The sequence below is a fragment of the Bufo gargarizans genome, chromosome 3 (assembly GCF_014858855.1).
Source record: "Bufo gargarizans isolate SCDJY-AF-19 chromosome 3, ASM1485885v1, whole genome shotgun sequence".
NCBI lineage: Eukaryota > Metazoa > Chordata > Amphibia > Anura > Bufonidae > Bufo > Bufo gargarizans.
Window position 1 is genome coordinate 234,968,048 of NC_058082.1, and position 267,632 is coordinate 235,235,679.

Sequence of the window (267,632 nt, forward strand, 5' to 3'; positions counted from 1 at the left end):
AAATGCTAGCAGAATGCTTGGGTGTATAGGGAGAGGCATTACCAGTAGAAAGGGGGAGGTGCTTATGCCGCTGTACAGAACACTGGTGAGACCTCATTTGGAGTATTGTGCGCAGTACTGGAGACCATATCTCCAGAAGGATATTGATACTTTGGAGAGAGTTCAGAGAAGAGCTACTAAACTAGTACATGGATTGCAGGATAAAACTTACCAGGAAAGGTTAAAGGACCTTAACATGTATAGCTTGGAAGAAAGACGAGACAGAGGGGATATGATAGAAACTTTTAAATACATAAAGGGAATCAACTCGGTAAAAGAGGAGAGAATATTTAAAAGAAGAAAAACTACCACAAGAGGACACAGTTTTAAATTAGAGGGGCAAAGGTTTAAAAGTAATATCAGGAAGTATTACTTTACTGAGAGAGTAGTGGGTGCATGGAATAGCCTTCCTGCAGAAGTGGTAGCTGCAAATACAGTGAAGGAGTTTAAGCATGCATGGGATAGGCATAAGGCCTTCCTTCATATAAGATAGGGCGAGCGGCTATTCATAGTATTCAGATATATTGGGCAGACTAGATGTGCCGAATGGTTCTTATCTGCCGACACATTCTATGTTTCTATGTAGTTATATCCAGATATGTTACCCCTTCACAGTAGTTATATCCAGGTATGTGCCCCCTTCATAGTAGTTATGCCCTGATATGTGCCCCCTTCACAGTAGTTATATCCAGATATGTGCCCCTTCACAGTAGTTATATCCAGGTATGTGCCCCCTTCATAGTAGTTATGCCCTGATATGTGCCCCCTTCACAGTAGTTATATCCAGATATGTGCCCCCGTCACAGTAGTTATATCCAGGTATGTGCCCCCTTCATAGTAGTTATGCCCTGATATGTGCCCCCTTCACAGTAGTTATATCCAGATATGTGCCCCCGTCACAGTAGTTATATCCAGATATGTGCCCCCGTCACAGTAGTTATATCCAGATATGTGCCCCCTTCACAGTAGTTATATCCAGGTATGTGCCCCCTTCACAGTAGTTATATCCAGATATGTGCCCCCTTCACAGTAGTTATATCCAGATATGTGCCCCCTTCACAGTAGTTATATCCAGATATGTGCCCGTCACAGTAGTTATATCCAGATATGTGCCCCTTCACAGTAGTTATAGCCAGATATGTGCCCCCTTCACAGTAGTTATATCCAGGTATGTGCCCCCTTCACAGCCCAGCTGTGGGACGTCTGATGGCTTTAGATTGTGAGCTCCAGAGGGGACAGACCATGTGAGGGATGACATCCTGTACGATGCTACAGAACAGAAAGCGGATGTAATACACTGACACACGTGCAATGATGCGGAAGACCACTTTGTGACCCATAGTACATGAGACTACTGCACACTTTTGGAGCGGGCCGCCAGCTCAGGTCTACGTCAGGCCCCTGAGGGAATTGCCCAGCACAACCTGCCCACAGCTACGTATGGCACAATGGGCGTACGTCACTGCACCTCCCTGTGGAGACAGAGGTGTCTGCCGTGCAGCGGGAGTGGACAGCCTCGCTGACAGACAGAAGGGCGTACATACAGCGCTAGGGGGCGTTCCACGTTATCCAACGCCATTTTTCAAATGGGAAAGGGTAACCTACTGAGAGCAGACCTACCCTACTCACAGCTGACTGGGGTGTGTATAGCAGAGAACGGCCAGCCATATAAACCACTATGCCTAATTACTAGGTACGGGCGGACTACAGTAACAAGGATAGCTCAACCTGGGACCTAAGTAAAGATGGCCGCACAGGCATCAAACCCCGCCCACATACGCCATCACAACACATAAACGTCACAGGGGGCGTGGCTTGAACTTGACAGCGGCGCGCGCGCTCCCGAGCCACGCCCCTTGGGATAGAATATTGACACAGAGTGAAGCGCGCTCTCGTGAGGTGCAAGCCCAGTGCGTGGTCCGAACGTTCCCCGGGAATTCCGTGTGGGCCGGCGGGGGCGCGCCTTTCATTCTGTGCAACTGCAGCGGGCCGGGATGAGCGGCAGAGCCCTTCAGTTGCTCTCAGATGTGCACTTGGGATAGCCGGGATCGCTCAGGGGAGGCTGCTCTCCCTGTATACTTGGCCCCGGTACATGGTTGCGCTGATACACCCCTCCTGCCATGTCTTTACATCACTCCATTCATCCGGAGACTCGCAAGTTTACCCGGGCGCTCAGCAAGCCAGGTACTGCGGCGGAGCTCCGGCAGAGCGTCTCTGAGGTGGTGAGAGGCTCCGTGCTTCTGGTGAGTGTCAGGTGGGGGGTCTCGTCCGGGAGCGGAGGGGTCGGGTGGGGAGGGGGTCGGCAAGTCACATGGCCGGAGCACTGCTGATGCCTGTCCTTACTGCTTGGACAGAGTAGTACCCGTGCGCTGTCATGCCAGCTTGGCCAGGGTGGTCCTGAATCCTATCATGCCAGCTTGGCCAGGGTAGTCCTGAAACCATGTCATGCGAGCTTGGCCAGGGTGGTCCTGAATCCTATCATCCCAGCTTGGCCAGGGTAGTCCTGAAACCATGTCATGCGAGCTTGGCCAGGGTGGTCCTGAAACCATGTCATGCGAGCTTGGCCAGGGTGGTCCTGAAGCCGTGTTAGCTTGGCCAGGGTGTTCCTGAGGCCATGCCAGCTTTGCCAGGGCGGTCCTGAAGCCATGTCATGCCAGCTTTGCCAGGGCGGTCCTGAAGCCATGTCATGCCAGCTTTGCCAGGGCGGTCCTGAAGCCATGTCATGCCAGCTTTGCCAAGGCGGTCCTGAAGCCATGTCATGCCAGCTTTGCCAGGGCGGTCCTGAAGCCATGTCATGCCAGCTTTGCCAGGGCGGTCCTGAAGCCATGTCATGCCAACTGGGCCAGTCCTGGAGCTTATCATACCAGCTTTGCCCAGGCAGACCTGAAGCCATGTCATGCCAGGTTGGCCAGATGTAGTCTTGAACCTCTGTCATACCAGCTAGACTAGGGTTGTTCTGAAGTCCTGTAATGCCAGCTTGACCACTTGTGGTCTTGAAGCCTGTCATATCAGCTTTGCCATGGCAGTCCTGAAGCCTTGTCATACCAACTTTGCCAGGGTAGTCATGAAGTAGTCCTCATAAGAGTTTGGCTTCTAATGTCCTCTCCTAACAGCTTGTTTGGAGCAGTCTTGATGCCTGGACAAGAGAACTTGACCATGGCTGTCAACACCATCATACCAGCTTAGCCATTGTAGTCCTGTTGTTTGGTCCAAACAGCTTGACCAGTCCTGATTCCCAGCCTGTACACTGCAGTCCTGAAGCTTGGTCAAAGCAGTCCTGACATAAGGTTGGAACATCTTGGCTTAGTGCATGCTGACATATCATCACCTGCATGCTCTGCCTGGCGTTTTGCTACAAATTTGTCTTCTGTAACCTTCTGTCTCTGAGCTGGAGTGTTCACTGTGTGGTAGAAGACCTGTGTCTTTCTGGTTGGAATATGAATACAGTGAGGAACAGAAGTATTTGAACACCCTGCGATTTTGCAAGTTCTCCCACTTCACATTGCCAGAATTTTATTTTTTATTTTTTTAAATTCAGGAAATCATTGTATGATTTTTAAAGAATGTATTTGTCTTGCACTGCTGAACATAAGTATTTGAACACCTGAGAAAATCAGTGTTAATATTTGGTACAGAAGTCTTTGTTTTCAATTACAGAGGTCAAACATTTCCTGTAGTTCTTGACAGGTTTGCACACACTGCAACAGGGATTTTGGCCCACTCCTCCACACAGATCTCCTCTAGATCTGTCAGGCTTCGGGGTTGTCGCTGAGCAATACAGAGTTTCAGCTCCCTCTAAAGATGTTCTATTGGATTTAGGTCTGGAGACTGGCTAGGCCACTCCAAGACCTTGATATGCTTCTTACGGAGCCACTCCTTGGTTATCCTGGCTGTGTGCTTCAGGTCGTTGTCATGTTGGAAGACCCAGCCATGACCCATCTTCAATGCCCTGACTGAGGCAAGGAGGTTGTTGCTCAAAATCTGACAATAAATGGCCCCATTCATCCTCTCCTTAATACAGTGCAGTTGTCCTGTCCCCTTCGCAGAAAAGCACCCCAAAGCATGATGTTACCACCCCCATGCTTTTCAGTAGGGATGGTGTGCTACTCATCCTTCTTTTTCCTCCTAACACGACAAGTCATTTACAAGTTTAAACCAAAAAGTTCTACTTTGGTCTCATCTGACCACATGACTTTCTCCCATGCCTCCTCTGGATCATCCAGATGGTCATTGGCAAACTTCAGATGAGCCTGGACATGCGATGACTTTAGCAGGGGAACCTTCCATGCAATCCATGACGGCGTAGTGTTCTACCGACAGTGACCTCTGAAACTGTGGTCCCAGCTTTCTTCATGTCATTGACCAGCTCCTCCCTTGTAGTTCTGGGCTGATTCCTCACCTTTATTATCAGTGATACCCCACGAAGTGAGATCTTGTATAGAGCCCCAGTCCGAGGGAGACTTCATCTTCTAATAGTTGATCAATTAACAGTTGATCTATTTCCACCAAGCTGCTTGGCAATTGCCCCGTAGCCCTTTCCAGCCTTGTGGAGGGCCACAATTTTGTCTCTGATATCTTTTGACAGCTCTTTGGTCTTGCACATGGTAGTAGTTAGCGTCTGACTGACTGTGGGGTGGACAGGTGTCTTTAAAAAGCTTAGACATGTCCTACTAAATTAGATTAATGAGTGGAGTAGAGGTGGACTTTTTAAAGGCACAGTAACAGGTCTTTGAGAGCCAGAATTCTTGCTGTTTTCAGGTGTTCAAATACTTCAGCAGTGCAAGACAAATAAATTCTTTAACAATCATACAATGTGATTTCCTCAGAGTGGGAATGCACCTACAATGTGATTTTCAGACCCCTCCGTCATTTCTAAGTTGGAGAGCTTGCAAAATCGCAGGGTGTTCAAATACTTCTGTTCCTCACTGTATGTCTGCCCATAAGATTTAAGGCTAGCTTGTATTACCTGTTACAGTAGTTTATGAAGTGCCATGACAACAGCAATTCTTGCATGGCTGCTGGGTTTTCGTTCCGTGCATGATTAGAGAACATTTGTCCCTAATTGGCTATTGGCATGGCTGGGCTCGTCAGTATGGGATGGTGATGATGAGAGGTTCTTCATGTCTAGTGACATAGAATACATTCTCATCTGTAGGAGATTATCTATGCAGTAATGTTATACCGTGTGATGTCCTTCCCAGACTGAGCGCTCTGAGCTCCACTCACTGATGGTATCATGTTGATGTTGTAAACGCCGTCACTTTTTGCTTGCAATGTTTTCATACATAAGTCCATAATTATGCCCAGTTTGTAGGGGGCGCTGCACCTCTCTATTCCATATGCCGCTATAGATGTCTCTAGACTCGTCCCACCATGAGAAAATAGTTGTTCATCACAGACCACATATATACATAGGAAACCGCAAGCACTGTGCATAAGAGCGATGAGCAGACTGCAGTCGTCTTGCAAACCAGAGGTCTCCAGCGGTGACATCAGGCACAGTCCAGACGTGACCCGCTTGTATACTGTGGAGCCAAGGAACCAGTGTACACTACCTCCCAAATGACTGATGTGTGTGCAGGCCATATACTGTGATATATACGTGCATGAAGGTCAACTACCTATATCATTCTGCTTGTTAGCCTCTGGCCTCCACTGATGACGCCTTATGTATGGGGACATCATGAGGCCAGGACAGTAGTACTGGTTATATGGTGCATTTATGTGACTGATGAATGGCGGTGTGAACATGACCTATCTATTCATAAAGTAATACTGCCAGTAGTTATGTCAGAGACGAGAAAAAGTGGTCCTGTTGTCTACAGCAACTAGTCAGTTCCATCTTTAAAGGGGTTGTGCAAGAATGGCCGGACCTGTAACTGGAAGCTTACTTGCCTGCCTCCTGGCGCTGGCTCCTTTCACCTTCCACTCCTGGCCTGCGATGCCACCTGCAGGTGACATCAAACCGGATGTTTATAGTGAGCCCAGAGGAGCATTGCAGGCCTGCTGAAGGAGCCCCGAGCAGTTAGATAAGCTTCTCTTTAGGGCTCATGCACACAAACGTGTTTTCTTTCCGTGTCTGTTGCATTTTTGTTTGAAGACCGTATGCAGAACCGTTCATTTCAATGGGTCCACAAAAAAAAAAACGGAAGTTACTCAGTATGCATTCTGTTTCCATATGTCCATATGTCTGTTCCGCAAAAAAGTAGAACACGTCCTATTATTGTCTGCATTACGGACAAGTATAGTATTGTCCTGTTAGAGGCCAGCTGTTATGTTCTGCAAAATGCAGAATGTACACATACGGTCATGTACATGAGCCCTTAGAGGTCTGGTGAAGTATGGGGTTACTCCATCACTGGTTCTATCAAAGTGAATGGTAGCCGTGGTGTTAGTACCCAGCAGCTGCTTCACTTTCCTAATTGGCCCTTTACATGGGAACATTTATTCCCGATAATTGCCCTATGTCGCCAATGAATGAACAAATGCTCATCAAATTCATTGTTTTATGGCAGCACGTCGTCCTGTGTAAAACGGGATCTGCTGCCGGTAGTCATCAAATCTATTAGGGGATGAATGATCACAGTAGTGATCGCTCGTCCCCAGAGGAGAAGATTGTTGCCTGTAAGCTCTCCCTTCTGATCATTCATTAGCAATTATGGGGAGTGAACGGTTCATTCCTGATAATTACCTGTTTAGTTGACCTGTAATAATGACCTTAGCGTGGGTGTTGATTGGTTGTTGTGGTTATTCTATGAGGTCCTCTCTGCAGTCTCCTCATGTTTTCTCCGTTCTACGTGCTTATAGTAGCGTGCTATGTATTTATTATGCTGCTTTCACTTGTAATGCCTCTTGCACACGAACGTTGTGTGCCCTTGACCGCATTGTGGCCCGCATACGGCGGGTCCGCAATACACGGGGAACGGCCCGTGTGCACTCCGCAGAGATGCGGAACGGTAGCGCGGATCAGAACCCCACAGAAGCACTACGGAGTACTTCCGTGGTGTTTCTGTCCGTGCCTCCGCACCGCAAAAAAGTAGAACTTGTTCTATTTTTTTTGCAGTGCGGACGGATCACGGACCCATTCAAAGTTGAATGGGTCTCGATCCGTCCCAGCTGCCGCACGGACGTTGCCCGTGCATTGGGGACAAATTGCGGTCCCCAATGCTTGGAGCGGATGTACAACGTTCGTGTGCAAGAGGCCTTAGTCTGTAAGGGTAGGATTGTTCTGCTAAACCAGTTTCACAAACAGGTTGTCAGACATTGCTTGGTCTTCGGCACTTGCTGGACTGATGCCTTGTGGAAGAGCTGGCCCGGAAGTGTCAGAAGTGATGAGTAAATACGCTGGATTTCCGTGCTGGCGATTTGTGGCGTGTCAGATGCTTTGTGCTCATTGCGCTGGCTGGCGTTTACAGTGTTAATTCCTGGGAACATAAGCAGTGGCAGTATGAGGGATGTGTGTGCTCCTGTTACTCAGCCTCAGGAACCCTCATTTCCTGTCCTACCTCGTCATAGTGTGAAGTGTTACCTCCTGCGGTAGCCTCCTGGGTGCTGAGTGATGCTTGTCTTACACACAATGGCATGTATATCAAGTGTCAAATCTGGAATGAAAAATAGGGTCCGACACCGCATCAATAGTACTGTACTCTGTGTGAGGACTGTCAATGTACATGTGTCAAGTCTGTAACCAGTGCTCCTGGAAATGTCACTGAAATCAATAGGATATGTCATTAAAGGGGGTTTCCAGGGCCATGGTCTACTCTAGCTCATCTTAATTACACATAACACACATGAAGAAATAATATACCTACCATTCTGAAGTTTCGTGGATCGGCCTCACAGGAACCTGGTCACAAGATGCTCCTCTTCTGTAAATCCTGCTTTCGGCCAACACCACATCCTTTGCCAGGTTTGCAGCCTATGTTATGGATAGGACATCACTTCCGCTGTGGATGGGGACAGAACCTTGCCTCTTGTGCATGTGCGAGCTCCTAAACTTGCCTCATCTGCATATGTGCCAGTGAGAAAAATAGTTTGGGCCCCATGCACAGAAGAAGTGCATAGCCCAGGCTGAAGACCTGGTAAAAGATGTGACCTTGGTGGCTGCAGGATGTGAGAAGGTTCCTAAGATCCCGATCCATGCAACTTTGGAACTGTAAGTGTATTGCAGACTTTCTTCTACAGGTGTGTTGTGTGTAATTAAAGTGGGTTTGGGGGTCTCCTGTGTCCTGGAACACCCCTTTAATGTGTAACTTGTGTGTCCTCTACAAGGAAGGGCTCCAATGCTTTAAATGCCTTGCCCCGTGTGGTTGACCCATTATTGTCTTTGGAAAAGCACAGCAGCCCCATTGTTTATGGAGGTCGCAGTGGGTGGACCTCCCCTCTCATTATATATGCCATCGTTGCTGCCTTTATGTGAGCTTCTGTGGTAGGAATGATTGTATCACATTGTGCACAGGAGTAGATATAGGATGGTTGTCCCTTCGCACCTTGAAGCTGCTACTTGAAGCATCCCACAGAGTTCCTCTGGTAAAATTAGTTTTTTAGTGGTGCAAGATTCTCTCCTGTCTCTTCAGCACCTGTAGGAGGCCCCTGGGATTCTTTTGAGAAGGCCTTTCCCTTTAAGCAAACACAGATTTTCATTACACATTTATGGCTCTGACTTTACATTACATTTTATAGAGGTTATTAGAGTCCAACGGGGTTAACGGTAATACTCACCTTACCTGGTATAACCTCACTGTCGTAGTGTTGTTGGTATGTTCACCTGACTGCCACAATGATGTGACATCTAGAACACGTGACAACTGCAGCCAGTCACTGGCCTCGGCGGTCTTATGCTGTACATACGCCACTGCCTTCTCAAACAGCTGTTGGGCAGGGGTTGCGGGTGTCAGACCCCCACCGATCAGATACTGATGACCTATCCTGAGTAGTAAAAGAAATCTCTGAAAACCACTTTAATTTCATAAACTCTCAGAACACCTCTTTATGATGACTGTACATAAGATTATACCGCTCTGCCAAAAAAGCCACCCATTATTAAGAAACCGGAACGTTAACCCCTTCATGACGCAGTGATTTTCTGTTTAAAAAGAAATTCACTCTTTACCTTCCTGGAGCCATCACTTTTTTATTTTTCCATTCTCATAGATGTATGAGGGCTTATTTTTTGTGGGAAAAGTTGTACTTTCTATTAACACCATTTAATATTGCATATGATGTGATGGGAAGCTGGAAAAAAAATCCAAATGTGGTGAAAAAAAAAACAAAAAAAAATAATTAATTGTGCCATGATTTTAAAAGGTTTCATTTTTATGGCGTTCCCTAACCTATTTTCTTTTCTCTCTGGGTCAGTACGATCCAGTGATACACACTTATGTAGTTTTAGGCTACTTTCACACCAGCGTTTTTACTGGATCCATCGTGGAGCGGCAAAAATGCTTCTATCACGATAATACAACCGCCTGCATCCATTATGAACGGATCCGGTTGTATTATCTTTAACATTGACAAGACAGATCCGTCATGAACACCATTGAATGTGTTTTAAGACTGAAAAAATTAAAACTTGGAGAAAATTTTTTTTTTCTTTGCTTCACCAGATTCTGACCCTCATAACTTTTTCCAATTCCATTTATGAAGCTGTGAAAGATAAAAGGAAGAGGAGGCAGCGCCACATGTGCGGTATGATCCAGGCTGCAGTCGCGGTCTCTCTGTGGTGCCTCGGTGGAAGAGGTATACACAGGGGGATATCCAGAAGTAAACGAAAAATATGATGGTTGACCGCTTGTTACGGCGCTGCTTGGAGGAAGCCACACCAGTGCCACATTAGGGGTGTTTTGAGTCCTGATGAAGAGGGATTTTCTACCCTCGAAACGTGTAGACTATTTCCTGAATAAAGCTACCTTTTTCACCCTAATGGTGGCACTGGTGTGGCTTCCTCCAAGCAGCGCCGTAACAAGCGGTCAACCATCATATTTTTCGTTTACTTCTGGATATCCATTTATGGAGCTGTGCTCTTCCCCCCCCCCCCCCCCCCCCCGCGGCGATTTTTAGTTTTGATACCATTTTGAGTGTGTATGACTTTTTGATCACTCGTTATTTACTTTTTTTTTATTTTTGGGAGGTGAAAAAAAAAAACAAAGAAAAGAAAAGCAAATAGGATTTATTTTTTCTGTTACGGTATTCACAGTACAGGATAAATATGTTTTATATTTAATAGTTTGGTGTTTAGGGACGCGGCAGTTCGTATGATTTTAATTTTTTGTTTATTTTATTTAAGCCCAAGGGGGGGCTTGAATATGTGATCTTCAGATCGCTTCTCCCTTACGTTGCAATGAATTAGCATTGCAGTGTATGGCAGATTTGCTATTTTCTTAAGAATACCTGTCACCTTCAGTCCTCCATAAGAACTGCAGTTGGAATATCCTGGAACTCTTCAGAAAGGTCCAGACTGTTAGAACAAATGGCTTTCTTGATCTCCACCCGTGGGAGGACAGCCTCAGATGCCATGGTTGCAAATGATCACAGCATCTGAGGGGTTAAATATATACAATCTTTGTGTGCTTCCAGTTTAGGAATGATGTCTGAGTGCCACATCAAATTTTAAACATATAGTGTAATTCAAAGTAGGAAGGCAGGGTTTATCCACCAGTGATGTGCTTCCGAATTTACAGATCAAGGGAAGGTTTCTTATTCTAGAAACTAATTAAAATACGAGTAATGCAGGTATCTACTAAACAGCGCGTTTTGTGCCTGAACTACAGTAGGTACTCTCAGGTTCATGTATTACCAAGGTAAAGACACATTTTGTAGGCTTTCCCAAGTACACATCCCTTATATTTCAGGAGGGGTGTGTACTCAAATGTAAGCGGTTTTCTGAACTGTCTGGGTAGTGCACTGATTTCCTGGGTATACTATCATGTGGAATTGTCTTGGGATGAAGACCCCCCAATCTGTGAGGTTGGTTTAGACCTTCATTGGGACACTTTAGCTTTAATTTACCAGTCATGTGCCTTTTTAACTGTAAGTTGATGGGTCATAATTTCATAAAACTATGTATAATATATTTTTGGTTCTTTATAACTTCGTTTTGTTGTTTGCAGTGTCAGGTGTAGAACTTATGACCCTTGGGTTTGATTTCTGACTCTACCTTGGTAGCTGAAGCAAATCTGATCTGCTTGTGTGAAGTGTTGCAGAAGCATAGGGACCCACAAGTATGATTACTTCTGTAGAAGTACCCTGAATATAATACTCGCTGGGCCAAGTACATGCTGTACATTTGCTTTTGGAAGCCCCCGGCCTTTATATATATATATATATATATATATATATATATATATATATATATATATACGGTGGTCACATCAGCTAGCTAGTGGTGAAGTGAAGTTCTAGTCTGGACTTCTGGTTACATGCTTCACATCCGATCTCTATGCTAATGGTAGCTTCTGCCTCCCACTTGAAGAAAAGCTGGCGTGTGAGAAAATACATACCTAATAGGCGTGCCAAACAATTACAGGGGCTTTCAAAAAAAAAAAAAAAAGTTGTGTGTAATTTGTATAAAGCTACCGTGCGGTCACCTGACATGTATATTTGGGCTGAGAACTGCCATGTTGAACTCCTGAGATGGTGACTTGCCCATAGTGCCAGCCGGAAGAACAGTGCTGGTAGATACCTAGCTCTAGCCATTGTTTTCCCAGCAGAAATGTCACCCTCTACTACGGACGGGGGTTTTCAGATGAACTGAAACAAAGACTTTCCTTCTTTCAAGTTCCTGGAAGTTTGTATGCGGTATCTGACACCGCAGATTTCCTACCAATAATAGTAAGCAATGGAACAATGACAATCCCATCCTTATTGTGAGGGGGCATAATGGGGGTAGACTCTAGATTTGCTTTTTACTATATATAGATTAGTAAGTACTAAAATTAAAATTCCCACAATAGAATGCAATTTTGTGGCTTTCAAATGTGGTGGGACTCTTGAAGGTTTTATTGGGCAGCTTGTAGGTGCCAGATGTGACGTAGATTTTCCTCTGCAGATTTTACAGCAAATGTTTGCAAAACCCGCATCAACATTTAATGTATTCTAAATGATCTGCAGTGATGATCATGACTATTCTGCCATGTCTGAATTCGCCTTATAGATGTGTGTCTGTATATACTCATACCTGTTTGTTCTTACTATGTTACATCATGTAGAAGTTTCTTCCTTTTCAGTTTTCTATGGTCTAGTGTTATAGTGTATGTATCTTTACGCTCGGACATCTATGGTCAGTCTTGTTACTAAGACTGACACCATATAACCTAAGGCATGCAGGTGGCCTAAAAGGTAGGGTGCCCAAGAGGACTCAAGGCTCATTAGAGTCTTGCCTAAAGCACCTAATACACTCAGTTACTAGCAGTGCTCTGGGGTTCACTAGGAGAAATATTGTACTTTGTACTATTATAGTGGTTCTGTCAGCAATGAGAAACCTATTGAAATACCGTATTTTCCGCCCTATAAGACGCACCGGCCCATAAGACGCACCTAGGTTTTTAAAGGAGGAAAATAAGAAAAAAAAATATTTTGAACCAAAAGGTGTGCTTTCGGTGGGTTTTGAACTAATAGTGTTCTGTGGAAGACACTGTTATGGGGGCGAAATCTGTGGATGACACATATATAGCATCTTATGCTATATATGTGCCATCCACAGATCCCCCCCCCCCCCCTTCCCTCCCATAACAGTGTCCCTGTGTAAATAGTGAATGACTACAGGGGGGCGTGGGCCGGCAACTGATATTAGAATGGCAGCAGGGCCCGGTGCAGTCACTGTATTCTTTTACACTGGGCCCCGCTCACTGTAGTATTCATATGTAACCTGTAGACATGGGAGCTTTGTTAAACTATAGAAATCCTCTGAAGCAGTATCGCAATCCACGTAGTACTTACTCGAAACTCCAGTAGCAGGCAGGCCGGGTGGCAGCGTAACATCACTCACTACGTCGCGCCTCTACTCCTCCTGCTTTATGAATGAAGCAGGCGTGCGATGTAGTGAGTGACGTTATGCTGCCGCCCGGCCTGCTGCTGGAGTTTCGAGTGAGTACTACGTGGATTGTGATACTGATAGATCCCCAGCTGCGCTGTGCAGAATAGCGGCCGGCGATGTATCGGTGTTAAATGGCAGCATTCGCCCCATAAGACGCACTGCCATACCACTACCCTTTTTATTTTTTTTGGGGGGGGGGGGGTGCATAATCTTATAGGGCAAAAAATAAGGTATTATACATTATGAAGGACATTACTGGAGTGCATCAATTTCTTCTTTTTTTTTAGCAAATAATGTAGCGGCAGAGCTCACTGTATGGTTGACCTTTTAAACTGTGACTGTCCGGCTTCTTGAGAGAAACCCATAGTCAACGGTCTGGTGCCATTTGTTTCCATCATGGAATGGAACCACTGCTGCTGTTTTTGTGTTTTTGTTTTTCTTTTCCTGGAGCAAAAATCCCTGCCGTGCCCCTAAATGCGTTAAAAAAATAAAAATATATACTCCTCACTTAATCCCACACCATTTCCTGTGCTGCCACTTCGGTCCTCACCTCTGGTTTGTGTTTACATGCTGCAGCGATTCATAGCGCATACAGTCCCTGACCTCAGCAGTATATGACACAAAACCACTGAGGCCAGTGATTGACTGCTGAAGTCAATGCTGTATACAGCTATATCACCTCTGCAGCCTGTTAAAAAAAAACAAAAAAAAACAAAAAACCACTGTTTAAAGGTGTAGCCTAGACTCTCTTGCTTACACAGATAATGGAGATGACTCAAACAGGAGTCCTCTCCATGCATTTTACTGCTGGTGGGTAGGAGCAGTGTCAGAATGCAAGTGAGTATGAAGAGAAAAATTACATAACCGGCCTCGGCACCACTTACGCTATAACCGCTTACTCTAGTTTTGGGGGTGTTTTGGAGCTGACGGAATCCCTTTTAAGTAGTGATTGTATGTTGTTTTTTTTTCGTTTTTTTTTTTTTCTTTTTCTTTCATTATTGCAAGGTTTTCATATAAGTTGGACAACCGCTTTAAGTTTCTTAAAAAATAAATAAAATATTTTTGATACTTAAGAGACTCATTGCACTCCTCGGTAGAAATCGTCATTTTCTAAAGAATGTTTATAGACCCAGACTATTACACCTCTAAAAGGCTCTGATAGTCAGCTACCAGTGTGTAGGTGTTTAAAAGTATTCAAGACGTCTGCCAACTTGAGATAATACAGAGCCGAACAAAATAAACTGTGCATACCTGGTATTACAGCCTGGCATTTACAAGTTTGTTGCTAGGGATTATTTAAGTCCTGGTGCTGGGTAGTCTCCCCAGATGACTCCTGTAATAGTGAGTTTATGACGGTACAGGAGACAGTATAGCATAGTGCTAGGCCCAAAAGCGTCTAATGCAATTCCAGAGTTTACTGCCAATTGTTTAAAATGTAACTGAGCTCTCAAAAAACTTGATGTGACATATCAAATCTTTTGATCGGAGTGGATCCGAGTGATCAGACCCCCACTGATCACTAAAGCGAGGAGTTAGAAGCGCTCAGATACAGCGCTGTCTCTCCTGGCTGCTGAAGATAGACTTTCTACTGAGCCTATCAGCCAGTCTGTCCAGTCCGTCTCCAGTAGCGCTGTGGCTGAGCACTTCATTTTAGCAATGGGCGGGGGTCTCAGTACTCGGACCACCACTGATCATAAATTATTTTTAAAGGTACAGGTTCACTAATAATAGTAATAAAGAGTTAGGATACTTTCACACTAGCGTTATTCTTTTCCGGTATTGAAATCCGGTAAAGGGTCTCAATACCGGTAAAAAAAGCGCCAGTTTTGTCCCAATGCATTCTGAATGGAAAGCAATGCGTTCAGTATACATCAGGATGTCTTCCATTCCGTCTCTTGTACCGGACAAAATACCGCAGCATGCTGCGTTTTTTTGGGGGTTTTTTTCCAGCCAAAATCCCGGAACAGTACCGCACTTGCCGGATCCGGCATTCATTTCCATAGAGATGTATTAATGCTGGATCCGGTCTGCGCATGCGCAGTACTTTCTAGCTTTGAAAAAAAAATTAAATACCAGAAAGAAGGATCCGGTATTTCAGTGCATAAGTAACGGATCCGGATCTGGAAAAAAAAAGATATGCGTTTGCATACGGATTTCTGGATCCAGCGGGCAGTTCTAGCAATGGAACTGCCTGCCGGATTCTTCTGATGCCAGTGTGACGGTACCCTTAAAGGGGTTCTGTCATGGGAAAAATCATTATGTACTGCTGACTGACATTAGCAATGTGTTAATGTCAGCAGTACATAACTCCCTGCCTGCCACCGTTCTCTCTATAAAAAACAGACTTGTATTATATGCTAGCCAAAAGGCGAGTAGACGGAGCCTCTAGGTTCTGCAGCAACGCCGTCATAGCACCTACAGGCTTCATTAGCATATTATAAAAGTCAGTTTTTTAAGAGAACGGTGGCAGGCAGGGAGTTATGTACTGCTGGCATTAACACATTGCTAATGTCAGTCAGCTACATAACGATTTTTCCCACAACAGAAACCCGTTAAAGTTTATAATTCAGCATGGAAAACTAGTTACTTTAGTATTTTGCTTTGTTACAAAAATTCTTCAGTTGTGCCATAGTCCCCAAACTTCACTGTAAGGGTGCTCCTACTATGATGCTCCGACTGAGATGGTTGCTCATGCTCTGTTCCATCCTTCAATGGCCACCAGCCATATCTTCTGTTAGAAGCTGTGACAGTTTCAGGGCAAGAGTACATGCCCCCTTAACTGTGATGGGGAGAGAGCTGCAGCAGAAAGGACATGCCTGCTGAGCTGTGATGGGGAGAGAAAAGGACACATCCGCTGAGCTTCCAGCTTGAAATCTAGCAAAGCAACAAGAGCAATGAATGGGGAGCTCTCTGGATCCATGTGAGGTACAGGGCTGGTTCTTTGTTAGAAAGAGATTGTCATGTACTAGATTTTGTCTGATTGTGTTCTGATCTCCCATCATTCATTGCATAAGTCTTTTAAAACTCGTGCCTACAAAGATGTAATCTTAGGTGAAAATGTGCTGGTGCATCCATCTGTTACCCCTCTTCCTTCACAATTCAAATGGCCGTTCTAATTCCCATCCATAAAACACGCTTGTCTCTGGACGTCTGTATGGTGCCAGGTTTATCAGTTGTTTTTTTTTCCTTGCCCATTCATTTAAATGATTAAGGCTTGGTGCCGGCTGCAGGTTTCTCCGCACAGACCAGCAATGCCAAAGTCTGACCTGTGAATTGCTGTGTGGGTGCAATCCTGATGTCACATGGATGAATTGGAATTGCTGTATTCTAAATCAGGCCTTCAGAAGACTGATAATCAATGTCTTTCAAGGACCAGGCTAAGTACTGTATTATTATTTTTTTTAATCCAGTAAAAGCTTGCTAAAAAGTGCCTATGTCTTATAGTCTGCGGGCAGGGTTGTCCAGCTGTTCCAGACCTCCCTGACTGTTTCCTTCCACATATGCCTTATGCATATGAGGTATCATTGTAATCGTACACCGCGTGCTGTCCGCATCTGTATGTTTTATGCAGTACTGCAAAAAAATACACATCCTATTCTTGTCCATTTTGTGCAGGTGTTACTTGCAGTCCTATGTAACACCACAGATAACAGAGTAAGAAATCTGTAATTACAGATAATGTAGTTGACACCTGCAGTCCTATCTAACAGGCCTGTGGGTATCCTGCTGTTGCTGATTTGAGCCAAAGTGCTGGAGAAGCATGCCACCTTCTTCCCCTAGAGTTGATGGGACTCCCAGCCAGCCGCGCGCTCTCACTTTATTTATTTTTTTTAAGTAAAAAGGGGATCATGTGGGGCAACCCTTTTAAATCACTTTTAATATATTGCTGTGTGCATTGCTTCAAGTACAGGCAGCAGTGTAAGTATGCTGGCTGTTTCCATGCCGCTACTAGATATCTGTTCTCTTACCTTGTAAGCGTATGTTCACACAAGACCTGTATACTGCAGATCCACACATTCGTGGCTGTATGTGCGGCAAAACCACAGAGTTTTACGGAACAGCCAAGTGAATGAGATTTTAAGTGCTCATTCACACAGATGGTTTTGTGCACTGATTTTCTTGTCACACTGCTCGGAATCTTCCTCCAGTTGTTGATGGGAATCCTCACTGCCGTGGATGATATCAATCAGTGACTGTTACTCATGTGGAATTTTCTGTGGAGACAAAGCAAAGCCGTAATGGGAAATCCACTCTGTCATACGATCAGGTTTCTGCATGCAGTTTTGGAAGCCAAAACCAGGAGTGAATATAAAAAGAGGAGAAATCATATCTGTATTTTTAAAATTTCTCTCTCTTTTTATGATCCACTCCTGATATTGGCTTCCAAAAATGCATCAGAAAACCTGACCATGTGGCCGGACCCTAATAATAATGATAGCAATCTACAAGCCTACTCTGAGCTCACCATCAGGATACAGATGTCTAGATTATTGCATTTTGGGAACCTTCACTCCAAAAATGAATTCCCTGCCCCATCCTGACAGGTACGCTAATGCCGAGGAGCTCATGCCTGACAGCTAACCTTTCAATAATGGAAAAGGACAGGTTACTCAGACTTGGCAGAGAGAAGACGAGGCTATGGAAGGACAAAGGGTTTCACTTTCTTGCCAAAGTTGCTAGGTTACAGTAAGCGATAGGAAAGAGCCTTAGCAGAACACAGTTTGACACACACAATCCTGTATTTCATTATTCATACATACTTGCATGTTCGGGCTTATTGGCTTGTGAAAACCTCATTAAGCTGCCTTATCCGTTCATGGAAAAAAAAAAAACGTATTATTGACCCGCTGCATGAACAGAAGATAACATATGGGCTATATGTATGGGTGAAACCTTAGATTAACTTGTCTTGTAAGCGGAGGTGAGCAGATTTTTAATATTTAATGCCAGTGCTGGTGACGTGCATGGTAGCATTGGCAGTGTACCACTTATGCTTGTCTAATTGCGTCTTTATGTTGGCTTTTTCACAAAAACACTAGAATACTATCCATATGAAGGCTCCTTAGACATGATTTCAGTTGGTGGACGCTTAAAGACCTTGCCGCTGTTTAGATGAATGCACTCTACTGTTCACGGATATCAACCATTTCAGGTGGGAGAGGCTGAGGGTAGCAGTGCATGGAAAGAACTGTGCAGCAATACATAGTTGCACAGTTCTCTCAGGTCTGTATGATCAGTGTCAGTTGCAGCCTCCATTCTGAACCCAGCGATTCCCAAACTAGGGGTGTACCTACCCTTATCTGGATATGTATCCGTCCCAGATGATTCCAGTATAATTGTAAAAACTGCAAGAGACTATCTTCTATGAAGATTAAGTTACTTTCAAATTGCCCTGCTTCCCTTTCAAGTCAGTACGCAGATACCATTCTGTATATTGGAAGTTTTTCATATTTTTCTGAATTTCAGCTTCCGGTAGCTGCTTAGGCTAGTTTCACACTAGCGTTCGTCGGTCCGCTCGTGAGCTCCGTTTGAAGGGGCTCACGAGCGGACCCGAACGCCTCCGTCCAGCCCTGATGCAGTCTGAATGGAGCGGATCCGCTCAGACTGCATCAGTCTGGCGGCGTTCAGCCTCCACTCCGCTCGCCTCCGCACGGACAGGCGGACAGCTGAACGCTGCTTGCAGCGGATCCGTTCAGACTTACAATGTAAGTCAATGGGAACTGATCCGCTTGAAGAGGTCACCATATGGCTCAATCTTCAAGCGGATCCGTCCCCCATTGACTTTACATTGAAAGTCTGAACGGATCCGCTCAGGCATCTTGCGCACTTAGAAAATTTTCTAAGTTATTAATGCAGACGGATCCGTACTGAACGGAGCCTCCGTCTGCATTAATATGATCGGATCCGTTCAGAACGGATCCGATCAAGCGCAAGTGTGAAAGTAGCCTTACTGATATATACCTTCCATTTGTCAAAAAAGTGTGAAGTTTTACACGACTTTTGTTTTTCCGCTTCTAATCGGTCCATCAATAAGAAATACCTCATTTGTAATTGAATTTCTGCATTTGAAGGAACATTTGGTTGTAACCAGGAACATAATACACATCTGAGCGCCACCAATAAGGCTCCATCTACCAACCTAGGTACTACCACTTTATCTGGGAAGCTGTGAAACAAAACTACCAGGGGTTCCCATGGTAGGTCTATCTGCCATACTTTCTTTATCCAGGCAAGAGTTTCTTTCTAAAATATTCAGACTTGTCGACATTCCCATATACAATGATCCAATCCCACTTTAGACATATGGCATTTAGGGCATTCCGATATCCTATCAGGTAGGTTAGTCTTGGACGGGATGTTAAAGGCATAAATTGCTCTATGTAATAATTTGAAATGAGATTCCCTCCATTTTTCACAAGGGACTGTTTTTCTCACCCTCTCCCATCCTGTCATAATCTTATCATTCCACTCATTGGATCCCAAAATCTTTTAGGGAACAAGTTATTATTGTCCTTTTCTCTCAGACTTAGAGATAGAGAGAGATATATATATATATATATATATATATATATATATATATATATATATATATATATCTCTATCTATCTATCTCTATCTCAATCAGAAAGTGACATGGGATTATAAATCATTAGGGCTGCAGCTAACGATTATTTGAATAATCGATTAGTTGCCGATTAATTACTACGATTAATCGATTAATCGGAAAAAACGACAAAATTACAAAACAGAGGTTTATATGATCTTACTTGAAAAATTATGTTCAAAGGCCATATTAAAACAAATTGTGGACGACACTATTATGGGGGATCTGTGGACGACACTATTATGGGGGATCTGTGGACGACACTATTATGGGGGATCTGTGGACGACACTATTATGGGGGATCTGTGGACGACACTATTATGGGGGATCTGTGGACGACACTATTATGGGGGATCTGTGGACGACACTATTATGGGGGATCTGTGGACGACACTATTATGGGGGATCTGTGGACGACACTATTATGGGGGATCTGTGGACGACACTATTATGGGGGATCTGTGGACGACACTATTATGGGGGATCTGTGGACGACACTATTATGGGGGATCTGTGGACGACACTATTATGGGGGATCTGTGGACGACACTATTATGGGGGATCTGTGGACGACACTATTATGGGGGATCTGTGGACGACACTATTATGGGGGATCTGTGGACGACACTATTATGGGGGATCTGTGGACGACACTATTATGGGGGATCTGTGGACGACACTATTATGGGGGATCTGTGGACGACACTATTATGGGGGATCTGTGGACGACACTATTATGGGGGATCTGTGGACGGCGTAGTTATGGAGAGGGGGGTCTGTGGACGGCGTAGTTATGGAGAGGGGGGTCTGTGGACGGCGTAGTTATGGAGAGGGGGGTCTGTGGACGGCGTAGTTATGGAGAGGGGGGTCTGTGGACGGCGTAGTTATGGAGAGGGGGATATGTGCACTGTTATGGGCATAACAGTGCACAGATCCCTTTCCTCATAACAGTGCACAGACCCCCCTCCCCATAGCAGTGCCATAGACAGATCCTCCCCCCTCCCCATAGCAGTGCCATAGACAGATCCTCCCCCCTCCCCATAGCAGTGCTATCCTCCCCTTCCGCGCGCTATTTTCTAAACCTCCCACCTTAGAAGACATCCACTCTCCGGAAGAAAGGGGATGGCGTCCCCCCTTAGAGTGGAGATATGTAATAGTAAAAAAATAGCGAGATATAACATCGTATTATTCGATAATGATCTACAATCATACGAATATATCGATCAGAAAGTTGCATATAAATCATACCCAAACCCTATAACCAACCACCAATAGCTTAATCAATGCAAAATACACGTGGACACCTTAAATGGGTGGAATAAATAAGACCACGGCCATCTTTATTAAAGTTTAGCTTAAAGTTAATTCACAATAAATCATCATAAAAAAACTTAAAAATGAATTAACTCCTCATCAATATTTTATTAACAAACCAATCATCAGACCAGCCATAAGCTCGGCCTAAACTACTGACTCCACTTGTCCGCTCACCTTATCAGTGAGCGACTTTTACCCTCCTTCTAATAAAGCAGCCGTGACAAAATAAAATAAAAAGAGGGAAGGGCAGGAGGGGGCTGCAAAACTTCCCTCAGGTACTCGTTCTGGCAGCACACAGCTGGCAGACACCTCTCCTTATAACCCTAACCTGGTCCCAGCCCATAACTCCCACCCAATCCCCTACCTGTTGCTGGGCCTCCCTACTCCATTCTGCCCGGCAACGAAATTCCATAGGTCTCTCCCTGGCCCAATCAATGACCTCTCCTACTCTGCCCGGTAACCTACCTATTCTTAGCCCTGAACCTAATTTTCTTGGCAGGAAAATTCCCGCCAAAAAGCTCCTAAATGTAAAACTCTGGGATGATTATAATCCCATGAGGATCCCTCCATATTTCTTTTCGGGATCCTGACATTTTATTTTCTCTCTGCTTCAATAAAGTATCAAAGGGATTGGGAATATATTCTCTCTGTAAGTCTCTCAATCTAGACCCACAAAAATTCTTGACTTGGTAGTATTGTAGATACTGCCCCATGGAAAGTCCAAATTTATCATGGAGTTCCCTTAATGATAAATATCTAGGTTCTGCCTCATGTATTTTTTGTTTTTATAACAATCACTGTACAGTATAAAATCACATCTTCTTCCTTTTAGGGTCCATTCACACGTCCTGTTTTTTTTCATCCTGAAAAACGGTCCGTTTTTTGCGGATCCGTTGTTCCTGAAAATGTTTCCGTATGTCATCCGTTTTTTGCGGATCCGCAAAAAACGGAAACATGTATACATTTCAATAATCAAATAAAGTTGTTTGGATTTCTTTGAAAAAAAAAATAAAAAATTTGTTATGTGTTTCCAGGAACGGAATCCGCAAAAAACGGATGACATACGGAATGACATCCGAATGTCATCCGTTTTTTGCGGATCCATTGACTTTGTATTGTACCAGGATCCGATTTTTCAGGACAAGAATAGGACATGTTTTATATTTAAACGGACATGCGTAACGGAACAACATTTTTTCCAGGACCCATTGAAAATGAATGGGTCCAGATCTGGTCCTGATCTGTTCCTGAAAAAACGGAACAGATCAGGAAAGAAAAAACGGACGTGTGAATGGACCCTTAATCTGAGTAAAATATTTGAAGATTTTCTTTGAGATGCTATCCTGGAGTATCTCAGTGACAATAACCTTGTAACTCAGCATCAGCATGGGTTTATGAGGGATCCTTCCTGTCAGACTAATTTGATCAGTGTCTATGAGGAGGTGCGTTCCAGACTGGCCCGGAGTAATACGTGCAGAGGAGCACCCAGGAATTTTGTCTAGGGGGGGGGATCCGAAAGGCAAAAAAATGTGGCATGTGTAGTGCGCTGTGCTAATTCAATTTTTCAAAGCCCACTTTATATTTAAAACTGCAGGGATGGGGTGTAGTGTGTTGCGCGGATTCTTTTACTTGGCGATTCTAAAAGCTCTGCAGGAAAATAACAATGCGGCGCCCATTATTAAAAGCCCCTCCTACATATAATAGGCCACTCCCAACAAACACTGTACAGCTGACATTCTATAGTTGCGGCCTGTCTCTACACATCATACGGAGAGAGGGGGAGGTCTGTCCTGGCTGCACTGCCTGCTTCACATTATACAATAAACGGCAGGCTACAGCCAGGAAGCTCCTCCGCTCTCCTCCCTCCCCAGATCCTACTCAAGGCCTGTGGTTCCCCCCTACCATCTGCCACCCGCCCGTGGCCTGCTGCCCCCCTTGACCGTCCTCACCCAGCTCTGAATCCTTCTTCTGCAAATGGCAGGAGGAGGAGCCGGAGCATCGCCTCTCCTACATAGCGCCACATACCTCTTGCATCCAGTGATGTCACCTTTTTGTTGTAGACATTCTCTTTCCTCATCTTCTCCATTCAGACCAGACCGCCATGATGATTTTTCAGCCATCTCCCGTCTCTGCAGAGATTAACAAACAGACATTAGTTTCCCACATTCCTATCATCTTCACATCTTCTGAACACCCTTTCCTGCCACCCCCAATACTGTGTCCGCTGTGCCCCCAATACTATACTGCAGAAACAATCCCCCTGGAAATACTACTACCACACAGATAGTGCCCCCAATACTATACTGCAGAAACAGTCCCCCTGGAAATACTACTACCACACAGATAGTGCCCCCAATACTGTGCCCGCTGTGCCCCCAATACTATACTGCAGAAACAGTCCCCCTGGAAATACTGCTACCACACATATAGTGCCCCCTTCAACAATTATTGGCACACAGTGCTCTAAAAAAATAACTGCGCCCAGACACTAATAGTATAAAGATAATGTACCCCCGCTTAGTACCCGCTGTTGAGCTAATGTCCCCATAATGTATGCCAGTATAAAATACCCCTATATAGTGCCCCAGTAAATGCCCTCATAGTGCTCCTCTCCCCTTCCCCATAGTGTCGTCCATAATATGCCAGTAAAAAATGCACCTTCTAAGTGCCACCATATGCCCCAATAGTGCTCCTCTCCCCCATGGTGCCCCCCAAATAATGCCCCCATAGTGCCGTTCTCCCCTTTACTGCCCCCCATAGTGCCGTTCTCCCCTTTACTGCCCCCCATAGGGCCGTTCTCCCCTTTACTGCCCCCATAGGGCCGTTCTCTCCTTTACTGCCCCCCATAGGGCCGTTCTCTCCTTTACTGCCCCCCCATAGGGCCGTTCTCCCCCTTTACTGCCCCCCCATAGGGCCGTTCTCCCCCTTTACTGCCCCCCCATAGGGCCGTTCTCCCCCTTTACTGCCCCCCATAGGGCCGTTCTCCCCCTTTACTGCCCCCCATAGGGCCGTTCTCCCCCTTTACTGCCCCCCATAGGGCCGTTCTCCCCCTTTACTGCCCCCCATAGGGCCGTTCTCCCCCTATAGTGCCAGCTCCCCCCCCCAAAAAAAATTATTAATACACCGATACTTTTTTAAACTCGTTTTATTGAAAAAGAGTAACAAGGCATATCAGTGGTACAGTTGCATAGACAGGATACCAAGACATAGTACAGATCAGATCACATGGAATGACATTGATACATACACAATCGAACTAATGAAGAGAAGGTACAGCATTTCCAGGGCATATACAGCAGAAATACAATAAACTGAGTAGGACAAAACGAAGCATGAGACCCGAAATATGTCGACCCTATCCAGGACCAATAGAGACTGCAGACCCCATTGAGGTTGTCGAGTGTGAGTCACACCATAGGCCCCAAACTTTCTGGAATTTATCCGGGCACTTTCTATTGACATATATCACCTTCTCAAAGGGAATTACCTGATTAACCAACCTTTTCCATATCCCCAAAGTCGGTAAATCATCCGCCATCCATTTGAGGGCAATAACCTTGCGGGCTAAGAATAGAGATTCGCTTAAAAATATCTTATTATAGTGAGTCCAACCATCATTATCTAGGACACCCAACAGACACACCTTAGGACATAGTGGAACAGGACCTAGGCCCAGTGATGAAAGCACTCCCAGTATCGCCTGCCAATATGACTTAATGTGAACACAGTCCCACATCATGTGCCAGAAATCCGCGTTATTATGAGAACACCTCAAGCAGTTGGAATGGGGAAGTCTCCTCATCCTGTGCAGCCTAGTGGGGGTTAAGTAGCTGCGGTGTAACATAAATAACTGGATCAGCCTATTATTGATCGAGGGAGATACCTTAGTTACCGCTTCCAACGCCTCTGACCAATCCTCCGCTAAGAGATGCGGGATATTCCCTTTCCATCTGGCCTCAGCCAACATAGGTTGTGCCAACATGTGATTCTCTAAGAGATGGGTGTAAAGTACAGATACTATACCCCGGGGTCCCTGTGATTTAATAACTCCTATAAGGGGGTAAGAAGAAATGGCCCGATTTCTATCCCTAAATTGTTCCTGCAGAGCATGCCTAATCTGTAGATATTTAAAGAATTGGGTGCGTGCTAAACCATATCGTTCTTGGATTTGAGAGAAGGAGCGTAGGACGCCTTCACTATACAAATCCCGCGAAGCTATAATTCCGGACTCTGCCCAGGCGTGTGTACCCGCTATCCCTTGCAGATGGGGGAACAAAGGGTTATCCCATAAAGGTATGGTGTCGGCCCAGTCTTGATACTGCCTCAGTTTAGCATCCCTCCAAACTTGTTGTGCTAGCCTATGTACCGGTAATAAGTGTCTCGACAAGGAACCAACCCTCTCCAGTACTGGCCACAAGTTAGATATGTCCAGGTGTTGCTGTAAATAGTATTCCATGTTCTGCAAGGGCTCTCCGTTAACCCACCCGGCTAAGAACCTCAGTTGTCCTGCCAGAAAATACAGATGGAAATTCGGCAGCGACGCCCCTCCCTGCGCTTTGGACCTCTGCAATGTATTCATGGCGAGTTTGTGCCTGGCTCTGCCCCAAATGAACTGAATCATTAGGGTATTGGGGTGCACGCATGTTCCAAAACATACAACCCTTTAGGCAGCAGGACCATTTAGACTAGATTAATCCTGCCCATAACAGACAGAGGGAGAGTTTTCCACACCTTGAACTTCTTAGTGAATATGGCTTCCAGGGGGGCGGCATTCCTGGAGTAAGAGTCTCCCGGCACCCTGGTGATGATAATCCCCAAGTATTTAAAGTGGTCTACTACCCTAAGGTTATGATAAACTGCAGGCCAATCGGACCGCCATAAAGGCATCAGGGCAGACTTAGCCCAGTTAATGTTCAACCCAGAGAAATTGCCAAATCGCTCTATAATCGTGATCGCTCGTGGTAAGGCGGTATCCATATCGGTCATATACAGTATGAGGTCATCTGCATACAGGCCTACTCTGTCCTCCCTCCCCCCCATCCCAAGACGGATACGCAAAGCCAGGTGTTAAGTGGCAATTGCAAATAGGGGAGAGAGAGGACAGCCTTGCCTCGTGCCCCTCTGCAGTGAGAAGCAGGAGGAGGCCGTACCATTAACTAAGATACTAGCTTTCGGATTTTTGTATAATATCCGGATCCATTGTAAGAACCTAGGGCCAAAGCCAAATTTCCCCAATACCCTCAGCAGGTATGGCCACTCTAGCGAATCAAAGGTCTTGGCCGTATCTAATGAGGCCATCGCCCACTGTCTCCCCTGGCAGGCTCCAATTAATACACCGATACTTACCAACAGCGATGCGATGCAGGCCTCTTCTGGCCTGTGTCCCTGCTGTGTGCTGCCCGGCTCAGGCGCGCGATGATGACGTCATTGCACCGCCAGAGCCGGCCTCTGATAGGCTGCAGGCATTAGTGCCTGCGGCCTATCAGAAGAACAGGGGAGGGACACACCTCCCCCCCCCCCCCCCCTGCCGCAGCACAGGCATCTGTATCGCTGTCCTAAGGACGGCGATACAGATGGATTAGATATGGAGATGAGCGCTTCCACAATGGAAGCGCTCATCTCCTACTGGCCCCCCCCCCACCGCCGCCGCAGCAATTACATCCAGGGCCGCGCCGCCTGTGGTGATCGGCGGTACGGCCCTGAAGGATTAAAAAAATTATAATTTTGTCTGGTTGTTCTAGGGAGGGTCCAGACCCGCTGGACCCCCCCTGTAGGTGCGCCACTGAATACGTGGATGTTATCTATCTAGACCTGGGGTCAGCACTCCAGCTTCTGTGAAACTACAACACTCAGCATGAACGCTGGTTTTTACTGTTCTTGTAAGGCCTCATGCACACGGCCGTTGTTTTGGTCCGCATTCGAGCCGCAGTTTTGGCGGCTTGGGTGCGGACCCATTCACCTCAATGGGGCCGCAAAAGATGCGGACAGCACTCCATGTGCTGTCAGCATCCGTGGTCCGCCCCAAAAATATAACCTGTCCTATTCTTGTCTGTGTTTTGCGGACAAGAATAGGCAGTTATATTAATGGCTCTCCGTGCCATTCCGCAAATTGCGGAACGCACACGGACGCCATCCATGGTTTGCGGACTGCAAAACACACAACGGCCGTGTGCATGAGGCCTAACTCCCATTTAAGAACATCTGATCTATACTAAAATTGTTTTATTTGATGCTGTGCTACATAAAAGCTTGGTGCAGAAAATGACGATGCTGGGGCTAGGGGAGCATAACCACTGGCTCAGTGATAGGAAACAGAGGTGGTTATTGATGGTAGCGCCTCAGGACCGCAGTAACCAGTGGGTGCCACAGGGATCAGTACTGGATCCTCTTATTTATTAATATGTCCTAATGACCTTGTTTAGGGTGTACAGAGGGGAAATATTTGCATCTGGGGAAGCTGGAGGCAGTTATATACAATAGTAAAACACTGGGAAAATGTGCCTCTGATATAGACTTGGCACGTCCTCTGTCTAGAGGAAAGAGGTTTTTCTCTCATATGTAACTTTTTATTAGATGGACAGCCATTTATCTGTATAGTTGCCATGTGCTACAACATTACCCCTGACGTTGTTTCCCCTGGCAGAATGTTTTCTAGGTGTACTGGGAGCCGGAAGCGGCTCCATTCTTTAAGGAGATGTCCCATCACTTCTTATTTTATTTTTTAAAATCTTGGCCAACTCCTTTAAAGGGGTTTTCCGGCATTTTAATATCAGATCGGCAGAGATCCGACACCCAGCACCCCCACGATCACCTGGTTGAAGAGAAGGCCTATTTCCCTTTATTGTTGGAAGGAGAGAGAGGAAAAAATAAAAATACAAAAATGAAAATTGGCCTGCTCCCGAGGGGGTTAATGTATAGCATTACAGACCATGCATTCAAGCATGCCTCAGTGATCCAGACGTTAGTAAGTGGGCCGATTCTACAGTATGGATTCCTCTGCTGTTCTTCTTTCACACGTACATTTGAAGCCAAGTTCAGGCTGCTGACACATCCTTGGCAAGTCCTAACACCCCGGGTGATATTGCTGCGATTACCTGACATGGGGTGTGTTCATCAGCCTGTGTCAGCAGTTACAAGCAATTTATTCATAAAATGTAATCCATGCTGCTATGCATCAGCTCTTTGGTAGTTTTATATTTTGTGTATACTTTTAACCTGATGACTCCTGGTGACGTGTCCAGGTTTTATGCTTGGTTGATGTGTTTATCACATATTTATGTATTCATTCTTAGTTATTATTTGATTTGTCTATTGGTTGTCTATAGGATGTTTGTTACTTTTTATAGTTATTGTGTTATTTTTCTCCATTGATGTACATGATTTATTCTCTAGTTGTCTGCATGAACAAGTCATTATTTTAGACTTGTCAGATAATCAACAACTGCCCGCATAGTTCTGTACTGACAACCCACCAATGTAAGAAAGTGGGAAGACATTAGAGCTGCAGCAAACTATTATTTTAGCAATCGAGTATTCTACCGATAATTTTTACGATGAATTGAGTACTCTAATAAGAAAAATGAAATAGACGGTTTTCCTTTATAAAAAAAACTCAGACCCCCTGCCATCAGTCTCCAACACCCTTCGTTTCCCCCCCTGTGTGATCAGCCCTAGTGCATCAGTTCCGCCAGTGCTATCAGCTCCACTATCCACCAGTGCCATCAGCTCCGTTCCCCAGTTCCTTCAGCTTTCCCCCACCCTAGTGCCTTCCGCTTCACTCCCCCAGTGCCATCAACCCCTCCATGCCATCCATTGCCATGTCCCCTACTCCCCCAGTGGCTCCATGCCATCCATTGCCATGTCCCCCACTCCCCCAGTGGCTCCATGCCATCCATTGCCATGTGATGTCTCCCACTGCCATCAAATCAGCCCCTCCATGTCATGTCCCCGACTCCCCCAGTGCCATCAGAGCAGCCCCTCCATGCCATCTCCCTCAGTGCCATCTGCCCCTCCATGCCATCCATTGCCATGTCCTCCTCCCCCAGTGCCTCCATGCCATCCATTGCCATGTCTCCCTCCCCGAGTGCCTCCATTGCCATCTGTCCCCCTCCCCCAGTGCCTCCATGCCATCTACCATGTCCACCACTCCCATCAGATCAGCCCCTCAATGCCATGTTCCCCAGCGCCATCAACCCTTCTGTGCCATTTCTATCCATGTCCCCCACCACCACCAGCTCCTCCATGCCATTTCCATCCATGTCTCCCAACGCCATCAGCCCCTTCAAATCACAGGTGCCCCCCAACCCCCTTTCTCCAGGCAGATTCGGGCCCCTGCTAATTTATACTTAATGTCGGCGCACTGCCAGGAAAGGTGAGTCCGCAGGAGACGGATCGTGTCTTCTTCCCAGCATGCACTGGACGGGACTTCGTCAGCCAGCGCACTGACTATGTGTGCACATAAGGCCCTGGCAGTGCTATGCGGACGGGAGGCCACGGAGCGGTGAGGTGAGTGAGAGGCTTCTCTTCACTCGCGCTCCGTGGTCACGTGATTTAAACAAATCCTTGATGCAGGGAAACTGCGTCTGTGACATCAGGAATGGAGTGAGGATAGCAAATTTGGAGAAAAAAAAAAAGTTGGGGTATGACAGGATGATTTAAAAATAAAATTTAATTCGATTATGGGACCGGAAAACCACTCTAACCTTTAGATCATTCACAAGACAGTAAGAACATTCTATTGTGTTATTGAAGCAGGTTTTTTTTCTGTAACTTTTGTTTCAGTGGAAGTCCATTATACTCCAGGAAACAGGAGAGCGGAAGTGGAGAGCTGTGCCCAGCGATCCTCCGGTGTTGGTGCAGGCACTAATCTCTTCCTAGCAGGAAGTGGCTTTTTACTACAGAATAACCTAGGAATAAATGGAACCACTGCCGGGAATTCTGTCACTTTGTTAGTACCCCGTACACTGGCTGTCGCATACTTCCTCTGTTACGTTCAGTGTACTTGGGCTTTACCTGCTGACAATATATAGCTAGAATGGCTCCTCAGTGTATCCGGATTAGGGATTCTTCAGGAGCATAATAAATGAAAGTGTTATCAAACAACAAACCACCAAATATTGCCTCTGTCAGGTTCAGCGCTGGCAGTCTATGGTTACTGACCTTCTGCAGTGATGTGACGTACATGCTGGCATCACCACTAAGGCCAGTGATTGGCTGAAGCAGTTACATGTATGCACAAGATGTAATCACTTCATGTAAAGTAAGCAAAGACCACCAGGACCATCAGAGCATTATCGCTGGATTTCCCAGGTGATTAAGCTGGATATAGATTTTTAAAAAGTTGTCATTTGGAAAAAAAAAAAAACTTGCTTCCTGACCCCCTATACCCCCCCATCCTTAATACACATGCAGTAGTCATTGTTCCACCCAGAAGATGAGATGCTCTGCATTGTTTGGGTGGAGGACATCATCAGAGAGAGATTTGTATATAGATATTTGTGTGTGTGTCTGTGGGACACTGACATATCAGTAGTAGTAAATCAGAGTAACTGGACTTGTATTTATTTCTTGAAGGCACTTCGCTACTCCTCAGGCTGGCTTTCTAATTGAGGAATGTGCTCAAGAACAAAAATGCAACAAGTCCTGTTGATCTGATTTCTGGTATGTTCACAAGCGCCGTTCTGATGGATCAGAAGTATGGCAAGCAAAACGGTGATGTGAACAAACCCTAAGGGTCCATTCACACTTCCGCAAAATGGGTCCGCAAATTGCGGAAAGGGTGCAGACCCATTAATTTTCAATGGGGCCGGAATGTGCTGCCCACATTCGCGGATCCGCACTTCCGCATCTGTGCTTCCATTTCTGCAAAAAAGTAGAACATGTCCTATTCTTGTCCGTCAAGTATAAGTGCCACGCACAGAAATACACACTTGCACGCCTTGGCATGCAATCAGTGAGGTTACTAATGGCTGTCTGAGGAATGTTCTGCCACGCTGAAGGCCCTTGAGCATGCAAATCATCAAGATCTGCTGCTGGCTGCTCCCTTTGCAATTGCCCCATGTCCCATATGTGCTCAATGGGAGACTAGGCCAGAGACATTGCAGGCATGGTAGCACATTTATGTAGGCTGCTCACAGTAACATGAGCAACATGCATCCTGGCAATGTCCTGTTGATAAACGACTCCTAGGACACTTTGGATACCACTATTTCCATAACCAAATCAATGTAATACTAATCTGTTAGTGTATCAGAAATGAAGACTAGAGGGGCCTGGCTAGCATGCATTATTCCGCCCACACACCATGATCTTGGGAGTAGGACTCCTTGAAAATTTGATCATCTGCAAATCTTGGGTACATCTTCTTCTACTTTCTTGATTTGCATAACCTTACGGCTTGTCCTCCTTGGTGTTGCAATTTCAGTGTTGAGGAGTGCATTACTAATGATATACCATGACTTGGATGAATGAGAACCTTCACAGTGAGACACTGATGTTTTAGAAGAGAGAGGTTAGCTCACAGTCTACATTGTAGTTCATACCAACAAGACAATGACTAAGCACTCAACCAGGACAACACAGGAGTGGCCTAGGGACAACTCTGTGAATGTCCTTGAGTGGCCCTGACCTGATTATTTTAGCAATCGAGTATTCTACCGATTTTTATTTTTACGTTGAATCGAGTACTCTAATGAGAAAAAATGAATTAATAGACTGTTTTCCTTTATAAAAACTCATCAGACCCCCTGCCATCAGTTCCCAACACCCTTTGTTCCCCCCTGTGCGATCAGCCCAAGTGAATCAGTTTCCCCCAGTTCCATGAGCTCTGTTCCCCCCAGTTCCATGAGCTCTGTTCCCCCCAGTTCCATGAGCTCTGTTCCCCCCAGTTCCATGAGCTCTGTTCCCCCCAGTTCCATGAGCTCTGTTCCCCCCAGTTCCATGAGCTCTGTTCCCCCCAGTTCCATGAGCTCTGTTCCCCCCAGTTCCATGAGCTCTGTTCCCCCCAGTTCCATGAGCTCTGTTCCCCCCAGTTCCATGAGCTCTGTTCCCCCCCAGTGCCATGAGCTCTGTTCCCCCCCAGTGCCATCAGCTCCGTTCCCCCAGTGCCTTCAGCTCTCCCCCACCACAGTGCCATCAGCCCATCCATTGCAGTGTCCCCCACTCCCCCAGTGCCTCCATGCCATCCATTGCCATGTGATGTCCCTCACTGCTATCAGATCAGCCCCCCCATGCCATGTCCCCACTCCCACAGTGCCATCAGATCAGCCCCCTCCATGCCATGTCCCCCCAGTGCCTCCATGCCATCCATTGCCATGTGAGGTCCCTCACTGCTATCAGATCAGCCCACTCCTTGCCATGTCCCCCAGTGCCATCTGCCCCTCCATGCCATCCATTGCCATGTCCCCCTCCCCCAGTGCCTCCATGCCATCCATTGCCATGTCCCCCTCCCCCAGTGCCTCCATGCCATCCATTGCCATGTCCCCCTTCCCCAGTGCCTCCATGCCATCCACCATGTCCCCCAGTGCCATCAGATCATGCCATGTCCTCCACTTCCCCAGTGCCATCAGATCATGCCATGTCCTCCACTTCCCCAGTGCCATCAGATCATGCCATGTCCTCCACTTCCCCAGTGCCATCAGATCATGCCATGTCCTCCACTTCCCCAGTGCCATCAGATCATGCCATGTCCTCCACTTCCCCAGTGCCATCAGATCATGCCATGTCCTCCACTTCCCCAGTGCCATCAGATCATGCCATGTCCTCCACTTCCCCAGTGCCATCAGATCATGCCATGTCCTCCACTTCCCCAGTGCCATCAGATCATGCCATGTCCCCCAGTGCCATCAGATATAGTCCCTCCATGCCATTGTCATCCATGTCCCCCAGCGCCATCAGCCCCTTCAAATCACAGATGCCCCCTTCAAATCAACATCTGACGATGTGTGCACGCAAGGCCCTGCAGTGCGGTGCCGACGGGAGGCCATGGAGCGGTGAGTGAAAGGCTTCTCTTCACTTGCGCTCTGTGGTCATGTGATTTAAACGAATCCTCAATGCAGGGAAACTGCATCAAGGATTTTTTATTTTTTTTGCATAGATTACATCGATGAATCGTTGCAGCCCTAGCCCTGACTTGAACCCTCCATCCCTGGAGAGACTTGAAAATGGCTGTCTACCAACGATCCCTATCCAACCTGACAGAGCTTGAGAGAATCTGCAGAGAAGAATGGCAGAAAATCCCCAAATCCAGGTGTGCAAACCTTGTGGCATCATGACCAAGAAGACTGGAGGCTGTGATTGCTGCCAAACTAAGTCATGCATGAAGGATCTGAATACTTATGTTAATGCAAGATTTTAGTTTTTCCTTTTCAATAAATTAGAAAAGATTTAGAACATTCTGGGGCTCATTTATCAAACTGGTGTAAAGTAGAACTGGCTTAGTTGCCCATAGCAACCAATCATATTCCACCTTTTGCTTTCCAAAGAAGCTGTCAAAAATGAAAGGAGGAATCTGATTGGTTACTATGGCTAGTTTTCACTTTGTCATTATGGGGTATTGAGTGCAGAATGATGGGGGAAAAACTAGAATTAGTTTTTTATTGTAGTTAAAGACCGCAACATGACAAAATGTGAAAAAAGTGAAAGGCTCTCCGAATAGAATGCATTGTGTGTGTGTGTATGTAGGTATGTATGTGTATGTGTGTATATAATATATATAGGGCTGCAGCTAACGATTATTTGAATAATCGATTAGTTGTCGATAATTTCATCGATTAATCGGGGGAAAAAACGCCAAAATGACAAAAAAAGGGGTTTATATGATTTTACTTAAGTGCCATATTTTAAACCATTTTAGGACTTGCATAATAATAAACATTTTGCATTACAATATAAAAAAGACATGTCCACATGGGCAAGGCTTAGGCTAGCTCTCTTCTTACACGCTATGTTACCTGTTGCAGAGAAGAGACTTTCCGACGGTGTAGATGTACAGCTTATAATTTATTGCACATTCAATCTCCAAGACTCGTACTCCTCCCTACTACTATTATCCTGATTACCTGGCTAAGTTATGGGGGGGGGGGGGAGAGAATCTGTGGATGGTACTGTTATAGGGGCATCTGTGGATGGAAGGCACTTATCAGGGCATCTGTAGATGGAAATGGTATGGGGGTACCTGTAGATGGCACTGTTATGGGGGGGATCTGTGGATGGCAATCATGGCACTGTTATGGGGCATCTGTGGATGGCAGGCACTGCTATGGGGGGGGGGGATCTTTGTATGGCTGGCACTGTTATGGGGGCATAACAGTGTCCCTGTGTCACGAATGATGTTGCAGATAGCTGGAACTTAGGAATAAACGTCCGACTAGCTTGATCCCAAACTAAGGAGCATATAGGTGAGCCCTATAAAACCCTAAGAGCTCTACCTGACTGCTATGCCCATGCAAGGGTCTCAATGGTAGACCATTGCATGCCCACGTACCCAAGACTGTGACACCTGAAAACCCTATAATAGTGAGGGGACACGACCAGCGGCTCCCTGCACTTAATACGGACGGAGTCAGGGTCACCTAGAATCAACCCAGCAAGGAAACACAATACAAGAAAAGACTTATCTGAGCAAGCAGCAGCAGCCTCCAGCAGTGAACACTTCATCCAGGAAGTAGTATAAACCACAAAGTGAGTCAGTATGGGAGGGAATATAAAGGGAGATGATTAGTCTAAATAGGTGACACCTGGGAGAAGGAAAGGAGATGACAAAGTGAAACCAAAACAAAGAACGTCAGGCAAGAGGTAGAGAAGGACGTCTGCCTTCTCACAGAACTGGTGGTGACACCCTGTGTAGTGATTGTGAATGACCCCCAATACAGGGGTGTGGGGTGGCATTTCGGTTTTGTAATAGCAGCGGGGCCCGGTGCAGTCACTGTATTCTATTACATCGGGCCCCTCTCACCTAATCATATCTATCAAGTAGGGGATGTTAAACTACTTTTAGTGCAAAATCACTCCAGACCCTAACTTACTAGTGTTAAACTATCGCAGGAGGCCGGGCAGTTGGACGGGCAGCAGCGTAACTCCTTAAGTCATGCGCCTGCGCCTTCATTCATAAAGTGGGAGGAGCAGGCGCGTGACGTAGTGAGTTACGCTGCCGCCGCCCGGCCTCCTTCCTGCTACGAAGTGTACTAGTAAGTTTTACACGCTGCCGCCCGCATAGCAACAAATCGACCGATTATTCGATAACGGGAATCGTCGACAACAAATCCCGTTATCGAATATTGTCGATAATGTTGATTTAATCGTTGCAGCCCTAAATAAATATATATTTCTCTATCGTATATAATGTTGTCTGTATTCCTAGCTGCTGTGCAGTTTTTCTCTGCAGTTTCCAATCTTTCCCTGTGTTTGGTAATATCAGCGGTGGCTGGCCAGTCACAGAGGTGTTCGTGTGTGACATTTAACAGCCCTTCATTTTGGGATCTAGAATAGCATTTTAAAACCCACAATGGGAATCAATCAGTTTTGGTCCGTGCAGCCAGTAAATAACTTTTAATGGTTCTTCCCATTTTACGGTATTTCACATTTTCTTTGGTGTGGTGCTGTGCAGCAGATTTCGGGTAGAATTGGATGCTTTACATACAGATATCTAGTCTGAAAAATGTCTGACCCCAAAAAAAGTCCAAGTACACTAGAAACAGAAGTCACGTTAGGCCCTACATGAGGCAAAACAGAATAAGGCTCCATTCACACGTCCGTAATAATGGGTCTGCAATTTGCGGAACGGGTGCGGACTCATTCATTCTCTATGGGGCAGGAATGGATGCGGACAGCACACAGTGTGCTGTCCGCATCTGCATTTCTGGAGCGCGCTGCTGATCTTCCGGTCCGCGGATCCGGAAAAAAATAGAACATGTCCTATTATTGTCCGCATTTGCAAACAAGAATAGGCAGTTCTATGGGGGTGCCGGCCGTGTGTATTGCTGATCCGCAATTCACTACGGACGTGTGAATGGACCCTAAGGCCTCATACACACGGCCGTTGCATACAGCAGGTCCGCATTACATGGGCACCGGACGTGTGTTCCCCGGGAGATGCGGTGCGGAACAGAAGCACAGATCAGAAGCACTACGGAGTGCTTCTATGGTGTTTCTGTCCCTGCCTCTGCACTGCAAAAAAATAGAACATTGTTCTATATTTTTACGGTGCAGACGGATCACGGATGGGTCTCGATCAGTTCCGGCCGTCGCACGGTTGTTGCCCATGCATTGGAGTCTGCAAATTACAGTCCCCAATGCACGGAACGGTTGCATGACGGCCGTGTGCATGAGGGCTAAGGTCACATCTGTATTGGAGCTGGGTCATTTGGCAATACAACAGAATCTTATGAACCTCGTTATAAGGGATCATGCACACTACATGTATTTTGCGGTCTGCAAAACCCGGATCTGCAAAAAAAAAAACATTTTTTTGCGGATCCATTTACACGATGCCTGTACTTTGTCCACAAAACGGACAAGAATAGGACATGTTCTGCTTTTTTTTTCCTTCCGGCCCCATTGAAATGAATTGTTCAGCAAATGGCCCACGAACAAATTGAACGGACGTGGACAAAAAATACATTTGTGTGCATAAGTGCTAAGCCTAAGTTTTTCCTGAAGTGTTCCTTTCAACTTAAACTAGACCATTAAAACAGATGTTGGGTGCAAGGAGTTTTCTTGTGTGTGTGTGTGTGTGTGTGTGTGTGTGTGTATGTGTGTGTATATATCGGTGTGTTAGGAAATAGTTTAGGTCTAATGAAGGTAGCGAGGCAGGTGTGGCATCACAGGTCACCAGTTTTAGGGCTCTTTCACACCTGCGTTCTTTTCTTCCGGCATAGAGTTCCGTCGTCGGGGCTCTATGCCGGAAGAATCCTGATCAGTTTTATCCTAATGCATTCTGAATGGAGAGAAATCCGTTCAGGATGTCTTCAGTTCCGGACCGGAACGTTTTTTGTCCGGAGAAAATACCGCAGCATGCCCATTGAAAGGCATTGATCCGGATCCGGCCTTAAGCTAATCGTTGTTTCGGCGCATTGCCGGATCAGAGGTTTAGCTTTTTCTGAATGGTTACCATGGCTGCAAGGACGCTAAAGTCCTGGCAGCCATGGTAAAGTGTAGCGGGGAGCGGGGGAGCAGCATACTTGCCGTCCGTGCGGCTCCCGGGGCGCTCCAGAGTGACGTCAGGGCGCCCCATGCGCATGGATGACGTGATCGCATGGCACGTCATCCATGCGCATGGGGCGCTCTGACGTCACTCTGGAGCGCCCCGGGAGCCGCGCGGACTGTAAGTATACCGCTCCCCCGCTCCTACTATGGCAACCAGGACTTTAATAGCGTCCTGGCTGCCATAGTAACACTGAACGCATTTTGAAGATGGATCCGTCTTCAAATGCTTTCAGTACACTTGCGTTTTTCCGGATCCGGCGTGTAATTCCGGCAAGTGGAGTACACGCCGGATCCGGACCACGCAAGTGTGAAAGAGGCCTTAGAGAATGGCATTTTTTATATTTTAGAGGAGTGTGTCTATGAACATTTGTGAATTTATACTGACACACTGGAGTAGTACATAAGTTAAGAATACTTGGCTCTAGGAACATACTGGGGCAGATTTATTACTATTGTCACACTTTGCATTGTCTAAGAATAGGAATCGCACTTCTAAGTTGTACTATTCTGGTGGATATTAAATTCTGCCTGTGTGAATTTTTTCAGAACTGTGGTATTTTTGCCACTAACTGAGGTGTGGGGAAGCAGATTACTAATACTGTCTAACAGTAAGGCCAGAGGTCGCGCTACATTTTTTCTGTAAGAGTACTCTAGAACTTTCTTCCATGCATAAATAGCAAATTTAGACCATTTTATATTTAGCAGACATCATATACTAAATATAAGACCAGTACCACCAGTGTTTGCCTGTATAGATGCGAACAGTAGACTCCTTATTACAGTCATTCCTCCAACACCTAAAGCTGGGGACACTGTTACACTCAGCGGAAATGGAGTTTAGGGGCAACTTGGTACAAAGCACCGCGCTCATGAGGTCTTCCCCCCCCCCCCCCCCCCTGCAGCGGTCTCGGATTGAATGCTAATGCTATGTAGTCTTGGGGTGAAACAGAGCTCTGCAGGGTCAGGTTGGCACAGTATAAGGGTCCATTCACACGTCCGTTGTTTCTTTCCTGATCTGTTCCGTTTTTTGCGGAACAGATCTGGACCCATTCATTTTCAATGTGTCCTGAAAAAAATCGGACAGCACAATGTCTGATCGGTCCAAAAAACGGAACAGATCAGGAAAGAAACAACGGACGTGTGAATGGACCCTGAGGCTATGTAGGCTTAGGGTGGCACAGAGCTCTGCATGGTCAGGTTGGCACAGTACGAGGCTATGTAGGCTTGGGGTAGCACAGGGCTCTGCAGGGTCAGGGTGGTAGTCTTAGGGTAGCACAGTGTGATAATGTATTGTATGTAGTGCACATAGTGGGATGTAGTGTGATTGTGTACTGGTATACTATTATAGTGTACATAGTGTGATAATGTACTGTATACTGTCATAGTGTACATAGTGATACAGTATACTGTATATAGTAGGGATCGACCGATTGTCAGAGTTACCGATATTATCAGCCGATATTCATGATTTTCAAAGTTATCGATATCGGCATCTAACCTTGCCGATAATTCAGTCAGTATTTAGCCGTCTTCAGTACTGCACTCAGCAGGGAGGAGAGACGGCTCTTGACTGAGCGCTTCAGACTTATCATTCTAGAGAAAAACAAGGCGCTTGTATCCGGGACGTCCACTAAATTTCACAGTGACTATCATGCGCCTCCTTCCCACTTCAGAGCAGTGTGCCATAAGCTCCAGCAGCCCGCTCAAACGGACCAATAACAAAGCTCCGTACTGTAAGAAGCTTTGTTATTGGTTGTTTCAGGCAGCAGCATCCCTGCGCTGCCCTTGCCATTCACAGCACTCACTGCTAGGGTTGTTGCGATACCAAAATTTTGATTCGATTTCAATACCATAAAATATTGCGATACTCGATACTACTCCATACCATGCAAAAAAATTAAATGCCAAAAAAGCCACGTTCCTCATTTTAAAAAAAAAAAGGCGAATCGTGCAGTTTTCTGTTCCAGCGTTCACCGCATAGGAGATAAAAAAAAAATATATACATTTTAATAGTTTGGACTTTTCGGACGTGGCGATATGTGATATGTTTATTTATTAATTGTTTATATATTTTATATGTAAAATTGGGTAAAGGGGCGATTTGAAACTTAATAATTTTGGTGTTTTTTCTTTTTTTTGTTTTACTTTTTATTTAAACTATTTTCCCCCCTTACCCTTGTCCTATTCACCCTAATAGATCTCTATGAGGGTGAATAGGACTTTACACTCTCCCTGCTGCCCTGTGAATAGTACACACAGCAGCAGGGAGCAGACTATGGCAGCCAGGGCTTCTGTAGCGTCCTGGCTGCCATGGTAACCAATCGGAGCCCCAGGATTACACTACTGGGGCTCCGATCAGAAACTGCCACTGCCACCAATGGAGGGGAGGGGACCCTGTGGCCACTGCCACCAATGATTTTAATTCTGAGGGGTGGGGGGGGGGGGGAACGACACTGCGCCACCAATGATAATTAACCTTTAATACAGGAGGCGGGTGCTGGCTGCAGAATCACATAGCTGGGAGCTGCAATCAGCGGCAGTTAACCCCTTAGGTGCTGCACCTGAGGAGTTAACTGCCGCTGAGCGCGGCTATGTGATTCTATTGCCGGCACCTGTATTTGTGTTAAACGTTAACTTTCATTGGTGGCGCAGTGCGCCCGCCCCTCCTCCGCCCCCTCTCTCCTCATTGGTGGCAAAGGCGGCACACGGGGAGGGAGCGAGTGATTCCTTCTCTCCTGTGCTGCTGTGGAGAACACTGAGTGCGCTGACAGCAGCGCGCTCCATGCTCTGTGTTACTAGACTGTACAGTAGCGAAGCCTAGTATCGAAAAAAGGCAAATCCCAGTATCGAGGTCGATACCGGACAAAAATATTAATTGAGTATCAAAAATGTGGTACCCTCAACAACCCTACTCACTGCACTTATGAATGGCAGGGAAAATACACCAATACGCCTTAGACTTTTTCCAGGGAGTAAAATGGCCTGAACAGGCGTCCTATGACGGTGTGAATCTGGTGATATGATAATATAGCAGTGATTACTACCAGGGTGGATTTGATTTTAATCACTAGTCAGTAAGGCTTGATTTAAATCATAGTTTTCTACATAAAGACTAATTCTTGCTGGTATAACTTATAATATGCAAGTAAATGAAGATTTTTTAGAATAACAACTTTTCATATTAGTTTGATTAGGTTGATTTTGCATTCATAGGTTTGTAGAAGTTAGGATTAAGGTCTTTTTCTCAACTCTGTTCATGTTATAACATTTTTGCTGTGAAGAAGAGGCATGTGATCTCTGCTGAGTCCAATTCAGTTTTGAGAACTGCAAAAGTTAAACCAAGCATCTGTGATAATATCTTGTAGGCAGAGAAACTGCCCAATAATCTTACAAAAACCTCTGGAAGAGCATGACATTGTGAATGGATTAATGGAATTTATTTACCAAAAAAACATTTACAGCCTTTTTCTACATAATTAAAAAACGAATCTTTATTTCATGATGGAATAACCTTTGGATGGTAATATATTTTCCTCCAAAAAGCATTTTATTTAAAAAAAATCTGATTTAAATAAAAAAAAAATCTGTTTTTTAAAAAAATAAAAATCATAGATTTTTTTTATCCACCCTGATTACTACCCAGTAACATTTCCATCGTGACTAAGCACAAATCATTGACCACTACCACCCTTAGGCTTCATGCACACAGCCGCAATTTGCGGAACGGAACGGGTGCCGGCATCATAAATGCCTATTCTTGTCCGCAAAGCGCGGACGAGAATAGGACATGTTACATTTTTTTAACGGGACCGCGGAACGGAGCCACCGCCGTGTGCATGAGGCCTTACTGCAGATGCTGAAGTTCTCTTCCCATCTATTACAAGCGGAGCACTCTGGAAGCGAGGATCCAGACCGGCAGGTGAATAAGGCTGTTTTCACACTAGTGTTAATACCTGGCTATATAAACAGGGTATCTTACTGGGCGCAAACGTAGTAACAATTTGCTTTACTATATGCTATATGGAATCGCCAACTATTGACATAAAATTGCAGGAAAGACATTGACAACATATTACTGGAGAGATGTTTGATCATCTATTAATTCATCAACTTATCATATGGAATATATGCACTGATAAAATGTAAAAAAGATGCGTTTTTATATTATTTTTTTTCAACTTCAAATTTTCATAATTTGGGATTTTTTTTTTACACAGCTATACTGCTAAAAGGAGGATCAGTTATGTATCAGTGATGATTTCAGTTTTATATACAATCAGATGCAAGTGATTCGACCAATGGTTTATTAGGACATTTATTTAGATAATTGATATAAGGATCATGTTTCTATATTTATACATTATTGGGATGAATTTAGATAGATAGGAGGATGCAATATAATTACGGAGGGGAAATAATTTCTTAGTTTTTTATTTCTTTTATTTTTTTAATATTATGTATTGAGTATTAAAAGGTATATTGATTAATACAATTTAGGGCTACTTTCACACTAGTGTTTTGGCTTTCCGTTTGTGAGATCCGTTCAGGGCTCTCACAAGCGGTCAAAACGGATCAGTTTTGCTCTTATGCGTTCTGAATGGAAAAGGATCCGCTCAGAATGCCTCCGATCAGTCTCTATTCTGCTCTGGAGGCGGACACCAAAACGCTGCCTGCAGCGTTTTGCTGTCCACCTGGCGGAGCAAAGCCAAACGGATCTGTTTCCGCTGACAATCTGACACAATAGAAAACTGATCCGTCCCCCTTGACTTTCGATGGTGTTTAAGATGGATCCGTCGTGCCATGCTATATGATAGTGTGCCTGTCATCAAAACTACTTTTAATACTATATACATCATTTTGGCATTGGGTGCGCCAAAGACAAAGCGCCTTTTTCCAGAAGTCTAGGAAGGTGAGCCACTGGGCTATTATTATATTACCATTATATGTTTTTAATTACTTCAGTAACGATCAATAATGTTTTCAACAACCATTATATCAAAGCTTTAAAGCTTTTTGATGTTGATGACCTGTCCTCTGAATAGGTCATCTATATCAGATTGCTGGAGTCTCCACACCCGGCATCCATGCCAATCAGCTGTCTCCAGCACCAGCAGCTGCCAAAAACAGCTTATTGGTGGCAGTGCTAGACCCCCTCTGATCTCAAATTGCTACCCTGTCTGGATGATAGGTCATCAGTATCAAAAAGCTGGAATAACCCCTTCAATGACATCACAAATTCAGCAGTAATTGTGAAGAGGTCAGTACTCCGTTTTAGGATAATCAATACATTATAAGGGATACCACAGCACTGGGGTGTTAAATAAACAAAATGTGCCTCACTTCATTACTGTTCGGGTGTTTTTTACTCCAGCAGTAATTCTGAAACATTTTGAAAAAATCGATAACTAGAAATATAATATGTTACCATAATGTGAATGTTGTGTATGGTTTGAAGACAGTTCCCTCAAGTGTCCACTAGGTGGTGATAGCTATGCAGCTAATAAATATGCAAAATAAGCCCCCGGTGTGTGGGTAAAGAAATGTGTGTGTGCCTTGTACAGTTATCTCAACATATTCTGCTTGTAAAATACCCATTTATGTCACTTGTCCACTTTATTACTCTTGATTATTACTCATAGAATGATATGTGGCGTATGGCTCCCTCTGCTGGAGCTCTGCTGTACATGTCGTCTGCTCCGTTTGTCATATCTAGTTTCTTGGCTTGGCACACTGTTTACATGTCTAGTAGTGGGATGCAAGAAAGCTAGCCTTCTGGGGCTGGCGCCGCTTATCCCTCTATCCTCCAAGTTCTATTCCTTCTTCCAGAAAATATGGACTGGGAGATTCCAGGATTGTCTCTGCTCCTGCTATTGTCTTTTCTATTGCGGTTAGAGCATTTAGAGGGGTATAGTGATGAGTATCATATTGGTTTTTGTATATTTATTGTGCTGGCAGATGTGACTGTGTAGCAATGTCCCACTGGCGGTAGACCCGCTGATTTCTACAGTAGTTTAGTCTATACACATGAATAACCTACATATAGAATAGCTAGCCGAAACATGGATGGAAGATAAGCGCTTCTCGGACGTGCTGGCTTGTAACCACTGCATTAGAAGTATTCCCACAGCATTTGTTAGGAGTTGGTTAAAAGGGGTGTTCCAAGATTTTAATACTGATGACCTATCCTCTGGATAGATCATCAGTGTCTGATCGGTGGAGGTCCGACAGCCGGGACCCTGCCGATCAGATGTTTGAGAAGGCACCTGCACTCCTGTGAGCTCCGCGGCCTTCTCCGTGCTTACCAAGCGCAGTGCTGTACATTATATAGTGGCTGCGCTTGGTATCGCGCTCAGCTGCATTCACCTCTATGGGGCTGAGCTGTGCCTAGGCCACGTGACCGAGGAACATGTCGTCACTGGCCTCGGGAAAGCTAAGACAAGGTCGCGGGCTCACAGGAGCGCCACCTATCAGATACTGATGACCTATCCTGAGGATAGATCATCAGTGTTAAAATCTTGGAAAACCCTTTTAGGTGATATAACTGATTATTTTCATGTAAAACTCTACAAAGTATGAGATCACCCACCTGTGTAACATGTGTACCTATGGTACTAGCAGACTGGCACATAGTTGCTAATTATTGATCGCTTAGTATCTGACTGTGGCATTTTTTTTTACAGGATTGACTGACCATGGGTCATGCAGTACATTTCCCTTATATCTGTTTTCAGGGTGAGATGCCGTTTTTTGCGGTCAGAAAACCCCGGATCCGCAAAAAATGGAAGCTGCCCATGTTGCCTTTCGCAATTTGCGGAACGGGACGGGCGCCGGCAATATAAATGCCTATTCTTGTCCGCAAAGCGCGGACAAGAAAAATACGTTATATTTTTTTAACGGGGCCGCGGAACGGAGCCACGGATGCAGACAGCACACTGAGTGAATGGGTCCGCATCCAGCCGCCAAAATGGACCCAAACAACGGCCGTGTGCATGAGGCCATATTAGAAGTCTTGAAGTAAGCTGCTGCTGGAGGCTTGGCTAACAGCTCATGGTCAGTCTTTAGGCCTCATGCACACGGCCGTTGGGCAGCCTTGACCATATTGCGGCCCACACACGGCGGGTCGGCAAACCACGGCCGCTGGCCGTGTGCACCCCGAATCACAGATGCGGAATCAATTGAATGGGTCCCCTATTCCGTAGATGCGGAATGGAGTCACAGAACACCTGAAGCACTACGGAGTGCTTCTGTGGTGTTTCTTTCCGTTGTTCCACACCGCAAATAAATATGACATGTCATATATTTTTGCGGTGCGGACAGACCATGGACCCATTCAAGTTGAATGGGTCCGGCCCGCTGCACGGATTGCGGTCCCCAATGCGCGGAACGGCTGCACAATGGCCGTGTGCATGAGGCCTTAGGCTACTTTCACACTCGCGTCTGGTGCGGGTCCGTCATGGATCTGCACAGACGAATCTGTTCAGATAATACAAACGCATGCATCCATTCAGAACGGATCCGTTTGTATCATCTGTAACATAACCAAAACGGATTTATCTTGAACACCATTGAAAGTCAATGGGGGACGGATCTGTTTTTCTATTGTGCCAGATTGTGTCATAGAAAACTGATCCGTCACCATTGACTTACATTGTGTGTCAGGACGGAGCAGTTTGGCTCCGTTTTGTCAGACGGACACCAAAACGCTTCAAGCAGCATTTTGGTGTCCGCCTCCAAAGCGGAATGGAGACTGAACTGATGCATTCTGAGCGGATCCTTATCCATTCAGAATGCATTAGGACAAAACTGATCCGCTTTGGACCGCTTGTGAGAGCCCAAGACGGATCTCACAAACGGAAAGCCAAAACGCCAGTGTGAAAGTAGCCTTAAGTGCGGTACATTTTTCGCTCCTCATAATACAAATAACCCCAAATAACGCTTTTTTTTTCTTTTTTAATCTAAAGGTAACCCTTTAAAAAATAATTCAATAATGTTGAGGTCCAGGCTTTGGGGTCTGCCCTGAGGTTGCAATCTTGTGGTAAAACCATTTCCCAGGTAACTATACTGCAGGAGGAATCGCACGGTATGATGTTCTACCTGTCCGCCGTAGGGATGGCCTCCCGTGCTGTTCTCCATCTTCAGACTTGTATGCTCTCCACTATTCCTGACTGTAGAGCTTGTTCAGAAAATCTTCCTCCACATCTCATGATTTTAACTTCTGTGCCACTTCTTTATTTTATTTTATTTTATTTTCTCACAATTGTGTAGGAACCCTTAGGAGTACCAACGCCAGGTCATATGTTGGCTGGAGACACAGCTAATCACTCTTTTCTATGAAACTTATAGCTGGTCATTTATCAAAGGCCGGTTCTGATATCCCCTGCCCCATTGGAGCTTGCAATGCCCAGGCATTGTCTGGCAGTCCGTGCGTATAGATTGAAATCTGCAATAGCCCCAAGCTGGAGTAGTTTTCAGTCCTCGTTTACGCTAGGAAACTAGCAAGAGCAAGGGTACAAACTGGGGGTTTTACACCAGTTTCTGGCGTAGGAGGTCGTAATAAATGACCTCCGCAGTCTCTTCTGCTTAGGGGATTTGCAGGAGAGGCTTTGGGAATTGTATGGTTGCCTGGTGGATCTGCTGGTTGCAGTGCCATTCTGCCATCCTACGAGAGAGACAGCAATATTGGCTTTAAAGGGGTATTCTCATCTCAGACATTGATGGCATATTCTGATATGCCAACAACTATATCTGGGACCTGCTCTTATGTCTAGAACAGTCCCCTGAAGTGAAGGGGACTAAGACTAAGGATGAAAGAGCTTCTCTCAGTAGAATCAACCCCATATTAAAGAGGACCATGTTTTTTTTTTAACTTTAAATACCTTTCCTTGCGGGGTACTCCTCCCCTGTGATTGGACTGCAGCACAGCCAAGGAGAAGGAGATACTCATTGAGAAACCCTGTACCAATGCTCAGGATTAACATACTGAGCTGGAAAACTGCAGCGGGGCACAGGAGCGATATTTGAAGAAAGAAAAACAGGCAGTGGGGCAGCATCAGCTGGGGGGGGGGGGACCCCGCAAGGAAAGGTATTTAAATAAACAAAACAAAAAACTGAAAGGTCTTCTTAAAGCTAGTCCTGGTTGGATTAATCCTGCTGATGAAATGCATGCCTTTGTTATAAAAGTTCTTTTAATCCATATGGCAAAGAGAAATTAAGTGCACTGAGGACAGGCCCAAGTCACTGCACCTTTAGGCTGGGTTCACACGGGCATCATGTTTTGGCTCCGGATGCGTCCCGGGTGCATTGCGGCAAACCCGCGCGAGTAGGTACCCAATGGCAGTCAGTTTTGACTGAGATTGCGTTCCGTAGTTCAGTTTTTATCGCACGGGTGCAATGCCTTTTGCACGCGCGTGATAAAAAACTGAATGTGGTACCCAGATCCGAACTTATTCACTGAAGTTCAGGTTTGGGTTCGGTGTTGTGTAGATGTAATTATTTTCCCTTATTACATGGTTATAAGGGAAAATAATAGCATTCTTTAATACAGAATGCTTAGTACAAGGTCAATTGAGGGTTAAAAAAAATAAATTAAAATTAACTCGCCTCCTCTAATTGATCGCGTAGCTGCCGGTCTCCTGTTCTTTCTTCAGGACCTGTGGTGACATCACTAGCTCATCACCACGGTGATGGACCATGTGATTGGACCATGTGATATGACGTCTCTACAGGTCCTTTAGCCGGCAGCTCATGATTAAAGAAGAAGAGGTCGGCAACTACGCGATCAAGAGGAGGAGGTGAGTTAATTATTTTTTAACTCTCAATTGACCTTCTTAGCATTCTGTATTAAAGAATGCTATTATTTTCCCTTATAACCATGTTATAAGGGAAAAGAATACAGTGAATAGACTTTCATCTTGGCAACCATGCGTGAAAATCTCACCGCATCCGCACTTGCTTGCGTATGCTTGCGATTTTCACGCAGCTCCATTTAGTTCTATGGGGCCTGCATTGCTTGATAAACGCACAATATAGAGCATGCTGCGATTTTCACGCAATGCACAAGTGATACGTGAAAATCACCTCTCATGTGCACAGCCCCATAGAAGTGAATGGGTCCAGAAATCTCGCCCGTGTGAACCCAGCCTTACTTCCCCTGCCAGCCCCTTCCTCTCCTTTTTATAAACGGGGGCCAAATGTGATGACTATGCAGGAACCTGGCCCTGTCAATCAAGGAGAGGGAGGGGCTGGCAGAGGAAGCAGGAGGAGCAGCAGTGTACAGAATGGCTTGGATGAGAATGGAGCAACCGATCTACATATAAAAAACATTTGCTTTTAATCAAAAGGAGCAACCTTTCCAGTCACTGGGCAAATGAGCCTTTCGGAGCATCGGGGGCGTTGTCATTACACTTAGAGGCTCAGCTCTGTCTGCAACTGCCGCATCCTCTTTACTTCTATTGACAGGGTCATACAGTGAAAATGTCATCACACCTAGCCCTGTAAATCAGAGTGGAGCGGATGTGACAATAGCAGAGAGAGCGTAACCTCTAGGTGTAATGACAACGCCCCCATTGCTCCTAGAGGCTCATTTGCATATATTAAAACATCGGTTTTCTCAACAATGCGGGCACTTATGAACATGGGACCAACACAGATGTCTTCAGCTGCCAAGCACACATGTAACAGGTCAGCCACTGTCATAGCTACAAATCTGCTGACACATGTCCTTTAAGGCCACTTTCACATGTGTGTTTTCCTTTCCGGTTTTGAGATCCGGCAGGCAATCTCTAAACTGGAGGAAAATTCTTCAGTTTTGCCCCAAATCATTGTCAATGGGGACAAAACTGAACAAATCGGATCGGAGTGCACCAGAATGCATTTAGTTCCGATATGTTGCGTTCCCATGAAGAAACTGAAGAAGCTGGATTCAACACGTAAGACAATGGTGCTGGATAAAAAAAAAAATCGGACACGAAAAAAACCGGATCCGGTGCCCATTGACTTACAATGGTTTTAGTGCCAATCCGGCATGTTCATTTTCAATATAATACAACGGGATCCGATCTGAACAGATGCAGCCGGATGTATTATTATAGCAGATGCATTTTTCTGTGGTTTTGAGATCCCGTGCCAGATCTCAAATCTGGACCGCAAAAACGTAGATGTGAAAGTTGGAAGAAGGGTACCCAAAAGTGTCAAATTAAAGAAAATAACATTTTCTGCCTTTAGATGCCCATGTTGAGATATCATAGAGCACTACAATTTCCACCATTCCCTGCTGCAAGCTGATAGCTGTAGGCAGTCTAAGCATGCTAGGAGTTGTAGTTTTGCAACAGCTGGAGCGCAGCAGGTTGGCCATCCCTGTCATAGAGGGTCCTCCTCTTGCACTCAGTGGCTCTCACTCTGGCGCAGTGAAGCCGTCCATTTATTATGTAGACGGCTATTCTGGTCCGTTTTAGGCAACGCCTATGCATGGTGCATAGGGCAACTGGAAATGCAGAGGCAGGAAGAACATACTGCTTCCTTCTTCTCCTCTGACAGCCAGGTCACCCCTTCTTATAGCTGTCTGATTTGGTGGAGCAGCACCAGGAGAACGCCCCAAACATATAAGGGTGTTCCAGAAAAGTGTTAAAATCTTAAAATGTCACCAACATTACTATCTCATAAAATACAACAAAGTAACATCTCTTCAATCTAATTCTGATTTCATAAAGCTTTCTCTTTTTCCTCCTTTCAATGCCACGTGATTAGTTTTCTCCCCTCATAGATTGGCGATTCTCCCTCTTTCTGAAGAAGCCGCAGTCTCTTCCTACCTCCGTATAGACCTGAATAATAAACCACCGCACTGACATCCCAATGTCCACATCTAGGAAAATAACTACCGTACACTGAAATAAATAGGATACAACTGACTTCTCGATACTTTACACTACACAAGCTTTTATGTCGAATTTGACGTTTAAGCCCTCGGGCTGTAAAGTGCCGAGTGTATAGATCCATTCTACTTCTCTTCTGTTCATTCTATTCAATGGATCGCCACCTCTCTAATTATTACGAACTTGCTCCAGCCCCATGAAAATCCAACCTTCTGGATTTTTATTATGTATTTTTTTTTTTAAGTATGCAGAGACACTGTGCCTCTAAACCCTTCTTTATGTTTCGTATATGATCCTGAATTCTTACTTCTGCAGATGATTCATGAGAGGACGTGCACATTTTTTATGCGTGTTGTTTTATGGATCTTGTGAGTACAATAAATCACATTATTTAAACTCAGTTGGCGGTATTTCACTATGTTGTGCTATCTTTTCTTAGACTTTTAGGAGATTTGAGCATCGACTTTAGTGGGAACCAAAACTGAGGAACTACATCGATAGATACCTTTTTGTCTCCCTCAGTGTGAACTACACTCAGCAGCGTGGTTTTCTATATTATATACACTGGTTATCTGTGAAGGGTACCCACCTCACAAGAAAAACCGCAGCGCAAAAGGACAATACTGATCTGGGGACTGTAACTTTTGATGCAGAATATGGTTTGTGTTTTATGACAGCGGACGTCACGAGCGGCACCAGAGGATGGCGGGCTGAGCAGTGCGCAGGTGCGAGCCAGTTCCCAGCCTGCTGTCCTCTGGTGCCGCTCGTGATTTTCGCCGGCTGGAGGTGTGTTTTCTCTGGGCATATCGCCCAGTAACGCTGCCCCTGGGCACCTTCAGAAGATTATTTGCATAAGTTTAAAAAGTGTTATTTTCATTATCTGGACGAGGGACACAGAAGAGAAAGGTACGATTGTAATGAGGGTCAAAGAGTCTATAACCTGATCTGGGAGGTCTAAAATGCTCAGATTTGGTGAAAGACTCCCTTTAATGTTTCTCTGCTTGGTCCATGTGTACGGTGTATATTATATACTATTGACCTATTTACTACAAAAATACATATTATTCCTTTATTGGCAAAGCATGGACTCTGATGCTATCAGCTGGTCTGCTCACAGAGTGGGGTAAAGAAACCCCACCCGTCATTGACTGATGTAAAACATAGCAGAATTGTGCCTATTTGTTAGACTGTATATCCTGGCATAACGTGCACTTTGTAGTCGCTCAGCCATCAGACAGGCTCTTCCAGTCGGTAGGAGCAGAAGAAGAATGCTTCCGTCAGTCCCCAGTGACTGACTGTCAGAAAACCATTTCCAGGGCAGGAACGTGCGGTGGGCCTTTGAGGCATGTCACGTTGCCATGGTGACTGACATGACTGCCTTCTCCCATCTTTGCTTTCCTCTCTCCTGTTACAACCTTTAATGTACTATTAAACATCAAAAAGTAAATTCAGGTCAGTAAAAAAAAAAAGGCTTCAGCAACTAAACGAGCGCAGGGAGTTGTGGGAGATCCCTATTTGTGAGATTCACTCCAGCTGTCAGCATCAGTAGCTGATTTTTTTTTCTCTTTTTCTTTCCTCTCTTCATCTTGGGCATCGCCCGAGGCAGTCTTAAGGAGAGCAGAGGGAATAGATGCGTCTGGATGCTGGCTATATTTTCTCCAATTTCCTTGTGCCTGAGCCTTCTTCTCCCCGCCCCCTGCGCGCCCCTTCGTGGTGCCTTGCTCATTCGATGCTTGAGGAATCCTGCCGTGCACAGGGTAGGCATCTCCTGAGCAGGGATGCAGATGGAGACTGTCACTGGGAGTCACGGGAAGACGCTCTGCAAATGGAGCCAGGGATGCTAGGAGCGCTCGCCGTACGCAGCTGGGGATGGGTTGCACTACCAGTGTGATCCTTTTTAAAGGCATTTGCACAGTATTGCAGAGAAACTGTGCTTATATCTGCAAACAGCAAGGAGAAAATAATGCCCTCGAGTACACCGCGCTCAGAGCCTGTCGAGGGAGGACTCCGGCTTCACACATTCATCACTGGTAAATATGGAAGGGCTTATTGCCGGCTTCTACCTGCATGCATGTCGCCCAATTGTCTAACTGGGAAGAGGTTACATCAAGGGGGGCGGTGGTTCTGGATTTTGTGCCCTTATATTTATTAAGGGACTGAGGTTATAGGTCACGTATACTGTCCTCCTATGTGAAATATTATACCGGGTACCGTGAGATGGAAGGTGGCAGTGTGGCACGTAAGCGTTCACACAGGGATTTCCCTGGGCTGGGGCTCCTCACACCAGCTATTCATCTAGTCACTTTATGGGATGTGTGTTTAATTACAAGAATTAATAAAGGGAAGTCGCTGGAGCGATTCTGTATGCCCTCAGCGGTGTAATGAATGATATACCCCTCCATGTGTCTGCTCTTCTCTGGTAATATAGGAGTGTTGTATTGTAGCAGTGGCAATGTGATTTAATGTCACTGTATTGTCCTCTGTATATCACATTCATTTCAGTATTTAGTATTTTGGGCTATATGAGCGCCATACACGTCACATTTGCTCCTGATCTGACTAGGGTGGTGTGTTTCAGCATTTGGATTCTAGTTGTGAAGGCGGCATACACTGCCAGATATCTGCAGTCCACTTCTCTACGGGGAAAAGCCTTCTGATCATTTCAGATATGATTTGTGCACATGGCTGTTCATGAATTTTCTCATATAATATTTGATGAATCGTAGTACTCAGCAGTGACACTAGTATTCACGTTGGATTGAACCATAGCGTATAACGGCCAAATCCTTTGTTCCTCATTGCCTATGTGCCTAAGGGTCTATTTATACTGGCCAGTTATTTTTCCTGAATGATCATAGGGGAAATTACTCCATGTCAACTATAGAGTGATCATTGATCTTTATGCAATACAAATTATCAGCAGCACGATGTGTAAATGACGATGGCAACATTTCCAATGACCTCTGTTTACTGTTTTGCTCTGTCATTGTACCCAACCAGTGATGGCCAGTTCGCCGTGTTCGCCCGCAAACACATGCGAGCTGCCATCGTAAAATCACAAGTCTGGCGAGACACAGGTAAGTCCTTACCTGTGCCTGCGCAGCGAGCCGGTCTGAAACAAATGCGGTCACCGGGAGCAGGCAGTTCCGAGAACAGCCACCGGAGGGCCTTCATCGGGCTGTTCTCGGAACTGCCTGCTCCCGGTGACTGCATTTGTTTCAGACCGGCTCGCTGCGCAGGCACAGGTAACGACTTACCTGTGCCTCGCCAGACTTGTGATTTTACGATGGCAGCTCGCATGCCAGCGCAGGCACAGGTAAGGACTTACCGTATTTTTCGCTTTATAAGACGCACTTCCCCCCCCCCCCCAAAAGTGGGGGTAAAATGTCAGTGCATCTTATAAAACGAATACTAGTGAGCGCTTCCATTATGGAAGCCCTCACTAGTAATGTATTAGGAGCGGGGAGCGAAGCGCCGCAAGCACAGGTAATATTTGCCCTCCCTGGTCTGCCCAACGGCTCCTCTTCAGCTATCGCGCTCCCATCTTTCTGGCCTGCGCTGCCCTGTCCTGACCCCGTACAGCGTTAGGACGTAGTGCACGCACTATGACCTGATGCTGCACGCAGTCATGTGACAGTGCAGCGCAGGCCGGGAAGATGGGAGTGCGACAGCTGAAGAAGAGCCGCGGAGCAGGACAGGTAAGATGCTTTTTTATTTTAGTCTGATCTGAGGTCTGATAGGCTAATCTGAGGGTACTGATGGGCTAATCTGAGGTCTGGGGGTACTGATGGGCTAATCTGAGGTCTGGGGGTACTGATGGGCTAATCTGAGGTCTGATTGGGGGTACTGATGGGCTAATCTGAGGTCTGATGAAAAAAAAAATCTTATTTTTCTAGTCTAAAATATGGGGTGCGTCTCATCATCGGGTGCGTCTTATAAAGCGAAAAATACGGTACCTGTGCCTCGCCAGACTTGTGATTTAAGATGGCAGCTCGCATTTGTTCGCGGGCGAACACATGCGAACTGGCCATCACTGCACCCAACTAACCTAAAGAGAACCTGTCACCTTAAAGGGGCAGATTGATATATAGCAGGCATGCTCAAACTGCGGCCCTCCAGCTGTTGCAAAACTACAACTCCCATCATTCCCTGGCAGCCTACAGCTATCATCCTACAGAAGGGCATCGTGGGAGTTGTAGTTTTACAACAGCTGGAGGGCCGCAGGTTGAGCACCCCTGATATATAGTTTTATGGGGAAAAGATTTGGTAAAGCTTGTTTTATCCCTTTTTTTTTTTTTTTTTTTCTCTTCCTTTTCTGATTTCAGTTGTACACTGTGGAGGTGTTAGCAGTGATTGATAGCATTCTCAGTGTAAGTGTGTATACAGAGATAGCAGTCAGTCACTGATACCTGTACACGGGGTAGATTGTTATCAGTGATTGATAGCATTCTCAGTGTAAGTGTGTATACAGAGATAGCAGTCAGTCACTGATACCTGTACACGGGGGAGATTGTTATCAGTGATTGATAGCATTCTCAGTGTAAGTGTGTATACAGAGATAGCAGTCAGTCACTGATACCTGTACACGGGGGAGATTGTTATCAGTGATTGATAGCATTCTCAGTGTAAGTGTGTATACAGAGATAGCAGTCAGTCACTGATACCTGTACACGAGGTAGATTGTTATCAGTGATTGATAGCATTCTCAGTGTAAGTGTGTATACAGAGATAGCAGTCAGTCACTGATACCTGTACACGGGGGAGATTGTTATCAGTGATTGATAGCATTCTCTGTGTAAGTGTGCATGAGGAGATATCAGTTACTGATACCTGTGCACGGGGTAGGTGGTATCATTGATATCATCCTCAGTGTAAGTGTATATACAGAGATAGCTGTCAGTCACTGATAGCAGTACCTCGCGAGGTGTTATCAGTGATTGACAGTATTCTCTGGGTAAGGCCTCATGCACACGACAGTTGTTTTTTGCGTCCGCAAATTGTGCGTCTGCTAAAAAAAACTGATGCGGCATCCGTTTTTTTGGGAGGATCCGTTTTTTTTCCACAGATCCCTTGTAATAAATGCCTATCCTTGTCCGCAAATGTGAAAAAAGTAGGACATGCACAATTTTTTTTTTCTGAATGGAAGCACGGACAACGGACGCGGAACACAAATGGATGAACTATCAGCATTTTTTTGCTGACCCATTGAAATTAATAGGTCCCCATCCTATCCGCAAAAAAAAAAAAAACGGAATGGAGGCCGAGAAACAACTGTCGTGTGTATTCAGAGATAGCGGTCAGTCACTGTACTGTACTCGCATGATTGTGGCCCACTCCTGCCTCAGTCTGCTTTACAAGTCCCCCTCTGAGTGATAATTTTAGTAGTCCCCTGGTTGGATGCTCCAGCCACGACTCATGAGATGTGAAGGACTGTGTGAAGCAGCAAAATGCAGAGAGCAGAGTGCACTTCACAGTGATGCTCCTCCTCCAGTGCACTTCACAGTGATGCTCCTCCTCCAGTGCACTTGCAGAAGCAAAACCTGTCATATTTGAACTTCTCATAATAAAAGCTCCTCAGAGGATATGTTTGTACTGCACTCCCTTGCTCCTCCTTAGTTCTATGAGCAGTTTAGCATGGTCATAACTGCTGACATACTTCCTTTTAACCAGTATGTACTAAACAGGTATCCATTATGCATGTTTTCTGAGTTAAAATATATTTGTTAATACCTTACTGTATAAATTGTGAAAGGTTGTTAAGTTTAGGCTGCTGTCATGTTAGACTATGCAGCATTGATCTATATCTTTCTCTGAACAGGAGCAGTATAGGGTTGCAGAAGTAACAATGAACCCTAACATGCATCTCTATTTAGGCTCCATTCACACGTCCGTAATAATGGGTCCGCATCCGTTCTGTGTGCGGACCCATTCATTTATTATGTGGACGGAATGGATGCGGAGAGCACACTATGTTGCTCCCTGCATCCACATTTCCGTAGCGCGCCGCCGATCTTCGACGCGGCTTCGGAAAAAAATAGAACATGTCCGACAAGAGTAGACATTTCTATGGGGGTGCCGGCCGGGTGTATTGCGGATCCGCAATGCACTACAGACGTGTGAAAGGACCCTTACTCACATCTGAAATGAGTCTAGGAGTACTTTTGGAGACCCACAATGTGGCGCTCTGCAGGAGCTGCTTATTTACAGTGAAAATGAAATTAAATCTTTTCATGGTTTATTTTGGAGGGGTGCATACTTCTCTCACTGATTCTGTCCATCTTTTGCTTTATGGCTTCTGAGTGAAGCATATTGGGGGAGTTGTCAAGACTGGCGTTTCCATATACCAGTCTTGATCCCCTGAGATCGGGAGTGAGACGCAGTATCTGACGTAAGTTATAGTAAATCTGGTGGGCCGAACAATCTCCCACCCCTTTTATCCCCACTTTGGAAAAGTGTTGGAGTTCAAAAAGTCGCAAATTATGGTGCAAATATGCAGTTTCCCATAATTTACAATGTTTCTATACCACATAATACAATAGAAAAAGTTCTGTAAATGTCCCTCATTATGTCAATCTGAATTTAGCCTGAGGCTTAGGAAAGTCTTCCTATATTCTTCTAATGGGATTCATTAGAGGTTTTGTTTCTGGTTCTAAATCTATTGCATAGTCATGTAGCTGTAATATTTCTTGTGAGAATAAAGCCTCAAGCATGTCCTTGAAAACCGTGCGAGCATGATATGAAATGGTGTTCTTCCAAAGCCTTGAAGGTGAGGTCAAGTTCATTACTGGAGTGCCACCGCTGTAAGGTTGAGTTATCTGCAGTACTTGACGGATCATATTGCGATCTACACTAGTGGTTTAGCATGATGGATGGGCCTCCGGTGGTGGTATTCTTCTCGGGGTGCTCCAAGGGTGCATAGGGATCTCTTTCCAATAAAGCCTAATGAGTGATGGAAATGGTCTTCTTTCCTGATATTAGGAGGAGCCAGAAAGTTCTAATTTTCAGACGCACAAGTAAATTCTGTGATTTGGATACAAAGTCCATTTCTGCTGAATTGATGTGTAGATTTACGTTTTTTTTTTTATCTTGGGCATAGACTACCTATAAATTAGTTTCTTTTTAGGACAACTGGTGTATGCTGCATTGTATGCAGAATGTAGTTCATAAACTGTGGCCTGTAGTTATGTCCATAGGCGTCTCAAAGCAGTGATAGGGGAGAGTCTCTGCAACTGGCTGGATGGGAGGAGCTATAAACTCGCGGGGCGGTGCTCTGGTTTGTATACATTTAGATTTAACCCCTTCACGACATCCGCCGTACATGTACAGTGTATGTCGGGTCTTTAACCACCTCCCGACCGCCTAACGCAGGGATGCATCCTGCGGGCGGCCGGGTTATTCCTCTGTCACGCATCTACACGTCATCTCGCGAGAGCCGAGATTTCGCGTGAGCGCGCGTTCACAGCGACGCGCAGCTGAGAAGTTGATCTACAGCCTGCCAGCAGCGATCATTCTAGATGTAGATTTTTTTTTATTTTTTTTTACCCCAAAAAGGTATATTAGACGCTGTTTTGATAACAGCATCTAATATACCTGCTACCTAGTCCTCTGGTGGTCCCTTTTGCTTGGATCGACCACCAGAGGACACAGGCAGCTCTGTAAGTAGCACCAATCACCACACTACACTATACCCCCCCCCCCCCCGTCACTTATTGACCCCTGATCACCCCCCCTGTCATTGATCACCCCCCTGTAAGGCTCCATTCAGACATCCGTATGTGCTTCCGCAAAACACGGACACCGGCAATGTGCTTTCCGCATTTTGCGGATCCGCACATTGCCAGAACTATAAAAAAAATGTCTTTTCTTGTCCGCTATTGCAGACAAGAATAGGACATGTTCTATAGGCTCTACAAAAAACGCAGTGTTCGCCCGATCAGGCCTGATCTTGTGCGCACACTTGCGTTTCAGTCCGCCCCACCGCAGTGACAATTTTTTATTTTTTTCCTGATCACTGCAAAAACACCGTAAAATCGCTGCAGCGCTATAAAGATCACTTTTGAGGGGCATGGCGAGTTAATTGATTTTTTTTTTTTATTTTTTTTTTTATATATATATTTTTTTTTCTTACAAAGTCTCATATTCCACTAACTTGTGACAAAAAATAAAATCTTACATGAACTCGCCATACCCCTCACGGAATCCAAATGCGTAAAAATGCCCTGTGAAATCCTAAAGGTACTCATTGGAATTTGGGCCCCTTTGCGCATCTTGGCTGCAAAAAAGTGTCACACGTGTTGTATCGCCGTACTGTGGAGAAGTAGGGCAATGTGTTTTGGGGTGTATTTTTACATATACCCATGCTGGGTGAGAGAAATATCTCAGTAAATTGACAACTTTGTATAAAAAAAATATTTCTCACACACAGTATATATGTAAAAATACACCCCAAAACACATTGCCCTACTTCTCCTGAGTACGGCGATACCACATGTGTGACACTTTTTTTTTTTTTTTTTGCAGCCTAGGTGCGCAAAGGGGCCCAAATTCCAATGAGTACCTTTTTAGGAGGGCATTTTTAGACATTTGGATTCCAGACTTCTTCTCACACTTTAGGGCCCCTAAAATGCCAGGGCAGTATAAATACCCCACATGTGACCCCATTTTGGAAAGAAGACGCCCCAAGGTATTCAGTGAGGGGCATGGCGAGTTCATGTGAAATTTTATTTTTTGTCACAAGTTAGTGGAATATGAGACTTTGTAAGAAAAAAAAAGAAAAAATCATTTTCCGCTAACTTGTGCCAAAAAAAATGAAAAAACTTCTATGAACTCGCCATGCCCATCACAGAATACCTTTGGGTGTCTTCTCTCTCAAATGGGGTCACTTGTGGGGTATTTATACTGCCCTGGCACTTTAGGGGCCCTAGAGCATGAGAAGTAGTTTGGAATCCAAATGCCTAAAAATGCCCTCCTAAAAGGTACTCATTGGAATTTGGGTCACTTTGCGCACCTAGGCTGCAAAGTGTTACTCATGTGGTATCGCCGTACTCGGGAGAAGTAGGGCAATGTGGTTTGGAGTGTATTTTTACATATACCCATACTATGTGTGAGAAATATCTCTGTAAATGGACAACTTTGTATAAAAAAAATTAAAATTCTCATTTACAGAGATCTTTCTCACACACAGTATGGGTATATGTAAAAATACACCTCAAAACACATTGCCCTACTTCTCCTGAGTACGGCGATTCCACATGAGTGACACTTTTTTGCAGACTAGGTGCGCAAAGGGGCCCAAATTCTAATGAGTACCTTTAAGATTTCACAGGGCATTTTTATGCATTTGGATTCCAAACTACTTCTCACGCTTTAGGGCCCCTAAAATGCAAGGGGAGTATAAATGCCCCACATGTGACCCTATTTTGGAAAGAAGACACCCCAAGGTATTCTGTGAGGGGTATGGTGAGTTCATGTAAAATTTTATTTTTTGTCACAAGTTAGTGGAATATGAGACTTTGTAAGAGAAAAAAATAAATAAATTCAATTTCCGCTAACTTGTGACAAAAAATAAAAACTTCCATGAATTCACTATGCCCATCAGCGAATACCTTAGGGTGTCTACTTTCCGAAATGGGGTTATATGTGGGTGTTTCTACTGTCTGGGCATTGTAGAACCTCAGGAAACATGACAGGTGCTCAGAAAGTCAAAGTGCGTGAATTAATTTTTTTGCACCATAGTTTGTAAACGCTATCAATTTTACCCAAACCAATAAATATACACTTATTGCATTTTTTTTAATCAAAGACATGTAGAACATTAAATTTAGAGAAACATTTATATAGAAATGTAGTTTTATTTGAAAAATTTTACAACAGAAAGTGAAAAATTTCATTTTTTTGCACAAATTTCGGTCATTTTTGATTAATATAAAAAAAAGTAAAAATGTCAGCAGCAATGAAATACCACCAAATGAAAGCTCTATTAGTGAGAAGAAAAGTAAAATTCATTTGGGTGGTAAGTTGCATGACCGAGCAATAAACCGTGAAAGTAGTGTAGTGCAGAATTGTAAAAAGTGGTCTGGTCATTAAGGGGGTTTAAGCTAGGGGGGGCTGAGGTGGTTAAAGATGGCGCCCCCTGTGGAGCAATGCCTGGACGCAGCTAACTCCATTTAAGTGAACAGAGCTTAGTCCCGCCCAGCCCATTGTTACTAGTCGTGATGTCACTGGGCCTGAGGAAAACAGAGAGAACGCTGCGGCGCTCCCTTCTCAAACAGCTGATCCGAAGAGGATAGATCATCAGTTAAAAAGAACTGCAGAACCCCTTTAAAAATACTGTAAAAATAAATAAATAAACATCATGAGAATTGCGAAAATACCTGAATTATTAAATTATTTTTAAAATTCTCATACGGCAAATGGTGTAATGGGGGAAAAAAAATATAAAAGATAAAAAAAAGATAGCCGATTTGTAGTTTATTTTTTTCTCCACTTAACCTCCCCCAAAAATTTAATGAAAAGTGATCAGAAAGTCATACACACCCCAAAATGGTATCAAAAACTACAGATCGGCCTGCAAAATATTAGACCTTACACAGCTCTGTAGACATAACTGTAAAATAGTTATGGGGGTCAGAATATGGTGATGAAAATATTTTTTTTTTTCCAAAAGTTCTTTTTTTCCCCAGTATTAAAATGCAAGAAAACTATACGTATGTGCATAATTGTGCTGACCTGGAGAATGAAGAGCAGTAGTCAGTTTTACCGCATAGTGAATGCCGTAAAAACAAAACTCGTAAAACTGTGGCAGAATTGCGTTCTGGAAGGCAGGGAGTGAAAAACGAAATCACAAAAACGGAAAATCGCTGACCGAAAGGAGTTTATCTTTGTTGGTGTTTCTGCAAAACCAGCCTTAGGCCTCTTGCACACAACCGTATGGATTGGCGGTCCATTTTAAACGGATCAGTTTTTCCGTATTTTTGTTTCTGTAGTGTCTGTTTCATTTTGCTGTTCTGTTTTTCCACGGATCGCAAACGGAAGCATACAATAATGTTTAAACAGTAAGTACATAAAAAAAATTGAGCTGGGCATAACATTTTTAATAGATGCCAAGGATGAGAGGAGAAAGGAAGATTAGCGGCACTACGTGGATACACCTATGAATGCCTGTATATCCGTCAAAAATCCATAAACATGCAGGTGCCTCTAAAAACCAACGTGGCGGTGCTCAGCGTAGTAAGTATTATTCAAATGGATTAGTAGAGAGAGACGCGGCACTCACCAATGGTTGTACTGGTTGCTTTTATTGCAAATCAGGCGACCGAAGCACATCATGGCCATCCCGCTCCCCTGCCTGCGCAGCATGCCGCCTGATTTGCAATAAAAGCAACCAGTACAACCATCGGTGAGTGCCGCGTCTCTCTCTACTAATCCATTTTTAATAGATGGTTCCACAAAAATGGAACGGATACGGAAGGCATACTGATGCATTCTGTTTTTTTTTTGTGGAACCATTGACTTGAATGGAGCCACGGAAGGTGATTTTCGGGCAGTAATAGTACATGCTCTATGTTTAAACGGAAATACGGAATGCATACTGAGTACTTTTTATTTTTTATTTTACGGAACCATTGAAATGAGCCTCTAGGAGCAACGGGGGCGTTGTCATTACACCTAGAGGCTCCGCTCTCTCTGCAACTGCTGCTCTATAACGTCCTGCCTGCAGATTGCATTGCGGTTCGTGGTGTGTCAGTGCATATTTTTTGTCCACGTCCAAGTTTTGCACAGAATGTTTGTTTGCAGCCCATATCTGGAATCATTCAACGGGGCCACAAAAAAATGGAATTGACTCTGTGTGCGTTTTGTATGCGTATGTCCGCAAGTCCGTTCGGCAAAAAAATAGAACACGTCCTATTCTTGTTCATTTTGTGGACAAGGACAGGCATTGTTACAATGGATCTGCAAAAAATCAGATGTAACACGGACATCACACAGATGTCATCCGTTTTTTTTAAGTTTTATTGCGGGCCGCAAAATGCACACGTCGTGTCCATGAGCCCTTACTGGAAATGCTTGTATATGAGAAGTTGGTCTAGACTCGAGTCCTGTCCTTTACAGCTGGAAAGGCAGGGTGGATGCAGCCACATATCGCCTATTGATTGCTCTCTTGTCCCTGGAGAGAATGGCTGCTGTATTCTGCGGGTCTGCAGAGCTCGGTAAGGCTGGCGCAGTGTTACTCGGTGCCCTGTCACCAGCAGATCAATGGACGTCTGTATTGCCTCTAGCCAGGGAAGCTGCTGCCATTGTGGCTGTCGGATCTTATGAGTTCCCACTTTCCGCTCCTATTCCTGCAGCTCAGAACTGGTACTTTTTCCATTGTCTTTCCTGAGGAACTTATTGCATTGAATGTTGTTTCCAGACATTCTTCTATGTAACCTACACATACATGTAAGGCTACTTCACACTCGCGTTTTGTGCGGATCCGTCCTGGACGGATCAGTTTGTATTATCTTTAACATAGCCAAGACCCGTCTTGAACACCATTGAAAATCAATGGAGGAAGGATCCGTTTTCAAGCAGCGTTTTGGTGTCCACTTCCAGAGCGGAATGGAGACAGAACGGAGGCAAACTGATGCATTCTGAGCGGATCCTTTTCCATTCAGAATGCATTAGGGCAAAACTGATCCATTTTGGACCGCTTGTGAGATCCCATGACTGATCTCACAAGCGGAAACCAGAACGCCAATGTGAAAGTAACCTAACAGATCTGCTCTCCAGTGGCCTCACCTACCATCTAGGCAGAGGCCGCACTACATTATTTCCGGAAGAGTCAAAATCTTCCTCTTAGTATTTTTGAGGAGTATTTTCAGCCACGGAGGAGTATGACATAAGAGTCCTGGTGGCAGTTTTTTTTTTTCTGCCCATAACTTTTTTTTTTTGTCAGTGTAGCCATATGAGGGCTTCTTGTTTGCGGGGCGAATTCTATTTTTTGGTGACACCATTTTTGGTGACATATAACTTACCGTATTAATTTTAATACTTTAAAAAAATGCTAATGAGGGGGGAACTCTTCCGCCATTGCTTTTTGCACTCTAAATTTCTGACATTCACCATATGGCATAACTAGTGTTACTGTTGTGCAGGACAGTACGATTACGATGATGCCAAACATGTCTAGTTTTATGTGTGTGTTTTTTTTTCCCACCTTTGCACAATAATAGCACTTCTCATTACGTCACAACTCATTCATTGTTCTGCTGTTGTAGCTGCATGTGGTTTGTATGTTTGTAGGGTGAGATGTTGTGTTCATGAGTACCATTTTTTTGAGGTACATGGGAATTCTGAACATTTTATTTTTTGAGGCGGGAATGAATAGTAAATAGTAAACTATTCTGTATTTTTTTAGGGCTCTTTCACACTTGCGTTGTCCGGATCCGTCGTGTACTCCATTTGCCGGAATTACACGGAAAAACGCAAGTGAACTGAAAGCATTTGAAGACGGATCAGTCTTCAAAATGCGTTCAGTGTTACTATGGCACCCAGGACGCTATTAAAGTCCTGGTTGCCATAGTAGTAGTGGGGAGCGGGGGAGCAGTATACTTACCGCCCGTGCGGCTCCCGGGGCGCTCCAGAATGACGTCAGAGCGCCACATGCGCATGGATCACGTGCCATGTGATCACGTCATCCATGCGCGTGGGGCGCCCTGACGTCACTCTGGAGCGCCCCGGGAGCCGCACGGACGGTAAGTATGCTGCTCCCCCGCTCCCAACTACACTTTACCATGGCAAACAGGACTTTAGTGTCCCGGCAGCCATGGTAACCATTCAGAAAAAGCTAAACGTCGGATCCGGTAATGCGCCGAAACGACGTTTAGCTTAAGGCCGGATCCGGATCAATGCCTTTCAATGGGCATTAATTCCGGATCCGGCCTTGCGGCAAGTGTTCAGGATTTTTGGCCGGAGCAAAAAGCGCAGCATGCTGCGGTATTTTCTCCGACCAAAAAACGTTCCGGTCCTGAACTGAAGACTTCCTGAACGGATTTCTTTCCATTCAGAATGCATTAGGATAAAACTGATCAGGATTCTTCCGGCATAGAGCCCCGACGACGGAACTCTATGCCGGAAAAGAACAACGCAGGTGTGAAAGAGCCCTTACATTGTTCATGGGGGGTTTAAATAACTGATCTCGATTATACAGGTGTGATACCATGTTTTTAATGTTTTTAATTTTTTATTAATTTTTGGCACTTTTACCAATGGTTTTATTATTTTAATAAACTTTTATTAAATTTTTTTTTTTTTTTTGTCCCACTGGCAGAATGGCTTTTTTAATACTTTGGTATACCACTGCATTATAGCCTCTCACAGTAAGGCCTCATGCACACGACCGTTGTGTGCATCCGTGTCTGTTCCATTTTCCGTGATTTTCTGCAGACCCATTGACTTTTAATGGGTCAGTTGAAAACTCGGAAAATGCACCGTTTGTCATCCGCGTCCATGATCCGTGTTTCCTGTTCGTCCAAAAAATATGACCAGTCCTATTTTTTTTTTTGACGGACAATGGTTCACGGACCCATTCAAGTCAATGGGTCCGTGAAAAAACACGGAGGCACACAAGATTGCCATCCGCGTCCGTGATCAGTGTCCGTAGGCTACTTTAGCACAGACGGATCCGCAGATCCGACAGTATATTTTAACACAGAGGCGTTCCCATAGTGATGGGGACGCTTCGTTAGAATATACTAAGAACTGTGTACATGACTGCCCCCCTGCTGATCAGGTGCTGCCAGGCAGCAGGGGGCAGACCCCCCTCCCTCCCCAGTTTTAAATTCATTGGTGGCCAGTTGCTTTCATTTATACACTGAGCAGATGGCAGATCTCCCTTCCCTGGTCTGCGCTGCTTCGACTCTGCATTGTCCCAGTCTGCTGAGTGAGGGAGCGTCTGCCAAGCGCAGGGACATGGAGAAGTGCACACAGCCCAGGCACTGTTATCAGCTGCTGGGGAGGACCTGGCTTTAATCATTTACTTACAGTCCCTGGCTGTCAGGAATGTGACCTTGCATGCTGCGATTTCCGTCCTTCAACACATAGACGGACCATGCCTAGCAAACTTATTTTAAGCACAGGTAAAAGTAGGCAGTACAGGGAACAAAACAGTGGAATTAAGGGGTAATTGAGTACACAATGAAAAGTTGAAATAGGGCCACCAAGGAGATATTAATCACAATCCAATACTCCCCAAAAAAATATGACAGTTATACTTTAATACAGGGTAAGGGGGGGGGGGGGGGGGGGCCCGCACTGGCCACCAATGAATTTAATACAGGGGAGGGGGGTCTGCCCCCTGCTGCCTGGCAGCATCTGATCTCTTACAGGGGGCTATGATCCGCATAATTAACCCCTCAGGTGCGGCACCTGAGGGGTTAATTGTGCGGATCACAGCCCCCTGTAAGAGATCGGGTGCTGCCAGGCAGCAGGGGGCAGTCATGTACACAGTTCTTAGTATATTCTAACTTGAAGCGTCCCCATCACTATGGGAACGCATCTGTGTTAGAATATACTGTCGTATCTGAGTTTTCACGATGTAACTCAAATCCGATGGTATATTCTAACATAGAGGCATTCCCATGGTGATGGGGACGCTTCAAGTTAAAATATACCATAGGGACTCCTGACTTTACATTGAAAGTCAATGGGGGACGGATCCGTCAAACTGATCCGTCTCCATTGACTTGCATTGTAAGAAGTCAGGACGGATCCATTTGGCTCCGCACGGCCAGGCGGACACCAAAACAACTTTTTTTTTTTACTTTCCTTCATGTCTGGTGATCCTCCAAAAATCACGGAGGACACACGGAAGAAAAAAACGGACACGGAATAACGGAACCTTGTTTTGCGGACCGTGTGCATGAGGCCTAACAGGCAGTCTATTAGGCCTGTTCTGTGGCAGGGTCTAAGGGCTCATGCAGATGAATGTATTTACTTTCCGCATCCGTTACGTTTTTTTTTTGCGGACCGTATGTGAAACCATTCATTTTAATGGGTTCTCAAAAATAACGGAAGTTACTCCGTGTGCATTCTGTTTCCGTATGTCTGAATTTCCGTTCCCCCCAAAAATAGGACATGTCCTATTATTGTCCGCATTACGGACAAGGATAGTACAGTTCTATTAGGGGCCAGCTTTTCCGTTCTGCAAAATACGGAATGCACACGGACGTCATCCGTACATGAGCCCTAAGGCCGCATTCACACGTACATGGAATTTCACGTACCACGGTCCGTGAAAACCTGGTCTGCCCTCCTGCTGAATGCATGAGCGCACTGTGTCATTGGTTGCTCGTGCACTCAGGATGGCAGGCTGGGTTTTCACAGACTGTTCTCCATGAAAATCCACGTATGTGTGAATGCGACCTAATAGACATAGTCATATCAGCTCAGAGGGTTTATTAGGCGCCCCAGCTGCCACGTTGGCAACCCATAGTTGTGTTTGCCGGGAGCCAATGGCGGCAGAGTGAGCCCTTTCCCTCTAACTGCCTAGATGCCACGGTCACTATCAACTGGGGCATCTAAGGAGTTGAGCTGCCGGATCAGAGTAAACTCCTGGTGATATGAAGCACTGATCTGGAGTACTGGATCAGTGTAGCCTGTAAGGACTGTTCAGTTCCTGACGCCAGCACCACGATTAATGGTGCGTGCGGGTGGCAGGGACTATACAAGCCGTGCTCCAGACCAAAGAAACTGTCATGGAGAAATATGTATGAGACTTTTTCAGAGAGTAAAACTGCCTGTACAGGTGTAGGTGGCGCTTGTACAGGCGTTATCACCTCAGCATCCAGATGTGAAATTACAGAAGAAAGTGCTTAGTCTGCCGGGGCTTCCTGGGTCTGACTTAGGCTGGGTTCACACCTGAGCGTTTTACATCGCGTTCCTACGCGCTGTAAAACGCTCAACAAGGAGAAACCAATGATTCCCTATGGGAATGGTTCACACCTGGGCGTTTTACAGCGCGTACGATCGCGCTGTAAAACGCCCGACGCTCAAAAAAGTACATGAGCGACTTTGGGGCGTTTTGACGCGCGTTTGTGGCCATAGGACACTGTAGTCAATCACACAAACGCGCGTCAAACGCGCGTTTACTATTACAAAAAATGCGCATAAAAATGCGCGACAAAAACGCGCGTAAAACGCGCGTTTGCGCAACGCTCAGGTGTGAACCCAGCCTTAATTAGCACATATTCCAAATTGGTGCCCCTCTGCCACTGGTTGTAGTCTGGGGTTGTTTCCTAACCAGAATGGTTTTTATAATAAAGTTTAGTTTTCTTGCTACGAGGGGGGGATTCTGACATGGTGAAGAGAACCTTGTTTGTACTGAGCTTTGGGTGGTAGCCAAAACTTCTTATACTACTGCAACAATCCTAATCTGAAGACAATGCATACCTTTGTAAAGGGCTGTCATGTGTGGATTACATCGGTGAACAGAAAGGTTCATGGCTAGCAACCGAAAACACTGGAAGACTTGATGTGACCTTCTTCCTCTTTCACATTATTTTAGATGGTCACGTGAATAGTGTTAGCTCCTGTACTGAGGATCACTGGGAAAAGGCAAATAAATGATTGCTGCAGTATAATATATGTAAGGTATAGAACTAATCTATTTCTGGTCTGGGAGATTTCCCTTCCATGTGTTTTAATATGTTATTGTGTAACTGTACCTAAAAATTGTCGGCCTCATTTATCAAAACGGTGTAAGGGTGCGTTAACACGCAGCAGATTTTGTGGCAGAAAATTCCACAACTAAAAATCATTTCCATTCACCTCAAGGGCTCATGCACACAAACATATTTTTCTATCAGAGTTTATTTTTTATTTTCATTTTTTGGACCGTATGCGGAACCATTCATTTCAATGGGTCCACAAAATAAAATAAAAATTATATTCAGTTTCCGTATGTCCGCACCGCAAAAAATAGAACTCTGTAATTAGTCTTGAATAAACTTTACCAAAATCCACCATGCAATTGGCACATCTTATATGCAGATTCCATTACTGTGCGAGGAATTTAGCAGTGAATGAAACCTGCAGCATTTCCACAAGAGCTAGGGGGCACGCGGTGGAATTTCCATGTGATGTCCACAACCGGAATTCTGCAACGAGTACTTAATGTGAACCCTCCCTTATTGGTGACCTGTGCTAAGACTTTATCACATCCTTAGCCTGGTAAACAGCTCTGTCCATTGAGTTTAGTCCGATTTTTCTCCACAGGTGGTAACTTCTGGCCTCCTCTGCCCAAGGTCACGTCCACAGCCTGCCGACAATGGGAAGAATTTACACAGCTGCCACTTGTAGTTCATGTCCCTGTGGGTTCTGGCTGGACAATAGTCCAATTGTCTGCACTGAGCTTCCGCATAACAATTGAGAATAGAGTTATGTCTTGTGTAAAAGCTTTTGTATCGAGCAGTGCAAGGAGGTCCTCTCCGTATTACAGGTCTTTCCTTCTCCTACAGGGCAGGTACACACGCACGTTTCAGGAGGACACATAATGATACTTTAAGTACTCTACAGCACTGCCCTACTTTCAAGTCGTACCCTGAATATAATTAGCAAGTGACATTACTGTCTCTTACTAATTATCTGTTGTATAGTCTGCTGGTTGTGGCTGGAGACCACACTCTTCATGTAGATCAAATAGATAAAAACTAAAAACTGGAGACAGCACGTCCAAAGTGGTGGAATTTAATCCGGATTAAATTCCACCACCTTGGACGTGCTGTCTCCAGTTTTTTGTTTTTTATCTATTTGATCTACATGCTGGAAGGGGGCTTTTTACCACCCCCTGGAGACGTGCACCCACCACATTGATACCAAGGAGTGCTGTTCATCCCCATAATTTTTACCACACTCCTCATGTCTAAAAATAACGGATGCTGTACCTTTTTGTAGTTGTCTTTCTTAGACTACTTTCACACTTACGACAGAGGATTCCGGCAGTCAGTTCCGGCAATCCGGACACAAACGGATGCATTTGTGAGACTGATCCAGATGCGGATCCATCTGACAAATGCATTGTAATACCGGATCCGTTTTTCCGGTTGTCATTCAGAAAAACGGAACAGGTATTTATTTATTCTCATTTTTAAAGGTCTGCGCATGCACATATTGGGAAACCGGATCCGGTTTTCCGGAACACTTTGTACCGGATCTGGCATTAATGCATTTCAATGGAAATTAATGCCGGATTCGGCATTCCGGCAAGTGTTCAGGATTTGTGGCTGGAGAGAAAAATGCAGCATGCTGCGTTTTTTTTCTCCAGCCAAAAAACGTAAGGGTATTTTCACACTTGCGTTAAAGTTTACCGGTATTGAGTTCCGTCCTCGGGGCTCAATACCGGGAAGGGCTCAATACCGGGGAAAAAAAAGATCAGTTTTATCCTAATGCATTCTGAATGGAGAGCATTCCGTTCAGGATGCATCAGTTCAGTCCCTCTTACGTTTTTTGGACTGAGAAAATACCGCAGCATACTACAGTTTTCTCTCCGGCCAAAAATACTGATCACTTGCCGGAACATTAATTTACATTGAAGTGTATTAAGTGTTCCGGCAAAACGAATGCGCATGCGCAGACCTTTTAAAAATTCAAACTAAAATTTAATACTGGATCCGTTTTTCCAGGTGACACCGCAGAGACGGGTCCGGTATTGCAATGCATTTTTGAGACTGATCCGCATCAGTTTGTGTCCAGATTGCCGCAAATGTGAAAGTACCCTAAGAGGGACTAAACTGATGCATCCTTTCTAGGGCTGCAGCTAACAATTATTTGAATCGGGGGAAAAACACCAAAATGACAAAAAAAAAAGGGGTTTATATTATTTTACTTGAAAAATTATGTTCAAAGGCCATATTAAAACAAATTGTGGATGGCACTGTTATGGGGGGTGGGGATCTGTGGATGGCACTGTTATGGGGGTAGGGATCTGTGGATGGCACTGTTATGGGGGTAGGGATCTGTGGATGGCACTGTTATGGGGTGGGGATCTGTGGATGGCACTGTTATGGGGTGGGGATCTGTGGATGGCACTGTTATGGGGGGGATCTGTGGATGGCACTGTTATGGGGGGGGATCTGTGGATGGCACTGTTATGGGGGGGGGGGAATCTGTGGATGGCACACTGTTATGGGGGGGGGGGATCTGTGGATGACACTAGCATCTTATGCTATACGTGTCATCCACAGATCCCCATAAGAGTGCCATCCACAGATCCCCCTCCCATAACAGCCCCTGTTCCGCCGCTTACAGCAGTAGACCATTCCTTAACCGGCAGTAACTTTTACTTCAACTTTAAATCAGCTCATCTTTATTACCTTACAATGAAGCTCCAGTAACAGGCAGAGTGGGCGGCGGCGTAATGTCACTCACTCACGTGACGCACCTGCTCCGCCCACTTTATGAATGAAGCAGGCGGAGCAGGCGCGTCACTTGAGTAAGTGACATTGCGCCTCCGCCCGCTCTGCCTGTTACTGGAGCTTTATTTTCAGGTAATAAAGATGCGCTGATTTAAAGTTGAAGTAAAAGTTACTGCCGGTTAAGGACCCACAGGTGTAGCGTCTGACCGCCCGCTCCCGCCCGAATAGCAACGAATCAGCCGATTATTCGATAACTGGATTAGTTGACAATGAATCCTGTTATTGAATATTATCGATAACTTTGATTTAATCGTTGCAGCCCTAATCCTTTCTGATGCATCCTGAACGGATTTCTCTCCATTCAGAATGCATTAGGATAAAACTGATAATTTTTTTCCGGTATAGAGCCCCTAGGATGGAACTAGATACCGGAAAAGAAAAACGCTAGTGTGAAAGTACCCTTACAGTAGTCACAAAATAAAAAGCATTTTTTTATTTTTTTATTAAGAATGGCTCTTCTTAAAGTGCGTCAGAGTACGATGTTACACATTAACGCCGTTATTGAGAAAAACAAACTTTTATAATATGCTAATTAGCCTCTAGGAGCGGGGGGGACGACGTTGCTCCTGCTCCTAGAAGCTCCGTTCTCCCACCTCTGGCCACGCCCTGCTACACTAGATTGCTAGGGGCAGGCATTGTTGGTCTCCTACCGCTGGCCCTGTCTGAAGTGTAAATCTCGTGCCGTTCAGTATTCGGCGCAGACGCAGTGAGTGAAGGGCGCTCGCCGGCTGCCAACTTCCTCACTGCGCCTGTGCCGAATACTGAACATAGCGAGATTTACACTGCAGACAGGGCCGGAGGTAGGGGACCAACGATGCCTGCCCCTAGCAATCTAGTGTAGCAGGGCATTGCCAGAGGTGGGAGAACGGAGCCTCTAGGAGCAGGGGCCGACCCCCCCCCCCCCCTGCTCCTAGAGGCTAATTAGCATATTATAAACAGTGAGATGGTACACATATAGTTAGCACATCGCAAATGTCAGCCAGCTTAATACCCATTTTTCAGGTGACAGAAACCCTTTAAAACGTGTATTTGTCAGAAACGTGTTGCTCTGCCTCCTCTTAAACCGCCACACGTGTTTGTCATCACTTTTCACAAGTGGCGAGAGAAGTATGTTACTTGATAAATTTCCCCCTATGGCTCAGCAGTGTTCTGTAGTTCTGCATGTGGAACTCGCGGTGCTACCTTGGGATGGTGGCAAATTGTCCAACACTTGGTCACTACAACTTTCCACCCTGTTCGCATTTGACTTTTACTCAGTGTAGCCCCAGCCGAGTTGCACTTCTTTGGAATTTATATGGTGTCCACATAACATTGTGAAGCACTTGGTCCCTGTGTTTTCCTGGCCTCTGTCTTCTCTTAGACTTGAAGAGAGAATTGAAGCAGTCAGAATAAGATGTTAGGCATGGCCTTACCCAGACGTCTTGAACCAGGTGACTTTGTGAAATGGCTCTCTTCTCAGGAGCAACGTGTCATGGCTGCAGAGTTGGTTTCTGACATGTTTGATAGCATGCTGACAGTCAGGAATGGGCACCACCAGTTTTTTTTAGGCGATTAGGACTGCTGGAGTCTGCCAAGCAAACGTGTCTGTCAAAATTTCAAGCTACTGGATAATATTTCAGCATTTTCATGGCAGCCTTGCCCACTTTCTCTAGGGTAAAAATTGGCATTGTAAGAAAAAAAAAAAGTTAGAAAAATGCCTGGAATAAGCATATATTGCCGTATTGAACAATGGAATTCTTTCACAGTACTAGGTAGGTGACATGTACATTTACTTTTAAAGGGTCAACTTGCTGTATCCCCCTAAATACGCCTAGTTTCCTACATATATGAAATTGGTTGGATGTATAAAAATGGTAAATGTGGGCAAGTCTATGTTCACTTCTTCGCATTGAGAGTAGTGCCCTATCCTTCAAATGATGGACACTTACAGCTTAACATACTCTTAAGAGGTCCATCAGGTTTCGAACATGGTGTACAATTTTAAAGGACAAGAGCGCTAAATGCCATCCTGTTTATGTCCACTATTTTTGATGGAATCTGTAAAGGAGGTCCCTAATGGAGCCTCCACACAGATCGGAGGATAGCCTTGTCTAGTTCTCTAAACATGAGAGAACATTTTTTGCACTCTATATGTTGCCTTTGTTTTCTGGTCTTTAGAAATAATTTCAGGTATGCAGTTTCAGGTATGCATCAGTTCAGTTTATAACAAAATAAAAAAATCTGCGCTCTGCAGAAAATTCAAGGGATTATCCAGGAATTTAATGTTGATGATCTGTCCTCATGATAGGTCATCAATATCAGATTGGCGGAGGTCCTACTCCCGGCGATCAGCTGGTTGAAGAAGAAGCCGTTGCACTCACTGGAGCACTGGTCTAGACCTTCACAGTTTACCAAGCACAGTGCCGCACATTGTATAGTGGCAGTGCTTGGTATCACAGCTCAGCCCTCTCCACTTGAATGGGGCTGAGCGGCACCTAGGCCACGTGACCAATGTACAGTGACATCACTAGGAAGATGGACTAAGTGACGGAGCACCACAGCCTCTTACAACAGTCTGACCCTCTGATATTAATGATCTGTCCTGAGTAATCTGGTCTTCTTAAGCACATGGTATCTCAGATGGGTTTACTCCAGGGATGAATTTAGGACGGAGGAAAATAACGCAGAAAATGGAGCACTGAACATATGGCTCAGCACATATTTTAGATCACGTGTTTCATGCTGATGCATAGTGTATATGTTGTGTGCATTTTGAAATCTCCATAGTCTTTGAGGTGGGATGAGTGTGTTAGAAGTGCGGTATTTCTCCAACTTGGTGGTTTTCTCAGCTGTTTGTTTTCCTAAAAGGAAATATATTGGTCTTTCTGTACAGAACATCCAAAGACAATATTTTACCAGCTGTTATTTTGCGCTCTGCAAACTTGTCTGTTATCCTATATATACTGTGGCCACTTATGTTTGTCACATTTCTAGACATTGTGCCCTGCTTTGTATTATTTATTATTCTTTTTTTGTATCAGTTCTTTTATAATAAAAAATAATAAAATGCACATTGTAATCTATTAGCTGTTACTTTTCAAGTAGAAATTAATCCTTTGGGATGACATTAACATAGTCATGTACCCCCCTTCCACCCCCCAACACCATTGATAAGTCCCCCCATTTGTTATCAATTTATTTTACAATAATAAGCCACTAACACCTCGGGATAGCCTAGCCTATATGCTGCCTGAGGCGAAAGCTAAAATGGTGCCCTGCCCAATGCAAATTATCAATCCAGTCCCTTCCCACAGCTCCACTGCTAATATCTGTGTAAACACAGCGTATAGCACTTCCAAACATACAGGAGAATACAACACAACATACCTCTTACATCTAGTGATGTTTCCTGATATAGATGTACTATTTCCTCATGTTCTGCATTCGGACCAGACTGCCGTGCCAAATTATTTCAGCCACGTCTCGTCTTTGCAGGGTTTGCCACACAGACATCATAGGTTCCTTGTTTTTCCATCATTGTATCCCTTCTTGTGCCCCAACAGTGTTAACCTGCCAACAGTAATGCCCATAGAATGATTCCAGTAACAATAATGCAATCATAATGCCCCTTGAAGCGCCCTCAGTATTTATCTCCCTGTCATGCCCCCAATAGTTATAATGACCCCCCTGTAGTGCTTCCACTATTTATACTGCCCTGCTGTAGTATTTATAATGCACCCCTGTAGTGCCCCCCGTATTTATAATGCCCACGAGTACTTCCACCAGAATGTATAATGCCCCCAGTAGTGTCACTAGTATTTAGCATGGCATCATCTTTAGTGTCCCCAGTATTAAGCATGGTTCCCCTCTTTAGTGCCTCAAGTATTTGGCTTCACCCCCTCTTTACTATCCCTAGTATTTAGCATGGCCTCCCTCTTTAGTGTTCCTAGTATTTAGCGTGGCCTCCCTCTTTAGTGTTCTTAGTGTTTAGCATGGCCTCCCTCTTTAGTGTTCCTAGTGTTTAGCATGGCCCCCTCTTTAGTGTTCCTAGTGTTTTAGCATGGCCCCCTCTTTAGTGTTCCTAGTATTTAGCATGGCCCCCCTTTAGCATAAAAAAAAAAAAAAAAACTCCCCTGGCTCGAGCTTCATGCTCCTGTGTGTAAGCCAATGCTACCTGCCTGCGGCAGGTCCTAGGCGGCGCGATTATGGCATCTCGTCCACCTGTGCCATCGCATTACCAAGGACCCGGAGCAGGAGGTCCTGATGATGTCACTGCCACTGTCTGTGCTGGTATTCTGCCTCATAGTCTTCAGGCCAATAAGAGTAAACAGCGGGCATGGAAGCTATAGGCTCTCATGCTCTGCCGTCAGCTGCCGACCCCTCAGACAGGCTGGCCCTAGAGATTACTCATATAAATAAATCTGGAAACATACAGATCTAGCTAGCGCCAGCATCAGTGGGTTAAATTGTTTATCTCATATGTATATCTGTTAACCCAACAGTGTGACTCGATTGGATATGGTTAAACTAAGCCAGCGCAATAAGCTTGTGTCAGGAATTGCTTTAATGCCTGCTACATCTGTACATCTGGTGGCATTCATTTTTGTAGCACCAAAATGAGTGATCGGTAGCCCCACCCTGGCAAGTGTGTACTGGGCATTTCCAAACCAGGGAAGTGCCCCATCATTTTGTCAATAATCACTCTCCAAATGACGGACTGGACAGGTATAGTGTTAGGTTGCCATAGAAACACTATTGACAAGTAGAGTCTTTACTCAAGTTGACAGGGGAGGAGATGGGATGGATTACTGACACCCCTGAAGATACTTTACAGCAAGCTTAAAGAGGACCTGGGTCCAGACATTATAAACTAAGTTTCAGGATACGTAGGGCATAGTGCAGGGATCTAACTGCACTTACTATTTTTTCTGGGCACCGCTCCGTTCGCCTGCTGTGGCCCCCGTTGTAATGTCCCGCCTGGTATGCTAATTTTAACATCGGACCAATGAGGAGGAGACTAAGTCTTTCTCCGTGGGCGTCGCTTTCTCCCTAATCACAGCGAAGACTGTCACAGCCAGGGAGAAAAAAAACTCACCTTCTCCATGGCTGTGACGCTCTCCGCTGCGATTGGACAGCGCTACAGCCAGGGAGAAAGAGATGCCCACGGAGAAAGACTCAGTCTCTTCCTCCCTGTACCGATGCGAAAATTAGCATACAGGTCGGGAGAATACAACAGGGGCCACTGTGGGCGAACGGAGTGGCGCCCAGAAAAAATCGTAAGTGCAGTTAGATCCCTGCACTATGCCCTACGTATCCTGATACTCCTCTTTAAAGTGGTTGTCTCATCTCAGACAATAGTGATATGCCCCCATTGGCTTATAGGTGCGGATCCCATAGCCATCGAGAACTGAGCCCAGAAAGTGTTGGAGGGTGCACTGCGCATGCGCAGCTGCCCTCCATTCATTTTCTATGGGGCCAGTTAAAATAGCGGATGCTGGCTTGGCTATCTTCATCTGGCCCATAGAAGTAAATGGGAGCGGTGGCCGGTTCTGCGCAGTACTGTCACGGAAGGTGTTACAGAAAACTAGAAGACACAAATGAAGATCTGACTGACTTGATCCAAAACTAAGGAACCAAAGGGTAAGCCCTGTAACAGCCCTAGCTCTCTCCCTTACTGCTCAGCCTATGCAAAAATCTCAATGGTAGAAAATTGCATACCCTCGTTCGTCGACTGTATGACACCTGAGCACCCGATAATAGTGAGGGGACACGACCACCGGCTCCCTACACTTAATACGGAGGGAGTCAGGGTCGCCTAGGATCAAGCAAACAGGAAAACACAAATAAATGAACAGACTTATCTGTAGAAGCATCAGTTGTAGCATCCAGCATGCACACACTCCAGGAAGTTGTATAAATCGAAAGTGATGCAGTATGGGAGGGGATTTAAAGGGATGCAATCAGTGCAACTAGATGACAGCTGAGAGAGGGAAACGAGATGACAAAACGAAAGCAAAACAAAAGAACCTCAAGCAGGAGGTTCTGAAGAACGTCTGTCAGAGCTTCTCAGATGTCTGGCGGTGACAAGTACGCTCCCATTCATTTCTATGGTGAGAGAGCTTGGTGGTGGCCGGACCAGAGTCCTCCAGCCACCACTTTGCGGGGCTCCGTTCCCAGTATAGGTGTGGGTCCCAGCGGTGGGACCTGCACCTATAAGACAATGGGGGCATATCCTAGACAACCTCTAAGTAAAAATTTTCAGCTAGCCTACCACTATGACCAACACCACCATAGATGCTCCCATCAAAAATATCATAATCCCGACAGAATCAGTGGGGTCTATTGGGATTTGCTGGAAACCTTTCAGAATGCGTCCCTCATTACCTGTCATTGGTCAGTTACAAAAGTAAGCAGTGACGCAGGTGTGACCATTGCCTGAGACACAGTACTTTCCTAATTAAGACAGTGTTTAATAATTGCTTTCCAGATTTAAACCTGCTGAGAAATAAATGTTGTGAAGAGTGATTCAGTGCTGCGCTGGCGGCACATGAAGATCATGGTATGAGCAATAAAGAAGCATTCCTGCTCAGCCGAATGTGGAACGTGAACTGCTGACACCACCAGGAGCCTCCTCAGAGTCACTGTAATTAAGTAAATAATGGGGACAGCGATTCGTTTTCTCCAGCTGTCACCGTCCTGGCTGTGTCAACATTTCTGAATTATGGGGCTATTATTTCAAGCTGTAAACAAGTGCGTGTGTGTTTGCTGTGTGAGTTACTGATCCCTCTTCTCAAATGGAGACGAATTGGGCTAGCACTGTAGAGCTGACAGTGGTTTAAGGGCCTAAGGCCTCATACACACTACCGTTGTTTTGGTCCACATCCGAGCTGCAGCCGTGTGCTGTCCGCATCCGTTGCTCCGTTCCGTGGTCCGCAAAAAAAATTAACCTGTCTTATTCTTGTCCGTTTTGCGGACAAGAATAGGCAGTTATATCAATGGCTTTCCATGCCGTTCCGCAAATGGCGGAACGCACACGGACGCCATCTGTGTTTTGCAGACCACAAAACACACAACGGTCAGGTGCCTGAGGCCTTAACTGGATGCAATTGTGGTTCTCCTCATCTGTGATAAGAATTCACATTGTCCTTACCAGGGATCCTCATCTGCTGGATGTGACTACGTTGCCCATACTGTTGTTTCATGATTTGCCGTTATACCATTGCTCTAGCGTCCATCTACTTACTACACGTGACTTATGTACTTTCCTATGTAAGAGCCAATATTCAGGACCTCAGGGCAGTTTCTTGCATTGTAAGCAGATGATCAGCCTTTTAAAAGGTTTTTGTCACCAGAATTAACCCTATTAAACTGGCTGACGTTAGTGATGTCCTAATTTGCATATCATCAAAGTTAAAGTTGTGCAGTAACCGTGGCATCCATAAGCATAAACATAGTACAGGTAGGGTTTGCTGACATTACTACATCGCTAAGGTCAGCCAGTTTAATAGGGTTAATTCGGGTGATAGAAAACCTTTTAAATGTGGTCTTTTTATCATCTTACATTTGCATTGGGTCTCATGCTCACGACTGTATTTTTGGTCTCTTCAATAGGGCCACAAAAGATGCGGACAGAGCACAGTGTGATGGCTGCATCCATATGTCTGTTCTGCAGTCCCTCCAAAAAATATTTAAAATGTCCTATGCTTGTCTGTTGTGCGGACTTAAGAATAGACATTTTTAACATAGGGCGGGGGGTGCGGAAGGAAAAATGCAGGATACACACTGCCGGTATCCGTGTTTTTGGAGATTCTTACAATGTGCCTTTTATCTTATTTTTGTATACTTGTAATTTCATAGACGGGTAAACTCTCAGGCTCTGTCCTCCTTGGAGAGAGCCATCTACTGCATAGAGTCTTCAAGCAATGCTCTCTTGGAAAAGTATGAAATTGACTCTCCTCCAAAAGGCAGAAACTGTATTTCTTGTGCCACCTATAGGTACCTAACCCTGTAAAACCACCAACGGAGCAAGGTGAGCCATTACTCTCCATGAGCTGCTACAAAGGCATCTCATCTGGTCTACAGCCACCATCACCTGTCTACAGATGGTTTAGCTGATATCCCTAGCCATATTTTAAGGCTCTTGGGTCGGACGTTTCCACCTACCTATCAATGGCACTTGACAGTTTTTTGTTTGTTCCTTCAGGAGGACAGATAATTTGCATACAGAGGTGGAATGGGGTCATTCTTGTTGCATGGCATGCTCCAACAGATGCTATATTTGTAGAGCTTTACCCTCCGAAAGCATTATTAGGTTACTAGACTTTCCTTTCTTTAGGCCAGTGTGGGCAAACTTTTTTGTGAACTGAGCCAAATATCGCCAAAACCACGATTGAAATTTTTAAAACCTAAAATATATAGGAAGGAAGTGCATGCTGAAGTGAATGGGTCCATGATGTGGGCTGCACGCGGCTGTGTGCAGCCCTTATCATGGACCCATTCACTTCAATGGCTCCAGGATCCGGGATATGAGTGCTACAGTGTGCTTCCGTGGTGCTTCTGGCTGTGCCTCCGCACCGCAAAAAATTAGTGCATGCGCTACAAGCCAAGTAAATACTGATGCCAAATAATTGAGTCACCTGTAGAAGGAGGTACACTGACTCTGAAAGGAGGTAGGAGGTACACTGACTCTGACTTGTAGCCTGCAGCGGTGTTCTGTCTCTGGCAGATTTCACTGCCCGGGAAGTTTTCAATACCCCTCGTCACTTCCTCCTCGTTCCGACGTCTACTCTGGAAGGATTTGCGTACTGCCGGCCCTACTGTGATGCGCGTGCGCTAATACTAGTTATCTTGCCTATGGGACGCATTTGCGTTCCACAAAGCAAGAGAGGGCGTGTTCGCTAACTAGTATTAGCGCACGCGCATCACAGTAGGCCCTACTGTAATGCGTCCCACAGGCAAGATTCGATTCTTCTGTAGTGCAGGATGGGTCGCCGTGGGAAAGAGCCGCATTGAAGGGTCTAAAGAGCCGCTTGTGGCCGACCACTGCTTTAGGCAATATACAAATTGTGAGGTCCAGCTGTACTGAGATGCCTCCACCATAGAATCGTAATTTTTCTTACAGCAACTGGAATGGTACATAGCTTTTTATCTTCTGCATTTCAGATTCTCTTGTCTCAAAGGGGTTCTTACTTTATTATGATAACCTGCCCCAAAAGAGTCCCTCAGGACTGCAAAGGTGCAAATTGTGTTTGCATGAGCTGTCCGCAGGTTCGGTTGACCAGTCCCCCCCCCCCCCCCCCTAAATATATGGCTGTTTATCCATGGAGTTTGTAGTGGCTAGTTGATCCTAATGGGAGCTCATGATGATGAAGATAATAATCACTTTCTTCTTTGTGTGGGAGCTTCTCCGCACAGAGCTGGTCACCAGGACCTGGCTGATGGAGCTCTTCTCTAGCTAATTGGTTCCTCCCTATTGCCTAATAGAGCATATGGACAGGGGCTTCCTCATGGTAATTTGGAGCAGTAACACAGCTCAGTTCTTCATAGTCACAATGGCCAGTTTAACCATATTGTGGTGATTTATCAATGTATTTTAAGCCAGTTTTCTGATGTAGATGCTTTGACAAAGGGTGTAGATGCCTTTCCTCATGTTATCCTAGATGTCCTGGAGTTGCTCATTTACTAAACATTTCTGACACTTTTTTTCTAACTAAAAAAATCTAGAAAATGAGATCCAGGTCCAACCCCAACAGTAGATTCCCCCAACAACAGCACCCCTTTGATTATATCCAGAATGTGAATAGTTTGTGTCATTCCGGTTTGAGACTTGTCTAGAACTCCTTTTGTCTAGTAGGTAAATATACGGTTGCCAGGTTATAGTACATACAGTAGAGCGGTAGAATATTTCTTACCACAGGTGCTCAGTATGGCTTGTCTTAGAGAGAGAGTCATTGGCTTGGAGGTAAGCCAGTGGAATGGTTCCCTCCCTTTATGATTAGTAACAGATTACATGGGTGTGCACGTTTCACAGAGAGAGCCGTTTAGTGCAGAGGTATGCCTCTCTATAGGATGGCAATGCTTGCTCATGTACATGGCTTTGTTTTAAAGTGGCTTTTATTGTAAGGTCTCGTAAAACAATAGAACAAACCCTATCCCATTGTATGAGAGCTCCTCAAACCAGCAGCCGGTGAAGAACGTGTCCTCCTCACTGCAGTAGCAGGGATGACATCTGCTCCTCTTGCACCATGCACAGCGCAGCACTTGTGCCTTGTTTTCCTTGTGTCATGAAAGCAGATCCTCCTTTTCCAGCCCGGACACTATTCCAGCCCCCTTCAGAGGCCGGCTCACAACTGCACAGGGTTTCTCACTAGAAAAGAACTATCCGATTTTTGTCTTTTTTTTTTTTTTTTTCCTGCTCTGAGACTACCAAAGCTGGGAGAGGCACTTCCCACTCCCTCTGGTTTTCTGACATGTTCGCTCCTATTGAAGTACTGTGAAGATTTTTTGGAGACCTATTACAGCAACCGTGGCTCACCGAAGATGCAAAATAGGACAGGCACAGCCAAAAGTGTTAAGAAGGAGCTGGTGATAGAGTCCCCTCAGCAGTATAAGGATGCTGCTGCTGCCGCTGTGGAGGCTGAGCTGGAGCCAGAATGCCACCCACCAGAGCTGGTAAGGGCAGACAGACCTCATCTATGACCTGCACCCATGTCTGCTGCCAATTATTGGATATGACAAATATTACGGGGTAGTGGCGCTCACTGGGACTTGGATTACTAACCAGCTTTCACTCTTAGTAGATGGACATGGACGATGCTTCTGTAATAGTGTATGAGGATGTATGCTGTAATCTTTATTGTTTGGTGTTCTGTAATTGACCACTAGTGTGTGTGTGTTTGTTGATGTGTCATTTAGTAGCTATGCTTTCTTTACTGAGCTGGTAAAAGGTTTTTGCATTATTTATGCAGTTTCAGGGCCAGGATATCCCTTTAACAGCTGTGAGGAGTTGTCCGCATGTGTTTGTGGCCTTTGTATAGTTCATAATTACTTACCATATTGGACCAGGTGACTGAAAGACCATGGATGTGTGAGCTACAGCATATCGATGGGGCACCGGAGGGTCCATGATATCATTGGTGCTTGTACCTGATGCCTACACTCCAATTTCTTGTGTACTGTGGACCATCACAGGGGCTAAACTTGTCATACTGCGTTTTCCAAAATGTCGTTTTCAGATTCTAGTCGGGCAGCCCAATTGTCCTATGTGGCACTAGTAAATATTTCTATGGTATGGTTATTTAAATGTCCATTTGTATTGCTTTGTGTTACTGATATTGTAGTAGATACTTTTGCATGAGTCCAGGTTTAGATTTCGGGCACATTTTTGTACCGCAGCATTTGGCATGTTGTAAAATGACAACACTTGTTGAAGATGGGGGATGGGGGATTTGGACAGAAGCGAGAATGTCTAGTAATTTGAGAACGGGATTTGTTCTATTGCTCTTGCACATTAATGCCGTTTTTTTGGGGACGGTGTCAGATTTATCTCCAAGGTATTGCTTTTATGTATTGTCCTGGATTATCCTTACCTGCTTTATGCAGCTACTTAAAAACGGAGCTTTCTGCATGAAAGAGCATGTTTTATCACATCATTAAAAGAGAAGTGAATCGGCATGTGACCTGGGGTCGCCTCTTGATGTGTCAGCATTTTCCTTTGCTGGATGGCATCTTTCTTTGATGTCTGCGAAGAGTAGGTGGCTTGGCATAGAGATGAGTATGTCTGAGCACTGAGCTATTTCTTCAGTCTGTTTTATAACTTGCTGATTCTGAGAGTCCCTCCAAGACGATCTCCCAGTGTTACTGTGTTGTGGTCCAGGGAGTCCATACAGACGGATATATTTTATATATAGGGTACAAGAGTGCGTTTGTGTTCTTGTCATGATCATGTGTAAGGTGTGCCTGTCATCTACAGCAGTCACAGGAACTCCAGATCACTCTATGGGAAGTTCTCAAGTGCCTTAAGTAGTCTTCTCCCAACAATGAGTTAGAATACAGCTCTTTGTAATGTGGCGGCTGTTTTTTAGCTCCTCTGATCTCTGCGGCCTAATTTCATTGTTGTCTGAAATGTCAAAAGCCCAGGTTGTTGCTCTGTCCATCCTCCATGCTCTACACTCTCCAAGAAGTTAGTGTATAGTAAGCAAACTGGTTTCTTTTTCAGCAAGACTTTGGGTTATCTAAGAATTCCGTTATGGATTCCGCTACCATGGACCATGCTCATCCCTTTTTATAAACTTTGAAAGAAACATATAAGTGTTCATTGAGAAATGCTCTAGACAGCGCTTTTAAAGGGATTATCCAATACCATAACCTGACCCCCCAGGTGCCGGGCCCCTTACAGGGAATATACTTGCCTCGCTCCGCTCCAGGTCCCCGCACTGCAGCTGCTTCTCCTTGTGCGTGGATGAAAACATCTGGTGTTGGGGGGGAGCAGCCAATGGCAGGCGGAGATTGGGCCAAGCCTCCCTAACATCACCCACGATGCAGCAGAAGCGGTACGTATATTCCCTGTGAGGGGCCTGGCACATGGGGGGCAGTTTATGGTATTGGATAACCCCTTTAAGGCCCGATTCAGACGATCTGGACATGGACAGCACATAGTAACATAGTACATAAGGCCGAAAAAAGACATCTGTCCATCCAGTTCGGACTGTTATCCTGCAAGTTGATCCAGAGGAAAAAATAAATAAAAAATGGACCCGTACAGTTGACCTCTCTGTTTTTTCCACACAAACTGTCCATCTGGAGAAACTAAGAGCATGTACTGTTCTGGTCCATGTCTCATTGAACATGGACCTGGAGACCATTGGAGACAGTTTCCTCCGGAGGTGGCCAAGTCTGCGTCCTACATGAACATACAGATCATATAAAAATCTGGCTGTGTGTTGTAGCCAAAACATGATGTACTTTTTAATATGGTCGTCGCTCGGCCTTAGTCAGAGCTGCACAGGGGTGGATTGGCCATAGACTTTACAGGGCAATTTCCCGTGGGGCCAACAGAGTCATCCTCACTGCCAGCCAGTGGAAGTTTTCGGGGATGTATTTTATGCTGTACTGTGGTATTTGGCTCACGAGAAGAAAAGGTAATTGTCATTGTAATGATATGTCCATAGGAAGCGTATCCAGTAATGTATAAAGAGCTCTCTTCTGTATTTTCTGCCTGCATCGAGGAAACAAAGCAAAGAATAACATGGGCTTGGAAATCTTTCCTCCCGCATTCAGGAACCATGTGGAAAGATGTGATATGTACAATGAGTGCATCCCCACACCCTTCATTTCACCTTCTATACACATTGGCCAAATCTATTCCACATCTGTGTGAAAATAGTTTTATGTCACTGGTCCAATATTTTTCAGAGGGAGGAGGGGAGTATCCGGAGTCCTCAGTTATCTCTTCATGCAAAAGAATGAAGCTTGGCTTCTACCTTATAACTTACACACACATGGGAATGTGGCCGTTTCTGGCCTTTTACCTAATTTTGTGGTCAGTCCATGAAGGGGAATTTTAGCCATGGTGGGGGGGAGCAGGTGGGATTCTGCTTACTTTGGGAAATGTTCTTTATGTATTAGGACGTGTACTTTTCTTTTGTACCATAGGACAGTGTACAGTACATCCTTGCACTGTGTAGAACTGCATTAAAGAGGGCCGGTCACCTCTCCCGACATCTAATTTAGGGCTTGTTCACATATGTGTTGAGCTTTCTGATCCATCAGAAGGAAAGAAAAAAGGATCGATGTATGTTGAGCATCAGTTTGTGTTAGTTCCGTCAGGTTTTAGGTATTTTTGACAGGAGAAAAAGTACAACAGACATTAGTTTTCTCCAGTCAAAAATAACTGGAAACTGACTGAACTGACTCGAACTGATGCAAAATTAGCACAAATAATGGTCAAAATAACAAATTTCAACAAAAAGGCATTAAAGAGGACCTTTCACCGATCCTGACATTACCATATAAATACCTGGCACTGTAGGGCATATTTAGGAGATGTCATTGCGCTTATTTTTCTGTTGAGCTGCTCCATTCTCCCGCTTTGCCCCCCATTCTGGTTTCCCACCCTGTATACTAATCCATACCATCCGTATAGGGAGGAGGAGACAAAAGTAGCTACCGGGCCCAGGAGCCTTAGGGGGCCAAAAGACCTTTGTGCTGAAGACACCGATATTATAGAAAGTGCATGCTGGGTGCGCGTTAAAATTTTTGCCTTAAGGCCTCTTTCACATGAGCGTTGCGGATTGGGGCCGGATGTGTCCGGGTGCAATCAGTGAAACTCGCACTATTTTGCAAGCAAGTTCAGTCAGTTTTGTCTTCGATTGCGTTTAGTTGTTCAGTTTTTTCCGCGTGGGAGCAATGCGTTTTCATGCATCTTTCACGCTCGTGATAAAAAACTGAAGGTTTACAAACATCTCTTAGCAACCATCAGTTAAAAACGCATCGCATCCGCACTTGCTTGCGGATGTAATGCGTTTTTCACGCAGCCCCATTCACTTCTATGGGGCCAGGGAATATAGAACATGCTGCGATTTTCACGCAACACAGAACTGATGCGTGAAAAACAACGCTCATGTACACAGACCCATTGAAATGAATGGGTCAGGATTCAGTACGGGTGCTATGCGTTCACGTCACGCATTGCACCCGCGCGGAAAACTCGCTTGTGTGAAAGGGGCCTTAGGCAGCACGAAGGCCATCTGCTTCCCTGCCCCTGGCCACAAAGCACTGAGGGAAGGGGGCCCAAGCTGAACTCTTGCACCAGGGCCTATGAGCCTTTAGCTATGCCCCTAATTCTGGGGCATATGTTCTTATAACTCATTGTTGTTCTGTCCCTCATTTATTGCTGCTTAAAGATTCATGAATTTGCAACGTGGTATTACCAGTTAGGGATGTGTCCCTACATAGACTGACACGGGCAGCACTGATTGGACAGTGTCCCCATGTACAGGAACACGCCTTGACAGGCAGTACTGATTGGACAGTGTCCCCATGTACAGGGACACGCCCTGACAGGCAGTACTGATTGGACAGTGTCACCAGCTAAAGCCCCCCCCCCCCCCCCAAAATGTTAACACACAATTGTAAACTTATTAATAAACTTCAATAACTGAGGAATGGAACAGGATGGTTAAATGGAAAAAAAATCCCCAGGATAATTATTACACCATGATGTGTGCTAATTGTGGTGACAAGTCTACTATAACTATATAGTATATGGTTACCTAAAGTTGAAACTGTTTTTCCAATGAGCTATAAAAATACGATGTGGCTTAGGGTACTTTCACACTTGCGGCAGAGGATTCTGGCCGGCAATCTGGACGCAAACAGGTGCGTTTGTGAGACAGATCCATCTGAGAAATGCATTGTAATGCCGGATCCGTCTCTCTGGTGTCATCCGGGAAAACGGATCCGGTATTTATTTTTTTCACATTTTTAAAGGTCTGCGCATGCGCGCACCGAAAGAACGGATCCGTCAATGCAGCAATTTCAATGCCGGATCCGGCACTAATACATTTCAATGGAAATTAATACCGGATCCGGCATTCAGGCAGGTGTTCAGGATTTTTGGCCGGAGAGAAAACTGCAGCATGCTGCGGTATTTTCTCTGGCCAAAAAATGTAAGAGGAAGTGAACTGATGCATCCGGAGTGGATTGCTCTCCATTCAGAATGCATTAGGACAAAACTGATCAGTTTTTTCCGGTATTGAGCCCCTAGGACGGAACTCAATACCGGAAAAGAAAAAAAAGAAAAAAACGCTGGTGTGAAAGTACCCTTAGGCTGCAGTAATGTTTAGAGCTCATAAAGAAAGAGATTCCTTGTTTTGCTTTGTGACATGGTGCATTATCCTGCTGGAAGTAGCCATCAGAGGATGGGTACATGGTGGTCATGAAGGGATGGACATGGTCAGAAACAATGCTCAGGTAGCCCGTGGCATTTAAACGATGGCCAATTGGCACTAAGGGGCCTAAAGTGTGCCCAGAAAACATCCCCCACACTATTACACCACCACCACCAGCCTGCACAGTGGTAACAAGGCATGATGGATACATGTTCTCATTCTGTTTACGCCAAATTTGGACTCTACCATTTGAATGTCTCAACAGAAATCGAGACTCATCAGACCAGGCAACGTTTTTCCAGTCTTCAACAGTCCAATTTTGGTGAGCTCGTGCAAATTGTAGCCTCCTTTTCCTATTTGTAGTGGAGATGAGTGGTACCCGGTGGGGTCTTCTGCTGTTGTAGCCCATCCGCTGCATACTTCGGTTGTAACGAGTGGTTATTTCAGTCAACGTTGCTCTTCTATCAGCTTGAATCAGTCGGCCCATTCTCCTCTGAGCTCTAGCATCCACATGGCATTTTCGCACACAGGACTGCCGCATACTGGATGTTTTTCCCTTGTCAAACCATTCTTTGTAAACCCTAGAAATGGTTGTGCGTGAAAATCCCAGTAACTGAGCAGATTGTGAAATACTCAGACCGGCCCGTCTGGCACCAACAACCATGCCACGCTCAAAATTGCTTAAATCGCCTTTCTTTCCCATTCTGACATTCAGTTTGGAGTTCAGGAGATTGTCTTGACCAGGACCACAACCCTACATGCATTGAAGCAACTGCCATGTGATTGGTTGACTAGATAATCGCATTAATGAGAAATAGAACAGGTGTTCCTAATAATTCTTTAGGTGAGTGATACACATGCACATGCTTAATTTCATTTTTTACTCCCTGCATTCCCAGAGCCATGGTCAGTTTTCTGTTCATATAGTCGTATGAGGGCTTGTTTTTTCTGGGATACATTGTACGTTCTAATGTCACTATTTAATATTGCATATGATGTAGTGAGAAGCTGGAAACAAAATTCAAATGAGGTGTAACTGAAAAAATTCAATTCTGCCATTAGTTTATGGGTTTTGCTTTTACAACATTCCCTATTAGCTGTTACCTTCATTCTCCAGGTCACTACGATTACAGCGATACCACATTTATATAGTTTTTCTTTAAATAAAAATAAATAAATAAAAAGTAGAAAAAAAAAATCTTTGCATCTCCATATTCTGACCCCCATAACTTTTTAATATTTGTCTACAGAGCTATGTGAGAACAATTTTTTTTTTGCAGAACAATCTGTAGTTTATTATAAATACCATTTTGTAGTGTGTGTGATCATTTTTTATTATTTTTTGGGGAGGTAAAGCAATGAAAAAAAAACTGAAAATAGATCATTTTGATTTACCATATGGGATCTTCTCTTTTTTTTTTTTTTTTTTTTCTTTCTTTTTTTTTTTATATATATATATTTAGACTTTTTATTTTAACACTTAAGTTCCTTTAGGGGACTTAAACATTCCCTTATCTGATTGCTTCTCCTAAAGCAGGGATCTCAAACTGCGACACTCCAGCTGTTGCAAAACTAAAACTCCCAGCATGCCCGGACAGCCTACAAGTATTAGCCTACAGCAGGGCATTGTGGGAGTTGTAGTTTTGCAACAGCTGGAGGGCCGCAGTTTGAGATGCCTGTCCTATAGTCTCCAATGATTTAACATTGCAGCCTATGGCAGAGTCACTTTTTTCCTATGTCATAACAACTTCTCTGTGGCAGGTCTAAGAGCCTTCAGAAGGCCTGAGGCTTCTATAGTAACCGAATCGCTCCCGTGATCTCAACAATGGAGCGCCATTTTGGGCCCAATGAGCACGGCAATCCCGGGATTTCACCGTTCAGTTGCTGTTATCATGATTGGCCACAGGATCCAGGGTAGTCTGTGATTGACATTATTGCCGATCATGGACAATGCCTCTGAGTGTCTGCTGGGTCAGACAGCAGGCATCCGGCAGCTACAGCGCCTGCTGAGTGTTTAAAGTGTGGAATTCCAGCAGCATTTACACCAGAGGTCCTAAGGGGTTAAAATTTTAAAAATTTGTTCACAAAATGAGCTGTTCTGCTGGTAGAATTGGTAACATATTGAATGGCCTTCCAATTGGTGTTGCCATATTCTGTTATAGTTTACTTCACCTTAATTAATGATATCCTACAACAAGGATGCTCAACCAACCTGCGGCCTTCCAGCTGTTGTAAAACTACAACTCCCCTCATGCCCTGCTGTAGGCTGTCCAGTCATGCTGGGAGTTCTAGTTTTGCAATAGCTGGAGGGCCGCAGGTTGGGCATCCCTGTCCTAAAATATATAATGTACATATATATTGAATATACCCCACTGGTTAGGGCAAATGGCAGCTGCTACTACACAATATTACATAACCAGGTTGGCAGCTGGTAGGGGGGCTAGTTTTAGCGAGCAGTCTATTCTGCTGTGATATAAAGCTTTCTCATCCAGTGGCATCATTAAATTGGTTATGTATTCTCGCTCTCAGAAGCTGACTGCAGGACCGAGTGAACATTTCATCTCTTAAGAACGTGAAAAGTGAGGTTAAATGGATGTTCTGAGTGGATATTAGCTCCTTTTGAATGTGGCTTGAAAGAGTTGAAAATCTGTTTGCCATATGTTTGTGTAATTTTTATTTTAATTTGTCAAAATTAAAATGACAGTGTGTCATATTGTGGGTTGGATATGAAATGTATGTGAGAATATCTATCTTTCCAGCCATATACCCAAAGTACAATTAATGCATTTGAAAGCTTTGTAGTCCTGGTATAAAACGACAAACGGATCAATTAATCTCTTAGAATGTGGAGGCTTTTAATAACAGATGGACATTAAAGCAGTTGTCCGGGTAATACTGATGTCCTATTCTCCGGGTAGGTCTTCAGTATTAGATCAGCAGGTTCCAACTCCTGGCAGGCCTGCCAATCTGCAGTTTACCACTGAGCCATCCATTGGATAAGGATCAGTGAGTAAGGATCACGGTTGTATGATCCAAAACAAGTATACGTGGCTTCTGAATTGGATTTTATGTAGCACATAAAGGCTGTCACTTTTTTGGAAGCTGGATTCCTTTTTTCTTTTCTATTGTGCTTATCGCGCTTTGTTCTCAGTGCAGGTGAGCGCAGCTATTCTCTTTTTTATCTTGTATTTATCTGTGCTTGGTATTGCATCACAACATGTGTTGTCACGGCTCCTACACAAACGATGCATCTCCATGGTGACAGACAACAAGCAGAATGTGTAGTCTGATCCTGCAGTCGTATTCCCCCTGCTCTGTTCTGGTGCCTAATATGCAAATGACTAGTAAAGGTACCGGGAGGAGGAGACATCTGCTGTCCTCAGTGTCTTCTTCTCCCTGCTCACTTCACAGCCAGGGAGAGGACATGCTCAGCCAGGGAGAGAACAGCCTATGGAAGGAAGATATGAAGAACCAAGGATTCGGCGCAGCCATTTCATTATCGTCACAGACAGGATTGCAAGGATGGATAACGCGCGCAGATGGATAGATAATGCCTTAGGTTAAGACTATGTCTCCGATGAAAGGAGTTTCCCCACAGCATTTCTTACCAACGCACAGGATAGGTGCTAAGTACATAATAGCTGGAGGTTCCAACTGCTTGGACCCCTACTGATCACAAGAACAGGGCACTCCGAGTCATTTATGTAATAACCATGGTTCTGGTCACTGTCTGTGGAAAGACTGAGATGGCAAGTGCAGATCTTGGCTATTTCCACTAGTCTCATAGAGTGGTGATCACACTTCCCACCACCTCTCTATTCACACAGGGGACTTAGGATCGTTTGATTGGTAGAGCCCTCAGTAATCGCCCCTTTTTTTTATTTTTTATTTTTATATCTTTCTTGTGGATAGGCTATAGTTGTTTGTTTATAAGAAAACCACTTCAAATAAGTATGTTATACGTTGTAGGGGTTATCCCAAATTCACAGGATAGGTGATAAATAATAGCTCTTAGGTGGTCCTACAGCTGATATCCCAGGGAATCCCGAGACTGAGGAGTTCTGAGTCACCTCTATGAATCAAACAGTAGTGCACATGTGGAACCACCATTCCATTCATTTCTATGGGATTGAGGTGTTGACCAGATCAATTAGGTCCCTATTTATCAAACTAGCACTGGATGAATGGCAACCAAGATCTTTTTTAAAAAAAATCCTAAGCAGAGAGCTATATTGATTAATCAGTTCGTATCGCAGTCAGGCTCCATTCACACGTCCGCAAGTGTTGTCCGCACCCGTTCTGCAATTGTGGGGACTGAATGGATGTGGAGAGCACACTATGTGCTATCCGCATTTTCGTAGAGCGGCCCCGATCTTCCGGTCCGCAGCTCCGGAAAAAGAATAGGCATTTCTATGGGGGTGCCGGCCGGGTGTATTGCGGATCCGCAATGCACTACGGACGTGTGAATGGACCCTCAGAGAAAGGCCTGCAGAAGAGATGAGAATATGATTACTCTGATCAGAACTGCCTTCCCTGCCGCTTTATGAAGACAATATTTACTCAAAGAACCACAACCATTTGATTTGGTCTCCACCGATTTGCTCGCACACCACCTCTAGAAAAGCCAGAGCCAGTTTTAGGCTCTATTGCTTTTAGTCCTGTTCTCCTCAACCTCTTGGACTGTCCTTTCCATATAGGCATCGTAATTCGCGGAGAGACATGGAAGTTTGTGTGATGTCTAAGCCTTACTGTTTTACGCAAACAGGATCTATGTGTTTCCTTTTGATTGTTCTGTGAGGTCAGTGTTTGTAATGGCCAGAGACATCTTTTCCATGGACCGTGTTGACATTATTTCATTTGCCAATATATTTTAGAAAAAAAAGCACGTGTGAACAGAATAGATTTGGTCATTGCAGGTTTTTTTCCAGCAAATGATTTTTAGCTGATCTATACCACTGATCTTCCTTTTATGCCTCATTCACTCATCAGTGTTTGGTCAGTGATTTCCATCAGTGATGAGCCAAAACCAAGTGCGGCTCTAAACACAGAACAGATGCAGATCTTTCCCTTATACCAGTGATGCTCAACCTTCGGCCCTCCAACAAACTACAACTCCCAGAGCCTAGGTTCTTGATAACTTTTTTCACCAAGACTGCAGAATGTGGTTTTATTTCATTGGTCAGTATGTGTTTATCCAGAAGAAAAACAAATGTGTCAAATGCATTTAGTGGATTCCTCTAAAATCATTAGGATAAGGCCTAAGGGTGTATTCAGATGGTAGTTCAAGCCACGTCAAAGCCGTTTTGGAAATAGGCATTCAGTTTTACCTGTAAAAATTGCAACCACATTTTTTTGTGGCTTTGCTGCAGTTTTAACAATTGCAACCACATAGTCTGAATGCATCCTAATTCTTCTCCCTACCCATCTAGCAATCGGTCAGTTGGTCGGTGTATAGGCCATGTGACCATGGAGAAGACGCTAATCCGTGTAGTTCTCTTGGTTTTGTCCCCAGCTGTACAGGAAGGCCATATGCCACCACAACTGTATTCAAAGCTATCCTGTTTTGAGGGTTTCCTTGAGGGAAAAGATTTGACATTGTGCTTAAACCCCCCCCCCCTCAATTCTGTAAAACAATCAGAATAATTCCTTTCTAAGTGTCCAGGAAAACTACTTGTGAGGCCATTATACCAAGATGAGTAAGGGTTGTTTCATCTTTTTCACTATAGCAAAGTCTTCCAGGAAAATTCACGATATTTCAAGAAGTGTTTACAGTCCATAAAGTATATGAAGGTAGTACAATAAAAGTTTACATGTTAAAATCTATTTCTGTTTGATGTCAAACTAGACAGGAAGCATTGTCTGTCATATAAAGCTGAGCCTAGCAGCCAATGTGGAAGTATGGAGGGTGTATGGCGGGCGTGCTGTAATACCTTGTACCTTTGTGAAAAACATTTTCCATTTATACGGCATTCTCTTTGTAACCGAGGGTGTGATGTTAATGTTTTTTTAAACTAAAGTCACAAAAAATACACATAAATGCAACAAACACAATTTAAACAAAAACAAAAGTACATTGAATCATAGTTAATTTCTAGTCCTCTAAACACAGTAAGGGTAAGCCACATAAAAATGCAGTGCTAACCTATGAGTACCCCACACTGGTGCCTAAATAATTAGGGACGTCCCCACACCATTTTTTTTAAGACCGAGTAAGAGTACCGATACTTTTATTTAAGTACTCGCCTATACCAATTATGGTGTGGTAATGTTTTTACAGCAAATTCCAATTTAATTTGGTCATAGGGGAGATTTATCAAACCTTGTACAAAGAAACAGCAGCGCAGTTGCTGAATGCAATGAATAAAATTAAAGCTGAAATTTGGTTGCTACGGACAACTGCTTTACTTTTCCTTTGTACAAGGGTTAATAAGATTAATAAATGGGCATATAACAGTGTTTCCCAACAAATGTGCCTCCAGCTGTTGCAAAACTACAACTTCCAGCATGCCCGGTCAGCCTTTGGCTGTGCGGGCATGCTGGGAGGTGTAGTTTTGCTACAGCTGGAGGCACACTGGTTGGGGATCACTATTATATGCCCACCCCGCCCCACCTTATTTTATTATTCACTGTTTATCTGTTTTAACATGAAATGGAGAGAAATTAACGAAATTTCTCCTCCAATTCATGCACCATACCCACCTGGCCTGCTGCAGTCCTTCCCATGCAGACGCACCAGAGTACTGGGAGGAAGTGGCTTTAACTTCCTCCGAGTGCTAGGCAACCGCATGGGACTTGAAACACTGCCGCTCAGAAGTCCCGTCCCCACACCGATCAGCTGGGACACGCTGCCGTGCCCACGCTGATCAGCTGGGAGCAGCGCCACCGCTGTCCGGAAGTGAAGATTGGACACGCCGCCGCCACCGCTGATCTGGGACATGGGACCCACTTCACAGCCATGAGGTATCGGCCATGGTATCTGCGACATTTGCACGAGTACAAGTACTCGTGCAAATGTCCGGTATCGGCCCCAATACTGGTATCTGTGTCGGGACATCCCTATAAATAATTTGAAAAAAATAATTTGATCCGTGCGATGGAGGGATGCAGGGATCAGAAGCTACACAGGTGCCGGAGAGTGGGGTAAGTATAACCTATATGAGGGGCCAGGGCATTAGGAGGGTTATTATAGGGCTTGTATAAAAAGTGGGTAGCCCCTTTTAATGCATTGATTAAATACAAAAACAAATCCTATATGCAAATTTATTTTTATTTTTTTACGATTTAAAATCACATAGCAAATAATATCTTGTAAATAATCACATAACAAACATAAATGCATGGTGTAGCTAAGGCCAATAAATAGGTTAAAGGGGTTGTCTGACTTCAGCAAATAGCATTTATCTGGTAGAAAAAGTTAATTCAAACCACTTACTAATGGATTGCTGTTATCCATATTGCTTTGACGGTTATGACTACAGTTTCCAAGTGGTATTTTGGAACCAAACCAGAGTTCGGTAGAATTTTTTTTTGTAGAAATTAATTTCTGCGGTAATTACCCAGAGTCCCGTGAGACTTTGCGAAGTAATAACTTAGGCTCATAGGGCCAATAGATTCTAATACTGTACAGAGCGCTTGCGCCATACAATATTCTAAGTAAGTTTTATGCGAATTGACTTAGAAAGTCGATTCACTGATCCCTAGTTATGACCTTCCTGCAATCCATCAGCGGTGGCGGTGCTTGCCTACTATAAAAGAGCACCAGCCTATGTGTTTTTTCTATAGTATGCAAGCACGAGCACCACTGATGGATTGCATGGTGGCTGGAACCATGGAAATGAGCTGTGTGTATGTGATGGAAAAATGAATCAAGCCAGAAAAGGAAGTAATTTGGACAGTCACAATACATTAGAAAGTGCCTTGTAATAACTTTATCTACATAATAAATGCCATTTGCTGGAGTGGAAAAGGGTGGAAGACTTGGTGGGGAGTGGAAAAGGGTGGAAGACTTGGTGGGGAGTGGAAAAGGTGGCAGGTTTTTACGTAGATGGTCTCCTTCATGCCTCGTTTGTACCAATCGGCCTCCTTATCCAAAACACGTACTTGACTGTCTTCAAAGGTGTGACCTCTTTCTTTTAGATGTAAGTACACGGCTGAATCTTGACCAGAGGTTTTGGCTCTTCTATGCTGAGCCATACGCTGATGTAGTTCTGAGCATTCCTCATTGCACTGGACTGCGTACACAATGTTGTCCATCTTGTGTTTAGGCGTTGGGTCTTTGGGGTGAACCAGTTGTTGCCTCAGTGTGTTGCTGGGTTTAAAGCAAACGGGAATGTGATGTTTTTAAAAAATCCTTTTGAGTTTCTCAGACACCCCAGCTACATATGGGATAACCATATTCTTGCGTCTGTCGTGCTTCTCGCCCTCACTGGTAGTCTTGGTGCTCTTTCTTCTCCTTCCTTCTGTTTTGACAAAGGCCCAAACTGGATACCGACAAGTTTTAAGTGCCCCTCTGAGGTGTTTAAGTTCCTTCGCCTTGGCCTCTGTGCTGGTGGGGATTTTCTCTGCCCGGTGGTGTAGAGTCTGGATGACTTCCCAGTTTGTGGTCTAGAGGATGGTGGGAATCAAATAGCAGGTACTGGTCTGTGTGTTATGGTTTTCGATAGACCTCTATTCCCAGCTTCCTTCCCTCTTCCATTGTTATAAGACAGTCCAGAAACGCCAGTTTGTTGTTCTGCATATCCTCCCGCTGTGAAATTGATGTTGTTATCCACTGAGTTGATGTGGTCGGTGAAAGCCTGCAACTCTTGTTTATGAATTTTAACCCAAGTGTCATCCACATATCTGAACCAATGACTCGGTGTAATTCCCTTGAAGAATGAAATGAGAGGTCTGCTTCTCTTCTGGAATCAACACCTTTGACCCAATGCTGGGTATAATTTCCAGATGTGGATTCAGTTACATATTTATTCCCAGAATTTTTGTACAATCACTCAGAATTGAGAAAGCTCGTTGGAAGAACGAGTGAAACGTTTTCAAGAAATCTACAGTACGTCCAGTTGCTTTGATTTATTCTTTACAGATAAATAATAAAGGTGTGTAATTAAATATAAACCCCCAAGATAGAGGGTAAATTGGGGAGAGTGGGAATAATAGAAAACAAGAAACAGTAATTAAAGGAGATAGTTTACTCTGGTGAGGATTTTGAGGGGATTATATGTTTGCATAACAGTGGATATAAAAAGTAAACACACCCCTGTTAAAATGTCAAGTTTCTGTGCTGTAAAAAAAATAGACAAAGATAAATCATTTCAGAACTTTCCACCTTTAATGTGACCTATAAACTGTACAACTCAATTGAAAAACAAACTTTTAGGTGGAGGGAAGAAAACAAAAAAAACAAAAATAATGTGGTTGCATAAGTGTGCACACCCTCTTATAACTGGGGATGTAGCTGTGTTCAGAATTAAGCAATCACATTCAAAATCGTGTAAATAGGAGTCAGCATACATCTGCCATCATTTAAAGTGCCTCTGATTAACCCCAAATAAAGTTCAGCTGCTCTCGTTGGTCTTTCCTGGAACTGGATGTCCCTCCAAAAGTGATGACAAGACGAGGAGAAAAGTGTTGATTTGAGCTGCAGGAATATTTGGCAAGTACTGGCTGTGTGGTACATGTGACAACAATCTCCCATATTCTTCATATGTCTAGGCTATGGGGTAGAGTGGCAAGACGAAAGCCTTAAGAAGAAAAACATCCAATCCAGGCTACATTTTCCAAAAACACATCTGAAGTCTCCCAAAAGCATGTGGGAAAAGGTGTTATGGTCTGATGAAACCAAGGTTGAACTTTTTGGCCATAATTCCAAAAGATATGTTTGGAGCAAAAACAACACTGCACAATACCAAAAGAACACCATACCCACAGTGAAGCATGGTGGTGGCAGCATCTTGCTTTGGGGCTGTTTTGCTTCAGATGGAACTGGGGCCTTAGTTAAGCTAGAGGGAATTATGAACAGTTCCAAATACCAGTCAATATTGGCACAAAACCTTCAGGCTTCTGCTGGAAAGCTGAAAATTAAGAGGACAACGACCCAAAGCATACATACAAATCAACAAAGGAATGGCTTCACCAGAAGAAGATTAAAGTTTTGGAATGGCCCAGCCAGGGCCCAGACCTGAATCAGATTGAAAATCTGTGGGGTGATCTGAAGAGGGCTGTGCACAGGAGATGCCCTTCCAATCTGACAGATTTGGAGTGTTTTTGCAAAGAAGACTGGGAAAATCTTGCTAAGTCAAAATGTGCCATGCTGATAGACTCATACCCAAAAAGACTGATTGCTGTAATAAAATCAAGAGGTGCTTCAACAAAGTATTAGTTTAAGCGTGTGCACACTTGTGCAACCATATTTTTTTTTCTTCCCTCTACCTAAAAGATTTTAGTTTGTTTTTCAATTCAATCAACCGGATATTTTAACAGGGGTGTGTAGACTTTTTATATCCACTGTATTTTCTTAATCTTGCTAGTAAAATAGCAAATATGTTTAGAAATGTTTGGGGTGTAAAGGTGGCACAGCACCATGGTAGAATGATTATTCTTGTAGCCCATGTAGAATATTTTCAACTTAATCTTTCAGGTGCTTTAATGGAAGGTCAGTTCTGTTATTTTCCAAAATACCAGAGATGCGTGCACTAGCAGCACTTATGAGGTGTCAAGGGGGAGACAACATTACTAGAATCCAAGGGGTCGCAATACTAAATAGTCTGAGATCTGTCACTGTTTACTGTTCCCCATTCATGTCTTTGAGTGCACCTCAATTGGGACTTTATGTGACCGCCCCCCTGGCTGGGATTACTTCTGTAACTACGGTAATCTAAGGAGAATAAAACAAGTGCTGCACCTTAAAGTGAATCTCTTAATATTGACCATAAATGTTAAATGGGGTGGTGAGCAGCGCAAGTTGCCCACTAAACAAAAACATGCTAGAAGTAATGATGAGCCTGACTGGGCAGAAATACCGGGCCATGTGTGCCCAGTATTGGTCATCACCTCTCCCACCAAACAGTGCTCGGAGATGGTAGACAGTCAGTGTGCAGTCTGAAGAATGGAATGAGAGGTCTGCTTCTCTTCTGTCAGAACTCTGGGTTTTATGGACGTTACTGTGAAAGCTGTTAACACTTTTATTGTAGGTTTATGGCTTTTCCTAATAATAATGATGATATATGTAAGTTATACTTTTGGTTGTGGTTGCAAATAATACACACACTGGGCGGAGTGGCTGTAGAGTGCATGTATGACCAACATTTACATTTGTAACGAGCTGAATATTGGATGTATGGAAATTACTGGAGCAAGGTTGTTTAAGAACTGATAGCCAAAGGAAGAATGAAGAAGTCTCAGGAACCTCTGTGACCTCCGCTGCATTTTCATATGTAGGTTAGGCTTTCACTTATAAATGTGATAGTGGGTGGTATTTTCCATTAACATCTGCTCCCTGTTTGTTAGGTCCCTTGTGTGAATTGGAGGATGGCGAAAGGAATCCAAGAGGAAGTTTGTTTCTAATATGGTTCATATCTTCATTTTTCGGTTATGACCCTGCCATGAACTCATCATAATATTATGCAGATTGCTGTATTAGAAGAGCCTTGATAATATAAATTTCCACTTTCTCTCTGAAAATAGATATGAGAGAGATAACATAGGGTAGATAAGATATATTAGATAGATGGATGGATAGATAAAAAGGATAGACAGATCCTTGTGGTGCAATCTGATTCTACATTTCTGGCTGATATGGTTAGTCATCTGGTATTTCCTGTTATTCTATTTTGCTAGGTATTAATTTATATTTATGAAAGGTACTTGCCATTCTGCCTATCCATATGTTTTGTGAGACAGTGACAGGTCTCACTCAGGTTAGAGGCAAGGAAGGGGTGGATAGTTCGGTCCACACCCCTGTTCCACCACAGGTGAGAGAAGCTGGAGGTAATCAGCCTAGCACAAAGCACCTCCCAGAGTGTCAGAAAGGGGGGAGTGTGGTACCTGTGGACAGAGGCCTGGAGGCTCTGTCTGTGTGGTCTCAGCTGGGCAAGGCTGAGGGACCACAAAGCTGGGCGATAGCCTGGAGTGGGGGGACGCAGCGACGCCTGGGAGGGTCGCAGGGCCATAGTCAGGCAGACTACTGAGCCCCAATCCCCCACAAGAAATACTGAACTGGAGACAGTGGGCGTACTGTGCTCTGTACAGCCAGGAGGCTGTGGGACATTGGCTGACAAAGCCGCACGAGTTCACAGGGTGTGAACTGGGACCTAGGTGAGTCAGGAAACTTTATGTTTAGTTAGAGCCTGGACGGGCGAGTGTTTATTATTTTGTCATTTTATTGTTGCTGGTGTTGAACAATAAATACACTGTGTGGACCTGAAACTTGGTGTCCTAAAGGCGTATCTGTGAGAATGACCCCCAAATAAGAGGCGATCCCTTACAGTTTTTTTTATCTTTAATTATATACTACACAAGTTGCTTATTTGGCCAAGAATTAGTAAAGCTGGGTTTCCATGAGGTGGCGGTGATGGGGCTTGATAATTGTCGCTCACAGTGACCAATGGCTGCACAGATTTGCAGATTAAAGGGGTTATCCAAAGTCTCCAACTGCCCCCCCCCCCCCCCCCCCCATGTGCCGGGCCCCTCACAGTGAATCTAATTCCCCCGCTCCCTTTGCCTCTCCTGGTCCCTGCACCACCACCGCTGCTGCTTCTCCTTGTACATGGATGAAAACATCCGGTGTTGGGGGAGGGGGAGAAGCCAATGGCAGACGGGGATGAGCCTCCTTAGTGTCACCAGCGATGGTAGGGAGGTTCGTCCCCGCCTGCCATTGGCTGCACCAAACACCGGATGTTTTCATCCGTGTACAGGGAGAAGCGGCAGCGGCGGTGTGGGGACAAGGAGCGGCGCGGGGTAAGTATTTTACCTGTGAGGGGCCCAGCACATGGGGGGGGGGGGGGGCTTTTGGAGACATTAGATAACCCCTTTAAGAGTTATTACTGTAGTGCAGCTAGTGGCGGTGGAAGATGTGCGGAGGTCACAGCCACCTCGTGGAAACCCAGCCTAAGAGCATTTCAAGTACATCTGATAGCTCCTTGTTACCAAAGGACCAACTCCTACTTCAAAATAAAAGTATGAAATATTATGGATTTTATGGCTTTTTGTTCAGAAGACGTATTCCTATACGTATATATCCTAGCCTAGTAGCCTGATTATTTAGATGATGGTGACAGCTACAGACGTAGCACTTATATTTTGTAACCTTGCCTAATTTCTTTGTCGATGGAGTTGTGCTCTAAAGCCTGCAGTTTATAACCGTTTTTACTTGTTTTTTTCATTGGAGGACAATTGCCACATGTTCCTTAAATGGGAATAATAATGTAGTAAAACAATTCAGCTGCCAGTTTTCCGCCTCCGTAGTTAGAAGTTGTAAAAGAAAACAAGGACTAGATGAGCGGAGAACATTCATCTCCTGTCCACTGGAGCAGAGGAGGTCCCCTCTTCTGCTGTTTCCATGAATCTCCTAGAACTCTATAGAAATTTGGCAGTATAGTATACAGTACCAGCAAAGTGACTGAGATGTTATAAAATCAGAAACGCAAATTGACCTGGGGTGTGAATGCTACATCCACAACATGTCAATTTATGCTGTAGAGTTCCACTTTTGATTGCAACACACAGGGTGAAATCTGCTGCCAAATCCATGACAAAATTATACAATGAAATAATCCTTGTGGCTGTACTCTTAACCCCTTATGGACTGGGCTCATTTTCACCTTAAGGACCAAACCATTTTTTGCAAATCTGACCAGTGTCACTTTATGTGAATAACTTTAAAACGCTTTAACTTATCCAGGCCATTCTGAGATTTTTTTTTCGTCACATATTGTAGTTCATGACACTGGTAAAATGGAGTAAAAAAATAAATAAATGCATTTTTATTTATAAAAAAATATTAAATTTACAAAAAATTTGCAAATTTCCTAGTTTCAAGTTCTCTACTTCTAGAATACATAGTAATACCTCCAAAAATAGTTATTACTTTACATTCCCCATATGTCTACCTCATGTTTGGATCATTTTGGGAATGCCATTTTATTTTTGGGGGATGTTACAAGGCTTAGAAGTTTAGAAGCAAATTTTCAAAAACCCACTTTTTAAGGACCAGTTCAGGCCTGAAGTTAGGCTTTGTTCCACAAGGGTTAATGACAAATGGAGATAAAATTTCAGAATAAATTATTATTATTTTTAATATATATTTTTTTTCTATGGACGCGGCGATACCTAATAAGTCTACTTTTTACCAAGAACCTCCAGTACTAACTACAGGCACCATCAATTGCCGTTGATCAATTCCAAGTGACTTCCTCCATAGGTGTCTTGATAGTTTGTTGGACCTCTACATCTCCTCCTAAATGGTAATTATTGTAAACACGCGCCGTGTGATAGATATTTCTGGCTCTGCTTTCTTGCTCTGGGACTACTCATTTTGTTGTATTTTTGATATGCCAGCCAAGAGAAAGCCGTCATTGGTTCTCAAAGCAAAGTCTCTGCCGCTCATTCGATGTTACATTTAGTGAAGTCAGCACATATGGGCCAGAGTTTATTTTTGAGTATATCCACCTTTTAGGGAAGGTAATTATGAGAGCTTTGACTCTGTTGCTGACAGCTGAAGGATTCATTGGAGATAATGGTGGAATGTAAGAATCCTATTATCTCACACGCACACACAAGACTTGTTGAGATAAAAGAAAGTCTAGAGCCGGAGAAGTAATAAGACTGCTGCATGTGACACGGATTGTTCTGCCTGGGTTGCTTGCAAGGAAAGCACGGTGCCTTAAATGATTCTGCGCCGTGATTAGATGTGAGGAACATGTCCAATTAAGAAAAGATTTTTCAAGTCTTCCTTTTCCCATGAGATGAAGGAAGACGATTCAAATAAGACATTATGATGAAAGCTCTGCGCATACGTGTGCAGTACTGATATTCCATGTATCTGAGAAGCCACATTACTTCTGAAACTTAGCCAGCTGCAGTTTTAATGTTTTTAAAAAAAAAATTTTTTTTTAAATAAATGTTTACATGGTACTGTCTATATTATAACAAAAAAAATTATATAATCCAACAATTTTCACACTGGCCGCAAGGCCTAATAATATGCCATAATTTCCTGTTCTGTAGCTATCATAATCATCACAGAATTACAATGACAAGTACCACCTCTGTATAGATAAAACAGAATCCACTATTCACAATAGGTGATATCACAGCTTATCTACTCCCTCCTGACCTCTGTACAGGCCACCGAGCATATCTAGAAAACTCTCCCATAAAAGTAAATGGCCATTGTGTCTATGGTCCATGTAGCTGCTCTCAAAAGACAGGAAGTCTTAACATATTTTAGACCTATTGGCCAGTGTTAAAATTGCAGGATTTTTTTTTTTATTTTTTTTTTTAACAATATAGACAGTGACATGAAAAATTATAAAACTCTCTAAAAATTCTACAAAATATGTTTAACATAAAAATGTGATTTAAACAATAGGTAATTTTCTGATGACACATTCCCTTTTAACTCATGTGAGAACATTGCTAAGGAGAGTCTTTGCTTTGGAGACTCTGCTTCCTAAATCTTAAAGGGGTTGTCAGAGTTATTTTTTTGTTCTTTCTATATTCCTAACTAGGCAAATGTAACAGCTTTCCAATTAACTCACTTCATCTCCAGTGGCTGGTTTCTCAGATTTCACTGAGGGTCACATGACCTGTGATCTCAGCTTCTCTCCCTGCTCTGATGAACTTTGTTTACAAGCCTGTAAACCAGACGTCACTGTGCTGGCCACGCCCCCCCTTTACTGCCGTCTGCTCTCTGCTAGGATTCTTAACCCCTTTAGCTGCACACACTGGGTATCTGCAGCAGTGACAATTTTGGGCACAGGAGCTGAAGGACTAGAGAGAGCATTGCACAAGAAAGTAGGGTGAAGATCCTGTGTGTATTAGCAGTGTCATTATACAGCTGGAACTTGTAGTCCTACACATACAACATGCTGCTGAGTCTCCCAGGAGGCAGACATGTCACTCAGGGCAGCACTTGTGTTCACTCCCTTAGCAATGTCATTATACAGCTGGGACTTGTAGTCCTACACATTTAACATGCTGCAGAGTCTCCCAGCAGGCAGACATGTCACTCAGGGCAGCTCTTGTATTCACTCCCTTAGCAGTGTCATTATACAGCTGGGACTTGTAGTCCTACACATTTAACATGCTGCAGAGTCTCTCAGCAGGCAGATATGTCACTCAGGGCAGCTCTTGTATTCACTTCCTTAGCAGTGCAGGGCGAGGGGCAGAGATTGTTTTTATTGCATGTAAACAAAGGGCCAGAAAAGAACCAGGGAAATGAGGAAATAAATATATATATATATATATATATATATATATATATATATATATATATATATATATATATTTATTTTATTTATTTTTTTGTATAAAACTTGCTTAGCTTAGTTAGGCTGCTTTCACACTAGCGTTCGGGTTTCCGTTCGTGAGCTCCGTTTGAAGGAGCTCACGAGCGGACCCGAACGCAGCCGTCCAGCCCTGATGCAGTCTGAATGGAGGCGGATCCGCTCAGACTGCATCAGTCTGGCGGCGTTCCGCCTCCGCTCCGCTCGCCTCCGCACGGACAGGCGGACAGCTGAACGCTGCTTGCAGCGTTCGGGTGTCCGCCTGGCCGTGCGGAGGCGTGCGGATCCGTCCAGACTTACAATGTAAGTCAATGGGGACGGATCCGTTTGAAGATGCCACAATGTGGCTCAATCTTCAAGCGGATCCGTCCCCCATTGACTTTACATTGAAAGTCTGGACGGATCCGTCCCAGGCTATTTTCACACTTAGCTTTTTTTAGCTAATATAATGCAGACGGATCCGTTCTGAACGGAGCCTCCGTCTGCATTATTATGGGCGGATCCGTTCAGAACGGATCCGCCCGAACGCTAGTGTGAAAGTAGCCTAATATATTGCTGCCCATCAGATTTTCAGTGCTATATATATATATATATATATATATATATATATATATATATATATATAATTTTTTTTTTTTTCATAACTCGGACAACCCCTTTAAGCCTTATAAGATCCCAACTGTGGTGGCCTACAGACACCAAGGAGTGCTGTGATTCTTAGGAGAGATTAACCGGTGGCCCTCTTGACCCTGGAATGATTCCACGTGTGTTTGTGGCTGTGGAGCATGGATTTACATAAGTTCCTTTAGGCACTGATAAATGGCGCTTTCTAGTTCTGCACAACCTGATGCCAGTCATCACACAATAGTGATGTTCTCCATGAACAGTTTCATTAATGAGTCAAGGTTATATTGCGGATAAACAGTTTGAGTAATGACTGTACTGCCATATAGTGTACAGATGTAACCCGCAGGAACCTGACACTCATAACTCATTAAATGGTTTCAGAAAATGTTAAAGAGGTTGTGCCACTAATAACACTTATCCCTTATCCACAGGATAGGGGATAAGTGTTTGATTGTGGGGTGTCCAGCAATCTTGAGAAAAGGGGTCCTCAAGTATCGGCGAACTGCCTCATGAGAATGGAGCGCTGGTGTGCATGTGTGTCCTCGGCTCCATTCACTTCTATGAAGATGCTGTACGCACTGTACCCGGCAGTACTATAGAAGTGAATAGAGTAGAGGATGCAAATGCACACTACCGCTCCGTTCTCATGGGGAAGTTCTCCAGAACGCGCAGACCCCCGTTCTCGAGATCGATGGGGGTCCCCACAGTCAGACCCCCAGTGATCAAGCACATCCTCTATTCTGTGGATAGGTGTTATTAGTGACACAATCCCTTTAACTTAACTTGCAATTCTTTTTCTTGTGTTCCTTGCCAGTTTAAGGCTTGATGCATCTGTACATAACCTGGAGGAGCAGAGCACTGGGCATCTGCACAGTTTCTCTGATCACTTGTAGTTGTGAAAATGTTAGTACGGAGCATTTTTTTCCATGAAGCAGGAATGTTAATCTGGATTGTATAAACTGCTTGAGGTGAGGGCGTCATGAAAACATACTGGAATTCCATTTCGACTGGCTTTATCAATGGTGGGAGAACATTTATCCGTTAATTAGAGGGATACAACTCCTTACACCTGAATGGGCTCTTTTTATTATATACACCTTGCCTGTTTGTCCACCTCATGTCCTTCTGGTTCCATCAATGTGTTACAGGCTATGCTGGGATGTTTTCCATAAGAAAAATGTTGAATGTATTGGGTACGACCATGCGGAATAGTTGTCATGCGGCTGCACTGTAATCGAGTACCGCATGGTCGTACAGGTCGCAGCAGGCTCTAATTAAATTAACGAGGTCTGCGCTGTTTAGCCAATCTGCGTTGTTAATGGCCGCATGGCTCTTAATTAACAATACAGACTGAATGAACAATGCGATCTTCATTAATTTAATTAGAGCCTGATGTGGCTCAAACGCACAGCACAACCACGCTGTGTGGTCGTACCCTAAGTTTATTCTGTCTTTGACAGAGTTTTCTTTCTGTGATTGTAGTGCTGCTTACTGGTAGACAAATAGGACCTGTCCGCTCAATACAATGCACCAATTGCTCTATCTGTGACCATGTCAAGTGTATAGAGGGCTGGTCTGCTACTGTGAGAATTATGCTATGGCTACGCCTAGACCTTTTGTAGTGCTGATTTATTTGAAAGGGGTTGTCTCGTTTGAGACAATGGGGGCATATCACTAGGATATGCCCCCATTATCTGATGGGTACAGGTCTTACCGCTGGGAGCCCCGGAAGTGATGGAGGGCACATGTCTATGGGGCTGGGGAAAATGGCCGAGCACTGGCTCTGCTCTTTCCATCTAGCCTATAAAAGTAAATGGGAGCGGTGACCAGTCATGCACGGTTGCCTCACATTTACTTCTACAGGGAGAGCACTTTGTGGTGGCCGGACTGGAGTCCTCCAGCTACCACTTTGCCCACTCTGTTCTCGATATAGGTGTGGGACCTGCACCTATCAGACAATGGAGGCATATCCTAGCGATATGCCCCCATGTCTCAGATGAGATAGCCCCTTTAAGTACTAAATGTCAGCTGACGTCCACAGAAGTGCATGAAGGGTTAACTGAGGGTTTCTGCCATGTGACTGTACTCTGAGGCTGGGGTTGTTGGGAACCGTTCACACGGCAGGTTTTACCACACAATTTTGGTGCAGACAGCCGAGCCAGAATTTTGTCAAGATCTTGCCAAAGTTCCATGGCAAAAGACGCAATGTAAACATAACCTTAAAGCCAAAATCGGGAACGGATCGTAAATGGGGGACATGTATAAAGGAAAGACTTTTTTTTTTTTTTTTTTCAATCCGCTCCTGGCTTCGGGTACTTTCACACTTGCGTTATTCTTTTCCTGCATTGAGTTCCGTCCTAGGGGCTCTATACCGGAAAAGAACTCATCAGTTTTATCTTAATGCATTCTAAATGGGGAGCAATCAGTTCAGGATGCATCAGGATGTCTTCAGTTCAGTCTTTTTGACTTTTTAGGACTGAGATAATACTGCAGCATGCTGCGGTTTTATCTCCGTCCAAAATTCTGGAACACTTACCGGAATGCCGGCATTTTTTCCCCATTGAAATGCATTAATGCCAGAACTGCCTGCCGGAATCCTCTGCAGCAAGTGTGAAAGTACCCTTAGCACTAAAAACTGCATCAATAAACCTGAACATGTGGCAGTACCCTCAGTCTAGCCTTACAGATTACATTTAGATCTGCTGCACCAACAATCAAATTTGGTATCATTTCGACAGTCGCCCAGTGATTGCATTAGGCATATTGGAGTCCAGATCATTGGTATCTGGCAGCGGGTTATTCGCCATTTCTTTGTGGCGATAGATATTCACATGTGATGTTTATGGGGAGACAGAACAGATGGTGGTCAGCAGAATATTTATACAACTGCTAGTTATCTAATATGTATGACTGGCTTAAAGGGGGTTCTCCCATTTTGCTGTTTCTATGACAGAGATGGGACTAAGCGCTGGTCACGGCTGATGGGGTTATGGTAATAACTGAGCTCTGATGATAGCTATGACAATAGTGTATCACAGCAAGGGGCACTGTTTCTATAACTCCCATCTTGGCTATGGAAATGTTGCGATGGGACAATCCCTTTTAAAGATCAGACTGTTCACACTGTGTGTTTTGATGTGACTGAGAGCAGGATATCTAGGCGCTTCTGTGTAGACCAAAGTCTTGGTACCCCATGTACTATCTGTGATCACTGCTTTGTGGTTTTCCCCCGTCCTCAGTTGAATGAGGGAGACTTTTGTGAACCATGACAAATAAGGTTGCAGTTTCTACTAATCACTGCAAGCCCTATGGGTACATGGGGTGAATTTTTCCCAGTGGAATTTCCACCATGGATAATATCTGTGTCTGATAACGGGGCATTCCAGCCTGTAGGTATTGATAACCTATACTCTGGTGAAAAGTCCTGTTTAAAGGGAACCTGTCATCTGGATTTTGGGTATAGAGCTGAGGACATGGGTTGCTAGATGGCCGCTAGGACATCCGCAATACCCAGTCCCCATAGCTCTGTGTGCTTTTATTGTGTAAAAAAAACATTTGATACATATGCAAATTAACCTGAGATGAGTCCTGTCCCTGGCTCATCTCACGTACAGGACTCATCTCAGGTTAATTTGCATATGTATCAAATCAGTATTTTTTATTATTTTTTTTTACACAATAAAAGCAAACAGAGCTATGGGGACTGGGTATTGCGGATGTGCTAGCGGCCATCTAGCAACCCATGTCCTCAGCTCTATACCCAAAATCCCAGGGACAGGTTCCCTTTAAGCTTCTTTATAAAGGAATTTTCTGTACGATCTTTGTGCTGTTGTCAGGGGTAACGTTGGAGTAACCCCACAAAATATAATATGACAAATTACTGTATTTTAGGACTGGAAAAATCCCAATGAACTGCTGCTGGCACCTAACCTTTCAGCCCCTGCCATTGATAATACTGTTCTTGTTATTAGCATTATCCTAAGGGATGTTGTTTTCTTTTACAGGCAAAGCCAAAGCTTATTGAACCCATTGACTATGAGAATGTCATTGTGCAAAAGAAGACACAAATCCTGAATGATGCCCTTCGGGAGATGCTCCTTTTCCCTTTTGATGATTTCCAGGTAAATTGGGTATTTAAAACGGATAAGTATAGTAAGTACTGTTTTCTGTGTTTAATTCCAGCTGGATAGTGCGGTGGCTAAATGGGTAGTAGAGAGAGAAGGGCTATGGATATGATTTGCTTGCGTGGAGGAGAGCTGCAGACTGAGGGGTTTCTTTTCCTAAGGTACTGCCACACATCATCTTCAAAAGGACTGAGAGGGCAAGCAGCACCCCCAGGTATTGTTGGGGAGGTGAGATGCACGTGGACAAAATTGTTCATATCCTTCTGTTAAAGAAAGAAAAACCTCAAATGGTCATTGAAATAATTTGCACCTGACAAAGGTAATAATAAATAAAAATGTACTTAAAATTAGCTAATGAAAATTCATTTGAATTGTGGCTCAGCTGAATAATAAAAAAAAAACTAATGAAATTGGTCTATACAAAAATGATGGTACCCATAGAAAAGATTGAAAATAATTTGACCATAAAATGTGTCCTGTAAGTAGCATCGCAGGTTTCTTCATACCTGTAATCAGTCTGCCTATTTAAAGGGTAAAAAGTAGTCACTGTGCTGTTTGGTATCATGAAGGGTACCACACTGAACATGGGCCCAGAAAAGTTAATGAGAGAGTCGTCTCAGGAAATTAGAAAGACAAACAGGTTAAAGGTAAAGGCTATAAGACCATCTCCAAACAGCTTAATTTTCCTGTTACACATATTAATCAGAAGTTTAAAGTCTACCGGACTGTAGCCAACCTCCCTGGACATTGACCGCAAGAGGAAAATTGATGACAAATTGAAGATACTGATAATATGAATGGTAACCAAAGTGCCCAGAATGACTAAAGAGATTAAAGGTGAACTGAAAGGTCAAGGTACTTCAGTGTCAGATTTCACCATCCGTCTCTTTCTTAGCCAAAGTGGACTTAATTGAAGACAATCGAGGAGGAAACCACTGTTAAAAGCAAATCCTAAAAAAGCAAGACTGTCACATCAGCTCTATGTTCACAGATGCAAAAATGAAGCATACAAAGAAAATAACATTGTACCTATTGTGAAACATGGAGGAAGCTTGGTTATGTTTTGGGGCTGCTTTGGTGCGTTTGGCACAGGGTCTTGAATCTGTGTAGGATACAACGAAATCTTAAAGCTATCAAGGCATTCTGGAGAAAAATGTGTTGCCCAGTGTCTGAAAACTTTCTCAATGACAGTTTATAGGTTTTCCAACAGGATAATGATCCAAAACACACAACTAAAAACATTCAAGAATGGCTAAGAGCAAAGCGGTGGACTATTCTGAAGTCTCCTTCTATGAGTCCTGGTCCATATTCTATTGAACATCTGTGGAAGGAGCTGAAACATGCAGTCTAGAGAAAGCACCTTTCAAACCTGAGACGGAGCAGTTTTCTCATGAGGGGTGTGCCAAAATACCTGTAGACAGGTCTCATTGAGAGTTACAGAAATCACATGATTGCAGTGATTGCCTCAAAAGGTTGGGCAACAAAATATTAAGTTAAGGGTACCATGATTTTTGCCTGGGCCAGTTTTTATTAGTTTGTTTTATAAATTATTCTGTTGAACCACAATTCTAAAGCAATGTCTGATTTTTATTGGCTTATTTTTATTTATTATTAGTTTAGTCCGTTTCAACTTATTACAGTGACTATTGGGATTCCAAAATATGATTCCAACTGTGTTTGTTGTCCAGTAAAGGGGTTGTCCAGTGGACCAGATTGTTAGTAAAGTAAAAGATCCGATATTCGGCTTCACCAATCCCCTGCTTCTCCTGTTTTGTTGCTTTACCGGGTCCCAGTGGTCTCTGCTTCCTGATCCAGACTCAACACACAGGAAATGGCAAGAGATGACCGATGAGAGGTGACTTTATCTGAGTGTACCTTTCTTGGCATTTCCTGCATAGAGAGACCAGCGGGTACCCAGTAAGCGGCAGACCTGGTGAGCAGTGATGGCCAGTTCGCAGTGTTTGCCGACGAACACATGCGATCTGCCATCTTTATTTCCAAGTCCGGCGATGCAGAGGTAAGTCATTACCTGTGCCTGTGCCGCGAGCCGCTCTGAAACACATGCGATCACCAGGAGCAGGCAGTTCTGAGGTGAGGTGAGGACAAGTATAATTTTTTCCTTTAAAATACTCTGTGCATTTTACTAAGGCTGCAACCATTACTTGAATAAATCAAGTAATTTTTTGCATCAAGGATTCGTTTGTGTCATGTGACCACAGAGCGTGAGTGAAACGTTTGCTATTTCTCACACTCTGTGGTCACCCACCGGCCCTCACCGCGCTACACTTGAATCCTGACACATCAGAAGGATGTAGTGCAAGTAAGCATGCATTGTGACCTGACGCTGTGTGACGTGAGGACAACAGTGCAGCAAAGAAGAGGATGGACGAGCTGTGACGTATCCGTGGCACCCCTACAAGAGAGGATAGTAAAAAACCGGTGCTGGGGACTGATGGCTAGGAGCGGAGATAGTGGCACTGGGGGGAGCTGATGGCGCTGAGGGGAACTGATGGCATTGGGAGAAGCTGAGGGGCAGAAGACTGATGGCACGGGGGGAGCTGATTGCACCGAAGACTGATAGCACTAGGGTCAGCTGATGGCATGGGGGGGGGGGGCTGATTGCACAGAGGACTGTTGGCACTGCGGGGAGCTGATGGGGCTGGGGGACTGATTGAGCAGAGGACAGATGGCACTGGGGGGAGCTGATGGCACTGGGGCGAGCTGATGGCATGGGGTCTGATAATGGCACAGGTGGTCTGATGAGTTTTTATAAAGAAAAACGTTCTTTAAATGTTTTTTCTTATTAGAGTGCTCGATTAATCAATAGAATACTTGATTACTAAAATAATCGATAGCTGCAGCCCTACATTTTACTGACTGCTGGACAATCCCCTTGTATTGGTCATGTTCTTAACCCTACCTGACAAATGCGGACAGAGATGTTCTATCTATGTCTACACATAAACCGCTATCTGTATAACATAAATATGAAATGGCACATTCTACATTTATGTACAAAATGTTGGAGCACAACAAATAGTTGCAGTATGCAAGTATCGTTTCTTTTGTCTTCTGAAAATCTGTTCAATCCATTTCCTCGGTGAAAGCTTCCTGCTGATTATTTTTACCCCAGCTATTTGTTAACATAGCGATAACAATCTAAAAAATATGGTGGCCCTAGAAACAGGAAGCCAGGCCCTCCTGAGTACAAAGGTACTGGAAGTCCCTGCATCCGCCCTCTTGTAAAAAAAAAATAATAATAATAAAGTGCATGTAAAGAAGCACAAAAGACATACTTGTGCTATGCTGCGTGTTTGATGCATAAAACATCCCTGTGTATCCTAAATCTAATGAGTCATCTGGGGTTTTATTGGAATTCACACTAAATCCACCTATGACTACACACATATATTTCTAGCCGGCGGTTCACAATGCCTTTAGGATGTCCAACCTCAAGTCCATCTTTTTCCATTTAAAGCGGAAGTGCATTCCAGCAAAAGGGGTGGGGGATGTCATTCCCGAGGAAAATGTTTCCCTTGTGAAGGGTATATATATTAATTAAGGAATTGTTTGTATATTATTTTTTCTTGATTAAGAAAATGCACAAGAGAAAAAAAAATCTCAGTTTTTGCACAAACCATATTTGCGGATGTACGCAATTTTCCACCTCTGTCTGTTTTTTGAAAAGTGACCTAGGCTTAGTGGAAAAAGGGGTGCTGCCACTATCCGTCTGACAAATTTACTATCATGTATGCCAGAAACTGGCATATATTTGATTTATTGATGCACGGACTGCTAAAATATGTACCAGTTTAATCAGAGGGCTCGCACCAGCTTTGGTGGCATCTGCTGGTCTCTGTTTCGCTGGAGTTATGACATGCCATACATATCAGCGGGGATGCTGTATGACACAAGACCACTAAGGTTAGTGACTGGCTGCAGCAGTCATGTAGATGGACAGGTCATCATTGCTGCAGGCAAGTAAGTAAAGACTGTCTTGGAAGGTCCTGGATAGGGAGGATCGAATCGAGCTTCGAATACAAGATCTGAAGTGGATTCGCTCAAAACTTCATTTTAATGCTGTATGGAGATCTGCACAGCATTAAAATGTATGGGCTCTGATGAGGTGAAATCCCCGAGAGACTTCAATGAATAACTTCAGGATTTGATTTTTCAACTTGAAAACCATTTTAAAACTTTGTTCCAAACACTTTCGGATTCCTGTTTTAAAATGGTTTTTAATTTAAAAATTGAATGCTTAAGTTATTCACTGAAGTCTCATGGGACTTTGTTAAAGGGAACCTGTCACCTGGATTTTGTGTATAAAGCCGAGGACATGGGCTGCTAGATCGCCGCTAGCACATCCGCAATACCCAGTCCCCATAGCTCTGTGTGCTTTTTATTGTGTCAAAAAAACGATTTTATATATATGTAATCTCGCCATGCGATGTGCATGCGCAGTGTCGGCATAGTGTTCCTTCCCTGTACTGGCATCAGCCTCGCGCATTGCGAGATTATGGCGCTTCAGCTTTGTGATGTCTGGGAGCAAGGAGGAGATTCGGAGCATGCGGGGCGGTGCTGGGCTCCTTCACAGTGGGCGTGGCTGGGCTCAGAGTCAGAGAACGCTGGACTCCTCTCTGAAGCATGGAGGAGACAGGACTCATCTAAGGTTTATTTACATATATATAAAATAGTTTTTTTTACACAATAAAAGCACACAGAGCTATGGGGACTGGATATTGCGGATGTGCTAGCGGCCATCTAGCAGCTCATGTCCTCAACTCTATACTCAAAATCCATGTGACAGGTTGCCTTTAAGGCCCCTTGCAGACGAGCATGTCCAGATTAGGTCCGGATGCGTCCTGGTGCATTACGGCAAACCCGCAGTTTTGACTGCGATTGCGTTCCGATGTTCAGTTTTTATTTCATGGGTGCAATGAGTTTTGAACGCGCGTGATAAAAAACTGACTGTGGTACCCAGACCTGAACTTCTTCACAGAAGTTCAGGTTTGGGTTAGTTGCAGTGTAGATTGTATTATTTCCCCTTATAACATGGTTATAAGGGAAAATAATAGCATTCTGAATACAGAATGCATAGTACATCAGGGCTGGAGGGGTTAAAAAAAAAATTGAAAATAATTTAACTCCCCTTAATCCACTTGTTCGCGCAGCCGGCATCTCTTCTGTCTTGTTCTGTGAGGAAAGGACGTTTGATGACGTCACTACGCTCATCACATGGTCCGTCACGTGATCCATCACTATGGTGATGGATCATGTGTGACGGACCATGTGATGAATGTAGTGACGTCATCAATGGTCCTATTCTTTACAAAAGAAGACAGAAGAGATGCCAGCTGCGCGAACAAGTGGATTAAGGTGAGTTAAATTATTTTTTTATTTTATTTTTTAACCCCTCTAGCTCTATTATACTAAGCATTCTGTATTCAGAATGCAATTATTTTCCCTTATAACCATGTTATAAGGGAAAATAATAATGATCGGGTCCCCATCCCAATCGTCACCTAGCAACCGTGCGTGAAAATCGCACCGCATCCGCACTTGCTTGTGATTTTCACGCAACCCCATTTATTTCTATGGGACCTGCGTTATGTGAAAAACGCACAAAGAGGAGCATGCTGCGATTTTCACGCAACGCACAAGTGATGAGTGAAAATCACCACTCGTGTGCACAGCCCCATAGAAATGAATGGGTCAGGATTCAGTGCGTTCAACTCGAGCATTACACCCGGGCGGAATACTTGCCCTTGTGTAAGGGGCCTTAACTCACTTCAACTCGCCGGAGCGAGAGATTAATCTCCATACAGTATTTAAACGAAGTTTTGACCGAAGCGATTTTGGATCTAGGATCCAAAGCTCGCTCCGCTCAACACTAGTCCTGGAGTCGGACCCCCAGTAGTTGGACTTTAGATTATTGAAAAAAACTATTTAAAGGGCATCTGTCAGCAGGTACAAATCTGCTGACAGATGCCCTTTAAAGGTGTTTTCTGAGTTTTGTTTTTTTTACTGATAACCTTTCCTCTGGATAGGTTATCAGTATCTGATCGTTGGGGGTCCGACTCCCAGAACGCCCACCAATCAGCTGTTTGAGGTGGCAATGGTGTTTGCAGTATCTCTGCGGCCTTCTCACAGCTTTCCCTAGGCCGAGTGACGACACGTTCATCGGTCAGGTGGCCTAGGCACAGCTTGGCCCCTCAGAAATAAATGAGCTGCGATCCCAAGCACAGCTGCTGTACTTGGTAAGCTGAGAGAAGGCTGCTGCGCTACTGCCTTCTCAAACAGCTGATCAACAGAGGTCAGATACTGATAACCTACCATCACACTAGAGAACCTCTATATACACATTATTATAGTGAAAGCTAGTACTGTACTCACAATTGCCTTCCAAGAGGAAAACTGTCTCTTTGTTCTGTAACACTTTCTACACTTTCTGGAAGGGTAACTTTCGTCTCTCCATCCTAGATTGCCACCTTAAGGAGACAGGGTCGATATATATGTTCCACCGTTCCTGACAATGCAGAGAAGGAGGCTCAGAGTCTGTTTGTCACTGAGGTAAGCTGGTCTTGTAACAACCCTTTCCCCCTAATGGCACATACTTTGTCTGTGGAGGCCGCCCTTGTCTTGCGTTATACAAATAAACTTGGTCTTGGTATATTGCCTCAGTTTTCTCCTGGACACGGTTTATAGTTTATTATTTCACTCCATGTTTATAAGGGCAGGGCTCTAAATCCTGTTTTCTTATATGAGGACTCTCGTAGAATGGCGCCACTCCTGTTTTGACACATGATGAATATAGTAAGACTGCACCTTGCCCCCCATTCCTATGCCAAGCTTCATGACCGCCATAGCGTGGTTGTATTTTCAGAACATGTCCTCTTCTAGGCGTTCTGTGACTGCTTGTAATCCAGTAAGCTCTGAGTGAGATTGACTGGGAAGCTAAGTAGTGGACCTTGCCCCGCATAGGATGCAGTGTTTATAGCACTGTTATTTTTCTGGTAAACGTGAAGCCATTTGAATGATACGTCTTTGTCGAATTAGAAGATCTAGTGGGATGATCAGGACAAGTGGACGCAGTGGATATTTTGCAACTTATTTTTAAGTTTTGAGAGTTTTGCAAAAAAAAAGTGTAAAAAAAACAAATAAAATGTAATATTAGCCCATGATTGGAATTACTATTGTGTTTGTTAAAACCTTGAATTCTGTTGTCCATATATGTGCTCACATTTAGGCCTCATGGACACGACCATACTTGCGATCACACATTTTTTGGCAGATAGCACACTGACCCATTCATCTCTGTGGGGCCATGCACACATCTGTATTTTTTATGAATCCGTGTGGCCGTTCCTCAAATTATTGAACATATCCTATTCTGGTCCACACAGTGGATGAGAATAGTCATATCGGTCGATGAGAGTGAGAAAAATGCGGAGAGAAATCCGTATTTTTCAGATTCGTGGTTCGCACACTGAGATACAGACACGGTCATGTGCATAAGGCTTTAGGCCTCAGTGAAATAAGGACCTAAGTATTGAAGATGCCTGTTAGTATTATCGGTGCTGTATCTATATCGTGGGGGTGTTTTGTGCTTTTTATTTTGATGGCCTCTACTCAGGTTAGGTCATCAATATTTGATTGAAGGAGACCACCACCCTGCCCCCCGCCAGTCATCTGTTCTGGAGTAACTGCACAGCTTCATGCATTGTGTATTGGACGGAGATGTTACTGCTTCCCTGCTCCCATTCTTTAGGGCTTTTTGATCAGTATTTTTTCCATATTGCATATACAAATAAGAATCCGTATTATGGAGCCAAATTCTCATCTCTTCAATCACACTGAGCATGCTCCAAGCAGGCTGTTTAGCAATGTGTGATGAACTCCATGGAATTACATGGACTCAGGTCATCATGGATCCTGAATGCGCAAGTGTGAATGATTCGCTATAAGCACTACTAAATGGTTCTATCGGGACAACCCCAGTCTATATTTTGTTTGTGGGCATATGGACATCATATAGGGCAGTTTCCCACTTGACAACCCCATTTAAGAGCCAGAATAGAGGCGACTCTGTAAGAGCAGCCCCCGTTCTGGCAATCCAGGCCTGTCCTTGCATTATGTGGTCGGCCAGCCTGTAATGCTATGCACACAGATGCGTCCGTTCAGTTTTTTTTGCGGAAATGACTCCGTGTGCATTCCGTGTCCGGGTGGCTGGTTTGCAAAAAAAATTGAACTTGTCCTATTATTGTCCGCATTACGGACAAGGATAGGCCTGTTCACACAGCCAGTATCCATGTTTTGGGGGTTCTAAATTTGCAAACCACTAAACACCCAACAGTCGCGTGCATGAGCCCTTACCTGCAGATGTGACTTTCTCTGGTGATAACAGCTGATTGCCGGGGGTTAGAGAAGCCAAACCTGTCATTTTTAAAAATGGTTGATATCTGAACCCAAAAGCACACGTGTACCGTCGATAAAGAGAACTTTTTTGTTTCCCATTAGTGCATCAAAACGTACAACTCGGATTGGCACGTTGTCACATACAAATATGAAGAGTACTCGGGAGATTTCCGACAGCTTCCAAGGTAAGTGCTTATCAGCTGACAGCTCCTGAATCCCCCGGATCATCTTTTTCCATCCTGACATGTTACTTTAATTCCTAGCAATAAATTAGCACATTTTTCCCTGCGGTCAGATGTAACAAATTGCTTATGAATCACATCCAGGATATCGTCCTCTATTAGGGCGCGGCAGAGGGAGGTTGGAACCTGCTGTGCAAGCGTTTTGTACTGGATGTATTCATGTGTACTGCTCTCAGACTACTATTGTGTGTGTATAATATACACACGTGTGTGCACTTGGGGTATATTCAGAGCTGTATCCACTGTTCCATTAGTACTGGCTTCCGAGTGAAAAGTGATCGCATACACCAAGTAATAGCGCTCTGAGTGAGTGCCCAGAAACCAGAAAAACTAAAGAAAATAAGAGATTCTGCATATTGTAGTCTTGGTCATGACTACATCTCAGTCAATACACCGATGACCAGCAAACACTCGTTATCGCATATATATATATATATATCTCATGTTCAAGTTCAAAGGTGCCGTTTCAGATTTTGCATTGTGGTCTGCATAGCTACCAGGCAGGTCTTTACATATACTGATAAACCATGAGACACCCCCATACTAGTAATCAGTGAGGAATGCCCAATGGTCATGCATTTGTCATGCATTATTTTTTAATGAGAAAACCTCTTTAAAGGGTATCTGTCAGCAGATTTGTACCTATGACGCTGGCTGACCGGTTACATGTCCGCTTGGCAGCTGAAGGCATCTGTGTTGGTCCCATGTTCATATGTGCCCTTACCACTGAGAAAACTGATGTGTTACTACATGCAAATGAGCCTCTAGGAGCAAAGGGGGCGTTGTCATTACACCTAGAGGCTCTGCTCTCTCTGCAACTGCTGCGCCCTCTGCACTTTGATTGACAGGCCAGGCGTGATCACATTTTCTCTGCCTGGCCCTGTCAATCAAAGTGCAGAGGACTCAGCAGAGCCTCTAGGTGTAATGACAACGCCCCCGTTGCTCCTAGAGGCTCATTTGCATGTATAAAAACTTCATTTTTGTCAGCAATGCAGACACCTATAACCATGGGACCAACACAATGCCTACCGCTGCCAAGTGCACATGTACCAGGTCAGCCGGCGTCGGGTACAAATCTGCTGACAGATGTCCTTTAAGACGTGGACATTATGCAGTCGGTGAGAATTTTCAGAATGTTTTCCATTTTGAAGTATATTTGATGATTTTTACTCTTGCTCTTTTTGTCATGGATTTTTGAGAATTTTCTTGTCTGTATGAATATAATTAATCAGTGAGTTAACGAGTTCATGTTGGGTGTATCACTAACATATCTCCTCTGTCACCAGTCTATTTTTCTGTTCAGGCAAGGGTTCAGAGTATGGAATATATTATTACTGGAATCTACTAGGAGGCGCTGTATCCAAATTAAATGAATGGATCTTTGGTATGGAAGCTGTCTTGCGAATCAGTGCAAGGAGCAGGCAGTTAAAGGCTAATCAATGCCAGTCCTCTAGGAAATGGCCCCACTTCTCCAGAGATGGCTCTGGGCTTTAATCCCATTCTGGCCTTCAAATGATTGCTTTGTAGCCATAATGGTTAATGAAATCAGGTTTTGCTGCAGATTTTCTACAGTAGCTGGTGATAAATTTAGACTTGTTCTTGCTGAGATTTTCAAGCTGAATGTGTTACATCTCATGCAGCTTTTCAAACACCTACAACTTTGGAGTGACAAATAGTCACACGTCAGTCACATTGTTAAGTGGCTGCCTTTCTTCATGTTTTTTTCCCCCCATTTAGAGATCTGGAGCTGGAAATACTTTGATTGTTTTTGCAGGGAGAGTAGTCAGATTTTAAAATGTCGGCTGGTGAGGGTAAGGCTACTTTCACACTTGCGTTCAGAGCGGATCCATCTGGTGTCTGCACAGACAGATCCGCTCCTATAATGCAGACGATGGGATCCGTTCAGAACGGATCCGTCTGCATTATAGTTTAAAAGTAAGTGTGTAAGTTGCTCAGATGGATCCGTCCAGACTAAAATTGAGCCATATTGTGTCAACTTCAAACGGATTCGTCCCCATTGACTTACATTGTAAGTCTGGACGGATCCGTTTGCCTCCGCACGGCCAGGCGGACACCCGAACGCTGCAAGCAGCATTCGGGTGTCTGCCTGCTGAGCAGAGCGGAGGACAAACGGTGCCAGACTGATGCATTCTGAGCGGATCCGCATCCACTCAGAATGCATGAGGGCAGGACGGATGCGTTCAGGGCCGCTTGTGAGAGCCTTCAAACGGAACTCACAAGCGGAGCCCCGAACGCTAGTGTGAAAGTAGCCTTAATATGGTTGAGAAAGGAGTCTGATCATGTCAGGTAATGATCATGCCTGTAAATAGCCACGAGCTTAGAAGGAAGGCATGGTTTCTATAATGTGAACCATATCTACCCCTCCTAAAGAGCAGGGTTCTGATGAACGTAAGCGTGACCAGTTGGTAAGCAAATGGCTTCACATATATCCAGCCATCAGTTGCAGTTTTCCTCTGCCATAGTACAGAAGTATTAAAGGGGCTATCACACTCCTATAGTGCCCCCCAAAATGCCCGGGCACCTCATGCATGTTATACTTGCCCTGGCACCCTCGTCGCTCTTGATGCCCACACGGCTGCTGCGGCATCTGCCCGTTGTGCGGATCAAAACATCCGGAGGGGGCGGTTAGTTAGCCAATAGCAGGTCGCGATGGGAACAAGCCTCCCTAGCATCAGAGCTCTCAGAGCAGAGGAGATGTTTGTTCACAATTGACCATGGCATTTGAGGGTGTAAATGTCTGTGTTTGGCGTTCTCGCCAATTACTAACATGATCTCCGGGTGTCTGCTTTGTAAAGCAATATCTTTAAAGATCTGACATGCGCTACACCTATACGGCACATGTTGGGAAGAGATTAAATAGGACCTGTAACCTCTCCTAATGTCTGTTTCAGCAGATAATTCCATTCTTCATGCAAAAGAATGAGAAGAGTATGGCTGGGCCTACACCGGATCTTGTTGTGCGATTACCGATCACTGTGTAGCCCTGCCTCCATTGAAGTAAATGGTGTCTCGGCACAACCCATAAGTTACCGTGACCCTCAAATTGTAAAATCCAGCGGTGCACAGCATTGACTTCAATAGGTGTAGTACTACAAAGAGGTGTGTGTGAGATCAACATGTAGCCCCAGCCTTAAAGAGGAACTCTACTCTCTCGACATGTCTGTTTTAGTTCCCCATGCAATACTAACTATGTGTTGTGCCATTCCTCTGTTATTCCTACTAGAAGGTTTATGAATGATTTGCCAGCAGTCTGCAATAAAGTAAAGGTTTTACCAGTTGGGGTTGTGCCCCTGACAACACTGATTGGATAGTGTCGGACTGTGCAGGGACACAACCCCAACTAGTAACAACCAGATGGACCTTTATTTCAGACTACTGACGTTTCATTCATTCTAATGGAAGAACAGCACAACATGGAGACAGAAGAATAGATGCACAGTAAAAGAGTGGAAGGGTTGGAAAATGGGATTTTCATAAATCTTATTGCAAAATAATGCTTGTGTATGGTAATGCAGTGATTTAAGAATTGGTGTTGCCCAGAAGGCAAGAATTCAGTGTTTTGAATCTGCCCGGAAGCACTTCCAGTTTCCAGGAATTGTTTTTGATGATGGTGATTACCTGTATTCTATCCTTAAACAGTAATCATAAGAGACTTGGTAGGAAACTGGGGGTAGTATGTGAGCTAGTAACAGTCATTATAGTGATTTAGCAATTTTAAGTTGGGGGGGGGGGGTGTTTATGTTCTCAGAAATGGTACTTAACTGTTTTATCCATTGTTGCTCATGCGCACTCCACTAACAAAAGATCAACTCTTAGGCCTCATGCACATCACCGTATCGGTTTCCCAGTCTGCAAATCACTGATCCCCAAAATCCGGATGCTGTCCGTGTGACATCCACTTTTTTTTTTTTTGCGAACTTCAGTGGGTCTGTGGTCCGCTGTGCAGTCAGTCAAAGTAAATGACCCCCGTGTTTTACCTTATGTACAGTATAAAGCTTTCTTCTTCCTTTTTATAGCAAAGGGACCAAGCCTGAAAAGCTTCCAGTCCATGTGTACGAAGTGGATGAAGATGCAGACAAAGACGAGGTGAGTTCATAATGACATTATTTATCTACTGTGTTAACAAATGTGGTCCTATGAAACCATGTAAACCAAAGCTTGGGCCATATTGATGTATTTCCAAAATGTTCTCCCCGTGACACACTCTCCACATTACAAGCAATATAAATAATGGCTTCTGTAGACCCGTTATTGGAGTTCATGTATACCAATTCATAGTCCATGACAAGGTATCTATTGCATCTTTGCTGCAGAGGTTCTGTGTCACGATGACCAACATGTGGCCATGGAGAACTGGTCAGATCTGTAGGGACCTTTTGATCCTTTTAGTGTTCCTTACACTTGGAGACCGTGTTTGTAAGGGCTGAAACTTCGGCTGCTGAAGATAAGATGGTTGGTAATGATTTTACTAACAGAGATGTGAACGTTTGGAACATGCTTTCATCTGTAATGGCAGGAACACATTCATTGATGGATGCGGCTATGCTAAATAATTCATTCCATTTCCTGGTTAAAAAGAAAGGCCGTGTCTGTGTGGATTGCTATCTGGCTGTGTCTTGGTGGGAAACATTCTGCTGCCGTTTTCAAGCATTAATACTAAATGGTCTAGTAAAAATAAAAAGTTCCTTTTACTCAGCAGATCAATGTTACGTCGCTTTAGATGCCTCCTTCTGCCTTCTTGTTTCTGCTGTTTTAAGGGTTAAAATGCCAGCCTTTGAATTAAGAAGGGCTCAGGATGCTGGATTTGCTGTCACTGGAGTACCTTTACTTGCTGTGTGAGGGTAACGGCAGGTGACTCATGTGGTATATGTGTGGACAGTCCTTGGTAGTTCACATATAGAAGCAATGATGGAAAAGTGGAGGTTACCTTGTATTGGACCCCTCTACTAAACCATCTAGTGCAGTATAGATCGGTTATGTTGTGGACCACTCTCTTGGGTGTCTAAAAGTATAAATCACCCCTATTCCCAATTTCACATATAAAATATATAAACAATAAATAAATAAACATATCGCCACGTCAGAAAAGTCCAAACTATTAAAACATAAAAAATATCTATGCAGAAAAAATAAAATAAACTGCGAGATTCGCCATAGAATGTGAAATGCACGTGCCTTTTTTGTTTATTTTTTCGCGTGGTATTGATTGGTATCGAGTATCGCAATATTTTTTTATGGTATCGAAATCGAATCAAAAAATTTGGTATCGCAACAACTCTAGTGTGAATACAGGTTATTAAGATTAGTACCAAGAATATTTCTCATCTGTCTGTTGAGCACTATTCTTTTCTAAGGAGCCTTCATTTGTAAAATGGTCTCAAAAGATATAAATTTTAATTTAATTTTTTTTGTTTTGAATTTGCTCTTGGTTATATTTAGTTTTAGATGGCATTTTAAGTGATTTTATGCATGCATTTGAAATGGAATCAATGACCTTTTTACCTACAAGCACAAGTGTTTACTGTAAGACAGGCCATTAAAAATGAATGTGGCGCACACAGAAGGTCAGAATGCATGACATTGAAAGAAAATGTCAGAAATCACTTTTGCTGAAAAAAAAAAGGTGATAATGTTTTATGTATTTTAATAAATGCTTTTCTTAACTGGCTGAACTAAAGTTACACGCTTGCAATGTTAGCCGATTAATAAAGCATACTATTTAAATCCTTATTCTAACACAACGTTGGTTTGGTCCACGTCCGATCAGCTTTTTTGGCTGATCACATGCAGACCAATTTCTTTTCTACAAATGCAGATGGCGTGCTGCCCACATCCATGTGCCATTCTGCAAATTATAGAGCATGTTCTACACTTCTCCATTTTGAAGACAGGAATAACCAGTTCTTGTAAAAAAAAAAAAAAAAAAAAATGCACACGGCCGTTATCCATATTTTGCCGTTGCAAAAAATAGATACAGGTCTCAGGCACACGACCATAGGTACCAAGCACAGCTGCTTTCGAATGGAGAGCGCTGCAGCCTCCTCAGACAGCTGCTCAGCGGAGGTGCTGGGTGTCAGACCCCCACCCATCTGATATGGATGGCCTATCCTGAAGGTAGGTAATCAATGTCAGAATCTCGAAAAAACCTTTAAACCCTTCCCGTGAGAAGGGACGAAAATGCCACCTTAGCCAGAAAGTACAATGTAACTAGCGAACTTATTAGGCTGATTTCCCGTACAGCCTGGCTCTTGTCTGATCGATGCAGCCAGTATTGATCTATTCATCTAATTGATCCCTTCCCTCAGCCTTGTTATTAATACACCTACATACAACGGGCTCAATGACCAAAACGATACAAATGGGTCTTATCCCTATATATAAACATCCACTCCAAAAGATGTAATACCACAAAACAATATCAATAAAAAAAGTCATGATCTTTATTGAATCACCGTATTAAATCATTCAAATACAGACACAACCTACAGTCATGTGAAAAAATTAGGACACCCTTTGAAAGCATGTGGTTTTTTGTAACATTTTTAATAAAAGGTTATTTCATCTCCGTTTCAACAATACAGAGAGATTAAAGTAATCCAACTAAACAAAGAAAACTGAAGAAAAGTCTTTTCAAGATCTTCTGTAAATGTCATTCTACAAAAATGCCTATTCTAACTGAGGAAAAAGATAGGACACCCTCACATGTATTCCCTCTTAAATTGGCTCAGATCTCACACAGGTATATCACACCAGGTGCACATAATTAGTAGATCGTTACTCTGCATGTTGAATGAGGCTTGCCCTATTTAAACCTCAGACATTTAGTTTGGTGTGCTCCTGACTGTTGAAGTGAGAGTGAGCACCATGGTGAGAGCAAAAGAGCTGTCAGAGGACTTCAGAAAAAAGATTGTAGCAGCCTATGAGTCTGGGAAGGGATTTAAAAAGATCTCAAAAGATTTTGAAATCAGCCATTCCACTGTCCGGAAGATAGTCTACAAGTGGAGGGCTTTCAAAACAACTGCCAACATGCCCAGGACTGGTCGCCCCAGCAAGTTCACCCCAAGAGCAGACCGCAAGATGCTAAAAGAGGTCTCCAAAAACCCTAAAGTGTCATCTCGAGAACTACAGCAGGCTCTGGCTACTGTTGATGTAGAAGTACATGCCTCTACAATCAGAAAGAGACTGTACAAGTTTAACTTGCATGGGAGGTGTGCAAGGAGGAAACCTTTGCTTTCCAAGAGAAACATCGAGGCCAGACTGACATTTGCCAGAGATAAAGTTGACAAAGACCAGGACTTCTGGAATAATGTTCTTTGGACAGATGAGTCCAAAATTGAATTATTTGGACACAACAGCAGAGGACATGTTTGGCGTAAACCAAACACAGCATTCCAAGAAAAGAACCTCATACCAACTGTGAAGCATGGAGGTGGAAGTGTCATGGTTTGGGGCTGCTTTGCTGCAGCAGGACCTGGTCAGCTCACCATCATAGAATCCACGATGAATTCTACTGTGTATCAGAAGGTGCTTGAAGAACGTGTGAGACCATCAGTTAGAAAATTAAAGCTGAAGCGGAACTGGACCATGCAACATGACAATGACCCAAAACATACTAGTAAATCAACCAAAGATTGGCTGAAAAAGAAGAAATGGAGAGTCCTGGAATGGCCAAGTCAAAGTCCAGATTTGAATCCCATTGAGATGCTGTGGGGTGACTTGAAAAGGGCTGTACGTGCAAGAAACCCCTCAAACATCTCACAGCTGAAAAAGTTCTGCATTGAGGAGTGGGGTAAAATTTCCTCAGACCGATGTCGAAGACTGGTAGATGGCTACAAGAACCGTCTCACTGCAGTTATTTCAGCCAAAGGAGGTAACACTCGCTATTAGGGGCAAGGGTGTCCTATCTTTTTCCTCAGTTAGAATAGGCATTTTTGTAGAATGACATTTACAGAAGATCTTGAAAAGACTTTTCTTCAGTTTTCTTTGTTTAGTTGGATTACTTTAATCTCTCTGTATTGTTGAAACGGAGATGAAATAACCTTTTATTAAAAATGTTACAAAAAAACACATGCTTTCAAAGGGTGTCCTAATTTTTTCACATGACTGTACATGAAATGTGGTGTCATGCTGGAAATACATAAAATTTAATAGGGGAACTAAGAGCACTGTGTAAACCAATTCCAAACCGCCCACAGCAGCACTAAATAAGAAAACACTGCGCAAGTATCCCACAAGTACAATAAGTGAAGGTAAATACCGGCCACAATTGTACCACAAACCCCGATGCCGTTTCGCGGTCACTACTTCTAGAGGGATAAACTCATTTCTGTCCCACACACAATATAACACATGATGCAAATACCACAGGAGAACCAGCTGAAGCACATGGTAATAGTGTCATGCCAAACCAACAGGGGGAGGGGGATCACAGAAACCAGAGCAACTCATGGACTGCAACCCCCTCCCCGGGATTTAGCAGCGCCCAGACAAACACATGTATATAGTGCAGTGTAATGAATAAGGTTATAAGGATGATGCAGAATAGAGAAATGTACACTGCTTTACACAAGCGTGGCACACCGGGGGACCACCGTACCACAGTGACTACAAGTCGTGGAATGCAGGTCCCACCCCCGATCCCACGGTGCACACAAAGTACTAGATGATGTATTCATGTATTTATTGGTCAACTTTTCCAGTAATTAAAGTGAACCTGTCACCATGAAAATGCAATATAAACTACAGACACCATGTTGTAGAGCAGGAGGAGCTGAGCAGATTGATATAGTTTTATGGGAAAAGATTCAGTAAAACTTTCTGGGCTTTGAAGTCCAGTAGGCGGTCTTGTCAGTGACTGACATCTATCTGTGTATACACAGTCGTAGAGGGAAGGCTGTCACTGATAGGACCGTCTCCTAGACTTCAAAGACCAGAATGATCAGAATTTTTTAAATGTATAAATTACAAATTTTACTGAATATTTTCCCATAAAACTATACGTCAGTCTGCTCTGCTCCTCCTGATCTAGAACCTGCTGACTGCGCCATTTTCAACATGACAGGTTCTGACCTCCAGCTACAGAATGCTCTTGGTGTACCTCTATTTTATACTATAATGCCACTACCAATGTTAGGTAAAATGAATGCTGCATAAAATATGATGACGCATGGGACCTTTACTAACAGAAGGGTGTTTTGTTTCTAGGACGCGGCTTCCCTCGGCTCACAAAAAGGGGGGATCACCAAACAGGGGTGGTTGTACAAGGGAAACATGAACAGTGCAATAAGCGTCACCATGAGGGTGAGTATGTATATTGTATAGACACCACATGCAAAATTTCTCTGAGGTATTGAGTGAAGAGCTGTCTCCAAAGGTGGTAGCTAAACATTCTCCCTCGCTGCCTCAGCGATGATTGTAACCCCATCACTATCATTTATGGCAACTTAGAGTGGACTTTCCTGCCCTACAGACAGGGCCCATGGTGCCATCATGGGAGCCTGTCAACAACACCTCCAATACACCAGGACCAAGTTCACGTATGTATTGCTCATCTGAGTACTAAGAAGTATTTGTTTCAGAAGTTCATCTCTCCTTTTTTGAGTTTTCTAAAATACGCAAATGAGCTGTTCCCTGCACCAGGGGGTACAAAAGATCCCCTCCTTCAGTCTCTCTCGCTTGCATGTCCTTCAAACTACAAAGAGAGTGGCTAGGAGGCTGAAGGAGGAGATATTTCGTGCACCAAGGGCAGCACAAACCACCTCAGTGCAGGGAACGGCTCATTTGCATGTTTTAAAAAACTCAGTCTGGAAAAATGGAGAAATGAACCTTTAAAATAAATAGGGGGAGATTTATGAAGATCAGTCTTGATATCCCCTGCGCTGCCTGAGGATGTGCTCAATTTATGGCAGACTCATGCCTCCTCATAAATTAGGCGCATCTTCTGGAGGTCTGTGTGCCTAAACTGAAATCTAGGACATCACCTTTCAGTCTGCCTTTACACCAGAAAACTGCCTGCTGGCCCTGCCCCCTTCCCACCCTCTCCAGACCCCCTTCCCACTCTGACCACACCTCCTTCCCACCCTCTCCAGACCCCCTTCCCACCCTGACCACACCTCTTTCCCACCCTCTCCAGACCCCCTTCCCACCCTGACCACACCCCCTTCCCACCCTGACCACACCTCTTTCTCACCCTCTCCAGACCCCCTTCCCACCCTGACCACACCTCCTTCCCACCCTGACCACACCTCTTTTCCACCCTCTCTAGACCCCCTTCCCACTCTGACCACACCTTCCCACCCTCTCCAGACCCCCTTCCCACCCTGACCACACCTCTTTGCCACCCTCTCCAGACCCCCTGACCACTCCCCCTTCTTGGAAAGTGCCATGAGCGATGTAGAAACACAAGTTACGACTGCATTTTAGAGGTCACAAGTACCCGGTTTTGCAACTTTTTTTCTGCCATAAAACTGGCGCATCGAATGATAAATCTCCCCCATAGTTCTTTGCACCCAGGTGAACAATACATATGTGAACTTGGGCTCAGTTTATTAAAGAGGTTATCCGGGCTTTTAATATTGATGACCTATCCTCAGGATAGGTAATCAATCTCAGATCGGCGGAGGTCCGCCACCCCCACAGATCAGCTGTATGAGGAGACGGTGGTGTGCATGTGCCGCTTTCCTTCTCTCTTCCTGCTCGCCGCTGCTTACCAGCTGGAAGAGAGCCGGGAGACAGCACGTGCCCAATGCGCACACCGTCTCCTCATACTGCCGGGTGTCGTACCCCCACGATCTGAGGATAGGTCATCAATATTAAAAGCCCGGAGAACCCCTTTAAAGGTGCTGCTGACATGCTCCCTTTAACATGACCGTCTTTTTTTATATTCTGTATCATGAAACTATTGCAATTTTCAAATTTGACCATCAGCAAGAGCTTCCCTTTGCAATGGCATTTAGTGGATTAATAAAGCTTACTTGTGGCATTTGGCCTGGTCAGTAAGTGGAAATAACTTCTTTTTTTTTTTTTTTTCAGTCTTTCAAAAGGAGATTTTTCCACCTTATACAACTTGGCGATGGATCATATAACTTAAATTTCTATAAAGATGAGAAAATCTCAAAAGAACCAAAGGGGTCGATATTCCTTGATTCTTGCATGGGTGTTGTACAGGTAAATGTCATTTGAACTGTTTGGCGCTATGGCACTTCTAACCTGCAGCCGTCGTCAGGACCCACTATTTGGTCTAATGGTTGTGGATCATGACCTGCTTTGTGAATGAAAATACAGGAACCATTCCTATCTACAGTACCTCATGCTGATTTATATTCAAGCCAGCTCTACAAGCTACAGATCAGCCACATCTGGGGGGGCGTTCACTGCAGGCTTAGGCCTCTTTCACACGAGCGAGTTTTCTACGCGGTGCAATGCGTGACGTGAACACACAGCGCCGGCACTGAATCCTGACCTATTCATTTCAATGGGGCTGTGTACATGAGCGGTTTTTTTTTTTTTTTCATACATCAGTTCTGCGTTGCGTGAAAAATGCTGCATGTTCTATATTCTGTGTTTTTCACGCAGCCCTGGCCCCATAGAAGTGATTGGGGCTTCAGTGAAAAACGCATTGCGTCCGGAAGCAAGTGCGGATTCAATGCGTTTTTCACTGATGATTGTTAAGAGATGTTGTTTGTAAACCTTCAGTTTTTTTTATCACGCGCTTGAAAAACGCATCAAAACGCATTGCACCTGCGCAGAAAAAAACTGAACGCAATTGCAGATAAAACTGACTGAACTTGCTTGCAAAATGGTGCGAGTTTCACTTAAGGCATCCGGAGGCAATGGGAAGACTGCCGCATTCTCTCTCTTCACATGCTGCATTTTCTTATGCATATTAATTAAAAGCAATGTCGGCTGGAAAGGCAGAGTCCTGCGGGCTTCTGAATTGTTTGGAGGAGAGGAAGGTGCAGCCAGCGCTGAGCGCATATCTGGCAGACGTTTTCGTGTCTGAGAATGAAGGTGTCCTCTGGGGGCTGGGAGTGTTACATTTTCTTAGCAACATGTTGAGTTCAGGAAGTGTTTGCTGTTTTTTCTGCACTTGGCATTCGCCCATATTTTTAGAGTAAAATCTGAAAAAACCCCACCTCTAACCTTGCTGTGCATTCTTAATAGGTTACATGCAGGCTGCTGGTCCACGTGGGATTACTGACGTGGGGTGAACATTCTTAGCCACAGATTGTATGCATTTATATGTACATTAGAGCCGATGCTCGCTGGAATGTTACACACTACAAATGTTATTATAAAGAGAATACAAGATGTATTTCACACATTCGCATATAGATTTAATTTCCTGCCCTACTTCTTAGTAGTTCACGGAAGCCTTTTTTTTCTGACACTTCTCATCCAGTTAACACCTCTATAGTCATGCACTGTATCAAAGGGAAGGTGTCGGCCCTTGTGCCCACTAGGGCTACACTGTGACCATGAATTGTGTTTGACTTGCATACAGCTTGCTGTTGCATGGGAGTTGTGCGACTATTTTGTGTGTGATTTGGTTGCAAGTCGCATGCGTTTTAGGATTTATGAAACTCAGTAGGGCTTGTACCCAACTGTGATGGAGGCTTCATTATGGACCTCTGTCGCATTTGCAGGATCATTCAAAAATGTCCTACGCGCAGGACTGTTTTGTCCAGTAAAATGATGGGCTCACTGACGGACCCCATTAGTCATTTAGGGTCAGCTATGTTCTGGCAGTTCCGTTATTTTTGCTGTTCTGCTCCAGCCACCAAGCAGAATTATTAATGGTGATATGAATGCTACCTTAGACACTTAAAGGGCATCTGTCAGCATATTTGTCACTTTTGTCTCTGACACTGGCTGACCTGTTACATGTGCGCTTGGCAGCTGAAGTCATCGATGTTGATACTATGTTCATATGTGCCCGCATCGCTGAGAAAAATGACGTTTTAACATGTAAACAAGCCTCTAGGTGCAACAGAGGCGTTGTCATTACACCTAGAGGCTCAGCTCTCTCTGCAACTGGCGCACCCTTTTCACTCTGACAGGCAGAGTAAACTTCATGGCATCTGGCCTTGTCAATCAGAGTGGAGAGGGCACAGCAGCTGCAGAGAGAGCAGAGCCTCTAGGTGTAATGGCAATGTCCCCGTTGCTCCTAGAGGCTCATTCAGCTGCCAAGTGTAACAGGTCAGCCAGTTTCATAGGTACAAATCTGCTGCCCTTTAAAAAAAACTTGCAGACATGGCTCAGTGAGTCGCATGCAACTTACATTAAATCCTGTGCTGGCAAAGATGCAGGTGACTTGTAGTCTGCAACCAAAAATCCAGCAGGTTTGCATTTTTTATATATATTTTTTTTTTTGCAACCTTCGTGTCTCATTGATTGTCATACCACTAATTGCAGTATCTTAATGCCACGTGACCATAGTAGCCATAGCCTAATGTGTCATTTGCAATTTCATAGTGAACGGCCTGACATCCCGTACCCAAGTCTTTACTAGCAGTTACATGATGTCATTTTGATACTCCGTACGCAGCATTGTATTCAGGTGTCTCATTAAAGTTATCCCACAGCTAGTTCTGGAAAATAAATCTGTTACTTGATTTCTTTAGAACAACCGAGTGCGGCGCTTCGCCTTTGAGTTAAAGATGCAAGACAAAAGCAGCTATCTACTCGCTGCAGACAGCGATGCTGAAATGGAGGAGTGGATCAGCACTCTTAATAAAATTTTGCAACTGAACTTTGAAGCTGCTATGCAAGAGAAGAGAAATGGAGAATCCCATGAAGGTCCAGTATATTTGGTGAACACTATATAAAGGCTGTGCTTTGAATTGTAAAGTTGAATAGTAATATCTTTGTAGTCGGGTCGCCCCACTCGCAGACTGTCCTTCCTAATCAGGTGCTCGGCAGCGTGGGAAATGCTGCAGAAATCCACACGGTAGCGGAATAGGCCAGCACTCTCGTAGGATCAGTAATCACAGCTGCTTTATTTCTATAAAGGAGAACATCTTCAGAAAATGAACAGCATATGCGTTTTTAAATTCTTGTTCTCCTCATTCCAAAGACATTCTATGATTAAGAAAAAGTAGTTTGAAACGCGTTTGCTTTGCATTCATTTTATAAAGATGTACTTTTTAACCCCTTTGAAAAGATAAAGTTGCCACGACTACCGATCCTATCGGCATGCTGGAATATTTCTGTTACTTATTGTAAATTTGTCTTGTTCTTTGTGAAAAATGCCGCAAATGTTAGAAAATGCTTTTTTTTTTTAAGTCACCTCCTCAGCCAATGCAGATGTTACTGCAGTCGTTGGTTTACGGTGTGCTACAGACTGGCTGTGGCAGTCACACGCCATCATGGCACATCGTCGCTGGCAGTCTGTGAACACAAACAGTGGAGTACCTGTGCTGGACGGGCAAGTGATTAAAGAGTTGAACAGTGTTATTTCTTACTTTATTTTAATTGTGGCTCTTGACCCCCTTAGAACTGGACACCCCCCCCCCCCCCCCCCCCCCAATATGAAAAGCCAGTCTTGGTATTTTAGTTGGCCAAGGTTTTTGGGCTGTTTTTGTACTGTCTTAAAGGGAACCTGTCACCGGGATTTTGTGTATAGAGCTGAGGACATGGGCTACTAGATGGCCGCTAGCACATCCGCAATATCCAGTCCCCATAGCTCTGTGTGCTTTTATTGTGTAAAAAAACAGATTTGATACATATGCAAATTATCCTGAGATGAGTCCTGTCCCTGACTCATCTCACATACAGGACTCATCTCAGGTTATTTTGCATATGTATCAAATCGGTTTTTTAACACAATAAAAACACACAGAGCTATGGGGACTGGGTATTGCGGATGTGCTAGCGGCGATCTAGCAACCCATGTCCTCAGCTCTATACCCAAAATCCCGGTGACAGGTTCCCTTTAAGACTGTATTAGACTGGCAGTTAATCTGGCAGGTTCATCAGTAATGAGCAATCGTAGAAGCGCTCGTTGGCTATGATCTGGCGGTGTAATACTGCTGCCGATTACCCAAGGAATGAGAAAACACTTGTTCATCGGGCAATACTGATTTTTAAACCAGCTTAAAAATCATAATTTGCCAACAACTAGTCAGTATGGGGACGAGTAAGGCCTCTTTCACATGGGCAAGATTTCCACGCGGGTGCAATGCGTGAGTTGAGTCAAGACCCATTCATTTCTATGGGGCTGTGCACATGAGCACTTGTGTGTTACGTAAAAATCGCAACATACTCTATTTTGTGTGTTTTTCACACGCAAAGCAGGCCCCATAGAAGTGATAGAAGTGTGGATGCAGTGCAATTTTCACGCACGGTTGCTAGGAGACTATCGGGATGGGGACCCGATCATTATTATTTTCTCTTATAACATGGTTATAAGGGAAAATAATAGCATTCTTAATACAGAATGCTTAGTAAAATAGGGCTGGAGGGGTTAAAAAAAAATACATATATATATTTTTTTAGTTATCTTAATCCACTTGTTCGCACGGCCCGGTTTCTCTTCTTACTTCATCTTTGCTGTGCAGTAGGAAAAGGACCTGTGGTGACGTCACTGCGCTCATCACATGGTCCGTCACATGACCCATCACCATGGTAAAATATTGTGTGATTGACCATGTGATGAGCGCAGTGACGTCACCACAGGTCCTTTCCCTCACAGATGAAGACAGAAGAGAAGCCGAGCTGCGCGAACAAGTAGATTAAGGTGAGTTAAATTATTTTTTATTTATTTTTTATTTTTTAACCCCTCCAGCACTATTGTACTATGCATTCTGTATTAAATATGCTATTATTTTCCCTTATAACCATGTTATAAGGGAAAATAATACAATTTACACAACACTGATCCCAAACCCGAACTTCTGTGAAGAAGTTCGGGTCTGGGTACCAAACATGCTGATTTTTCGCACGCGCGTGCAAAACGCATTTCAATGTTCCCGCAACGCACCCGCATCTTTTCCCGCAACGCCCGTGTGAAACCAGCCTAATAGCATGAACTGAGGAGGAGATCACTGCATGTAATAGCAGCGGTCTCCTCCACTACCGAGCAGGCGATTGCCCGGAAGGAATGCTTTCCTCCTGATAATCACCTGCTACATCCCTGTATGTAATACAGCCTTTACACAATGGTGGTTTAGCCGACACTCATTGGACTCTGTGCACTTCTGTATGCCCCTTTGCACACACAATTGCTCTGTATGAGGCCTAAGACTCTGTTTATACTGGCGCATTGCTTCCTTTATTCGTTGTCAGTGCATCCTGACTGATCTTGTTGACCTGTCTGTCAGGTTGCATTTGCCACTGTGAACATTGTTGTGCATTTCATGGAGTGGAGCAGATTTAGCAGTGTGTCTCGCTCTCCACTCTTGAGTAGAAATGTTTTTCATCGATTTTTTTTTTTTGTATTTATCTTTCCCTGACATATATGTATTTTCTGCCTGTAATTTTTCAGATGACGAGCAGAGCAAGTTTGACACTTCATCATCTAGCATTGATAGTTACCTCCCAGAGAAGGTAGGTGTTGTACATTTATTAGGATTTAATAGTATTATCAATATCATTTATTCATAGTAACAAATACTTAAAGCCACGTTATCATGTGCGCTAGTTATTTCTGTTCTGAGAAACTACCAACAGAGCTGAACAGACCACATTGACTGTAATGGAGTCTGTTCAGTTTCCGTTCAGGTTTCTGCTTTTTTGGTGTTAACGTCAAGCATGCAGGACTTTTTGGTCTGCTCTTTTTGAGATCCTCCATCACAGGTGTGAACATCCCCTATTGCACACCTTGTGCCCTGGTGGTGGTTTGGCATAAGCTTGTTTTGTAGTTGTATATAGATCAGTTAGGTGATGTTGGATGATGAATGGTGAGAACACCCACGCTGCACCTTATTAGACAGCTGTTTACCGGACTCGGCCAAACAATAGCTATCCGTCTTCAAGCAGCAGCGGCTATTTTACACGTTACTCATTGTTCATATCCATTTACCCGGAAAGATTCTAATTGTTTACTGTTGTGTCTTCTGGCAAATTGTCTCATCTGCTGGAAATCCAACACAGCAGATCACTTTGAATACATTTGTCTGATTTGACTAAGCGTGACCAATTAATGTCAACAGCGTGAAAAGGTCAAAATCGCATTTCAGCCTCCTATTATCCTATGTCTTTTATCTTTCTCCGGAAGGTGACACTTTTTTCAAGCTAAAATAGAAGATATGAAAAATAAGGGTTTTTTGTAACATTTGGTAATGCACACTAAGGGCTCATGCACATGGCCGTTGCCTGGCTGTTCCCGTATTGCAGTCCGCAGTATGTGAGCACCAGCCGTGTGCGCCCCGCATCACGGATGCAGACCCAGATCCACAATCCGGAAGCTGCGATGTGGAACGGAGGCATGGAACCCCACAGAGGCACACCGCAAAAAAAAATATGTTCAAGTTGAATGGGTCTGTATCCATCTGCGGCAACCGCACAGATGTTGCCCGTGCATTGGGGACCGCAAATTGCAGTCCCCAATGCACGGAACGTTCGTGTGCATGAGCCCTAATGGTAACTTTGTCCGGTGAAGTGAAGAGCAGTAGGTCTCAAAGGTGTTATATATGTATAATATATATATATATATATATATATATATATAGAGCACATTTTCTTTGTTTAATAATCTACATCATGTGTAGCGCAGAGTAACTTACACCCACTTTAAATTCAGATTTCATTCAATTATGTTTTCTAATTTATTATGTTATTGTACAGATTAGTCATCCTGTGAGAGGTTTTGAAATATAAACTATTTTTCAGGTTTTCTGAGTTTTCTGCCCTAAATCTAGAGAAATTGGGTTTGTTATTAGATATTTTATGTCCAGGAAGGAGACTGGTTTCTGAGGTAATTGTTTTCAATCTCCTCTGCTCCACAGCAGATAAATGTGGTTAATCTAAAGCACTCTTTGTTTATTAGGAGCCTGGAGCCTTCTGGAAGCGTTGTGCCTGCCAGGTTCACACAGCCGGCAGCCCACCAGTGTGTCTCTTAGATGTTCCTATCCAGTTACAGTGTAGGAACTTACACAGGCCAGCCAATGCTCTCTTCTGACACGTCTATGATATGTCAGAAGATCGCTCGAGGTGGAATTTCTTGTTCATTTTCACAAGGATTTGGCTTATTTCGGAACCTGGATCTGCATGGGTAGCGATTCGGTTATTGGCGCTGTGTTTGACAATGGCACTAATGGAAAGAGAAATTCACAGCAGCCAAGAAATCTGCAGCACTTGAGTGACTATATCATTAAGTCAGTAGATCAGAATTTCTAGGGAATTTTGTTAAATGCCGATGAGTAAGTGTGTGGTGGAGGGGCTGTTACTAGAAAGGTGTATATAGGGGCGTTCAGATCTATGAGATATAAGTAAGGTTGCTGTATTTCTTCTATCAATTAACGGAAGGACTCATTGGAGTTGAGAAAAAGAAAATGTAAATGAAAATTGTTAAATTGAAAAAAAAAATTAAGGTAGAAATTATGCATTTCTCCAAGTAGATCAGACAGTGCAGCCTTTTAGTTATATGTTTTACATAATTTAGCATAGAACAGTACCTGAAGATAAAATATAAAAAAGAATAAAACATAGCTGCTTAAAAGACAAAACCATTTGAATCTAAAATGAAGAGTGGATCACAATATCAATGTTTTTTTTGCTCCAATGTATCTACAATAGAAAATAACATAACATCACAAATTATCAGTTATAACATGTCTTTGCATTTTGTGTCAACGGCCTCCATGCCAACCTATATCTGTCCATGGCTCTTGTGTAGTATGACCCAGCACTTGTATGTTACTATAATCATCCGTTTATGTGGAGGACATAACTGATGACTGCAGTGTCTGACTACTCTGAGTTTATTTGAAGTCTGTAACCATGGAGACCTGCAGATCTACTTAGGAGCTATAGACACAAACTGTGAATTTTTTCTTATGTTGCTTCGTTTTATTTTTTTATGTTATATTAGGCTCCTTTCACACCTGCGTTCAGGTGTCCGCTCGTGAGCTCCGTTTGAAGGGGCTCACAAGCAGCCCTGAACGCAGCCGTCTGGCCCTAATGCATTCTCAGTGGAGGCGGATCCACATGAGAATGCATCCGTCTGCCAGCGCTCAGCCTCCGCTCCGCTCAGTGAGCGGACACCTGAACGCTGCAAGCAGCGTTCGGGTGTCTGCCTGGCCGTGCGGAGGCGAGCGGATCCGTTCCGACTTATAATGGAAGTCAATGGGGACAGATCCGCTTGAAGATGACACCATATGGCTCAATCTTCAAGCGGATCCGTCCCCCATTGACTTTCAATGTAAAGTCTGAACGGATCCGCTCAGGCTGCTTTTACACTTCGAAATTTTTTCTAAGTTATAATGCAGACGGATCCGTTCTGAACGGAGCCACCGTCTGCATTAATATGAGCGGATCCGTTCAGAACGGATCCGATCGAACGCAGGTGTGAAAGTAGCCTTAGATGCTTTGAGAGAATAAAAAGTTGGTTATAAAAGTGCATATAGCGTTTAATTAAATAGTATTTTAGTGCCACATTTTGGATGCAGTAATTTGGCTCTGCCATTCTTTCATATTCAGCATGGTAGTTTATAAAGGTGTTTTATTATTCAGGACGTGTTGCATGTGCTCACCCTCTTATGAAAGTTACAGATATTAAAGGGGTTGTCCAGGTTCAGAGCTGAACCTGGACATACCTCCATTTTCACCCAGGCAGCCCCCCTGACATGAGCATCGGAGCAGTTCATGCTCCGATGCTCTCCTTTGCCCTGCGCTAAATCGCGCAGGGCAAAGGCATTTTTCTGAGTTCCGGTGACATACCAGGCTCTCTATGGGGCTGACAGGCAGCCCGGTGACGTCACCGGCACTGATGGGCGGGATTTGGCTCTGCCCTAGCCAGTAAAACGGCTAGGGCAGAGCTAAAGCCCGCCCCTCAGAGCCGGTGACGTCACCGAACACACTGCTGGGCGGAAGTTACCGCCCGGCAGTGTGTTATTGAAAACACAAGAGCCTGTGCCCTGCGCGATCTAGCGCAGGGCACGGGAGCGCATCGGAGCATGAGATGCTCCGATGCCAGGCTCAGGAGGGCTGCCGGGGTGAAAATAAGGGTATGTCCGGGTTCAGCTCTGAACCCGGACAACCCCTTTAAGTGAATGTTATAATCTTCATTTGTTGCCCATTATGATATACACTGAGAACAGTGTGTGAAGCATTGTGTAATCCTTCCCTTAAGATATGGCGGAAGCAGCCATGGTAAACTTCAACCTTCAAAATGAAAAAGTAAAATGCCTGAACTTCCTTGATAAGTTTCCCACTGACAATGCTAAGAAGTAGTGCCAACTTTTGGATTTTTTTTTCACCTAAGACTGCCTGCTGTTGACCATCTCAGATATTACTTAGTGAGAGGCTTTAAGCCACCAAAGGTGGCCAGAGAGACATTCTGTCTGGAGATTTTTTATTTTTAACTTTTTTTTCTTCATAAAAAAATCTAAGCGTTTTGTAGCTGAAGCAGAATCAATTGCTTCCTTTGGTTCTAGGACTGAATTTGATAAAATTTTTATATTTTTTAATACATTAGGGTTCATTCATGTGTGTCAGCTTAATCTCCCAGGCCATACGTGGATCTCCTGTCCCGAACTGTGTCATAGTAATTTATGATGCACCCAGTTGGTATCTGAACGCTGGGCTATTGCTGGGTGTCGACTCCATAGATATGCTTGGTTTGGCCAAGTATGTATGTGCTTTCATTGAAGAGGGAGCAAAAGACAGATGCCAGACACCTCTTGCAGCGATTTATCTCAGAGGAGAAGAAAAGGATTTGTTAAAATAATTCAATTTGCCATATCCTTTCCTCCCATTAGATCATTAGTCGGGGAGAGTCAGGAGCTTCAAACTAAAACAATGGGTTTGGCCAACAATACGCTAGTGGGCAGTGGCGGATTACAATAGGGACGTTCGGGTCGGCAGCCCCGGGCCCAGCACCGCTGGGGGGCCCAACGCTGACCCGAACGCACACATACTGCGGCGGGGCACAGGAGCGCATAGCTCCCTGTCCCGTCGCCGATCACCGGCATTCACCGCATAGGCCTCAGGCCTTGTAGGCCTGAGGCCTATGCGGTAGTGAAATCCCGGCGCAGGCGTGCGTGATGACGTCATCGCGCGCCTGTGCCGGGACGCAGCACTGTGACGCGCCTGACTCATCCCGCCCGCCTTCCTCTGCGAGCAAGTGCCTGGCCCTGGACATAGGTGAGTATTTATTTTTTCATTTTTTGTTCATTTTTTATTTTTTTATTTCATTTGCCTACTTGGGGGGGACACAGGAGGACCTATTAGGAAAGATAAATCGATTACATGGGGGGAATGTGGGGGCTGTATGGGGCCAAATTATTATGGGAGGGAATACTATGTGGGGGCAAATTACTAGATGGGGCAGTGTGGGGGCAAATTATTATGAGGGAATACTATGTAGGGGCAAATTACTATGTGGGGGCAAATTATTATGAGAGGGACTACTATGTGGGGGCAAATTACTAGATGGGGCAGTGTGGGGGAAACTATTGTGTGGGGGCAAATTATTATGAGAGGGAATACTATGTGGGGACAAATTACTAGATGGGGCAGTGTGGGGGCAAATTATTATGAGGGAATACTATGTGGGGGCAAATTACTATGTGGGGGCAAATTATTATGGGAGGGACTACTATGTGGGGGCAAATTACTAGATGGGGCAGTGTGGGGGAAACTATTGTGTGGGGGCAAATTGCTGTGTGGGGGCAAATTATTATGGGAGGGACTACTATGTGGGGGCAAATTTCTATCTGGGGGTAGTGTGGGGGAAACTATTGTGTGGGGGTAATTGCTATGTGGGGGCAAATTACTATGTGGGGGAAACTATTGTGTGAGGGCAGTGTGGGGGAAATTGCCATGTGGGGACAGTGTGGGGTAATTACTATGTGGGGACAGTGTGGGGTAATTTCTATGTGGGGACAGTGTGGGGTAATTGCTATGTGGGGGCAATTTACTATGTGGGGGCAAATTACTATGTGGGGGCAGTGTGGGGAAAACTATTGTGTGGGGGCAAATTATTATGAGAGGGAATACTATGTGGGGACAAATTACTATGTGGGGGAAAATTATTATGAGAGGGACTACTATGTGGGGGCAAATTACTAGATGGGGCAGTGTGGGGGCAAATTACTAGATGGGGCAGTGTGGGGCAAATTGCTGTGTGGGGAAATTGCTATCTGGGGACAAATTACTATATGGGGCAAGTGTGGGGGCAAATTACTATGTGGGGGAAACTATTGTGTGGGGGAAATTGCAATGTGGGGACAGTGTGGGGTAATTTCTGTGTGGGGTAATTTCTATGTGGGGACAGTGTGGGGTAATTGCTATGTGGGAAAATTGCTATGTGGGGGCAAAATACTATGTGGGGGCAGTGTGGTGGAAATTACTATGTGGGGGCAGTGTGGTGGAAATTACTATGTGGGGGCAGTGTGGTGGAAATTACTATGTGGGGGCAGTGTGGGGCAAATTACTATGTGGGGGCAGTGTGGAGGAAATTACTATGTGGGGGCAGTGTGGGGCAAATTACTATGTGGGGGCAGTGTGGAGGAAATTACTATGTGGGGGCAGTGTGGGGAAATTACTATGTGGGGGCAGTGTGGAGGAAATTACTATGTGGGGGCAGTGTGGAGGAAATTACTATGTGGGGGCAGTGTGGAGGAAATTACTATGTGGGGGCAGTGTGGAGGAAATTACTATGTGGGGGCAGTGTGGAGGAAATTACTATGTGGGGGCAGTGTGGGGCAAATTACTATGTGGGGGCAGTGTGGGGCAAATTACTATGTGGGGGCAGTGTGGGGCAAATTACCGTATGGGGGCAAACTACTATATGGGGACAGTTTGGGGGAAATTACTGTGTGGGGGCAAATTACTATGGGGGGGATTACTATGTGGGGGCAGTGTGGTGGAAATTACTATATGGGGGTGTTGCTATTGGGGAGGCACTATAGGGGCAATTCTATTATTTCTGGGGACACTATACAGGGATTATTGCCTGGAGCACAATAGAGGGTGGTATTATTACTGGGGGTCTCTAGGGGACATTATAGCTGCTGTGGACACTATAGGGACATTTGGGGTAATTTATCAAACTGGTGTAATGCAGAACTGGCTTAGTTGCCCATAGCAGCCAATCAGATTCTACCTTTCATATTTCACAGCTCTTTTGGAAATCCAGTTCTACTTTACACCAGTTTGATAAATTACCCCAATTATATCTTTCAGGGTCACTATTTTTTCAGCAGTATAGTTCCTGGGGCATTGGGGAGCACAACGGGCACAGTATTGGGGGTGGCAGGATGACACTGTGGGGACACCAGGATGAGGAGGTTGATGGAAAAATAGAGAAATCTAACGTGTCTGTGTTACAAACTGTAGAGACGAGATGCGGCTAAAAGAATTTGCCATGGTGGTCTGGGTCAAATGGAGGAGAAGAGGAAATAGAAGGTCTACATGACAGGAGATGTCACTGGATGTAACAGGTATGTGGTGCTGTATTCTCCTCCATGTCTTTTTTATTACAATTATATGTATTTTAAATTTGACGACCAAACTTTTCAGTTTAGGACCCAATTTGGGGTATTTTTTTTTTTGCCTGAAGATGTAATATGGCCTAAGAAGAGACTGTGGCGCTCATAAGGCACCGCAGCCTCTTCATACAAAAAAAAAAAAAACAACTAAACTAAAGTGGAGGGGGGGGGGGGGCCCAAGTTGGGTAGACAGCCCCGGGCCTATCATGCACTTAATCCGCCCCTGCTAGTGGGGGGTTAAAACACTGTTATGCTAGCCAAAGTTGTATGACAGTTATTAACCAAAGGCAGTGTTTTGTGACCATCACGATCTTTAAGCTGCTATTACGTGTGTGCATTAGCGACTGTAGTTGTCACTCACAATTTACCGCGATCTTCCAGCTGCACTTGGACTTCAAGTTGCAAGTCCAGGTGCCGCTCAGCTATTGGTAGTACTAACAAGCGGTACTCATGATCACTACTGCTTGTGTAATAGCTCCCTTAGGCTTTTCTGGTCGATTTGGTTTGCTGTGTGAAAAAAAAGAAAATGAACTGCAGGTGTCCAAAGAGAACAAGGCAAAACCCCAAAAATTCTTTAAATATATAAATGCTAAATACCAAGTTCAAAACAGATGGGCCCCCTAAACGGTGCCAGTGGGAAGGTAGTCACTGAGTATCCGCAAAATGCAGAGCTACTGGATATTTTTTAGCTGTGTATATGCAAAAGAAGAGAAAGGAACTGATGTAGGTGGTACCAGGGCTGTTAGTACATCAAAGTTAAGGGACTGCGCTGCTCTCTTGGCATCCACAAACAGGGAGGATAAGTCAGATGCCAGATCCTTCCTCCAGTTCTCCTTCCTTACGTTATCAAACATTGCTACTATATCCCAGTGTGAAGCCTCTCCACATTTTTTTCCGCGTCCAATCAGGGAGCAAAAATTTGTGAACCACTTTAGGCTTAAAGATTAATTTATTCTACTCATGAGAGTCGATTAAAACAAGGCATATCAGACATAAAATTCCACTTTCCCAGAGTCTGCTCTCTCTGTATATTTTTACTGTATATTTTACAAGTACTGTTAGTACATCCAGTAATATACTAAATTGGCTAACTGTAGATATGGTCCAAGCAAAGCTAAATAAAGTGAATGTGAACAAGGCTCCAGGTCTAGGAGGATTAAACTCGGTTCTTAAAGAACGCCGTTCAGTTATTGCTGTGCCGTTGTTCATCATTTATTGAGATTCTCTAATGAGTACCACAGTGCCAAGCGACTAACACAAGGCAAATGTGGATCCATTTTCTAAAAGTCCTCTAGATGTTCCCCAAGTAATTATAGATCAGTACGTTTAATTTTCATTGTGGGAAAAGTGTTTGAAGTCCCTATATACAGGAGTGTAAGTGATGGCCAATGTGAGTTTACCATGGACAGAAGTGATCAGACTAACCTGATTTGTTTTTATGAGGCGAGTTGAAGCCTGGGCAGAGGGAGCCTGTGGATACAGTATACTGTTCTTCGTTTTTGCAAAGGCATTTGATACTGCCATAGGTTTCACCAATTTTTTATTTCAGCACTCACCACCCCCTACTTTCATAAAGTAAAAATACCTGGTTTTGCAACTTTTTTAATTCTAGAATAAATGTGAACAAATGTAAAATTATCCATCTGGGTAGAAATAATGTACATAGATCATATGTCTTAAGGGATGTAACACTGGGAAAGTCACTTTTAGAGAAGAATTTGGGTGTCCTTGTAGATCATAGATTAAATAACAGCATAAAATGTCAATCAGATGCTTCTAGGGCTACCAGGATATTGTCATGTATTAAACGAGGCATGGACCGCGGGACAGGGATGTGATATTACCACTTTACAAAGATTCTTTTTGTGGCCTCATCTGGAATATGCAGTTCAGTTCTGGGCACCAGTCCATAGTAAGGATAACCTGGAGCTGGAAACAGTACAAAAAGAGCAACAAAACTGATAAGGAGCATGGTGGGTCTTAGCTATGAGGAAAGAATACATTTATTTGTTCTTCAGAAGAATATTTATTCTGAGAAGGAAGATGATTAACCTATATAAATACATAAATGTACAAAAAAGCTGTTCCATGTAAAATCCCCTCAAAAGTCAAGGGGCACTACTTTTGTCTGGAGAAGAAAAAATTTGGTCTCCAGAGGAGACACAGCTTAAGAACTGTTAATCTGTGGAATAGTCCCCCTGAGGACTTGGTAAATGCAGGGACAGTAGTTTGTTTGTTTTGTTTTTTTAAAGGGTGAGGAATTCTTAGAATTAAATAACATTAATGGTTATGAAAATGAGTAGAATTCTAATCTCTAGCTCCTTCCCTTATTTTGCATCCCCTCCCATCCTTTGGTTGAACTTCATGGACCCATGTCTTTTTTTTTCAGCTGTACTATGTAACATTATTAAAGAGAATGCTGGTGTGAAGTAAACCTATGAAGTTCACGTCAAAACATCCTAGATGCAGTGGGATATTCTAAAAAGATGACTATCTCTGTTGTGTTGAAACATAAAAATGGGAAGCTGTCACTGTGATGACTGATCTAACAGAGCGGAAAGGTTTTTAGTCAGATGAAAAGACCCTCAGGCAGCAGAATAGACACTGTAATGATACTATGGGATTCCCCTGACCTCCTAAATTCACATAGTAAAGAGGCTAATATCCGGTGAAACTTCTTCAGACATTAGATTCAAGTTGCAATGTAAAAGCATATTCTCTTCTAATTTCTCAGTTTTAGAGAACATTGGGAGTGCTCCGTTATGTTCGGTGAAGTAAAATAAAAAGTGGTTAAATTGCTGTTAGGTAAAGTTAAAAGTGGTTGTAAGAGACTGGAAAAAATTGTGACTTCCTTTCAGAAACCGTACCCCTCTTGTTGGTGTACACTAGTGTTGAGCGATGCTTCATCTGAAGTCGCTTCGTTCAAAACGTTGGAATAATACTGTATGGACATTTGTCTCCATACAGTATTAGACTGTATGGGCTCCAATGAGCCAAAGTTGGTTATTCACCAAGTCGCGCATGACTTTGTTGAATAACTTCAACAGTTGATTTTTAAAGTGGAAAACCACTTTAAAAATTGAAATCGAACTCTGCTTTGGTTCCGACTAGCTCAACACTAGGGTACACTGTGTGGTATTGCAGCACAGACCCTTTTGAAAGATGACTGGAAGGAACCAGACATGGTATTTTTTTTTTCTCCCTTTTAGGCTCCTTTCACACCTGCGTTCAGGTGTCCGCTCGTGAGCTCCGTTTGAAGGGGCTCACGAGCGGCCCTGAACGCAGCCGTCTGGCCCTAATGCATTCTCAGTGGAGGCGGATCCACTGAGAATGCATCCGCCTGCCAGCGCTCAGCTTCCGCTCCGCTCAGTGAGCGGACACCTGAACGCTGCAAGCAGCGTTCGGGTGTCCACCAGGCCGTGCGGAGGCGAGCGGATCCGTCCAGACTTATAATAGAAGTCAATGGGGACGGATCCGCTTGAAGATGACACCATATGGCTCAATCTTCAAGCGGATCCGTCCCCCATTGACTTTCAATGTAAAGTCTGAACGGATCCGCTCAGGCTACTTTCACACTTAGAAAATTTTTCTAAGTTATAATGCAGACGGATCCGTTCTGAACGGAGCCACCGTCTGCATTAATATGAGCGGATCCGATCGAACGCTAGTGTGAAAGTAGCCTTACACGGGCCAATAAATCAGGCAGTTATCAGGAACCAGCGTTCATGAGTCGCATAAAACCATAATTTGGTGTCAGCAGATCAGGGTTTGCCTGCAAACAATGATTCTCTGTGATTCTCTTTTGCGTTAATGCATAATGTCTGATGACATAACATTAATAACTTTAAATTGATGGTAGAGATTGTATTGAAAGATAAACGGGAAGATTATCCCTCAAATCAGCAGTTTTTTCTTCCTCTGTGGCCCTTCCACCTTTCTTCACAGTACACTTGTGTACAAAACAATGTCATATTTCACAGATTTTCCTCATATTCATTATTGCCACCCAAGTACATACTTCAGCTGACTCGTAATTCTCCACCACTTCCCCACCAAAGCCCCAGTTCAGAGGGTCATAGATTTCAATTGTGGTTAAACTAAGTACTGCAGTCATCGTCTTTGGTTTGGACAGGACTTCCACATCTGGAATTAAGCAAACAATTCCATTATGGCACGACCCTGTTTTAATAAAAAAAAAATTAAAACACTATGCTGTATACTTATGAACACATAGAAGATCGGTTCTATTATGGTCTGGCAAACCTGAACATTGCTGGTTGGCTTAATGAATAGCAGAAGAAAAGTAGCTTTAATTTGTTGTTAGATATGATCTTAATTATGTTTTAATTACCCCCTGCTATTCCTAACAGTTTATTTGTTTTAATTTTCATGATTCTATAAACAGGTGAATGCAGTATTCAGATTACGAGATTTAACTCCTTAAGGACACAGCCTTATTTCACCTTAAGGACCAGGCCATTTCCCATTTGAAGGCCCCCTGATGCACCCCTAGAGTAGAAACTCCAAAAAAGTGATCCCATATTAGAAGCTACGGAATAGGGTGGAAGTTTTGTTGGTACTAGTTTGGGGTACATATGATTTTTGGTTGCTCTATATTACACTTTTTGTGAGGCAAGATAACCAGAAATAGCTGTTTTGGCAACATTTTTATTTGTTGTTATATACAACATTCATCTGACAGGTTAGATCATGTGGTATTTTCATAGACCAGGTTGTCACGGATGTGGCGATACCTAATATGTATACTTTTTTTTATTTATGTAAGTTTTACACAATGATTTCATTTTTGAGGCAAAAAAAAATGTTTTAGTGTTTCCATAGTCTGAGAGCCATAATTTTTTCAATTTTTGGGCGATTACCTTGGGTAGGTATGATTTTTGCGGGATGAGATGACTGTTTTATTGGCAGTATTTTGGGGTGCGTGTGACTTTTTGATCGCTTGCTATTACACTTTTTGTGATGTAAGGTGACAAAAAATGCTTTATTTAGCACAGTTTTTATTTTTTACGGTGTTCATCTGAGGGGTTAGATCATGTGATATTTTTATAGAGCCGGTCGATACGGACGCGGCAATACCTAAGATGTATACTTTTTTTTATTTATGTAAGTTTTACACAATAACAGCTTTTTTAAAACAAAAAAAATAATGTTTTAGTGTCTCCATATTCTGAGCCTTATTTTTGAGGCAATTGTCTCAGGTAGGGGCTCATTTTTTTGCGGGATGAGGTGACTATTAGGTACTATTTTGGTGGGCAAATGCCTTTTTGATCGCTTGCTGTTGTACTTTTTGTGATGTAAGGTGACAAAAAAATTGTTTATTTAGCAGTTTTTATTTTTTACGGTATTCATCTGAGGAGTTAGGTCATGTTTATAGAGCCGGTCGATACGGACACGGCGATGCCTAATATGTATACTTTTTTTTCCCCCCTATTTTTTACCAATTTATTTTTTTACTTTATTTGGGGAAAATGATGTTTTTGTTTATTTTTACTTGAAACATTTAATTTTTTGTGGGGGGGACGGGACTTTTTTTTCTCTTAATTTTTTGTCCCACTTTGGGACTTGAACTTTTGGGGGTCTATTCCTTTACAATGCATTCCAATACTTCTGTATTGGAATGCATTGGCTGTATGAGTAATACAGTGAGTATTACTCATACCGCTTACGGCCTGTAAGATCCAGGGGGCTGGATCTCACAGGCACGTCACAGGAAGGCAGCGCGATGCAATAGGTAAAAGCTGCAAACCGCAGGTTTGAATTGACCTGCGGTTTGCGGCGATCGCCTACATGGGGGGGGGGGGGGGGTCACGGCCCCCTGCGGGCATTTAGCCGAGGTGCCTGCTGCGCGGCGGTGATCAGAAATACACAGGGTGTACAGGTACGCCCTGTGTCCTTAAGTACCAGGACATAAGGGCGTACCTGTATGCTCTGTGTCCTGAAGAGGTTAAAGGGGTTATCCAATTACACAACAGTGTCTTCATCTCCTATCTAGGGTTCCATGCTTTCTGAATGATCCACCTCTTGTCCATGACAAAAGGCTGTATTACACTGGCCACTTATTCGGCCAATAATCGCTTACAAACATTTGCATAAACTTTTGTTAGCGATAATCTTGTAGTGTAATACAGCCTCCAATGAACAAGCAAATGCTCGTTCATCAAGCAATTTAGATCTTTAGGCATGCTGTCCATTAGTGATCTGCTGCCGGCAAACCCATGCTGTGGAGGAGAATGCTGCATGTAATAGCAGTGGTCTCCTCCGCTAGCTAGCAAGCAAGCGATTGCTGGCAGGGCAACGACTTCCCTCTTGACAATCGCTTGCTGATCTGCCTGTGTATTACAGGCTTTACATTTGGTCTGTCCTCACACTGTATTAGGGCTCTTTCACTCTTGCGTTCTTTTCTTCCGGCATAGAGTTCCGTCATCGGGGCTCTATGCCGGAAGAATCCTGATCAGTTTTATCCTAATGCATTCTGAATGGAGAGAAATCCGTTCAGGATGCATCAGGATGTCTTCAGTTCAGGACCGGAACGTTTTTTGTCCGGAGAAAATACCGCAGCATGCTGCGCTTTTTGCTCCGGCCAAAAATCCTGAACACTTGCCGCAAGGCCGGATCCGGAATTAACGCCCATTGAAAGGCATTAATCCGGATCCGGCCTTAAGCCAAATGTCGTTTCGGCGCATTGCCGGATCCAACAGTTTAGCTTTTTCTGAATAGTTACAATGGCTGCTGGGACGCTAAAGTCCTGTTTGCCATGGTAAAGTGTAGTGGGGAGCGGGGAGCAGTATACTTACCGTCCGTGCGGCTCCCGGGGTGCTCCAGAGTGACGTCAGGGCGCCCCAAGCGCATGGGTGACGTGATCGCATGGCGTGTCATCCATGCGCATGGGGTGCCCTGGAGCGCCCCGGGAGCCACACGGGCGGTAAGTATACTGCTCCCCACTACTACTATGGCAATCAGGACTTTAATAGCGTCCTGGCTGCCATAGTAACACTGAACGCATTTTGAAGACGGATCCGTCTTCAAATGCTTTCAGTTTACTTGCGTTTTTCCGGATCCGGCGTGTAATTCCGGCAAACGGAGTACACAACGGATCCGGACAACGCAAGTATGAAAGAGCCCTAAGCCATGTGTGCTTTTAGACCCCAGCTAGTGCAAGATTGCCTTCAAATTCTAAATCCACTATTGTTCCCATAAAGATATCCATCATTCTGATCAATCTATCTGCAGTTTCCCAGTGCAGGATCACAGCATGATAACGTTATATACTGGCACAGTTCAGTTTAGAGCCAATTGATTTCTCATTTGATATCCTCATTAAGCAAACATACTGATGTGCCAACAATTGTCTGATAGTGCTGTAGTGAATTATTTTGTCTCCCCTATGTGCAGACTAATACATTTAGATTTTTGTATGTATTCTTATTAATTATGATGTCAGTACATAATTCTGGTCCTGCAGAATGTATGATATAACATCGGGCATTAGGCCCACTGTCTTTAACCACTGACCCGCAAAAGTAACACTTGTGCCTGACCATCATGTTGTGTTGGAAAATGTAGTCAGAAGATGAACAGATTTTGTCCCTTGACTACATAGTCTAGCGGTTGCTGTGTGACTTAATAATCTGTTGGCCAACTTTTCTGTGGAATTCATGAATTTTTCTTCATTGTATATGACATTTATGAAAATGTTGCATGATGTGTGGAAAAAAAGTTATATCTGTGTATTATATCTATATCTATACAGAGTGGAAGAGAAACAGAAGCCAAATTGAAAAATGAAAGCAGGGTGAAGCTTTTTGCTTTGGATTCAGATACACAGGTAATACCATGTGCACAGATCAATACCAAGCACAGCGCTATGCATTGGATAACAGCTTTGTTTGGTATGGTTGGTGGGGGTGCCAGGAGTCGGACCCTCACTGATCAGATATTGATGACCTATCCTGAGGATAGTTCATCAATATCAAATTCTGGGACAACCCCTTTAAATAGACCCACATTGATTATTTGCCTTTGGTATGATTCCAAAGACTTGAATGTGATTTTGCTCAGCAAGACTTTCCTCTTAATACATTGGCGCCATTATTTATACTGTATGTTTGTAGCTGTTTCAGGTTCAGTACACTGATATCGTTACATCACCCACATATTATTATTTAGTTTTGGAATAAATATGGCCACTATTTTTTCTGTTGTATAGCAGGCAGACCTTGACCACTGTCCCCTTTGTCATGTATTTTATTATTTATTTGGCAATCTCTTTCTAGAAACTTGACTTTTCGGGAATTGAACCAGAGATAAAACCCTTTGAGGAGAAATTTGGGAAAAGGATATTAGTGAAATGCAATGAACTGTCTTTCAATCTTCAGTGTTGTGTAGCAGAAAATGAAGAGGGGCCGACAACAAACGTAAGCTTTAGTTTTTTCTTGTAAGCTTTAAAGGAATACGGAACACAGAAAATACATGAAAAAAAAAATTCTATTACTTGCTCCCTTCACCTCCTCTATTCTCTTGCTCTTAGGCTCCATTCACACGTCTATAGTGTGTTTTGCGGATCCGCAAAACAGAGACACCAGCAATGTGCGTTGCGCATTTTGCGGATCTGCACATCGCCGGCACTAATATAATATGCCTATTCTTGTCCGCAATTGCACACAAGAATAGGACATGTTATATTTTTTCCGGGAACGGAAGTGCGGCCCGTATGCGGAACTATTCACCTCAAGGGAGCCGCAAAAAAAAACTAATTGACTCCATGTGTATTCCATGTCTGCATGGCTGTTCCACAAAAAAAAGTACAAGCATAGCCACCCAGCCATTCATTCTTCACTTGGATGTGATGGGTGCATCACTAAATGGAATAGGTGGCAGCGATCTATCCGATACGTATGCCTTTTTCTGTAAATAAGCCATAAATACCGACGATGGTAGTACTGCTTTAAAACGCAGCCCGTGAAGGATTTTGTATGCATACATTGATCAAGAATTCCTCAACACTGCTGCACTTTGCAATAAATTCCGGTACCTTGGTATGATCATAGGAAATGATCCAGAGGGATAGCACCCTAGTTTATAGCTGGTTGAATTGCATGGTATAATGAGGTACATAGAACATAAATACATGTCAAACAGTCACTACATCAGATTCCAATACCTTGTAATATAGATTGTGTTAAAACTCTGTTGTGTCTAAAATGTACTGGGGAGCTGTCCACGCAGCATTGGGTCTATCCCCACAAGCTGTTAGGGTGCCTTTCACATGCTGCAGATTTTATTGCAGAACTGTCCGCCACTGAAAATCCACAGCTCTGTACAGACATTATCATCACTCATTGTCTTAAGTGTAGCTTGTGACCCAAGTTCCCTTATCAGTAGGTCTTTGGGGTATGGGAGGAAACCAGAATACCCGGAGGAAACCCACCCAAACACAGGGAGAACATACAAACTCCCTGCAGATGTTGTTCTCAGTTGGCTTCGAACCTAGCACCCCAGCGCTGCAAGGCACTAGTGCTACCCACTGAGCCATCTATTTATACAGAATACGTTTTTCCTGCTTACAGTCTTTGTGCCTGCTGTGTTGGTAGAGGTTTTATCTGTGTGCCATACATCTAAATTCTGGATTTGTATGAGCCTCTATGGCAGTCTTGTCTTTCATTCAGCATTCTAGCCTTGCGTGTTCTCTGCAGAGTCCTCCCACTGTGTGTGCAGACATCAGATCTGAGTCAAAACGCGTGGACCATGCATTTATTATGATGAAGGATCTTTTTGCTTCATAGAGCAGAAACACCAGAGGCACACATTCACTTTTATTTCTTCTTACTGTGTTCAGAGTGGTTGTGCCTCGTCAGAAAGGTTATTAGTTAAGTGGATATTTATCTACGACTTGCTGACATAAGATGTGCATTAACTTCTGAGCGGTCGCCGCTGCTCTGTGGTTGTTTTATTGTGTGCGAGACTTTCCCTTGCACAGTATGTGCTTTGCAGACTCAACTGTTTGACTTAATAATTATGCTTAACTAAGCGATAACAGGCAAAATGCTTACATACAAGCTGGTTATTCTGCGTTGCCCATTTGCCGGGAACAACATTGAGCAGCATTTTATCTCTAGAAGGCACCGTACCTGGTACCTTCACTATGTCACCTACAAAATTCTGCCAGCTCCAGACCATACATTTCTCAGCATTTTTCTGTATCTATGATGACCTGCCTAGACATATACACTACTGTGAGAGTCATTGCTTTCAAGAAGAAGATTCATAATGCATCTAAAATCCAAGTCGAGAGCAGGGTTGATGAGTTATCCAATGACTGTTTCGGTCTACAGAGGGAAGCCGTAGTATTGTGCAGCACTTAGGGCCGAAGGATAGGGCATGGTTTTAACTTACTGACATCTGCCATGGGGGCAAAGTTGGGACAGTGTCCTGTACGTTAGGTGGTCAGCTAGTCCTACGGAAATCTTTGTTTATCTAGTGCAGTGATGGACAACCTCTGGCATGCTGGGAAACTAGGACTCCCAGCATGCTCCATTCATTTCTGTGGAGAACTGCCAAGCAGGTTTGCATTTTGGGAGTAGTAGTTTTAATACAGCTAGAGTGCCGGAGGTTAGCCATCACAGATCTAGTGCATATGACCTACTTTAGTTTTTCCCACATCAGCATACGGCACAGTTTCTGGTGTAAAGGCTACACCTACCTGCATACAAAGTACCAGAAAAAGCGCTACACATGTGTTGAGACAGCAGACTGTGGTCCAAGACAAGATTAGCTGTATTAAGGCTACTTTCACACTTGCGGCAGGACAGATCCGACAGGCTGTTCACCATGTCGGATCCGTCCTGCGGCTATTTCGCCGTGCCCCCGGACCGCCGCTCTGTCCCCATTGACTATAATGGGGACGGGGGCGGAGCTCCGGCGCAGCACGAAGAAAGCCGCCGGACTAAAAAGCCTGACATGCAGTAATTTTAGTCCGGCGGGCTTTCTCCGTGCACCGCCGTGCTGCGCTGGAGCTCCGCCCCTGTCCCCATTATAGTCAATGGGGAGGGAGCGGCGGTCCGCGGGCATGGCGAAATAGCCGCAGGACGGATCCGACATGGTGAACAGCCTGTCGGATCCGTTCTGCCGCAAGTGTGAAAGTACCCTAAGCTGTCTACATTGAGAAGATCCATTGTAGAACCGTTTAAGTTTAAATGTGGACTTCTTATTTTAGTATTTGGAAATGTTTGCTCTTCATTAGAGTTGGAAACATATATTTTAGTATTATTTTTTTTTTCATTATTATTAATATATAGTTTTTGCTGCCTAATGCCTCATTTACACTGGCCCAACGAGCAGGCAGTTATCAGGGAATTGCCTGGTTATCAGAGGAGCTGAGAGCAGCATTTACATGAAGCAATTACCTGTATGGGGAAGAGCGATTGCTACATCCATGCTGATTCATTATTCCTGAGTAGCGGATCCCTTCTTTCACAGGACAACCTGCTGCATAGAAATGATGATTTTACCCAAACACTTGCTTATTCGTTAGGTGATTGATGGCACCTTTATAGAGGGCAATTATTGGGAATGAACACTCCTAGGAACCGCTCCTTCCCCATAATTGCTCTGGCTTCCAGCACATATAAAGGGGCATTATTGCTTCAAAGCAAGCAATCAAAAAGAATAAATCTGTCAAATTCCTTTATAACTCTTTACCTCTTCCCTTTTTTCCTGTTCAGGTTGAGCCATTCTTTGTTACACTATCACTGTTTGACATCAAAGCCAACAAAAAGATTTCTGCAGACTTTCCTGTGGACTTGAACCATGCCTCCGTGAGGCAAATGATTGCCCTCCCTTCTCAGCAGCTTCTAAATGGCAGTGGGGACCTTGGACACAGAATTTTAGGGTCTATTCAGGAGTCAATGCTGCAGTTCCCCAAACAGGTATCCGTTAGTCTCTTTATGGGTTATTACATATTCCTGCAAAAACTGATGCACTTAAATAATTCAGGCTTGAAGTAGATTTGTAACGGATAAGGAAATGGAAATGCATCCGGAGACATAACTAAATAATTGAAGAATCTTTGCATTTCACATGAGTGCTCCTTGATATAAAGTAAACGCGCTGCTCAGTAAAGTGCTGTATGGTCTGAAGTAATAGACAATGGGAAATAGGTTCTGATTGCTCCGGGGGTGGAAACTGCTTTCAGTTTATTATGTTTTCATTTGTGCTAATGCTACAGGTTGTTTTACCTTTTAATATGTTTTACAGCTAGGAAACCGTTTGTCTAATGCAGTCTTCCATGTGCTCCCTGCTGCTATGGTAGTACAATGCAGCTTGAATGTAATAGATGTATTCTCTATTAGCCCCTTCACCTGTTCTCAGGAGAGATGCGGCTTTTGGCATTATTAAATCTGTTACTGAAGTGGAGCTTTACAAGTACTCTGGCTCCTGCTGTGATCTCCTATTGGCTGGGGATGCTGACATCCTTGTCAAAATAATTCGGGAAATCACAGCCGGCTATGATGGTATAATGGTGGAAGAAAGGGAAGCAGAAATCGGATATGGATCAAAGGCTGTGTGTATACATTAATCTGTCTGTCTATATCTATCATCTATCTAATCAGTCTATCATCTATCTAATCAGTCTATCATCTATCTAATCGGTCTATCATCTATCTAATCGGTCTATCTATCATCTATCTAATCGGTCTATCTATCATCTATCTAATCGGTCTGTCTATCATCTATCTAATCGGTCTATCTATCCTCTATCTAATCGGTCTATCTATCATCTATCTAATCGGTCTGTCTATCATCTATCTAATCGGTCTGTCTATCATCTATCTAATCGGTCTGTCTATCATCTATCTAATCGGTCTGTCTATCATCTATCTAATCGGTCTGTCTATCATCTATCTAATCTGTCTGTCTATCATCTATCTAATCGGTCTATCGAATCTGTCTGTCTATCTAATTGGTCTATCTATCTATCATCTATCTAATCTGTCTATCTAATCTTCCATCTATCTAATCTGTCTATCTAATCTTCCATCTATCTAATCGGTCTATCATCTATCTAATTGGTCTAATCTTCCATCTCTCCATCCATCCATCCATATATACATCTTATCTATCTACTCTGTCTATGTCTATCTGTCTATCTATCACTTTTGTACCCTTACAGTTCACAGTAATAGGAAAAAGTATATTTACTGATAATATTGCTTAATACCAAGCTGCTTAGAACCTCAACTGAAATCCTACACATGACAGATTCAGTGCTTGGTTTGTGTGTTGGCTGTTTATCAGATTTTTTACTATATTAAGAAGGACACAATTGCCAGTGCTGGTCTCTGCTCCCCTCCTCTCATCAGGCCTGAAGACGGTTGGCTAGTAGAGCAGACTGATGGAAATTACCAAAGTGACAGTAAATTGCTGTTATGGTGACTTGGTGAAAACGACTTTTTACTTTTTCCCGCCTGCAGTATCGCTTTATACAGTGTTGACTGTTTGCACATCAGGGCAAGGTATAAAGTGATTTCCCCCCTTTCCTTATTGGATCAGTCATCTAGACATCTTGCTTATCCTGTTGGTTGACGTTCTCTACGTGTTCTCCCAGAAAAGATTGATGATTGAATGCAATATAAAAACTAGCAAGGTCCTTGCCTGGTGTTCATATCACACATAAGGGCACAGTATAAGTAATATGAGCTCTTTTTACTATTACTGATTTTCCCATTTCATCATTCAGGGTATATTTTCTGTAACTTGTCCCCATCCTGATATCTTCTTGGTGGCCAGGATAGAAAAGGTCCTTCAAGGCAGCATTACTCATTGTGCAGAACCTTACATGAAGAGCTCAGACTCCGCCAAGGTATGTTCTTATGACGCATGGAGTTGTTTGTTTCACAACACTTTCTTCAAGCAGAAAAGGCTTATATTATATTCAGATATTCATATACTCCACCATCATCTTACTTTTACAGCCAGGAATACAGTTATTGATAAATTATCTGTCAATGCCAGTATATTCTGGCAAGCAACCAGATGAAGAGGCTTCTTGCAGTCACCCAAAGTAAACGTCATGTGGGCACTTTGAATTTTGGCCCTCCTGAAGCATACAAATATATATCAATAGCTAAACTAAGGGTTAAAATGGTTTCCATTCATATGTTAATACATCTGCTAGATTGGTTTTTGCTGTCAGTGGACAGGCGTTGTAGAACCTTTTAATAACTGGTGTGTGTATGACATAAAAAATAAAAAAGTTGCACCTGCTTGTCCAGGCAGCATAGACAGGGCTTGTAGCATTAATCACTTCACATCCGGGCCATTTCCACCTTCCTGACAGAGCCTAATTTTGCAAATCTGACGTGTCAAGTTATGTGGTAACTTTGGAACCCCACATGTGGTCATAAATTGGTGTAAGGGCACACGGCAGGGCGCAGAAGAAAAGGAGCGCCGTATGGTTTTTGGAAGGCAGATTTACCTGAACATGTCATCATTTTTAATTGCTCTATATTACATTTTTTGTGAGGTAGGTAACCAAAAAATGGCTGTTTTGGCACAGTTTTTATTTTTTACAACATTTATCTGACAGGGTAGATCATGTGCTATTTTTATAGACCAAGTAGTTACGGACGCAATGATATCAAATGTGTCTACTTTCTTTCTTTGTTTCAGTTTTACATAAAAAAGAATTTTTTTATTTTTATTGTTTTTGTGTCTCCATTTTCTGAACGCCATATTATTATTTTTTCTGCCGATCGTCTGGTGCAGGGGCTCATTTTTTGCAGGAAGAGTTGACGTTTTTATTGGTACCAATTTTGGGTACATTATTATTTCACTTTATGGGGCAAGGTGACCAAAAAATTGGTTGTGTTAGCACAGTTTTTATTTATTTATTGTTACAGCATTCACCTGAGGGGTTAGGTCATGTGACATTTTTATAGAGCAGATCGTTACGAACGTGGCAATACCTAATATGTATACTTTTTCTTATTTATTTAAGTTTAACATAATAATAGCATTTTTGAAACAAAAAAAATGATGTTTTAGTGTCTCCATCGTGTGAGAGTCATAGCTTTTATATTTTCTAACCGATTGTCTTAGTTAGAGTCTCATTTTTTGCAGGATAAGGTGACTGTTTGATTTGTACTGTTTTGGCGGGCATAAGCCTTTTTGATCGCTTGGTGTTGCACTTTATGTGATGTTAGGTGACCCAAAAAATGTTTGGGCACTGTTTTTTTATTTTTTTACGGTGTTCACCTGAGGGGTTAGGTCATGTGATATTTTTATAGAGCTAGTTGTTATTATTTCACTTTAACACAGTAATAGCAGTTTTGAAGAAAACCCCCCCCCCACATATTTTAGTGTCTCCATTGTCTGAGAGTCATAGTTTATTTTATTTTTTGACCAATTGTCTTAGGTTAGGTCTCATTTTTTGCGGGATGAGGTGACTGGTACTATTTTGGGGGCATATGCTTTCTTGATCGCTTGGTGTTGCAATTTTTGTGACGTAAGGTGACAAAAAATGGCTTTTTTGGCACTGTTTTTATTTTTTTATGGTGTTCATCTGAGGGGTTAGGTCATGTGATATTTTTATATAGCTGGTTGTTACGGATGTGGCAATACCTAATATGTATACTTTTTTTTATTATTTCATATTAACACAATAATAGCATTTTTGATACAAAAAAAATTATGTTTTAATGTCTCCGTGTTCTGAGAGCTATAGTTTTTATTTTATTTTTTGCGATTTTCTTATGTAGGGCCTTTTTTTGGGGGGATGAGATGACTGTTTTATTGGTACTATTTTGTGGGACATACGCTTTTTGATCACTTGGAGTTGCACTTTTTGTGATGCAAGGTGACAAAAATGGCTTTTTTTTTACAGTTTTTATTTGTTTTTTATGGTGTTTTTTGGACAGGGTGGATCATGTGATATATTTATAGAGCCGGTTGTTACGGATGCGGCAATGCCAAATATGTCTATTTTGAAAAAAATAGTATTTTTTTTTTTACATATTTTTTTTATTTATTATTACTTAATTGGGGATTTTTTTTATTTTTTTTACATGTGAAACTTTTTTTTTTTTTAAACACGTTATTATTTTATTTTTTATTTTGCACTTTGCATCCCCCATAAGGTCATACAAGACCTTGATTTCTCCTGTAACTGGTGCTGACATAGTAGCCCCAGTTGCAGGAAAAGTACAGTCCCCAAAGAGGCTGTAGAGCATAATATAGCGCTTTACAGCCTCAGTGCACGGATGATCGAGGTCTTCACAGACATATCCTGAGGATAGGTCATCACTATTACAATCCCATGGAACCCCTTTTATCTAGGGTATGAAATCATCTAACACCAGATAGCCCTAAGCCCAAGTCTCCTGGGCAGTACTGCAAACTGTGAAGCATAGCAAACATGACATAGCCTTCAATACAAAAAATTCTTGTTATGTCAAAATCATGCACGTTGCTTTTCTCTACTCTGTGACAGCAGAATTTATTGGTTGCATAAAATTACACAAAGGACAGCATTACATTAGGGTCTCGCTAGCCTAAGAGAACCGTCAGCCTGTTTTGGCATAAAAGCCAGCTGTCGGCCAGACAAAAACCACTGCATGCAGCAGTGTTAGTCTAGCTAAACCATATGCTGGAAAACAACTTTCACCTCCAGATATTATAGTCCATGGGGATCTGGCATATACTGTCATTACCCGGCTGTGCCGGAAACTCCTGCTGGATTTGTAAATGCAGATGTGGAAAGCACCCTAAAACTAGACGAGACAGACAGAAACTGCACCAAATTCATCATAGTAGCACACACTGATATATTAGATGTGTCTTGCTACCCAGGTTAGACACTTGTCTCTTACTATCAGCACCTTATGGCTGACTTTCTTTACACCTATATTTTGCGCTAAAATAAATAATTAATAAATCTGGCGCTTTTTAGGACTGTGTTTAGCCACACCCCATTTTTAGATGTAAAAAATCTCTAAAACAGAGCAAATAGAGCCAGAATTCTGTCTTATCTTTCGTAAATCCTCTTTAGCCTGTTAAGGCGGGTTCAAAGCAGTTACAATATTTTGGTTAGGTAAAAGCAGTTATAGTCCAGTTTCATCAGTTCTGTAAAACGACAAGATTTTCATGTTCAGAGATTTCTTCTGAGAATTCCAGTATGGTTGGAGCGTGTTTTTCATGAATCCTAAAACATGTTCATCTGTCACGTACACATAGGAATTCCACATTTCTATACATCTGCAGAACAGACACACCTGTAAACACTATACACAGCACGAAAACCTTAAAGGATTTTTCCACAATTCAAATAATATAATAATATTGCCATCAGTTGCCCCACCATTTGAGTGGAGTCATGGTCAAGCATGAGCACTTCAAAGTCTATGGGACTGCTGAAGCGAGTACAGCTCTCTATGTGGTATACAGAGGTAGTTAAGTTAACACGCATGCTTAACTAGATGCATTAACTAAACTACTTGCATTAAGCTGACTCTCTACTACATCTGTACATAGACTTTGATTGTAGCTGTAGTGCACATGCTTGACCATCACTCCGTGGAAATAGAGGGACTCCTGGTCTGTTGATCTGAGGGATCACAACAATCAGACCGTTATTGATCAGGAGCTAATAACCTGTCCTGTCGATAGGTCATAAGTTTTAAACCCTAAATGTCATCAATGCACCTAAGAAAACATTAACCATTTATCATTTAAACAGGTCTCATTTATACTTCTTAAAGTGGTTAACATTTTCCTGACAGCAAGCAGGCTTATAAAACAAAGAAAAAAAGCTTTACTCATCTGCTAAAAGATCCCTCCATTAAAGCTCTGTAGATCCAGATCTCAGGTCTATCAGTCTCCCTGAAATCCCAAGGAGCTGATGACGTCACAGCCATTGTTTACATTACCCCTCAGCCAATCACTTGCCTCAGCGGTTACTTGTCATTCATGCAAGTCTGTCTGCTGACCGGTACGTCACGGTGGTGCAGGGGATGTATGGAGCGGGCCTCTGCAGTGGGCCGCCCCCGTCGTTTAACCCTTGAGGTGCCACGATAAACGCAATCGCAGCACCTGTGAGTGAAGGCAGAGGGATGCAGTTTTTGACATATCCAATTGATATGCCATAAATGTGTAGAACCCCCCCCCCCCCCCCCCCTATTACAGAAGAAGAATATTCTCAGAGTCTTCCTGGGTAAAGGAGTCCTAGCAAACAGTCTTTGATCCTTTATTTCTGGACTTCCCCTTGGGCAAGCCTAGCTTACCTTTCTATTATGTTGATCAAATACAATCATTTGTTTTTCTCTCCAAGGAAACTGCTTGAAGGACACATTCTAAGCCATAACCCTTTGTGTTTGTCTGTACATATTTGTCTGTGAATTATTTATGGCATTTTAAACATTTATGGATGTGCCGCTGGTAGCTCTACGGCCAGCAATGCCTGCAGCGAGTCCACTGTTATGGTGTATTTTTATCCATCTCATTTCCGAGTAATGCTGGATGGCCTGTCCTGCTATTTAACCTTTGGTATTCATAACGATCCCTTAGTGAATATTGTAGTTTTGGCTAATTATCTGAAGTAGAATCTATTTCTTGTTCAGTATTATGTTTTCTACCACCTTTAGGGTGAATGTATCGTCTATGCCAATTCTCTTGCATAAAAATAAAATGCTAATTTGACACGGTTTTACACCATAATGTGGGACTTTTTGATATTTTCTGCCACCCTTGCCTCTTTTATAAAAAAGAAAAAATGGTCGGCAGGCAGTGGATGAGACCTCTGTGGCACCAAAGCATTTAACAATATGTGCACCAGGAAACTGGCACACACAACACTAGAAATCTATGCCAGGTCCCTTTCTGGCATGGATTTCATTCTCTGGCACACAGACCTTCAGAGGATGCACCTGAATTATTATTATGAGGCATACCTCTAATTTTTGGTGCACAGTACTGGTGTCAGAACTCGACTTAATACACTTCCCTCCACGGTATCCCCCAACATGTCCAAACCAGAGTGGAGAGCGGTTGCAAAGTGCATCTCTCCTGTAGTACACAGACTACCCATTCATTACAATAGGTGTTGTGTAAAACTTCATTCCAACTGTGGTGGTGCTGTAGAGAAATTGGTTTCCCCACTGATTTGAGCTGATTGCTGGGGGTCCCAGCCGCTGGGCACTTTGTGATCTGTTTATTGTCAAGTGATCCAGAGCAGAGAAGCCCTTTACATTTATGTTCTTCTTAAAACTGCCAATACTTGTTTCCAGGAATAGTTGTATGTAAACCAATCTATTAGAAGTTTATTAATACAACTCTTTTTATGTAAACCTTTATAGGTGGCACAGAAAGTTCTGAAGAATGCCAAGCAGGCTTGCAGCAGGCTTGGACAGTACAGAATGCCATTTGCCTGGGCAGCAAGGTGAGATGCATATAAAAATGGGGTTTCATCATCTTGAAGTGGGCTTGATATACTTCTTCATTAAACTGCATTTGATAAGGCTAAGAGACTTGTAGATATGATGTCCAAGGACTGTCATACAGTTGTCTAGTAAATGCCGTGTTCACGAGACTCCTTGGGTGTCGCTCTTGTAACTGCGCTGCCCAGCATGCTACTTGCATGTCCCCCTCTCTAATACCAATTAGTTGGGAGAGTTACAAGCATGTAGGATTTTAATGCTCATTATTTCCCAACATCACTCATTTTTTTCCTAGACTGCTATTCAAAGATACATCCGGAACCCTGGACAAAAGTGCAAGATTTTCTCCAATTTATAAACAGGACAGCAACAAACTTTCAAATGAGGACATGCTTAAACTGCTTGCTGACTTCCGAAAGTAAGTTTTTATTTTATTTTTTTTTGTGCTTCCATCATGGAATGGAATGTGGACTGAAATTGAATAAAAAATGAGACTTTTGTTTAAAGGGTTGTCTGTTCAAAATGTGGCCCCTGGGGCACACAGCTGATCGCTCCGGGGTCCAACTCCTGGCATCCCTGTGAAACATCTGTTATTAGGGAAACTGTACCCCAACCAGGGGGAAATGTAGCATTTCATGCCAGCTATTACGATGAGTGGCCATACTTGTAAGACTAGGACTTGTTCTTCGCTATACAGGTGAAACTCGAAAAATTAGAATATTGTGCAAAAGTCCATTTATTTCAGTAATGCAAATGAAAAGGAATTGCAGTAATGCAGCTTAAAATTAGAATTTTGGGAAAAGGTTCAATATTCTAGGCTCAAAGTGTCACACTCTAGTCGGCTAATTAATCCATACCCCCTGAGCAAAGGGTACCTGAGATTGTGACTTTGGGGTTTCATAAGCTGTAAGCCATAATCATCCAAATTATACCAAATAAAGGCTTGAAATATTTCACTTTCTCATATATTAGTTTTACCATTTAAGTTGCATTACTGAAATAAATGAACTTTTAACGATATTCAAATTTTTCGAGTTTCACCTGTATCCGTATTCCTGATAGGGCATATGGCAGGGGTTGTCTTTTTTGAGAAAACACAGTTAATAATACTTTAAAAGGAAATGATAGGGTGGCTCACCCCCTATGACTATGAATAGGTGCTTGAGCCTGAAATTGAATCACCCTATTCAATACATACACACTAAACGAAATAATCTTGTTAGGTAAGCACTCAAACCACCATGGAGCAGGCACACTATGTAATGTTGATAATACAGGGTAATACAACCCTAAAATGTATAAAACTCTAAAACACAATATAAAACTTGCTAGGAATAAGGTGCAAAAAAGGATTTCTGTCGCAATAAATGAACCAGTTGATGTCCTTATTGATATATCTGGTGTTGACGCTATATTGCTGGCGACCTGTACGCTTTAATGTAGCGTTGCATCCAAAAAGTCATAAGTGGCAGTTATGTTACCGCACTATATTATTATTATGCGGATAAATGGTTGCTCACTGAGCACTCACCCCACCTGATGGTATGAGGTCATCACACTGGCTGCTGTGCGCTCAGCTGTGTATTTTCGTGATCGATTTTTTTTCCCTGTATTGCTGGCAACCTTTATGCTTTGATATCAAAGCATAAAGGTTGCCAGCAATACAGGGAATAATCCACCCGGAAAATACACACCTGAGCGCACACCAGCCAGTGTGATGACCCTTGCTCGTTTTTAGTTTCTAATGCTCCCACCAATAGACATTGCCTATTAATAATATAAATAATTGTTATGAAAAGCAATATCTGACCTTACTGGTCTAAAAAGGGTGAACTATTACCAATTATCAGATGACAACACTTTCCCCCCCTAGCTCGTGGGATTGTTCTCAGTTTATACCACAGCTACAGTATGTTGCCTTGGTATCACCTGGAATAACGCACAACTCTGCAGATATAACATAAGACACCTTTACTTAGCTACAATGTACTACAACATCTACAAATACTTTCAATATCATGGTCATATAAGTATACATACACCATGTCACTGGTCTATAGTCCAGTAATATAGATAACAGATGCTTAGCCTTAGAATGTACTTCACAGGAAGCTGGTCTCACCTCTGGAATGCCCCAGGGGCTAGGTATATTAACACCTGCCGCCCCCCCCCCCCCCCCCAATTCATTGTACCTGTGATGTAAGTGTTTGTACCTGTGATGTAAGTGTTTGTACCTGTGATGTTTAGTTCGCCATCTGTAAAGTATTGCCGTTGCTTTGTATATGTATTGGAATGTGCATGAATAGTTTGGGTTGTTTGTTTTCTTCCTTCCATAACAATAACGACAATGTAAATGCAGTTACTTTGTGTATGTTACAATATTAATGTGTTGACCTATAATGCCAGTGAATATGCAAGTAGATGCAGTATCTAAATATAGAATAAGTGACTGTTCAATATATAATGTGAGGCTATACATAAAGGAAAGTAACTTTAAACATGCACACGTGGCTGAGCGTGCATTTTCATTTTAGTAGGAGTAGGGGGTAAGCAATTACCAGATTCTTCTTATCTCCTAGACTAGTGTTTCTCAAGTCCTCATGATCCTCCTCATGTCATGTTTTCAGGATTTCCTTAATACTCAGCAGCTGAAATCATTATTATCAATGCATCGGGGCTACTACAGGTATTCATTCTGTAAGTCTCCAATCATGACTGGCAGGTGGGCCCTGAGGACTGGAGTACACTGATCTAGAAGAATAGTATTGGGCACGTTGATGGCCAACATTCCTGATCCATCTTTCCACCAACAGCTTTTATATTTGAATTGTATGTTGGCTAACCAAGCTTCTGCATCAATGTGCAATCTCTTATATAGGGAAGTCAACAGCCTAAAGCTTTAGTTCCTTATATGGTTTGACTCCTATGTTTCGGTGTAGAAAAACATCTGGCAATCAAATGATTAGAAATCAATGGCATATGTGTGTGGGATAAAAGGAGATGAGGTCCATAAAACGGTATTTAGAAATCTGACATTCTTCTTCCAGCTGAGAATGTGCTTCTGTCTTGTGCACTGTTTTGTATTTAGAGTTCCAGAAGCATGAATAGGATCTGTAGTAAAATAGTTCCTTTTTGTGGGAAAATGTAACAAGACTAGGGCAACTGAAAAGTGAATCAGAGGATTGTTAAAAAATGGAAAACATAATCTGATCCTCCTTGGCAACTGCCCTAGTTTTTATGGATTCAGTCAGACTACATTGTAAATGCAATTTCAATGTAGAGGAGTGTAACACCAAGTAGGAAAGGTTGTGGAATTATGGAAATCACAGGATCGATAGACATGTTAATGATATAAAAATGATAAAATGAAAATAAAATATTCAAAACATCTCTAATTATTCAGTGTTGCATATGAGCGCCACCTGCAGAACAACACACTTACACCCCTTGGCATGCTATCAATACGGTTATTGATGGTTGTCTGAGGAATGTTCTGCCATGCTGAATGCACTTGGGCACGCAGTTCATCAAGATCCACTACTGGAGTTGCCACAATTTCCGACCAATGACTTCCCAGATTTTGTCATTGGGAAACAAGTCCGGAGACGTTGCAGGCCATGTTTAGGCCATGCAGGCCACTCACAGTAACATGAGCAAGATGTGGCCTGATGTGGTCCTGTTGAAAAAATGCTCATGGGACTCTTTGAAGAAATGGCTGTAACGCTTGTTCCACAAGCAAATTAATGTAATGCTGAGCTGTTAGTGTACCTGAAATGAAGACCAGGGGAGTTTGGCTTCCATACATAATGCCACCCCAAACCATAATCCTGGGAGTAGGATCGATGTGATGTCCCTGTCCCTCTCAGTTTGGGAAAAGTGGTAATAAATGGCATGTTGACGAACGGGAGACGTCTCATGGCTTGATTCAATCTTTGAGGTTTCATTTGGCTAAAAAGCTTTGCTTTCAGTCTGGCATTTATCTTCCTCCCACATGCCACAGATTGGAGCTAGATGTTTGAAAATTTGGTAATTTGCAGATTTTAGGCTACTTTCACACTTGCGTTCAGAGCGGATCCGTCTGAGACGGATCTGCTCATATAATGCAGACGGTGGCTCCGTTCAGTACGGATCCGTCTGCATTATATTGTTAAAAAATTGTGAAAGTAGCCTCAGACGGATCCGTCCAGACTTTCAATGTAAAGTCAATGGGGGACGGATCCGTTTGAAGATTGAGCCATAGTGTGTCACCTTCAAACTGATCCGTCCCCATTGACTTACATTGTAAGTCTGGACGGATCCGCACGGCCAGGCGGACACCCGAACGCTGCAAGCAGCGTTCAGGTGTCCGCCTGCTGAGCGGAGCGGAGGCTGATTGCCGCCAGACTGATGCATTCTGAGCGGATCCGCATCCACTCAGAATGCATTAGGGCTGGACGGATGCGTTCGGGGCCGCTTGTGAGCCGCTTCAAGCGGACACCCGAACGCTAGTTTGAAAGTAGCCTTATCTACACCTGCATAACCTTATGGCTTTTGTGCAATTTGCCACTCAAGGGTGTGTGGCTTCATAGAAAAGGGGTGTGCCTTTGACTATGGACCAATTCTGAGTTATAAGGGCGAGTTCACATCATCGTTTAGCTTTCCATTCTTCTGATCCGTCATCCAGTGTTTTGAGCATCAGTTTGTGTCAAATCCATCAGAGATCAGTTATTTTTGACAGGAGAAAGTCCTAGAGGGATCTCTGATGGAAGTGACACAAACTGATGCAAACTAATAACTGATGCTCAAAAAAGACGGATCAGTTATTTTTAGTACAACGCTGAGCATAACTGATGCTCAAAATAACAAATCCGTTTTTTTTTATTTTATTTCTGTTCTGATGGATTAGAAGAACAGAAGGCTAAACAGTGATGTGAGCTCAGCCGAATTCTGTCACAAACTACGCCAACCAGTAGCTGCTATAAGGTTTGGCACATTTATCATCCAGCCTGAGCCACTCTGATCAGGGTCCATTCACGCGTCCGCAAAATTTGTCCGCATCTTTTGCGGAACGGGTGCAGCACTGCAGACCCATTCATTTTCAATGGGGCCGGAATAAATAGTAATTTGCAAATCCGCACTTCTGCATCCGTGCTTCTGTTTCAGCAAAAAAATAGAACATGTCCTATTCTTGTCCGCAATTGCGGACAAGATTAGGCATTTTCTATTATAGTGCTGGCGATATGCAGTCCACAAATTGCGGAATGCACATTGCCAGTGTCCGGATCCGCAAAACACTTACGGACGTGTGAATGGACCCTAAATCTGGTGCCGGTCCAGACAGTCTGTCTAAGTTTACACAATCTATAGGATTAGTAAATCCATCCAATAGTGTTAGTTTGTTTTGGCATAAATATAATATAATTGTCTCTTTTAGACCTGAGAAGTTGGGCAAGCTTCCTGTGATTTTAGGAAATTTAGACATCCACATTGACAACGTGTCTCCAGATTTTCCAAGTAAGCTCCTTCGACACGAATAAAAGTATATTCATTATATGTGTGGCCATTACTTTGTGTATTATTATTATTATTATATTGCAGATTATGTGAACTCGTCTTACATTCCCATGAAGCAGTTTGAGAACAATGCCGATACTGTGGTAACATTTGAAGTAGAGGAGTTTGTTCCTTGCATTCCCAAACACACGCAAGCCTTCACCATCTACAATAACCATCTGTATGTTTATCCAAAGCATTTGAAATATGATGGTCAAAAGGCATTTGCAAAGGTAATTGTGGTTTGTATTTGGTAATAGAACTGTGGTGACCCTATTTTTAAGGTATGTTCATACATGGTTTATCTGTTGTAGATTTGCGATTGTGGAATATGAAAACGTTCAATGCAGAGAAAATGAATGAAGTGTTAAAAATCCTGTTCACCTGTAGCAGATTGTAGGCACACTGCAGAAGGACAGCCTAGCTCCAGTGCAGCTATAAGACATGGATCCTGCTGATCTGTGCCTACAGCTCCCAGGCAGACAGACTACAGACAAACCGTCATGAATTTATAGCTTAAACTTCAGACAAAGTTATGCAAGACTGCAGGATTAGGCAGTATGGGAGGGAGCACGTCTGCTTATTGCTGCTGGTTGATTTTTAAGGCATTGTTGGTTCATTCTCATTTTTTGTGATTTACTTAATGGAGTATAGCCGTGAGCAGGTCTGAACACTGCACTACATGAGAGCGTATATATGTCCACAGAGACTTTATTAACGCAGCACGCTGTAAAATAATCTGGAGTAGTGAGGCTATCAAATAGTCGCTCCATAGTGGTCTAGCGTATATGTACTGGATACACTGATCTCAATCACAGACCAAGGGTGCAGCACTCAGTATAGTCAGTGCGATCAGCTAAACATAGCCTCACACGGCCAGGAATTAGCTGGATTTACCACACTTGAGCAATATATCCTATAGGGTCACTTGCAACAAACATACTAGTGTCCATTCATAGTGTGAACCGTTTGCTAGCAAGTCAGGTCTCTAGTCCAGAACTATAATTGTACAGAGGATTTATTTATACTCCTTCTCTGCACAATTTTTGGGTCTGGTTGCCTGATGGTCACAGACTGTGACATATAGGCTTTTTGCCCTCCTTTTAAACGGACATTAATAAAAAAAATTGTTTTTTTCTTTTAAACGTTCATCAGGCTGTGAATCTATGAGCTGGGAAATACTGATATTCCTAATCACTTTTTTTTATTGTATTTTATCTTGGTTCTTTGTGCATTTTTTTCTTCTACCAAACTTTTCATTACTTAACTTAAAGTATTATTGTCAATTAATAACTCGCAATATACTGTGTAAGGGAACTTTCATTTAACAAAAACTTGGCTTCTAAAGGGTCCCTTTTGCAACACTGAGAATAGCTAAGGAGAATCAGTCATCAGCATGTAGAAGGCTAACTGTAAGATACAGAGAGGAAAGGGATGCAAATGAGCTCTTAACAAGCTCTGCCTCTAATGCCACCAGATGTAAGGCAGCTATCCTATAAGTCAGGCATCCTCAAACATGCGGCCCTCCAGCTGTTGTAAAACTACAACTCCCAGCATGCCCGAACATCCTACAGGTATCAGCCTACAACAGGGCATTGTGGGAGTTGGAGGGCCGCAGTTTGAGGATGCCTGCTATAAGTCAATGTTCAGCTCTTTAGCTAAGCCTTGAGACATGACTTGGATATTAAATAAGCCAGCACCTCATCTGCAGACAGCTGTTTCGGGGTGATTGTCCCTCGTCAGTGCAGAGCAGAGTGTCCTGACTTGACTGGGTGAGTGTAAGATACAGAGGCATGCTTCTAAGCCTGCCTCTGCATCTTACAGTTAACCATTCTCCGCCTTCAGTAGATGACGGAAAGTGATTCTCCTTGGCAACACTCAGACGGGGACCCTTTAGATGCTCCTTTTTAATAAAAGTACATAAAGTATATTGTAAAAGTTTATAAAAAAATAATAATTCAACTTTAATTTTGAGACAGACCCTTTTTTCTTTTAGGCAAGGAATATAGCTGTATCAATTGAATTCAGAGAGTCTGATGACGAAGAGGCACAGCCATTACGGGTTTGTTATTTTACAACTTTTTGTTTGACTCAAAGCTAATAATTTTTACTTTATACGTGTACATAAAAAGCTGAGTAGCTTTTTAAATGCATTATTCTTCCTATACTAATCAGCATTTACTGTGTGTAGTAAAGCCGTGTTTCTTATCATTGTGCTTGTTTCAGTGCATATATGGGAGACCAGGTGGTCCTGTGTTTGTGAAAAATGCACTTGCTGCTGTTTTGCACCATCAGCAAAATCCAGAGTTCTATGATGAGGTAAGGTTTGTTAATGATGACATTTACTAGATATTGGCAAACAGATTTTTAGATGGTGTTTACCTCATTTCTGCTATCATTCTCTGTAACCTAAGATGCGATTATGTTTAAAAAAAATAATGGGGCAAACTGAAATCTAATCTAAACACCTAGCGTTCCTCAACTTTGTGTGCCTGAAGACGTGTCAGGGGTGCACATTTAAGATGTTGATGATATACTTTAGAAAAATTCCAGAAAACTTTCTCTGATGCATGATGGTGCTGCTTCTGTACTTAAGTCACTAAGAATAGCAAGAGACAAGTGCTTATTCCGGCGTCTTGTTTATTCAGGTTATAAAAGGTTCCCTTTGTTAAACCTGGCTGAATGTGAGGAGGAACTAATGTGATAAGTGTCACTTAAGGCTTGTTTTTTCCATTCTTGCAGATTAAAATAGAGCTGCCCACACAGCTTCATGAGAAACACCATTTGTTGTTCACTTTCTTCCATGTCAGCTGCGATACATCAAGCAAAGGAGGCACCAAGAAGAAAGATGTCATAGAAAGCCAAGGTTTGTACAAATAAGAGATAAAAATATGGGCCAGATTTATTGACGACATTTTACTGATATGGAAGGGGCAGGCTGAGGAACTGGTGCATTTTGTAAATACCCTAAATATCAATAATATTGGTCAGAGCTCCTTCACCCCCAAAAAAGAACAAAATGCAACCAATCCCATACAGCTGATAACTACATTTAATGGTGCCACAAAGGAGGTGAGGAAGGTGATATCTAAATTTTGGGGGACCCTACAACTTGATCCCGACATTAAACAAGCTATTGCAGAAACACCACAGATCACCTACCGGAGAGGCCGTAGCTTGAAAGATCGCCTGTCCACAGTCATTTTTGTGAAACCAATGATAGAATAGGAACGTGGCTTCAATCCGTGGTGGGATGTTATAATTGTAGTGGTTGTATTGCATGTGCCTTTGTCACCAAGGACCATGAATTTGTGAGTAATGTCACTGGCAAGATGTATACCATTAGGTGCTTCCTTAACTGCCGATCAAAAGGAGTTATTTATAAGGCAACTTGTCAATGTGGCCTTGAATACGTGGGTAAAAGAACTCGTGAATTCCAGAGACGGATTGGGGAACACCTTGGTGACATGAGACATGGCAGGGATACTCCCTTAGCCAAACACCTTGAACTGAGCCACAATGGTGACTATTCAGGAATGACATTCATGGCCATCGAACAGGTCTCCCCTCTTAAGAGAGGAGGGGACCGGGACAGAAATATATTGCAGAGACATGGTGGATATTTGAATTAAAAACTGTCCAACCTAAGGGCCTTAATGAGCAGTTATTATTTGGCTGCTATATTTAAGAAACAACGTCATTTCGGCTTAAGTTGAAACGCCCTTTGTAAAAGTTGTTAGTTGTAATGACATATTAAGGGTCAAATTTAAACCCTTCCATCAAAGATGCAATATATGTATGTTTACTTTGGGCTTACATTTGCCTGTGACGGGGCATTGGTAATTATGACATTCGGACCCTCAGGTCTTGGGGAGTTTTACTACACCTCTCCCAGCAGTTTACTGTTTGTTAATCTGCTGCTTAAAGAGGACCTTTCACTGATCCTGACACTGTGAACTAAGTATACAGACATGTAGAGCGGCGCCCGGGGATCTCACTGCACTTACTATTATCCCCGGGTGCTGCTCCGTTCTCCTGCTATGGCCTCCGGTATCTCCGCTCACTAAGTTATGGTAGGCGGAGTCTTCCCTTGTTCTTCTGTAGCGCTGGCCAATCGCATGGCAGAGCTCACAGCCTGGGAGAAAATAACCTCCCAGGCTGTGAGCTCTGCGCTGCGATGCAGGCATGCCTCCCTTGTTGGCTGCTGCCGATCATGTGGATATTCTGATACGTGGTGTATCATGTGACTAATTACGTCACTACCCACGTGACTGATCACATGGCTATTGAGGGCGGACTAATAATTAACCAGCGCTGGCTTAAATAACTCCAGTACGGGCATCTACCTTGTCACCTTGTAGCTGGGCCATGGACATCAGCACATGGAGACCTAAGTATTTTGATGGAAGCGATTGATTACCGCTATTTTGTGTGTTTGGTTGTCTTATTAAGCTTTTAAGCGACCTAAACTCTTGATTACTTGGCTACTATGGTTGTTTGTGCATTTATCTGTCCCCTGATGATTTGACTGAGTGCCATTGTAACGCGTCGGGACGAGCCTTTGGAATCATATGTATGTACCCTTGCTGTGTGTTTTACCTGACGAAGCTGGGCAGTCATCGCTGCAGTAAAAAGGGACACCCAGGGACATGCAGAGAGGGTTGAAATGAGTTGGATACAGGGAATTATAGGGGAAGAGACCCAGTATCTGTCTCCCTCTTAATTTATATTCCTGTTTTTCTAACTCTCCCTCGGAGCATTATTGTATAACTGCACACTCGCTTATACTTTCACCATTCGGTTTATGCGTGTTCATTGATGCATGCATGTTTTAACTTGTTTATATGCTATGGGCCTACTAAATTAGGATTGACTATTAAAATTAAAGTTTTAAGGTTACCCCTTTATTTCAAGTTATGTTTCACAAATAAGAGATAGCACAGCTTTGGCATATTTTTTATTTAGTTTTTAACTCCCTCTCCCTGCCTTCCAGGAGCCATAACTGTTTGTTTTTTTATGTTCACATAGCCTTATGTGGACTTATTTTTTTTGCAGAACATGTATATTTGCATACGATGTGGTGGGAAGCTGCAAAAAAAAAAAAAAATTGTCAAAATGGGGTGGGAGTTGGAAAAATTGTTTTAGTTTTTACAGCATTCTCTGTGCTGTAAAACTGACCTCTTTCTCCGGGACTGTAGTTTTTCTTGTGTTTTTAAAACTTTTTTCTTTTCATCACTATATTCTGACCCCCATAACATTTTTACATTTATATCTATGGAGCTGTTTGAGGGCTTATTTTTTGCGGGGTGGTTCTTAGTTTTTATTGATACCATTTGGAGTATGTATGACTTTTTGATCTCTTTTCATTGAATGTTTTTTTGGAGGTGAAGTGACAAAAAAATGGTAAATCTCCCATTTTGATTGTTACACTGGATAAATCTGTTGTATTTAAATAGTGCAGGCGCTTTGGGATGTCGCTATGCCTATCATCTTTATTTATTTATTTTACTGTTTATTTTTAATATGAGGAAAGGGGAGTAATTTGAATTGTTCTATATAAATGTAATTTTTATTTTTAAACTTTTTTTCCCCTCCCACTTATTTTAAGTTCCCCTATCGCTTCTCCCATAAACTGCACTGATTTAACATTGTAGCCTATGGGAGATTCACTGTTCCTATTGAGCCCTGCCACAACCTACAGCAGGTCTGTCCGCTTTGACCATTCTCCCACATTCGCTTAATTTGCAGATCCAACTTGACAAAAGTCTATAAAAGCGAAACGTTATCATATGTATATCTGGATTTGCTGCACCCAATGGCTGGCTATAGTAGGAGAATCTACTTTGTTTTGCACACATTGAAATATATTCAAAAAAGCACAAGAGGATTGTGCCCTGGATTTCTACATATTGTAGACAGGGGATTGAAGAATCTTCCGGTAGCACCCTGTGTTCACGGTGATGGAGTGTAGTCTCTATGATGTTTTTTAATGTATATTTATTGCCTGTTTTTTTTTTTCAAATTGCACTCGTCTGACCCAGTCCAGAGCAAGCTTCTGAAGGACGCTTTTGCATGTGTATGCTACTTTTTGTGGCCCTAAAGTGGATGTAGATTAATGCCACTTTATTATTTGATATATTTATTAGTTAGGCTTTATGGTGTGTGCAGGGAGATGATCCATTTTTATTACAGTATGATGAGCCAGTAATCTATTGAAGAATATAGGTCATATCTCAGAGGACTAGTAAGAGAGAGAGGAACATATATCAATTCACTTGCAAATATAGGTCATTGCCTGAAATAACACTGTGCGATGGGGAATGTGATGTCTTTTTGCGGTTTGCAAAATGGAGCAGCTGAAAATACAGGCAGAGATTCCTAGAAATATATTTTTTTTTTACGATCAATTCAGATATATGCTTCTTAATGCATACTGTAAGCATATTGCTTTAGTTTTATGTTTTTGTTTATTGTGGCATTATGGCATAATTGTCTTTTCCTTAGACATATAGTGATTTGGGATGTGGGGAATGGTATTTGCATGCAAGGTATGTGACTTTGCTTGTTCTGCATACAGTTGGTTTTGCCTGGCTTCCCCTGCTGAAGGATGGTCGAGTGGTCACCAATGAGCAGAACATTCCAGTGTCTGCCAACCTACCTACAGGATACCTGTGCTATCAGGAACCCGGGATGGGCAAGGTATAAAATCTCTTCATTCCATACCATGCTGCTTACATGTACAGTGAAAAGTGTGGTGAAGTCTGTCATAAACATTTCAATATTAATAGATTTTATATATACTTTTTGTTTCCTATGCAGCATTTTGGCCCAGAAATTAAATGGGTGGATGGAGGCAAACCATTATTAAAGGTTGCTACTCATCTGGTATCCACGGTATATGCACAGGTAGTTATCGAAATGTTTTTGTGTGATTTTTAAGAAGCAAGCAGATTTCCGCAAGCAGTAATTATTGTCTAGATGTTGCACTTAGCATTTAGGTTGGTCCTTTCCAATAATAAAACATGTATTCCATATTATAGTAGATGCATCTCTCTGGAAAAGTTTAAGATATTGAGTACAAATCTTCAAACCAAAATAGATCAGCTCCTCAGGATGGGCAATCGATATCTGCTCAGCAATGTTCTGACACCACCGTCAATCAGCTTTTCTGTAGTAGCTCCAGCGGTAGAAGTTGGTATGAGATCTATACATCTCCATCCATTTTTGTAATGGACAGGAGTGGCTACTGCCATGATGCTACCATTCTGCTAATCAAATGCACAGACCTGTGTAGTTCAGACACCAACTGCTGGTGCTGAAGCTACTGCAGAACAGTGGATCACCAGGGGTGTCGGACCCACACCAATCAGAGACTGATGGCCTATCCTGAGGATATTATAGGCTATCAGTATTAAAGGCTATGGACACCTTTGGGGGCATTTTTTTAAATTATTGCATTGTACTAATTTTGAGCTAAAAATCATTTTTTCATTTGGTCTTTATTAAAAGTTTTGAGCCCCTTTCTCTGTACAACCTTGAGATTCTCTCGTAGCAGACTCAGTAATGTTACTTTTTTTAGTCAGGCAGCTCGACTAAGGGCTCCTTATCTCTGATCTCTGCCCTCCTAAACACTCATTATAGCTCAATTCTTATCTTAATAATAAGAATGTGACTTAAGTAAGTGTTTATGACCTTTTAGTAATTTAGAGATGGGGTTATTAGATGTCTGGCACGATTTACACAGCTAGACAATTATCCCTTTGTGACAGAACAGCTTAAGGGAATAGTAGTTTTCCAAAGTGCTTGTTCTGGACCAAGAAAGACTACTTGTTCTTTATTATCGGCTGTAAAGCTGTCTTTTTATTTCAAATAAGATACATTCACTTCTTTGGGGCGGCTCCATCTGTTCAAGCGAACACTACAGAGCCGTCCCATAGAAGTGAATGGGGAGGCCATACTTGTCATTACACCTGCTCACCACTGAAATTGCTGTGATGAGCAGGGAAGACGGGGCTTGTACAAGAGCTGTGTTCTCCTCAAACAGCTGATCAGCGGGGGTGCCGGGTGTCAGCCCCCCACCGATCTGTTATCTATGACCTATCCTGAGGTCATCAATGGTAAAAAGCGGACAAACCTTTTAAACGTTCATTTTGTTCAGAGAAATTCAAGGTTTTTAGTACACAAGGCCGCTCCGCTCAGTGCAGCTGGCTTCACAAGGTATGGTTATGTTTTGGGGTGCCTAGCTTCCATGGCCATAAGCTTACTTTGAAGCAAATTTTGAGATTACGCCATTTGTTCTGTTTCTTTGCTTTTAGGACCAGCATTTGCACAACTTCTTTCAGTATTGCCAGAAAACAGACTCTGGAGCACAGGCATTAGGAAGTGAGCTTGTTAAATATTTAAAGGTAAATCTGGTGAATGACATAATACCAATGTTATTATATATCACTCTTACAATGTTCGTTATCCAGTAAGACAATGTTTGCACATACTTGATAAATTAGTAAAACAAGACAGAGCAAGAGAGAAAGTGGTAAAAAATCCTACTGCCTTGTAGGTTTACTTCAGTGAGTTCACTCAATAATGCAGCAGTACATCTTATCATATGTAGGGTGAACCTCCATAGGGGCCATATCAAGCTATATACAGATTGCACAGTTGTGCACTTCTTAGGATGGCCCTACCTATTAGGTCTAGGTCCGCTGAACTGGCAGCTGACAATGTATATTGGGAACCCTAGTTGTCTATCAGGGGAGACGTGAACAGCAACCTGTATTCTGCTAGCAAATTTGCTGGGCATTTCATTGCTGCTTTGTTTTATTGTATGGGGGCTGCTCCCTAGTGTGATTAGGTGACATTAGTGAGATGCTATACTGTGTATGCTCTATTCTTCAGTGTGGGCCACCTATGTATCATTAAACACAAGTATGATGTATGGGACTTTTGGCTCTACATTTGTCAGGTTTAGCTAACATTTACTAATAGTGTTACTGGAAGAGAAGTTCTGACTTCAGAAGTTTTGTTAATTACATGTTTCCCTCTCCTTAGAGTCTCCATGCAATGGAAGGACATGTCATGATCGCCTTCCTGCCCACTATACTCAACCAAATGTTCAGAGTCCTAACAAGGGCAACTCAGGAGGAGGTCGCCGTCAATGTGACAAGGTAAATTGCATGGAAATGTATAATGTATATAAAGCATCTGAGTTCTGGGTCACTTATATACCCTTGTGTGAATTGTCACATGAATCTGTCTGACTTGTGATATACAGATTCATAGGCCTTGATTCATCAACAGGGGACACATTGAAGTTTGTCTATTTGTGTAAATGTAATGGTCTGTTCACCAAATCTATGAAAGTGGCACACAGCACTTGATAAATTTAGGATAGGCAAACTAACACATTCCGACTTAATTTAAGCTGCCACTGCCAGGTCAGGAGTGGAGTGCAGTTCAGACAATTTTTAGGACTTTCCTAAAAAAAGGCCAAACACAAACCTACTCATAGGAGCTCTCACACCCCCAGCTAGTATGACTATTCGGTAGCTGGGAGAGCCCTGGTCTAAAGATGTAATCACTTTAGTAAAATTCACATTCTAATCCATGCTCTGATCCTGTAAACATCCGATGAGTCCTCCAAATGCTGTGTACAAGCTCAGCAGTCCTGTTGTGCAGATAGGTAGTACTGAGGTCTACACTATGCCAGCAGTATATATTTATTACTTCTAGAAGTTTGATGGGGTTACAGTTGGTGACAGATTCCCTTTAAGTTAGCCACTTCTAATTTTATATATTAACTATTTTATAGGGTTATCATCCATGTTGTCTCTCAGTGCCATGAAGAGGGGCTGGAGAGCTACTTGAGGTCATATGTTAAGGTAAGTCAAACTTTGGTGGTGCAGCAACGGGTTGTTCATTTGCTTTTACTGTAAATGTGAAAAAAACACATAAAACACAATAAAAATTCTAGTTAAATAAATTCTGTTGGTTATGCTTCTATACAAGTACATATATGTACTTTTATTACTGTTTCTCAGACAGTAGTGAACAGTTAGGGCTTTTTCTAAGGTCTTCTAGGCCACCACTTTGTATATCATTCCCCAATCTGTATACATAGTCCTATCATTGGAACATCCTTCGGACCAAATTACTTTTTTCATTGTGAAATGATAGTAGATGCACATATGGAGTCTTTATTTCTCATGTCTGAAAACTTGACTATGCGTAGTAAAGCATACGTACAGTTGTAGGTGGCAATATAATGCCTTCGATAGTTTTAGTGCACATAATGTAGATTTGTAGACTGGCGGCTGTCACTCAATAGTTGAAATCAGTCGTTTGCCCAGGACTTTGTCGATATCCAGAGACAAGTGACGGGTCACCATCTGCTTTTGCTAAAACATGACTTCTGCCTTACATTGAAAATGATAGCTTGATGTGTAAACAGTTTCTAATATGTCAATCTCTGTGTATCAGTATGTCTACAAGGCAGAACCATATGTCACCTCAGAATACAAGACTGTGCACGAAGAGCTGGCCAAATCCATGACCGCAATTCTCAAACCTTCTGCTGATTTTTTAACGTGTAACAAGCTTCTCAAGGTATGAACAGAGTTGGGTGTCATAAATATAATATTTTCCTGTAGGGGCGATGCATATTTTAAGCATTTTTATAACCTGAGAAACTTTTTTCAGAAAGTACATCTACCTTTTTTTTTGTATTTTTTTTTTCCCCACAGTTGTGTACTTTACTTTGTAACCCTTTTTTGTCTATTATTGATTTACAGTATTCTTGGTTTTTCTTTGAAGTCTTGATAAAGTCAATGGCCCAGCACCTAGTGGAGAATTCAAAAGTGAAAGTATGTATTTTTATTATATATTTATTATTGTTTTGACACAGTTTTAGTTCTTTTATGTGGTTTTCTATATCTGCATTATATGCAAAGCCCATAATCAACAATTATACTCAAAGGAGTTTACTCCAGTTTGCAGCTACTTTGCAGAACACGTTCAAACAACATTAATGCTAATTAAAAGCTCAAGAAGAACTTATACCCTTAACCCCTCCCCGAGCTGATGTACTATTATATCACAGAGCCTTGACAGTTAATGCTGTGTGCCATAACAGCGTGTCATGGTGATGGCACAGGCTCAAGAGCCAGGCCTGCGTCATTGCTTGCAGTGCCTGCTGTATTTTAAACCTAGCACCTGGCTCTCACTGCCGAGATAACTCAGATCCTGACAGTTTAACCCCTCAGATGCCGCTGTCAGTATCGAGCACAGCATCTGAGCAGTTAGTCAGCGAAAGGGAGCTCTCTGTGTCCGCCAGTCGGCACCATGCACCTTCCATGTCCCATCCACTATTACTCAAACAAATGTCCTAACAAGGTAACTCAGGAGGAGGTCGCCGTCAATGTGACAAGGTAAATCGCATGGCAATTTATAATATATATGAAGCATCTGAATTCTGGGTCACTGTAAAAACCTGATCTATTAAATGATGCCAGAATTGTCATGTTTATTTTGTTATCTACTCGTCTCCCAAAAAAGTGAATCAATTGATATCAATAAAAACAGATAGTCACACACAAAAAAACAAGCCCCCACACAGCTCTGTTGGGTAGAAAAATAAAAAAATATATATGGCCACACAAAGAAATATTATTTTCTAAAAAAAAAAAAAAAAGTTTATATTTATACAACTCAAACACATAGGACTGTTAAAAACCTCATATGGTTTTGTCAGCGCAAGAAGAAAAATAAATCTCTTCGATGGCATGCTGCACAATTCTCGTGCCCTGGCTTTGCTAACCCTTACTAGTATATAAGCCATACTTTATTTTTCGTTACATTTAAAGCTGAACTCTTTTCACCATACCACAAAATAATCCCTCTGGGCTCTGGGTGGCAAGTATCTATAAAAACCGAAGTTTCACATTTAAGGTGAAAATTAGATGGTTGGTGTTACCACTAAATACTGCCCTGGAAACAAACGTCCGTTTCCACGAGCATCTCCTGTTGTGGGTTTTTCTTCCTCTCCGAAAGCTTTTCTAGATGCAGTGAGACTGTCCCTAAATATGGAAGTGTAGCTGCTGTGTGCAAATGTGAACCTATTTGACTGTACACAGCAATTATCAATCTATCCTCATTGCAACAGGTGCTGTATTCCATAGACTGGCATAATAAGTATTCTTACCTACAGGTGAACTTTCCACCAAAGAACCTTTGACCTACAGAAGACTATGCTAATGCTCAGTGGTACCCACAGTATTGTGTACTTATGTGTTGTGTTTCTTCCCTTGAGTCGTTTGGATTCCATAGGTTGCTACAGCAATACATGATATACATCTTCAGAAGTGTCCTTTTTAACTCCTTAAGGGTGCTACTCTACCTTGGCCTTAAAGGGAACATGTTACCATGAAAATGCAGTAAAATCTACAGGCAGCATGTTAGAGCGGAAGAGGCTGAGCAGGCTGATCTATAGCAAAACTTGTCATTTATTCATTTCTATCCCTGCTCTTTCTATGCCTGGGAGTCCAGTGGGCAGACGTGATTGACTGTGCTTATAGAGTTAAACAGGACTGCCCTCTGGAGTCCTGAGTCCAGAATAAGCAGAGATTTAAATGAATAAATTACAAGTTTTCTGAATCTTTTCGGTCATATTAGTCTTATTCAAAAGGTTATTCGTGAGGTGTAAATAATACTTACTCTTTTGAAGCTTTGCTTGTATTTTTCAGTCCTTTCATTCATATAAATCGCTATAGTAACATAGTACATAAGGCCGAAAAAAGACATTTGTCCATCCAGTTCGGCCTGTTATCCTGCAAGTTGATCCAGAGGAAGGCAAAAAAAAAAAAAACCCTGTGAGGTAGAAGCCAATTTTTTATAATGCACAGTAATCCTGAGAGCGCTGAACTGATTGCTACCCCATGCTGCACGACGTTTCGGGGGTCACGTCCCCCTAATCATGCGTGCCTGTGGGTTGTAACCATGCACTTTACATACAATCTCTTTCCATCATCATCATGTCACATTTACATATATTCATTGATAACTTCAGTTTTCACAGATGTACATAAAATATTCATGTTGCATTTAAAACCAGTTACTGAGATACTGATCATCGAAATACCTTAAAATTGCAAATTTCATTTAACCCTTTAGGACATAGTGTCTCCATTTTAATTATCCATCTAGGCTCATATTGTAGCAATCAGTTTATTTTCTACCAGAGTAGTAGTAGCTTCATTAATGCACTCCAGCACTAGCCTTTTCATTTCATAACCGTGTTGTAACAATGTAGTTTCGCTATTCTTGTTTTCCTCTGTTTCACCTGCATTCACCTCCTGCATTTCCATATATCATATAATATGAATTTTCTGTCATTCATGTAGAAAAATTGCGCATTGGGATTTTATATCCCTGTCTTGGGTGATCTATCGAATCACTTCTGAAAAGTGTATTCCGTACAGTTCTACCTCTCCGATATGAAAAACTAGATTTTTATTTAGGCTACTTTCACATTTCAGTTTGGTGCGGATCCGTCATGGATCAGCACAAACTCTTCCGTTCAGCTGATACAACCGTCTGCATCCGTTCAGAACAGATCTGTTTGTATCATCTGTAACATAGCCAAGACGGATTCATCTTGAACACTGTTGAAAGTCAATGTGTCCCCATTGACTTACATTGTGTGTCAGGACGGATCCGTTTGCCTCCGCATCGTCATGCTTGCAGCGTTTTGGTGTCCGCCTCCAGAGCGGAATGGTGACTGAACAGAGGCAAACTGATGCATTCTGAGCGGATCCTTTTCCATTCAGAATGCATTAGGGCAAAACTGATCCATTTTGGACCGCTTGTGAGCGCCCTGAACGGATCTGACAAACAGAAAGCCAAAACGCGAGTGTGAAAGTAGTCTTAAATAAATTGCCATTTTTTTTATCGTGTTTTAATAATCCCCAATATTTATTTATAGCATTTTTTTTTATAAGAGTCGCAAGTCTATCATAGGTTCCTATATACATGCAGCGATTATCCTTCGCCCACAGGCACACATGATTAAGGGGGCGTGACCACCGATACGTCGCGCAGCATGGGGTAGCAATCAGTTCAGCGCTTTCAGGATTACTGTGCATTATAGCAATTTATTTATATGAATAAAAGGACTGAAAAATACTAGCAACGCTTCAAAAGAGTGAGTATTATTTACACCTCACGAATAACCTATTGAATAAGGCTACATGCACACGACCGTATGTTTTGCAGTCTGCAATTTGCGGATTTACAAAAAAAAAAACGGATGACATCTGTATGCCATCATTTATTTTTTTATTTTTTTGCGGATCCATTATAACAATGCCTAAAACTGACAAGAATAGGATATGTTGTATTTTTGTTGCGGGGCTACGGAACGGACATACTGATGCAGACAGCACACAATGTGCTGTCCGCATTTTTTGTGGACCCATTGAGATTAATGGGTCTGCATCCTATCCGACACGGAAACAAACAGCGTTCGTGTGCATGTAGCCTAAGACTAGTACGACTGAGTGGATTATGTGGATATAATTGTGGAGCCTGAGTGAGGTTCTGAATCAGGTCGTGGTGTACGACAGGTGGAGCAACAGTTGATGGTTGCTGAAGCTTTTCCCATGAAACGATATGTCAATCTTCTCAGCTCTTCCTGCTCCATAACATGTGTGTCAGCATGACTCCCAGTTGTCTATGTATTCATCCATTTCCAGTGTGCTGTCCGAATCTTTTGCAGCCCCATTGAACTGAATGGGTCTGCACCTGTTCCGCAAAATTGTCTGCCAAAAAATACTGAACAGACACGGAAACAACATACGTTTGTGTGCATGAGGCCTAATGCTGAGCTCTAAGAAAAGGTACACTAAAACGGATAAGTCGGGGGGAATTGACAGGCTATCCTAAAATGTGGCAAATCCTATGAAAAGGGAAAGGTTTCCTTTTAAGTTTAGATTTATGTGTTATTGTGCATGATGGAACAAAATGTATTTGAGATGATTCACCAGCAGACGTGGATCTGGTCTGGCTGATGTGCGTTACGTAATATACTTTATTTTTTGTCTTTCTAGTTGCTAAGGAACCAAAGATTTACTGCCTCTTTTCACCATGCGGTAGAAACCCTGGTTAACATGCTTATGCCACATATAACGCATAAATTCAAGGACAATCCCGAGGCTTCCAGGAATGCCAATCACAGCCTGGCGTTCTTCATAAAGGTAGCAAAGCTTTTTCATGTCGACTCCAATAACATCATCCACAATGTGCAACTATATAGTTGTCTAGTTTGGTAGAAACAATGGTCAATATTAATTCCTGAACACTTCAGACAGAATATGATGTGCAGCCCATATTGTCTCCCTGGCTTTCTTCTTAATCACTCTGTATTTTGAATGTTTTGCAGAGGTGCTTCACATTTATGGATCGGGGTTTTGTTTTTAAGCAAATTAACAACTACATGAGTTTCTTTACACCAGGAGATCCAAAGGTAAGAAGACTCTGTCTTGCCTTTTGAGCTTGGCCTACAGTGGAGGCTACCACCCAGAATAAAGGCCTTGAAGGTCTCAATTTCCACATTGTGCTTTTCAGGAAACTTTGGTATCAGCTTGATAAGAACGTTGAGCACCGCTATAGCAAAATTACATCATTAGGTTGATTTCCCACTGTCACTGTGGTTTCTCATTATTTTTATTTTTTCCAGACACTGTTTGAATTCAAGTTTGAGTTTCTGAGAGTTGTCTGCAATCATGAGCACTACATCCCTTTGAACTTGCCGATGCCTTTTGGAAAGGGTAGAATCCAAAGATATCAAGGTAATTAGAACACGTACAGCTATATTTCAGGTAATCTGCTGAACAGATATTACTAAAACCTTTTTGGCAGAAGCAACCTGAGTTTTCTTCCAGTGTGCGGACGCTGATGTATTGTGAGAGCTTAATGTGGCCCTTGACTCCTTCGAATGGTCACACAGTATAAATTCACCCAGGGCCAATAGCTATATAGACATATGCATTTTATTTTACTTAGCTGTGTTTCTGTGGTGAGCATTTTCTCCATCTATCTTATTTAGCTGAAAAGGGTTGTGCAGCACTACAATATGGATTACTTATCCTCTGGATAGGTCATCAGATTGACCTGGTCTGATTCCCCGCAGCACCGGCAATCGGTTGTCTGAAGCGGTAGCAGCGCGAGCACTGCCTCCCCTTCAGAATTACCTGCTCTTTGTCTCTTGTACAGGCGGCGCTGTGCAATTACAACTGCTTGTCCTATTCAAGTGAATGGGCCGCGCAGTTGTAATTGCACTGAGCCACCTATATAAGCCAGACAACACACAGGTAAATTTGAAGCGGAAGCAGTTCTTTCTCGAGAGCTGCTACCGCTGCAGACAGTTGATGGGTCATCAATATTGTAGGCCTGCACAACCCCTTTAAACAGGTTTTGTTCTTGCTTGTGCCAAAATACATATGGAGGGAGCACAGACCTATTTAAAAAGCCCATGCGTTGATACATAAACTTTTCAGTATTTGAAAGATAGCGCAGTGCCCCCCTTAACACAGGTGAACACAGAGTTGCTCTTCTGTAAATGAGCACCGCGACTACAGAAGCTTTCATACGAGACCATTTTATTGGGGATAACACCTGTACCTTATGGATTTTTATTCCTGCATACATATGTATGTTGATGAATTGAATCCTGAAGTAGACATGGTATTTCATGTGCTGTCTGTCCAGTACCTTACGTAACCATCAAAGTATATTTTCATCAGGTGTATCTATGATCGTTAATGTATTTCTTGGCAGCAGCTACCTGGCATTGGCTAATACCGTTCAATACCCAATTTTATCCCATTTCATATGTAATTGTGGCAACTGTTCTCTTAAAGGGGTTGTCCAACCCCTATTATGCCCCCAAAATGCCCGGGCCCCTCATACAGGTTATACTTATCCAGCTCCCGACACCTGCATTGCTACCTAGCATCGCGGGTGACGCTAGGGAGGCTCCTTCCCATCACGGCCTGCTATTGGCTGACACCCACCAAACCCCCACCCTTCGCCGGATGTTTTGATCCGTACAACGGGGAGATGCAACGGCGGCCATGCAGGCATCAGGAGTGACACAGGTGTCGGGGAGCGGGGTAAGTATAACCTGTATGAGGGGCCCGGGCATTATAGGGGTTGGATAACCCCTTTAAGTGTATAACTTTGTAATCCACATAAACGTCTGTGTGCCAACTTAAAGTACTAAGTGATATGTTGAGAATCATTTTAGCAGGTAGAATTTATTTTATAAGAATGTCCTTTATTTCCCGCTTTATTTTCATCAATTAGCCTTTCTTTCACCAACAATGGAGTCATTAGATCCTACTGTAGGTAGGTGCAGGGTTTGCAGTGTGTGGCCGTTTTTGCCGTTCCCTAGCTTCAGTATTTTAGTTTAATGTATAGTTTTTTTTTATTTTTTTTTAAATCTGTAGCAGCCAAAAAAGACACTGAATAAAATTCAGTCCTGTTGTCAATTTAACGGGGCAGATGACAAGCTGTTCATCTTGTTATATGGGATGTTATTTTGATCGTGTTCCCAGTGTTACTAATGAGTGTCACTGTTTGCTCGGCTCATATCATTAAACTGCTGACTGGTTTGTTACAAAGACATTTACACTGTGAAACTCTGGAACATAATGGCTTCATTTATAACACTCTAATTAATCCCTGCTTACGCCTACAGATCTGCAGCTTGACTACACACTGACAGATGAGTTCTGCAAGAACCATTTCTTGGTGGGCCTCCTACTGAGGGAGGTGGGAAACGCATTGCAAGAGTTCCGAGAGATCCGGCAGATTGCCATCAGTGTGCTGAAAAGTCTGATGATCAAGCACTCCTTTGATGATCGATATTCTACCAGGGTATGTGAAATCTGAGCAACTTAACCAGGGAACAGTTTATGAATTACACATGTTTAGTAGTAAAGTGCAGTGTAGTACATGCAAAAGAAGAATAAAATATTAGAAACTCTTAGCGGTTCTGCCATTTCTAACACATTTTATCAGTCTACATAGATGTGTGTGACAATGGCATCATTATAGAAATACTCATTTTTTTTTTTTTTAAATGTGTAATACAAGAGAGACCTGGAACCTGGCTTCTCTCTTATTTTAAATCCCCTCCAATTCCCTGGTTAATGTTTATGGACTTACCGGTATGTCTTTTCTTCAGCCATACTAATTATGTAGCTAGAAGGTGAAATAAATATTTTGGAGAGGAAAAAAAAGATTTTTTTTTTTTTTTTTTTTTTTTTTTTTTTTTGCGTTTTTACCGGGAATGTCTTATTCTTAGGGCGCTTTCACATGAGCGGATGCCATGCGTGGAATCCGCTGCGTGAAAGACAGCCAACCCCGCTCTGGACAGCAGAGACACGGAGCATTAACATGATTGATAATGCTCTGTGCCTCTCTGTGATCTTTTTACTACAAAATCACGGTGACAACTTTATCTTACTGTGATTTTGTAGTAAAAAGATCACAGAGAGGATAAGAGCATTATCAGTATTGTTAATGCTCCGTGTCTCTGCTGTCCAGAGCGGGGTTTTGCTCTCTTTCATGCAGCGGATTCCACGCACGGCATCCGCTCGTGTGAAAGAGCCCTTACTAGAGTTATATGTGCACATACAATGCATTCGGAAAGGCTTCAGACCCTTTCACTTTTTTCACCTTTTGTTAAGGATACTTTCACACTAGCGTTTTCGCTTTCCGTTTGTGAGATCAGTTCAGGGCTCTCACAAGCGGTCCAAAACGGATCAGTTTTGCCCTAATGCATTCTGAATGGAAAAGGATCCGCTCAGAATGCATCAGTTTGCCTCCGTTTAGTCTCCATTCCGCTCTGGAGACGGAGACCAAAACACTGCCTGCAGCATTTTGCTGTCCGCTTGATGAAACTGAGCCAAACAGATCCGTTCTGACACACCATGTAAGTCAATGGGGACAGATCAGTTTTCTATGACGCAATCTGGCAGAATAGAAAACGGATCCGTCCTGCATTGACTTTCAATGGTATTCAAGACGGATCCGTCTTGGCTATGTTAAAGATAATACAAACAGATCCGTTCTGAACGGATGCAGACGGTTGTATTATCTGAACGGATCCATCTGTGCAGATTCATGACGGATCCGCACCAAACGCGAGTGTGAAATTAGCCTATGTTGTGGCCTTGTGCTACAATAAAAATCAAGTTTTCCCCATCAGTCTGCACTCAGTACCCCAAAAGGGGAAAGTGAAAACAGAATGTTACAAATTTTTGCAAACTTATTAACTAGGAAATACAAAAATTTCTCATGGACATAAGTATCCAGACCCTTTGCTATGACATTTGAAATTTAGGTCTCGGAGTCCTCAATTTCTCTTGATCATTTTTTTGATGTTTCTACACATTTTATTGGAGACAATCTGATCCAGAGTGCTCTGGACCTTAGACTGGACCGAAGGTTCACCTACCCACAAGACAGTGACCCTAAGCACACAGACAACTCAGTTTGATTAGGGACAACTCTGAATAATAAAAAAAATTACACCCTCAAGGCATAGCTTGAAATGTCAATGAGTTGCCCAGCCAGGGACCTGAACTGAACCCAATCGAACATCTCTAGAGAGACCTAAAAACGGCTGTACACCGACATTCCTTATCCAACCTAAAGAGCTTGAAAAAATCTGCAGAGAAGAAATCCAGGTGTGGAAACCAAGACCGGAGGCTGTAATCGCCGCTAAAGGTGCATCAACTAAGTCCTAAGTAAGGGTCCTATTATTTATGTCAATGCAAGATTTTAGTTTTTCCCTTTCAATAAATTAGCAAAGATTTTGAACATTCTGTTTTCACTTTTTCATTGTGGAGTATGGCGTGCAGAATAATGGAGAAAACTTTATTTGTCTTTATTTTAATATAAGATCGCAACAGAACGAAATATGAATTTTTTTTAAGGGTCTGAAGACTTTCTGAAAGCACTGTAGGTGCAATGATGCAGCTTCTGAAAGGAATGTGAAATGGCTATACTAAAACTGCCTTTTTATACAGTGGTGTTTGTACTAGAAAGGTTGACATGCCCTGCGGGAGTTGTAATAGCAGCGATAAGTCTGCAGGTATGCAGAATATGAAAATAAGTTCTGTTGTTTCATTTTACTACTTTAGTACTATTACAGTTGATTGCTGAGCTAGCTGGTTCGATACATTTAAAGTGTCTCTTACATTGAGAGGTATTTTGTATCAAATGGATCCGTTTTCACTGACACAATCTGGCACAATAGAAAACTGATCCGTCCTCCATTGTCTTTCAGTGGTGCTCAAGACCGATCCGTCTTGGCTATGTTACAGATAATACAAACTGATCCGTTCTGAACGGATGCAGACTGTTGTATTATCTGAATGGATCCGTCTGTGACGGATCCGCACAAAACGAGAGTGTGAAAGTAGCCTAACAGTAGTAACAACTCCCTGAGTAACAATTACAACAAACTGAACAGCTCTGCATAACATAATATCCCTGAAACAAACCAGATATGCTTTTACAAGGATAGTGGAGTTTTAGAAGGCGATATGCAGAAGGACAGCTCTGCTGATGTGTCCTGGTGACTGAAGACTTCTCTTTCCCAGGATGCTTTTCACTCCCAAAACAGGAAAAACAAAGTATAATAAATCTTAACACCGCTAGATGGTGTTATAACCACATTAAACACTTGAGAAATACCAAAACCCTGGCAGAATGAAAGATAATTATTTTCTAACCCTGCTGGGCAGAACAGTATGCGTTAAACAGCAACATGGTGTGAACATGACTATGGCAAATTACTCTCAAATAGCTAGTTTTGGACGTATCCAGTCGATACTGTAAAAAAAAATATATATATATATTATGGATGTTTTAATTGATCTTACTCTTGCTATGTACACTAGAGTAGCCAAGGGTTCGCTTGATAAATCTTGACTGCAGAAAATAATGCCATCTGCCACCGTACGGGCTACAGCCGAATAGCCTGTGCATTTCACTCTGTCTAAATAATTATCTGGATCGGGATGAGGGATCAGATCATATTTCAAGTGCTGTGTACATTTTTATGGTGATCTGTCAGAATGTGCAGATGGCTGAGTAAACACTTTTCCACATTGCAGGATTTTAACAAGTGCAAGTATTTTAAAATCCTCCCACACAGTTTTTTTCAGCAAAGAATAAGAGCATTGTTTAGATTTTGAAGCTTCTTTGGCATTGCACCTTTTGCTGTGGTTTTAGCCTTGTGTTTAGTCTTTCATTTGTCATCATAATGATCATAAAGGGATGTAGTGCATTCATTTGTTTCAGCCATTCACCCAGAGAATGAATGTGTATATTTCTTGCAGGAACGTTTAGAAAGCTGAAGCTTCTGCTGGAATCCATAGCATGTATCTTCTTTGTCATTTCAGAGTCAGCAGGCAAGAATAGCCACACTATACCTGCCATTGTTCGGGCTGCTAATTGAGAATGTGCAGCGGATTAATGTGAAAGATACATCTCCCTTCCCTGTAAGTAACAATGGAAATGTTAAAGGGATTTCCGAGGTTGTGATATTGATGACCTATCCTCAGGATTAGGTCATAAGTATCTGATTGGGGGTCTGGTACCTGGGTCCCCTGCAGCTGCACCCAGGCCACGTGACTGAACGTGACATCACTGATCTAGGTAGAGGCCGGGGCACTTACTGGAGCGCCACGACTTTTTCAAACAGCTGACCTGGAGGAGGGAGGGAGTTTAAACCCTGCCAATCAGATATTAATGACGTATCCAGAGTAGGCCTGCACGATATATCGCCAAAGCAATTGTATTGTGATAACTGACGACTCCGATATGGCGATTTGGCCGACCCAAAAATGCTGCAATTACCTACAGCGCGGTCGGCGGGTGTATCAACAGAGGGAGGAGGGGCTAGGGGCCGGCATCTGGATTAGGAATGACAGCCGGGACTGATGCAGTCCCTGTATTCTAATGCACCGGTCCCGCTCACTGTTGTATATTCTTATCTAACCTGCATTGTTACAATATAATAATCATTTGTAATCCAGCTGTATTACTTACAGCTAAGTTCCGTAGCAGAGAGGAGGCAGGCAGGCGGGCGGGCGCGTCACTCACTACGTCATGTGCCTGTACCGCCAACTTTATGAATGAAACAGGTGGCTCGGATGCATGACGTAGTGAATGACACGCCGGCCTGCCTCCTCCCTGCCAATTTAGCTGTAAGTAATACAGCTGGATTACACATGATTATTATATTTATATTATATTATATAATATTTAATTATATTACACATGATGATATAGATATATAATCATCAATGCAGGTTAGATAAGATTATGCAACAGTGAGCGGGGCCGGAGCATTAGACTACAGGGACTGCAGCGGTCTCCGCTGTCATTCCTAATCCAGATGCCGGACCCCACCCCTTGTATTGGGGGTCATTCACACTGCAGGGACACTGTTAAGGGGGGGGATCTGTGGATGGCACATAGCATAAGATGCTATATACGTGTCATCCACAGATCCCCCCCCCCCCATAGCAGTGTCCTCCACAGATCCCCCCCCCCATAGCAGTGTCATCCACAGATCCCCCCCCCCCCCCCATAGCAGTGTCATCCACAGATCCCCCCCCCATAGCAGTGTCATCCACAGATCCCCCCCATAGCAGTGTCATCCACAGATCCCCCCCATAGCAGTGTCATCCACAGATCCTCATCCCCATAACAGTGCCATCCACAGATCCCCTCCATAACAGTGCCATCCACAGAAAATAGACCTCTAGCACAATTCCCTTAAAATATCGCATTGCATATCGTTATTGCAATTTTTAGGGCCCTAATCGCAATCGCACAAAATTCCCATATCGTGCAGCCCTAATCCAAATGAATCTCGGACAGCACCTTAAAATGTAGTCTGAGCATCTGTCTGCTAGTGAATTTGACTGTAACCATTTATATAATGAGATGTTAAGTGCATTTTTCTTCCTTCAAGAATGCTAAAGATGAAGTCTTACTTAACGTAGCTGCTGGAAATCCACTGGTAACGCCCCAGAAACCAGGCAATACGCTGGACAATAACCTTCATAAAGATCTTTTTGGTGTTATCTCTGGTACAGGTGAGTGAGCAGAAATAAAACTGAAAATTGTGCAAGCTATAGCTCTCCGTCATAGAGGGTGACCAGGTATATATTATTGGCATGCAGTCAGACATCCCTTCGGATCACTGTTGGTGTATGATCCTGCACTTGTCCAAAGCAGTGTGCTTGCCTTTAAGGGTACTTTCACACTTGCGGCAGGACGGATCCGGCACCATGGTGAACAGCCTGTCTGATCCGTCCTGCCGCAAGTGTGAAAGTACCCTAAATCGGATCTGTCAATTCTTCCGACAAATCAGTGTAAGTAAATACTTCCCCATGTAATAATTCTGGAGCATCTATTCATATAACCCTGCATTGTGCTATTCTTTTATTCCTCCTAGAAATGTATAACTAAATTGACAATTGGGTGTTCTAATTCCCATTGTCGGTCATATGTGTTCTGCACAGTCGGACACTGAATGGGTAGTGACACCATCATCTCCTTTACAGCGGCCATACAGTGTAATTGCAGATGCTTTGTCCTGTTAAAGTGAATGGGACGAGCAGTTGTAATTACAGTGTGCCACCGCTGCAAAGGGGATGATGAGCAGGTAATTTTGAAGAGGAAGCAGCACTTGCATGAGCGCTGCGAACCCTTGAAATTGCTGATCTGTGGGAGTGCCTGGGGTCGACCCCTACCGATCTGATATTGATGAAGTCACTGCACAGCCCTTTTAATGACATTTTCAGAAGGTATTGTCAAATACAAATTCTAGCATTTTCTAAAGATAGTAGATGTCAGAAGATAGTACAGTAGTGAGGTGATGCTCCCCTCCCCACTGATTGCTAGGATGAGGGTGCTACATAATGGAGTACCTTTCTAGGACTTGTCAGCCTCTCAAAGCTTTTCTATGGCTGGGCCATATGATGGACAGAGTTCTGCAAATGTGAAGGCCAATGGACAGTGAAATTACTTGTTGCTTTGAACCTAGCCTCTTCTAGCTATTGGTGGGGCTGTCCACTCCTGAACCTAAACTTATCCTATATCTGAACAAATGAGCTTATATATTGGATTAGATAATGCTTAAAGTAGAACTCCCGCAAAAAAAAATGTATTTGTGTGATATAACCTCCCTTCTTATTTTTAGCTGTGTCATGTAACCATCTCTCTGATCTCCATCTGACACAGGACAGGAAATCAGTTACTTCTCTATTTATTCCTATGAGACTGACATTGAGGCTTCCATAGGAATACACAGAAACTGACTTCCTGTCCACACATAAGATGCTGTGTCAGTTGGAATGTCTGATTGCTGGTCACATGACACAGCTGAGAAGCAGAAGGGAGGGGATAACTCACAAATACAGACACTGGGAAGAAGATTACATTCACTACAGATTACATCATGTACCTTTCTAGCAGGTCAGAGAATAAAATTTTTTGTGGGAGCTCTTCTTTAACTAACCAGTTAATTACTTTGTCTTCTGCAGCTTCTCCGCAGACCTCATCCACTCCCAACATAAACAGTGTGAGAAATGCAGATTCCAGGGGATCTCTCATAAGCACAGATTCAGGGAACAGTCTTCCTGAGAGGAACAGCGACAAGAGCAGTTCTTTAGACAAGGTATGTGTAGTGCATCTCATTTTTACCTTATTCACATATGTTAATTCAATTTTCTGGCTAATTCTGCCATCACTTTGTATGTGAAATTTTATAATCTCCCCTTAACAACCCATTTTAAGGCAACGCCTAAGGGCCCTTATTCTGCATTAAGGTAGAATAACACCTTCACAAGTGTCTTGTTGCCTCTCAAAAGGGAGACTCGGCTGTGTAATGAAATCTAAGCTCCTTCTGTGATGGCCAGGAACCTTTCATACCATCATTTAACCACCCCATGATCAAAGGAAGCTCTCTTTGATCTGGTAACTGAGGCTTCTTGCTGACCCTTTGAGGAACTGGGGGAGCCCTGCGCAGTCTATCCTGGACCCCTAGGAAGGGCTCCAGAGCTATTTGTACACTAAGGTAGCTGTTGGGAACCCTAAAACTGACCCTACATATAACGCTGAGTTAGCTTTAGGTTTAACATATATGTTGGGGGGGGGGGGGGATACAAAAACGCAGTACACTAGATTTTACCATCCTGTAGAGTCCCCAAAAAAATGTATACATTAACCTATAAGTTTTTTTTTTTTTTTTTACAATGCTGACTGTTTTTTGTGTATGTTAAAACTAAAACGTGATGTGAATCCAGCCTTGGGTGAACATGTTGATTGACAGCGGGATCAGCTGAGAATCTTTTGCATATGGTGGCCTCCCTACGCCATGTGTTGGGAGAGATGGGTGGATTTTTAAAGCTCAATCCTTTTGTTCCCCACTCTCCGCATGCAGGGTCGAGCAGGCATGCATGTAGGGGATAGGGAGAGATTGCTGTGGGGCTGACCAGCCTAAGTGTTGCATCATAAAACAATAGTTATGCCGAGCGGTGAAAAAGTTGTGTGTTATTAAGGCCCAAATAGGCTTGATCATTAGGGGTTTAGAGAATAATTAGGATGTTCGGCGTTGATTGGCTGAGCTCACTCGTAAACCTGTCATTAACCAGCTTTCATTGTACTCTCTAAATGGTTTCCACGTTTCCTCCTCGCTTTAACATGCATTCACAAGCAGAAGGACAGACTTATTCGGAGGCATTCTGCAAACGCCCTGCGCTCTAGTGGAGAGGAAGAGGACTTCACACAGGCGGCTAAGAGAAACCGCTACACTATGGATTTCTCTCTGCTGACAGAGACTGTATTGCATGCTGCAGTTCCTCCTCACAATCCAGAAGTATTACATTATATTCTCGTTTCTGGCATCTGATTACAACGTGGCATTGCAGTAATTTCATGTTGATGATCTGATGCGACGTTACTAGCTTGCAGTGTTCCACTCCCTTTTCTGATCCTTCATATCTTTCGTCACTTTGATCTCAGCAAGTCCTCATTTTCAAGGGTCTGATTGTTCTTGGCCTTCTCATCATGTACGTCTTGCAGAATAATGGTATTTGATGAGAAGCATTGCTTTGACTACCTAAGTCAGTAATAACCTAACGCTTTCCAGTTTGTGAATGCTTGCAGTGCTGCACCTTTGTGGAGAGGTGTGCCGTCTACAGTCCGCTCTAATGGTGATGATAATTACTGCTTCTTTTATACTCTTAGAATCAGCATGGAGGCTCTTTAGGAAACCCATTAGTTCGCTGCGACAAGCTGGAGCAAGCTGAAATTAAAAGTTTACTCATGTGCTTCCTTCACATTTTGAAAAGCATGTCAGATGGTACGTAGCATTTGCCAAAATGGGTCTGTCATGGGTTGTATCTCGGTAAATAAAATGTATTTGTTTGACATTAGCTGCACTTGCTGTTTTTACATTGGCCAGCCATAACCTTAAAACCTGGTGAAGAAGATAACATTGTCAAGGTGGGGTATAAACTAAAGGGGTTATCGGGGTCTACAAATGAGTGGTCACGTGACTGCGCCCTCAATGGAGACTGTAATTCCTCTGACATCACCACCAGGCCTCCCCCCTCTGTACGAATCCCCAGCCGGATGGTGGTGATGTCAGACCCATGTGATCTTGGAATGGGCCGGTGGACGCTCTCAATCCACGAGCAGGGTGGGCACAGTCCACTGCTTGTCATATCAAAGCTATGCGGGAGGAGACAGCAAGAGGATGATGGAGGGTGTAGTGGGCGGAGTTCTTGGATCAGGGAAGGGTGTAGTAGGCGTTTACATTTAGCACGCAGCACCTATGATTTGGAGATTTGGGTCATAAACCATGGAGTGTGGTGGTAACATGGTGACTGACGTGAACACACCGGGCATTGCAGCTTGCTGCATAGCCACAGACTAGTGATAGTGCCAATGCGGACCCTTGTGCATGCCCCCAAGTGCCTTTTTTCTTTTAAGCCATGTGGATGGCTGGGTGCATGTATGTCACTTACCTAGGGTTGAGATGGCACCAAAGTAAGAAGACAAGCTGACAGAGGTGGTATGATGCTATGGGCTGAATTGTTCTGCAAAACCTTAGGTCCTGGCATTCATGTGGATGTGCCACTTACCTAAAAATTGTTGCAGACCAAGTACACCCCTTCATGGCGACAGTATTCCCTAATAGTCGTAACCTCTTTCAGCTGGATAATGAGCTATGCCACACCTAGATTTGTTGTGAGGTCCATGCCTCAACAAGTCAGAGATGGTTTCGCGTCATGAGTAGGACCTACTCAGTGCTTTATTAGGCAGGTGGTTTTAATGTTACAGATGATTGATGTATAATGCTCACTGGGGGGCTTAGCTCCTATTTGGTCCTGATTCAGGCCACTACATTCCCCTCCTGCCAGAGCCCACATCAGCAGTGGTGGTGGCACCATCTCCAGCAGAGAACAGTGATATGACCCTTGGTCAGCCCCCCTCTTGTTTGTGGTCTTTTAGTGAGTGTGTAGAGGGAAGACGTGCAGTTTCACATTTTATAGGAAAGTAGAGACCCCGCCTCGGCCCGGATCACAGAAAACACCTTGTAAATCATCAAAAATCTTAAAGCAATAGACATTCTAGTACGTTAAATAGATTAATAGCTAACTTTAGCGTTTTTGTTAAATGCTTTCATACATGCATCAGAATACTCTAGTCATTTGTAATAAGGATATATTCATCTTTATTTTATGTGAATTGCAGCTCCAGTATATCTAGTAGTGAGTGATCATTCATTCCCTTTTGTTCTACAGATGCGCTGTTTACATATTGGAATAAAGCCACAACGTCAGAACTCATGGATTTTTTCACAGTCTCAGAGTACGTACCTTTATTTCATCTTCCCCTTTAAAATGTAATCTGTCAGTATGGATAGATGTCATGTTAGCAATAAAGGGACTGACGTTTACACATCTACATGTTCCCTATCATGATGTTTTGTATCCTCTTTCCATCTCTACAGAGTGTGCCTGCATCAGTTCCAGTATATGGGCAAACGATACATTGCCAGGTATAGTGTGCACACATTTATCTATGACACCATTGTAGATTTCTGCCTCCAAACAGTTTTTATTTTATTTTTTTGCTCAATATATATTATTCTGCCCCCACCCTAAGGACTTCTGATGTCGTCAGAAGCACTTGGTATCTGTATGAACTCTACATTTACATACCAAGATAGTTTGACCGTTTAGGTCAAATAACTTGTAAAAACAAAATTGTGTTACTTAAAGGGCTTGTCTCACTCCAGCAAATGGCATTTATCATGTAGAGAAAGTTAATACAAGGCACTTACTAATGTATTGTGATTGTCCATATTGCCTCCTTTGCTTGCTGGATTCCTTTTTCCATCACATTATACACTGCTTGTTTCCATGGTTACGACCACCCTGCAATCAGCATCAGTGGCCGTGCTCGCACACTATAGGAAAACGAACTGGTCTCTCTGGTGGCCGGGACTGTGGGAGTGACTATAGACTGGTGCTTTTTCCTATAGAGTACAGGCATGGCAGCCACTACTGGATTACAGGGTGCTTGTAACCATGGAAACGAGAAATGTATAATGTGATAGAAAAATTATTCATAAGCAATATAGACAGTTACAGTACTTTAAAAGGTGCCTTGTATTAACTTTTTCTATATGATAAATGTCATTTGCTGAAGTGAGACAACCCTTTAAGCAGGGGATTGTTACTATCACAGATAGTCTTGCCAGATACATAACTCCTATCTAATATCGGTGCTGCCAGATAACAACACTGAGCAGATATAAGGTATATTATCACTTCTATTGTATTGTGTATGGCAAGCACCCATTAAAAACAGAATTGTATCCCACTGATACGGCCTAGAAACCCTGTCCCCTAAACAGACACAGCTACTGCCATTTATTCTTCGGATGGAATCTAAGAGACATTGCTGAAAATATGTAGGCTGTTATGTATTGAACACGTATCAGACTGAATAATGATTGTATAATATCATCATTCTGCAATATTTGATTGAGTGATGAGGACAGTATGAGGTTGATGAATGTATAAATTGTTCATTCCATGGTAATTGAGTTAGAGGTTGTCCGGGTTTTTCTATTGATGATCTATCGTCAAGATAGGTCGTCAATATCAGAATGGCGGGGGTCCGACACTCTGCACCCCAGCCGATAAGCTGTTTCAGGAGACTGTGCCCATAGTGCGCATGTGCCTTCTCTCTTCCTGCTCTGTTGCTGTATGTCTATGGGACAGCAGCAGCGAACAGGAGGAGAGAAGGGAGATGGCACGTACACACTGCATGCGCCGTCTCCTCAAACAGCTGATCAGCGGGGGTGCTTGGTGTCGGACCCCGCCGATCTAATATTGATGACTTATCCTGACGATAGGTCATCAATAGAAAAAGCCTGGACAACCCCTTTAATTATTTTCATTGGATAAGGCCAAAATAAATAAATATATTAAAAAAAATATATATATATATATTATATAATTTTTATTTTATTTCTTTTTTAAAGGGCAGAATAGCGTAGATAAGCCATACTCAGGCAAGTTCCGCACCTACGGTAAAGATATCCTGCAGAAGAACTGTCTGCCCGACTTCACTGCCAGACCCCAATGACTATAAATGGATACGACAACTTTCCTACGTGAACGCCAGGTTTTGGCCAGACAGAAACTGGATGAAATCCAGTGCTCATGCCAGAAACAGGCTAGATCCCATTATAGTCAATGGGCTCCAGCAGTGCGTGGTCCTAACCGGCTAGGCCGGATACGGTGCACTCTATTTCAGCTGCCAGATAGCTTTACTGCAGGTGTGCAACTAGCCTTACCTATCCCCTGCCGCTACTTGCTTTTCGGTAGCCTGCCAGTCTCTACTTCCTGTACCCTCTTGACACAGAAAATGTGGCCAATCAGCCAGTCACTGGCCACAGTAGTGACCCGCCTTATCCAATGATGGGTCACACGGTCACATTTTAATGGTAGAGGAACCAAGTAGAGACCTGTGAAAGACCCAAGCAGTGGTAGAGGATTGCTAAGATGAGTATGACTTTTTTTATTTTACACAATTCTGAGCCTTTAAAAAATAAAAATAAAAATTGTCCGTACATCCCGTTTGAGCTTATGAACAAGGCAGCACTGCAGCTTAGTGATTCAGCTGTATATTTAGTGCCAAGAACAGGATTTTGTTGACTTTGAAAATTCTTACATCTTGCAGGACAGGATTTGGTCCCATCCTTGGCACTACTGCAGCATGAAGATGTAATACAGCCATGTGCATGAAGCCTTAAAGGGAACCTTTCGCCTTGAAAGTGCAGTGCATGCAATCTGCAGGCAGTATGTTATAGAAATGGATGATCAGATTGGTATGTAGTTTTGTGGGAAAAAGGTACAGTATGTCTTGTATTTTATTCATCTAAATCTGCGCCTTTTTCTTATCATGTGGGTAGTCCTAATCAGTGACCGACAGCTATATGTGTATGCATGTTGGCAAGGGAAGACTTGTCAATCACTGCGTAGGATTGCCCACATGACTCCTGAGCTCAGAACGTGCAGAGATTTAGATGAATAAAAAAGTTATACTAAAACATTGCCCATAAAACTATATATCAGTCTGCTTGGCTACCTCTGTAACATGCTGCCTGCAGATTCACACTGCGTTTTCATGGTGACAGAGCCTTTAAAATATATTCTATAATCACTATAAGGAGTTTTGTTTACATGAAAGGTGTCCCCAATCATTTGTCCCTATTAATAATATTTAAATCCATTCTGAACAATATACAAAGAGTAATTCCTTTTATTGCTTGTGCCTAACAGAACTGTACATCTATGTTCTACTACTCATGTTTTCTTAAATTGTTCATTATATGACTTTTTACTTTAACAGCATAAGCTGGCTATAGAGGTAAAGACTGTGCCGCAGTCCAGTGAGCGTCCCTGTATTTTCTGTAATTAAGACAGTCACTGGAAAAGTGACTTACCCAAAGAGATATTTCCCACTTTGTGGCCAATTTGCCCCCTGGAGATTGGTTCATATCATGGGAAATGTATGTCTTTGTCGCTTCCATATTTATTATTCCCAGAAGATAGAAAACAATAAAAGTATCAAAATGTAAAATATGAACAATCAGTGTTTTGACCAACAGTCTTTCCGTCTATGACCAGCTTTAGTGAGGGGCTGTGTACATTTTGTTCCCACGGCCTCCCTATATTACTCCAGTTAACGTCCTATTTTGCACTGTGCACACTGACCAACCAATGTAACTCAGGTGTAAGCATGATACGTGGTGGCGAGTGCATGTTCCGGATATCTCACATGATAACCTGAATAATAAGGTTCACGGTATGTGTGTCTGGCCCTCACTTTAGCACTGGTGGTGGTACACATTAGGGAGCCAGCCTAAGCTAACCCGGCTCACTCTTTCTGTTTCCCTCACTTGATTGCTGGCAAGTATAACAAAGTATATGGCTCTTCTCCCTTCCTGCCTGGTAAGACGGTCACGGCGCCTTGCTGCTTTTTACTCTCTTGCATGCTTGTGTGTATGGCATTTCTGATTAACCCTTTTGAACATTTCATAGGATAACTAATTGCATCAACACATTTTTTTTTTTTTTTTCATCAATCTCTGAGGCCATAGCTTGATTTAGGAGTTTCCTAATTCATTTCTAGTTCTGTAGAGTAATCTTCATGGGAGTAGACTTTGCCCAAGACTTTTGTTGCTTTGTTTTTTAGCATGTTGCCTTTACAGTTAATGACATTTTTGCTTTGGACCCAATTTTTGTTTAAGATTGTGTGTTTCTCTGCTTTACTAACTGCTCCCACTTCTCTGCAGTGGGGACACATCTAACTGGTGCTTCTATCCTATTTCCACTCATCTTGCAGGAACCAGGAGGGGTTGGGACCCATAGTTCATGACCGAAAGTCTCAGACATTACCTGTTTCCCGTAACAGAACAGGGATGATGCATGCCAGATTACAGCAGCTCAGCAGCCTGGATAACTCTCTCACTTTTAACCACAGTAAGTTCTGTGATGTTCTCCGCTATCAGCCGCCTCTTCCTGTACCACCACGACACTGGCACGTGCCAAAGCCTCTCCACACCACACCTGGATTATAGAAGATTTCTCAGTCTGGGCGACATTTCATGTTTTTCCTTCCCTGAACAGGATTGCTCTTCAAGACCAGATGATAATGCGTGCCACACCACGATGTCAGCATTGTGCAAGCCTGAGGAATATACAGTGGAGAGCATCTCCGATTTATAGATGCTCCACATAGCAGATTGTATTTTCTGGTGGTCCCGTTTTTCTGACTACGTGTTGGCATGGTGGTGACAGTGGTGTTCTGCACACATTAACATCCTGGTGCCAGCTACGAAGTATACCCGCTGATAGGTGAGACTATACTGTCCACAGTTGTGTGTATGAAAAAGCATTCAATAATGAATTGACTTTTTCTGTGTTTTCAGTGTGAGAAAGATATCCAGTATACTTGGAATAGCTGTAGAAAATGGTAAGATTCAATCAGGTTGACATTGGCCTAGAAATCTGCATTACATTTAGCCAAACTTGTTCTACTTCTCCTGCTTTGCTCCCTTCTTTCCTTAGACCTCCTGAATGTTGTATAGTACATAACCCCAAGCACAGCATCATATTAATTTATAGAGAGAGAGACCTGATTGCTTAGTGGCAAATTTGTATTTTTCTTTGGCTTCGTACTAACAACAGTGATAGGTTTTGTAGAATGAGCGCAGGTCATTTAAAGATCTGCAGTCCTGTGCAATTAGTTGTGCAGTATACCATTTATAATAATAAAAAGTAATAAAAAACATAGCTCTAATTCCTATTAAATAAAAAAATTACCCAAAAACAGCTCCAAGGCCTTTAGCTTTGCATACACTTCAGTATGCAAAGTGCACTTGGTAGGACACCTGGAGGAGGAATGTTTTCTAGGCTAGTATTTTTATTGTGTAAGTTGGCATCATAGTGCACTTGCCAAATCAAAGACTGGTATGCATGCTTTGTGAATAGGGAGATGGAAGAAATGCTGACATAAACCTCTGGCAGCGGGTCTTCTCCCAAGAACAAAAATGATTGGGCATGTTGTACTCCACCTGTCTGATCCTTATCTCCTCGATGTCTGGAGGCCTCCATATACATTAGAAGCTCAGCCAGGGCCACTGAAATAGGTGGGTTTAGCCGAAATACACCTAATGTGTATGGCCAGCTTAAACTTACTATTGTCAGCCAGCGTTACGACCAAATGTGACCACTGCTCCATTTACTGCTATGAGACTGCCGGAGATAGTGGACCACTGTACTTGACCATTCCATAGAAGTGAATGGAGTGGTGGTCAGGGATGGAAAACCCCTTTATAATGATGTGGTACCAGTTCTACAACAGTGTAGGCATGCTGAGCATTTACCGCAGAAACATGCTTTTTATAATTCACTTTATCTGGCCCACATCATTGCCCTTCATACTGGATATTCCCTCTACTTTGTGTAGTTACATGTACATAGGAAATAGGAGCTTTATCTGCAGTATCATGCAAAAAGTCCATGGGTACGCTTTTTGGGGTAAAAAGTAGACCCTGTTTTCTAATTTTAAGCCCCATTAAAGGGGTTGTCTCATCTCGCTGGTACTAAGGCCGGACGAGACACAGTCCCGACCACCAGCTGGCTGGAAAACAGCGTAGCACGCCAGTGCTGCTCGTTTCAATAGCTGGCGTTGTGGTTCATTGGAGCTATGGAAATAGCGTAGCACAGCAAGCTATGTTGTTTCCGAAGCGCCAGTGCACTTGGCTGTCTCCTGGCCAGCTGGTGGTCGAGACTGTGTCTTATCCCGTCTTAGTAGTGGCAGGATGAGACAACCCCTTTGTTTTCCTGAAATCCAGTTAAGACAAGCAGAGTTTGTTTTTAAGGTTTATTATTTGCCATGGACCCACTAGGCTCCAGGGTAGGCCACTACACCAGATCCCAATATCCCTTGTGTGGCTTGTACAGGGTAATGGAAGAATGGTGTACTTGCCCATTACACAAGATGCTGGAAGTGGTTTCTGCCAATGGCATAGCAAAGTTGTGCCTGTCTTATCCTGTTCATAAACCTCCACAGATGAAAGTCATACACCGTTAGGTCTGACTATGGAAGTTACAACACTTGGCACCTACTCCATCAGTATAGCTGATTCTATCGTTCTGAGGTTCAGCTGTAGAAACTCATCAGTGGAAAGGCTTTTAAGATTTGTGCATGGGGAGATGGACTGTGAACTCTCTAGATAGTGTGCATTGAGAATATTCAAATCTTGAAGGACCAAGTTGTCACCATTAAGCATGGCTTCAGCAAGCTTGCATTGGTTATCTTTCTGTATTTTCAAATGACCGTCGGTAAAATCGAGATTTACTATTCTGTCAGGTGTTTGTTTTGTAAGAGGTTGTTCAGGATTAGAAAAATATGGCTGCATTTATCCTAAAACGGCACCATACCTGTCCACAGGTTGTCTAGTTTTGCAGCTCAGCTCCATTGAAGCGAATGGGTAAAGGTGTCAACTGTCTGTAAATCAAGTACTTAAGTCAACCGTGATCAATAACATAAATTATGGTAAAAAATGGTAATATACAAATCTAACTGTAATATCTTTGTGCACATTACATCCATCCCATCAGTTCTTTATTTCTGTCACAGGACTTCAAGCTACTGCCATATTTAGCCAAGTAGTTGTTCTGGTGTGGTAGCAGTTTTTGGAGTTTGCTATATTTTTTTCTGAATAACTTGTGTAGGGTGTCATCAGTAGTTCATGTTTCAGCTCCAGAGGAATCCTGGAAGGCTCAAACATGGAGGCAAGGTTAAAGGGTCTTTCTGAGATTTTCATACCGTTAACCAATCCTCAGGATAGGTCATTAGTATCTGATCGGTGGGGGTCCGACACCCTGGACCTCAGCCGATCAACAGTTTGAGAAGCCTTCTCTCTGCTTACCAAGCACAGCGCCTAACATTGTATAGAGGCCATGCCTGGTATCATGCTCAGCCTGATTCACTTCAATGGGGCTCATTGCGATACCAAGCCCAGCTGCTATACAATGTATGGCACTGTGCTTGGTAAGGAGCGAGAAGTCCACGGCGCTGTGTGCGCCAGTCCCTTCTCAAACAGCTGATCGGCGAGGTCCTGGGTGTCAGACCCCCACCGATTTAGATACTGATGACCTAGCCTGAAGATATGTCATCAGTATCAAAATCTCGGAAAACACTTTTAAAGGGGTTGTCCAGAATAATGCAAACCTTGTTCCCATGTTTCTCTTACTTTGACTGTACAGATGGCCCTGTCGAAAGACACTGTGGACTTTGCTGTTTCTTGCCTAGAATAGTGGACCAGCTACGCATGTATCCCTATAATCATATTAAAGTCTCATACCCACACCACTCCAAAAACAGATGATAATATCAAATACAGCCAACTGCATAAAATTAGATTTTCTCCATAAATCCACCGACTAAAGTGAGTAAAATAGCATCGGGTTTTTACCTGTTGCTGTCAGATATGTCCTAGCCTGTGCAGTCTAGACATCTCCGTTGCTTTTTGCAGTGACATGGCATATCATTCACATTGCGCAGTGTGATCCTGTACAGTAAGCATGGGGGAGATGCATGGCACTTGTGGTCATATGCAGGACTGCCCACTATTCTTTTATGCATGCACCAAAACATATAAAGAAACCAAAAGCAGAATAAATAGAAGCAAAGCAATACTTGCGGTATATTGCCATATTTGGCATGTATATTCATATAAGTTTATATTTGAAGAACCTTAAAAAAAAAAAAAAAAAAAGCTTTTATTCTGGAATAACCCCTTTAACCATAGAGGTATGCCTATTTCATCTGCATTTCTCTTTTGTTGTTTAGTTGTTCCATTAGTCATTATGGTTCTGCATTTTATTCCCAAATCTGTATTTTAATTCTGCAAAAGTCATTTGAAAGCATGCATGCTCCCCCTCTCCATTCATCCTCGCCCTGCTTGCAGTATGTTGTTACTGTCTCCTTACTTTTCCACTGTATTGGTAAGCCTATTCTGTGTGTCCAAGCTCCTGTGACACTGGCAACATGTACAAGGCCTAAACTATATGGGAAAAAATCTGCTTGAATGTGTAAGGGTACTTTCACACCAGCGTTTTTCTTTTCCGGCGCTGAGTTCCGTCACAGGGGCTCTATACCGGAAAAGAACTGATCAGTTTTATCCCAATGCATTCTAAATGGAGAGTAATCCGTTCAGGATGCATCAGGATGTCTTCAGTTCAGTCGTTTTGACTGATCAGGCAAAAGATAAATCCGTATCATGCTACGGTTTTATCTCCGGTGAAAAAAAACCCCAGAAGACTTGCCTGAATGCTGGATCCGGCATTTTTTCCCATAGGAATGTATTAGTGCCGGGTCCGGCATTCAAAATACCGGAATGCCGGATCTGTCCTTCCAGCCTGCGCATGCGCAGACCGGTAAAAATTTGAAAAAAGATGCATGACAAGCGGAGAGACGGATCCGTCCTTGCAATGCGTTTGTGAGACGGATCCGGATCCGTCTCACAAATGCTTTCAGAGATCGGCGGATCCAGCGGGCAGTTCCGACGACGGAACTGCCCACCGGATCACACTGCCAGAAGTGTGAAAGTAGCCTAAGAAATGTGGTAATGTTCTAGAAGTGATGAAATGTCTTACGCCGTAAATAAGACGTGGGAAATGGTTAACAGTCAAAACACTCTTTAGGACCGTTCATTCTTATGAATATATGGAATCGAAAGGAAAAAATATTGTGTTGCTGCACTTTATCCTCAAGTACGTGCTGCGACTCCTTTTTTATTACTTCTTGGAACAGTGGTCATATCTAAAAGCTCATTTCCCCAAGAAATTCAAAATTGCTGATTTAACAAAGCTGTATAGTAAAGGTGCTATTCACACCACATTTATGGACTACATCTGAAGGAGGTTTTGGTTAATGAAAAAGTATGTCCTTACACACTATATGGAGAAACGTAATAGAACACATGCACATTACTGGAGTTTTATCATATCCTATTCTAAATCCATAGGCATTAATATGGAGTTGGTCCCCCTAGTTTCTGGAGTGTGTCTGTGGAAATTTTAACCCATTCATCCAGAAGAGCATTTATGAAGCCAGGCACTGTTGTTGAACGATAGGGCCCGACTCTGTCTTTATTCTAATTCATCCCAAAGGTGTTTGAGGTTTGAGGTCAGGTATCTTATCCCACCATACTGCACCCTAATCGACCTTGCTTTGTGCACTGAGGCACAGTCATTCTTCCCAAAAATGTCCCCACAATGTTGGAAGCATAAAATTATCCTAAATGTCTTAGTATGCTGAAGCATAAAGATTTTCCTTCGCTAGACCTAAATGGCATAGGCCAACTCCTGAAAAACAACCCCATGGCATTATGGCCCGTTCTTTCACAAATGTGTGTAAAGGCAGACTGCATGGCTAGGAGCTAGATTTTATAAGTCTGTGGCAAACCGACTGAATCAAACAACCAAATTCAGTGATTAATACTTTAGTCCACATAGTATAGGTTTTTATTGGCCAACTGTATGCTATAATAGTGTCCTTATGGCAAATGTTTGACAGGCAAACATCTCAATACTGGTTGTTACAAGGCTGTGGAGTCAGTAAACCAAAATTCTGACTCCAAGTATTCTTCATTTTTTTTACACACTCTGGTAGTACATTTCTACTGACTCCGGCTCCATCCAAACTGACTTCACAGCCCTAGTTTGTAGCATCTACCAATCTACTCCATAATATGACAGACATTTGCAACTGCATTGACAGAGGTTCATATTATTTTGCATAGAGTTGAAGAGTAACTAAACTTTTGTATAAACATTTTTTATTTTTATTTTTATGTTCTGAATAGCCCAAAAATAATTTATATTTTTTATATTTATCAATTATACTGTTTTCCTACTGAAATCGACTTCCAAAGTCCTGGCTGCTATTGTGCCTTAAAATCATTATTCTAGTACAGCGCTGACATGTCAGCCTCGTACTGGAGTATGGAATTCACTAGGGGCAGCTCAAGCTTGGCTAAATCCAGGCACAGCCATTGGTACCCTGTACCCAGAATTTAGCTGAGCGGAGTAGGCTCCTGCCTGGCCACGCTCTGCTCAGCTCAAGGCTCTCTGTAGCACATCCGTTCTTAGAGAGCCTTGAGCTGAGCACAGCGGGCCCAGTAAAGAGCCTACTCCGCTCAGCAAAATCCTGGCATAGCCATTGGTACCCTGTACAGATGTGCTATGCCAGGATTTAGCTGAGCGGAGTAGACTCCTGCCTGGGCGACCTCTGCTCAGCTCAAGGCTCTCTGTAGCACATCAGTTCTAAGAGAGCCTTGATCTGAGCACAGCGGGTGCCCAGGAAAGAGCCTACTCCGCTCAGCTAGATCCTGGCATAGCCATTGGTACCCTGTACAGATGTGCTATGCCAGGATATAGCTGAGCGGAGTAGGCTCCTGCCTGGGCGCCCTCTGCTCAGCTCAAGGCTCTCTGTAGCACATCAGTTCTAAGAGAGCCTTGAGCTGAGCACAGCGGGCGCCCAGGAAAGAGCCTACTCCGCTCAGCTAAATCCTGGCATAGCACATCTGTACAGCAGGCTGTGCCAGAATTTAGCCAAGCTTGGGGGAGCACAGGCAGGAGCAGCGATCTGTGCTCAGCCCTCAATGAAATCAATACACCACTACAGCGGTGACATGTAGGCACTGGACTAGAAGGCGCGATAGGCACCCGAAGTCCTGCATGCTATTTCAGAAGGAAAACATTATATAGAATTGATAAATAAAGTATATTATAAAAATAATCATTTGGGCTATTGAGACCATGTTTAAAAAAATAACTAAACTTTTGTAAAACTTTCTTTTAAGCATACATTTTTGGTATTTTTAGGAAGAAAATGGAAAAGTTTTGCCGTATAACTACATGTCCCAAAAGTGTTGTGAATAGAGCCTCAATATATTTATAATGGCTGTGTGTGCACTGCCTGTAGCCAACCAACCTTTATCTGTGTTTACCACTTTTGTCGTATGCCAGATGTATATGTGTACTTAAAAAACAAAACAAAAAAAAAACTGACACGATTGTTTCCTTTTTGTATGTTTGGTATAGTTGATGTCCTGTTCTTTTTTTTGTACGGTGAATTGTATTTTATAGTTCTTCAGATGGAGCAAAATGCGCTGTATATTTTATGCCAATAGATTTGGATATATCTGCTATTTACTTAGAAAGTAATATACCAAATACATTTTATGGGTCTGTAAAGAGTACTAGTCTACATAAGGTGTCCAGTACCAAACCAAACATACCGTATGCCAAAGGGACTTACCTTTGACATACATAACACATTCATATATACAGTATATGGACATATACATCTGATATTTGCCAAAAACAAGGTGTGAACAGAGCAGCCTCCAATGTAATATGCTAATGCTTTGGGTAAAAAAAATAACGAGTTGCTGCTTGACTTGCATGTACTGCTGTGGTTTCTCTGTGATGGCCTTGTAATATCCCATATATATATATGCTCTTCATTGCACCAATTGTCTCTTTACGGCATTGCTTCCTAATGAGACAGACTTGTTTGCTTTCTAGACTGTTAAAAAGATGATGGTGCCTTGGAGAAAATTGACTCTGAAATGCCCATAGTCTTTGTAAAAGTTATAGTTTTACATATCCATACCCTTTGGAAGAGCAAAATAAAGCAGCACTACTACTGCTCTTGTATGGTCAGTTGGTAGTTTTAATACATATAGATGGTTAAGACAGGAATATTTTCTATAAAACTGAGATAATCTTCATTGGAGGCTCCGTTAGGTATGCAGCACATTTTTTCTTCAGAGGAACCCAACAGAGCCCATTATAAGTCAGTGGGTCTGTTGGACATTGCCAGTGTTCTTCATGCGATGGGTCCAGCACAGCATTGTGGCATTTGTTATAAACACTGTGTGAACAGAACCTTATCTGCGGCTGTGACTTGAGTGTAAAGTTTTATGCCATGAGTGTATATTTTTCCTTCGAGCAGTTATATTAATCAAACGTGCAATTAAAGGCTAGGAAACCTTTGGATACATTTTTTAGCATTGCATTTTACTCATTTTGGGCTGAAAATAATTTTTCAATTGGTCTTTGTTAAAAATGTTCAAAAGTTTCTGTTCTACAGCCTTCCCTTTCAGAGAATCTGCAGACTACTGTTTTGTATGTCAGGCAACTACCATGTCAGGCAACTACCCTGACGGCTGTATGTCTAGCCCTTGTTTCTGAATTCCTGACAAGTCATAAACACTCATAGCTATAAGAATATGGCTTAAAAAACTGTTTAAGCTGTCAGGAATTGAGAGACAAGGGCTAGACATACAGCCGCCAGAGTAGTTGCCTGAAAGAGTGCCTCCAAAACAGAAAGCGAGATAGTCTGCAGATTCGCTGAAAAGGAAGGCTGTAGGACACAAACTTTTGAACATTTTTAATAAAGACCAATTAAACTGTTTTTAGCACAAAATGATTAAAATGCAACCATAATTATAGGTCACAGCCATTCGTGAATTCAGTTCATCTTTAATCCTTTGCTGCATTTTATATTTTCGCAGTTATGTTATTTAATGAGCTGATGTTCTGATATTTAGTTACATGTATGATGATTTATAACAAAAACCTTTACCGACTGCTCCTCTTTTTTTTTTTTTAGGCTACGGTCATTCAGATGCAGATATTCTTCACCAGTCGTTACTTGAAGCAAACATAGCTACGGAAGTATGCCTTACAATCCTGGACACACTGTCATTATTCACCATGGCATTTAAGGTTTGTGGGGCTTTTTGGGGTGAGATATGGGTTGGGGAGGGGTGTTACCCCAATATTGTATGATAGCAATCTATAAAACAGTTTTTAGAATACATGACAATAGATGCTTTCCTCTCTTACTGGAATAGCAGCTTCTCATAATAAGAATTGTTACAGTCATAGATTATTATAAAATAACAATCTTTCTTAGCTGTAATAAATATTACCTTTTTTTTTTTTACTTATTTGCTGTATTTCCACATGTAAAGTTAATGTGCAATAGGTGACCAGGTATAATTGCTTATTACATCAGGCATACATCAGCATCTTTTCATCTTACCAGTCTTGTTTGACCAATTCCGCCTGTGTTTTAGGCTACTTGGATATTCCAGGAATAGTTGAGCAAACCACATAATACTGTCGTTTTTAGGATCTTTTGGTATACTAGTATTTTTTCTGAACTTTTATTAAATGGGTCAACCAATGATAACTTTGTGGCACACCATCTCTGGTCCCGAATATTGGTATGTTTCTTAAAGGGTGTATTTAGTTTGTAAAACCTATTCTCAAATACCCCACTAAGTTAACACAGGGGGCCTCCCAGAGTGGCTACAAAGAGCATCTCTCTACTGAGGACCTATCCTGTCCTACATTACACAGACAACCCATTGCCTGTTTGATGCTTGATTCCCCCTGTGGTGGACACTACTAGATTGATGCAGGAATTATCAAGTGCTATTGCCTCATGAAGATGCAGTCAGGTAGTATTACTGCATAGGGTGCAGTTACGTCCTAACATATATTCTGTGTTTCCGTGTACCAATGTTATTTGCCCCTCTTGATGCCCACTTTTGATCTTTTGCAGTGCTATTCAGGTGGAATATATCTTACTGCTTTTCTTGTTATTGTGGCACTACAAAAAACGTCTTATGGTATTTTTGTTTCTCCAGAACCAACTTATTGCTGACCATGGTCACAATCCCTTGATGAAGAAGGTGTTTGATGTGTATCTGTGCTTTCTTCAGAAAAATCAGTCTGAGACTACGCTTAAAAATGTCTTCACTGCATTGCGGTCTTTAATTTATAAGGTCAGTGTGGTGGGCCTGATGTAAAAGTTTATAGCTTTTTATTTTATGTTGGCTTCATTTTGCAGTCCTTATCTGTGTAGAATTTGTACCCATACTATGTTCATCAATTCACTATCATTGAGGCCTGCTAGGTGCTGGATTATCAGAGAGCCACATAAACGTGTGTATAAAATGCTATTTTATGGGCATAAAACCTTCCAGAAGGAAACCTAATATAAAATGTTAACACAAAATACACTATGGATTTAAAAAAAAAAAATAGGAATTTCCACATTTGTCTTCCACTTTTGATCATGTGAAATTCCACATTATATTCTAGTTCAGGTCTGGATGATCAGAATTTATGGATTATACATTCCAGGTTGAGTAAATGTCTCTGCAATAATATAAAATATATTTATGACGTGATCCATTACATTATAAATACAGCGTTTCACCACGTAAGCTGCAGTGTCCGGATCATAACCCATACCATTCTGTCTAATGTTTCAACCTGTAATTATGGACAGATCTTTCACTGTAATATGCTTGTTTCTTTACCTCTCAGTTTCCATCAACATTTTATGAAGGAAGAGCTGATATGTGCGCTGCCTTGTGTTACGAAATTCTTAAATGCTGCAATTCCAAGCTAAGCTCCATCCGAACGGACTCCTCTCAGCTCCTGTACTTCTTAATGAGGAATAACTTTGACTACACTGGAAAGAAGTCTTTTGTCAGAACTCATCTACAGGTGATTGCCGTGTGACTTGTATGTGGTTTCTCGTGGCTTAAAATATGGAGAATAAATTCCCATTAGTGAAGTCCCTGACAGGCCTGGCACTTGTAGATTATGTGGACGTCATTCACATTTTACTTTGCAGGCTAACTTCTAAAATTGGTACTTTTCATTCATTTAAACCTTACATTGCTGTTGTTCAAAAAAATCCACGTGAACCCGTTTAAGAAATGAGCTCTAGGTTGGATATAGCATTGTTACTGACATATAACTACTCAAGAAAAAGTAGACCAAATTACATAGGTTACATTGAAGTCTTGCCCTTCGGGATGATGAACTTGACAATTTCATGGACAGTATTACATTCAGGTGATCTAGTATTAAATGAACAACATAAGAGCTAATGTAAGGTAGAGTAACCACCCCCACACTCCCAATCCACAAAAGAGCCCAACCTCCTCAATTCCTCCTTGCCCGCTCTCTAGTTAGATCTTCTATTAGTTAGACCTACTAATCTACCTAACCGCCTGCTCCAGACGTTCTAATGTCCCTCTCAAGCTGTCCTGGAAGTACCATGTGGTTGTGCTGAAAGGTTTCAGGGATATCTATCTGCATAATTCTTCTCATATTATTCCGTACCATCTCCCAGTAAATGGGAAGAAAGGGATGCAAATGAGCTCTTAACAAGCTCTGCCTATAATGCCACCAGATGTAAGGCAGCTATCCTACAAGTCAATGTTCAGCTTTTTAAATAAGCCTTTTTAAGCCAATGTTAAGAAGATCATTGACTTATAGGATAGCTGCCTTACATCTGGTGGCATTAGAGGCAGAGCTTGTCAAGAGCTCATTTGCATCCCTTTCTTCCTAGAATTCCAGAGGAGCATGAATAGCCTATAAGTCTCCTCATGCCGATTAAGGCGCTCTTACCCCAAGGAGAGATGGTAACCCCCAAACCCAGTAAATGAAGTTTGTGGACAGGTCCAGATACCATGCAAAAGATCCGTATTCAGCGTATGGCACTCCAACAACTTGATAACCAGCCTTTCAGTCTTTAACAATAAACGTGTTTGATTCATAGAAACCATATATTGCCTTGTGTATTAATTTAAACTGGGTTTCCCTCGAAATCTCATTTGGTTCTACTCTTCTAACTCTCATCCAGCCCTGCAGTATCTTAGTATGCAAACCTGGCTTATTAAAATCTTTCTCCTAGGACTTAAACAGTTTATAGGGAGGGTATCCATGGAGAAGTCCTTCTCATTTTAGCTGAAATGTCTGATTAAGACTGATGCATCGATTCCGAAGTTAACAATAGATCATGTTAGTTGGAAGGGAACTCCTTCATGAAATCTCTGAGTCTTGGCCGTAAGAAGCTCATGACCTGGTGATAAGCCGGGAAACCTCTGGGAAAGTGAAATATTTTACAGGATCTTGACTGTTGTGTTGGATTTCCCCTCTTCTCATCAGATATTATGTATTGGTATTAATGTATCTTAGTTACAGTCATGTGAAAAAATTAGGACACCCTTTGAAAGCATGTGGTTTTTTGTAACATTTTTAATAAAAGGTTATTTCATCTCCGTTTCAACAATACAGAGAGATTAAAGTAATCCAACTAAACAAAGAAAACTGAAGAAAAGTCTTTTCAAGATCTTCTGTAAATGTCATTCTACAAAAATGCCTATTCTAACTGAGGAAAAAGATAGGACACCCTCACATGTATTCCCTCTTAAATTGGCTCAGATCTCACACAGGTATATCACACCAGGTGCACATAATTAGTAGATCGTTACTCTGCATGTTGAATGAGGCTTGCCCTATTTAAACCTCAGACATTTAGTTTGGTGTGCTCCTGACTGTTGAAGTGAGAGTGAGCACCATGGTGAGAGCAAAAGAGCTGTCAGAGGACTTCAGAAAAAAGATTGTAGCAGCCTATGAGTCTGGGAAGGGATTTAAAAAGATCTCAAAAGATTTTGAAATCAGCCATTCCACTGTCCGGAAGATAGTCTACAAGTGGAGGGCTTTCAAAACAACTGCCAACATGCCCAGGACTGGTCGCCCCAGCAAGTTCACCCCAAGAGCAGACCGCAAGATGCTAAAAGAGGTCTCCAAAAACCCTAAAGTGTCATCTCGAGAACTACAGCAGGCTCTGGCTACTGTTGATGTAGAAGTACATGCCTCTACAATCAGAAAGAGACTGTACAAGTTTAACTTGCATGGGAGGTGTGCAAGGAGGAAACCTTTGCTTTCCAAGAGAAACATCGAGGCCAGACTGACATTTGCCAGAGATAAAGTTGACAAAGACCAGGACTTCTGGAATAATGTTCTTTGGACAGATGAGTCCAAAATTGAATTATTTGGACACAACAGCAGAGGACATGTTTGGCGTAAACCAAACACAGCATTCCAAGAAAAGAACCTCATACCAACTGTGAAGCATGGAGGTGGAAGTGTCATGGTTTGGGGCTGCTTTGCTGCAGCAGGACCTGGTCAGCTCACCATCATAGAATCCACGATGAATTCTACTGTGTATCAGAAGGTGCTTGAAGAACATGTGAGACCATCAGTTAGAAAATTAAAGCTGAAGCGGAACTGGACCATGCAACATGACAATGACCCAAAACATACTAGTAAATCAACCAAAGATTGGCTGAAAAAGAAGAAATGGAGAGTCCTGGAATGGCCAAGTCAAAGTCCAGATTTGAATCCCATTGAGATGCTGTGGGGTGACTTGAAAAGGGCTGTACGTGCAAGAAACCCCTCAAACATCTCACAGCTGAAAAAGTTCTGCATTGAGGAGTGGGGTAAAATTTCCTCAGACCGATGTCGAAGACTGGTAGATGGCTACAAGAACCGTCTCACTGCAGTTATTTCAGCCAAAGGAGGTAACACTCGCTATTAGGGGCAAGGGTGTCCTATCTTTTTCCTCAGTTAGAATAGGCATTTTTGTAGAATGACATTTACAGAAGATCTTGAAAAGACTTTTCTTCAGTTTTCTTTGTTTAGTTGGATTACTTTAATCTCTCTGTATTGTTGAAACGGAGATGAAATAACCTTTTATTAAAAATGTTACAAAAAACCACATGCTTTCAAAGGGTGTCCTAATTTTTTCACATGACTGTATGTATTGTTTATTTTTGCTTTTTTTTTAACTTTTATTAACAAAAAGGAAAAAAAAAGCATTGATATCTCAAATTCCATTTTACATATCGGAATACAAACAGAAGTATAGGATCTATGCTTATGTCTTCTTTAACCATTACACTGTTGCTAATACATTATCCCGATGTTAGAAATTGCAGTATATGTTACCTTCGTTTCTGCATTTTAACCTTATTTATGTTTCATGTCTGCACTTTACAGGTGATCATATCAGTGAGCCAGTTAATAGCAGATGTGGTTGGGATAGGAGGCACACGATTCCAACAGTCCCTCTCAATAATCAACAACTGTGCAAACAGTGACCGTCTTATTAAGGTTAGTAAATAATGGAGGGAAAAAAAAACATGTGGATGAATTATTTATTTTTTATTAAAAAGCCACTGCAATTAGGGTTACCACCAACAGAGGGAGCTCACTATCTTTATTCCAGTATAGACCAAGTCCTGCTGCTTTGATCTTCACCAGATTACTATATATAGTTCTTCAACTTGTATATCCGTGCATATAATAGAAATGTGCTTTTAATTGTGTCATTACATACTGTAATGTGCTGGGTATTGTATATGTCTGCTGTTAATCTACTGGGTCGGTGCTGGGTTTTACAGTGGTGTACAATATAAAAACATAAAAATGTCCTTTTCACATGGATGTCTGTTCCTGAGAAGAGTAAAAAATATATATACCGTATTTTTTGCCCCATAAGTAGCACTTTTTTCCCCCTAAAATTGGGGGAAAACGCTAGTGCGTCTTATGGGGTGAATACAGGTTAAAGAAATATAAAATGTGCGGCACATTGCTTATGCTCGGTACATCGCAGGCTGCTCTGCATAGGAACAGCAGCCTGTGATGTACCAGACATCCAAGTTACCTGAAGATTTAGAGCCCGGCGGCCGCAGCGTGCGTTTGCTGATGGGGACTGGCCACGGCGTGCGCTGGGTGGTAGGGTCAGGTCTGGTGTAGGGTGATAGAGACCGGCTGGCCCTGTCTGGTGCTGGTTGATAAGGACCGGCCGGCAGATTTGCAGTGAGAACGTTGGTGGGAGCGCGGGAGCAGACAGATGAGGGGCAGAGCAGGCTTTTCTGCCACACATGCCTGCTCCCCCTCTTAAGTCTTCACACTGCCTGCTCCTGTGTACAAGGCATGGGGGCTGATGAAAGGCATGGGGGCTGATCTGAGGTCTGATTGGGGGTCTCATTAATATTGGGGCTCTTATCTGAGGTCTGATTGGGGGTCGTTCACTTTGGGGTCTGAGCTGAGATCTGATTGGGGGTCTGATCTTAGGTCTTATTGGGGTCTTATTAACATTGGGGGGTCTGATTGTTGGTCTGACCTTAGATCTAATGAAAAATATTATTTTCTTATTGTCCTCCTCTAAAACTTAGGAGCGTCTTATAGGCCAGTGCATCTTATAGGGTGAAAAATACGGTATATATATCTGTGCCATGTTAGCCAGTAAATAAAAGAAAAAAAGATTGAGATTCCTCAGTGGTTGATACCTTTTAATGGTTAACTAAAAAGATGATTACAAAATTGCAAGCTTTCGAAGGCTACTTGGGCCTCTTCATCAGGTGTCTCTTAAGACAGTGTCTGAAGATTCACAGATTTATAAATCTGTATTTATCTGTATAAGGCCTCTTTCACACTACCATATGGCTATTTCAGTGTTTTGCGGTCTGTTTTTCACTGATCCGTTTTGTGTTTCGGTTCCGTTTTTCCGTATGGCATATACAGTATACAGTAATTACATAGAACAAATTGGGCTGGGAATAACATTTTCAATAGATGGTTCCGCAAAAAACAGAACGGATACGGAAGACATACGGATGCATTTCCTTATGCATTCAGTTTTTTTTGCAGACCCATTGACTTTAATGGAGCCACGGAACGTGATTTGCGGCCAAATATAGGACATCTTCTATCTTTGAACAGAGATACGGAAACATGGATACGGAGTACATTCCTTTTTTTTTGCGGACCCATTGAAATGAATGGTTCCGTATACAGAACGCAAAAAAACGGCCCGCAAAGCGGGGGGGGGAAAAACGGTAGTGTGAAAGAGGCCTAAATCTGTGAATCTTCAGACACTGTCTTAAGATTTTGTCATCATCTTTTTAGTTAAACATTAAAAGGTATCAACCACTGAGGAATCTCAATCTTTTTTAAACTTTTATTTACTGGCTAACATGGCACAAATATATATACCGTATTTTTTGCCCTATAAAATGCACCCGCTTATAAGACGCTCCTAAGTTTTAGAGGAGGACTTCCTGAGAAGTTAATTCAAATTTGTCAACCAATATGGCTTTTGAAAAATGGCTTTCACAACTGAATATAAAATGCCTGTATCTCTGCAACAATATATGTGCATGGGGACAAGTGATCACTCGTCCCCATACAGCAAAGGCATTTGTTGCATGTAAATGCAACTATCACCTCTTGTAACAAGCAGGAAATTATGCTTGGTCTGTCTGCCCATGTAGACTTCATGTAGATCTGTTCTGCCCTACCTCTCGAGATCAAAAAGAAAATTGGCTAAACATTTTCTTAGGGAATAACCAGTCCACTTTCCACTTCTCCTAATATAATTGCTAAAACCCAGATACGGAGCATAGTTTGTTTTGTTCCAGGGTGGATTTGATTTTAATCACTAGTCAGTAAGGCTTGATTTAAATCATAGTTTTCTACATAAAGACCAATTCTTGCTGGTATAACTTATAATATGTAAGTAAATGAAGATTTTTTAGAATAACAACTTTTCATATTAGTTTGATTAGGTTGATTTTGCATTCATAGGTTTGTAGAAGTTAGGATTAAGGTCTTTTTCTCAACTACGGTCATGTTATAACATTTTTGCTGTGAAGAAGAGGCATGTGATCTCTGCTGAGTCCAATTCAGTTTTGAGACCTGCAAAAGTAAACCAAGCATCTGTGATAATATCTTGTAGGCAGAGAAACTGCCCCATAATCTTACAAAAATGGATTAATGGAATTTACCAAAAAAATTCAACATATACAGCCTTATTCTACATAATTAAAAAACGAATCTTTATTTCATAATTGAATTACCTTTGGATGGTAATATACATTCCTCAAAAAGCATTTTATATTTAAAAAAAATCTGATAAAAAAAAATCTGATTTAAATAAAAAAAATCATAGATTTTTAATCCACCCTGTTTTGTTCTGTCTGTCAGAGCTATTTAATCATTCACGTTAATTGTCTGTTTTCTAGCATACAACGTTCTCTTCTGATGTCAAAGATCTTACTAAAAGAATCCGCACAGTCCTTATGGCCACAGCTCAAATGAAGGAGCATGAGAATGATCCAGAAATGCTTGTTGACCTGCAGTACAGTCTGGCCAAGTCCTATGCCAGCACCCCAGAGCTGAGGAAAACCTGGCTTGACAGCATGGCCAGGATCCATGTCAAACATGGAGACTTGTCAGAGGTAGCAGACTTTCTGTTCAAATCTATCTTGTATGACATTTTTATATAGGTATATGTTCCCAGATGCACAGTATAAATTATTTTATTATTTTGGTTACTAAATAAGGTGTTAAAGCACCATGGATAAAACATTTATGACTTGTCAGTTTGATATGCCATAAATATCTGCTTGGTGGGCATTTGACAGCTGGAACCACCACTAGTCCTGTAACAAGGGTTCCTGATTGAGCAGTTAGTCCTCTAAAAATCAGACATATGGTCTGAAATGTGTTCACTGAGCTTTATTGTACTGTTCTCTTCTGGATTTGATACACTTGCATTAACCTGGATGTTAACAAATTCTTTGTCATATGATATCAGTTCAAATTTACGTAACGTCTGTTAGCCTACTTGCACTCCTGTGGTAAAGTATCCGCTTTTCCAGCAGATGAACAGCCTACGGGAGTTCATCGCATCAGGCATAACCGGATAGGACCATGCACCCCCAAAAGTCCTTTAATTATAATGGGATTTGTCCGTTATAGTCAGTGGGCCCTGGCAATGGTATTTGGCTAGGCCGGATCCAGCTGAATCCGGCGGTTCTTCTGCTGTAACAGCCTGCCGGATACCTTACTACAGGTGTTAAACTAGCCTTAGACTAGTTTCACACACACATATTCTACATTTTTATGCCACTTTTCTTAGTGTTTTTGTATGCAATATGTTTTGTGGTAAAAAGTTATCTTAATATCTGTAGAGAAACATGATGCACACTACATACAAAGGGTGTCACTTATTAAACAGAAATACGCCTAATTTAGGCGTATCTCTGGCGCAGATTGTGGAGCAAAGGAACTTTGCAACGCAATCTGCGACTTCTCACTCACACCAGGCCTAAAAAAAAGTGGGTGTGGCGTGGGCGGGGAAGGGGACAGAACAGCAGGGCCGTCTCATTCACTATTTTCTACACCTGTTTTAGGCGTAGAAAAAGGTCTCTTCATTACTCTGGCGGATTCACCGCCAGTGCAGGGGTTATTAAAACCGGTGTCTAAAACGCCGGTCTTAATAAGAGTGCCCCAAACTTTGGGTTTGTGACAAATTAGTGGCATTTTTGGGTCAGTGGCAGTTTGTTTTTTGTTTTTTTTCTGGAGCATACTCTGGGCCCTTAGTTAGTTGGTCAATGACTTCCATCAGTGATTGTGAGCCTAAACCAGGTCCGGGGCAAAAAACACAAAGCAGGTGCAAAGCTTTGCCTTATACCTTACCTCTGTAGAGGCTCTACTTCTGGCTGTGACTCACAATTAACGTTGAGCAAAGTGATCTTCGGATAGTTTATCCGAAGTCGCTATGTTCAAAATCCCTCTCCATACAGTATTAGAATGTATGGGCTCCGATGAGACAAAGTAAGTTATTCGTGAAGTTACGTATGACTTTGTTTAATAACTTTGGTAGTTCATTTTTAAAGTGGAAAACCACTTTAACACTTGAAACCGAACTCGTACTAGTCTAAACCGAAGCAGAGTTCGGTTTCAAGTTTTAAAGTTGTTTCCCACTTTAAAAATTGACTACTGAAGTTATTCAACAAAGTCACGCGCGAGTTCGTGAATAACTAACTTCGGCTCATCAGAGCCCATACATTCTAATACTGTATGGAGACTGATCTCTGTACAGTACCATTCTGAAGTTTTCAACTGGAAGCATCTGAAGCTCACTTCACTCAACACTACTCACAATCACTGACCAACCACTGACTGTGTTAATAAGGCCTAAGACTTCAGACATTTGAGTACGAGAAGCACTCTGTTTCTGATTGTGTCCGTTTTCCTGTCTTGCAGGCAGCAATGTGCTATGTACACGTGGCTGCTCTGGTAGCAGAATATCTCCTGAGGAAAGGTGAGCGTGGTATCAGTAACATGTGTTATTCAGTCTTATCTCTCATTTATCATTTGAGCTGCTTCCAGTGAACAGAAATAACACTATAAAGTATTGATAATAAATTACAGAAGGCTGCACACGGCTTTCACTTATTTACAGCTTTCATTTGCTCTGTTTATTCAGGCATATTTTATATTATCTTTTCTAATATGCCTTGTCACATTAGCAGCACCTATGCTCCTTTGTAGCCTTACTTTTTACTATTCTCTTATAATCTATTATACATAATAGTGAGAACTCTTATATAAACATTGTTTCATTGTTCCTCTGAAGTTGCCGCCATGGGGTGTTAGTGTGCCACATGGCAAAACTGCAGCGATCTGCCACAGTTTCCTGGCAAATTTAGATGAAGTATATAAAAACACGTACTCCATCTGTACTTGCCAAGAAATCTCCGCTTTACATGCTGTTTTTAAAAGCAGTCGGTCTGCATTAAAATAGCAAAGACACTCTCCCATTAACATCCCATAATGACCTGTATGCATCTTGTATCACTAGTTCACCTTTTGTAGCTGCACAATGTAACAGAGATACCTATAATGAGACCATTCATTAGGTCACTAGACGTCACAATGCCAGTTTCCTTGTAACTTGAGTATTGTGCTGTAGAATGAAGAGAGATAGAAACATATCATACACACGTGAATCCCAATATTATGGCCACAGCTAGTAACCATCGTGTGCAGCTAGACAGGCTGGGAGTGACTCAGTAAGGTCCTGGCAGGTTGTCACCGGTATGTGAAGCCATGTTGACTGCAGTGCATCCCACAACTGATGGAGGGGGCGTGGGGGAGGATCCATATAGCGAACAGGACGATCAAGGTGGTCCCACAAATGCTCAATTGGGTTCAAGTCTGCAGCACCACCACAGGTGGAAAGAAGTATTACACAATGCCCAATTAAATAAGTAGGTTGTCTGTGTAATGCAGGATCCCGTCTGTAGTCGGTAATCCAGAGCATTGAAGTGGAAGTCTAGATATTGGTTGAAAAGTTGATGTGAAGGAGGATAGAACTATAAATCCATTGTCATTTAGGCCTTTGTATAATAATGACTGTCTCTCTGATCATTGAACGCTTTATTTAAATGTGTTAATCTAAGGCATGATCTTTGGTATTCCCAGGAATGTTTAGACAAGGTTGCTCAACCTTTAGAGTGATCACTCCAAATATTGATGAGGAGGCCTCCATGATGGAAGATGTTGGAATGCAGGATGTTCATTTCAATGAGGTACGCTGGTGTATTTAACATGGATATTGCAGATAATTTCTGATCGTGCTTTTCCCTTATGCAAAGTGTATCTTAGTAGACTCAATGGTATTCCAGTCACACTTCTGTCTGTCATTGGATATAACCAGGAAGAGAGATGAAGACTTGCATTAGTAGCATGGCATTTGACTTAGCAGCAAAATATCAGCACGTTCACATTTCTCCAAGCAGAAGACACACTGCCAGAAGTGAACACACTGAATTTCCATGCTGTTGTGGAAACCATCAATATCAACATCTAAGAGTGGCGAGCACTAACCTAGAGGGCAGCTTGTGGTACATTCTAAACTTCTGAACCGCCAGTGGCATGGACAAAACTATGGGAATATAAACTAGGATGCTGCCTGCAAATGTACACCCCATACATGTGGGCACTGGCGATAAAGGTCTCTACTCGTGAGAACTATTCACTAAGGAATCTAGATGTCATTTTCCGGTATTTATTTAGCATACGCTTTGGGGAATAAAATCTGAAAGTAGACTTGCACTTAAAGGGGTTGTCCAGGTTCAGAGCTGAACCTGGACATACCTCCATTTTCACCCAGGCAGCCCCCCTGACATGAGCATCGGAGCAGTTCATGCTCCGATGCTCTCCTTTGCCCTGCGCTAAATTGCACAGGGCAAAGGCATTTTTCTGAGTTCCGGTGACATACCGGGGCTCTCTATGGGGCTGACAGGAACCCCGGTGACGTCACCGGCACTGATGGGCGGGATTTGGCTCTGCCCTAGCCAGTAAAACGGCTAGGGCAGAGCTAAAACCCGCCCCTCAGAGCCGGTGACGTCACCGAACACACTGCCGGGCGGAAGTTACCGCCCGGCAGTGTGTTATTGAAAACAAAAGAGCCGGTGCCCTGTGCGATCTAGCGCAGGGCACGGGAGCGCATCGGAGCATGAGATGCTCCGATGCCAGGCTCAGGAGGGCTGCCGGGGTGAAAATAAGGGTAAGTCCGGGTTCAGCTCTGAACCCGGACAACCCCTTTAAATCTTGGCATTGCGCTTGCTAGTTAAGTCACGCTTGGGTTGCCTTTATGAGGTATAATCTGGTTAAGGCTACTTTCACACTGGCGTTTTGGCTTTCCGTTTGCGAGATCCGTTCAGGGCTCTCACAAGCCATCCAAAACGGATCAGTTTTACTTTAATGCATTCTGAATGGAAAAGGATCCGCTCAGAATACATCAGTTTGCCTCTGTTCCATCTCCATTCCACTTTGGAGGCGGACACCAAAATACTGCCTGCAGCGTTTTAGTGTCCATCTGAAGATGTATGACACAATCTGGCACACAATGTAACGGATGCAGACGGTTGTATTATCTTAACGGATCCATCTGTGCAGATCCATGACGGATCCGCACCAAACGTGAGTGTGAAAGTAGCCTTACACTGCACCCTGTTCATGTCACATTTTTTGTCTCCTCTTACTTTGTACACTCCCAATGCGTATGTTAAATGGAAGCTGTGGTAAATCCTCATCCCCCATTGTCTATAATGGTATGTGTAAAACTTTTATAGCTTTTCATAACATACCCAGATAAACGGATGACATTACAGCCTATAGATGACAGACGCCACTGTTAGGCACCTGTTTAATGCAGCCATTAACAGATACATCATAGAAAGCTATTGAAAAGCATATGGCTTAAACACTTGAAGCAAAATCCAATATTTGCCTATGCCATCAAATGCTTTAAAGTTTAAAAAATAATAATAATGATATAGTTTTCTCTCCTGTGCCATTCTTAGGGTGGGTTCACATCATATTTTTGCCATCCATTTAACGGATATGTTTGGGGGGGGGGGGGGGGAGGATACAACGGCGTAACACATCACGCTTTTCTATCCTGCACCATATACGTTAACATATCAGTTTTTTGCAGTGGAACTCTATAGTGGAGGATGCCACCATATGGCGTCTGTGGCATCCATTAACATATACATTTTTTCTATACGTTAAACGGATGGCAAAAAACGTGATGTGAACCCAGCCTTAGAGCCACAGGGCTGGTCCTTTTTGTATAGACGTTGTGACATAGTGGTATATGCAGCCTATTACTGTCCTTAGCAATATACTGAGGATACAGGCGAGTATATAATGATTTTTTTAATTCTAACGTATTCGGTGGCATATGCATAATTTGTAGCTCAAGAGGTTCTCCAGGCATTGTCTAGGAGCTGTCCTTTCTTCTGCCCTATTGAAGAAAGATCATTAGGTTAGTACCATTACTGTCTCAGTTGCAGGCGGCGGGCTCTTCCGCTCCGGATGTGTTGCAGCGGAGAGCTTAGTACCAACCAACTATCTTTCTTCTATAGGGCAGAAGAAAGGATGGGTTACGTAAAAAGCCCAGAGAGCCCCTTCCACTAACTTTAATGGATGCTATACACTGGGATCTGTCAAATATTGGCTAACGTTTAAAAAAAACAAAAGCATCCACGTTTAATGCAGAACGAAACAGCATAGGCTCTCGCTGCTATTTCTTACCTTGTGCATGCAGGGTACCAACATATTACAGCCACACAAAGGCCAGAAGGACACTCCTTTGTCCTCCATCTGGTAATATAAGGCTATGGACACTTTTAGCGTATATGTTGGAAGCTTTTGCTGTACACACGAAACATATACCAAAAAAAAAAACGTATATAAACAGTATGATTTAAATTATTGCTGGTAGTTTAGGAAAAGAGGCGTAATTGGAAATGGATACTCTTCTGCTGGCACACAAGGTTTCCTATAATCAGGTTCTGGCTGATAAATATTTTTGCATTGTATGGGCATTTTTATCAGCACCATTAAAGGTTAAGTGCAAACCCGGCATAAAATGATTCTCTACTGTAATCATGAGACACATAAATTAGTAAATGTGTAACATAGTTCATAGGTCATCCAGATATTAAGTGTTTGATTAAACAGATGGCAGGATAATAAACAAAATGACTAATTTAGCGGAACATTGCACAAGATCGCTGAGGCTCCAGGTTAGGGCCCATTCAGATGGTCGTAGTGCAATTTGCAACTGCACATGGCCGCAACCATAATAGAAAATGCCTATTGTCCGCAATTGCGGATCCGCAGACCTTCAGCAAAATTGCGGAACGGGTGCGGATCTGTTCATACAGCCGTGTGAATGAGCCCTTAGATAAACATTTCCTTTAGTACCAGTCAGTCTTGTGTAAACAGTCCATGAAATTGTTAATAGTGTTGCTCACCCTATTCAAGGACATATGTCACATTTTCATTGATGGCATATCCTTAGCCTAGCCCAGGGATGGGCAAACTGCAGCTCTCCAGTTGTTGTAAAGCTACAACTCCCAGTATGCCCAGTCTGCCTACAGCTATCAGCCTACAGCAGGGCATGATGGGATTTGTAGTTTTACAACAGCTGGAGAGCCGCAGTTTGCCCATCACTGGCCTAGCCTATCCATGAGACTATCACTGATCAGCAGAAAGAAGGGGGGCCACAACAATTTCTGGAGCACCTCCTTTACTTCCCTGTTATTCCAGATGCATCTTGGCATCCTAGCATGGCTCGGCACCTTTGATTTGCTGATCATTGAAGGCAATAGTTTCTTTATTACAAAGTTTACTAGTGCTGTTACTTTATAACTATATGATTATGAGTAATATTTGTACTTGTTCCTTTCTTCTAGGATGTTCTAATGGAACTCCTCGAGCAGTGTGCAGATGGCCTGTGGAAAGCAGAGCGTTATGAATTGATTGCAGACATTTACAAACTCATCATTCCTATCTATGAAAAGCGCAGAGATTTTGAGGTACTTTTATAGAAATTCTGTGTGTATCCAAATTATAATAAGTAAAACACCATTTTAAAACAAAATCAAAATCTGTCAATTTACCATTGGTACTCCTTTTTAATACTTTCACTTACTTTTCAGCTCATTATTCAGTAGTATGGAAGAAAAGCTAAATTTTCTTCCTTACAAACTGCCAGCAAGCTGTTTTTGTCAGATCTGTTATTATCATTTATCACTACACCATACGGTGTACCAGAACCAATCACTACGACAGACAGTTCTAATTAAGAACATCAGTGTGATGATGTCCTGTGACCACTAGTGTAACTGTATTAGGATGCCATATATCATGTTATCACACAAATTATATTAAATGCACACCAGTGTTTTTACTATATCAAAGTTCAAAATACTGATCTCCAGTGTCCTTTTCACAATTATTCTTTGGCTTCTTTACTCACCTCCCTGCAGCACTGGCCATTAAACTTTCTGTGGGCTGGGAGCTGCTCATCACATGTGATCATTAAGCACCTGCATATCCCAGGAGTGCATTGCAGTCACCTGTTGCTAACCTTTTCTCCTGTCTTCCTCCCCCTGTAGATAAAATAGTCACAAACTCACAGGCCTAAAGATTCCTCTAATAAATAACACTAGGCAGGGTTGTCATCAGTGCAGTACTGGCAGTACTGCAGTCAGGGGCTCGGCGCAGCTAGTGGGCAGTGCAGTGAATATTAATGAAGGCCTGCTGGATATGGGTTGGGGAGCGGCCCTCTCCCTGCACATAGCCTTTTTACTAAAGAAATTATTTAATGGGTCTTTATTGGGATTTGAACCTGAGACCTTCTGTATAGCAGTCAGAAGAATTACAACTACAGACCTTCCGTTTTGCTAGAGCTGAATTTAATGTTCGTTACAAAAAAAAAAAAAAAAACAGGGCAAAAAATATTACAGTAAATGCATTTTTTTTTTTTTGTAACATACTTGCTATTAAAAGGGTTTTCCGAGATTTTTTTTACACTGATTAACTGTTCTTGGAATAGGTCATCATATATCTGATTGGTGGGACACCCGGGGCCCCTGCCAATCTGTACCTCTGTACTGCGCTCCTGTGAAGGCTGTTGCCTTCTTGCAGCGTACATAGTATAGCGGCTGTGCTTTGTATCGCACTCAATCCCATTCACTTGAATGGGGTACAACTGCACAATCCACAACTGCATATCTGTCCCATGTGATCGTACCCTCAAGAAGGCAGTACATTAACCATGGCTTATCAGAAGCGCCGCTGGAGTGTCCCAGCACTTTGATTTACCTGCAGAACTGACATATTCTATTTTCTTGGTTGGTTTTGTAGAGACTTGCTCATTTGTATGACACTCTGCATCGCGCCTACAGCAAGGTTACCGAGGTGATGCACACAGGCAAGAGGCTTCTGGGAACCTACTTTAGAGTGGCCTTCTTCGGACAAGTAAGATTACTGAAATTGACATAGTTTGTGAGAATCGTTGCCTTTATTAAAAAATTCTCCACTCAATCTCCTTCTCATGTTAGATACATTTCCAGACAAAATTCAATTGAGATTGTAAAATTCACTGAATGTGCAGCTCCACTATTTCTTTATTGAACCTCAATTGTTTTTTAAGCCCAGAAATACAAATAATAAAAAATAATAATGGTTGTGGACATGGGTAGACTGGCCATAGACCCAACAGGTAAATTCCCCAGCTCAAGCCCTCCTCAGGCTGCCAGTCGGGTACATAACGATCTTAATGCTAGGAGGATCTGCTACTCAGTGGCGAAAGTGCACTCTTGCTTTGAACTGTATTGCCATCCCAGGACAGTGTTAGAGTTGAATGCTGCGGCAGTATTTTGTGCTGCACTGTGTATTTGATTCTGCTGGGGTAGTATTTTGTACTGTGCTACAGCTTTTTTTTTTTTTTTTTATTCCCCACTTTCCCCACTTTATATTCCCTATCGGGCCCTGGTTGTGGATGCTTATATATGCCCCAGTTTGGTGTAAGATACCACTGAACCATTGAGGCTGGCAGCACACTGTGCATGTCATTGATCTGAGCCAGTCACAGTTACATGGGCACAACCACATAGTTCAAGGCAGTGCAAGACCATGGTCATATTGGTCTGGAGTGTAGAGCAAACTGAGCTTGGAATAGAAAGTTTTAGTGTACCCTACCATGATCTACTGGGATCTAGAGGATGCCAGGTTCTTGACAACTTCTATTCCTACTTATCTGGTCTTTGGTTCTACTGGCTGGGCTGAGGAAGGAGGGCAAAGAAAGACATTTGAGTGGCGTTCTTCTTATTGATGATAATTCTAAGCACACAGTACAATGTATCTAAAAATATTGACTTTTTTGTGTTTCTTTTATATTATATTTGTCTCTCTCAAGGCTGCGGTAAGTTACTTCAGGCTTGGTTGACACGTTTTTAGTAGGTCTAATTTATGCGTCTGTGTGGTTTGCTAGAATAAATTTGGCAACATTTACATCTCGTGCCACTTTCAGGTCGCAATGTTTCCATGTCTCATCTGCACCGCTGGAAGTCACACATTTCTTGTATCTGTTATTAATGCATGCCCTGTACAGATGTCTGGCCGTTGTGTGTCAGGCATTTGGTGTTGGCGAGTCACACAGCAAGTCGGTAGACTGCGCACGGCTTCATCCACGGAAGCTTCTCATCCAGACCGTTTGTAAAACTGTTTTGGGGAAATATTTGTGCAGCTTCACTGCAGGCAATTTTTCATTTTATTCTGTTTATCCCTCTTTTGCAATTTTATAGCAATACCAGTTTACAGACAGTGAGACAGACGTGGAGGTAAATTCAGTGTTGTCACGTAGGCACACAGTGGCAACACCCTATATGAAAGGTTTTGGTTTGATGTGGTTTTTTTATGATTAGCTTAGCATTTCATTCTCTTCCACCACATTGTTCTGTTTGCCTCCTTCCATTATTAGGAGTTTTTTATTTTTCTTTCCGGTTCGAGTTAATCCTTTACACTAGTGTCCAGTGGCGTCCATTGTAAATGCAACGTTCTCTGACCACTCTCATTCTCAGTAGACCATGCAGTGGACAGAAGGCTGGGTGATGAAGAGTAGTAAAAGCAAATTTAAACCAAAAGGGATGATAATTAAATTTTCCTATAAAAATTATTTTCACTTGCTGCCGGCCACAGTGAAATATACTTTCCATAATGGAAACAACATGTGTGCTGTCTAAGGCTACTTTCACACTAGCGTTCGATCGGATCCGTTCTGAACGGATCCGCTCATATTAATGCAGACGGTATCTCCGTTCAGAACGGATCCGTCTGCATTATAACTTAGAAAATTTTCTAAGTGTGAAAGTAGCCTGAGCGGATCCGTTCAGACTTTACATTGAAAGTCAATGGGGGACGGATCCGCTTGAAGATTGAGCCATATGGTGTCATCTTCAAGCGGATCCGTCCCCATTGACTTCCATTATAAGTCGGAACGGATCCGCTCGCCTCCGCACGGCCAGGCGGACACCCGAACGCTGCTTGCAGCGTTCTGGTGTCCGCTCACTGAGCGGAGCGGAGGCTGAGCGCTGGCAGACGGATGCATTCTCAGTGGATCCGCCTCCACTGAGAATGCATTAGGGCCAGACGGCTGCGTTCAGGGCCGCTTGTGAGCCCCTTCAAACGGAGCTCACGAGCGGACACCTGAACGCAGGTGTGAAAGTAGCCTAACACTCCTTTTGCCTCGGTGGCAAATGTTCATCTTTTTCCTTAGTGGCAGTTCAGTTGCTTATAGTGTCCAGTAATGATCCTATCTTAGAAGCAACGTAAATCGTCTATTAAAAGGGTTTTTCAGGCTTTTAATGTTGATGACCTATCGTCAGGACCCTCGCCGATCAGCTGTATGAAGAGAAGCCACGCACCATGCGCGCGGGCCGTGTTCTGTTTCTCTTCCTGCTCGCCGCTGCTATGTCTATGGCAAGCAGGAAGAGACAGGAGACGTGTGCCTTCTCTTCATACAGCTGATCAGCAGGGGTGCCGCCGATCTGATACTGATGACCTATTCTGAAGATAGGTCATCAAACTTAATAGCCTGGAAAACTCTAGCTTCTTGAAGGTCTTGTAATTATACACAGCCAATCTAAGCAATCAGGGCTGCAGTCAAAAGTATGGGAGAGGAACCGACTGAGCCTTCAGTGTGACATACTCACAGTTTTAGAAGTTTTTTTGTTTGTTTTTTATAAACTAAAAGGTTGCTGATGAAAGTCATATGCTTCCATTCTTCTCAGCTTTTTAACAATGGCACAGGTTACATTTTTTAAAATAAAGATGCAAGGGATTAACGCCTGGATCGGTGGTTAAAGTATGACCATTACCCTGTTTCACATTTCTGTTTCACTTGTAGAATATGTCTTTCTCCTTATTTACTTTACTCCATGATCATGTGATTTCAATCACATGAAGAGTGCATTTTTTTTTTTCTTGATTTACGCGTGATACAATTTTTCATATCAGTGTTAAGTTTATCCACTGTGGGTTGTAGTTGTTTGAGCTTTTTGTTTAACAGACAGCTGGATTAACACAATTATGTGTCTCAGGGATTCTTTGAAGAAGAGGATGGGAAGGAATACATCTACAAAGAACCTAAGCTCACTCCACTTTCAGAAATCTCCCAACGACTGCTTAAGTTGTACTCTGACAAATTTGGTGCTGAAAATGTGAAAATGATACAAGATTCTGGAAAGGTATGGGCAGGTGACTCCAGAAAAAGTTGTACTTTTTACTAATAGACATGTCAAATGTAAATAATTTGTGGATACTTATTTTATTGGTTCATATTGTTATATGTGTAGAGTGGTGTTTTGAAATGTAGATCCAACCTATCAAATAAGTGCTTTTAGAATGAAATTTGGTAAATATAATGGGCTGATTTTATACTGATCTATCCCTCTGTAAGAGCTTTAGAAAGAAATTCTGCACAGATTTTAGGCTGGGTTCAGACCCGAGCGTACGGGATGGAGCGCTCTGTATGCGCGATTGTATGAGCGTTTACAATCGCGGCTCTGGAACAAGCGAACGCCCATTGTTGCGTGTTCCCGGAGGTGTATGTACGGGAACGAGCGACAAGACGCCCCAAAGAAGCTCCTGTACTTCTTGGGGCGTCTGTCGTTTTACAGCGCGATCGTACGCGCTGTAAAACGCTCAGGTGAGAACCATTCCCATAGGGAATCATTGGTTCTTGCCTGTTGAGCGTTTTACAGCGCGTAGGAACGCGCTATAAAACGCTCGGGTCTGAACCCAGCCTTAGCGCGGATTTCTCAGTGTTTCTGCGTCAAGTCCCCACCAAAATCGGCATGTGTTACTTATGGATGAGGTTTTGCCTCGATCTCAAAGTCTACATTGCAGAAAGCCACACAAACTGTTGACATGCTCAGCAGGGTCATTTTGTGCACGGAAACAAAACAGTGTACTTGAGACTTGGCACATCTTATTCACATTTTCAGGTACTCTATGCTCTGGTTTTTTTGCACTAAAATCCGTGTGGAAAAAACACATGATCGACATTGAGTGCAGTTACCCTTAGTTTTATTGACATCTAATGCCCATGCTGGAGGCAAAGCTTACCCTCTATACTCTTAAAACCAATTTCTTTCATTAAATTAAGTTTGTGTTCTGCATAAAGCTGGGGCCCTCCTCCTAACCACTGAGAAATTCCCAATTTACTATATAATTCTATGCACATCACAAGATATATTTATTTCATATTGAGACAGCACCGTCCAGAATTACTGTTATTGTACATTTAGAAGATGTCATTACAGCATTTTCTTATCATCCTCATTTCCGATGTGGTTGGGTGGACAAGGTGGTAAGGCCCAGGAGCGGTCGCTTACCTCTGCTGAAACAACATTCATGATAAAAAGTAATAACTATTGGTTGAACATTCACAAACTAAAGATTGATGTGATTCTCCAGTCCAACATATAAATGTAACATTATCCAGAGAATGCTTAGTAAAGTTACCTGGTGCCCTCCTGTTCATACATTATGCCGCCAGTTCCTTGGCACCTCTGCTTGTCCTCAACATGGCACAGCACTGCTCAAATTACCTGCTGTGTTTGGGTAATCTGAGGAATCCGTTCTTGGAATGGCAGGTGCTACTTTGTCAGACTTGGAGGTCCACTTTAAATTGACAAAGAAAGTAGAAATCTGGGTTGCCATTTGCACCAAATAGGCATGTAGTCAGATGATGAAAATGTTTTAAAGCAGAGATGCCCAACCTGCTGGGAGTTGTAATTTTGCAACAGCTGGAGGACTGCCGGTTGAGCATCCCTGTTTTAAATCATAACCCATACGGCCTGTATGCAGATAGCATAGTGATCTACTTGTGTGCCATTGAAAATCGTTGCACAGAATCACATTTAACAGATCTTAATTATCATGTTAAAAAGAAAAACTCTCTGTGTTTTATGAAGGTAAACCCAAAAGATCTGGACTCCAAATACGCCTACATCCAGGTTACACATGTCACACCTTACTTTGAAGATAAAGAGCTGCAGGATAGAAAAACTGAGTTTGAGAAGACTCACAATATCCGTCGTTTTGTGTTTGAGATGCCATTTACCCTTTCCGGAAAAAGACAAGGAGGTGTGGAGGAGCAGTGGAAGCGGCGCACAATCCTTACCGGTAAATGTCTTATAGTTTCTTCTAATATTTGTAAGTCCAGAACTGTAAACCGAGCACAAAACTCTAAGCTAATGGACAGCCAAATTATATATATTTCTGCATTAAAGTGGAGTTCCCTGTGATCCACCTCGCAGATCTATGTTTTCTATAGTAGAACGCGTTCAACTGCTTTCTAAGTGCAAGAGTATCAGTGCTATCAGAGTACAGTATACTGTGTGTGTGTGTGTGTGTATATATAATTATATTCTACAGTAATTTCCTCATCACATTTGTGTATCTCACAGTATTCCTGTTATTTCATTTGCCAAATTCCATTTCATAATGAAATTTGTGACCTTTCTACTAGTTTCTTCAGTGATTAATTTCTTTAGACCTGAAGCTTATATAATATGATCTTGCTTCTGTCTGTGCAGCTTTACATTGCTTCCCATATGTCAAGAAACGGATTCCTGTAATGTATCAGCAACACACAGATCTCAACCCCATAGAGGTCGCCATTGATGAGATGAGTAAGAAAGTCGCTGAACTCCGCCAGCTCTGCTCTTCCACAGACGTGGACATGATCAAGTTACAACTAAAACTACAGGGTAGTGTCAGTGTACAGGTGAGTTGTGGTGGGACAGCTTGTATAGTTTTTTTTAATGGGTAAAACAGTGCCCATAGTGCAGCATATAATACATGCAATCCCATCTGGTTATTCTTTGGATAAATGACACCTGCGATCTGCTGACGGCATACATTTGATTTCCTTGGGGTCAGCCAACCATCCAATGTTTATAGGGCCCCTTCAATCAGGGTCGGACTGGCCCACCTGAGTACCAGAGGATCATCTAGTGGGCCCAAGCTCTGACAATAATCGACCCCTAATAAAACCGGGCCCTTAAGGTCCTATATACACAGAGCCCTCAGAATCATTTCCTCTGGTGGATCCAAGGGACCTCAGTCCGACGCTACTCCCAACTCTCCCCTGATGGCAAATGTCAGAAGATATAAGAATAGGGCAAGTTGGATTTCAGCTCCCCATCCCTTTGATTTCAGGATGCTAAATCGCTGTCAGAGGTGTCTGGCTGCTTCCTACTGTTACCTAATAATGTTTAAAGTGCCTTCAAACTGCATGAATAGCCTTGTCTGTATGCTCTGCTAGGGAGTAAGGACATCATATACCTGGTCCTCCACTATGAACCTCTTCGATATAAGCCACGGCCAAGGACCACCACAAAGAACAGCGTTATTCTGGTGCATTTTGTGTATTACATGGTCAACTACAGTATTTTTTTGTGCGTCGTAGCTTTATCAGTATTGGTGGATCCTGGTTGAATATGAATGTAGTGGTGGATACAATAACAAATGTGATATGTGTGACAGGTATGACACATTGCTGAAAATGTTCCGGGACAGTTGATGATTTTGTTTTAGATTGCTTTGTAAATCACTTCAATCTGAATTGTTGCCTCTGTGTAGTTTCTGGCCCTTATGTACATAATTTACATTTCTTTGTTTTCTGTAGGTCAATGCTGGACCCTTAGCGTATGCAAGAGCCTTTTTAGATGATACAAATACAAAGAAATATGCAGACAACAAGATTAAACTGTTAAAAGAAGTTTTTAGGTAAAACGTAATGACAATATTTATTAAATGGGTTCATATCAAATGACCTCATATAGTACATGACAATGTCTTTGTAACAAAGCGCCCACTTGGATCCAGAGATCTCCCCATTCTCTTCAGGTTGTCCGCTCGGAGGGGGTGTCCTTTCTCACGGGGCATGTTTTTTTTCAGGGGTTGTGTAGGGGACTGCAGCCCTCTCCCTGTAACCGTCACAGCTTCTAACTAATGATATGACTGGTGACAATTGGGGGATGGAACTCAGCAAGGCGGACAGAGAAATAAGGAAAATAACAAACACGTGGCACTATACCGCTCGAATTTTCGTGGGATAACCCCTTTAATGTAGCATAAATATAAAAAGCTGCATCGGTCACATAATATCTTTCTGGATCAGTGGCAGAGTAATTTGGGTTTGACTAGAGGAGGATTTAGTTTTCCCACAGTGTTGTGTCATTACTTATCTCTAGATGCAAGAAACAACACTGTGTGAAGTCCAAAAGTGTACTGTCTTCTTAAAATTATGAGCAACACAATGTCTTAGGTTAGGTTCACATCACGTTTTTTCCATCCTTTTAACTCATACAAAAAACGTATACGTTAAACGGATGCCTCAGACTGATGTGATACAGTGGCATCTGTTCACCATAGATTTCCGTTATAATATATATATAGAAGGTTTTTTACCAGACCGTTCAGGAGGCAAGAACGTACACATCAAACGGAGGCATAAAACGTGATGTGAACCCACCCTTAACGGGTAAAAATGTATATAGCACATAGGTTCTGGGTTTGAATCGGGCCCAGGCATCATCTGCATGGAGCTTGTAAATTGTGCACATGGTAAATGATCTGGTTTAAACTTGTATTCATTGCTTTGTATATTTTTCATAGACAATTTGTTGAAGCGTGCGGCCAGGCCTTGTGTGTGAATGAAAGACTGATAAAAGAAAATCAGTTTGAGTACCAGGAAGAAATGAAGGCTAACTACAGAGAGATGGTCAAAGAACTTTCTGAAATAATGCATGAACAGGTACGTATAGAAAGAGCACCACTCCATGCATTCACTTATAGCCTCGAGTTCTGCAGCCATACTTTAGAATGCCTAAAAAATGTCTAAAACATAGTAAATGTGTTTTCAAAGCATGTATGCCAGTTTTTGGCAATAATTAAAGGGGTTGTCCAGCGTTGATATTGAAGACCCATGGTCAGGATAGGTCATAAATATCTGATCGTGGGGGTCTGACTCCCAGCACCTCTGGCGATCAGCTGTGTGAGGAGGCGGCATCTCTCCATTATGCTGCACTTTGTCTCGGAAGTGCAGTATAATACAAGTACTCGCTCCATGCAAGTGCTTGTAATTACACTACACCACCTCTAAACAGGAGACAAGGCGTAGTGTGAAGACCAGGAAGCAGCGCTCGAATGGAGCGCCGCCTCCTCATCACATCTGATCGGTGGGGGTGTTGGGTCCCTGCTGATCAGATATTAATGGCCTATCCAGACAATAGGTCCTCAATAATAACAGCTGGACAACCCCTTTAAGTCTGGAGCATTTAGCTTAGTAAATCTACCCCAGTGCATGCAAGCTTAGTAATACAATCTTTAGTGATAATTTATGTCATTCACCTGCATGGAATTTGTAAATAATTAGTTGACCCCAGCCTTAAAGGGGTTGTATCACAATGCTAACTTATCCCTTATCTACAGGGTAGGGAGTAAGTATGTTATCTGATCGGTGGTGGTGCAACCAACGGGACCCACACTGAGCAGTAGAATGGGAGTACTGTTCCCCCGAATGAATGGAGCGGCAGGTTGAGCTTGTGCATTGCCACACCATTCACTCTCTAAAAAACGGTGCTTTTTCCATCTGTACCACAGAGTGTGATTGGTATTACAGTATGCATGCACAACTGCCATTTCATTCATTTGGGACCAATACTCCTCATTTTAGTCATCTCTCCATCAACTGGATACTTATCCCCCTGTCCTGTGTATAGGTGGTAAGTTTGCATTGTGGGACAAGCCCTTTAAAAATAGCTCATGTCAAAACAATCAGCATCCAGACTAGTACCTTTGGACATTGCCAATCTATATAGACTGTATGATCTGGACATTAAGGGTCCATTCACACGTCTGCAAAATGGGTCCAGATCCGTTCCGCGTTGCGGAACAGATCCTGACCCATTCTGTTTCAATGGGGCCGCAAAAGATGCAGACAGCACACATGTGCTGTCCGCATCCACACTTCCGTTCCGTAAAAAAAATGGAACATGTCCTATTCTTGTCCGCAAACATGGACATAAAAAAGGCATTTCTATTTAAAGTGCCGGAAATGTGCGGTCTGCAAAATGTGGAACGCACATGGCTGATGTCCGTGCTTTGCGGATCTGCAATTTGCAGACCGCAAAACATTTGCGGGCGTGTGAATGGACCCTAAAGGGGATGTCTCTTAACAACAACTTATCCCCTATCCACAGGGATAAGTGTCCACTGCATGCATGTCCACTGTTCCATTCAACTCTAGGGATTTCTGGAGATAGCGAGTACAAGCAGGTGATTGTCTCCTTCAGTCCCACAGTAAACATGGGCCCTCATACTAGTGATTGACAGGGGCTCCAGCAGTCTTGTGGATAAGGGATAAGTTGTTGTGGAACAGTCCCTTAAATTTCTGCACAAACTTTTAAATACAGTGACTCAGATTTATTAATGTGTCTGAGCCAAAAATCTGTCTAAAAAGTGGTGCAAATTGGGTGCGTACGACTTTTTCATCGCTTGGTAATACACTTTTTGTGATGTAAGGTGACAAAAAATAGCTTTTTTGTCACAGTATTCATTTTTTTTTTTTTTTTTACAGTCACGGTTCACCTGAGGGGTTAGGTCATGTGATATTTTAATAGACCTGGTTGTTACGGACATGGAAATACCTAATAAGTCTACTTTTATTTATTTTTTGTTATGGTTTTATGTGTTTTATTTTAGGAAAGGGGCTATTTTTTTACTTGAAACTTTATTATTATTTTCTATTATGAAAAACTGTTTAAAAAAAAAATATTTTTACTTTTTCATTTTTGTCCCACTCTGGGACTTCAACTTCTGGGGTCTGATCCCCTCTGCAATGCATTACAATACAACCTGTATTGTAATGAATTGGCTGTCGGCCTTTATGCTGACAGGCTGCCTGTGAGACCCAGCCTAAGGGCTGGATCTCACAAACTTCCATTGAAGGCAAGCCACTGCACAGCGGGGACCCGATGGAGATGCGGAGGGCACGCGTACCCTCCGCAAACCCTCTGCATGCTACGGTCAGCTTCACCAATGCCAGCATATGCAGCAGGGGCTCGCCTGTCAGTGACTGCCGGGTCCGTGCCGCTGATCGGGCGGGCACAACTCCTGAACCCACCCGATCAGCCCATGGTACATGTATGGCGCTGGTCTTTGTCACGTCCACCAGCGCTGTACATGTATGGCGGGAGTCCTTAAGGGGTTAAAGTGGTTGTGTCAAGTAGTAAAGTTTTCCCTTTTTCAACAGGATAGTGAAATAACTAACTTGTTGCTGGGGTCCAAATACTGGGATCGCCACAACCCTGAGGACAAGAGTCCCACGGTCCCTGCTGCTCCATTCTTTATGGGACTACGGGGAATAGATGAGCATTGTACTCTGTTATCTCTGATGAATGGAGCAGCAGAGCTCACGGTTGGCCTGCCACTCCATGAGGACGCAAAGATGGGACCTACGTTCTCAGGATCGGTGCAGCTCTTAGTGGTTGAATCTCCATTGATGTGGATAGGAGACCTTTAAAACTTGAAACAAGCCCTTTAAGAGATGCACCTCTTAATAGATTTTGCACATTTTGTAAAACTGAAACGCTAGTCTTAATAGAATTTTTGTTCTATTAAAAGGGATGTGATCATAGAAAAGAACTACGATAACAGGGAAGAGGGGAGGGTGCAGGGTTGGCAAGTATAATAAAAATTAATATTTTTCATCATTATTTCTGATTTTTCACATCACCGTCATCCTGCACGCTACAGATTAACATGCCCTTTCGGCTTGACTAAACAATCAAGTCTAAAGGAAAATAAATGGCTGCTGGACCCCTATGGCCCCACTTATCACTTTGGAAGCATAGGTTTGGACATGTTAACATCCAGACTCTATGGTCATGATTTCCTCCATCAGGAGACAGTTGTGCGGACCCTATAGATATGAAATTGTCTGCAGATTCGGTCCTGTTAATAGCTGAAGTAATCTATAGTCTGCTTAAAAGGAACCTGTCACCATAAAAATACAATGCAATCTGCAGGCAGCATGTCCTACAGCAGAATGAGTTAAGCAGATTGATATATAGTTTGGTGGGAAAAGATTCAGCAAAACTTGTAATATATACATTTAAAGGGGTATAGCCGAGACTTTCGCCAGTATCTGATAGGTGGGGGTAGGACACCCAGGATCCCGACTGATCAGCTGTTTAAGAAGACACCAGAGCTGGCAGCACCGCAGCTTTCTCACAACTTAGCCTACACCATGTAATGCCATGTTCATTGGTCACATGGCCTAGGCGCAGCTCAGACCTATAGGAGTGAATAGGGCTAAGCTACAATACCAACCATAGCCACTATTCAATGTGCTTAGTAAGCTGCGAGAAGGCCATGGCGCTCACAGGAGCTCTGGTGCCTTCTGAAACTGCTGATCGGTGAGGATCCCCGGTGTCTGACCCCCAAGATCAGATACTGATGATTTATCCACTGGATAGGTTATCAGTATAAAAGTCTTGGAAAACCCCTTTACATTTTCTGCTCTTATGTTTAGTAGTGTTGAGCAAAGCAGATCTCCCGACACTATTAGAATGTATGGGCTTCGATGAGCTGAAGTAAGTTGTTGACTTCATTGAATAACTTCGGTAGTTGATTTTTAAAGTGCAAAACCATTTTAACACTTGAAACCAAACTTTGCTTCAGTTCTGAGGTATTAGTCGGAACCTAAGCCAAGCTCGGTTTTAAAGTGGTTTTTCACTTTAAAATCAACTACTGAAGTCATTCATCTAAGTCACACGCGACTTCGTGCTTCGTGAATAACTAACTTCAGCTCATCGGAGCCCATACAGTCTAATACTGTATGGAGACGAATGTCCATACAGTATTATTCCAAAGTTTAGACTCAAGCAACTTCGGATGAAGCATCCAAAGCTCACTTTGCTCAACACTATTTAGGAGTCATGTGGACGGTCCTAGTCAGTGCTTGACAGCTTTCCGTGTATGCTTAGTCATGCAGAGTTAGCTGTCAATCACTAGGTGCATTTTCATGGTGACAGGTTCTCTTTAAGAGAACTTATAATTTCCATTCCCTTACCCAAGATGTCAGATTAGGCCTCGTTTACATCTCTGTTAAGGCGATCCGATTGTCAGCCAGATAAAAAAAACATATTTCATTAAACAGTGTCTGGCCAAAACCCGTCATTTATGCCGAAAAGCAGCCAGATCACCACCATAGCTCATCAGTCAACGGGGATCCGGCGGTGAAGTAGAGAATCCGGCAACCCTGGATGCTGCTGGATCTCCTTGACAGAGATGTGAACTCAGCCTTCTTTCATCTCCTCTGTCACACAAATCCACTAGAAATTGCTTTTTAGATAACTTTCTGATGACGTATAATAAGCACAATTGCAGCATACAGAATGTAGACTGGGAAAGTATAATACATTCATGTGTGATAATTGGAAGCACCGATACGTTATCCTGTAATTAGCAGAGAATGTCTGATTACGTGGTTGATATATTGAGTAACTGGCTGTTTTTCTTCTTCCTTTTGTGCGCACATGAGCAGATGGGATGGTAATATTAGTTGGTTTTGTTTTAATCTCTGCATGTTTCTGCTCCATTCATTTGTTGTGACACTTCTGAAATACCGCCCCAGCATGTAGTCTACAAAATATATAACTCATGAGTGCTTTGTGTGTGATATTGCTCTCAAGATCCAAAACTAGGCATTTTATGTGTATCCAGCAAACAGACAAATTGCATATACTGTAATCATGGTAATTCCTGGGAGGGTATTTACCTCTAAAAAAAAATAATAATGTGTGGATATCACAAGAATCATGATGCCTATGACAACTGGCTGTTCTGTATATGCCAACCCTTGTGCATGTATATGTCGTTACATTACTGCATGTATCATAGGGGCCCAGGTTATCATGTCACTTATGTTCAATCAAGGTATATTATTTAAGAGTTTGTATGTTTTAGTACAATTCTGCAGTAATTGAGCACATGTAAAAACTCAAGTTTGCCAATATTCTTGCTTGCAGAATTGAGTTTCCAAGAAGGAGGCAGGAGATGGAGTATCTAATTCTAGTGATTGCATCCGTCCTACAACTATGGCCCCAAGTGCAGAATTTGGAAAACCAAGTATATTAGCAAACTTATGAGTCTATGACTTTTGGCTTAAAGGGGTTTTCCGATCTAACTATATTGATGACCTATCCTAAGGATACCCAGCAAACCATTTAGCTTTTACCTTCAAGCGCCAGAACTTGAAATACCACTGCAGTCCAGCTCTCAATGAAATGAGACGTTGCAGAGATGTAGCATCCCCACATAGCCACAACACTTGGAATGGAGCTGTGCTTCTGGCCCTCTCCAAATGGTACCTCCGGCTGCAGGTAGCAACTGATCAATTGGGGTGTGGGGTATCAGACCCCCACCGATCTGATTTTGATGACCTTTCCCGAAAACTCCATTAAAGGGCTTTTCAGATTGATGTTCAGGAGGCTTTAATCGGTGTATACTGAAAAGTTCTGCAGCTTGACCTCATTTATCAAAATTGACTGGAAAAAAAGCGACCAGTTACCACAGAGCTTTGATTGTCTAAATTGGTCTGGCAAATGAAAGCTTAAATCTGGTTGCGATAGACAATAATGCAAGTTTTTCATCTCAACATATAAATAACGTTTCACTATCAGCAAGCAGAGATCTTAGAAATGATGAAGACTTAAAATACAAAGGGCGGAATTCATAACAATGGCTTTTTGCCAGTTTACTGGCTGGAGAAACCAGCCATATTTGTGCTAAAATGTGCAACTTCACTCCTCATAGCAGGTCTTTCACTTTCTGTCTTTAAGACTGCATGAAGATGTGCCAAGTGTCACACCTCATAATAAGTTTGGTGCACTTTATTCCAAAAGACTTTTGTTTAAAGTTCATCTGACACATTTATGACATATTGATAGAGTATTCCATGTGTAATAGGTGTGTAGCCTGTTTATATACCATAAATTCCCCAGATGAGAATACCCCTTTAAGAGTGTCTCTACAGACATATTAAAATATTGTTGACCAAATGCGCAATTTTTGATGGGACTGGCCAACAACATATTGGACCATATCTGCTAATTTGATTGCATCTAGATTCTGGTATAAATTGCACCAAAATTTGACAGAATTTGTGCATCCAGTTTTAGAGAGCCCAACAAGGGGTGTGGTTCAACAGAAAGAGGAGTAGTTTCATCTTAAAAGGGGGCATGGTCTAATGTAACCGTTACAAAATTGTGCCCCAATTCTGGTGCAAAAATTAGCCAACCAATAGTTGGTGAAATTTGGTCAAATCACTGCACCATATTTATCATTCAGCCTAAGCCACTGTGATAAATTTGGTGAATGTCTAGACGGCCTGTCTAAGTTTACGCCATCTAGAGGATTAGTAAATGTGCCCCTGTGTCTTTTTTCGAGCTCCCGACCCTCCTCCGACAGATGATCTCAGTTTTTAATTACAACCAATGATCTTCTTTTCCTGGGAGATAGGTCATCACCAGAAATGTCTGGCCAAGGTTTTCTTCTCTCTTTCTATCAAAAAACATACACAACCGGCCAAATCGAGCGTGTATGTGTATGGGGGAGTCCAGTGAAATAGCTCTTGGTTGGTCTACAGCTGTTGAAAGTGTATTTGAAAGCTGCAGAGCTTTTTTTTTTTTATATGGCGATTAAGCTTTATGGGCCGTAAACTGGAAACTTATTTTAATTTCAGCAAGATGATACAAGAAGAACCTGTGGCATGCATCTTCTACTTTATCTATGAACAACATTTCTTTGTGCGTTGAGGTCCTCCTTTAGTATTGATTTCCATTCTTTTTTTTTTTTTTTTTTTTCGCCTCTGTAGATTTGGTGCGGAGAAGAGAAGATCAGTGTTATGCCGAATTCACTTCACATTTTTAATGCCATAAGTGGAACTCCTACAAGCACAACCGTCCAAGGAATGACAAACTCCTCATCCATTGCATGAAAGTCCTCCTTCATTTCACATCGATGCCTCATGTATGGCTAACTCAGGATGCCTTCCAGAGCCCATGGTCCTCTAAAAATGGACAACCATTTCCATCACCACTGGGGTTTAGCCGGCCAAACTGATGGTTGTGGTAGGAGGAGCCGTAATGACTTTTATTTTCCTCCTTTGGCAATATCAGCTATTTTCAACACTAAAGAGAAGTAAAAAGTTTATTGAATATTTTTGATGCTGTATAGATGAACTGTTCCAGAACAAGCCGAATCACAAGTAATAGCACAGTAGGTCTTGGGTAGTAGATATCTAGGAATGTACAGTGTATAATACAAATGTTACACTAAAGTTTACATCTTAGCTTTGCGACCAAGCACACTTTGCAGTCTTAAGATAATCAGTGCGCTTTTCTTTTCTGCTCCATTTTAAATTGCCTTTAAAAAACAAACACTATTTCCAACATTACTTTTTGCCTGACTGGAATTTTTTGTTCACACAAGTAGGTGATTTTATGAACTTATGAATGTTTGCTAAGGATTCAGTTTCCTCGTTTGTATTACGGATTGTCCATTTTTGTCTGTGATCTTCCAACAAACGTGCTATAAACTACACATGAAACTGAACCCCTTCACCTCTGCACAAATTTACACTTCCGTCCTGCATAGGTGTTACTTGCTTAGTTGGAATGTACATATTGTTAATTGATGCAGATCATTCTTTCTGTACATAAATGTGTTACTTTTCTATGCATTTTTTTAATGTTCTTGGCTGAAAACTTTTATTGTGAGAAATATTGTGCTTCTTCATTTTACCTGCTATCTATTTTTGTCCTTACAATTTATTCTTGTACAGAAATGAGTGCAATACAAAGATGTATACAGTCTTTGCTATGTTAGGTTTATACACTGTTTAAAAACAAAGACTTTTTTTTTTTGCCAAAGCAAAGAGTATGTATTGGTGGTTATGATTACTGTGGTAAATGGTGGTGTTATTTAAAGCTTTGATCATATTGTTCTTTCAAAATATTAATTTGGTAATTTTATATTGGGGGAGGGGGGGCGAATAAAAAGTTTTTAATTTTATTTAACTGGAAACACTGTTCTGCTGTAATTAACATTCTGTACTACATATGTATTAAAGGAAATGGCTAATTTTTGTGTTTGTGAGGTTTTCTTTATTTTTTTATTTGTTCTTTCCGGGCTTTTTTGCATTTTATCCTATTAATTATAAGGTGTTATCCAACCTCTAGAATGCCTCCCCATACGTTCAGGCTCCTCACAGAGGATTGTACGTACTTGGCTCCCCAATACTCGCATCGCTTCTGACGCCTGCTTGGCCGCCACTGCATTTCCTCGTCCTGCAGATGAAAAGTTCCGGCGTTGGGGGGGTAGCCACTATCAGGCCACAACGGGAACATGCCTCCCTAGCGTTACCCATGATGCTAGGGAGGCCCATTCCCATCGGGGCCTGCTATTGGCTTACCCCCTCCTTACCATGCCGGATGTGAGGGACCCGGATGTATGGGGAGGCATTTTAGGGGTGGGATAACCCCTTTAAGTTATGCAATAAAAGAAAATCGGGCATCATATAGTACAGACAATCTCTGTTTGACAAATCTAGAAAGAGCCCTGTACCTCACACGGATTCAGAGATCTTCCCCATTCATGCACCTGTTAGAAACCAAAAATATAAACCAAGGTACCCCAAAAATTACAGATATTCACTTTCCAGGAACTGAATGTTGGCACTTAAATAACTTAAAATGTATATTCACAAATGCCAGAAGTCTACCAAGCAAAATGTGGGAGCCTGGAGTCTGCAAGAGAAACACCTAGATGTGGTTGGTGTGGCTGAGACTGGCTGGAATCGTGTCATGACTGGGCTGCAGGGTTTTAGACTCTTTAGTAAAGACAGGGTCACTAGAAAAGGCTGTGGTGTGTGCCTCGATGTGAGGAGTGATGTGAAGGAGGAAATTGTTGGTGAGGATTTTGAAAACTTATTAGTGGAATTGCAAAGGGAAATACACTCTGGAAAAATAATACTTGGTGTAAGCTATAGACCCCCTAACATCACAGAGGGGATAAAAGTTCAGTTGTATAACCTGATAGAGCGGGTTGCACCACAGTGGTCATAATGGGAGATTTTAACTTCCCAGACATTGACTGATTATGGTCCTGCCTCTACTGCAAAGGAGAGAAAATTTCTTAACCTGCTGCAGGATCCCGTTAGTAGAAGATCACACCAGGGGCGATGCTCCGTTGGATCTGGTAATTTCTAACAATGCAAAGCTTGTCAGAATTGTTAAAGGGAACCTGTCACCTGCAAAACGCATATTAAACTGACCACAGTACCTTACAGTATCCCCCAGTGTGGTAAGCTGCCTGTTACAGCGCAATCCTCACTCACCCGCTTGCATTTTGCTGACTGCGGCTGCGCTGGACAGTTTGTTTGCACGCCCGGCGTCACGCTGTAACGTACCGCGCATGCGCTAGAAGAGCGCGATCCCGGCATAATGGAAGCATGTCCATCTAATTGTAGAGAGGAGAGGTAAGGGACGGGCTTAGCTTTACTTGAAACAAGGAGGCCGCTGCCCCCTTGACTTCAAGCCTGACTCGGAGACAGCGCCAATCGACATTAAAACAGCGTTTTTAACAAGTATGAAGAAACATAGAGAAAAAGAAAAACATGATTAGCAACACGCTGGGGGATACTGTAAGGTACTGTGGTCGGTTTAATATGTGTTTTGAAGGTGACAGGTTTCCTTTAATGTTCGTGAAACACTAGGTAATAGTGACCACAATATAATTATATTCCCCCTGAACTATAAGAAGCAAACTGTGGCTGGTAGAGCAAAAACACAGAATTTTAAAAATGCCAATTTCCATGGTTTGAGGGCAGCATTTCCGTGCATAGACTGCCAGCAGCTACTGTTGCATAATAATACTCAGGATAAATTGGAGAGCTTTAAATCCACATTGGGTAACTACACTGCAAAATGTATTCCTGGAGGTAATAAGTATAAACGGCTGAAAATTAAACCCCACATGGTTTACAGCTATTGTAAAAAGGGCAATAAATGACAAGGCATTTAAAAAATATTAATCTGAGGGGTTAGCTGTAGCATTTGAAATTAACAATGGGCTTAATAAAAATTTGTAAAAAGGAGTTAAAAAAAATTAGGTGGCAAAAGAGATCAAAACAAATCCCCAACTAATTATGTAAATGCTGAAAAAACAAGGTCAGAGCAGGTAGGTTCCCTAAATAACAGAAAATGGTTTGTGGTCACTGAAGATAAGGAAATGGTAGCGTTACTAAATGGGGATTTTAGCTCTGTATATACAAAAGAAGAGAAAGGAGCTGATATAAGTGGTGCTGGGACTGTTAGTACATCCAGTAATATACTCAACTGGCTAACTGTAGATATGGTCCAAGCTAAGTTACATAAGGTAAGAGGGATTACACCCAAGAGTTCTTAAAGAACTCGGTTCCTAATTTTTAGTAAAGGGGGCACTGCCTCCGACTGGAGAAAAAAATTAAGTTCCGTCTCCAGAGGTGTCACTGTGAGAACTGTAAATCTTGGAATAGTCTACAGTACTTCAGGTCATGGTCACAGCAGGAACAGTGAACAGCTTTAAAAAGAGCTTACATACAATTTTGTGAAATAACAAAAGGTACGAAAAGTACTAACTGGGGGGATGGTTTGGGGGAAGGAAATAAAATAAAAAGGGCTTAGATGAATTCTTAAAAGTAAATGACATTAATGCTTATAAAAATGTGTAGAAATCTGAGTCTCACTCCTCTTTTTCTGAAATTCACGTCCCCACCTATCCCTTGGTTGAACATGGACTTACCGTATGTCTTTTTTTCAACTGTAACTAAATATATTCATTGCTCTGCTAGATTTTCCTCAGGCTGGCAGCTCATCACAGCTTAGGGTGGTGTCCTTTCTCAGGGGGCAGGTCATTTCTTATGCAGCTCTATCCCTGTAACTGTCACAGCTTCAAACACTAGATCCGGCAGTTGAAGGACTAATTACAAAAGAATTCAGGTCCTACTTTAAAAAATGTAGAATATTTTTCATGGGACAACCCCTTTAACGGAAAGTGGTTTTCTTGAGATAGTGAATAATCCTGTAGTTCCACAGATAATACCATGTAATGCCAGTAATACCATGAACAACATTGATCATGTTTTATGCAAGACCATTTTCCCAGGGACCGGGTGAGGGGGCAGGGCTTAGGGGGTGCTAGTCGGCACTGACACTCTCACGCGCATAACAAAACACAAGGTGCATATTAAAATGTATAACACTTTATAACTACTATATAGACTGACTAGGGTCTTTGCTGCACTGTACCGTATTTTTCGCCCTATAAGACGTACCTAGGTTTTAGAGTAGAACAATAGGAAAAAATATTTTTCATTACACCTCAGGTCAGACCAGCAATCAGACCCCCAATGTTAATCAGACCTCAGATCAGACCCCCAATGCTTCAGATCCACCCCCCAACCTTTAGCCATCCATCAGCCCTTACCTCTCCTGCTCCTGGTCGCCATCACGATCCTCTTCATCCTGCTGTCTGCTGTGTATTGCGGCGCACAGTGCGAGGTCACAGAGCGACCTCACGATGTACGCAGCCCTGCACAGCCGATAGCCGAGCCGAGGACCAGGAAGCGGTGAGTACAGATCCTTCACCGCTTCCTGGTCCTCCTGTACTAATGGAGCGCTTCTATAATGCCGCATTAAAGACTGCCCTGATCGCCGTGGCCCGGCAAACAATCTTCCAGGGCCCGGTTCTGGGCCGCAGCCTGGCGATTGGGGACCGCTGTTCTAAGAGAAATGAAATAAAAAAGTAAACCAGGAATATACAATTTAAAATGTTGCAAAACTAAGATCCAGGTATCATAATCAGAAGTAGGGAAATTATTGAAATACATATACAGTACATTACAGATTTATATGGTTGAACAGTCATTATGATTGTCTACATAAAATGTATAGCTGGCACTCACTGTCTGAAAATATGATGTAATATTGTGATAAAGTTGTGTAGCTGGTAGATCTAGAACTTCATCCTAATGTTACATTCTATTGTCAGATAGTGCCAGCTATATAGTTTATATTTGATTCTCATCTTTTTTTTTTTTTGCTGTCTTGATCAGCAGCCAGCCCCAGCTAGAGCACCCACGTAGTCCTGGTTTCGACTCCTGGTGAGCCGCTAGTTGTTCTACATCTTAATTCATGATTGTCTACAGGTTTTGAAGAGTTCTTCTTTTCTTCAGAGTCTATTAGTTTTGTTCTTCGCATTACAAAAATATTGACCATTGAATTATTGTCAGAAGCAGTATCCGTACAGCACTTTCACCCAAGCATAAGCAGTATGAAGGTCTCCACATTATGAGAGGAATTCATGGAAGGCTGTAGCCTGTACTGCTATGGTAATCCTGTATTGGCCCTGTACTTCCAATATTAGGCTACTTTCACATCTGCGGCTGTCTTGTCATTAAGGCTGTTCCAGCATAGAACAGCCTGCCGGAGTTCTCCTAGATTCGACTATAATGGGGATCTGGCAGAGATCTGGCCGCTACCCGGCAAATGTGCCAGAAATCGGTCAGAAAAAAGCTGCTGCAACGCATTCTATGCCAGAAAACCCTGCTGGAGAGGACAGCCACAGGTGTGAAACTAGCCTTAGACTATCAATGTATTTTCGTCTTCAATCAGGGACTTCTTTACCTAATATTATGTAGTCTTTACATTTAACAAGTGCATTAAAGTGTAACTGCCATTTCACTCCAAAAAATTTTATTCCTAACATATGTGATGCTGAAGGGAAGATATTCATGAAGCTTTATTTTTCTGTTAATTTTACCTTTCTGATGTCTGTATTCAGCCCTTAGGAACCCTATTTCAGACAGACAAGACAAATCAGAATGCAGATAACCTCCCCCACTACCCCAGAACAGTGTGTATCCTCTCACATACAGCTAACCAGACACAGACAAGACCAATCAGCAAGCAGATAACTTCCCCAACTACCCCAGAGCAGTGCATATCCTCTCACATACAGCTAACCAGAGACAGACAAGACCAATCAGAATGCAGATAACCTCCCGCACTACCCCAGAGCAGTGTGTATCCTCTCACATACGGCTAGCCAGAGACAATCCCTGCAATTACATGAAATCAGTAAGCATTTGTTTTAGCCCCTTAATAGTCACATTAGGTTTTTTAGGAATAATTTTGGGGTTTATATATAGTGTATTAAATAACTTTTATTATTTTATTTTTAGGGGGGAAGATTTAAAAAAAAAAAAAATTTTTACATTATTTTGAGGAATTTTTTGACGTTCACTCTGTTGTAAAAATAACGTAATTTTATTATGTGGGTCACTACAATGATAATGCCATATTTCTATATATTTTTTTACTATCTTTCCTCCTGTCAACTCTGCAGCTGCTCCCTCATTCTCCTCCACACTGACAAGGAGGGGAGGGGGCTGCTTTAGCTGCTCATATCTCTGGTTTGGTACCAGCTTTGACATTCCAAGCTTTCAGACAATACCAGAATGACAGCAATATGTTTAGTACAGGGGAAGATATCACTGATATAAATCCGGATGCTGTGAGTGCAGCTGAAAGTGAAAGTAAAAGCAGGTTTTACCTGCGGTTATTCCCGACTAAATTTTTAACAGTGATTTCTCCTCTGTTGCTTGAACTTTAGCTGCCATTCTAGTCTTGCCTTGAATGTCAGTTTTCAAACAAGACCAGTTGCATGTTTCTAACTGCTACCATTCAGGAGATATCACCATCCAAAGCAGCCCTCCCCCCTCCACTTTCTGCCCGAGCCCAGGTACTTAGGGCTGTGCTCCTCCTCCCAGTACTCTCCCCAGGCACTCAGGCCCGTGCTCCTCCTCCCAGTACTCTCCCCAGGCACTCAGGCCCGTGCTCCTCCTCCCAGTGCTCTCCCCAGGCACTCAGGCCCGTGCTCCTCCTCCCAGTGCTCTCCCCAGGCACTCAGGCCCGTGCTCCTCCTCCCAGTACTCTCCCCAGGCACGTGCTCCTCCTCCCAGTGCTCTCCCCAGGCACTCAGGGCTGTGCTCTCCCCAGGCACTCAGGGCTGTGCTCCTCCTTCCAGTCCTCTCCCCAGGCACTCAGGGCTGTGCTCCTCCTTCCAGTGCTCTCCCCAGGCACTCAGGGCTGTGCTCCTCCTCCCAGTGCTCTCCCCAGGCACTCAGGCCTGTGCTCCTCCTTCCAGTGCTCTCCCCAGGCACTCAGGCCTGTGCTCTCCCCAGGCACTCAGGGCTGTGCTCCTCCTCCCAGTGCTCTCCCCAGGCACTCAGACCTGTGCTCCACCTCTCCTGTCTCTTGTTTATTTCAGAGAAGAGACGGCTGCACATAACGCTGTGAGAAGAGGCTGCTCAATGTAAAAGTGGCACACATTTCTGGTTGTTATAAGGTGAAACTGAAAAAGAATAAATTATAAAGCACAAAAGCATGTATACAGCAGGGTCTACTATACGATTAGGATATAAAAAAAAAAATTAAACGGCAGTTACACTTTAAAAATTTAAAGTTGATATGAATTGGAAGATTGCAGAGTCTTATCATGACATTAGTACTTTGAAGTTACCTAAACTCCAATATAGCCCTTTGCACATGTTTACTGCAGAGTCTTTAGGCTATAAACCTTGGTCAAAGATTTCCTTTCACCTCATTTTACCTGATATTGGGAAGACTTAGTATAATTTCCAGCTTAATACCTATTTTAATAGCACAATGCACTAGTGACACAGAGGCATATTATATTAAAGAATTATAAAGTAGTTTTATTTTAGAACTCTAGGGGGGAGATTTATCAAACGGGTATAAAGTAGAACTGGCTTAGTTCTCCATAGCAACCAATCAGATTCCACCTTTCATTGTTCACATCTCCTTTGGAAAATGAAAGGTGAAATCTGATTGGTTGCTCTGGGTACCTAAACCAGTTCTACTTTGCACCCATCTGATAAATCTCCCCCTAGGTGGCCTAAATTTAGTTGGGAAGAACCCCCAGGGGTCTGGCCACATTAAGACAATAAAAATCATCTAATTGCAGCAGATGCCTAGCTTCCATATATATATATATATATATATATATATATATAAGGCTCTGTTCACACATTGCAGTTATACCACATTCGGAGTACTTTGACGTTTTACAATAGTAGAGAGAGATTATACTGAAATGAACAGTATCTTTAAAAATCTCATTTACATGCTTCAATGAACATGTCTCAAATCGCAACAAATCCTGTCTGTGGCACTGGTGCAGCAGTCTTTAATCCAGTTACTTTATTAGGGGGGAAATTGGTCAAAGAAAGCTTTGCCAACTGTGAAACAAAGGTGGGCTTTACTTTAACAGAGAAAATTAGAGGGTCTACTTTGCGTTAAATCAAATGTAGACAAACTTATGTATGAGAGAATATTTCCACTGTATCAATTTTTTTTGGCAGAGAATTACAAAGCACAGAATTCAATAATGGAAATATCCCTTTAAGTATGCTGAGTCAGATTGTGTCTTGTGATATTATGCAGATTAAATTTGGAATTCAGCCTAGAAGTGACGGTAACAATCTTCACCATGAACTTTACTCCCTGGTCCCATGATCCTTCAGGCCCTAACATTTTCCCAGGAGGGAAATGTCCTTCACACAGGAAAAATCTATTTTTCCATAAGGAAAGCTTTCCTCTCCTCCCTGCTGGGATCTGTTCCTGCTTTTGCCATAATAGACTTGTGTAATGGACCGCTACGAATGGGGTCCATATCTGAAAGGGGTGCCTGTTTATGGCCCTGATTTGAGATGATCAAATATGTGAAAATTTGCTTTGCTGATTGGTGAATTTCTCATTATGAAGTCCCATTCATATATAGGGTGAAATTATTTTTTAAAGATCCTTATTTCAGCCTCGATCATCTCTATATGACAAAAATGTACGACTTTTTTAAATATGAAATTCACCCATCAGTGAAAGTAGCAACCTGACAAATGAAAGGGGTTGTGCAGCCAGTGCATACTGTACTAATGGCCTATCCTCAGGATAGGCCATCAATCTCTAATTGGTGGGGGTCCAACACCCAGCAGCCCACTGATCAGCTGTTTGAAGACGAGGTGGTGCTCATACGAATTTGGGGACATTGTTGGTAAGTTTCCACCTTGTACCTCTTGCTCTTCATTAAATCACAACTTATTAGGAAACCATACTTTGTTTTTTCCTTAAAACAGTACCACACCGGTCCTTTGTGTGTGACTCTGATGTTTAGCTCCATTCACTTTAATAAGGGCAACATGCAATACCAGACACAATCCATTCACATGGGTGATCCTGGACAAAAGCAGCCACGTTTTCCTAGTCCCTTTGAATTTGTTGCCATTTATTGGTTTCTCTGATTTGACTCCTAGCTTGCACTTCTGAATCTGTATAAGCCTCATCCGCTGGATAAGTCGTCCTTTGCTGACCTTCCAGTTCTGGCCCACAACCACCACTGGACTAGTAGTGACTACCCTTGCCTCATTGGCAAGTGATTATTCTAAGGAACCCACAAGTCCAAAATGTATAGCGAGGGGGATCCATTAGGCTCTGCAGGTCACTGTAAGGTTAACTTCACCCCTGCTTATTAATTTCCAATCAGCTTTCTCCCAGCCATTGTTTTTTTTAGAACAACTCTGTCACTTCTGAGCACTTCAAAATGTCTTCTGCTGATCTTTGCAAAGTATATCATGCAGTGAAACACCACCACACTTACAGAAGAGCGGACAGTGGCATTTAAGTCGATATAGAGCAATACAAGGACGACTCTAATGCTAAAAGGGTGTCCTGTGGGAAAAACAAAGCAAAATCTGTATGCAAAATATGCTAGCTCAATATTCCATGCAGATGCATGTAGACTACATGAAAGTAAACTACCTGCCATTTTCACTGGCAACAAATGCTTCATACACAGGTGTAACTACCGTAAGTGTTTTATAGTTGTTCTCAGATATTTTCATTTTGAAAAAGTGGTGCAACGTGTGCTGCTTGATTTTTACAGCTATAGTAATGACATTTCTGAAGCTATAACAAACCAACTTGTCTCTAAAGCTAGATCAGGTTGGTCTACATTTGTGCTTACACAGCAGACAGTATTGGTGGAACTAGAGATGAACGAATGCGAATGGCAGCTACACGTGTGAGGACTGAGGACATGGGGCAAGGAACTCTGAGAAGGCGGGATCACCCAGATTGACATGCCTGCATGCAGCCAATCAGCAGCCAGCCTGCCCTGTGATGTCACAGCCCTATAAATACGGCAACTATTTTAGATTCTGCCATTTTCCAGTGTTCAGAGTGCAGGGACAGAAGTGCAAAGGCGCTAGGGACAGCAATTTGAAAAACCTCTAGGTTTAAAAAATAATAATAATAATGAAAAAAGGATTTATAAGTGCAGGGAAAGGATGGGGAGAAATCATTTCACAGCATCTTATTGCAGGGAGAGACGTCAAAGGGCGGTAGGGACATTGATAAGAAAGTGATTTACAAGTGGAGGGAACGATTATTTGGGGATCCAAATAGTTATTAGACAGCTTTGCCTTTCCAGATTTGTGTTATTAGGCTGCAAGTGTTATGTTGAAAAGCCTTTAGTGGCATATATCTTAGTATCTTATTCAGTACGAAAAGAAAAATATATTCTCGGTTCACTGCTCCAGTTATTTCTGTTGAAAGCATATTGGGGCGTATTACAGTAAAAAAAGAAATATAATACGCACTGCACTGTTGCAGTTATTTCTGGTGAAAGCATATAGGGGCGTATTTCAGTACTACAAGAAAAATATATACGCACTTCACTCTTTGATTGTTTTCTGGTCAAAGCGTATAGTGTCCTATTTCAGTCCAACAAGAAAAATATTTACGCATTGTTAGTTATTTCTGTTTAAAGTGTATAGGGGCATATTAACAGTAAAAAAAGAAAAATATATATGCACTGCACTGTTGCAGTTATTTCTGGTGAAAGCGTATAGGGGCATATTTCAGTCCAACAAGAAAAATATATACGCATTTCACTTCTGCAGTTATTTTTGTTGAAAGAGTATAGGGGCGTATTAAAGTAGACATCGCGTCTCGATCTCCCCCCCGCTGGCCTCCTCCCTCCACGCTCTACATCGGCTCCGGCACCATCCTAACAGCTGACGCCGAACAACCAGCGTCGCGCTGCACAGCTGAGCTTGAAAACCCGAAACAACCCGACGAACTGAGCGTCTGAAGCCGCGCTACACCTGGCTTGGCTCCTGGCTTGGCTCCTGGTCCTACTCGCTGGCGGATTGTGGGTGCTTGCTTCCTGAGCGTCTGGTCCGGTTGCTTCCTGAGCGTCTGGTCCGGTTGCTTCCTGAGCGTCTGGTCCGGGATCGCCTGCTCTTCGTTCGGTGCTGGCTCCTCTTCTCCTGGTTTGGCTGTCTCGCTGCTCCGGAGACCTCCTGCCCTTTTCCCTCGTTGGTTTCCTCCTATGCTTTGGTCTGGGGTCTGGCTGCTCTGCCTGCTGCCTCGCTCTTGCTGATGTGCGGCAGGTTTTTATGGCCTGTTGCCTCCTCGATCTGCCCGATACCTGGACTGCTTGCCTTTCTGGGGCTTAGTGAGAGCTCCTGTCTCCTTTCTCTCCGGCTCTGATCCACTGCATCGCGACGTGTGTGTACCGGGACCGAGGCTCCTCCGGATATGTGAGAACACTGCTCCCTTGACTTTCTTTATTGTTGGTTTTCTCTGTGTTGCGAAAAGGAAAGAGGAAAAGGAAAAAGAAAAAAAAATCAAAAAAAAAAAAAAAGATAAAGCAAAGAAAGAGAAAGAACTGGGAAAAGGGGAGAGGATAAGAGAAAGGAGAAAGGGAAAGGAAAGGAAAAAAAAAAAAAAGAGGGGGAAAAGAACAGAAAGAGAGATAAAGAAAGGATAAAAAAATAAAAGGGCAGGAGGTGAGGGAGGGGTCGCCATCTGGACTACTCTCTGCTTGGGTGATTAGCGAGGCCTATTCGCCCTCCCATTTTGTGGGCCTGAAAAAAATTCCTGCTTGGCTGGTGATGTGCATTGGGATTGTGGGTGTATCGGATACGCGAGACCACCGTTATATATGATTTCACCCTTCTTTTCCTTTGCCATCACTGATTAACCTTTCTGCTATATTGAAGTGGAAAGGGGGGAAAAAAAAGGAAAAGGAAGAGGGAGAGGAAAGCAGGAAGGAAAAAGAAACAAAAAAAAGGGGGAAAAAAAAAAGGGGGAGAAAAATGGCCCCAAAACGACGGTCAGTGGACCTTTCTGTAACAAAGTCTGGATCTAAGACCCCAGATAACAAAATTGACAAGTTCTTAAAACCGCCCCTCTCAAATGAAAATAATTCAGTTAAAACGAAACTCTCTTCTAAATTGAAGAAATCCGTTAAGCCTCCCCAAACTGATGAACTATCTGATGACGGATCAGCAGAGACAGGTCAGGAGGCGGTAGAGGAAAGTCTCTCTGCACAATTGAGAGTTGAATATGATCCCGCAGTACTTAATAAAATTCTCTGTGCTGTGGAAAATAATGGTACCCTAGTGCAAGGGATGTCTACCCAACTGGGCTCAGTACAGAGCGATATTACTTTAATAAGAGATGATCTGGTTAAAATCCGTGACCGAGTCTTCAACGTTGAAAAAATAGTCGACTCATTGCAAACTGACATAAATACGCTAAAGTCTAAAACCGCTCTTCTCGCCTCAGAAAATCAATTATTACAAAATAAGATGGAGGACCTTGAAAATAGGTCCAGGCGAAACAACGTTCGTATAATTGGCTTCCCTGAAGGAATCGAAGGTCGACAGCTAGAGGAACAACTTAAAGAAGTGGTCTTCAATAACCTTGGGAGCGACTATTTCTCCCCTATGTTTCAGATAGAAAGAGCTCATCGAATCCCAGGAGGGAAACCTACTCCAGGGAGGCCGCCGCGGGCAATCTTAATGAAATTACTATTGTCTGTTGATAGAGATATGATACTGAGAAGAGCAAGAGAATGTACACCTATTGAATATCAGGGTACCAAATTGCTCTTTTTTCCTGACTTTGCTCGACAGACTCAGGAAAAGAGAAGAAATTTTATAGAGATAAAGAAACGTCTGGCGTCTAAGGACATTAAATACTCGCTACAGTATCCAGCAAAACTAAGAGTGATCCATAACGGGATTTCACAATTCTTTGAAAGACCACAACAAGTGCTAGAGTGGATGGAGCAAATGGGTCTATGATATTATACTCTGCAAAATTATGATGGAGGGGGGGGTAAGGCTAGGGAGGGGGAGAACGGCCAGAGGTTAGAGATTCGCTGACCAGCTCGGGCGGATCAACGGAGAGGGGGGGATGGGAGGGAGCAGGGGAGGGAACCACCTTGCAGGTCGGTTTTTTTTTTTTTTTTTTTTTTTTTTCTCTTTGTTGTGATTGATGGCTACTAGAATTGTAGCATGGAATGTCAGAGGGCTCGGGGAAAGGGTCAAAAGGCAAGCTATAATGGATGCACTAAAAAGATATCTCCCAGCAATTATTTGCATAGTAGAAACCCATCTTACTAAAGAAACCGTGTCCCGTTTAACAATGGGATGGTATTCTCAAGCCTATCATTCCACCTTTAGTGGATCCTCTAGGGGCGTTTCAGTTCTGATCCATAATTCTGTAGATTTTACCCTGATAGAATCTTATATAGATGATCAGGGCAGATTTATTTTTTTGTATGGCGAGTTGTATGGCTGCAGTTATGTTCTTGCTTTCTTCTATACCTCCGCCATTCTCGATGTATCCACTAATCCAGCTATTGTTTTTTCTTGAAAAGAGACCAGAATGCCGATTAGTTTTGATGGGGGACTTCAATGCGGTCATGGACCCTAAAAGAGACAGATTTACATTAGATGCAGAATCGGGGAGGAATCCGTGTAATTCGCCGCTGCCTCAGTTTTGTCTGGAGGCTGGAGTGGTGGATATATGGGAATATCTTGGCGGAGGAAAGAAAATATACTCCTGTGTCTCTAGGGGAGGTAGAGCAATGTCTAGGATTGACCTAGCATTTACTAATGAGAGCAACCTGATCAATATCCGGAAAATGCGATATGGAGTAAGAACAGTCTCGGACCACTCACCAGTACTAATTGAGGTATGCACTAGGGAGAATAAGGACAAGAGGGGGCTAGGATTCAAGTTGAATCCATATTGGCTCACCATTTTGGACAACTATCAGTCTATTAAAATACTGATCTCCTCCTTTTGGGAGGTGAACCTCCCCTCTGCCAACATCAATATAGTATGGGATGCTTTGAAAGCATATTTGAGAGGGGTCTTTATAAGCGAGATTGCTGCAGCAAAGAGAATATTTAAGGAAGAGGAGAAAGAACTGGCTAAGATTGCTGCACTTAGCAACTGAGCGATACACGAGTCATCCTACTGAATACAACAGGGAAGAAATGCAGAAAGCGAGCTGCTCCCTTGAGAAATATTTAATCGAGAAAGCAAATCATAGAATATTTTTCAAGGGGTTAAAATATTTTTCGGAGTCTGGATGCCCCGGTAAGCTCCTGGCCAGAATAATCACACAACAAGATAAGAAAAATAAACCTATTCTTTCGATTCGCAACCCAGAGGGGGAAATTATAGTAGAACCAGAGGGGATTGCGGATACTTTTCTGCAGTACTTTGCCCAGTTGTATAGATCCTCTCCTGGCCTGTCATCTGACCTGGCGATGCGGTTTTTGGATGGGATTCCATTGCCGACCTTAAGTACAGCCCAAATGGAATGTCTAGAGGAGGAGTTGTCTCTGCTGGAGCTGCAGGAGGCTCTGGGGTCTGTCTCGGGGAACTCATCGCCAGGCCTAGATGGCCTCCCAATCGAATTCTATCGTAGGAATGGTGAAGTGATTCTCCCTCAGATGCTAGAGGTTTTCTCTCATGCAATGAAGGGAGGGGACTTGCCATGCTCTATGATGGAGGCCCTCATTGTTTTGATTCCTAAAAAGGATAAGGACCCGATAGAATTGAGCTCCTATAGACCAATCTCCTTACTAAATACTGACGTTAAGTTACTATCTAAAGTTCTGGCCAGGAGGCTCTCTCGGGTTATACCCACTATTATTCACCCAGACCAGAATGGCTTTATGCCAGGAAGGGGCACACATTATAATTTACATAGATTATTTATGAATGTTCAGTCTCCGGGGTGTGGTACCCGCTCCATCCTGTCGCTGGATGCTACTAAAGCCTTCGACAGGGTGGAGTGGATCTTCCTTTGGGAGGTGATGAAAAAAATGGGCTTTGGCCCCAGATTCATGGCGATGGTTCAGCTATTATATAGCTCTCCAGTTGCCAGGATCAGGATCAATGATACGATTACAGAGAGCTTCTCCTTGGGAAGAGGCACTCGCCAAGGCTGTCCTCTTTCTCCCCTCTTGTTCAATATCTATATTGAACCCTTAGCAGCTAGCATAAGGCAGGATCTGCAGGTGTCCGGCTTTGGCATAATGGGGAGACAGGATCGTGTATTCCTTTATGCAGATGACATCTTGGTCTTTGTTCATCAAACAGAAACTACCCTCCCTCGCATAATGGATTTGGTTGGCGCTTTCTCCGCTCCATCGGGTTTGGAGATTAATTGGGAGAAGACCGTTCTCCTCCCTATAGATGAGTTGCGAGGTGACTGGGATAACCAGTTAACAACTTCTGGTTTTATAAAGTACCTGGGGATTTCAGTTTCTGCTAAACCTCAGGAATATCTACAACTCAATTTAATTCCCCTGTTGTCAAAGCTGAGGGCCAAAATTAAGATATGGCAAAAAATTCTGCCTGCAAGGGCGGACAGAATTTCTCTAATAAAAATGGTAGTGCTGCCCCAGGTTCTGTATGTCCTGCGTAACTCACCTGTATGGATCGCGGACAAATATTTTAGACTTATAGAGCGGATGCTTAACGATCTACTGTGGGGGAGGAAGCGGGTCAGACTGAAGGCACTGTATTTTTCTATGCCTTATAATCAGGGAGGTCTTAACCTCCCTTATTTTAAGGGCTATTTTGTGGCCTCTCAACTTTGCTTTTTTAATGACTGGGAAAATAGCCATTTCTGCAATAAAATGGTGAAAGACTCAGGTCTTTCAGACTTCTTTTCAGTACTGGAGTCTGACTACCTATCAAATATACAGATTGGGTACACACTTTTTTGCAGAATGGCTATAAGGACTTGGCTGGTTATAAGAAGCTGGTGTGGAGTTAAGGCATCACTTGTTTGCACCCCACTATGGCATAATTCAAAGATCTTGAATTTAGGGGACTTGAGCTGCTGCCAGTACTGGAGGACTAAGAACGTTCAGTACCTACATCAGGTGGTCAATGGCGGACAAATTTTGCCCCTGATCGAGCTAAGGCAAAGGGCAAATCTGGGTGAGGTAGCTTGGTACGCATATTTTCAATTGAGGTCGGCACTTTCTAGCACTTTGAATAGTCATCTTTTTTTTATAGATACTCCTGAATTTTTACACGATTTAATCAGTTAATTTAGTCACGAGAATAAAAATATCACATTGCTATAGACATTTAATGAAAAAAAAATTTTGGGGTGTTTTCTCTCCAGGACAAAGATCCTGGTCTTCTTTACTTTCAGAGGTGGGTCCTCTAGATTGGGATAACATAGGGGAAAGTCTAAAATTAGTTTCACATAACTTCAATCACATTGTTGTACAATTCAATATTCTTCACAAAATATATGTGACACCCAAGTGGCTATATAGGAGAGGATACAGAGCCTCCTCTGACTGCCCACGATGCGGCAACACCGAGGCAGATCATTTACATCTGTTTTGGGATTGCCCAATGCTGAGCAGCTATTGGAGATCGGTCCAAACCAATTTGGCTCACAAACTTAATATTGCAGTTCCTCTGTCCCCCAGGATATGGGTCCTGGGAGACCTATCGGAGGTTAATTACCAGCCTATAAAACGCCAACTACTGACCAAAGTAATGTTTCTAGCCAGGCTTCTTATTTCCAGATCATGGTTTTGTCCTTCTGCTCCAGACTGCAATAACTGGCTGGCTCTGATTGAGAAAGTGAAGAGCTACGAGAGGATAATGCATAAACAAAGAGGATCCTATTTAAAGTGGGGCGCAGTCTGGAAGGATTGGGATAAGAATAATTAACTTAATTAATTAATTAATTTATTTATAAATTTACTTACAATTTTTTTTTTTCCCTTTGTTTCCTGCAAGGCGGGGGGGGGGGGGGGGGGCGGGCGGATGGGGAATGATTTATTAGTAATGTATTATGTAAATGAATCTTTTGTATATCAATAAAAATAAATAAATTATAAATTAAAAAAAAAAAGTTGAAAAATAAAAATATATACGCACTGCACTGTTGCAGTTATTTCTGGTGAAAGAGTATTAGATTAACAAAGCATTGAATTTAAGGCTGTAATGTAACAAAATATGAAAAAAGTCAAGGGGCGTGCAAGGCACTGTATAGATAAAATCATACTTCTGATATATATGAATGTATAATTTGTGGGAAACTACTACTAATGTTTTAGCCATAATATATTTACATATATTACAATATATTATATATTCTGAAAAATATATAATAATATATGTAAATATATTATGGCTAAAAACTTATATATATGTTTAAATAAAATTTTGCCTCTATTTCTGGAAAAAAAAAAAAAGTCTTCTGCTGTATAAGAATACTTACTACTAGTAAGTATTCCTATACAGCAGAAGTTTCATATTTTTTATTTTTTTTGTAACTGGCCATGCAGCTCTATAGTGTAGTGGTTAAGATTCTTGACTGTAATGTAGAAGGTTATGTTGCACAGTTGCAGTTATTTCTGGTGAAAGCGTATAGTGGCCTATTTCAGTCCAACAAGAAAAATATATACGCACTGCACTGTTGCAGTTATTTATGTTTAAAGCGTAAAGGGCCTTATTACAGTAAAAAAAAGAAAAATATATACGCACTGCACTGTTGCAGTTATTTCTGGTGAAAGCGTATAGGGGCGTATTTCAGTAAAAAAAATATAAATATATACGCACTGCACTGTTGCAGTTATTTCTGGTGAAAACATATAGGGGCGTAGTTCAGTACAACAAGAAAAATATATATGCATTTCACTTCTGCACTTATTTCTGGTGGAAGTGAATAGGGGCGTATTTCAGTACATCAAGAAATATATATACGCACTTCACTCTAAGTTTTTTCTGGCAAAGCGTATAGGGGCATATTTCAGTACTACTAGAAAAATATATTCTCAGTGCATTTCTGCAGTTAATAGTGGTGAAAGTGTTTAGTGGACTATTTTAGTACAAAAAGAAAAATATATTAGTCGCTTTTAGGGGTGTTTTAATTTCCATCAGACACCCCCAGCCAACAGTTGGTGGGTTCGTCAGACACAACTCTTAGTTGGCATGGCCCTGGAGCAGGCCCTGTGCCCGCACTGTCCTCAACCTACCTCTGTTCTTTGCTGTTTCCTCAGCCATAGAAGTATTGTATGCTGTGGGCTCAGCTCCACTATACAGCGAGGACGAGCTGCTAGAGTACACTCAGCAGCTACTGCCCAGCCAGGATCTGGAGGAGACATCCACCGCTTCCCCCGCTCAGGCGGGCAAGTAGTGATAAGGAGAGTGGCGCAGGAGCTTGTGTTGCGAGCGGTCAGGCTCCTGACCCAGAGACCGTTGAGGAGGACATCAGGGACGTGCAGACACTACTTGATGAAGATGAAGCAGATCGCACTTGGAAGCCGGGTGCAGAAGGGGCTTCATCATCATCAGGGTGGCAGCTTGTCTGTGAGGCAGCGGCTGAGCCAGCTGCGTGGTAGCATGGCTGGGAGTCAGCAGGGTGGCAGCAGTTGCAGGTTGGGAGCCAAATGTGCCTGGGGTAGACCACCTGCTTTGCAGCAGCCTGCCTGCCTGGGATGTAATGGTGCAGGGGTTCACGCAGGCAGCGGAGGTAGCAGTCAGTCAGTGCAGACTGTTGGGGGGAAAATTATCTACTCGGCGGTCTGGCAGATTTTTATTAAGTTGCCAGAAAAGGTTAACGTGGCCACATGTAGAATATGTGGGCAGAAGGTGAAGCGTGGCCAGGGTGCCAATGTTGGCATTACAGCCCTGCATCAACATATGCAGCGTCACCATGCAGTAGGCTGGCACCGTGGCTCCAATGTGGTGGTCCAGCCTGCTGCAGCTACCGCTGCATCAACTAGTGGCACGCTCCCGGTTTCAGACAGTCAAGGCTCCACCACCTCAGCTGAAGGGAGCTATCTGTCATTCCCATCTTCTTCTGGCCCAGATGCTCCTGCTCCTACTACAGAAGGTAGGCCAGTCATTGAGCCCGTCAGTGTCTGCCAAAGTGCACGGCAGCGCCGACATGTGGAGCTGTAACTACGGTCAGGGACAGTACATGTCCTTTACGGCCCACTGGGTGAATGTGGTTCCTACACAGCCACACCAGCAACTTGGCCAGGTCATGCCGCTTCCGCCTCCACGTTGTCATGCCCTTGGTCCTGCAACAATGTCCGCCTCTGCCTCCTCCACTGTGTCCACAGCCTCCACTGCAGGGACAAGTCACAGTGCCCCTCCAGCATACCACATGTGCAGGGCTCGGCGGTGTCACGCTGTTCTGCACCTGGTTTCTGAGGTCTTCCACCCTTCTGCAGGACATCCTAAAAATGGGCAGGAAACTTTGCATGCCACTCTTACACCACATAGCACAACCTCCTTGAGCTGCAGCAGCAGAACAGCATCCCACAACATAGGCTGATATGCAACGTTTCCACCCGTTGGAATTCTACCCTCCATATGCTGGACCGACTATACAAACAGAAAAAGGCCATCAACGATTTCTTGATGATGCAAGAGAATAGCAGTACTCCACTGTGTAACTTCGATGTCAGCCAGTGGCAGCTTATGCGTGACACCTGCCGTTTGCTCAGGCCCTTTGAGGAGGCCACGTTATTTGTCAGTTGCCAGAACTACAGAATGAACAACGTCATTCCACTGCTTCATGTCCTGGAACAGATGCTGGTAACTATGGCTGGTCAGGGGACAGGAGACGTGGCGCCTCAATCTCACGGCCACATGAGCCCTGTGGGGGCTGAACTAGAAGAGGAGGGGGAGGAGGACATTGTAGCACAGGCAATATGTAGCCAAATGGGTGGTTTTTCTACTCAGCTGACAAGAGAGGAGGAGCAGGAGCAGCCAGAGGAGCTACAGGGCGATGAGGAAGACGAGACAGAGGACGCGGACACACCGTGGTAGTATGCAGTGGAGATGGAGGCAGAGAGTCCCTCCGAGTCACTTACACAAAATGGCATGATGCATGCTGACTTGTTTGCGTAGTGACGGCTAAATTGTCACCATTTGGCAGAGGGATGACTTCTGGCTCTCCACCTTGTTGGACCCTCGCTACGGGTCCAGAACGGGGGCCTTTTTTACACCCACCGAGAGGTAGGACAAATTGAACTACTACAGTGACATCCTATGTAGTCAGGTGGCCGCTGCCTATCTGCGCAATCGTCGATCCTCTCGCAGGTCTGACCGGGGGGGTCCTCTGCGCTCACGTTCCACTGCCATGGCTGCTAGGGAGGGGTGGCAGGAGCAGTACCTACTCCATCAGCAGCAGCCTGAGTCTACAGGCGCTAATGAGTAGATTTCTTCACCCGCATAGTGAAGAAACTACTCACCAGCAGCATCAGTAGGTAGACCTGGAGCAGGACCTGAACCAGCAGGTGGTGGCATACTTGGACAGCCACCCAACATTGCATATGACATACTTGGACTACTAGGTAGCCAAACTGGATTTGTGGCCGCAACTAGCAGTTTGCCCTGGAAAAGCTGTCCTGCCTCGCCAGTAGTGTGGCATCAGAGCGAATTTTTAGTGTGGCGGGGGCCATAGTTACCCTAAGGAGAACTCGTCTGTCCACCGAATCAGGCGTGGATCAGCCAGGATTTCCAACCAACAATTCCTGATGTGTCAGACTAGATCATCCGAGACCGGTTTCTTCTGGCTATCTACCTCAGCTACTACTCTGATGCTGCAACCCGCCTGTTGCCACACATCTGATGCCAAGTGCTCCTTATTTCACCCACCTTCGTCAGTGGGTACTGGTATTGCCACCCACAGCCCCACTCTGTTACCACATCTCTTGATACAGCTGCTGCTGCCATCTCCAAACTATGTCACATTGCCACTCAGTGGTCTACTGATGCTGCTGCTGCTACTGCCATCTCCACAAGATGTCACCTTGCCACTCTGTGGTCTCCTCATGCTGCTGCCATCTCCACACGATGTCACCTTGCCACTCTGTGGTCTCCTCATGCTGCTGCCATATCCACACTATGTCACCTTGCCACTCTGTGGTATCCTGCTGTTGCCATCTCCACATTATATCAACTTGCCACTCTGTGGTATCCTCCTGATGCTGCTGCTACTGCCATCTACACATTATGTGATTTTGCTAATATGTGGTCTTCTCATGCTGCTGCTGCCATCTCCAAACTATGTCACCTTGCCACTCTGTGGTCTCCTGATGCTGCTACTGCCATCTCCACACTATGTCACCTTGCCACTCTGTGGCCTCCTCATGCTGCTGCCATCTCCACACTATGTCACCTTGCCACTCTGTGGTCTCCCCATGCTGCTGCCATCTCCAAACCATGTCACCTTGCCACTCTGTGGCCTCCTCATGCTGCTGCCATCTCAACACTATGTCACCTTGCCACTCTGTGGTCTCCCCATGCTGCTTCCATATCCACACTATGTCACCTTGCAACTCTGTGGCCTCCTGATGCTGCCGCCACCTCCAAACTACGTCACCTTGCCACTCTGTGGTCTCCTGATGCTGCTATCATCTGCACACTATGTCACCTTGCCACTCTGTGGTCTCCTTATGCTGCTGCCATCTCCACACTATGTCACCTTGCCACTCTGTGGTCTCATCATGCTGCTGCCTTCTCCACGCTATATCACCTTGCCACTCTGTGGTCTCTTCACGCTGCTACCATAGCCACACTATGTCACCTCGCCACTCTGTGGCCTCCTGATGCTGCCGCCACCTCCAAACTATGTCACCTTGCCACTCTATAGTGTCCTCATGCTGCTGCCACCTCCACACTATGTCACCTTGCCACTTTGTGTTATACTGCTGCTGCCATCTCCACATTATGTCAACTTGCCACTCTGTGGTCTCTATATGCTGCTGCCAACTACACACTATGTCACCTTGTCACTCTGTGGTATCTTCCTGATGCTGCTGCTACTGCCATCTACACATTATGTCATCTTGCAACTATGTGGTCTCCTGATGCTGCTACGGCCATCTCCGCATTATGTCACCTTGCCACTCTGTGGTCTCCTTATGCTACTGCCAACTCCACACTATGTCACCTTGCCACTCTGTGGTATCCGCCTGATGCTGCTGCTGCTACTACCATCTACACATTATGTCATCTTGCTACTATGTGGCCTCCTGATGCTGCTGCTATTGCCATCTCCACACTATGTCACCTTGCCACTCTGTGGTATCCTTCTGATGTTGCCAACTCAACACTATGTAACCTTGCCACTTTGTGGTATCCTCCTGATGCTAATGATGCTGCTGCCATCTACACATTATGTCATCTTTCCACTATGTGGTCTCCTGATGCTGCTACTGCCATCTCCAAACTATGTCACCTTGCCACTCTATGGTATCCTCCTGATGCTGTTACTGTCGCTACCTCCAGACTCTGTCATTGTGCCATTCTGTGGCCTATTGATGCTGCCGCCACCTACAGACTCTGTCATTGTGCCATTCTGTGGGCCTCCTCATGTTGCTTTCACCTCACCACTATGTCATAGGGTCACTCTGTGGACTTCTCATGCTGTTCCCACCCTCCCCACTTCATGACTGGGCCACTATTTTGTCTTTCGGCCTGGCTGATAGAGTTGAGCGAACACCTGGATGTTCGGGTTCGAGAAGTTCGGCCGAACTTCCCGAAAATGTTCGGGTTCGGGATCCGAACCCGATCCGAACTTCGTCCCGAACCCGAACCCCATTGAAGTCAATGGGGACCCGAACTTTCCTGCACTAAAAAGGCTGTAAAACAGCCCAGGAAAGGGCTAGAGGGCTGCAAAAGGCAGCAACATGTAGGTAAATCCCCTGCAAACAAATCTGGATAGGGAAATGAATTAAAATAAAAATTAAATAAATAAAAATTAACCAAAATCAATTGGAGAGAGGTCCCATAGCAGAGAATCTGGCTTCCCGTCACCCACCACTGGAACAGTCCATTCTCAGATATTTAGGCCCCGGAACCCAGGCAGAGGAGAGAGGTCCCGTAACAGAGAATCTGGCTTCATGTCAGCAGAGAATTAGTCTGCATGTCATAGCAGAGAATGAGGCTTCACGTCAGCCACCACTGCAACAGTCCATTGGCATATATTTAGGCCCAGCACCCAGGCAGAGGAGAGAGGTCCCGTAACAGACAATCTGGCTTCATGTCAGCAGAGAATCAGTCTTCATGTCATAGCAGAGAATCAGGCTTCACGTCACCCACCACTGTAAGAGTCCATTTTCATAAATTTAGGCCCAGCACCCAGGCAGAGGAGAGAGGTCCCGTAACAGAGGATCTGGCTTCATGTCAGCAGAGAATTAGTCTGCATGTCATAGCAGAGAATGAGGCTTCACGTCAGCCACCACTGCAACAGTCCATTGGCATATATTTAGGCCCAGCACACAGGCAGAGGAGAGAGGTCCCGTAACAGACAATCTGGCTTCATGTCAGCAGAGAATCAGTCTGCATGTCATAGCAGAGAATGAGGCTTCACGTCAGCCACCACTGCAACAGTCCATTGGCATATATTTAGGCCCAGCACCCAGGCAGAGGAGAGAGGTCCCGTAACAGACAATCTGGCTTCATGTCAGCAGAGAATCAGTCTGCATGTCATAGCAGAGAATGAGGCTTCACGTCAGCCACCACTGCAACAGTCCATTGGCATATATTTAGGCCCAGCACACAGGCAGAGGAGAGAGGTCCCGTAACAGAGGATCTGGCTTCATGTCAGCAGAGAATTAGTCTGCATGTCATAGCAGAGAATGAGGCTTCACGTCAGCCACCACTGCAACAGTCCATTGGCATATATTTAGGCCCAGCACCCAGGCAGAGGAGAGAGGTCCCGTAACAGACAATCTGGCTTCATGTCAGCAGAGAATCAGTCTTCATATCATAGCAGAGAATCAGGCTTCACGTCACCCACCACTGTAAGAGTCCATTTTCATAAATTTAGGCCCAGCACCCAGGCAGAGGAGAGAGGTCCCGTAACAGAGGATCTGGCTTCATGTCAGCAGAGAATCAGTCTGCATGTCATAGCAGAGAATCAGGCTTCACGTCACCCAACATTGGAACAGTCCATTGGCATATATTTAGGCCCCGGCACCCAGACAGAGGAGAGGTTCATTCAACTTTGGGTAGCCTCGCAATATAATGGTAAAATGAAAATAAAAATAGGATTGAATGAGGAAGTGCCCTGGAGTCCAATAATATATGGTTAAGGGGAGGTAGTTAATGTCTAATCTGGGCAAGGGACGGACAGATCCTGTGGGATCCATGCCTGGTTCATTTTTATGAACGTCAGCTTGTCCACATTGGCTGTAGACAGGCGGCTGCGTTTGTCTGTAATGACGCCCCCTGCCGTGCTGAATACACGTTCAGACAAAACGCTGGCCGCCGGGCAGGCCAGCACCTCCAAGGCATAAAAGGCTAGCTCTGGCCACGTGGACAATTTAGAGACCCAGAAGTTGAATGGGGCCGAACCATCAGTCAGTACGTGGAGGGGTGTGCACATGTACTGTTCCACCATGTTAGTGAAATGTTGCCTCCTGCTAACACGTTGCGTATCAGGTGGTGGTGCAGTTAGCTGTGGCGTGTTGACAAAAGTTTTCCACATCTCTGCCATGCTAACCCTGCCCTCAGAGGAGCTGGCATTGACACAGCTGCCTTGGCGACCTCTTGCTCCTCCTCTGCCTTGGCCTTGGGCTTCCACTTATTCCCCTGTGACATTTGGGAATGCTCTCAGTAGCGCGTCTACCAACGTGCGCTTGTACTCGCGCATCTTCCTATCACGCTCCAGTGCAGGAAGTAAGGTGGGCACATTGTCTTTGTAGCGTGGATCCAGCAGGGTGGCAACCCAGTAGTCCGCACAGGTTAAAATGTGGGCAACTCTGCTGTCGTTGCGCAGGCACTGCAGCATGTAGTCGCTCATGTGTGCCAGGCTGCCCAGGGGTAAGGACAAGCTGTCCTCTGTGGGAGGCATATCGTCATCGTCCTGCCTTTCCCCCCAGCCACGCACCAGTGATGGACCCGAGCTGCGTTGGGTGCCACCCCGCTGTGACCATGCTTCATCCTCATCCTCCTCCACCTCCTCCTCATCCTCGTCCTCCTCGTCCTCCAGTAGTGGGCCCTGGCTGGCCACATTTGTACCTGGCCTCTGCTGTTGCCAAAAACCTCCCTCTGAGTCACTTCGAAGAGACTGGCCTGAAAGTGCTAAAAATGACCCCTCTTCCTCCTCCTCCTCCTCCTCCTCCTCCTCCTCCTGGGCCACCTCCTCTTCCATCATCGCCCTAAGTGTTTTCTCAAGGAGACATAGAAGTGGTATTGTAACGCTGATAACGGCGTCATCGCCACTGGCCATGTTGGTGGAGTACTCGAAACAGCGCAACAGGGCACACAGGTCTCGCATGGAGGCCCAGTCATTGGTGGTGAAGTGGTGCTGTTCTGTAGTGCGACTGACCCGTGCGTGCTGCAGCTGAAACTCCACTATGGCCTGCTGCTGCTCGCACAGTCTGTCCAGCATGTGCAAGGTGGAGTTCCACCTGGTGGGCACGTCGCATATGAGGCGGTGAGCGGGAAGGCCGAAGTTACGCTGTAGCGCAGACAGGCGAGCAGCAGCAGGATGTGAACGCCGGAAGCGCGAACAGACGGCCCGCACTTTATGCAGCAGCTCTGACATGTCGGGGTAGTTGTGTATGAACTTCTGCACCACCAAATTCAGCACATGCGCCAAGCAAGGGATGTGCGTCAAATTGGCTAGTCCCAGAGCTGCAACGAGATTTCGCCCATTATCACACACCACCAGGCCGGGCTTGAGGCTCACCGGCAGCAACCACTCGTCGGTCTGTTGTTCTATACCCCGCCACAACTCCTGTGCGGTGTGGGGCCTGTCCCCCAAATATATGAGTTTCAGAATGGCCTGCTGACGTTTACCCCGGGCTGTGCTGAAGTTGGTGGTGAAGGTGTGTGGCTGACTGGATGAGCAGGTGGAAGAAGAGGAGGAGGAAGCCGAGAAGGAGGAGGTGGCAACAGGAGGCAAAGAATGTTGCCCTGCGATCCTTGGCGGCGGAAGGACGTGCGCCAAACAGCTCTCCGCCTGGGGCCCAGCTGCCACTACATTTACCCAGTGTGCAGTTAGGGAGATATAGCGTCCCTGGCCGTGCTTACTGGTCCACGTATCTGTGGTTAGGTGGACCTTGCTACAGATGGCGTTGCGCAGTGCACACTTGATTTTATCGGATACTTGGTTGTGCAGGGAAGGCACGGCTCTCTTGGAGAAGTAGTGGCGGCTGGGAACAACATACTGTGGGACAGCAAGCGACATGAGCTGTTTGAAGCTGTCTGTGTCCACCAGCCTAAATGACAGCATTTCATAGGCCAGTAGTTTAGAAATGCTGGCATTCAGGGCCAGGGATCGAGGGTGGCTAGGTGGGAATTTACGCTTTCTCTCAAATGTTTGTGAGATGGAGAGCTGAACACTGCCGTGTGACATGGTTGAGACGCTTGGTGACGGAGGTGGTGGTGGTGGTGTTGGTGGTACATCCCCTGTTTGCTGGGCGGCAGGTGCCAACGTTCCTCCAGAGGCGGAGGAAGAGGCCGAGGCGGCAGCAGCAGAAGAGGTAGCAGGGGGAGCCTGAGTGACTTCCTTGGTTTTAAGGTGTTTACTCCACTGCAGTTCATGCTTTGCATGCAGGTGCCTGGTCATGCAGGTTGTGCTAAGGTTCAGAACGTTAATGCCTCGCTTCAGGCTCTGATGGCACAGCGTGCAAACCACTCGGGTCTTGTCGTCAGCACATTGTTTGAAGAAGTGCCATGCCAGGGAACTCCTTGAAGCTGCCTTTGGGGTGCTCGGTCCCAGATGGCGGCGGTCAGTAGCAGGCGGAGTCTCTTGGCGGCGGGTGTTCTGCTTTTGCCCACTGCTCCCTCTTTTGCTACGCTGTTGGCTCGGTCTCACCACTGCCTCTTCCTCCGAACTGTGAAAGTCAGTGGCACGACCTTCATTCCATGTGGGGTCTAGGACCTCATCGTCCCCTGCATCGTCTTCCACCCAGTCTTGATCCCTGACCTCCTGTTCAGTCTGCACACTGCAGAAAGACGCAGCAGTTGGCACCTGTGTTTCGTCATCATCAGAGACATGCTGAGGTGGTATTCCCATGTCCTCATCATCAGGAAACATAAGTGGTTGTGCGTCAGTGCATTCTATGTCTTTCACCGCTGGGGAAGGGCTAGGTGGATGCCCTTGGGAAACCCTGCCAGCGGAGTCTTCAAACAGCATAAGAGACTGCTGCATAACTTGAGGCTGAGACAGTTTCCCTGGTATGCATGGGGGTGATGTGACAGACTGATGGGGTTGGTTTTCAGGCGCCATCTGTGCGCTTTCTGCAGAAGACTGGGTGGGAGATAATGTGAACGTGCTGGATCCACTGTCGGCCACCCAATTGACTAATGCCTGTACCTGCTCAGGCCTTACCATCCTTAGAACGGCATTGGGCCCCACCATATATCGCTGTAAATTCTGGCGGCTACTGGGACCTGAGGTAGTTGGTACACTAGGACGTGTGGATGTGGCAGAACGGCCACGTCCTCTCCCAGCACCAGAGGGTCCACTAACACCACCACGACCATGTCCACGTCCGCGTCCCTTACTAGATGTTTTCCTCATTGTTATGGTTCACCACAACAACAAATATATTATTTGGCCCAATGTATTGTATTCAAATTCAGCGGGATATAAATTTGAGGCCTAGTATTTAGGCGCTGGGTGACCGGTATGGATTGACTAACAGAATTAGACTTGGAAATGCACAGTAGCGTGTGTGTGAAGTTATTCTGAATGACCCTATGTGCACCTTGAATATTATATACCCTTTTAGGGATAGATTTCAAATAGCTCTGATATAGCAGGAACCACTAAATTATGAAATTGCTAAATTGGGAATTGTATTTCAACCCAGAACAAAAAATGTGCTTTGACGGACACTAAATAACTTTCCCAGCCACAACAGGACAGCGGTGGGTAACGAGAGATTTAGCGGGATATAAATTTGAGGCCTAGTATTTAGGCGCTGGGTGACCGGTATGGATTTACTAACAGAATTAGACTTGGAAATGCACAGTAGCGTGTGTGTGAAGTTATTCTGAATGACCCTATGTGCACCTTGAATATTATATACCCTTTTAGGGATAGATTTCAAATAGCTCTGATATAGCAGGAACCACTAAATTATGAAATTGCTAAATTGGGAATTGTATTTCAACCCAGAACAAAAAATGTGCTTTGACGGACACTAAATAACTTTCCCAGCCACAACAGGACAGCGGTAACGAGAGATTTAGCGGGATATAAATTTGAGGCCTAGTATTTAGGCGCTGGGTGACCGGTATGGATTTACTAACAGAATTAGACTTGGAAATGCACAGTAGCGTGTGTGTGAAGTTATTCTGAATGACCCTATGTGCACCTTGAATATTATATACCCTTTTAGGGATAGATTTCAAATAGCTCTGATATAGCAGGAACCACTAAATTATGAAATTGCTAAATTGGGAATTGTATTTCAACCCAGAACAAAAAATGTGCTTTGACGGACACTAAATAACTTTCCCAGCCACAACAGTACAGCGGTAACGACAGATTTAGCGGGATATCAATTTGAGGCCTAGTATTTAGGCGCTGGGTGACCGGTATGGATTTAGTGACAGAATTAGACTTGGAAATGCACAGTAGCGTGTGTGTGAAGTTATTCTGAATGACCCTATGTGCACCTTGAATATTATATACCCTTTTAGGGATAGATTTCAAATAGCTCTGATATAGCAGGAACCACTAAATTATGAAATTGCTAAATTGGGAATTGTATTTCAACCCAGAACAAAAAATGTGCTTTGACGGACACTAAATAACTTTCCCAGCCACAACAGGACAGCGGTAACGAGAGATTTAGCGGGATATAAATTTGAGGCCTAGTATTTAGGCGCTGGGTGACCGGTATGGATTTACTAACAGAATTAGACTTGGAAATGCACAGTAGCGTGTGTGTGAAGTTATTCTGAATGACCCTATGTGCACCTTGAATATTATATACCCTTTTAGGGATAGATTTCAAATAGCTCTGATATAGCAGGAACCACTAAATTCTGAAATTGCTAAATTGGGAATTGTACTTCAACCCAGAACAAAAAATGTGCTTTGACGGACACTAAATAACTTTCCCAGCCACAACAGGACAGCGGTAACGAGAGATTTAGCGGGATATAAATTTGAGGCCTAGTATTTAGGCGCTGGGTGACCGGTATGGATTTACTAACAGAATTAGACTTGGAAATGCACAGTAGCGTGTGTGTGAAGTTATTCTTTAATGACCCTATGTGCACCTTGAATATTATATACCCTTTTAGGGATAGATTTCAAATAGCTCTGATATAGCAGGAACCACTAAATTTTGAAATTGCTAAATTGGGAATTGTATTTCAACCCAGAACAAAAAATGTGCTTTGACGGACACTAAATAACTTTCCCAGCCACAACAGGACAGTGGTAACGAGAGATTTAGCGGGATATAAATTTGAGGCCTAGTATTTAGGCGCTGGGTGACCGGTATGGATTTACTAACAGAATTAGACTTGGAAATGCACAGTAGCGTGTGTGTGAAGTTATTCTGAATGACCCTATGTGCACCTTGAATATTATATACCCTTTTAGGGATAGATTTCAAATAGCTCTGATATAGCAGGAACCACTAAATTATGAAATTGCTAAATTGGGAATTGTATTTCAACCCAGAACAAAAAATGTGCTTTGACGGACACTAAATAACTTTCCCAGCCACAACAGGACAGCGGTAACGAGAGAATTAGCGGGATATAAATTTGAGGCCTAGTATTTAGGCGCTGGGTGACCGGTATGGATTTACTAACAGAATTAGACTTGGAAATGCACAGTAGCGTGTGTGTGAAGTTATTCTGAATGACCCTATGTGCACCTTGAATATTATATACCCTTTTAGGGATAGATTTCAAATAGCTCTGATATAGCAGGAACCACTAAATTATGAAATTGCTAAATTGGGAATTGTATTTCAACCCAGAACAAAAAATGTGCTTTGACGGACACTAAATAACTTTCCCAGCCACAACAGGACAGCGGTAACGAGAGATTTAGCGGGATATAAATTTGAGGCCTAGTATTTAGGCGCTGGGTGACCGGTATGGATTTACTAACAGAATTAGACTTGGAAATGCACAGTAGCGTGTGTGTGAAGTTATTCTGAATAACCCTATGTGCACCTTGAATATTATATACCCTTTTAGGGATAGATTTCAAATAGCTCTGATATAGCAGGAACCACTAAATTATGAAATTGCTAAATTGGGAATTGTATTTCAACCCAGAACAAAAAATGTGCTTTGACGGACACTAAATAACTTTCCCAGCCACAACAGTACAGCGGTAACGAGAGATTTAGCGGGA

The 267,632-nt window shown here is 43.2% G+C and overlaps 1 protein-coding gene across 5 annotated transcripts; it reads left to right on the top strand.

The window, feature by feature from the left end:
• Positions 1 to 1,913: 1,913 nt before the first annotated feature.
• DOCK9 (dedicator of cytokinesis 9) lies at positions 1,914 to 237,947 on the top strand. Of its 5 annotated transcripts, XM_044284631.1 has the most exons (55): positions 1,914 to 2,282; positions 106,519 to 106,635; positions 113,119 to 113,208; positions 115,156 to 115,238; positions 119,333 to 119,402; positions 124,521 to 124,616; positions 126,348 to 126,482; positions 128,939 to 129,113; positions 131,800 to 131,861; positions 146,739 to 146,813; positions 147,262 to 147,402; positions 150,709 to 150,912; positions 152,724 to 152,846; positions 158,335 to 158,417; positions 158,711 to 158,833; positions 163,829 to 163,908; positions 163,993 to 164,180; positions 165,944 to 166,009; positions 166,174 to 166,266; positions 166,690 to 166,813; positions 170,525 to 170,646; positions 170,767 to 170,853; positions 172,263 to 172,352; positions 172,996 to 173,111; positions 173,756 to 173,825; positions 174,424 to 174,549; positions 174,735 to 174,806; positions 179,046 to 179,192; positions 179,378 to 179,461; positions 179,675 to 179,786; positions 181,697 to 181,875; positions 185,415 to 185,513; positions 186,995 to 187,118; positions 188,571 to 188,704; positions 190,276 to 190,390; positions 191,838 to 191,904; positions 192,047 to 192,094; positions 195,958 to 196,094; positions 204,808 to 204,923; positions 205,853 to 205,990; positions 206,538 to 206,720; positions 210,069 to 210,182; positions 213,098 to 213,313; positions 215,127 to 215,184; positions 216,348 to 216,454; positions 220,136 to 220,258; positions 221,592 to 221,705; positions 222,646 to 222,651; positions 223,034 to 223,069; positions 224,828 to 224,974; positions 226,706 to 226,916; positions 227,330 to 227,520; positions 228,424 to 228,524; positions 229,416 to 229,554; positions 236,680 to 237,947. In XM_044284631.1, exons 1-55 carry the CDS (start codon positions 2,160 to 2,162, stop codon positions 236,800 to 236,802), a joined length of 6,303 nt encoding a protein of 2,100 aa, XP_044140566.1. In that variant the 5' UTR covers positions 1,914 to 2,159; the 3' UTR covers positions 236,803 to 237,947. The 5 variants fall into 5 exon arrangements, with proteins under 5 accessions (XP_044140566.1, XP_044140563.1, XP_044140565.1 ...); XM_044284628.1 differs by lacking the exons at positions 222,646 to 222,651; positions 223,034 to 223,069; XM_044284630.1 differs by lacking the exons at positions 195,958 to 196,094; positions 222,646 to 222,651; positions 223,034 to 223,069 and adding an exon at positions 196,544 to 196,587.
• Positions 237,948 to 267,632: the final 29,685 nt, after the last annotated feature.

Coding starts and splice junctions, on each gene's coding strand:
- DOCK9 (XM_044284631.1), top strand. CDS start 2,160: ATGTCTTTACATCACTCCATTCATCCGGAGACTCGCAAGTTTACCCGG. Junction 215,185..216,347: donor AGAATATCTCCTGAGGAAAG/GTGAGCGTGGTA, acceptor TGGTATTCCCAG/GAATGTTTAGACAAGGTTGC. Junction 223,070..224,827: donor ACAGTGAGACAGACGTGGAG/GTAAATTCAGTG, acceptor TATGTGTCTCAG/GGATTCTTTGAAGAAGAGGA.